Source organism: Dromiciops gliroides, chromosome 1, assembly GCF_019393635.1.
Source record: "Dromiciops gliroides isolate mDroGli1 chromosome 1, mDroGli1.pri, whole genome shotgun sequence".
Classification (NCBI taxonomy): domain Eukaryota; kingdom Metazoa; phylum Chordata; class Mammalia; order Microbiotheria; family Microbiotheriidae; genus Dromiciops; species Dromiciops gliroides.
This window is the reverse complement of record NC_057861.1, coordinates 705,713,844-706,002,201: the sequence shown is the minus strand read 5'-3', so window position 1 is coordinate 706,002,201 and position 288,358 is coordinate 705,713,844. Positions and strand designations below refer to the sequence as shown.

Here is a 288,358-nt window from a genome sequence, read left to right as displayed (position 1 = left end):
CATTGGAAGCAACAAGAAAAAAAAACCAATTTAAATATCACAGAGCTACAATAAGGATTACACAAGACCTAGCAGCTACTACATTGAAGAACCATAGGTCTTAGAATACTATATTCCATAGAGCAAAAGAGCTGGGGTTACAATGAAAGGTAACTTACCCAGCAAAGTTAAGTGTAATCCTGAAAGAAGAAAAAGGATATTTAATGAATTGAAAGACTTTAAGGTTTTTGTGATTAAAAAACAACAACCACAAAACCCAGAACTTAAGGCAAAATTCAACATATAACATCCAGGAGAAACATAAGGTAAACACTAATTATCAATTTTAAGGGCCTCAATATGGACAAAATATTTTTTATATGTGACAATATTAGCAGTATCTTTATGATTGTCATTATTATTTGGGTAGTTTGATAGAAAGGCCTTGGCTAACCTGTGTATGATGGGACGATTCTAAAAAAATAAAACTCTGTAGAGATAAAAAGGAGTAGTTATATCATACAAATGAAGCACAAAAGGAAAAATTGATACAGAAGAAGCTAGTAGTGGGGGAAAGGGTAGTGATAGAACCTAACTCTCATAAGGAATGGTTTAAAAGGAGATAGAGAGGGAGGAGAGAATAAAGGAGGGACTCTTAGAGAGGTGGGGAGGGTAAGAAATAGGAGGGCAAGGTAGCAGTTTTATTATATAGGTTTTCTTGAAATGGAAATTTATTGTTTTATATTGAATCCTCTCCTATGTCCTGCTGTGTACATAGTAACTTTTTTCTTTTCTTTATTTTGTGTTTAAGTCTAAAATTGATTTTTAAAATTTACAAAAAAAGAAAGAAAAGAAAAAAGAAAACCCCATGGATAGTATTAGCATACTATGATCCATGGGGTCAGGAACCAATGAATGACTGAACAACAAGTTGTGGCTAAGAGAAAATCTCTTTCCCATTTTGTTTCACTAAGTTCTCCCTTTGGAGGATGTTAGAGAGCTGTGTTTTTATGTCCTGTGTTCTTAAGAATATGGGCTGCTTCATTTACTAGCTGTGTGACCCTGAGCAAGTCACTTAACCCTCATTGCCCTGCAAAACCCAAAAAAACCCAACCCCCCCAAGAAACCCCCCAAAACCAAAAAACAAGAATAGATCTGGAGGGTAGCTAGGCGGCACAGTGGATAAAGCACTGAGTTCAAATCTGGCCTCAGACACTTGACACTAGCTGTGTGACCCTGGGCAAGTCACTTAACCCTCATTGCCCCACCCCACCCCCCAAAAAAGAATAGATCTGGGATATTATCTCACAAGTTAGGAACTCCCCAATCTACCCATCTGTGTTCTATAAATTCCTTTTAATTCTCTTCAGGGAGGTCTAAGTGCTTGGAACAACTAAATCACCTTTGCTCCTTTCCTCATTTGGAAGTTTTCTGTTCATTTGCATGAATGACAGATAAACAGATTCTTTGAAGTTCCACCTCCTCCTGCTCCTGCTCGACTGTCTCCATGACAACAAGGATGTCACTTCATTGGCAGAGTAAGGGAACCAGTATCCCAGGCAGAACTTATTCTCATGTAAATGTGCCCAGGGAACCAAAAGGAACAGGTTGGAGAACCCTATATTACAGCATTAGGGGCAATGCAGAATGCTTTGCCCAAATGATTTGTCGTTTATTTCAAAGAGATTCTGACGGCAGTGAAGAAACTAGGTCATTCCTCCCAGTGTTTATACCTACATGGTGTGATTTCGGGGGCCCAGGGAGAGTCACCCTGCTTCAAAAGAGCCTCTCCACCATCAGTCACAGTGCTTGAAATTCCACTGTTAGAGATTCATTCCTTTGATGCTCCTTGTATATCATCAGAAGATGTTGACATCATTTCACATGTGTAATTTATATCAGATTCCTTGCCTTTTCAATGGGTAGGGAAGAGCCTGGAGGGAGGGAGAGAATTCGGAACTCAAAATTTTGTTAAAAATAATAAATTTATTTTTAAAAATATGTTGGGGCAGCTAGGTGGCGCAGTGGATAGAGCACCGGCCCTGGAGTCAGGAGGACCTGAGTTCAAATCCAGCCTCAGACGCTTAACACTTACTAGCTGTGTGACCCTGGGCAAGTCACTTCACCCCCATTGCCTCACCAAAAAAAAAAAAAAAAATGTTAACACCACTGTGAAAGGTAGTGTCATCAATCATCTAAACAGTAGGGTGATTAGTACATGTTTAACAGATGGCTCTCTGGGAGAAAAAAAATGTACACAGGATACATTTTTAAGTTTAATCAACATTATAAATTATTTTTTTCCACCCATTTCTTAGGTATAGACCAAAGCTTCTTCTTTTTTTGTTTTGTTTTGTTTTTAGTGAGGCAATTGGGGTTAAGTGACTTGCCCAGGGTCACACAGCTACTAAGTGTTAAGTGTCTCAGGCCGGATTTGAACTCAGGTACTCCTGACTCCAGGGCCCATGCTCTATCCACTGCGCCACCTAGCTGCCCCAGACCAAAGCTTCTTAAACTGTGAGTCATGACCCTATATGGGGTCACATAACTGAATGTGGGGGTTGTAAAACATTTGGCAACAGCAAAATGTTATGTATACCTATTTTATATACCTATATACCTGGGGTTGAGTAAAATTTTCTTGGTAGAAAAGAGGTCACTAGTGGAAAAAGTTTAAGAAGCCCTGGTCTAGACCATCACCAAAACAATAAATCAAACCCTGATTTTTAGTGTTTGCTGATTTCTGGGGTATAAATGCTCACACCAAAAATTTAACAACTGATTCTCATGAGCCGGTTTGAGCTGCCTCTGGCACAACTCTACAGTATAACCCAACAGAGCCAATAGTTCTTGATATCAAAGTCCTATTGGACCAGATGTGGGATGATGGTGGGGGAGGGGGAACAGGGCCCTTAAGAGATGGGGAAAAGGCAGTAGGATGTGTCAAAGACAAATGTGACCACTCTGCTTAAATGGATTCCTCACTGTCCCCCCAAATGGCCCATTCTTTCTTATCTTTGAAGTGGCTCCCATCCCCACCTTCACCTGCTGGTCTTTAATGTCAATTTTTTGGGGGGTGGGGCAATGAGGATTAAGTGACTTGCCCAAGGTCACACAGCTAGTAAGTGTCTGATGCCAGATTTGAACTCAGGTCCTCCTGAATCCAGGGTCGGTGCTTTATCCACTGCGCCACCTACCTGCCCCCTACCTGCTACTCTTTAAAGCCCAGCTCCAAACCACCTCCTCCCTGAAATTTCTCCAGAGCCTCAAAACTAAAAGCCATCTCCTCCTTAGAACAGGAAGCTCTCACTGCATTGTATCTTCCTTTATTCCTTTATACATGGCAGGGTATGTAGGGTAGTGAATAGAAAACTTTCTCAGAAACAGGAAGAACTGGGTTCAAGTCTTCTCTCTGACTAATACTGTCTTTGTGACTCTGATCACATCAGACTTTCTTTACCTCCCTGTACCCTCTAAGACAGGTATTCTCAAACTTTTTGGTATCAGGACTTCATTAAATTCTAAAAAATTATTGAGGACACCCCTGCAAAGAGCTTTTGTTTATATGATTATATCTATTGACATTTACTATATTACAAATTAGAAGAGTTCTGGAAGAGAATGGTGAATCTTTTCTCCATGTCCTGAGAACTCTTTCTTCTTTCTTTCTTTCTTTCTTTCTTTTCTTTCTTTCTTTTCTTTCTTTCTTTCTTCCTTCTTCTTTCCTTCCTTCCTTCCTTCCTTCCTTCCTTCCTTCCTTCCTTCCTTTCTTTCTTTCTTTCTTTCTTTCTTTCTTTCTTTCTTTCTTTCTTCTTTCTTTCTTTCTTCTTTCTTTCTTCCTTTCTTTCTTTCTTCCTTTCTTCCTTTCTTCCTTTCTTCCTTTCTTCCTTTCTTCCTTTCTTCCTTTCTTCCTTTCTTTCTCCAGAATAAATTTCTAGGAAGGTAAACATCATCTCATATTTTAATTTTTTTTATAATAAGCATTCTTATTTAAAATTTTGAGTTCCAAATTCTCACTCTCTTTCCCTCCTTCCCCTCCCCCCCACTTAGGCAGGTAAGCAACCAGATATAGGTTCTACATATGCAATTATGTAAAACATTATCATATTAGTCCTTTTGTATAAGAAAACTTGAATAAAAGAAAAAATGGAAGAAATAAAGTGGAAAATAGCATGCTTCAGTCTGTGTTCCATTAAAATCCATTCTTTCTCTGGAGGTGGATAGTATGCTTCATCCTTTGGGATTGTCTTGGATCACTGTATTGCTGAGAGTAGGTAAGTCATTCACAGTTCTTCATCAAACAATATTTCTGTCTCTGTGCACAATGTTCTCCTGGTTCTGCTCACTTTACTATATATCAGTTCATATGTCTTTCCAGGCCTTTCTGAAATCATCCTACTTCTCATTTCTTATAGCACAATAATATTCCATCACCATCATAGACCACAGCTTGTTTAGCCATTCCCCAACTGATGGTCATTCCTTTGATTTGCAATTCTTTTTTTTTTTTTTTTTTTTTTGCTGCGGGGCAATGGGGGTTAAGTGACTTGCCCAGGGTCACACAGCCAGTACGTCAAGTGTCAGGCTGGATTTGAACTCAGGTACTCCTAAATCCAGGGCCAGTGCTTTATCCACTGCATCACCTAGCTGCCCCTGATTTGCAATTCTTAACCACCACAAGAAGAGCTGCTAGAAATATTTTTGAACAATTAGGTCCTTTTCTCTTTTTGGGGATATCTTTGGGATATAAACCTAGGAGTGATATTGCTGGATTAAAGGGTATGCACAGTTGAATAGCCCTTTGGGCATAGTTTCAAATTGCTCTCCATAATGGTTGGATCAGTTCACAACTCCACCAGCAGTGAATTAGCATCTCAGTTTTCCCACAGTCTCTCCAACATCCAACATTTTCCTTTTTCGTTATATTTGCCACTCTGATAGGTGTGAGGTGATACCTCAGAGTTGTTTTAACATCTCATATTGTTAAGGAGAGAGAAAATTCAGAATGGAGGGGGTCGTAATTAGCAATACTGGAGCCTTGAACAAGCCTCACAACACATACTTGGGGTAAGTTAAAGGAGGTTGGGATATGGACACACTTGAGGGCAACACCGCTGACTTTGGGGTGTCCACGGGAGTACGAGGTAAAGGGAAATAGCCCCCACCCTATTTTAACTAATTATTTCTACAACCTAGGGGCCAAGCTCAGTTGCTTCCACCTGCTAAAAGACAACAAGTATTATTACGATCCTTTAAATGTCAGGTCCTGGGACAAAGCTTTGGTTGCCCTTCCTTAGTCACAGCTCTGAGAGAATAGTATGTTCATAGTACCTAAGAGTGGGAAAGGGACTTTTGAAAGGAGAAAGCAAGGTGCCCTGAAGAAAGCAAGGGAGAGCATGAGATGGAGATAAATGGAGGAGAGAATTCTAGGCTTGGGGGAAATCATCCAGATTTTCACATCCAGAGAAAATGCCCAGTCAGGAGGGAGAGTATATTGTATGAGGAATAATAAGAACCTAGTATCATCCATTTACAGAGTGGAAAAGAGATAAGTTGGGATGGGGGGTAGGCTGTAGAGTGAAGAATAAGGAATTAGAAAACTGGAAAGGTGGGAGGGAGGACAAGTTATAAATGGATTTGATTCCCAAAGAGAGGATTTTATATTTATATAACCCATTGCATATATGGAACATTGAACATAAAGTCAGATTTTTTCTAGATATAGTCATTGGTTTGCTAATTTCCCCCTCTCTTATTCCTCTTAAAAAAAACCTTTTTTTTTTTTTGACTCTCTGGTAGGGGGGGGAAGGGGAAGAGAGAAATCTAGGCAATGTTAAAACAAAAGATACCAATAAATAATTTATTATTTAAAAAAATCAAACAATAAATACAATAGGAGCTTGTATTTTCTACATCTTTCAGTTAATTGCCTAAATGTAACAATGTAGTCTACTGTGGAATATCTTTTGGAAAACCCTGCCTGTTTTCTTTCTAATATATACTTGCCAAGAGTTCCCTTGATGAACATTTTGATTATTCTCATAAAATCTTTATGTAGTTGGAAAGTAGGTTTATGAGTCTGAAGTTATCGATGTGCCATACAAACATACGGCAAAATTATCACAAAGGACAATTTTATAGAGCAGGAAAAGGTGCTTTGTGTTCTAGTTGTGGCTGGATCCCTGCCTCATTATGGGATCTTGGGCAAATCCCTTCTCCTTTCTAGATCTCAGCGTCTTGTGTGAAATGAGAGGGGCTGAACTTTCCAGATTTAGGTCTATGACCCTGAGACTAGATAAACTCTAAATTATTAATAATAACAATTCTTATGGAAAACAATTGAAGAAACAACCACCATATATCATAACTGTAACTACCTTAAAGGAAAGAAATGAGCATTCATTAAGCACCTACTATGTGCCAGGTATTGTGCTAAGTGCTTTACAAATATTAAAAACCCTGGGAGGGAGGTACTATTATGATCCCCATTTTACAGTTGAGAAAACTAAGGCAAACAGAGGTTGAATGACTTGCCAGATTTGACCCTTGCTGCCTCAGAGGGCAGTATGATATTATCACCAATGGGGTTGGATAGGGGTAAGATTTGTGGAACACAGGTCAAAGCTTCGACTTAGGGAGATTGGAGAAGGGGAATGGTGGAGAGGAGGACAAAGCTTCTCAACTCAGGGGTTAGTTTGATTTTAGGAAGGCTCTGGAATTTATTCTTTCACTCATTTATTACCAAGTCAGATGGTCTTTTTTCAGTCTTCAACCTTCTTCACCTTTCTGCAGCATCTCATACTACTGACCACACTCTCCTGGATGCTCCATCCTCTCTGGGGTTTGGAGACATTTTTCTCTTTGCTCCTCTTGTACTTGTCTGACCACTCTTTTTTAGGCTTTCTCGAGGCTTCCTCTCTCTTTCTCTCTCTCACACACACACATATGTATATATACAGACATATAGATCTATCTATTTTGTTGTTCAGTCATTTTCAGTCATGTCCAACTCTTCATGACCCCATTTGGGGTTTTCTTGGCAAAAATACTGGAGTAGTTTGCCATTTCCTTCTCCAGATTATTTTACAGATGAGGAAACTGAGGCAAATAGGATTAAATGACAGATAGTAAGTGTCCAAGGCCAGATTTGAACTCATGAAGATGAGTCTTCCTGATTCTAAGCTCAGTGCTCTATCCATGGCTCTTACCTACTAATTAAACCCTGGAAGCTCCCTATTGCTTCTAGGATCAAATATAAAATTGCTGTTTGGTATTTTGCACTCTTTGTAACTTGTCCCCAATCTACCTTTGCAGTCTTATTATCCTTTCTTCCCTTACTGTACTTGATGGTTTAAACCTATTGTTTCTCGCACTTGACACTCCATCTCTTGAATTCATTGCTTTAGAATCAAAACTTATTTGAAACATCTTGAGCAACATTTCCTCAGAAAGTATTTAGAAATGGTGGAGGAAATAAAACAGGTTTCCAGAAAGCTTGCCCTGGATTTCAAAGAAGCCAGATCACCCTCAGGTCATTTGATTTGAAATTGGAAGGAAGACAACAAACAGATAAAAAATAGAAAAGATCTATAAAGGTTTCTACAACAGACAGTTATAGTTTGTTCAGTAACAAACAGGGGAGCCCAACAGGAAGTAGAAATACCTCTAAAGAAAACAAAGCTAGGAAAGGTCAATGGGTCAAACTAGGCATCTATCAATGATGTCTGTTCTGGAAGCAAAACAGTTTTGAGACTGTTGGGGGATTCAGTTCTTAGGACAGATGAAATAGGGGAAGACATTGAATGCCTGGGGTGGGGGCAAAAATCACAGATGTTATTGCTAACCAAGAAAAAGGCAATCAAGAGGATGTGCCTACTTTCTCATCTCTACAAAATCTTTATGAAAATAATCTGTGATCATATCAAGGACATTGTTCCTAAAAATATGGGAAGGGAACAAACAGACAGTGGTACACAATTAAAGAAAGAAGCACAAAGAGTACAGTCTCCTTTTACGGTTATGGTTTGCTGATTACAATGCCCCCTGCCTTGAATAAGTAGTGCAAGATGCGGTCTTTGAGAATCTCCTCCAAAAAGGTTTCTCCCATGCTTGTGTGTTTTGTTTTTTTTTTAGTGAAGCAATTGGGGTTAAGTGACTTGCCCAGGGTCACATAGCTAGTAAGTGTTAAGTGTCTGAGGCTGGATTTGAACTCTGGTCCTCCTGACTCCAGGGCCAGTGCTCTATCCACTGCACCACCTAGCTGCCCCATTATGTTTTTAATATATATAATGTTTTATTCCCCTCCCAATTGCATGTTAAAACAATTTTTTTAACATTAAAAAAAGTTTTGAGTTCCAAATTCTATCCCTTTCCGTCCTCCCTGAGGCAGTAAGCAATCAGATATAGGTTATACATGCACGATCCTGTAAAACATTTCCATAGTAGTAGTTTTGCACAAGAAAACCTCCCCCCCAAAAGAACCCCCCAAAACCCAACAAACAAATGAAAGAAGGTGAAAAATGGCATGCTTCATTCTGTATTCAGTTCTTTCTCTGATGGTGCATAGTATGCTTTATACTTTATATTAGTCCTTTGGGACTGTCTTGGATCATTGTATTGCTGAGAATACCTAATCATTCACATTACTTTATCAAAAATTGCTGTTACTGGGTACAAAGTTTTTCTGGTTCTGCTCACTTCACCTTGCATCAGTTCATGTAAGACTCTTCAGGTTTTTCTGAAATCATCCTTCTCATCATTTCTCATAGCATAATAATATTCCATCACAATCATATATCATAGCTTGTTCAGCCATTCCCCAGTTGATTAGCATCCCTTCTATTTCCAATAACCACCACAAAAATGAGCTGCTATGAGTATTTTATTTTTTTACAAATAGGTCCTTTCACTTTTTTGGATGTCTTTGTCCCATGCATATATTAAAAGCTTATGGGGCAGCTAGATGGCGCAGTGGATAGAGCACCGGCCCTGGATTCAGGAGGACCTGAATTCAAATCTGGCCTCAAACACTTAACACTTACTACCTGTGTGACCCTGGGCAAGTCACTTAACCATAATTGCCTCACCAAAAAAAAAAAAAAGCTTATGAGGTATAGCAATGATTTTGTTTGAAGATCTCTTAATGTCGTATATTAATAAATATAATATAATATATATTAATATGGCAGCATAAACAGAAAGGTCTATGCTTACCAAAAATGTTTGCCACTGTCATAAATGATATCCAACTCAAAGTCCAAAAGGAAAAGGGATTCTCTAGAGAGGATCAGGTCCTCTAAATTTTCCCATTTGTAGATGACTTTGTACTAATTTGCACTGAGCCCCAGAAGATGGACGAGTCTCCTAAATTAGATATAATTATTCAAAAGAGTTCAATTGGGGCAGCCAGATGGTGCACTGGATAGAGCACTGGCCCTGGAGTCAGGAGTACCTGAGTTCAAATCCGGCCTCAGACACTTAACACTTACTAGCTATGTGACCCTGGGCAAGTCACTTAACCCCAATTGCCTCATTAAAAACAAAACAAAACAAAACCCCAAAGAGTTCAACCTCATACACATAAGAAATTAAGTGGATGAAAATTTCATATTGTTCAGGTCATCATGATCTTTAGCTGGAGCATAGAAATGGTCCATCAGTCTATTTATATGTGTGTGTTTGTATGCCTATGTGTATACATATATATTAATAGTGCAGTTATAAAATTTAATATATTATATATAAACATATATTTTATATTAGTGTATATATTAAGGTATATCAATTACTATATATGTATATATACATGTATTTACAGAAACACATAGACATTTATACACACACACACACATACACTGATGGACCATTTCTGTGCTCTAGCTAAAGGTCATGATGACCTGAACAATAGAAATATTTCATAACTGCACTAAGACTTTTGGGAAACTATCTTCCTCTATACATACATACATACACACAACATACACACATACATATACATACAGTATATGTGTATACTATATATAACTATATGTGTATACACATACCCATCCATTTGGGAGTCAATCAAAATACTGCACAGTTTTGAAAAAAGCAATATAGCCTGATTTTTTCTTCCTATCCAGTTCTGGAGTCAGTGGACTCTCCACTGATAGGGTCTAAAAAATATATGCGTGTATACATACACACACATATGTATATAAATAAGACAAAAATAAATATTTTAATCTAAATAATAAAAAGTGTTAAACATATAATGTATAAATATATAGTATATATTTATCTAAATAATAAAGGTATTAAATATACAATGTATAATATATAGTATATGATGTTTATGCATTATGTTAGTAATATTAATATATTTATAATAAATACATTAACAAACTAGAAATGATCAATATTTATATCCTTTACATTATATAGATATGTTTCATAAATAATGTTATATAAACATTATTATATATTATATAAATATAATATTTATACTATATTTCTCCATATGTAATGGACAGTCTATCAAATATGTGATATATTAAAAATATATGACTATGTATATATATTTTTAATAGACTGAAAATTGATAATGAATTGAGTCCAACTGGTTGGAGAATGAGAGCAGGTTGGGCTGCTTTGTTAAATTGTGCAGGATTATCAATGACTCTAAGCTTCTCCTTGAGCCAAGTTGCATTCCTATTAACAGCAATATTCTTCTAGTGATGAATATGCCAGTGAATCATGGAACCCATAATCGTTGAGGAATTAGGCTTATCCAAAGGGAAATGGAGGAACTGAGGCATATCATCAGTGTTAAATTGCATGCACTACGTGGATTTCAAGTGGAATTAGTGATAGCACTAAAGGGATAGAAGTCTGACCGGGCTGGTTACCTAGCAAGAGCAAAGGATAACAAATGCTATGTAAGTTTTACGACTGCCCTGGTAATGTTTAAAGATGTAAAGGAAGGCCCCTAGCAGGATCTCCCTTGTAGGATTTATAAGGGACCACGAGCAAGAGTTCCACGGCATAAGAGAGCATGGATGATTTATAAGCTGTCCTCCTGGAGAGAGTTCCCAAGTCTTAAAGTAATATAATAATCAGCTAGCATATCCATCTACGGTTTCAATAAAAACTATGCCTCATATCCATAAGTAACGAGAGGCAGCATGGGGTAATGGGTAGCGCTGACCTTGGAGCTGGAAAGATTCGTGTTTCCTGTTTCGGTTCTGTCTCTGCTATAGCCTATCCGTGTGACCCCGGGCAGGTTCCCAACCCCAGGTGCCTTAGGCAACTTTCCAAAGCTCTGAAGTTACTGGGAAGAAGCTGATTAGCATCAGAGGAGGAAGTTTCCCACATTGATGAAATCACAGGCCAGACCAAAACCAAAGCCAACAAACAGACAAACAAAAAAACCCACCCTACCCTTTTCAAATAAATGTGGATGAATAAAATATTAATACATTTTATATTCAGGTAAAACTTATTGAATTCGTAATAGGTTTTTGTCGTGAATTTTCTTAGTCAATGGATAATACAACTACTATCACGTGGGACAGTTCACGAACTATTTTTTGAAGTTAAAAAGGATCTTTAGGGCAGCTAGGTGGCGCAGTGGATAGAGCACCGGTCCTGAATCAGGAGTACCTGAGTTCAAATCCGGCCTCAGACACTTAATACTTACTAGCTGTGTGACCCTGGGCAAGTCACTTAACCCCAATTGCCTCATAAAAAAAAAAAGAAAAGGATCTTTAAAGAACCATAGCATCACCGCCAAAGTTCCTTCTAGTTATAGTCACAAAGGTGGACCTGATATTTCTAGCCCTGCACCGCCATCTGCTGGCTATGGCTAATTGTGCAGGACCAGGCTTGGTGTCTCCGGAGAAAAAAACAACCATACAAACCCCAGCCTAGATTCACTCCTTCTATTCAGTCGTAGGTGAGGGCGTGAGCCTCTGGACTGGCTAACTAGTATGTGGCTCCATCAGGCTCTTTCAGGGCAAGCAAAATGGCGAAGGTGAAGTTGCAATGATAGCAACCAAAGAGCATAGATTTAGACCTGGAAGTGACTTTTTTTTTTTTTTTTGCGGGGCGATGGGGGTTAAGTGACTTGCCCAGGGTCACACAGCTAGTAAGTGTCAAGCGTCCGAGGCCGCATTTGAACTCAGGTACTCCTGAATCCAGGGCCGATGCTTTATCCACTGCGCCACCTAGCTGCCCCATGGAAGTGACTTTTGAGGATATTTCATCTTTTAGCCAGCAAAGGTGGGAACAGGTAAAGTTGGGGTACTGGGAGAGGAGAGCAAAGGGGAGTTTTCCTCTGATCCCTAAAATTATAGTTTCCTGCTTTGTTAATGTATATGGTTAGCCCTGGTCCAGAAAACAAAACAAAATGAGAAAATGAAGCATGCTTCCGTTCCCGGACACCATGGGTGGGGTTGGGTTGATTTCCCAATAGGTCTGTGACTGAGGTTAATGATTCCTAATCTCGTCTATCGACCAGAAGTTCTTTAACTCTTTGGGAGGCTGGTGAAGCTTAGTGTACCTCTACTCAGAATAATGTTTTTACATGACTTTTTTTGTTTGTTTGTTTTTTGTTGGGCAATGAGGGTTAAGTGATTTGCCCAGGGTCACACAGCTAGTAAGTGTGACTCTATCCACTGCGTCACCTAGCTGCCCCAGAATAATGTTTTTAAATGCATAAAATAAAATATATAGGGTTACAAAGAAAGCCAGTTATATTGATATATAGTCATTGAAATAGTTTAAAAAACAAGTTCTTGGAACCCAGGTTAGGAACCCCTGTTGATCTTCAACTTCATCCAGCAACCTCCCAAATGTGGCCCCTCACTTATAAGGGGATCTAGCCCTTCACTGCTAGAGGAACAACTTAGACCTCTAGTCCTATTAAGGGTGGGTCAGAACAGGGTCATAGAATCATTGATCTGGAATTTAAAGGGACATCAGAGGTCAGCTAGTTGAATGACCTACTTTTAGACTAGCAACAGCAGCAGTAAAAGGCTCTCGAGGGTTCTCAGCATGAACAGAAGGACTAGTTTTGCCAGTGAACCACAATGCACCTAGCAGAAGTCATGGATTGCCAGACCAACTGAGTGAGAGGGTGTTTGATGTACAAGGTTTCCTTTTGTTTCCTTTTGACAGAAGAGAAACCTGAGGGCCAGACTGGCCCTAGGTCACACAGTAGATCCCATATATTGAGATTCCTAGGTCATTATGCTCTCTGGCCTTTCCAAGTCACACACTCTCTGTATGAATAATTTTTCTCTCTCTAACTTGGTAGGCTGAGTGATGTAGAGAAACAAGAGAGTAAATTGTAAAGCTGAGGTTGAAACCAGGTGTGATGAGGAGGGTTGGGGAGGGGTCTGTCTCCTGCACAGAGGAGCTCAGATGCTTCAGTCTGAGTGGACAAACTGAGGATTTTGCTTCCACGGGCATCACAATGATGTGTAAGGGAAACGTCTTGAAGAGACCGTGTGGCATTTATAGACATTTTGTGACTGATTCTGGTCTGCTAACCACATGATTAATGGAAGGCCCTTCAGAGACATTTAAAAGGTCTTAGGTAGCTTCCACATTTTTCTCTTCCCCATACTATCTTCAATGCTTCTGTGGTATGATTATTCAGTGTCTAGTGAGAGACAATGCTGCAAATCATAGACAATGCTTGGGGACTTCTCCCCTCTGAAGTCAGGTGGTCCTAAGAAATGGGCCTAGATTTTTGGCCTCTGCATTTGTTTTCTGGTTTTTTCCTGCTTTAGGTAAAAGGACTTGAGCTTCCAACCTCATGGATTCCAAAGGTCCCTTCACATCCTGGCATTCCAGGGTCTGGCTTTACAATGAGGACAGCATCGATGACTCAAGAAGTAAAGAATGTTCTCTTAGGAGTGTTCTCTACTCAAGCCAGTAGAAGCTGAGACACGGATCCTTCAGTAGTCATACCACTTCTGGATAGGAATTGGTGGGACTAATGCTATGTAGGAACTGAGCTAAGTTGAGCTTATTGTTGTTTTAGTTGTTTTTCAGTCATGTCTGACTCTTCATGACCCCATTTGGGTTTGCTTTTTTTTTTGCAGAGATATTAGAGGTTTGCCTTTTCATACTCCAGCTTATTTTACAGATAAGGAAACTGAAGCAAATAGGAAGTGACTTGCCCAGGGTCACACAGCTAGTAACTGTCTAAGGCCAGATTTGAATTCAGGAAGAAGAGTCTTCCTGACTCGGCATTCTGTCCACTGTGCCACCCAGCTGCCAAATTAATCCTACTCTTCCCAAAGACCAAGGTGGTAAAGATGCGAGTATTCTCTGAAGGTACTGGGAGAAATGTTTGTATGTTTGTTCTTGTTATATCTTTGAAGTAAATATATCCCTTTATAAAAACTAACTAATTTTAAGAAGTTGAATGGAACTGGGGTACTAGTCATTGGCCACTAACAAAGGGGAGAAATATAACTGGTGGGGACTCAAACTAATGACTGGAGAGAAGAGACCAGTCCAATCCCTTTAAGGTACCCATGAATCCTGAGGGGGTAGATGTAGTCTGGCTGGGTTTGAGAGAGTGAACCAGAGTGTACTGACTGCTCAAATCTTCTTATCTGCAATCCAATATGCTTCCTATAATACCACTACCAATTATTTCCATTCTCTGGGCGTAGTTCTTCTTTGTGGTACCTGGACTAGCTGTTCTCTAAAGTCACTAGTTCCAGAATTAATGTTCTATAGTTTGTTTTGTGATGTTTAAAATCTAATTGTATAGGGGCAGCTAGGTGGCACAGTGAATAGAGCACCGGCCCTGGAGTCAGGAGGACCTGAGTTCAAATCCAGCCTCAGACACTTAACACTTACTAGCTGTGTGACCCTGGGCAAGTCACTTAACCCCAATTGCCTAACTAAAAAAAACAAAAAAAATCTAATTGTGTGGTCACCTTAAATTAGAAGCTTTAGCAGCAATCTTTGGGCATTAAGCATTTCTTCTTTTTTTTTTTTTTTGTGAGGCAATTGGGCTTAAGTGACTTACCCAGGGTCTGTCTGAGGCCAAATTTGAACTCAGGTCCTCCTGATTCCAGGGCTCGAGCTCTATCCACTGCACCACCTAGCTGCCCTGAATTAAGCATTTATTAAAGCATACTAGGTATTAGTAAAAGAGAACACGTGGAGTTCAGAAAGTTAAGAAAAGGCCTATCTAGCCTAGAGTTCCAGCCTGGTCTGGTTCTTCTTCAAGTTCTCCACCAGGAGCCTGCTTCAATCATAAACTGTTCTTCAAACCGAGTATGGAAGCTTTTTATAGGTCCAGAGGTGGTCCTTACACACTGCTTCAAGTTGATTGATTAGCGTCATCCAAATCCATGGGTTCACCTTCAGGTGGTCTCATGTTGAGTTCAAAGTCCTTAGCTTCTGAGAACAATACCTTCTTAAGAGCTAGCCAGGTGTAGTTACAATCTAATTAACTTGAAGTAGACTAATCAGCAAGTCAATCACTCTCACTTAATTCAATCAGCTTAGATTAGTCTCCAGGTGGGCCTTTGAGTATCTGCCAAATCCCATTATTTTCTCACAGTTTTCAAAGACTAAGTAATCAGTAAGATTGGTTTTTCACTCAGAAATTCTATCAAGAGCATTTTTCTTTCCCCAAATGGAATTTTGATAATTATTCATCACCTAAAAGAATGGGATTAGTCCCTTTATAATGTCCCTCCATCCCTCCTAAATGCCAAGCATATTACAGACAAAATGCTTCGCGGGGGATGGATGAGAGGACTTTCTGAATTGCCTCTGGCATGGGACAGCCATGATTTCAGGCAGGGTTTGGGGAGATGGTTGATTCCCAACACCAGGGGGCAGCAATAATCCAAATTTGATTTGAGAACTTTTAAAAGGCTTGAAATTAGGCACAAAAATGTAAGACTAAAAGTTATTCCCTGATGGATAATTGGTCTAAGAATATGAATAGCTGCCAACTGCTGCTATTTGGTCATATCTGACTCTGTGACCTCATTTGGGGTTTTCTTGGGACAGAATACTTGCATGCTTTGCCATTTCCTTCTCCCAGCTCATTCATTTACAGATGAGGAAACTGAAGCAAACAGGGGTTGAAGTGACTTGCTTGGGGTCACATAGCTAGTAAATTTCTGAGGCCAGATTTGAACTCAGATCTTCCTGACTTCAGGCCCGGCACTCTATCCACTGCGCCATCCAAATGCAAGAATGTAAAATATATTCTCAAAAGAATTGCAGGTTATTGACAGTGGAAAGATTTCTCTAAATCACTAATCACAAAGAGAAATACAAATCAAAACAACCTGAGATTTTCCATTCCCGATCTAACAGGTTGCAAAGATGACAAAAGATGAGGATAGTTACTATTGGAAGAAAGCATAAACAGATGGGGCCACACTAATGCATTGTTGATGTAGCTGTGAATTGGTCTGATCATTCATGGAAATCAATTTTAAACTAAGCAAAGAAGGTGACTAAAATGTCCTATACCAAGTGATATAATGATCCATGAAGAGATACCACTGTTGGGCATGTTTACCCCAAAGAAATTCAGTTGATTAAAAGAAGAAAAAATACCTTATTTACACAAAAATATTTACAACCACATTTTTTTTTGACCAAAGAACCCAGGAAAGAAACAAAGTAGATGCCCCAACAATTGGGGGTGGCTAAGCAAGTGTGGCACATGAATGTAATGTAAAGTTCTGTGCTATAAGAAATGACTAATGTGACAATACAGCGACGTTTGGGAATACTTATATGAGGTGGTTCAAAATGAGAGTAAGTGTAATTAGGAAAATTATGATCTACATAATGATTAAAACATGTAAATTGAGAGGACAACAACAAAATCGAAACTGAATATTGTGAAATTAAATGACCAAGCTTAAGCCCAATGAAGATTAAGCAAAAAATGTATCTCCCTCCCTTCTTTGCAGAGGTGGTATCCTATGGATGTGGAACATTGCATACTGTCAAATTTAGTTGATGATATGGTTTTTTTTTCCTCTTTATTAGAAGGGCACCTGGATGACACAGTCATAAAGTTTTGGATCTGAAGTCAGAAAGATTTTATTTCAATTCTGGCTTCAGATACTCACTAGCTGTGTGACCCTGGGCAAGTCACTTAACCCTGTTTGCCTCAGTCTCCTCATCTATATAAAATGAGCTAAAGAAGAAATGGCAAACTACTCCAGTATTTTTGCCAAGAAAACCCCCAAATGGGATGGGGTCATGAAGAGTCAGATTTAACTGAAAAAGGACTGAACAGCAAAAAAATTATTATAAGCACAGATTTTGGGAGAGAGAGAAGGAAGAGATCTAGGGGCAATAATGGTGATGATATAAAAGCAGAAAATATAACGATATTTTTTTCTAAAAAAAAGAGGTTCCTTAATTTTTTGGAGTTTTGAGGTATGGTTGCCCTGGTAGCTGCTAGGAGGTGACGATGCCCACAGGAATAATTAGAGAAACAGAGCCCAGCTGAGAATTTCAGAGAATGCTCCCAACCCTCTATCCATGAGCCCCAATTTTCCTGGAAGAGGGCAGTGTTGGAACTATTTGGTACATCAGAGCATCATAGATGTAGAGTTACAAGACACCTTGAGATGACCATCTAGTCTCATCTCACTAAAACCCAAAGGGGTGAAAAGTCTTGCCGAGGTCATACATTTAAGTGCAGAGCTGGATTCAGATCCTGGTCCTCTGGCTTTTAAATCCAAAGTTCTTCCCATTGGACAGTGACTTGTTCATTTGGTAGAACTCTTCACCTTCTCCCCTTGCTCCTCAACTCCCGTCACTCACATGCTTCCAGAAACTATGTCCTCCTTCACCCCTGTCTCCCAGATGAGGAGACTCTACTCCCTGCCACAGACTACCCCTTTTCTTGAATAAGTCTTCCATTTCATCCCATCTTCTGTGGCAGATTGCCCCCTTATGATCACTACGCTTGCACAACCTTTAATCTCTCCCTTTCTATTAGCTGCTGTTTCCCTGTTGCCTACAAATATGCCCATGTCTCCCCCATCTTCAAAATACCCTCACATGGTCCATCTATCCCTCCTAACTATTACTCTATATCTTCCCTCCCCCTTGTGGCTAAGTTCCTTGAGAAGGCCATCTACAATAGATGCCTCCCACTTCCTTTCCTCTCACTCTCCTCTTAACTGTTTGCGGCCTGGCTTTGAACTTCATCATCTAACTAAAGTGAACATTGTTCTTTCCAAAGTTACCAATGATCCCTTAATCACCAAATCCAGTGGTCTGTCTCATTCCTCATTCTTGGCCTCTTCGCTGACCTTGTCATTGTTGATCCACAGCTTTAATACTGTGAGTTGTGAGGGCTTGTGGAAGATCATGGCAACATGTGGTTGCCTAGAGAAGTTCATTAGTAATCTATGCCAGTTTCATGAAGGCATCCTGTATGAATTCTGGATAATGGAAGATGCAGTGAAGCAAGGTCGTGTGCTTGTTCCCATGCTTTTTAGCATGCTGTTTTCAGATGCCTTCAAAAAGGAAGAAAATGGCACTGGTGGTAAACTATTTAACTCGAAAAGGCTACAAGCCAAGACTAAAATAGAGGAAGAGTTGGTGCATGCCTTTGTTTGCAGATGATTGTGTGTGCAATGCAATTTCTGAGACTGAGGTACACCAGAGTGTGGATTGATTATCTGCTCTTTGTGCTGGTTTTGGTCTGACAATCAACCCTAAGAAAAGAAGGGTTCTCCACTAGTGAGCACCACATATCCATACATGGAGTCATTGGTTACAGCAATGGAGAAATTCTGAATGCCTGTGGATAGCTCACTTACCTTGGCAGTGTACGTTCCGGGGATGTACACCATAGATGTTGGGCTGATATATTGCATTGCCAGAGCCATTGTGCTGACTCCATTGTTGTATGCCTGTGAAACCTGGACAGTATACCAGCACCATGCCAGGAAATTGAATCACTTTTGTTTAAATTGCCTTTAGAAGATTCTGTACTAGCTGTGTGACCCTGGGCAAGTCACTTAACCCTCATGTCTCACTTAAAAAAAAAAAAAGAAGAAAGACCATTGATTCCAGGAGATATAGAGTTTCCCCCTTTTCTAAAGTCCTGATTTTAAAAGTTCAGGCTCTGGAAGGACATTAACTGATAATGAGATTGAATTAATTTATCTATTGACCCAATTCAGGAATCTCTAGTTTCAAGGAATTCCATTCAATGAAGCTTGGTGCGATGTTCCTTTTGTCTAGATAGCCCAGACTAGGGTTGTCTAAGTAGAGAGATAGTTTCTCTGTCCAAGGGTGGCATGAAGGGTCACTTCTTATTTTAATATAGTCCACCTCCTATTGTGTTAACCAGTCAGAGTGGATTGCCATTCCTTTTCCAAAAGAACATATAAACTCTGAGTCCACTCCGCCATGATTGTCTTTGGTCCAGAAGAGACAGCCAAGTGGCCATCCTTTTATTAATAACATGCTGGCCTTATTAATGATTATGAAGAATAATAAATTATTAAATTAACAAAATGATTAAATTACCCAGAAACTATATCTCTGAAATCTTTTTAGTCATCACAGATCCCTATATTTTGGACTCCCTACTGATAATTCCCTGTCCTCCCTCAGGCACACATCATCACTTAGCAACTTTTCCTCCCTTGCCAATCACCCCCTCTGTCTACATCACCCTATCCAGATCCATGTTGCTTCCATTAACTGGCCTCTAGGTTGGAAGAGGAGGAGGCTTACATTCCAAGAAGAAGAATTTATCTTTTAAACCAAGAGGCAATAGGGAGCCACTGAAGATTCTTGAGTAGTTTTAGTAATTTAGGAAATAATAACTGAATTATTGTTTATCTCTTTAACAGCATTCAGTTCCTGACTCAAAATTTCCTTTCCATCCCCTTACCCTGACTTGGAGATTTGAAAGCACTGAGGGTTCTATCTATTCTGTATATATTTGGTATGTGCCTATTTTTCTACCTACAGACTCTCTTATTAGAATGTAAGCTCCTTGAGGTTAAGGACTGTTTTTTTTCCCTCGGATCTTTGCTTGCAGGTCATTCTGCAGCTTATTTTACTTTATTGTTTTTTTAAACTAATTTTGAACTTTAATACAGAAAGACAAAAAAGAGAACATTTCCATGTACACGGCACAACATAAAAAGAGGATTCACTGTCAAACCATGAATTTACATTTCACAGTATTTTCTCTTTTTTTTGAAAACTATAGAATAAGTATTGCTTATCATTTTCAAAGCTATTCTTCATCCTGTGCTTCCTTCTAAGTTTGCTTGGATTTTCTGCTGTGGACTGTTATTTGCATCTTTTCTATGTATTCCTAGAATCTGATACGGTGTTTGGTACAATAATAAATTCTTAATTAATGTGTATTCCCCAAAGTACAGGTCTGACCATGTCATCTCTTATCCCATTAACTCCAGGATCTATTTGGCATTCAAAGTCCTTCCTAACTCAGCCACCTCTTACTTTTTTTTTTGGTCTTCTTACAGCTTATAACCCCTCTTCCTCCACACACATACTTTGCAATCTAATGACACTGGCTTCCTTAATGCTCCGAGAACAAGACCCTCCATCTCCCAACTCCATTAATTTTCACTCTCTCCCCCATGCCTGGAATTTTCTCCTACTTCATTCTCTTCTGGATTCCTTTAAGTAAGTCCCGTTAAAATTCACCTTCTACAAGAAGACTTGCCTGATTCCCCTGAGCCTAGTGCCTTCCTGATGTGATTATCTCCGATTATCTCCTCTATATCTTGTTGGTACATAATTATTTGTACGTTGTCTCCAGACTATGTGGAGCGTCCTGGAGAGCAGAAATTGTCTTTTGTCTTCTCTGTATCCTTGTGCTTAGCATGGTGCTTAGCACATAGTAGGTGTCAATAATGTTTGTTGACTGACTTATTGATTATTCATGTAGATGTTTCTTAAAATTTCCTTGTCCTCATCCCAGTCCTCAGTGACCATAACCTCCATTTCTTCTTGACTGCAAACATTCACAGGGATGGTTGATCACACCATGACCCCTCCATAACCCCACACCCCAATTATGCTACCTAACATGATTTTCAAATCCGAAACTTCTGACCATCACTTTGTTTGCCTCATGCCTCCTAAAGTTAGTTTTTGTTGGCACTTTGTTCCATAATCCCTCTATTCCTTCCTGTTCTCTCAGTCCTTAACCTTTGCTCTGGCTTCACTTTCTTCTTTTCACAGTCTCAGGCCTACAATTAACCAGTAGGTGAGTCAACCAGCCTATATATTAAGTGCCTACCATATCAGAGTGTGCATGGGAGTAAATGTTTAACAATTGACTCACCAAAAGAGAAAAGAAAAGTATGCAGGACATACTTTTAAATTTAATCTGCGTTGACATTTTCTCCACTTTCATAAGTATATGCAATAAACAAAATGATAAATAAAGCCCTAATTCATGATATTTGCTGATTTCTGAAGTTTAATGCTCACCCTGAAAATTTAACAATAGGCTCCAGCACATCCCCACTTCTAGGCGTCAGGCTTGGTGCTAAGCACTAAACAGTGAAAGGACAAATTCCCCCTACTCCCCTAAATGTCTTGTCCCCTTGTCCTTTCGCTGCTCATAATGTATGAGTCCTTAACTTTGGGTCACAACTCCCATCTGTTGTTTCTGCTTTTACCCTCAAATACTGTTGGAGCAAGTCATGAAGCTCTGCTGACTTGGGTCCACACTATCTTACTGCCTTATTTATATTCACATGTTATTTTACCTTCTTTTTACTGTATACAATGAATCCCCCCAGCAGAATATAAGCTCCCTGAGGGAGCCCTTTGTCTTTATAAGTCTGCCTGCCTTGCACAGTGTCCTTAAACAAAACAAAAATAAAACAAAAAAAAAGTAATTAATGTGGGACAGCTAGGTAGTGCAGTGGATAAAGCACTGGCCCTGATTCAGGAGGACCTGAGTTCAAATCTGCCTCAGACACGTAACACTTACTAGCTGTGTGGCCTGGGCAAGTCACTAACCCCAATGGCCTCACACAAAAAAAAACAGAAAGAAAGAAAATGTTGGAGAGTTGTCATAGGAAAATAGATGAATTGTTGGGGAGAACAGAAACATACATTACTTAAGCACCTGCTGTATGCTAGGTACTGTGATAATATTAGGGGCAGCTAGATAGTGCAGTGGATAGAGGAGCTGAGTTCAAATCCGTCTCAGACATTTACTAGCTATGCGACCCTGTGCAAGTTAATTAACCTGATTGCCTCAAAAAAGAAAAAGAAAATAGTACAAATATCATCTCATTTGATCTTCCGATCTTCCTAATAGCTGTGGGAGGTAGGTTAACTCCCCCATTATTATCTCCATCTTACAGTGAGGTAACTGAGGCTATCAGAAGTTAAGTGACTTGCCCAGAGTCACATGTAAGTGTCTGAGTCTGAATTTGAACTGAGTTCTTCCTGACTCCAGTCTCAGCACTCTATCCATGGCACCAGCTAGTTTCCTCTGGGGGTGGCCTCATAGGACAAAAGGGGGACTGATAAATGGAAATTATAGCAACATAGACAGAAAAAGAACTTTGCTGTCCAAACAGTTTAGTAATGCAGTGGACCATCTCCTAGGAGAGGGAAGTTCACCTTCCCTAAAGGTATTCAAGTGGAGCTTCTGCCTCCTGCTTTGTAGGCATTTTGTAGAGGGGATACATATTTCAAGTAGAATCAAAATAGAGGATGGGTGGGCAGTTCTTACCACACAGATTCTATGAGTTAACTAGAAGAGCAAGCAAGAAACATAATTGGGGTGGGGGATGGAGCATTGACACGGGGCCTGGTGGGGGAGTATTCAGGATTAGTTAAGAGCAGGAGCCTCAAGGGTTCTAAGGCAGGATGGGAAGTAATTAACAAAGCAGACAGGACAGTCAGGAAGGGAGTGCAGCAAACAAAAGGATATGAGAGTTGAAAGAACCCGACAGAAGAGAAGAATGAACAGGACGTCCCAGGAGGAAATGAAAAGCTAAGTGATCTATAAGATTACATGGAAATTAAGTGAGAAGGGTAGGAAAGCGATAAGGAAGCCGACAGTTACTAATGAAGCCATTTATTGATTGTGGATGATGGGGAAAGCGTGGAACCAAATGATGTATGATAAGTTCCCTGCGCCGCTGAGCATCAAAGAGTGATGAAAGGGTGAATGCACCACCAACGAAGATGAAATTAAGGCAATTATTAGTTCATTTTGCCCAATTACATGCCAGTAAAACTGACAATCTAAGTGAAATGATGAATATTTACAAAAATAATAACCACCAAGATTAATGAAGAGGAAATAGGATACTTACATAGCTCTATCTTAGAAAAAGAAATTGAACACGCTATAAATAGTTCCGTGAGGGGAATAAAAATCACCAGGACCAGATAGGTTCACAAGTGAATTCTACCAAACATTTTAATCCCCAAACTAGTATAAACTATTGAAAAAAAAATCGGCAAAGAAAACGTCTTACTGAATTCCTTTTATGATACAAATACAAGTTTGATACCTAAACCGCAGAAAGGGAAAAAGAGAAGAGAAAAGTATAAATCAGTTTCCTTTAAAAATATTGATGGATTTCTTTTGTTTTGGGTGCTGCTGTTTTTTTTTCTATTTTGGAGGTTTTGCATCACTGCTCTGATTTTTCTCTTGTAACAGATTAAGTGCAGAATAGGATTAATGTTATTATGTGTATATAGTGTGTGTGTATATATATATTATATGTATATAGATATATAGATATAACCTATATCAGATTACCTGCTGTCTAGGGGAGGGGGGGGGAGGGAGGGGAGGGAGGGAGAAAAATCTAAAAATTTTAAAAGCTTGTATAAACCAAAAGTTGAGAACTATCTTTACATGTAACGGAAAAAATAAAATACCTTATATGTAAAAAAAAATATTGAATGAAAAAGGTTATCATTAAAAATACTAGCAAGGAGTTACATATACTATGATCAGGTGGTATTTGTACAAGAAATGGTTTCATAAAACCGAAGCTGATTCAATATTAGGATACTATCAGCATAACTGAACGTATCAATAGCAAAAACAACAAAAGTAGATGATTATATCAATAGAATAGATGATAAGATGGTATACTTAGAACCCTAGAGGATCAACTAAAAAACTAGTTGAAATAATAACTTTAACAAAGTTGCAGGATATAAAATAAACCACATAAATCTTCAGCATTTATATGTTTTTATATATTTTTTAATATTTATATTTATATGGTTTTTTTGTTTGTTGGTTGGTTGGTTTTGCGGGGCAGTGAGGGTTAAGTGACTTGCCCAGGGTCACACAGCTAGTAAGTGTCAAGTGTCTGAGGCTGGATTTGAACTCAGGTCCTCCTGAATCCAGGGCAGGTGCTTTATCGACTGTGCCACCTATCTGCCACCAGTATTTCTTTCTTTGACCAACAAAAGCCAGCAGCAAGAGGTAAAAAGAGAAATCCCATTTAAAATAACTGCAGACAATATAAAAGACTTAGGAATCTACCTGTCAAGACAAACCCAAGAACTATATGAACACAATGACAAAAATTTTGTTTCACACAAATAAAGACAGATCTAAACAAATAGAGAAATATTAATTGCTATTGGGTAGGCAAAGATAATATAATAAAAATGACAATTCTACCTAAGTTAATTAATTAAATGACTATCAAAGAATTATTTTATAGAGCTAGGAAAAATAATAACAAAATTAATCTGGAAGAAGAAAAGGTCAAGAATATCAAGGGAATCAATGGGGGAGGGGAAAGGGAATGAAGTGGCCTAGCAGAAATAGATTTCAAATTATATTACAAAGTGGTAATGATGAAAACAACCTGGCTAAGAAAGGGTGGAATAGATTAGGTACATAGTACACAGTAGTAAATGACGATAGTAGCCTAGTGTTTGATAAACCCAAAGATGTGGGCTTTTGTGGCAAGAGCTCATCATTTGACAAAAAATTGCTGGGAAAACAGGAAAGAAGTTTGGCAGAAACTAGACATAGATAAACATCTCACACCATATGCCAAGATAAGATCAAAAGGGGTGCATGATTTACACATAAAGGATGATATGGTAAGCAAATTAGGGGAGCATAGAAAATTTTACCTGTCAGATCTATGGATAAGAGAAGAGTTTATGAGGAAACAGGAGGCAGAGAGGAGCAGGGTAAGTAAAATGGATGATTTTGATTACATGAAATTAAAAAAAAAACTTTCACAGAAACAAAATTAATGCAGCTAAAATTAAAAGGAAAGTAGGAGACTGGGGAAAAATTTTATAGTAAGGTGTCTCTGATAAAGGCCTCATTTCTCAAATATATAGGGAACTAAGCCAAATTTTAAAAAATAAGAGCCTTTCCCCACATGATATAGTGGTCAAAGGATATGAACAGGCAGTTTCCTGAAGTATAAATCAAACCCATCAATAGTAACGTGAAAAAAATGCTCTAAATCACTACTGATTAGAGAAGTGCAAATTAGAACAACTCTGAGGTATTTTTTATATGTTGAAGCTTACTCCCACCTCCTATGCACCTTTCTTCCTTTCTTTTTCTTTTTAGTGAACCAATTCAACTATATCTGCTATCTAGGCCCTTGCTCCCTTGTCTAATTCCAATCTCACCTTATTGAGATCCCACCATTCATTTCCTCTGTGCCTACTCACATGCTGCTATACAGAAATGGAGAAAGCCATATAGCCTTGATGACTGTCCACTCCATATTCATGCAATCTCATCTCAACTGGGGAGTGGGGGGGGGCAGATAGGTGGTGCAGTGGATAAAACACTGGCTCTAGATTCAGAGGACCTGAGTTCAAATCCAGTCTCACACTTACCAGCTATGTGACCCTGGGAAAGTCACTTAATCCTCATGGCCCTTCTATTTGGTGACGTCTTTGGGTTCCTATGGCTTCCATTGGCATCTCTGCAGACAGATCCCAAATTTATGTATTCAGCTCTACTCTTTCTCCTGAGTTTCAGTCCTACATTCCCAATGGCCTAATCGGATATTTAAACTGGAGGTCCTCAAGGCATCTCAAACTCAACACATCCAAATCATCTTTGCTTCCAACTCACATCATTTCCAACCACCCTTATTGATATAGAGGGTATTGTGCTCTCTCCAGGCACCCTGGTTGGCATCATCCTCGACTCCTCACTTGGCATCATCGTCCATTCCTAACTTTCTCTCATTTCTAATCAACTGTCGCATCTTGTCTTTTCTAACTACTTCCATGACATCTGTAGCATACATCCCCTTCTTTTGACTCACATAGTCCCTGGTCTAGTTCAGATCTATCACCTTGTGCCCAGGCTATCATAATACCCTCCTATTTGGCCACCCTACCTCAAGTCTTTCCCCACTCCAAACACAGACATCAAAGTGATTTTCCTAAAACACAAAGTTCTTCAGTAGCTTTCTTTTACCTCTAGGCTCAACTATAAGAGCCCTTCTATTTGGCATTTAAAGCTCTTTACAAGCTGATCCCTTACTATTCTTCCAGCTTCTTACATTAGTCCCCTCGGCATGTTCCATGGTCCAGTCATCCTTGCCCACTTGCTTCTCACACATGGCACTCCATCTCCCCTCTCTGGATCTTTGTACTGGCTATACCCCACCCAATACCCTGAAAACACTTCCTTCTTGTTTCTTGGAATCCTTGGCTTCCTTCAAGACTCAACTCAAGTAGCCTCTCCTACAGGAAGCCTATAGAGACAGATGGCATAGTGAATAGACAGCTAGATTGCATAGCCTGGAGGGACTAGAGTCAAGAAGATCTGAATTCAAATCTGACCTCAGATACTTACTAGCTATGTGACTGTGGACAAGTCACTTAACCTCTGTTTGCCTCAGTTTTTTCAACTGTAAAATGGAGATAATATAACAACACCTACCTTGCAGGGTTAAATGAGATAATATCTTTAAAGTGCTTAGTTCAGTGCCCAGCACATAGTAGGTACTTAAAAATGCCCATTCTCCTTCCTTTCCCTTTCCTGTTCCCCCCATTGTTAGTGCCCTCTCTCACAAAACTACCTTTTACATAATTATATTTATGTAAACTTTGTTTATATATATGTATATATATATTTGTGTAAACCAAAGTTCCCCTTTTAGAATATCAGCTCCTTGAGGATGACATTGTTTTGGTTTTGTGTCCCTGGTGTGTAGCACATAGTAGGCTCCTAACAAAATCTATGGGCGGGGGGGGGGGGGGTGCCGACAGTATGGTGAGCAGGGCTTCCTGTAGCTCAGCAGGTTATGATAGGATCACGCTAGGTGGAGCTGGAAGAGAAAGGAAAGATCACTCTGAAGCAGAAAAGAATAAGAGCTTATATTTACAGAATGCCTTGTGGTTTGCAAAGGACACCTAGGTGGTACAGCAGATGGAGTGCTGTACCTGGAGGCAGCAAGTTCAAATCCAGTCTCAAACACTTACTGTGTGACCCTTGGTAAGTCACTTTTAACCTCGGTCTGCTTCATTTTCCTCAACTGTAAAATGGATCTAATAATAGCACCTATCTGACAGGACTGTTACGAGGAGCAAATGAAATATCTGTAAAGCACACAGGATAGTTCCTGGCACATAGTAGGCACTCTAGGAATGCTTTTTCTCTCCTCTTTCCTTCTCCAAAATGCCTTACATCCATTACCTTATTTGATGCTCACAACGCTGTAGGGCAAGAATTAACAGCTATTATTTTACATGTGAGGAAGACTTTGTTTCATTCTTTGTACTTGTGTCCCTAGCACCCAGTGGGCACTGAATACTTTTGTTTAATTGAAAAGGAGACTGAGATTTGGAGACACCTTGCATAGGGTTAATTGGACATTGAAGTAGTTCTCTCCAGCATCATTTTCTCTCCATCACATTTCTAGAGCTAAGGTCTGCTCTCTGCTAAAGTTTTGGGCAAGGAGCCCTAGTCTTTCTGATGAAAGGAAGCTAGAGGAGAAAGAGATGACATTGGGCAAGGCGATTCATCTCCCTAGGCCTCAGTTTCTCTATCTGTAAAAAGAAAGCACTGGACTCAGTAATCTGTCTTTAATGTCCCCTTCGGTCCAAACAGTCTCTTGTTTCTGAGCTTCTCTGTGGTTGCTGCTAGTCGGGCTGAGCTCTTGTGACTGCCAATACCTCCTCTGGTTGTGGACAATATTGAAGCCAGCAGGGAGGCATGGGCATGGGGAGAGGACCGTGCTGGGATGAGGATGAGTCTAGTTATCACATCGGATGGAGATCCCAGAACCCAGGAACCCAGCAGTGACCCAAATAAATGGAAGGCAGCTGCTACTGTGAATCATCCCAGTTTGGGTCCCAGGGAGACCTGAAACTATACAAGAAACATCTGAAGAAGGGACCGTGGAAAGAGGGATTGGGATGGCAGAGGGCATGTCACAAGATGAAGGGCAGTAGAGCCAGATCTGGCCCAGCAAGTCAGAGTCAGAGGAATCACAGCATCTTAGAGTGGGAAGGGACCTTAGAGAGAAATTAGTTCACCCACTTCATTCTAAAAATAAGCACAGATTGATGAAGTAATTTCTTGAAGATCATACAGGGATTAACTAATAATAACTTATATCCATATAGCATATATGGATATATTATTTATCCCACTGGCCCTCACACTAGCTCTGTGGGGGTAGATATTTATTTTTAAATATTCAAATATTCCTATTTTACAACTGAGGAAACTGAGGCTCACAAAGGTTAAGTGATTTGCCATGGGGGTCACAGACTAGGAAGTGGGATTTGAACTCATTTCTTTCATTCTTTTTTTTTGCGGGGCAATGAGGGTTAAGTGACTTGCCCAGGGTCACACAGCTAATAAGTGCTGAACTAATTTCTTACTGTGTCCAAGTCCAGCATGCTATGCATTAGCCATACTGCCTCTCATATAACAGAGCTGGAAATGGAACCCAAGACTTCTGACCTTTCCACCATGCCATGCTCCCTTTGTAGGCTGGGCAAAGGAGGAAGTGTTCCCACCACTGGAGAATGAGCCAGAGATGATATTGGGGGGGGGGAGGACAACAATAGAGAGCCAAGCCATAAATGTGTCAAATCCTAGGTGTAGACATGACATTTTTATTGGCTGGATAGGGGCTAAATGTGATATTTAGTTACTAAAAACTCTAAGAAATCAATCCAGACATATGAGGGCAAAGAATACCTTGGTATCTTGTTTCCTACTATCAAAGGATTTTGACCTGCCTGTGTTTTTCTCAGTCTGATTTGATTTTTGATAGATCTATGATTTCATTAGTTTAAGTATATCTTCCATAAATGCAAGTCACTCAACATCCTATCCTATTCCATCTTTGTCCCTATTTTCCGATAAATTCACCATAAAGAATCTACCCAGTTTTCTTTCTTTCTTTTTTTAAGTGTCTGGGGAGAGTAGGGGTTTCCAAGGTAGATCTTGGGCTGTTCATCTGTTGTCTTGCATCCCAATTATATTATTGGCTCTTCTCCTTTTCCTTGAGAAATATCACCAAGATATTGTCATATCACCAAGATATACATGGACTCGAGGATATTACCTATGCTACTTTTTTTTTTTTTTTGGTGAGGCAATTGGGGTTAAGTGACTTGCTCAGGGTCACACAGCTAGTAAGTGTTAAGTGTCTGAGGTTGGATTTGAACTCAGGTCCTCCTGAATCCAGGCCTGGTGCTCTATCCACTGCGCCACCTGGCTGCCCCACCTATGCTACTTTTAAAAACAAGCCACATGAATGTTGGCCTTTTCCAGTGACCTCATTACTGTAACCTCCATAGTTCTTTCTATCACCCTTTGGATTATTTGCCCTTTCATTCTTTCTGAGACTGGGTGTTTCCATAGTTGGCAGTCATATAGATAGATGCATGAGAAACAAAAGGTGGTCTTTTGAGGCATGATATAAAATTGACTAACCATGCCCCACTCCTTCCCATAGCCCAAGATGCTCCAATTTCTCTCCTCAGATATCACAGATTCTTTTCAAAAGCAGAGCTAGAGAACCAAAGAATTCACATTACTGGTCCTTAGATCTGAGTAACCTCATCCCTCCCCTCCTTCATCCCAGCCCCTGCCTTCTTAAGAGGTTTTTAATTCTTTTCTTTTGGAAGCGAGAACAGATTCTAGGTAGGAACACCAGGCAAGAAAAAAAGGCTTTTTCTATTTGGGTCCTCTCTGTTAGGAAAATCAATATGTACTGAGCTCCCCCGGCAAAGCCATTAGGCACTCTCCAAAGTGGAGTGGAGGCAAGGCTAGGGTCACTGCAACTGGGCCTAGAGAGCAGACCCAGTCTCCCTCTCTTTTAATGAAACAAAAGCTGGAGCCCCCCACCCTCTCAGGGGAGAGAGACAGAGGCAGCCGGCTGGTTAATTGCTCTGATGTTGGTGACATCTTCAAAGACCTTGTTAGTCAGCTCCCATTCAGTGCTGTGCCAAGGAGGAAGGTACATTCATTATCGAGACGTCAGCTTTATTGGAACTTTCTGAGTGAATTGGGGCAGGTGGGGGAGGGGGAGAGTTGTACACGCTGTCCCTTGGACCCAACTTGTTGATTCGGCCTCTGTTTTCCTGCCTCCCTTCTCCTGAAGGCCTTGTCCATCGAGAACTTGGCAGCTCAACCTTTGGAGTAAGTTAGTTCTACTCAGAACAGCTCTGGGGAAAAATGTTATTAATACCATCCCTGTTAATATTAGTGATACCACCCCCTTTAAGCAACAGAAAAACACTGAACCTTGAGGCATGACCCAAGGCTGTAGTCCTGTCTCTGCCACCAGTAACATTAATGGCATACATCAGACAATCAATGAGTACGTAGTAAGAGCTTACCATGGACCAGACATAATTACTAAGAGCTGGAAATACAAAGAAAGGCTCTGTGTGTGTGTGTGTGTGTGTGTGTGTGTGTGTGTAGCCCTGCCCTCCAAGAGTATGTATTCTAACAACATGTTAATAAGTTGCTGCAAGATGTATATAGAGTAGATGAAGGCAGTAGTAGCTACTTTAACTATAACTATAGTTAATATTTACGTTATGTGCCAGGCACTGTGCTAAGCACTTTATAATTATTATATCGTTTGATCCTTACAACCACCCTGGGAAGTAGATGCTATGATTACCCCCCATTTTACAGATGAAGACATTGAAGCAAACAAAGGTGAAATGACTGGCCCAGAGGTTACACAGCTAGTAGGTGTCTGAAACCAGATTTGAACTCAGGTCTTGCTGACTCCAGGCCTGGTGCTCTGTGCACTGTGACACCTGGATGAAGGTGATCCGAAAGAAGCATTTGTGTTGGAAGATCTGAGTTTGGATCCTTACTGAATCACTTGGGAGCATAGTAGTGTAGGCTTGAGTGGTCAGTGAAGGCTTCATGGAGAAAGTGGGCCTTGAAATATTTGTCTTCAGAGAAGAGAAGGGAGGTCATTGCAGGCAGCGGAGGTGTACATCATGAGCAAAGGCATGGAAAAGAGAATAAGCTTAATAATAATAACAGCAACAAAAATAATAATAGTTAGCACTTATATAGTACTTTACATGTATTATCTCGTTTGATTCTCACAATAGTCTTCTTTTTTTTTTTTTTTTGCGGGGCAATGGGGGTTAAGTGACTTGCCCAGGGTCACACAGCTAGTAAGTGTTAAGTGTCTGAGGCCGGATTTGAATTCAGGTACTCCTGAATCCAGGGCCGGTGCTTTAACCACTATGCCATCTAGCTGCCCCTCACAATAGTCTTCTTAGAGATGCTTACTATTATTAACAGATGAGAAAATCGAGTCTGAGAAATGTTAAGAGATTTGCCTGAGGTCACAAGGCTAATAAGTGTCTGAAGCAGGTTTTGAACTCATTCAGACTCAATTTCTTCATTGGTGAAATGGGGTTAAAAATGGTACCCACTTCACAGGATTGTTTTAAGGATTGTTGTTGTTTTGTCCTTTGTCCTCAAAGAGGACCATGACAGATATCATAACTTGTAATGAATTAGATTTAAGTGAGGAAGGAAGGGCTTTGCAAAGTCACCAGCCTCACTCCTTCCTCCAGAGCCATCTGGGTCCAGTGACAAGATATACATCAGGATGACTGGAGATGGCCCCCGATGTTTGAGGAAAGCAGAGTTAAGTGACTTGCCCAGGGTCACACAAATAGAAAGTGTCAAGTGTCTGAGGCTAGGTTTGAATTCAGGTGCTCCTGACTCCAGGGCCAGTACTCTCTTCATCGCACCACCTATCTGGCCCTTGTTTTGAGGATAAAACAAAATAAAATATGTAAACCACTTTGCAAATCTTGAAGCTATTATTATTGTTATTATTATTAGAAACAATGACATGTAAGAGACATAGTCTCCCCACTGGCTTTCTCTCAGGAGGGAGGCATCTTGGGGGATATTCTAAACATGGCCCTTGGCTGCCCCCTCAGATATGTCACCAGCCCCTCAAAGGCTCACCCTTCCCCACCTCGGGGGTAGCAATTAATTATGACAACCTTATTGTCTCCTAAGATCATAGGCACCTCTATTACTTCTTATTAGTCAAGTGGAACTTTAATTAAATCTGAAAATAACAGACCCAGCCAGCGACCAAAAGAAAAAAAAATCAGAAAGAAAAGAAATCTCCTTAAATAGTTTTATATTAGCTGAGAATCCTTCATTGTTTAAGGATGGAAAAGGCTCCTCAGCGCTCTGTGTGGTGTCTCACCACGAGTGAGTGGAGGTGGTGAGACAAACACAGGGAATAGCGGCATTGGTCCCAGAACACGAGACATTCTAGGTCCCATAACAATAGGCCAGTAGCAATGGGAAACTTCCAAACTATTTTTACTGATTTCAGCCAAAGGCTGTTGTCCATTGGAAAATATATAGAACAACTTGTTGGACTGGTTCAATCTTTAAAATAGATTCTAAGGGGGCAGATAGGTGGTGCAGTGAATAAAGCATCAACCTCAGACACTTAACACTAACTAGCTGTGTGACCTGGGAAAACCACTTAACCTTCATTGCCCGACAAAAAAATATTAAAATAGATTCTAAAGACCAAAATGATAGGGTGAAGAACAAGCAGGGGAGACCAGCCACATTGGATGAAGGGCCCTGGGAGGATCAGTTGAAGGCACTGGGGATGGCAAGCCTGGAGAAGAGAAGATTCAGAGGAGACAAGTTTTTGAAGGTCTGTCACATGAAGGAGGTGGTAGCTCAGCTCTACTTAGACCCAGTGGGCAGAACAAGGAGCAATGGGTGGAAGTCATAAGGAAACAAATTTAGGTGTGATGTCAGTAAAAACTTTCCGACAAATGGAGTTGTCCAGAAATAGGATGGGCTGCTGCATGAAGAGGCAGTTGATTCTTCCTCATTGGAGGTCAATTCAATTCAGTAAAGATTTATTAAGGGCTTACTATGTGCCAGCCGCAGGACTTAGCACTTAAGATATAAATAAGAAAAAGAAATTCAACAGAGTTAGATCAAGTTTCTGGGGATAAAAATAGGTCTCGTTTTAGAATTGTTTTCAACAAAGTAGTCATCAGACCAATATGTCACCGTGAGACACTGGGAATTCTTTAGGTGCGCACATTGGGTGGTAAGTAATATCCTTTGTTTATCATTGTTCTAGCTTGTTAGGAAGCAATAGCCTGGCAGAAAAGAGGGCTTAAGTTTCAATTCCACAGTTTAACTGTTGTATGTATGAAAATATTTTTAGCTTTTCTTTTTATGGTAGCAAAGAATTGGAAATTGAGGGGATGCCCATCCACTGGAGAATGGCTAAACAAGTTGTGGTATATGAATGTGATGGAATACTATTGTGCTGTAAGAAATGATAAGTAGATGGATTTCAGAAAAACCTGGAAAGATTTATATGAATTGATGCTGAGTGAAATGAGCAGACCCAAGAGAACATTGTACAAATATCAACAAAATTCTGTGATGATTAACTGTGAGAGTCTTAACTTGTTTCAGCAATACAATGATCCAAGATAGTGCCAAAAGGCTTATGGTGGAAAATGCTCTCCCCATCCAGAAAAAGAAGTGTGGAATCTGAATGCAGATCGAAGCATACTATTTTCACTTGTTGCTTTTTTGTTATTGTTCTTGTTTATTCTTTCTTGTGTTTTTTTCCTTTTTGTTCTGATCCTTCTCTTACAACATGAATAATGTGGAAATATGTTTAACATGTTTGTAATGTATAACTTATATCAGATTGCTTACTGGTTATGGGAGTGGGGAGGGAAGGGAGGGTGGGAGAAAAATTTGGAACTCAAAAAATATCTTTCCATGTAATTGGGAAAAAATTAAAAATAAAATTTTTTAAAAATAAAAGTTGTATGTATGATTGGGCAGGTCATTGAACTCTTCTGCATTTCATCATCTATAAAACAGGGGTAATGATTTCAGCCTTTTCCACGTCCCAAGGTTGTTGTGTGAGGATCAGATGAGATAAAAAGAGCTCTCTCTAAACTATCCTTCACATAGCTCCTAAACTGACATTCCTAAATTGCAAGTCTGGCCATGTTTTGTTGTTTTTCAGTCATGTCTGACTCTACATGACCTCATTTGGGGTTTTCTTGGCAAAGATACTGGAGTGGTTTGCCATTTCCTTCTCCAGTTCATTTTATAGATGAGGAAACTGAGGTAAACAGGGTGAAGTGACTTGCCCAAGATCACACAGCTACTATGTGTTTGAGGCCGGATTTGAACTCAGGAAGACGAGTCTTCCTGACTCTAAGCCTGCTGTGCTTTGCACTATGACACCACTTAGCTGCCTTCAACATTCCTAGATTACAAATCTGACCACGTTACTCCCCTACTAAAGAAGCTTCAGTGGCTCCCTATTGTCTTTAGGTTAAGATACAAACTCCTCTGTTTGACACATTAAGTACATGATCTGGCTCCAATCTGTCTTTCAGACTTGATTTCACATTACTTCCCATCATGTACCTTATATTTCAGCCAACCTGGACTACTCACTATCCTTTCCTTGTTTTAACAGCTGTCCATTTCCCATCTCTGAGCCTTTGCATAGAGTTGTCACAGACAAGGGGAGTTAGACTGTTCTGCTTGGTTTCAGAGACAAAACTAGGGACATTTTGTGGAAGGGAACATTTGTCCCCTCAAGTCCAGAATGCTCTCTCTTCTCATCCATACATCTTGGAATCCCTAATGTCCTTCAAGTCTCAGCTCAAGGGTTGTTACTTCCTACAGGAGACCCTTAATGATACCCCAGCAGTTAATGCTCTTTTTCCTCTGATAAATGACTCTATTTACTTTGCATTTATTTAGAAATGACTTATCTGTGGACATACATTTTCCTTTTAGTACAATGTAAGGTCCAGGAAGGCAGGCAATATTTTCCATTTTTATTTTTGTAGCGCACTCTCAGGAAGGTTCATTTTCACGAATTCAAATCTGACCTCAGACGCTGACTAGCTGTGTGATCCTGGGCAAGTCACTTATCTGTTAAATGATCTGAAGAAGGAAATGGCTAACCACTCTAGTATCTTTGGCAAGAAAACTCTGGATGGGTCATGAAGAGTCAGACACAACTGAAAAATGACTCAATAACAACTCATGCTCAACATGTGTCTCTCTGTTATACTTTGAGGACTGTGATTTTCCATGATTCATAGTCATATAGCGCCTGCAGAGAATGTCAGTGTTAAAAAAGATAGATTTTCTGTCAAGGAACAAGTTGGGATCTTTGAAAGTATTGCAGAATCTCCCAAATTCAATCTAGCCTGTTCCCTTCCTCCTGAAGAGGAGACATATATAATTGTAGACCAACTGACAGCATTATGCTTGATTTTATTTTTAAATTTTAAAAAATTCTGAACTTACACACTAAAAGATAGAACATTTACATAGACACAGAACACAAAAAGATTGCTTAGAAAACCATAAATCTCCATCTCATACCATTTCATTTTTTAAAAAAGTATACAATAAATTTCATGTGTTATTTTCAAAACAGTCCCGGTTATTTGTTTCCTCCTGAATGCCCTTCAGTTTTCTTCTGTCTTTTTTTTTAATTAAAATTTATTTTTTCAATGATCAGGCATTTATTTTTTTTTCTCTCCCACATTTTCCCTATCCACAATCCCTCTCCTCAAGTCCCAGGGAACAAAATCCTTAGAACAAATATTCATTGTCATGCACAATAAATTCTCACATTGGTCATGTCCAAAAATGTGCTTCCTTCTTCATCTAGGTGGATAGCATTCTTTAACATTGGCCCTCTGGAGTTCTGTTTGGTCATTGTATTGATCTGAGTTCTAAAATCTTTCAAAATTGTTCATTTTTACAACGTTATTGTTTTTGTTTAAATTATTCTCCTTGTTCTCCTCTCTTTCTTCTGCATTGGTTCATTTATCAATGCTTTGAGAAAAACCTTGTCTATAATAAGCTAGCAGATATAGTCACTCACAGAAATAATTGGACTAGCTTTAAAGTTTGTTTATAGCTCAAAGACCTTTCTGGGGATCAGAACTGACCTAGGCAAAGGGTGGCTTCCTTTCCTCCCCCCCCCCCCCCCCCCCCGCCTCCCCAGGCTGGAAGCTATGGACCTCTGTGGCAAGGGTGGATATTTGAATTTAAAGCTGTGTTGATCTCCTAGCCTGGATTGTCCTGGTATTCCTCACTCCCTCCCTTCATCCCTTCTACCAACTTCCCTGCTATAGTGACCAGGAGAAAGAGACCAACCAGGTCAAAGGACCTGGATTCAAATTCTACCTCTGATGTTCATTACCTGGGTAACCTGTGGTGGTGGTGGTGGTGATGATATCTTTTTTTTTTTGTTTTTGTTTTTTTTGTTTTTTGCAGGACAATGGGGGTTAAGTGACTTGCCCAGGGTCACACAGCTAGTAAGTGTCAAGTGTCTGAGGCCGGATTTGAACTCAGGTACTCCTGAATCCAGGGCCGGTGCTTTATCCACTGCGCCACCTAGCCGCCCCGATGATATCTTTTAAAAATTTTTTTGCTTTTTTTTTTGCAATGGGGGTTAAGTGACTTGCCCAGGGTCACACAGCTAGTAAGTGTCAAGTGTCTGAGGCCGGATTTGAACTCAGGTACTCCTGAATCCAGGGCCAGTGCTCTATCCACTGCGCCACCTAGCCGCCCCTCATGATGATATCATTTATATAGCATTTTAAGGTCTACAAAGTGCTGTTCAAGAATTATCTCATTTTATCTTGAAAAAAAAAACACAACACCATAAGAAGCAGGTTCCATTATGATGCTTATTTTACAGAAGAGGTGGGGAAAGGTGAAATAAACTGTCCAGGGTTACACAGCTAGTAAATGTTTGAGATGATTTGAACTTAGATCTCACATACACAAGGGCTAGTGCTCTGTGCACTATGGCGCCACCTAGCTTCCTCTCTGGGCTTCAGTCTTCTAATTTGTAAAATTAGAGACTTGGACTAACTAGGTGGCTTCTCAGGTTCCTTCCAACTCTAGACCATGATTCCAAGATCTTCCACTCACCCCACCTTCTCTCCCAATCCTTCTCCCCTTTAATTCCTATTTCTCTTCCCCCCAACCCCTACTTCATTCCACTCTGTTTGTTCTAGATGGTCAGAAATATGTTCATTGGAAAGAGGAGCAGTAGAACTGGATTTGTCTTCCATGGTAGACTCAGGACTAAGGGAGAGAGATTAATTTTATTCCACAAAAATTTATGTGTCAATAAACATAAAGTTCTGTGCTAGGAATTGTAGGCACAGGGGGCGGCTAGATAGCACAGTGGATAAAGCACCAGCCCTGGATTCAGGAGGACCTGAGTTCAAATCCGGCTTCAGACACTTGACACTTACTAGCTGTGTGACCCTGGGCAAGTCACTTAACCCCCATTGCCCTGCAAAAAAAAAAAAAAAAAAAAAAGGAATTGTAGGCACACAAAGTCCAATTAGACTTGTTGCTGTTCAGTCACTTCAGTTGAGTCTTCATGACCCTATTTGGGGTTTTCTTGACAAAGACACTAGAGCGGTTTGCCATTTCCTTCTCTAGCTCATTTTAGGCTTTTTTTGTGTGGGGGGGGCAATGAGGGTTAAGTGACTTGACCAGGGTCACACAGCTAGTAAGTGTCAAGTGTATGAGGCAGGATTTGAACTCAGGTCCTCCTGAATCCAGGGCTGGTGCTTTATCCACTGTGCCACCTAGCTGCCCCTCTAGCTCATTTTACAGATGAGGAAACTGAGGCAAAACGACTTAAGTGACTTGCCCAGGGTCACACAACTAGTTAAGTTGTAGGTAAGTCTCTTCCTAGGTAGAAAAAGACTGGAAGGGGAAGAGTCTGAGGTCATATTTGAACTCAGGAAATTGAGTCTTCCTGACTCCAGACCCAACATTCTATCCAATGCACCATCTAACTGATAAAAATAATTTTATTTTTGTTCAATTTTTTGAATAAACATTCAACTTTTAAAACATTTAATTATTTTTTTCTTTAAAAACGTCTTAATAATCAACATTTTTATTTAAAGTTTTGAGTTCTGAATCCTATCCCTCCTCCCTCCCCCCTCCCTGAGGTAGTAAGCAATCAGATATAGGTTATCCATCTGCAATTATAGGTTATCCATGTGCAATTATATAAAACTTTACGATATTAGTCATTTTGTATAAGAAAACTCAGATAAAACAAAAAAGAAAGTGAAAAATAGCCTGCTTTAGTCTGTGTTCCATCAACATCTGTTCTTTCTCTGAAGGTGGATAGTATGTTTCAAGAGGACTTTCAGGCTTCATCTTTAGTCCTTTGGGATTGTCTCCTGACTCCAGGGCCGGTGCTTTATCCACTGCGCCACCTAGCTGCCCCCAGAGTTATTCTTAAGAATGTCTTTCTTCATGTGTAAAATGGATTAGAGATGGCAGGAGTCTTGAAGGGTTGTTGTTATTGTTTTTATTATTATTATTGTTATTATTATTCCTAGGTAGGAAAAGACTGAAAGGGGAAGAAACCGAAGCTGGGTAGACCAGTTAAGAGATGTTTCCCATAGCTCGGCGATCATTTCTGAGGACCCCAAATAAGAGTGGCTATGGTGACTCTTGAAAGGAAGTGATGATAATGGAGGTTGAGGCAGATAATGGTGAAATTTAGTCTGAAGGGCAGGAGCCAACAATGCCACCAAGTGACAGGCTCCTCGTCAAAGCCCCTGGTGCAGTGTTTTCCTCTTTGCCAAGTGTTAGGCTTATCTAAATTAAACACCAAGTTTCTAATGAAACAATTATATTTATTACACACTTCACCACCTCCTTGAGGAGAGCTATAATTGAGTTGCTGTCCTGGGAAGCTGAGAACACCCTGTCTAATCATCCCCCACCCCCAGTGCCTGTGCAGGCAGCACTCAGAGGTGTTATTAAGCCAGCCAATGACAGAGATCTCCCCCAAGCAGCCAGAAACTGTGGCACCATGTTCGGGGTGGGGTGGGGTCCTATCCTGGACACAGTGACCAGATCTCAACGAGGCAACAGCCAGGTGCAGTGGAAATGTTGAGTCTGCAGATCTTAGATGGAATCTTAGCTCAGGAACTTGCTAGCTCTGTGGCTACAAGCTAGTCATTTCAACAATTCAGTTTTTCCGCTGTCTTGGTACCTTGTTAGATCCTGCCTTTGGAATGATCAATCCCTCCATCTGAGGCATGACACTCTCAAGATTCAAATGTAGTTGGGAAATATTTAACAAAATAAATAAAAATGTAAAAGATGAACAGTAAAAATGTTTTTACACATAATGTGAAAAATATATTAATTTTCACATTTAAAAAAGAGAACACACAATGGGGGAAGGAGAGTTGAGTGGAGTTTTTTATTTTGAAACTAATTCAAGAGTTATTATTAGGTGATTGCAATGAAATACATCCATAAAACATTTTGAAATAAAAATAAATAAAATGCAATAAAACATAGATAATATCAATATGCCATTTTCTAAGTGAATATGTGAATCTTATGTACAGTTTGTGGCCTCATTTCTATTTGAGTGTGACACTGCTTCTCTAGAGAATCTCTAGGGTTGCCAGTGTTGTTGTTGTTTGTGTTGTTAAAAAAAAAAACCAACAACTTCAACAGGTATGACCTTACTTTTTAAATTATTATTTTGCCTTTCTACAAAGTATTCCCAATGCTTAGCATAGTACCTGGCACATAGTAAGCATTTAGTAAATTCTTGTTCAATGAATGACAGTTGACTAGAATCGATCTTGTAGTCACTAAGACCCCTAGATCTTTTTCAGACAAACTGTTACTTAGCCTGACATTAAAGCAGCAAATAGATGCCTGGTTGAATTTTTTTAAAGGATTTTTTGTGGGTAGGGAAATCTGTGAGACTCATGAGTTCCAGCCCCTGAGTGACTTTCTTATTAGATAATTACATATAGTTATCCCTTTCACATCATGACTTTTCCCATCACAGTTTTGATGTATTATGAGTTGTCATAAGAAATTAAAAGGGAGTTTGGGGGGAGTTTTGCAGAAGCTGAAGACAACAAACAAAGGCCAGCCAACATGGAGCCTATGGCCAAATACTTGACCCAAATTTTACAGTAAGGTACCGTAAACACCCCATAAAAGAAAAAGACAAAGAAATCAGACTTCTCTGGTATGAAAAGAAGGCCAAAAAATTTTACACAGATTCTCCAGATCACTGGGGCACTGTACCCTAATCCAGTCGATGTGGAAAGGATAACCGTATTTCAGTAGAATGAGCATCATGTAAGGGAGTGGTTCCAAAGAATTACTAGAAATATGTTTTCTTTATGTACTAGGAGAATTGGGATCCAAAAATGATTGCCACTGATTACTGCACCTTGTGGGTCCGGATTTCCAGCTGGTGACTCTCTCTTGTCTTTGATGTAATTATACCATTAGATTGTAAACTCCTTGAGGGAAGGGGCTATTTTTTGCCTCTTTTTGTATCCCCAGTGCTTAGCACTGTGCTTGACATATAAATTGTTGTTGTAGTAAGCACTTGAATGCTAGTTGACTGACTGACTTGTTGTAGTAATAGGAGCAGGAATAGTATGGTGGTGGTGGTGGTGGTGGTGGTAGTAAGTAGTTGTAAGAAGTTTTAAGTCATGAGTAGTAGGAGAAGGAGGAGAAGGAGGAGGAGGAGGAAGCAGCAAATTCTGAGATATAGAGAACATGGGGAGTAAACAGAAGAGACAGGGAGGGTAGAGCACTGGACCTGGAGTTCAAATCCTTCCTCAGATATTTACTAGCTAGGTAAGCCTGGCCAAATCACTGTTTCCTCCTCCCAAAGATGAGGGGGTTGGCCTCCAAAGTCCCTGAAACTTCTAAATCAACGATCCTGTGACCTTCACCGAAGGGAGATGGGGCAGAAGCTGAAGTCCAGGGCAGGGAAAGGCGGAACCCAGATCACAGAAGGACGGAGCTGGGACTGGAATGAATTTAGGTCTCGACTCATTCTCAGGCTATCGCTCTTTCCACCAGATCAGCCTGTCCCTGTGTCTCTGATGGAAATGGAAAAGGGGCTTGGTGCCCACCCCAGAGTCTGGCCTCATATCTGGCTCTGCAGGGAGCAGAGCCTTTCCTGCTATAAACAAGGAAGTCGGTTCCTTTCCTCCTCCCCGCCGGCATCAGGGCCAGATAATGAGCCTGGACGAAAGTTGGGCATACTTGACTCCAGGTGTCTGCTGTCATCTAATCAACACACCAGCCGCTTCCTGATCGCCTAATCAGTGCCTTCCAAGGGAGGTCACAGATAGGAGAGCATTCATGCAGTCTCTTTCGAAGTTTATGATTCTCTCACACTCTCTCTGTTTCTGTTTCTCTCTCTCTTTCTCCTTCTGTCTCTCTCTCCCTCTCATTTCCCCTTTCTGTCTCTGTCTTTGTGTGTTTCTCTGTGTCTGTCTCTCTGTCTCCCTTCCTCTGTCTCTGTCTCTCTTTGTCCTTGTCTCTCCATCTCTCTGTCTCTCCCCTCCGGCTCCCCCCTTCCCCCTATTTTCTTCTCCTTCTCCTCTTCCTCTCTTCCTCTCTTTCTCTCTGATTCTCCCTCTCCTCCCACTGTCTCCCTCTCCTTTTTTTCTCCCTCTGTCTCTCCTTCTCTCCCTTTGTCTCTGTCTCTCTCTCCTTTCTCCCTCTTCTCTTCTACAGCCTATTTCTTTTTCTTTCCAGAGGGAGGTGGGTTAGTTTTGAACCTCTAGAGGTCAAATCAAAACCACAGACCTGGCTCCAGACAAAACTGTGAAGCCAGAAGGATTTGTATTTGGAGAGCACTTTATGGCTTGCTAAGAATTTTCCCCACTACAACTTTCATAGAAGCATAGAACTAACTGGAAGGGATCGGAGGCCAATTAACTCAACCTCTTCATTTTTATAGCTGAGGGAACTGAGTGCCAGAGAAGTTACAAGAGTTGTCCAAAGTCTCTAAGGTACTAAAAGGTGAAGCTGGTATTTGAACCCAGGTGCAAGGATACCAAGTCATGTGATCAGCCCTAAATTTTTGGTGTGCACATTTACAGCTCAGAAATGGTTCAGGGCTTGACTTGTTTGTTGGTTGTTCACACTTTAGAAAGTGATGGAGAAAATGTGAATAATGCAGATTAAACTTAAACCTGTGTCATGAGTGCATTTTTTTTGAGAACTGGTTTTTAAACATTTACCAGTATAGCCCATGGCCTCTACCCTGTGAAGGAGACAAAACAGAAAACATAATAATTCATATTTCTATAGGTTTGCTAAATATTTTTTCTCAGAGCTACCCTATGAGGGAAATAATACAAGTTCTTTCCCATTTCATAGATGCTAAAACTGAGGCTCAGGAAAGTGAAATGACTTGTCCAAAGTCACGCAGCTAGTAAAGCAGAAATGATATTTTAATCCAACTTTTCTCTAAATTTACCGCTCTTTTGATTCTCCTTATCACTATTGCCCATGTCCCTTATAGTATTTTATTATTTTTTCCTTACAGTATTTTAACTACCTTTTATTCATTTTGTATTTTGTATATATTTACTCTATATTATATATTTATGTATGTATATATATATATATTTATATTTACGTATATACTTACATTCTGTGTATACTTATATGCATATGTCTCAAACTCAAAAATGTCCTAAACTGAACTTTTTTCTCTTCCTCCCTCTCATCCCTACCCAAATCTTCCTGCTTCCAAGCTTTCCTATTTTTGTCAAAAGTACCCCCCATTCTTCCAGGTTTGTGACCTTGGTTTTGTCCTTGATTCCTCGTTCTACCTTTCCTCACTTTGCTGAGTTGCCAAATCTTGCTGTTTCTGATATCCATGATATCTCTTGCATCTGCTTCTTTTTTCCTTCTTCCTACAGCTCTGACTTTAGTTCAGGCCTTTGCAACAGTCACCTAATAGGTCTCCCTCCCTCAAGTTTCTCCTCACCTTCCTTTCCACCCTACACATTGCTGCCAAAGTGATTTTCCTTACCAGCAGATCCGACCAGATGACTCCATTCCTCAATCAACTCCAGAGACTTCTGCAATCAAAAAGGAATTCCTCTGTTTAAAACGCTTTACAACTTTGACCTAGTGTGTCTTTGGACATAGCCTCATTGGGCATTATTGTTCAACCTTCGGTTTGTGGTCTAGCCAAATTGGCTTGCCCTCTGTTCCTCACACATGTTAGTCACTGTCCCATTTGGTGCCTTTACAGGTGGCCATAGAAGTCTTCCTTCTTCCTTTATAAGACACAACTCCAACATCTTCTGCATGAAACCTTGCCAGATGCCCTTAACCTCCAGCACCCTCTCTCCCAAACTACCCTTTATTTAACTCCTTTGCAAATATTTGCATTTATTCATTTTCTATTTATGCTGTGTATACTTATATATGTATTCATTGTCTCTTCCAATTGTTATTTGAGTAGGGATTATTTAATTTTTTGTACTTGTATTCCTGGTGCCTAGCACAGTGCTTGGCACCTACTTGGAGCTTAATAAATTCTGGTATATAGCACTTTTAGGTTTGCAAAGTACCTTACAAATATCTCCTTTTATCTTCAAAACAATGCTGGGAGGTAGATACTATTATTATCCCCATTTTAGAGATGAGGAAATTGAGGCAGACAGAGGTTAACCGATTTACCCAGGGTGACACAGCTAGTATGTGTTATCTCTTTGGTTCTGTGGTAAGCTCTTTCCACCAAGTCACACTGTCTTATAGGTAAAGCAGTTAGTAAAATGGGGGATATGTGTGCATCTAGGGTTGTAAGATGTTCCAGAAAACCGAGCTACTGGTGATTGAATGGACTAAGGCAATATTGAAGGGGCTCATTTCCACCTGGTACATTGATTGTCAGGAACATCACTGGGAAGACGTCACTCCTTGTTCCCTATGGGCTTTATCTCCTTTATATCATTGGGAACATTCTATCAGGGGTAGTCACTCTGGAATAATCAGTCTTGGCATTTCTCATGGAGACTGGGCTGGGGCCACAGTGACTCACCAGGGAAATGAAAGCTCTATCCATTCTGACTGCAACCTTTCCCTCTTGGTCCCTGGGGCTCTCACATTTAGCATCATAGAATCTTGGAGTTTAGAAAAGATCTTGGAGGTCATCACATCCAACTTCCCAGCCAGGGCAGAAAATTTACCTACATGATCCCTGCTGGGGGCTCTTCCAAGATCTGCTTGTATACTTCTAGTGACAGGGAGCTTACTCCCTAATGAGGCTGCCTGTTTCTCTGTTGAACCTCTCCAATTGGTGTGGAATTCGTTATATTGAATGGAAATCTGCTGCCCAGTAACTCCCCCCCCCCCCCCGGTTTTATTTGCATTTCCTGGAACCACACAAAACAAGCTAAGGCCCCTCACCCGTGTGGCAGACATTCAGGTATTTGGCAGCAGCAGTTTTGTCTCCCCTGTGTCTTCTCTTCTCTAGTCTAAAAAGCCCCTGTTTCTTAAGTTAGCCCATCTGCTGAGATGGTTTTGCCAGGGGGCAGCCGCTTTTCATGCTACAGCTTCTAAGCCCCGGGTTGAGAGAAACCAAAGGACCTCAAACCTGTCAGCGAGCTAAGGGGAGGTCTCCTCCTAAGCATGGGATGATTTCCCCTGACAGAATGGGCAGATGAGAACAATTTGTTCCAACGGCCATGAAGCACTCAGAGCTTGATCAGACATTGAAGACACCAAGGTCAGCCACTGCATGCAAGGTTATCGCCAGTCATCTTGACTTTGTCTCGTCACTGGACTTTGATGACTCTGGAAGAGAGAATGAGGTTGATGACTTTGTACAACTCTACCTCACTCAAAATCCAAATCGCCAGAGTCAAGACATCATCCCATGATGTCATTGGTTCTCTTTGAAAATGAAGGACGAGGGGCAGCTAGGTGGCTCAGTGGATAGAGCACCGGCCCTGGATTCAGGAGGACCTGAGTTCAAATCCGACCTCAGACACTTGACACTTACTAGCTGTGTGACCTTGGGCAAGTCACTTAACCCCCATTGCCCCGCAAAAAAAAAAAAAAAAGAAAAAAGAAAATGAAGGACGAACAACAACTTCTTAAATATTTCTAAATACCTAATTCAGTTCATCTTCGTATGATATGGTTCATGGACCTTTTGCCATCCTGGTTATCCTTATCTAGATATGTTCCAGCTTATCAACGTGCTCCTGACATGCAGCTCTCAGAACTGAACACCGTGCTCCAGGTAGATTCTAACTAGAGCAGAGGATGTCAATGTTCTTCCTTCCCTCGTCCAGGAAGCCATGCTTCTCTCTCTCTCTCTCTTTTTTTTTTTTTGGTGGGGCAATGAGGGTTAAGTGACTTGCCTAGGGTCACACAGCTAGTAAGTGTCAAGTGTCTGAGACTGGATTTGAACTCAGGTCCTCCTGACTCCAGGGCCAGCGCTTTATCCACTGTGCCACCTAGCTGCCCCCAGCCATGCTTCTCTTAATGTGACCTAAGCTGGTATTGATTTATCTGGCTTCCATGGCCACCATGACCTTCATTCCCATGACTCATGCCTACCCCCCAGGTCTGGCTACTTATTCCCTGGGTTTCCTTGGGGATATCATTCCTCTCCCTAGGTCTCAGTTTCCTCATCTGAAAAGTGAAGGGGTTGGACTAGATGCCCTCTAAGGTCCCTTCCAATTCTAAATCTATCGTCCTGTCATCTCCCCACCCCCACCCCACACTTTCCTGCTTCCATTACAACCCTGACCCTATGGTTCTCCAGCTCAATAGTTTACTAGCTGCCACCCTAGAATCCCTTGCTCCATAACCATCTGCTATTCCTGACCCATGATTCTTCCTTGCTGGGAAATCCCCACCTTTGAATTTTTCTGCTCTTTCTTTAAAGCTGCTGGATTTCACAGAAAAAGTGAGAATATCAGGCTGATTTTATCCATTCCAAATGCATGCTATGGAAACTCATCTTCAAATTAGCGGCTGCTTACCAAGCCCTTCTACTTCATCCTACACAATGCCTTAGCCCATTCCCTGTTTTGACTATACTAAACCTTTTCTCCTTTCTCTTGCCACTGAGCTATTCACCCTTGTTCCAGGCCCCTACACTTAGAATGTTGCAGTTAGGTGGTGCAGTAGATAAGAATGTTGGGCCTGGAGTCAGGAAGATCTGAGTTTAAACCCAGCCTCAGACTAGCTGCATGACCCTGGGCAAGTCACTTAACACTGCTGGCCTCAGTTTCCTCATCTGTAAAATTAGTTGGAGAAGGAAATGGCAACCAACTCTATTATCTCTGCCAAGAAAATCCCAAATAGGGTCACAAAGAGTCAGGCATGATTGAACAACAATACAATTAGAGCAAATGACTTAGACTTCAGAGTTAGCCATGTATAGCGGACAGTGTCTTGGACTAGAAATGGAAAAGGCTGGGTTTGCATTCTGCCTCAGACACTTAACAGCAGTGTTACCGGGCACAAATCACTTAATTTCCCCAAACCTCTTTCCTAAGAGCTGGTTGAAATGGAGGGGAAGGGAAGGAAAAGGATGGGAGGAGTGGGAGATAGAATTCAGGAAGGGAGATTGAGAGCGCATAGAAGAGAGACAGAATGATCGATGAGACAGAGATCAGGGTAGATGAACAAAAACGGAAGGAACAGCAAAGACTCGCAACCTTGCAAAGAGCGGGGCCATCACAAATGACCTTGTGGTACATTAAATGAGGGCTCCCTGCCCTTCTGAGAGTATTCCTGGAGGCAGGCCCAGGAACTAGCCATGTCAACAGCAATCCCCGTGAAGGTACCTTAGCATCTCTCTTGTCTTTCTTTGTCTTTCTTCCTGAGCCCAAGTAGGAAGATGTCAGGACTTTCCTTTCATAACTAAATTGAGGTGAGAGTCACTATGCTGCCCCCTTACCATAATTAATTCTCCGAGTTCTCATAAACAATTGTTCATGCTAAGAAATGTCAGCCTCTGTCACTGTGGGCACTGGTTGTCTGAGCGGAGTTTATTAAAGGTTTGTTTTTTTAATTTCTTTTAATTTCCCCTACCTGTTTGGCTTGAAGGGGGAGATCAATCACTCCAATGCCTCCAATATTAAATGTGTCCACTGAAACAAAATGAAGCAAACCATGATTAGGAGCCTGGCTGAGATGGGGAGAGAGGATTCCAGGTTGGCTCCTGCCAACCTCAGCCAGCTGGAGGCTGGCTTCTGACCTCATCATCCAGCAGAACCAGTTCTCTCCAGGGTTACCGATGTTCCCCTTATGGCCAAGACTAAAGGCTGCTTTTTCTTCTTCTTCCCATCCTTCATGGCCTCTCCTCCTGAAGGCTCTCTCTTCTCTGGGGTTTTGTGGTACATCTCACTCTCCTGGTCTTCCTCCTGTCAGGGTGCCTTTTCCCTGCCTCCTTTGGGGAATCATCATCCAGACTGTGGACTCATCTGTGGGTATCCCCCAAGACTAGCCTGGCTCCTTAGTGACCTTATCAGATCCTTTGAGTTTAAAGACCATCACTATGTGGCTAGCTCCCAGATCTCTTTATCTAGGCCTAGCTCATCTCCCGAACTCTGATACTTGCCTACTGGATATTTCAAATTGGCCGTCCTATAGGCAACTCAAACTCAACACATTCAAGACAGAACTCACTACCCGCCCCCAAACCCACCACTTTTCTGCTAACAATAACTGACATTATAATAGACATCATATTGTTTGTCTTCTCAATGGGTGGAAGAGGGAAGAATTTGGAACTGAAAAAGTTTTTTAAAAGAATGTTAAAAATAAATAAATAATAGATTGGTCCTAAAAAATAACTGACATTTACACATTGTGTTAAAGTTTACAATATGTTTTACATATATTATCTCCTTTTATCTTTTCCACAATCCTGTAAGATAAGTCCTATGGATATATTATCTGAATTTACTTACAAGGAAATTGAGGCACTAGTAAGTGTCATGGTTGGGGGGGGATTTGAACCCTGATAAGCTTGACTCCAAGTTTAGCATTTTATCTATTGTATGACTCTGCTTCTTCTCAGATAATGTATGACTTTCAATAAGCTCTTAGAGAATTGATTTCCTGATGCATCTAAAATATTTTTTTTAAAGAATAAGTTGACTTAGAACTCTATTGTCTTTTTTAAATTAAAAAAAATTTGATTGATTTCTCCCATCCCCTTTTTATATCACCTTCATTTCCTAACATAGCACTCTACCCTGACTCACCCAGAGAGGCATCTCATAACAAAGGATAAAAGATAAGAGAAAAAAAGACAATTTGGTAAAACTAATCAACCCAACAGTCCAGTTGGATAGGATATACAGGGTTCCACACCTAGAGTCTCTCACCTCTTCAAAGAAGGGTTCTCAGATCTCTTCTTTGGTGCAAACCTTGGCCATTATAATTAAAGTGTTGTTTCAATTTCTGTTCTTTTCATTGTTCATTCCATGCACATTGTGGTCATTGTGCATGCTCTCCTAGTTGCACTTTCTTGACCCTGTATCAGTTCATGTGTCTTGCCAAGCTTCCCTATGTTCTTCACGTTCATATTTCTCATGGAGTATTAATTCTCCATGCCATTCATGTAACAGAATCTATTCCAGCCATTCCTCTGTTAATGGGCTTCTATTTGATTTCTGGTTCTTTGTTACCACAAAAAAGTGGGCTGTGAATATTTTGGTGACTGTGGGACCTTTCTTTCTATCTTTGACCTCTTTGGGATATATGCAGGCATATGCTTGAGCCAGTTCTAACCGGCTGCCCTATTGCTAGATTTTCAGTGTGAATATTTACACTCATAAATAAACAACATGATTTGTACATCAGGGCTTGATATATCATTTAGTTGATTTTCTAGACTTAAGAACATAAGGGAGAAAATATTAATAATGCAAATTAAACTTAAAAGTATGTTTGATGGACATTCTTTTTGAAAGTCAGTTGTTAAACATTTACTAGCACACTCCTGGTCATATGGGATCTCGATCACTGATTATCTGATAGGATCATAGAATTTGCAGCAGGGAGGGACCATAGAGACCAACTGGTCCAACTGGTTTATGTAACTGACATGGAATCTGAGAACCATAGAGGGGAAATGACTTGCCCAATGTCCCACAGGCAGGAAACAGAAGAGCCAATACTCAAATTTGGGTCTTTTTGTTCTAAAACTTTTTGTTTTGTTTTGTTTTTGTTTTTGTTTTCAGGGCAATGAGGGTTAAGTGACTCGCCCAGGGTCATACAGCTAGTAAATGTCAAGTATCTGAGGCTAGATTTGAACTCAGGTTCTCCTGAATCCAGGGCCGGTGTTTTATCCACAGCGCCACCTAGCTGCCCCTGCTCTAAAACTTTTACTATGCCATTCTATCCCATCAAGGTGAAATGGTATGGCCTCAACAGCCTCATTGAGTCCATGATCAGGAGACATTAAAGCCAGGGCCAGCTTTTAGTTTTGGGCCTTTGTGGTAGGTGGTGGGATGTAAATGGGGCCAGGAAGATGGTCCTTTCCCAAATCTCCTGTCTCTTGCCTAACATTCTCCACGGACCAATGCCACCATTAAAAGGCTATTTACATTAATAAGCTTCCTTTTTAAAAATTCAATCTCCTCTGGGAGAGTTAAGAAACTACCAGTCCAAGAGACCTCAGTAATGACTAGTTCAATCGGATTGCTTTCCTTGAAACATTGACCTGACATCAGATTCACTGAGAGAATAAAAAGTTTGTTGGAGGAGGGGGGGGGTGTATAATTTTGGTGGAGAGGTTACTGCACATCTTAGAGGTTACTGTAGTGGGGGACTTTGGAAGTCTGGAGTGTAATGTAAGGCACAAGAGTGGGTCAGAGGGAGGAGAACAGGGAAGAAGGGGTTGGGGGGGAGGGGAGGTGCAGAAAGTAAGAAAGCACCAGAGACAAATGTGACCTACTCTGCCAAGAAAAGGACTAGCAAGATGGCTGACACTTAGTAGGCACTTAATAATAAATGCTTGTTGACTTGGAGAATGGAGAAGAGAGAGAGCCAAGTGGACCAGATTGAGGACAACCACCAGGAATGGGATAAGAAGAGAAATGAGGTGGGGACAGCCAGGTGGTGCAGTGGATAGAGCATCTGTCCTGGATTCAGGAGGACCTGAGTTCAAATCCAGCCTCAGACTCATGACACTTACTAGCTGTGTGACCCTGGGCAAGAGACTTAACCCTTATTGCCCCACAAAAGAGAGAGAGAGAGAGAGAGAGAGAGAGAGAGAGAGAGAGAGAGAGAGAGAGAGAGGGAGGGAGGGAGAGAGGGAGAGAGAGATGAGGAAGGAGGAGGAGAGAAAAAGCATTTATTGCTTACTAGGGCCAGACATTATGCCCAGGCCTTTACAAATGTTATTTCATTTGGTCCTCACAACAACTCTGGGAGGTAGGTGCCATGATCATTCCCATTTTAGAGTTGGGAAATAGAGGTAGACAAAGGTTACATGATTTGTCCAGGGTCACACAGCTAGTGAGTATCTGAGGTTGGATTTGAACTCAGGTCAGCCTGACTCCAAGTCCAGTGCTCTATTCTTATATAGCTCAGTCCCACCCTGGAACTTCTGCAACATGCCTGGGACATGTCTACCTACCCAAGGCAGGAGTCTTTAAACCCAGATTGCGCATGTTTATTTACCTTTTCTGGTCCTCAGTATCTTCCTGGATAAAAAAAGGTAGCTGGACACTAGATGGTCTCAAAGACTTCTTCTATCTCTGTGATTCTGTGAAACTATGATCCCACATTCCACATTCAAACGTGTGTAAGGCACTATAATGAGCTGCTGGGGGAGACACAAAGATGAATCCAGCAACTATGATGAAATGCCTCTTATATGTCACGCATGATGCTAAGTGCTAGGGATACAAATGACAGCTAGTTGGTGCAGTGGATTGAGCACTGGCTCTGGAGTCAGGAGGACCTGAGTTCAAATCTGAAAACCCTAGCTGTGTGACCCTGGGCAAGTCTCTTCATTCTGTTTGTCTCAGTTTCCTCATCTGTAAAATGAGCAGGAGAAGGAAATGCAAACCACTCCAGTGTCTTTGCCAAGAAAAGCCCAGATGGGATCATGGAGAGTCAGACACGACTAAAATGACTCAACAACAACAAAAGGGACACATATAGAAGAACCAAGACAATCCCTACCCTCAAGGAGCTTACATTCTAATGGGGGGGGATACAGCAATATATATAGAACAGTGGCAGCCAAAGGAGGGTCTTTTGGTCTCGGCACTTAGGGGTTGGGGTTTGGTAGTAGGGCATTTGGTGAGATAACTATATTGGGGAAGCCTTGGCTCACTGGAGGATGGTTGGTTTGAGATGTAAAGCAGAGTGATTTGAGGTGAATTTCATTCACTTACTCAATAATCAGAAAAGTTTTTAAAAAAAGATTAAAAATAGTGATCCAGTCCCTGCTCTCAGGGAGCTTACATTCTGTGAGTGTAGGGGTAACAGTGGGGCTGGTGGCTAAAAAGACAGGTACATAGAGAAATGCAAAATAGGGGACAAAGGAGAGGCCCAGACATATTTTGCCTGTGACTAGAGTAGAGTTGTTTTCACACCTCATTCTCACAGCAGTCCTAGAACTAGAATGGACTTTAGAAGTCATCTGGGTCAGACCCCCTTATTTTATATTTAAAGAAACCCAGGTCCTAGGAATTTAAGGGAATTGTCCACACAAATACCAAGTGTCAAAAGTGAGATTTGAACCCAGGTCTCCTTCCAGAGCCACCAGCACTCTTTCCACTGTCCCCCCATACCTTCATTCAAACAACCAGAGAGCCAGAAGGGACCTTAGAACTCATCTAGTCTTACTTCTTTATTTTACATCGGAGGAAAATGTGACCTAGGGAAGAGGGAGGTCACATAGAGAATTAGCCACCCAGCTGGGACTGTAACCCAAGGCTGCTGATTCCCAAGTTAGTGCCCTTCCTAATGCATCAGACTTTCCTTGAGGATGTGTTTCTTGTAAGCTTAGTCTCTCCTCTTCCCAATTCCTCTGCGCCCCCCCCCCACCTGATAGAAACTTAAATGGCCTTTCTACTCTTTCCACTCCCCTTCCAAGGAGCCATGACTCAGATCTGTCTGTCCTGATAAAATTAAGCCCAATGATCAATGCTCCCAGGTTAACTACCTTTGTAAACAACTGTCCTCCGTCTTAAAGAACATGATTTTCTGTCCCTTCAGCTCAAGCGTTCTGCCCTTTGGCAGTCTGGGGAAGCTTGTGGATCGATCTCTTCTCAGAAAAAAATGCTTTTAAATTCATGAAACAAGTAGTATTACAAAGGAAAGCAATTATATTAAAAATGGAGTTATCAAATATGAAATACTTTCCCTCAAATTTCAAATTAAAAAAACAGTTATCAAAAAACAAGTTAATAGACTCAGGTTAAGAAGCCCAGCTCTAACTATTCAAAGGAGGAGAGAATCTGGCTTTGGGGAAAGAGGCATGCCATGTTGGCAGTAGTTCTAACACATTTTATTTTTGTTAAGGATTCAGGCGACTTGGGGCAACTAGATGGTGCGGTGGATAGAGCACCGGCCCTGGAGTCAGGAGGACCTGAATTCAAATCTGGCCTCAGACACTTAACACTTACTAGCTGTGTGACTCTGGGCAAGTCACTTAACCCCCATTGCCTCACTAAAAAAAAAAAAAGAATTCAGGAGACTCATGCTTTCAGGGCGAGGACTGGTTTCTGCCTCCTTTCTCTTATACCATCTTTCCCTCTGATACTGGGGTACCTACTTTGTGAAGGAGTTAGAATAATTTGTTCATTTAATTCCCTTCTTTGGGCCTTAGTTTTCCACTTCTGGAAAATGGGAGTAGGAATCCCTACCTAACCCATCTACCTGAAAGAGCTCACAGGATCATAGATTTGGAGCTGGAAGGGACCTCAGAAGTCATTGCGTCCAATAATTTTACAGAGAGGTAAACTGAGGCCAAGGGAGGTGAAGCGACTTTCCCATGGCCACAGAGACAGTAAATGGGATTCAAACCTAAGTCTTTTAGAGCATGATCCAAATCTCTACCCACTCTCTGTCATTGTGAGATTCTAAATAAATAATGGGTGATGAAAAATAGTAGATAATAATAATAATAATAATAATAGAGAGGCTTTTGGAGAACTACTAAGTGCTATATAAATTCAGGGGACAGAGCTAACTTATTCCCACCTCGCAGGGATTCAGGGTCTACACAAAGATATAGGACATGCATGGGGTAGCAGTTAGTACAGTGGAAAGAAAACTGGATCTTGGATCAAAGGATATGGCCCAGAACTGTGTACCCTTGGGCAAGTCAACACTCTGGGCCTCAGTATCTGCATTTATGAGCAGCTAGGTGGTGCCACAGTGCACAGAGCACTTGTCCTGGAGTCAGGAAGACTCATCTTCCTGAATTCAAATCTGACCTCAGACACTTACTAGCTGTGTGACCCTGGGTAAGTCACTTTACCCTGTTTGCCTCAGTTTCCTCATCTGTAAAATGAACTGGAGAAGGAAATGGCAAACCACTGCAGTATCTTTGCCGAGAAAACCCCAAATGGGGTCACAAAGAGTCAGACACAACTGAACTACATCTGGGGGACTGGATTAGATGACTCTAAATTAGAAGGCCCTGTGAGTCTTTGAACACCAGATCAGAACCGTAACTAGAAATTCTGGTGCCTGGGACAAAATCACCTGGGAAAGGGGCAGTAAATCTTCTTGGGAGAGGGACTTGATGGTGGTGGTATCCTTCTTGCCTCAGCAGAGGACTGAGAGATGGGGAGGAGTATTGTATAGAGGAAGCATGCCTAGCCCCCATACCCTAATGTTGGGCAAAGCTCCAGGTGTCCCATCCTCATCTCTGCACCTCTTTATTCTACTTAGAGGTATTATTCTATTATGCAAAAAAGAGGGGATTCTCATGTGCCTTCACTAATTGTGAGCAAGCTTATTAGCTTTAGAGAAGTTTGGAAGTGTGGGATTTAGATATTCTTTTGTGATGAAGTTCTTATCCTTATTTTGGAGACTGGAAGAAGTTGTGGAGTGGGAGACCTGGGTTTGAGACCAAACACTAATATTCGACTTTCTCTCACTGTGAATGAGCTCAACATTCCATGAAGCTAGGATTCTAAGGTAACTTCCAATTCAAATACTCCATATTTCTTTTCTTTTAAGTGTTTTATTTTTTCCAATTATATGTAAAGATAAATTTTAACATTCATTTTTACAAAAGATTGAGTTCCACATTTTTTCCTCCCTCCCTTTCCTCCCCCTTCTTAAAATGGTAAGCAATTTGATATAGGTCAATATTTCCATATTAGTCATGTTGTGAAAGAAGAAACAGACCAAAAAGAAAAAGTCCCACAAAAAATAAAGTGAAAATCATATGATTTGAGCTGCATTAAGAATTTATAAGTTCTTTCCCTGGATATGGATAGTGTCATGAGTCCTTTAGAATTGTCTTGGATCACTATATTTCTGAGAGGAGCTAAGTCATTCATAGTTGATCACTACGTAATGTTGCTGTTACTATGAACAATGTTCTCCTGGTTTTGCTAATTTCACTTTGCAACAGATCATGTAAGTCTTTTTTTTTTCTAGGCAATGAGAGTTAAGTGACTTGTCCAGGGTCACACAGCTAGTAAGTGTCAAGTGTCTGAGGTCAGATTTGAACTCAGGTCCTCCCAAATCCAGTGCTTTATCCACTGCACCACCTAGCTGTCCCCCAGATCATGTAAGTCTTTCTAGGTTTTTCTGAAATGTGCTTGCTCATCATTTCTTATAGCAAAATACTTCGTATTTCTTTTTCTTTTTTTTTTTTTTTTAGTGAGGCAATTGGGGTTAAGTGACTTGCCCAGGGTCACACAGCTAGTAAGTGTTAAGTGTCTGAGGCTGGATTTGAACTCAGGTACTCCTGACTCCAGGGCTGGTGCTCTATCCACTGCGTCATCTAGCTGCCCCAATACTTCATATTTCAAAAAACTAGCTATAGGACTTCTGGGCAACAACAATTCTATAGAACCATAAAATCCAACCCTAAGGGAAGGAAGGAGAGCATGAGTCAGTTGAGTTGGGAAATTTTCCTGGGGAGGAGTGATATTAAGTCATAGGCGTCTGGGCTCATTTAAGCCAAGGGTGGGCTCATCAACCCTGAGTCTCTGCTTGTGGGTTGACATTTCTTAGAGCTGCCATAACAGATAGCACTTCCTCCTCAACCACATAGTAGGAGAGAGAGAAGGGGGTAGGCCAGGCCAGGCAAAATGCTTTCAGAAGCCTTTTCTCTACTGAATTACTTTGAAGTCTAAACCCCAATAATAGAGATGGAATCTAACAAAGACAAAATACTCAGAACAGCCCCAGTCTTAGGGCTATTTACTATGATGGCCCAATGTTTCTGGTGTGTTTCATAGAATTTTGTTTTTGTTTTTGTGGAGCAATGAGAGTTAAGTGACTTGCCCAGGGTCACACAGCTAGTAAGTGCCAAGTGTCTGAGGCTAGATTTGAACTCAGGTACTCCTGAATCCAGGGCCAGTGCTTTATCCACTGCGCCACCTAGCTTCCCACTGTGTCATAGAATTTTAACCCTCTTCTCTGCCTCATCTCTCCTGTTGGAGACTATATCCTTTCACCAGTCTATGTGTATGGCTTTTACCTATCAGATATGATCTGGCTGGGTGATTATAGGCAAGAATTAGAAACTGCCTGCCATGGAGCTGGAGATTCTAGTCTGGGCTCTGTTAGTGATTTACCATGTGACATTAGGCAACTTCATCTCTCTGAACTTCAGTTTCCTCTTCTGTTAAATGAGGTTGCTGAATCAGGCACAATTATGCATTTAGGGTAATAGGCTACACAGATGTCTAGTTGAATCGTAACACAGTGCTCTACCTACAATAGGTACTTAATAAATGTTGTCTGTTGACTGAATTCAATGAAATAATGCCTATTAAAATTAAAAATCTCATTTACTCATTAAGGAGATAATATAGTACAGTGGGAAAAGTCCTAGATTTAGAGTTTGAGGTCCTGGGTTCAAAATTCCACCTTCTTCAAGAAGGTACCTGATACTCCTTAATAGTACTGCTTTCCCTCTGAGATTACTGTCAAGTTATCCTGTTTGTGCATAGTTACTTTTGTGTCATATCTCCTACTAAATAGAGAGCAGGAATTGCTTTTGCCTTTCCTTGTATCCACAGAGCCTGGCACACGGTAAGCATTTGGTAAATGCTTGTCAACTTGACCTGCATGAGCTTGGGTAAGTCATTCTCTGGCCCCATATGGACAATGAAGAGCTTGGTCTTGATGACTTTCATAGTCCCTTTTAGCCCTAATCTATGATCCTCTGATTCTCCTTAAACCTTTCTTCCCCTGGTCATGGAAAGTACCCTGTTCTGTACTTTGAGGGCTGATATTCTCAGGAACAAATATGCAGAGTAAGTTCTTTGCCTCCTGCTTCTTCTAGCCTCTCAGTTTGGGGGCATCCACCAATTTAGTCTTCTCCCTCCCCCTCTGCACACCAGTGAGAAGGGACCGAGTGCAAAGCTGGGCACATCAACTGCGGAGCTGATCCACGGGGATCTTTTATTTAGACCTGTTCTCCTGGAGAGAATCCAGTGCAAGTTAAATAGACTTGTAAGTTCCCAATTAAGCCTTCCAGGGCCTGACTCATAATAGGCTGTTTAGTATTAAAAAGGCCATCAGGAAACTGATAGGGGGAATTATTGTCATCCAGCCCAGCTTTTATCATTTCATTTCCCTCACTCATTTCTGAGAGCTGAGTGTGTCAAGCTGAGCCCCCAGGCAGCTGTGAATTGAAGAAATGTAACTAGATGGTAGCAATAGCTGGGAACCAGAGGTCTGGCACAAGTCAAGGGTAAACTGGACCCAGGGAGTTCAGAAAAATCAAAGTCAAATTTGAGCAGGAATTCATAAGCTAGACTAGCATTCAGGAGAAAAGAAAGGGAGCTAAAGCACCAGAGACAGAGGGCTCTTCTAGGTGAGGCAATTTCTGCCTCAGATTCTTCCTGCTATAGAATTCCCATTGAGTGTCAGCCCAGGACCTGGAGACTTAGATCACTGCAAAGCAACTTACCTGGCTGTTCATTGTGAAATTGAAAATAGACTTCAAGAAGATACTAGGGGGCAGCTAGGTGACACAATGGATAAAGCACTGGCCTTGGATTCAGGAAGACCTGAGTTCAAATCCAGCCTCAGACACTTAACTAGCTGTGTGACCCTGGGCAAGTCACTTAACCCTCATTGCCCTGCAAAAAAAAAAAAAAGATACTAGATAGGGGCAGCTAGGTGGCACAGTGGATAAAGCACTGGCCCTGGAGTCAGGAGGACCTGGGTTCAAATCTGACCTCAGACACTTACTAGCTGTATGACCCTGGGCAAGTCACTTAACCCCAATTGCCTCACCAAAAAAAAAAAAAAGATACTAGATGAAGTGAGCAGAACCAGGAGAATGTTGTGCACAGTGACACAATATTGTTTGATGAAAAACCATGAATGACTTAGCTCTTCTCAGCAATACAATGATCCAAGACAATCCCAAAGGACTAATGATGAAGCATACTATCCACCTCCAAAGAAAGAACTGATGCTTATTGAACACTGATTGAAGCATGCTATTTTTCACTTTCATTTTTTTCTTTGATTCAAGTTTTCTTATACACAAGTATAACCTATATTACTGCCTCAGGGATGGGGGAGGGGAAGGAGGGAAGGAGGGATAGAATTTAGAACTCAAAACTTTAAATAAAAATGCTTATTATTATTTTAAAAGATACTAGAAGTCTTCACTGTCTTGGGTAGAATGATGAAGAGTCATCAGGTCAGCAGAAGTAATTGTGGAATCAAATAATGAGAGGCAGTCTTGTATGGTGGAGAAACAATTAGGGTTTTAGAAGCTGTGGTTTTGAGTTCTGGCTCTGAATGAGCTGTGTGACTCTCTGAGCCTGTTTCCTTATCTTAAAATGTGAAAAATACTCCCCCCTGCACAAAGCTGCTGTGAGGATCGCACTTTAGGAGCCCTAAAGCATTGTAACCGTGCTATCGTCATTTATTAGAACATAGATAAAGAGTCGGAAGAAATCGTAGACCATCTCATCCAAGTCCTATTTTCCAGATGAGAAAACCGAAGCACAGAGAAGCAGAGATTTGCCCAAAGTAACATGGGTGGTAAGTGGCAAAGCTATTATTTGAACTCTTGCCATTTAACTCCAGACCCATACTCTTTTCACTATATTATCCTGCATCACATTGGCGTGTAAGAATAGGGAGGCGCTTTACAGATCACACAGCCCTGTCCTTTCACTCATAGATGAAGAAACTGAGGTCCATAAAGAAGGGACTTGGCCAAGGTCCTAGGTCTCTTGACTCCAAATCTCGTTGTCTTTCTACTACTTAAGCTGGGCGTAGTTAGATGAGCCAGAACATAGGTAGCATGACAGTCAGTTATAAGGCATCGTCCCTTAAAGGGACTGCCCTTTCACTTATGGAGCAGTTTGTTGCTGAATTAAGTCCCGCTCAGAGTTCTAAGAGTTACAGTTACATTAACCTTGAATTTTAAGACAATTCTTGGTCATTTTTTAATATGACAAGTTGTATTCTGGAGAGATGTGAGCAATAGAACCGTTCTGTGATATGGAACAAAGGTGGTTTATCTGACTGTAGAGAGAAGATGAGAATTTGGTAATTAACCATAAGATTAGTGGGGTCATTTTCAGAAGGAACTCAAAAGTCTGAACTCAGAAATATAAGAAGCAGAGAGAAGGGAAAGGATATATTTCAGAACTGCAACAGCTAAGCTTGAATCTGAAAGTGAAGGATATTACAGTTGATAGTAAAGTTGATGGATATTATAACTGAGGATTAAGTCCAGCTGACCAGAACTCTTTGGAGGTGAAGAATCAGAGAAGACAGTCAAGAGAATCACCATTTCGGCTGAGATGTTACATCTAGAATTCTGAAAGAGTTAGACTATGAGGCCCTTCTCTGGAAACCTAGACCTACAAATGTGAGAACAGAGTAGTTGTCCACATGTGATGTGGGAGAAGTGTGAGCAGCTACAGTTTGGGTGATATGCCATATATCCATTCAAAATTAGTAAGTCAATCAACAAGCATTTATTGTCTAATTTGTTCCAGGCATAGTGCTAGGTGCCAAGAATACAAATACCCCTCCCTCCAACCACAACCACAACCACAACAATAGCAGCAACAGCAACAGCAACAGCAACAGCAACAAAAAATCCCTACTCTTAAAAAGCTTGCATTTTAGGGGCAGCTAGGTGGTGCAGTGGATAGAGCACTGGCCCTGGAGTCAGGAGTACCTGAGTTCAAATCCAGCCTCAGACACTTGGCACTTACTAGCTGTGTGACCCTGGGCAAGTCACTTAACCCCAATTGCCTCACTTAAAAAAAAAAGCTTGCATTTTACTGGGAGAAAAACATGTAAGAATATACAGAATAAATTCAAAATAGCTACAAGATAGTTATATAAAAGATAGGAGGAGAGAGAGCACTACCAGTTGTGGGGAACAGGAAAGGTTTCCTGTAGAAGATGATGTTTTAATTCTGTTTTGAAGAAACTGAAGGATTCTGAGGTGGAGGTGAGGAAGGAGTACGTTGTAGGCATAGGGGACAACTAGTGCAGAGCTAAGAAGACAAGTGATGGAGTACTGAAGAGAGCAATGCATAAGGAGGCTGGAAAGATAGTTTAGAAACAGGTTGTAAAGGGTTTTAAAAGCTAAACAGAAGGGGCAGCTGGGTGGCGCAGTGGATAGAGCACCGGCCCTGGATTCAGAAGTACCTGAGTTCAAATCCAGCCTCAGACACTTGACACTTACTAGCTGTGTGACCCTGGGCAAGTCACTTAACCCCAATTGCCTCACCAAAAAAAAAAAAAAAAAAAGCTAAACAGAAGAGTTTCTGGGTTTTTTTTTTACTAGAGATAATGGAGTTATGGAGTTCTTTGAGTAGGGAACTAATATGATCAAATCTAGGATGAAGGACAATCATTTTGGCAGTTTTGTGGAAGGTGGATTAGAGTGAATAGGAAAGACTCGAGGCATTAGACCAATTGGGAGGCCATTGCAATAGTTTAGGCAAGAAGTGATTAAGACCTGAATTAGGGTGGTGTCTGTATGAGTAGAGAGAAGGGTTAGATGGGAGAGATAATGTGGGGGTTGAAACAGCAAGAATTGGCAACTGATTGTATATGTGAATGAGGAGTCAAGGAAGACACCAAAGTTTTGAACCTAGGATGCTGGAAGAATGGTGTCACCTTCTATAGAAATAGAGAAGTTATGAAGAGGGGTGTGATAGGGTTTGGATGCATTGAGTTAGCCATCTCCAGGACATCTAGTTTGAAATATCCAGTAGGGAGGTGATGATGTAGGACTGAAGTTCTGGAGGAAGACTGGGATTGGATAAATAGATTTAGGAGTCATTTGCACAGAGCGGGTAATTAAATCCATGGAATCTGATAAGGGCTCTTGGAAAGAGAAGAGGCCCCAGGACAAAGCCCTGAGGAATGGGTAGAAGAGTTCAAGTGAAGGTGGTTTTATAGTCCAAGGTCAAAACTATTGGATGGAATGGGGTCAGAGCTGTCAGTGACATAGCAGATCACCAGACTAAGACACAGCATACCTGGCCAACCAAAAGTCAAGGTCAGAGGCTATCACTATATATGGCCACAAAGGGAAGCTAGTTGCTAGGTACTAAAGTTAATTGTTATCTGGAGGATAGAGAGGCTACTTAGTTTAGCAGTTACAGAACTGACAGGGTGCCAGGAGTTAGGACGACCTGGGTTTGAGTCTGAACCCATACTATATAACAAAGGGAAAGTTAACTTTCTGAGCCCCAATCTCATCTGTAAAATGGGTTATTCCACTAGATGGTCTCAAAGATTCTTTTAAATTTTAAATCTATGCCTATGATCTTGTCATGCCCCCAAGGAAATTTTCTAAGTTGGGGTTCTTAATGTGGGGTCCATGAATGTAAAAAAAATGTCTGTGATAATACTATTTCAAAATGATTGGCTTCCTCTAAAACCCTGTGTATTTTGAGTATTAAAACGTTGTTCCATTGGCTTCATCTGCCTTCTGAAAGGGTCCATGACCAAAAATAATGGTTAAGAATCCATACTATAGGCAAAGAATTGGAAATTGAGGGGATTCTCATCAATTGGGGAATGGCTGAACAAGTTGTGATGTATGAATTTAATAGAATACTATTGTGCTGTAAGAAATGATGAGCAGGCAGATTTCAGAAAAACCTGGAAAGATTTGCATGAACTGATGTGAAGTGAAAAGAGTAGAACTAGAACATTATACATAGTACGAGCAACATTGTGCAATGATCAACTATAAATGACTTAGCTCTTCTCAGTAATACAGTGATCAGAGACAATTCTAAAGGAGTCATGATGGAAAATGCTATCCACATGCAGAGAAAGAACTGATGGAGTCTCAATGAAGATCAAAGCATACTATTTTCACTTTCTTTTTTTTCTATGGTTTTCCTTTCTGTTCTGTTTCTTCTTTCACAACATGACTAATATGGAAATATGTTTTACTTGATTGCACATATATAAGCTATATCAAATGGCTTACTGTTTTGGGAAGGGGGAGAGGAGGGAGAGAGGGAGAAAATTTGGAACTCAACATTTTTAAAAAAATAAATGTTAAAAATTGTCTTTACATGTAATTGGAAAAATTAAAATGCCATTAAAAAAAGAATACATACTATATTACAGACAAGTTGCCAATCCATATTGATGGAGGGGGTTTCTGCATTGATTTCCTTACACTGATAGAATCAAGGGTCATCTGGAGGTAGCCCAGGTCCAGCTAGCTATATACCAGGGAAAGACCATTCTTAGTTGTTATTTTTTTTTGGTGGGGCAACGGGGGTTAAGTGACTTGCCCGGGGTCACACAGCTTGTAAGTGTCAAGTGTCTGAGGCTGGATTTGAACTCAGGTCCTCTTGAATCCAGGGCCGGTGCTTTATCCACTGCACCACCTAGCTGCCCCAACCCTTCTTGGTTTTAAAGGTAGAGAAAATCTGATTCCTCTGTGTTAGAAACTGTGCCCTTCCACCCATTACTCCTTGTTGTATATGCTTATGTGAAATATCACATAGTCATGCATTTTGGTCTCCCCTAGAAGGTTTAGCTCTCCCATCAGCTCAATAACGGCTAATCCTTTGGAGTCTCCCTCCAGTCCCTCCTTTATCAGAGTCTTCCTCTGGAGTCAAAGGACTTGGGATAAAACCCCACCTCTGAGGGATCTTGGGCAAATCATGTAACTTCTCTGAGTATCATCTTATGTATCCATAAAATGAAGGGCTTGGGGGGAACTAGAATGCCTCTGCGGTCCCTTCCAGCCAGCCTAGATCTATGATCTCACGACCTTCTGGCCTTCTGCTTCTTCCATCACAGCTGGGATATGGATTCTGGGAAGAGAATCTCTAACTCTGGCCTTTATTTAGTTGCATCTCCAGCTGGTGGAGAGCTGGCTAATTCTATTAACAACTTCCCCAGTTCCTAAATGAAAGTCATGTCTCATACCCCAGCGGTCTCATTCATTATGCAAATTGTCCTTGGTTTCCTAATTGATTCCTAAATTGAACTTCCTCTCTTGACTACTTCTTTGTTTCCAGGAATTGGAAACCAACTGGTCTGCCACAGTCCAGTGAGGGAAGATGCAATATGATGCTCACCTTTGAGCCACCCTGACCTGAGAGAAGATGCCAAAATGTGCACCCGCTGCTTCCTTGGAATTCAACATTGGAGGGAGGTGGTAATGCCAATGGTCCTGAGAGTCTTGGTCACTTTCTAAAAAACTCTCTCCTGGAGCAAAACCATCTGGATGTAATTCAATCCAATAGATATTTATTAAGCACCCGTTATGTTTTTTGCCTTTCTTTTTATCTCTAGCCCTTGCCACAGTGTCTGGAACATAGTAATTGATCTCCTAATAAGTGCTTGTTGAGTGGTCAGATGATCAAAGTGATAGGAATGCAAAGATGAGAAACAGTTCCTTACCTTCAAGGGACTTACATTCTACTTGAGAAATACAACTTATAAGCATGTGAGAATGTACTTGATGGGGAAGAACACCAAGAACTAAAGAGGTCAAGAAGGGCTTCCTGAGAAGCTTTTATATGTGCTAAGCCTTGAAGAAAGTGAGGGATCCTGAGGAGAGGAGCGAGTGCATTCAAAGCATGGAGGAGATCCTGGACAGAGCTCTGAGTCAGGGAGAACTGGATTCAAATCCCATCTCAGACACATCATGGCTGTGGGACCCAGGTCACAACTTTCCTGGGCTTTCAGTTTCCTCACCTGTAAGATGAAAGGGTTGGACTTGATGTCTTCCAATTGCCCTTCCAGTTCAAAGTCTAGGAGACTGGAATGCAGAGTGGAGGAAGGTGACCAATGTGCCTACTTCTCCAGGAGGTAGGTTGGAGCCAGTGTGCGGAAGGCTGTAAATGCAAGTCTTCTCTGAAACAGAGATGTGGTGGATGGCTACCTACATGGTGGGATTTGAGGAGCTCAGGAAATACCCCCTGACCTAAAGCATCTCCCCAATCTCCACACTGAAGTTCCATGAGAAATTAATTCCTTTTGTACTTGAAGAATCTCCTATGAAAATGCAAATATTTCCCAGAAGGGATATTACTATGGAATTATTAATGAATTATTGATTATTAACTATTAATGAATTGTTAATTGTTAAATTATTAAGGAATTGGGGCCATTATTAGTTTATGCTTTAATAGGGCTTATTTGATAGCTATTTGAGAGCAAGGGAAAGGGGAGCATGGGTGAGGGAAACCATGAACCACCATGAGTCGACAGAGGAGCACTACAAGAGGAGGCAGTTGGGCCGTCATAGGCTAACTTCCTAAGTTTTCTGAGAGCTGCAGACCAGAGGAAAATAGAACTTGCTTTCCCAAAGATTTTCTCATAATGCATTGCAATGTTCTTCACTTAATACAGAAGCTGGAGTCTGGAGATCTGGTTTTGGCCCCATCTTTAATTTTTACCAGCTGCATGACAATCTCTCCGAGTCTCATATTCTATATCTATGGAATATGGATGTTGATGCATATTCAATAATCTCACACAACACATATTATATATAAATGAGAGTTAATTTCATCTGGTAGAGTTATTGGTCATAAGAATTGATATCAATCAGTGAAGAAATATTAATATGGCTAAAAAAATTTTGAGCAAAAAAAAAATTTATGTTTCAGACAGGTTGGCCTCATCAGATTCCTTTTTGATATGAACTCCCACTTCCATACTTTTGTATCCCAATTCTGGAACATAATTTTCTGTCTTCTCTGCCTATATTTCTTTTTTTCTTTTCTTTTTTTGCGGTACAATGAGGGGTAAGTGACTTGCTTAGGGTCACACAGCTAGTAAGTGTCAAGTGTCTGAGGCTGGGTTTGAACTCAGGTCCTCCTGAATCCAAGGCTGGTACTTTATCCACTGTGCCACCTAGCTACCCCCTCTGCCTATATTTCTTGCTTTGCACATATAATGTTGTTATTCAGTCGTTTCAGTCATGTCTGCCTCTTTGTGACCCCATTTGGATTTTTCTTGGCAAGGATATTGGTTTGCCATTTCCTTCTCCAGCTCATTTTACAGATGAAGAAACTGAAACAAACAGGATCAAGTGACTTGGTAGTAAATCTATGAGGCCAGATTTGAACTCGGGAAGATGAAGCTTCCTGATTCCAGGCCTCTATCCACTGTGCTGCCAGCTGCATGCATGCATACATACACAATACATATGTGTGTGTTTGTATACACATGTGTATACACACATATGCATATACACAATGTACAGTACTTAATTAGTGATGGCTGAGAAAATACAAATCCTTCCTTCTTTCAAGGTCCGATGCAGTCTTTCTTCCTCTCCATATCTCATGTCATCACCCTACTAAGTATGAGGAGGACCGTTAGCACTGTGACCTGATTCCCCTTATTACTCAGGATATCAATCAATTTTCTGAATTATGTTATTTCTCCATTAGGGAATGTGGAGGATTTGAGGAGGAAAGGCAGGCAGGTCTAACTACTAATAGTCAGAGACTGGCCACACCTGTGGAGTATTGCAAAAAGTTTTGTCTTCTTTGAGAAGACAACCCAGAGCCAGTGAGCTTCTATAGTTTGGGAAGGGCCTCCTACATTGCTGGAATCCCTGCTGGAATTCTCTGATGTGAGGGTGTCATGGTGTATTTATGCTCAGAGGATAACCACTAGGAAGTCAGTCAGGGGAAATGGGCATCTATTTGGGCTTCCCCTACTTCTGAGTGTGTCCTGTGCTTTGGTTATTTTTGATACCTTGCTATTGACTGGGAGATTTTCTTTCTATATTCATCCATCCATCTGTTCATCCATCCATCCAATAAATATTTATTAATCACTATTTGTCAGGAGCCATACTAAGTAGTAAGGATATAAAGAAACATTCTTTAACTTCAGAAAACTTACATTATATGGAGTGGGTGAAGGAGTGTGAAAGATGCCTGTGATGAGGCCTTCCTCAGAGCCTTGAACTCTAACTTTACTACAAGAACCTGTCTGAGCCTATGTCCCATCAACCTTAGGAAAGTGTGAAAACATTAGATATAATAATGCCCTGACATTTATCCAGGCAAAGTCTGGTCAAAACAAAGAATTGGATCAAGCTTGAACTGATAAAAGTAGATGGAAAAAATCAACCTGAGGGAAGGGACAGTCCAAGACCCTTCATGGATGATGGTTCTGTGTGTATTATGGGATGGTTGCTCACAGTATGTTTATGAGCCCTTCAGCTTTTTGAATACCACCTCTTCCCCAACCAGCTGCTACCCTGAGCCACTGTCATCCCAAATAGAGAACCCCAGGATCCGAGGCTCATAGCTTTAGAGCTAGATGGGTCCTCAGAGACATCTAATCCAACCTCCTTATTTTACAGTTAAGACACAAGTTAAGAGACTTGCCCAAGGTCTCCTAGGCAGCAAATGGAAGAACAGGGATTTGAGCCCAGGTCTTCTGCCCCCAAATCTGGTACTCTTGCCCATTTGTCATCTCTCTTCCTGCTGATCACCCTGATTCACTCTGTCCTAGAGATGGGCTCTAGCTAGACTAGGAAGGAATGAGGAAATCTCTCTGTTGACAGTAGAATAAATAAATTTAAATTACCAAGTGGAATTTTAACAATTTCTTCCCCATGTAATAACTGAGGAGAGAGGGAAGGTTTGTCATTTCGATAGGCTTGATGGATGAGCAGCCTGTGAATCCAGCAGCAGCTGTCAGAGTTGATCCTGCTGGCCCTATTTCCCTTCTCATCTCACATGGGGCATTTCCTCCTTCATAAAAATAAACCTATTTATTCTTGTGGGTATACACTATCACAGGGAAATGGAAGATTGAAAGAGAAAACTGTTGAAAAAGATGGTTCAGACCAGGATCTGGTTCTTCCCTATTCTTTATCAATATAACTCAGTATTTTGATACTTTGGATACTATGGATATTTGATTGATATGGATACTTTCCCCTGGGTCCACACTGTGTCCCATTGATACCTTTGAACCCTGTGGACTTCTGTCCAATTCTTTACATTCATATTCTTCAAGGAGTACGTCCAATATGCTAAGGACCTTTCTCTAGATATTTAATGGGTGCCGGTGGTATGCATAGTCTGTCTGTAATGCCTCATTCATCCTATGAGACCAGTCCACCTTCTTTGTTGGCCCTACACTCCTCTGATGGTGTCCTTTACCTTGTCCAATGAGCAGCAAATGGGCATGCTGCTGTTGGAGCTGAATCTTCTCAATGAATGATGGAACTGGAAATTCAGGGACGAAGGGTGGGCTAGCCATTGGTGTTGTACGTGTTGTTCATCCTTTGCTCTCAAAGAGGACCAATGACATCAGGAAAGGGATATCTTGACTTGCAGTGAATTGGATTTAATGAGGCAGGGCTGTGCAAAGTCATCAGCCCCACCCTCTCCTCCAGAGTCATTGGAATCCAGTGGCAAGATATAGGTGAGAACTACAGGTGATGGCCCAGGATACAGTGGGAGACCTTGGCCTTTTTCAAATGGCCATTTACTTTTTTTTTTTTTTTTGGTGAGGCAATTGGGGTTAAGTGACTTGCCCAAGGTCACACAGCTAGTAAGTGTTAAGTGTCTGAGGCTGGATTTGAACTCAGGTACTCCTGACTCCAGGGCCGGTTCTCTATCCACTTCGCCACCTAGCTGCCCCCCTCATTTACTTTTTCATGAATCTCTAAGTTATAGTTACTCCTCTGATGGGGGCAGCTAGGTAGCATTGTGAATAGAATGTTGGTGTCGGAGTAAGGAATACCCAAAGTCAAATCCTACCTTCAACACTTACTAGCTGTGTGACACTGGGTAAGTCATTGAACTTCCCTGAGCCTCAGTTTCTCCCTCCATAGAATGGGATTAACAATAGCACCTAAGTCCCAGGGTGGTTGTGATGATCCAGTGAGATAATAACTGTAAAGCATTTTTCAAAATTTAAAATGCTATATAAAAGATCGCTATTATGACAGTTCTTTCATCTTTCCCAGTGCATGAAGAAATCAGAAAAGCTCTGTTGGGAATACACTGAGAGAACCAAAGGGATTCACCCTGAGAGTAGACCCTTCTGTTGAAACATCAATGCATGGGTATAAGGATTGACTACAGAGAATGATTCCTTAGGATCAAATATTGTAAAAAAAAAAAAAAGGTATTAGAGTCTGACAACTTTGAGTTTATAAAAATAAGAATAATGGCTTATAATAATAATAATAACTAACAATAGTTAGCATTTATATAGTACTTTAAGGTCTCTCTATATTAACTATTTTACCCCCATTTTATAATACTGTTATTATTCTCATTTTACAGATAAAGAAACTGGGGTTGAGACAGGTTAAGTGATTCTCTCAGGATCACATACTTAATGTTAGAGGCATTCCTGACTTTGGCCACTTTATTGATAGCACCACCTAGCTGCTTCTGTTGAAAAGATTCATGTTAGGAGCAGCTAGGTGGCACAGTGGATAAAGCACTGGTCCTGGATTCAAGAGGATCTGAGTTCAAATCTGGCCTCAGATACTTGACACTTACTACCTGTGTGACCCTGGGCAAATCAGTTAACCCTCATTGCTCTGCCCCCCCCCCCCAAAAAGATTCATGTTGGTGGCTTCTACAGAAATCACCTTAATAGCACCTCTCTGCCTTTGCTCATGACCAGCCTAATTTTGAATGTCTTCCTTTCCTACATATGTGTCTTTTGAATTATACCCATTCTTTGGATGTCGGTCAGCTCAAAAGTAATTTTCTCCATTAGTCCTAATAGGGTTATTTGAGGGAGGCAATTTGCAAACCTTAAATCACTATATAAATGTGAGTTATCCTTCCTTTTGCAGACTTCATATGGCACTTTATAGCTTGTAAGTGTATGTTTCACTTTCTAGTCCATATTGTAATTATTTATGTATATGCCATCTCTCTCCAGTTAGACTGTCAATTCCATGAAGTTATGTCTTGGGTTATGTCTTGTTGCTAAGTCATTTTTCAGTCTTGTCCAACTCTTTGTGATCCCATTTGGGGTTTTCTTGGAAAAGATACTGGAGTGGTTTGCCATTTCCTTCTCCAGCTCATTTTATAGATGAGGAAACTGAGGTAAACAAGATTAAGTGACTTGCCCAGGGTCATACAGCTAGTAAGTTTCTGAGGCCAAATTTGAACACGGGAACATGAGTCTTCTTGACTTCAACTCTGACACTCTATGCACTACACTACATAGCTTCTCAAAGGCTATTTGGAATAGTGGAAATAGTTCCGGACTTGGGGTCATTAATCCTGCATGTGAATTCTGGTGATATCATTGACTGTCTGTGTGACCCTGGGTAAATCCTTAACCTCTCCAATTTCCTCATTTGTAAAATGGGAACAATAATCCTTACACTACTTACTTCACAGAGTACCAAATAAGACAAGGTATGAAAAGAATTTTGAAGCTTATAAAGTACTATACAAATGCTCCTCTTCCTCCTCATCCTTCATGTCTGGGTTCCTCAGTCAAGTCAATAAGCATTTTTAAAGCACTTATCATGTACCAGGCAACAATGCTAGTGCAAAGTAAGGCAAAAATAGCCCCTTTCCCTCAAGGGACTCAAAGTCTAATGGAGGAGATAGCATCTAAATAGTTATAGATAAACCAGATAGATACAAGATAAATGGGAGATAACTTCAAGCATATTAACAGAAACTTCAAATAATCATAGGATCATAGATTTAAGGATGGGAGGGATCTAGGAAGGGATTGAGAAATTAAGGACCTTAAATGAAGGAAATTTAAGAAGTAAAGGGATTTGGCCAAAGTAACACAGGCATCTGGGATTTGAACCTGCCTTTTGGCTTCATATCTACATTGCACTGTGTAAACTTTCAAAACATTTGTTGAGTCCAGTTGATATGGCAGAAAGAATGCTGGATTGGAAGTCAGGACATGAGGGTTGTAGTTCTGGCTCAGTTTCTATTTTGCTTTGTGACTTTGAATAAATCACATCATTTCTCTGGGTTCCCATTTCTTTTTCTGTTAAACTAAGGGGTTAGATTAGATGGTCTTGAAGGTCCTTATTATATCAGTTCTAAGATGCTCTAGAGTGTTTGCTAGACTGGGCTGGATTAAGAAATCAGTAGGACTTTTCTCCCTAGTTTATTGATGCTTTTAAGCTAAGGCCTAGAGAAGGGTAAAGATTGCCCCCAGGTCATACAAGTCACTGGTGATAGAGCTGAGATTCAAGCATGGATATTCTGACTCCAAATGCCAATGAACTTTTTGCCCACCTCAATCAATAAGAGATCAATAGGGGGCAGCTAGGTGGCACAGTGGATAAAGCACCGGCCCTGGATTCAGGAGGACTCGAGTTCAAATCCAGCCTTGGACACTTGACACTTACTTACTTGACACTTAACCCTCGTTGCTCCGACCCCCCCCCAAGGGCAAACTTTAGTCATGGTGTAAATGAATGAAATCAGAGTACCTACATAGCTCTTACACTTAGAGGGTATGATTTCATGGGGAACCAATTTTACTATAAGGAAGGTTTGAAGGACAATATGCTTGAGGTTTCTAAGTGGTGATGACAATAATGGTTGTGCAGAGACTCAGGGGTCACCTGCATGGTGAAGGTGTTTCTTGTATTTAAAAAAATCAGTCTTTTTTTTTTTTTTTAGTGAGGCAATGGGGGTTAAGTGACTTGCCCAGGGTCACACAGCTAGTAAGTGTTAAGTGTCTGAGGCTGGATTTGAACTCAGGTACTCCTGACTCCAGGGCCGGTGCTTTATCCACTGTGCCACCTAGCTGCCCCCAAAATCAGTCTTTATAAGCATTATGAACATGGTCAAAACATTTTAGCTAACAAAAAAAATCTCTCGCATCTCCCCACTATTCTTTAGCGTGACCAAATCTACTTCTTCCTCCCGTTAGGGCTGGTTTCCTTGAAGAGTTTTGGAAATTTTTTTTTCAAGCAAACCACTACCTCTACTTTTGCACAGGATTTCAAAGTCTTGGTAATGAGGGGCTGGTTTAGAAAAGGTAATGGACCAGAGGGAGATAAATTCTAGCAAGGCAAGACCTCAGCCTTTTCTAAATGACTAGAGCTTTAGAAAAATCACCTCTCCCCACATCCACAAATTTAACAGGAAATAAGGTACTTGGAGATATTGTCTGAGCTCCCCATTGCCTCTGGTCTGTTCAGTGAAATGACTCTGAATACATTTTGCTCTTAAATGGAAATGACAGAATAGTACTATGGTGAGAGCATTGGGCTGAAAGTCTGGATATCTGGGTTCAAGTTCGTATTATGTTTCTCTCTCCTGGGAGACTTTGGGCAAGTGTCCTTTCTTCTCTGGACCATAACTACCTCATCTGTGAAATGAAGTGAGTAGGGTAGATGACAGTTAAGGTCCCTTTCGAGCTCAGTCTTTGATTCTGTCCTTTGGGAAATGAAAGGGGATTGGATTCCATCTGGCAGGCAACTACACTGTACAATATTGCCTCCACTGGTAAATTCTAATCCTCATCTTAATTTGCGAATGTCTAGCTTTATGTTTAGAGCTCTAAGTCACTGATGACAAGTATATGAGTTCAATCTGTCCTTAGTTTTGTCCCATTCTCCAGCCACAGAGTGAATAGCTAACCCAGGTCACATACTAACTCTTAATCCTTACTGGTTTCTTACAAATTCATATCCTTAGTCAAAAGAGAACAAAATCACAAGGGGGATCCTCAGTGCAGACCCATTCTCCCATCCCCACTCCTTTCTCCAACATAGTCATCATGATTTAAAAAACGAAACAAAACAAAACATTTTTTTCTTCACAATTGGCTGAGAGAAAAGATGGAATGTAGGGTACCTTCCCACTTGCTGGTATCTTGTCTGTAGGAAGCTGCCTTTGTGATGTGAATCCTTCATTAAGGTGAAAATTCACTCCTAATTTCCTTATTAAGTTTGGATAATTGTATGTTGGATTTTCTTAAAGAGGATCCCAACCAAAACTAAAGTTAAAGTTCATGAAAGGCCTACCCAAAGTTGACTGAATCATTCAGTCAGTGCTTCATATGATTAATCTCTATGATTCACTACCCTACTTCTCCTCTGTTCAAAGAAGGGGTTGACCTAGATAACCATGTTACTAGACACTTAAGCCTTCCTGACTGAAGACAGAGGGAATTTTTTCATTCTCAAAAGCCTTACTGAGCATACGCATGGCTATCTCACCCACAATCCCAAAGAGAAATTGCCCTTTGGAAATAAGCTGAGTTCTTGCACCCCCAAGTTGGCTTTTTCCTTTGGGAGATTTAGGGTCAAGGTGGGAGAGGGGTTAGTTTCATTAGAGAAAGCTTCCAGGTTGTTTCTTTGCTTCTCTACATGGAGATTTTATACCTAGAATTGTAGAAAGTCTGAGTTTACAACAAAGAATGCCAGAGCTAGAAAGAACCTTAGAGCACAAAATGTTAGAACACAGAATTTTAGGGAAGGAAGGGACCTTATAGATGACCAAGTAAAAGCCTCTAATTTTAAAGAAGAGGAAATTGGCGTGGTAACTTTAGAGGTGAGGCAACTTGACCACATAAGAAGGTAGAGGTCTGATTTATTATTCAATGTTTTTAATTGGGGTTAGGATTAAAATATTAACCATCCTATCTGATGAACATCCTTTTACATAAAAGAGATGAGTTCTCAGTTGATACGGATGGCTCTGGTCAAGGCTGTAGGACAAGGTTATTTAACTTCAATTTTTCTGTTTCTTCTTCTGACATACCTAAATCTCCTCTGCTCAGTCACCCTGAATCTTTTCAAGACCTATCTGGCTTCCAAGATCCACTTCCTCCACAAAGCTTTCTCCAATTGCACCACTTGCCAGTGATATCTTCTGTTCAAAGGTAAAACTCTGACAGCACTGCTTCAAGGAACACATTGCATACTGCCTTGTTTTCTACTTGCTTCCTGTGTTTGTCTTAATTCCTCAGGGGGATTGTAAGCTCCCTGAGGACAAGGATGGTATTTTCTCCTTCTCTTGTCTCTCTTCCACCCCTCATTGCCTAGCACAGCTATGGGTGCGTAATAGGCACTATCAAATTGAATTGGAGTGAGTCTGAAATATAATCATTAAGAAGTATTAGATGTTGGAGGTGTCTGAATCTATTTGGATAATGAAAACATCAGTCACTCATTGGGTTGTTTTGCTTCCAGGACACAAACCAAGATAGAGATAACCCACTTCCCCCACTTTGTAAATCATGGCTTTGATCCTATTACTCCCAGTGACTAATAAAAGCTTAAATTTGGATAGTGCCTTAAGGTTTTACCAAACATTTCCCTCACAATAAGCCTGTTAGGCAGTAGTGCAAATATCTCCATTTAACAGGCAAAGAAACAGGCTCAGAGAGGTCATAGCTTGTAAGGGTAAGACACAGAATTTGTAGACTGTGGTGTTTTTCATTCAGTAGCTTTTTATTTTTTTTTAATTTTTTAATTTTTAAATTTTTTTTAGTGAGGCAATTGGGGTTAAGTGACTTGCCCAGGGTCACACAGCTAGTAAGTGTGTGTTAAGTGTCTGAGGCCAGATTTGAACTCAGGTACTCCTGACTCCAGGGCTGGTGCTCTATCTACTGCGCCACCCAGCTGCCTCCAGTAGCTTTTTATTATCCACAAAATAAAACCCAAATTTCTGAGCCTATCATGCTGTGCTTTCACTGTCTGGCCTCTTAGGAAAGACATGTACAGTGTCTTCAATAATCAGAAAAGTGGTCCTTTAGAGGAAGTATCACATTTATCATTTGGGCCTTCAGAGGGTAGAAGAAAAATGGGTGACAGTTAAAGGAAACTAGATTTTGGTTTAAAATAAGAAAATATCTAATAGTCTGGTCTGTATTACCATGAATTGGTCTAATTTTGTAGATTCTTGGCCATGCCACACCTTTCTCCCTATTTGCCCTTTCCCCTTTCCCCAGACACATTCATTTAGTAACTACATGACTATTTGCCTAGGATGCTGTAGCAGTGATTACTGCAATGGGTAGGATGATGAGCTAGGGAACCTCTGTAATCCCTTCAAGTTCTGAGATTCTATGATTTTATTTGAGATGACATTAGGCTCATAGGATTTAGAGCAGAAAAGGACTTTAAAAGATCATCTAGACAAGCCCCTTCATCATTAATGTGATGGAGCTGAATCTCAGAGATAAATGGCTTGCCCCAAATCATAGAGCCATCGAACAAAGATAGGATTCTATTCCTGGTCCTGTGACTTCAAATACACTACATTGGACTGTTAGGTGGCGTTTGTCTTATCATTTTTGACTTTAAGCTCCGTAACTACAAGACTGAAATCGTCCTTTGTGCTGTGGGCAATTCTCACCTACTGTGGAGGTTTAATCAATGAATAACATAGAACTAGAACAGTGAGTACAGGGCACCTGAGAATGGCAACAAAGAACCTGGTGTGATAGGGACTAGGTACCTTGGACAGTGCCTCCCACCAAGCTTCTTAATGGCTCTCTTTCCTTGCCTAGCCCTGGGGTGTTGGAAAAGTCTAACTGTGGCCATAAATCAGTTCCTGGTGTTCCAGTCCCAGTTTGAGCTAGGTTTATTACAACATGCCCACTCTGATCTCTTCTTCCTGTGAACCCCCACAGCACCTATTATCTTTACTGCTCTAGAGGCACCTAATTATTAATCGTCTTGTCTAAATATTTAACAGTTTTGTCTAAATATTTAACAGTTTCACATGTAGGTGTGTCTTATTTTCCAGACAGAGTATAAGTTCCTAGTAGAGGTCTTATACTGATGTTAGATAAATCACTGTACATCATAGATTTAGAGCTGTCGATTATAAGTTTCAGATTTTAGACCTTAGATCTTTCTCACCTTACTCAGAATTAGATAGGGTGTTGGACCTGTACTCGGGAAAAGTTGAATTCAAATCCTCCCTTAGACTCTTATTAGTTGTATGACCCTGGGGAAGTCACTTAACCCCCATCTGCAAAATGGGGACAATAATAGCACTTACCTCACAGGGCTATTATACAGACCAAATAATATAACACATGTAAAGTGCTTTGCAAACCTTAAGTTGCTACATAAATGCTAGCTGTTATTATGATTTACTACAACATCGTCATTTTGCAGACCAAGAAATTTGGGCCCAGAGAGGATAAATGACTTGCTTTGTCTCTGACCAGTTATGTAACTCTGAGAAAGTAATTTAACTTCTCTAGGCCTCCATTTTCTCATCTGTAAATTGGGGAAAATAATAGTACCCACCTTACAGGATTGTTGTGAAGAACAAATATATACATACATATATATACATAAACATATATGTATGTGTATGTATATATGTAGACACACATGTACATATATACATATATTACTTTGTAGATCTTAAAGTACTGTATAAATGTTAACAATTATTAGTATTGTTCAAAGCCATACCGGTTTAGTGAGTGTTTGGGCTAGCATTTGAACTTAGTACTATTTCCAAATTTAGTGCTTTTTATACAACTGCTTCCTTAAAAAAGCAGTGGTTTGGGAAACAGTGGGTTTAGTTTATATCCCAAATGATAGAATTGGAGATCCAGACTTTAGAGACCTTCAAGTACAGCCTGCTCATTTTAAATTGATCTTGCCCATGTGGTTATGCCTCCACCAATGCAGAAGGAAACCTGTACCACCACTACGATACATACACCACCAGCAGCACCATTACCACCATGCATACCTTCTTATGTGTGATTCTTATCTGTGTTTTCCCTTTAACCTTCCATAGAACATCCACCCAGCAAACTTCCTCTAGTTCTTTTAAAGCTTCATGTCTTCATCTTATAGGTGAGGAAAATGAAGCACAGAAAAGGGAAGATGACCTGACCAAGACTATACAGTAGAGCTGAGACTAGAACACACATCTTTTGACTCCATAATTCACTGTTCATATAATTCATTTCACCATACCTCCTTGGGTTATACTTCTGGCTCTGTCCTTTGCATAGCTAAGCATGAGGAAAACAAGGAAGACTTGGGTCCCAAGATGACTTGATTCATAGGCATATGTAGACACTTTCTACATAGTCTCATTTCAGAGATGCTGAGTATGCTTCTTTGTCCCACAAATCATTTACTCAATTGTGTCATGGAGCCCAACATTCTAGGCTCAGAATATAGAGCTCGCTTTCCAGGTCTAAGCTTTTAGAAGTCATCTAGTCTAACCCTTTCATCTTACAGATGAGGAAACTGAGGTCTCAGGTAGGAAGATGAGGCTTGCCTTAGGTGACACTAATACGGATAGAGCAGAAGATCTGGGATTTAAGAAGAGTACTCAGGTATTCTTCTCACTTGGTCCTGAAGCCTCCTAGACTTTATTACAATGTGAATACCCTCTAGTTTGGGAAACAAATTCTTTTTTTTTTTTTTTTTTTTTGCAGGGCAATGAGGGTTAAGTGACTTGCCCAGGGTCACACAGCTAGTAAGTGTCAAGTGTCTGAGGCCGGATTTTAACTCAGGTACTCCTGAATCCAGGGCCAGTGCTTTACCACTGCGCCATCTAGCTGCCCCCTCTTTTTTAAATTATAGCAGGTTTTATAGGTCAGAGTATGGCTGTGGTATAGGAATGCCTCGGGTGCCAGGAGGAAGGAAAGGACCATTAATCAAATCTCTTCAGCCCAATGGATAAAACAGGGATAATAGCTTCCTTCCTTATCAACTTTACGAGTGTAATGTTGTGAAACAAACAAGAGCTCTTAGGATCAAAAGCTTCTGATAAAGCATTTTCATAGGATTCTTGGGGGGGGGGGGCTTATGACCTCCATAGGCATGGTACCTGGTTACTTTTTTGTCTCCCCTGATTTAAATTCAGGTCCCTCTCTTGTTGGTCAGTGCCAGCTGCACCCACTATAATGACAGATTTCTGGAAATAAATGTGCCATCAGAAATTAGAGATAGAAGAAAGGGTCCCCCAGCTCTCATCAGCATCCTTTTGGAGCTGGGCAAGGACTGCTGCCTGAGAGCCCTTTGGAAATCCTGCAATTAGTCTCATTCTCTAATCACACTCACAAATACTATAGGGAGGTACAATCAACAAGAGGCCATACTTCTCAATGCCCTCCTTATCCTGCACCAGAATGGTCTGTGAACTTTAATGTTTCAATTATTGCACTCAGTTGCTGTGGTGTTATGGACAAGGCGGATCCCTCTTGAGGGCTCACATCCTTCTATAAAACATGGGGATTATTCTGGGGTTTTTTGTTTTGTTTTGTTTTGTTTTTGTTTGTTTTTTTAGTGAGGCAATTGGGCAATTGGGGTTAAGTGACTTGCCCAGGGTCACACAGCTAGTAATTGTTAAGTGTCTGAGGCCAGATTTGAACTCAGGTACTCCTGACTCCAGGGCCGGTGCTCTATCCACTGCACCATCTAGCTGCCCCATGGGGATTATTCTGGATGACATTTAGGGTTCCTTCCAAATTCTAACAGTCTAGGATCCTAGAGACATAATGATATAGTAGAAAGAATACTGGAATAGGACTGTGGAGACCCAGCTTCCAATCCTGGTTCTGCACACGTGTGACCTTGGGTTAGTCACTTACCATCTTTGGACTTCAGTTTCCTCATCTGTAAAATGAAGTAGCTAGGGTAGATGGCTTCTAAAGTCAAAATTCTAGGTGGTTTCTAAGGCTTCTCTGCCTGTTCTCAGTCTAGGATTTTTATGGTTTTGAGTAGTCTTTTCCCCTCCCTCTCACTCCTTAGCCCTTCATTCATCCTGTTCAGCTTCCCACCTGTCCAGCACCAAATCCCCTCGTTCAGAGGAGGGCAGCTCAGCCTTTAAGCTGTCTGCCCCATGAAATATCTCCAGTGCCCTTGGAGCCTTGAAGGAACATCCGCTGGGACCCAGGGTGACTGACTATGGTAGGAGTTGCCAAGAGCTTTGGTCTGAGCCCCACTTCAATGACATCAAGTCTAGCTGGCTGGGTGGGGGAGTTGGGGGGCTGAGAGGGGTGGGGAGTGACTTCACTCTCAGCTATTTGCATATCAGGCCCCGCAGACGACTCAGTATAAGTAGGGCAGGCAGCACAGCACCGGCACTGTCAGCAGGGAGGGAGGGAGCTCCCTTGGTTACTGTACGCCTTTGCTGCTACTCTTCCTCAGCTCCAGGAGCCCAACCAACTCTGTCCAGGAGCTCTGGCACACTCCTAGAGGGAAGGCAGCTCACCAGTCGGCAGCATACAGGTAATTCTCAAGCTTTTTCTCTGAATGCAATGAAGCCTGAAACGGGAGGGGTTGGTGCTTTTTTTTTATCTCAATGAATAAGGCCGGGAGGATGTGGTGGAAGTTGGAGGTTGGAGCTGAAAAGGTTAGATTAGAAAATCTCACCTCCAAAGCAAATGGGATGCTGTCTGAGTGAGCTGCACATCTCGGCACAGGAATGCAGGTGGAGGCTGATAAGAACGAAGAAACCCTACATTTGTGTAGTATTTGAGACTTTTCAAAGCACTTCTCTGTCTGTTATCCCAACTGAGCATAAACCTAGATATGTATAATGCATATTTTACATGCATGTGTATAGAATGTGTAAATATGTATTTATACAAACTAGGTGCACGGTTGGGAGTGGGCTTCACTAAGGCTTATTTTTCACCTCTGTCTATACAGATGCACCCATTTTTATCACAAGATATTTGTCATAAAATATTCGCACTTGAATTTTAGATTTTAAAATCCTAATTCTAAGATTCTGACTAAGATCTCTAGGAATATCAAGTCACATATTTAGAAGGAACTTTAGAGGCTATATGGTCTAATTCCCTCATTTTGCCAATGACAAAACTGAAGTCCAAAATAAGTGGTGGAGCAAAGATTTGAATCCAGGTCTTCTGACTTACAATCCAACTCTCAGGTTCCTATTGTAAGATTTCAACTCTAAGTTTCTGTGATAAATATTTATGAACATAATACTCATCAACATGCTTGTGAATGTATATCTATAAGATATGGAGAGAAGAGCGAGTGAATATTGAAAAACATATTACATGATTTTGTCTTCTGCCTTTTAATATGCATATATTTGTATATACATATAAATGAATGGTGGCATGCTACAGCTGGCCTCAAAACAAGCAAGATTTGAGTTCAAATTTTGATTATCACATCCAGACTTGGACAAATCACTTAACTTCTCCATATTCTAGGTCACTTTCTAAGTTACAAAGAAGGCGCTGACCTGCATTGACAGAAGGAGGTTTCTCATCTAGGGCTCCTATAGCAATGAAATCACAGTTCCAGTCCCTCTCCCATATGTGTGTGTGTATATATATATATATATATATATATATATATATATATAATTTAAATATCACATCTATATTGTATATTTTACAAGTGGAGGGAGAGAAAAAAGGGAGGTGAAGGAGAATGAAACAAAGAAAGAGAGGGATAAGAAGGTGAAAGAGGGAGAGGGAAGAAAGGGGGATTGGGAAGGAAGCAAAGTGAGAAAAGGGCAGCTACTGCAGGAGGGAGAAAGAGGAAGAAGAGAGGAATAGAGGAGGAAGAAAGAAAAAAGACAGGGACAAGAACTGGAGAAAGAAGAGAAGGAAAGAGGGGGAAAAGAGGGAAGAGTGGGAGAGGAGAGTGAATATAGAACATGGTGAAGGGAGACAATGTCTTTGAGGGAGTGAAAAAGGTTTTTAATTTGGGGAGGGGGGTAGAGAGAGGGGGAGAGACAGAGACAGAGAAAGAGAGATGGAGAGACAGAAAGATAGACACAGACAGACAGACAGACAGACAGATTGATCCCCGACCTTGTTCCCTCCTGGTCAGAAATCAACGGGTGTCTGGTCTGCAAGATAGTAATGTTCTTGCTCTCCCCCAATTCCATGCCTGTCTTTTCTTATCCCATGCTGGATAGCTCCAGTGCCACCATGACCCACCTGTGGCTGCTGCCGCTGCTCCTGTCCCTGGCTCTGTCCAGTGTCTCCATAAATCTTGGCCAGCCAGCTGCAGCAGAAGTGGACAGTGAGGAGCGAGGTCGTCTGGAAGATATCTTGCAGAGGGCTGAGCACCTCTTTCTCCAGTCAAACCTGCAGAAACTAGAAGAGGAAGGAGAGGACAACTCAGGTAAGGAGATGAGTTGTCTGCCCTTCCTTAAACTTGGTCTTTGCCTTTTCAAACTCGGAGGGGCATGGAGTGGACAATGAACTTCTATTAAAGTGAGGGCCATGTCAGCCGTATGCTACTGAAGGATTTCATTCTTGCCTCTATTGTTCTTTCCCCTGTCTATACTTGCCCTCTGGTTTGTGGTGCTTTCTCTCTCTAACATCAAGGGCTGGGAAGTGCTTAATGTGTTTCCACCAAATTCTTAATATCTGTGAATAAACCACAGACTCATAGGATATTGGGGCTGGAAGGGACTTTATAGGTTATTTCATTGAACCCCTTTGCCTTACAGACATAAATTTCCTCATTTGTAAAACAACCTCAAAAGACTCTTCCAGGTGTAGCCAGATCTCTGATCCCTGTTCAGATCTCACCTCTGAGTCTTACCATCTGTGTGTCCTTGGTCAGGTCACTTAGCTCCCAGGAGCCTCAATTTCCTCATCTGCGAAATGAGGGAGTTGGATCCATCTAAGACCTTATGACCCTCTTATCCTATGATCTTATGAATCTTAGTGAAGGCAAAATCATATAACTAGTTAATAACATCAGAGCAATGCTCTAATTCCCTTGCCCATGTTCCAAAGTTTCCTAGGGTTCCTTTCTCTCTTCTTCCCCCATACCTCACTATTGACTATATATATGGTGGCAGCGGCCACACCCTTGGCATGGTCCCTTCTGGGGGCAGAGGGATCAGTCCAGCACAAAAGGGCAGTAGATTTCTTGTCTTTAGCAATTCATCTCTTCCCTCCTACCCACTTTCAATTAGAATTCATGGAGTGTTAAGGTGCCTGTTTTGGTCTGGGCTTCATGGCTAGGAGTCTATGAGGCTTGGATTCTGTGGGTATAGACAGGTTGTAGCTACCCTAATCCCTTTAGCCTAAAGCTGAGGAAGTAGGGATAGAGAACTAGCTGGATGACTGGGAGATTTAACACCAACACCTGCCCTGAGCCCAGTATTCCTTCCAGGCACCCTATCCAATGCCCTTTTCCGTTAATATTAATGATGCTAGCATTTATAGATTGCTTTCAAGGTTTGCAAAACACTTCACAAATATTCTTACTTAATACCACAATTACTCTGTGAGGTAGGTGTTGTTATTATCCTTATTTTGAAGATGAGGAAACTGAGCTAGAGAGAGGTTGAGTAACTTAGCCCAGGGTTAGCTAGTGTCTGAAGCCAGATTTGAGTTCAGGCATTCCAAATGCCAAGTATTGCACTCTCTCCACTGTATCACCTACTTACCTCTTTGTTCCATACCTTCTCTGCTTACTTTGGTCGCTGTCTCCATATCCCTTTTTAGCAAGGGGAAGGGGAACTCTGCATGGACACACATACCAGTAAGGATACAAATTTGTATGTGAAGGCATATCTGCATTTATGCCTTAGTGTGCATCTGTGAACATACTGCTTGTCTATGCATCTATGTGTATGCATAGGGTTGGCAGAGCTGATAGTATCAGCTACCCATTAGGCTCCTCTGCCCCCCAAAAGGACCTGGATTTGCCTTCATTTGCATCCCTAGCACTTAGTACAGTGCCTGCCAGGTAATAAATGCTGGTTGACAGGAAGGTGAAATCAGAGACAGTCTAAAGGAGTTAATTCTTCCTCAAAAGCCAGTGGCTTCCTCCTGGTTCTCTTCTCCCACCCTGAGCACTTGGCTGCCTCTCTCAGAACCTTTTGCCAAAACCCAGGAGGGAGCAAGTTGCCTTCAGTGCTTCAGGTTAACGTTCTCTCCTCTGAGCTATTTGAGGGGGTCATCCACCTTGTCAGACCTTTTGAAGCTTCCATGGGGGAATCATTTCCAGCTGAATCATTTCTTTTGGGTCATGCAGCTGAAACCATTTGGCTGCTGAGTATGGGTCAAAAACTGACCAGATCATTTATCAATCCAGCCTTTTTCATGTGGTCGGCAATGTGGAGATAGCTTTATGAAATGATTTCCCCAAAGAATCAGCTTGGTTCTCTGCTGCCCAAGAAACCTGCTGCCCAAGGGGTCAGAGCTGGTATTTCAGAGTGCCCTGGGCTTGGCGTATTTGGGTGGATTGAAGCCACTTAATCTTAGTGAGGATGGTTAGGGAACATAGCATGAGAGTGTGTCGCTGTCCATTTACTATGTATGTGTTAGAGGGTGTTCAGGGGTTTATACATGAGTGTCTATATGAGTCTGTGTCTAGAAGTGAGAATAGTAATAGGAATGAGCTTTGACTGGGGAGGCATTTGTAGAACATGAGGAGGAGGGCCGGGTTTGGAATTGGAACTCTCAATTCACCTGTGTGACTATAGGTGAGTCGCTTAACCCCTTCCTCACCTGAAGGGGTTGGACTAGATGACCTTGAAGCTTCCTTCCATCTCTGAATCTATGATCTGTTGAGAGAGCATGCTACTGAGTAAAAGTAGGTTATCTGGCTGCATCTATATGTGGAGGTAATTGAGAGTGTGTGTATGAATACGTGTACCTGAGGGTGCATACAGGCAGATGAATGTATATGAATCTGTAAGGGACAGTCAGGGCTGACAATGTCAGCACTTGTGATCCTTCTATCTCCTGGCGTGCTGGTAAATATTTGACAACCAGCCCACTAGAAAGAAAACTGTACATGTGACACACTCTAAGTTGAATTTGCATTAACAATATTTTCTCCCTCACTTTCTTGACTCTAGACAATCAGCAAGCCCAGATTTGTAGCATTTGCCAATTTCCAAGGTGTAAATGCTCACACTAAAAATTTGACAATAGGTTCTCACAAGCCGGTAGGAGCTGGCTGCAGCCCCACCCCATCCCATGGCCTTCATTTTGTCCATTCTGCCACCATGAGAGGAACTGCCCACTGGGTCCATGTAGAACCAACCTGAATTTCCCTTCCCAACCTCAAAGGTACCAGTAAAGCAACTGGATGGTATGTGGTAAAATTGTGAGACAGACACATTTTGTTTTCATAGCCTCACTTCTCTTTTTTTCCTAGTGTGATCAGTTATTCACACTATCAGACAAATTCATTTCATGGGCAAAGAGCTGACCTCCCCCTACCATGAAGTGCTAATTAAAGGTGGAACCTCAGGCATTGTGATGGGCTGTAGATGAGGCATTTGGGCACAGTGGAGCCTCACTATAATTTTATCTCATAGGCAGCCATTCAAGTGCACAAAAGCTTGGTGTTGAGGGTAACATGGTGGGTGGGCGTTTTCATTCATTTACTTATTTCCTTTCCCAGAGCTGCAGGCCCCCCAACTAGACTGGCTTGTGAAGAGACAACATCCTGGGAAGAGATTCTCTGAGGTCTTTGAGAAGAGGCAGCATCCAGGCAAAAGGGAGGAAGATGAGGCAGAGGAGGAAGAAGCGGGGGATGGAGGGGCCGCCATGGAGGTCCACAAGCGCCAGCACCCAGGCAAGCGTGAGGAGGAGGCCTGGGAGGCTGATGGCAAGCAGCAGAAGAGGCAGCACCCAGGCCGGAGGGCCTCCTGGGTCAAGGACAGTGAGGGGGATGTGTCCAAACGGCAGCACCCGGGCAAACGGAACCCGGGCCCTGAGGGCCAAGGCCCTGCCTTCCTCTGCAGCCCCCGGGGGGCCTCCCACTGTGGCCTCTTACTAGAGCTCTTGGATGACCTCAGGAGGGGCCCGGGGCCTGAGAAGAGGCAGCACCCGGGGAGGAGGTCACCCTGGGGAGAAGAGGGAACAGACGGGGAAGAGGACTAATGCCCAGCCAGTCTGAAGGGAAAAGGTTCAGGCCTCAGTGTATGGTCTCTGAGTGTGGCAGGAATAATTCCCACAAGCTGGTTTTCTTTTCTTTCACTTAGTCTTCTCAATCCCTTGCTAGTGACATGGCCAGGATATCCCTAATCCCTAGGTGCCAATTCCCAAATCTCTGAGGGCCTGGGAATGGAGAATGGGGGTGGGGAGGAAGGTAGATTCTACCCCTTATTATTGCAAGCCCCGTGTCCCCCAACCCCCTTTCTAAGGTCCCCTGGGTTATTTTGGCTCATCATCAGCATCTCTCGGGTTAGGGGGTAAATGAGGGACCCTTTGCCACTATGTTTGAGTGGACTGGAGCCTGTCAGGCAGGAAAGGACATGGAGAGAGTGCAGATGGGCCTGACCAAAACTTGAAAGGTGGTGGTGTCCAAGCCTCTGGCCATAGTCCATGAGGCCAAAGCCTTTCCCTGTCTCAGCCCAGGCCAGGCTGTCTGCTGGCAGCTGAGATGTTTCTGCTTCCTGTTTCCTGGGTTCCATTAGATTTGGGCCAGTCCTTCTCTGGCGAGGGTAAGATTCTCAGCAATAGACGAGGGCCAAGAGGGTGGGCATGATCTGTCTCCCCTTCTCTTAATCCAGACATTCTGTGAAACGGTCGAAAGCAGCAGCTGGCCCATTTACAATGCCCTGTCACCCTTCCTCCTTGCCTGTGTCTACCCAGGTCATCCTTAATGACCCATAGAATCCTCATGCCCTCCCTTTGAGTATGAGCAAGACCTGAGGCAGGGAAGGAAAGATGAGCAGCAGGTGGTGGGCAAAGCTCAGGCAGGGAAATGGGAAGGAGAGGAGCTGCCAGTCCCCAAACATCACTGGGTGAAAGAAACCCCAGAAGAGAATCAACAGGTCACTAGGGGGCTCCTTGAAGACCCTCGGTGATCTCGTCCTTGTCTTTCCTTCCCTCCGAACAGAGACTTCACAAATTTCCTTCTTCCCTGGCCAAAGGTACTGCTCCCCCTGCCACCCCTCCCTGTGTTCATTTCCCTGTTCTGTCCCCTTGTTGGGCATCCCCTGGCAGTTTGCTAATATGGTCAAATCACATAAAACCCCTCCTTGGTTGAAAAAACAAAATTAAATGAAAGTGGAAAAGCTATGTTTCTAGGCAAAGCTCTCTTGTGGTATAGTGATGTTGGCTATGGGTAAGAATGTTTGTACATATGAACATTTTAATATCAAAGTGGAAGTGTGACTTATACATTCACACCAGTCCCTTTGGAAGCCTCATAATACTAATAAAAATTGCATCTGGATGAACCTTATAACGTTGTGATTGCACTTCTGCTGAATCTCAGAATCTTGGAGCCAACAGGGACATTAGGAGTCATTCTAGTCAAACACCCTCAATTTGCAAAAAATGGAAGCCTAGGGAATATGAAAGTTGGGAGGGACCTGAGAGGCAATCTAGTCCAAAAAGAAAAAACCCAACCACACAAATACACAAAAAATTCCTGCCCTCAAAGATCTGACATTCTATAGCATCTCCTATTTCTGCTGTGTATGTTATATACACAGATCCATAAATGTGAGGCAATTTCATGGAATCATAGAATTTGAGAATTGGAAGGGACCTCAAGTCATTTGGTCCCATCCATACACAAAAAGATTGCCCAATATAACATACCTGACAGTCATCTAGCCTCTGGCTGAAGACCTCCAAAGAGGGGTAACCCACTACCTCTTAAGGTAGCCCATCTCACTTTTGGACATCTCAAATTGTTGGGAAATCTTTCTTCATATCCAACTTTCCCTCAATGTTCCTGCTCTTGCCCTCTGAGGTCAAACAAAGCAAGTCCAGTGCCTCCTTCCCAAAACATCCCTTTGGATGTGTAACCACAGCTATCAATCCCTACCACCACTCGCACCCCTTGGTCCTTTCTTCTGCAAGCTAAATACACTCAGGTCTTTCAACCAATCAAGGAGAGAGAATTACCAATATGGGGGAACAGAGAAGGCTTCTCATGAACTGAGCCCGGAGGGAAGATAAGAAGAGGCAATAGGGAATTCCTGAAGGTTTGTGATCTAGAAAGGACCTTAGAAGCCATCAAGTCCAACACCCCTTTCTCATTTTATGGACAAGGAAAAGTAACTTGCCCAAAGTCGCAGAATTAATCAGTGGTCTGGGTAATAGGAACAATGCTTGAACTCACATAATCTTTGCTTATGTTTATTTAAGAATGCTCTCCCACTTTTTTTCTTTCAAATGCCTGAGGCAAGGGACAGCTAGGTGGCACAGTGGATAAAGCACTGGCCTTGGATTCAGGAGGACCTGAGTTCAAATCCAGCCTCAGACACTTGGCACTTACTAGCTGTGTGACTCTGAGCAAGTCACTTAACCCTCATTGCCCCCCCCATCCTTCAAATGGCTGAGGCAAATATTACATTATGAATTTTATCCTTAAATCCACTATATCTCAGATAACCTTTGGGGTAATAAATTTAGAACTGGAAGGCACTATAGAAACCATCATCTCTAAACCCCCATTTTATAGGTAATAATAATAGCTAACATTTATATAGCACCTACTATGCGCCAGGCACTGGGCTAAGCGCTTTACCAATTTTACTTCATTTGATCCTTACAACAACCATGGGAGGTGGATGCCATTATTCTCCATTGTCCTACATAATCAGTATGTGTCAGAAACAGAGTTTGAACTCAGGCCCGCACCATACTGACTCTTAGATATGCACTTGGGCCTTCTTTGACTTTTGCTTTATTTACATTGGACAACTTCTTGAGTTTATACTGTATTGACAATGGAGTGAAATTAACCCACCAGAAAATCGGGAATCTGTACAACCTTGGGTAAATCTGTTGATCTTTATGGGCTTCAGTTTCCTTTTCTTTGAAGTAGGAGGGTGGTGGGAGGTGAATTTTTTTTACTGGATTAGCCCCAGCTTCCCTTCCAGTGCTGGGTCTAGAGTCAGGAAGATTTGAGTTGAAATCCAACCTTAGATACTTACTAGCTGTGAATTTTATTATTAGTTATATGCTCAGGTGGGTTGTTCTCAAAAAGTGCCCATAGGAAAAAAAAGTGCCCATAGGGGAAGATCTCTAGAATGAAATATCCTCTGTGGAGAATCAAAATGTGTGGATGGGTTGTGATTGGCATTGAAATCCACATCGATAAGATCACAGATTTACTGTCATCTTAAAGAAGGAAAGGAGGAAGGAAATAAGCATTTATCAAGGACCTACTATGTGCCAGGCACTGTGCTAAGCACTTTACCAATTTATGTCATTTTATCCTTACAACAACCATGTGAGGTGGGTGCTATTATCATCCCATTTTACAGTTGAGGAAACTGAGGCAGGCAGAAGTCAAATGATTTGCCCGGGTCACACAGCTAGTCACTATTTGAGAATAGATTTGTACTCTGGTCTTCCTGGCTCCAAGTTAACACTTTAACCTCTATACCACATTGCTTCTTAATTCAATTCAACAAATTTATCAAATGCCTACAATGTACAGGGCACTGTTAGGTAAGGAGAATATGAGACAAAACAAAACAGTGTCTGCCATCAAGGAAGTTACATTCTTCTGGAGGGGGAAGGGGCATACTCTGACATATACACAGATAATCTTTTTTTTTAAATTAAATTAAATTTTTTTTAGTGAGGCAATTGGGGTTAAGTGACTTGCCCAGGGTCACACAGCTAGTTAAGTGTTAAGTGTCTGAGGCCGGATTTTGAACTCAGGTACTCCTGACTTCAGGGCCGGTGCTCTATCCACTGTGCCACCTAGCTGCCCCACACAGATAATCTTAATACAGGTGGAACATACTATCCCTTTAATGTTTGTTGTTGAGTTTAGCTTTCTCTGAGTTTTAAGAGAAACTTACTGGGGCAGCTAGGTGGCGCAGTGGATAGAGCATTGTCCCTGGAGTCAGGAGGACCTGAGTTCAAATCCAGCCGCAAACACTTGATACTTACTAGCTGTGTGAACCTGGGCAAGTCACTTAACCCCAATTGCCTCACAAAAAAAAAGAGAGAGAAACTTACTCTGAGAGACTTTTGCTGGGGGTTGTCATAGGATTCTGAAATGTCTACAGAGTTCTGAATGTGAAAAATTGTAGTAAACTGTGAAAATATGGACATCAAAATTATTGTATGATTTGTAGACAAATGCAATTTTTCCTACTCTAGATAGATGAGAAGTTTATTATTAGTCATATGCTAAGGTGGGTTGTTCTCAGGGAGTATCCATACTGTGGACCCAGGAAGATATAAAAGGAGAGACAGAGACAGAGACAGAACCTAAGAAAAACAGAGCCAGAGAGAGATAGAGGCACGCGCGCGCACACACACACACACACACAGACGGAGACAGAGAGATGAGGCAGACATTCACAGAGACAGAGAGAGAAACAGAGAGGCAAAGACAGGTGCACACAGAGATACAGAGGCAGAGAGACAGAGACAGAGGGATACATACAGAGAGAAGCAAAGAGAAAGAGATAGAGAAACAGGCAGAGAAAGATAGGGATAGAGAGAAAGAATGGTGAAAGGACAGAATACATAACTGCAGCAGCTAAGTTTGAATCTTTAAGTGATGGATTAATGATAGTGGCTGTTGAAGAGTAAATCTAGTCTGATTAGAGGAATAAATAGAAAATCAGAGAAGTCACCCAGTAGAGGGAATCATTTGGGTGACATATCATGCCCAAAGAGCTATCAGTCAAGCTTGGCATAAATCAACTCAGCTTAGCCGCTGAAGTATCTATTCAATATAGAAGCTACACTCATAACAGAACTTTTATGGGTAGTTCCCATGACAGAAAGAGAACACTGGACTTGTAAACTACTTTGACCACAAGGCTTTTGTTTACTCATGTGTCTCCTTGACAAGTTTCTGTGTGTGCCTATTTTCCCACCAGGGATACTAAGTGTAGTGGTGAGAGAGTGTGATCCCAGATTATGTGTGGCTTGTGATATTATTTATGCATTTTCTTTAATATATAACCTGTAATATTATGATTTCTTTTGTCATTATTTTTAAGATTTAAACATATCATTGTGAATGGCTGACTGGGCAAATAAAACCACACTGATAGGGGCACAAAAACTAGAGTTGTGAGTAGAAGAAATATTTCCCCTCAACAGGATTGCCCCTAGCACCATGAGAAAGTTTGAACAACCATATAGTGGTAGTCCTTCTCTGGGAATCTAGAAGTAACAGTGTGATAGGGTTAAAGTGAACAAATCAACCCAGAGAGTAAGCAGGTGTCTATTGACACAAGTGAGAGGTAATGGATGCTACAGTGAACGTTGATACGCCATGGAGCTGTTATGGAAGATAAGAAGTGATAGAAGCAAAGGCTAAATCAAGAGAAATTTCCTTAAAGATGTTTGAGTAGAAAGAAAAAAAATTAATCTGGGACCACCATGGAAGAGTATACAGAAAATATGGCTCTGAAGTTGAACCTTGAGGAAAGAGAAGGATTTGAAGATGTGAAGGAAAAGGGACTACATTCTATGCATTGGAGATGACCTGTATGAAAATACAGGAGAGAGAGAGAGAGAGAGAGAGAGAGAGAGAGAGAGAGAGAGAGAGAGAGAGATGGAGGGGAGAGAAAGAGAGAGGAAATTGATTTGAAGGAACAACTAATGGTCCAATTTGTTTTAAACACCAAGGTTATGATGGGGGAGTTATGGGTAATAGGGCTGGAAAGGAGGTGGAAACCAACCCGAGAGAGGAAAATGATGCTACACATGACTGGAAGTCTTTAAACTGAGCATGACCTCCCATCAAGAACATTATAGACTAGATTCAGGATTCAAGGTGGGGTTGGACTCAGTGATTCCTAAGGTTCCTCTCAGCTCTAAACTGCTATTTTAACACAGGCAAAGCTCTTTCCATTACCTCACACTCCCTTCCAGGAGGGAGAGATCACTGTGAATTCAATTGTTCTAGAAAGGTTTCATGCAGAAGATGGGACTTGAGCTGAGTCTTGAATGATAGACCAGAATTAGTTGGGTGGAGAACATTTCTGAAGTAGGTACCAAATCAGAATAGAGGGAAGCCATCCTTTCTACTCTGTTGGAAGTTGTACAACATCTCTGTGTCATTAAATCTCCTGATGTGCTCTTTAATTATTTCTATGAACTCGATTTTGATTAATTAATCCAATCAAAGTACTTTAACTCCGGAGTGCTGATTCCTATTCCCTTGAATGCATATAGGCTCTCTTACCTGTAGAACAGGACCAGTTAGATGGGTCCCAGATTAGCCCACTGCAGGTTTATTACCTTGGAGAACAACAATTAACTCCCCTGCTAAATATCCCTGAAAGTTACAAGTTGCCAAGGTGACCTGTGATCCATGCCAGGATTTAAATGGTGTCTGTCTTTGGGGATAATCTTTCATGAATAATTGCTACATTCTGCTCCATATAATTATTGGCACTCTGATTAGCCCAGCATTAATTATGGATAGTGACTTTCTAATTGCCAGCTGTAGAGGAAATCTTCCCAGCTCTGATACAGGTACACCATGTACACTCAGACTCTTTTGACACATTGGCATGGCTGTGGTGGATTTTGCAACCAGAAGACACCTGGATGAGCCTAGAGGGCACATGGGTTTGTGGGTATTTGATGGTACTGGGGTGCCTAGGGCAAAACATACTCTGTGATCTACCCTTCCTCCTCCACAATCCCAATATATTTATCCAGGTTCAAATGAGCTTTGATGGCTTACATTTCTAGAGGGCTTAATACCTAGAAAAGCCACTTCATAGTATCCCAGAATACAAGAGCTGGAAGGCAGCTTAGACAACATTTAGTCCAGAAATTATCTTAGAGGCAAGAAGACTAAGGGTTGCCCGGATTTTCCCAAGATTAAAGCCCTCTTAAGGAGACTTAATCAGGCCTTCTCACTTACTTCAAATTCACTGCCATTTCTACTATATCCCTTTATTCTCATCATCATCAACAATAAGCATTAATTCAACTCCTACTATGTGTTTTAAAACTGCTCCCACTGCAGGCTCTGAGGTTGAGATGCAACAGAGGATGGATTGATTCTCTGTTGCTTGTGCTAAATTTGACCTGATAATTAAAACTAAGAAAACAGAGGTTCTCCACCAGCCCATGCCACACCATCCAGACAAGACTATTTTATGGAGAACTCACACAAGGTAGGTGCTCACATGGTACTCAGAAGAAACCATTCTCAAGGTCTCTTTGAACTTTGGTATTGGTTGTGAGACATGGATTTCACTGACATAGGACCACTGAGCATGGCATAAATCCAAGAAGGTGCTGTGCTCTGTGAGCAAAGCAGAATTGTGGTATCTCAAAATAAAAGAGATGTGCAAATTTAGAGACATCTCCCTCTCAAATGGCCACACAGACTATTTGTGCCTGACTTATGGTAGAGCCTTCTGACCTTGTATTGATATAATCAGCCACAGCTAGACACACTGTACATGGACCCCAACATTTTGATTTCATTTTGGTACTCTTTGAGCAGGAGGGACCACCACCACCACCACCAACAGCAACAACAATATACCAAGTAAGGTGCTAAGTCACTGGAGATACAAAGAAAGACAAAAACATGGCCCCTGACCTCAAGGAGGTCACATTTTAATGAGGGAGACAACTTGCAAACAGCTATGTACGTACAAACAAGATATATATGGCATGAATGTAAGATAATCTCATAGGGAAGGCACTATAATTTGGGAGGACTGGGAAAGACCTCTTGAAGAAGGTGGGGTTTGAGCCAAGTTCTTGAAGGTAAAGGGAGGCCAGGAGGTGGAAGTGAAGAAGGAGAGTATTTCAGGTATGGAGGACAAATAGTACAAAGGCACAGGGTTGGGAAATAGTGTCATGTGCAAGAACAGTTAGAAGGCCAATGTTGCTGGATCCTAGACTCCTCAGGAAAGAGAGAAGTGTAAGTTGGGAAAAAGTAGAAAGAGTTGAGGTTGTAAAAGATTTTTGTTGTTGTTTTTTTTGGTTTATTTTTGTTTTTTGTTTGTTTGTTTGTTTTTTGTGGGGCAATGAGGGTAAAGTGACTTGCCCAGGATCACACAGCTAGTAAGTGTCAGTGTCTGAGGCTGGATTTGAACTCAGGTTCTCCTGAATTCAGGGCCAGTGCTTCATCCACTGAACCACCTAGCTGCCCCCTGTAAAAGGTTTTAAAAGCCAAACAGAAGAGTTTCTAATTGAACCTAGAGGTAACAGCAAGGCACTGGAGTTTACTGAGTAGGGGGTTGACACAGTCAGACCACATGATATTGGCAGAGTGGAGAGGGAGGTTTGAGACAGCAGACCTGCCCAGCAGGCTTTTGCAGTAGTCCAGGCATGAGGTGATGATGGCCTGCTTCAGGGTGGTGACTGTATCACAGGAGAGAAAGGAACATATGTGAGAAATGTTGAAAGGTAGAAATGATAGGACTCATAAACAGTTTGGATATGTGGGGTGAGAGAGTGAGGAGTTGAAGATGACACCTAGGTTTTGATCCTAGGTGACTGAGAAAATGGTGGTACTCTCAACATTAATAAAAAATTTAGGAAGAGGAAGTTTTTTGGGGGAAAGATAATGAGTTCAGTTTTGGACATGTAGAATTTAAGATATCTCTGGGATATCTAATTTGAAATACCCAACAGGTGGTTGGTGATGTGAGACTGGAGATTAAGAGAGAGGTTAGGACTAGATAAATAAAAAGGAGAATCAATTACATAGAGATGATAACTGAATCCATGCAAGCTGGTGAGATCAACAAGTGAGATGGTATAGAAGGAGAAGAGGTGTCAGGAGAGATCCTTGGGAGATGCTCATTGTCAGTGGGCATGACATGGATGAAGATCTATAAAAGGGACTCAAAAAAGAGTGGCCAGGGGACAGCTAGGTGGCACAGAAGATAAAGCTGGCCCTGGAGTCAGGAGTACCTGATTTCAAATCCGGCTTCAGACACTTAACACTTACTAGCTGTGTGACCCTGGGCAAGTCACTTAACCCCAGTTGCCTCACTAAAAAAAAAAAAAAAAAAAAGAGTGGTCAGGCAGGTCAGAGAAGAGCCAGAAGAGTCAAGCAAACTTTGAAAGGAGGAATATCAATTTGGCAGCAGTGTAGAAGATGGATTAGAGAACGGGGAGATTAGAAGGATGGGGACCAAGTAGGAAGCTATTTCAATAGTCCAAGTGGGAGATGAGTGTGTGAAATAGGGTAGAGACTGCATAAGCTAAGAGAATGGGACTAATGTTAGATGATTTAGACAAATGGACAATATTTAGAAACTGATTGGATATGAGGACTGAGGGAGAAGAGTCAAGGATGACTCTGAGGTTGTGAAATTAGGTCACCAGAAGGATGGTAGTACCTTCAGGGAAATATAAAAATTAGGGGGAGGGATAGAATGTGGGGGAAATGAATTAATTTTCCTTCAGATATACTGAATTTGAGATGCCTACAAGATATCTAGGAGATGTATGGAAGGCAAATAACAACTCCAGACTTGTCCAAAAGAGAATACAATTCACAGATGACAGATCTTAGAGTGAATTCAGGTCATAAATTATTCCTCTAATAGAATAGAAAGGCATAGAATAGATAAGAAATCAAAATCCAACAATCTGTTATGTACAAGAAACAGTGAAAAATACAGAATAAAAATGAGAGATGAGAACAAAATTTCCATGCATCAGGTGAAGGTAATAAAGCAGGAGTTACAATCATGATATCAGACAGTTTAGAAAAATTCAAAATATCAAAAGAGAGGAGGGCATCTATATCATCTTTAAAAGAGCCATTGACAATCAACCAGTATTAACATTAAATAAATGCACAGAATTAGCAGTACCAAACCTCAAACTATATTATAAGGCAGTAATTATCAAAACTATGTGGTGCTGGCTAAGAAATAGAAAGATGGAGCAATGGAACAGAGTAGATATACAATATATAGCAGTAAATGATTAGAATAACCTTGTCTTTCAGAAATGTAAATATTTTAGCTTTTGGGATAAGAATTCACTATTTGGTAAAAATTGTTGGGGAAACTAGAAAGCAGTCTGGCAGAAATTGGGTATAAACCAACATCTTACACCATTTACAAATATTAGGTCAAAATGGATATATGACCTAGATATAAAGGGAGATATCATAAGTAAATTAGAATAATATGGAATATATTGCCTATAAGACTTATGGATAGGAAAAGAATTTATTAATGAACAAGAGAGCATTGTAAGGTATAAAAGGGCAACTTTGATTACATTAAATTTAAAAGGTTTTGTACAAATGAAACCAGTGTAGCTGAGATTAGAAGGAAAGCAGAAAATTAGAAAAAAAAATTTACACACAGTTTCTAGGATAAAGGTCTCAGATCTCAAATATATTCGAGAACTTTGTTGAATTTATATGACTTCCCAATGGATAAATGGCCAAAGGGTATGAACAGGCAGTTTTTCAATGAAGAAATCAAAGCTAGATATAGTTATATGAAAAACTGCTCTAAATCATTACTGATTAGAGAAATACAAATTAAAAACAACTTTGAGATATCGTCTCACACCTATCATATTGGCTAACATGACAGAAAAGGAAAACGACAAATGGTGGGGGGATGTAGACAAATTCCAATAATATCTTAGTGTCCCAATTTCTCTACATCTTCTTTCACAAAATGACTAATGCAGAAATATGGTTAATGTGATTGTACATATATAACCTATATCAGATTGCTTGTTGTCTTGGGTAGGGTGAAGAGAAAGGAGGGAGGGAGAAAAATTTGGAACTAGAAATCTTATAAAAACAAATGTTGAAAACTATCTCTACATGTAATTAGAAAATAAGAAAATATTTTTATGATTTAAAAAAAACACTGTATACCCTTTGACCCAGAATACCAAATTAGATCTGTTTCCCAAGGTGATCAGAGAAAAAGGAAAAGAATCTACATGTACTAAAATATTTATAGCAGCTTCCTTTGTGGTAACAAAGAAATGGAAATTGAGGGGATGCCTATCAATTGGGAAATGGATAAATAAGTTGTGGTGTATGATTGTGATGGAGAACTACTGTATTATAAGAAATAATGAGTAAGGGGGCAGGTAGGTGGCACAGTGGATAAAGCACTGGCCCTGGATTCAGGAGGACCTGAGTTCATATCTGGCCTCAGACACTTGGCACTTACTAGCTGTGTGACCCTGGGTAAGTCACTTAACCCTCATTGTCCTGCAAATAAATAAATAAATAAATAAATAAATAAATAAATAACGAGCAAGGTGATTTTAGAAAACATGGAAATACTTGCATGAAATAGTGAAGAGTGAAATGAGCAGAAGCAAGAGAACAAGGCAGAGCCCATCTCTGGAATTTCAGGATCTCACAGTCCCCTTTTATTTCGGAGAGTTCTCACAAACTTCACTGTGGAGGGTGGGGTTGGTGAAGGATGAAGCGCTCTGCTATTTAGCTGGACTAGCTCCTTTTTCACCCTACCATTGGGTCGGGTCAGGAAAGTCAGTCAGTTGGTTAGCTGGATCTTCACTAGGCTTGGTTGCTACTACACTAAAATAAATAGGTTGCCCAACCACTGGGCATAGCTGCTACTAGGATGGGTTGGGTAAGACACTGTCACTGGTCAGCTGCTGGCTGGTTGGGTTGGGATGGCTGGGAAGATTGCTCAGCCACTGGCCTCTTCCTAAGGCATGGCACCTGTGATGGATGAGTTGATCTTCTGGGCTCCCTGGGCTTTTCATTTGACTAACTTCATCTGGTGAGTAGGCAGAGTGATATTGTGTTCTCTTCAAGTGGAGTGTCATAATGCTAATTTTCACCTGGAGTGCTACTGTGTTCTTTCACATAGGACAATGACTCTTAGCCTTGGTATGGAAAAAGTCTATCATTTTTCAGGTCACCGTGGCTCAGGCTCCTGAGTCCAGTGGAGATCACCACTTGTACCTGGAGCTAAGAAGAACAAAGTACATGGAACAGAAACAGAAACAGAAAAAACCCATGCCTATTTCAGAGCTTTTGTAAAAAGAGAGAAGGAACAGGGGAAAGAAGTCCTTCTCACTCACTGGTGATGCTGTGCTGGGTGAGATGTAATCCACTTTCTATCAGCAGCATAAAGGAGTATGCAGGGAAAAAAAGAGAGTGCCTCAGTCTGGCCAGTTTTAAAGACACACAGCCTGTTTTGGTCACTCTGCCAATCAAAGGAAGTTATGTCTGTCCTTGTGGTAGGAGGTGAAAGGAGGCTCTATGTTAGGTGAGCTGGGTATGCTCAGGCAAGCCCCCCTATACAAATACTAATTCATTAGGTCCTCACAAACACCTTGAAAGATAGCTTATTTATTACCCCATTTTACAGTTGAGACAACTAAGGCAGACAGAGATTAAGTGACATGCCCAGGGTCACATAGTAAATATCTGAGGCTGGATTTGAGCTTAGATCTTCCTGACTTCAGATTTGATGCTCTATCCACAGCTCCACCTAACTGCCTCAGAAATGACCTAGTCTAACTCCTTCATTTTTAAAAATGAGAAAGCTGCGATTCAGAGAGAAAAGTGACTTGCTCCTGGCTACATGGGAAGTTAATAGGAAGTCTAAATCAATGGTGTCAAATTCACATAGAAACAGTGGCTACTGAACCATCCAAAGATCCCTGTATCATTATGTGGGCCACATATTGGCTTAGTTTTAAAGTGTTACCATATCTGTTTCATTGTATTTTTCTTTATTATTTGGTAAGATTGTTATTTGTTATTTAAATTTATTATTTGTTAAATTACAGTTTAATCTGGTTCCAGTGCACTCAAGAGTATTGTGGGCCGCATGACCCCTCTGGTCTAAATTGCAGGTCCTGACTCCTGGTCCAGCATCCACTGTATGGTTCTGTCTTTAAGGAGCTTCTCAAGGCTGCCTTCCAGAGGGTTCCCTACGTCCACTTGACCTTTTCTGAAGCCTTCTCTAGAGTTCCTGCCAGTGAGATGCACAACATAAAGTCAAGTGTGTCTCCATTGATGGGACTTGTTTACTCCTCCATCCCCAAGCAGATAACCCCAAAGTTGGGGCAGCCAGGTGGCACAGTGGATAGAATACTGGTCCTGAAGTTGGGAGGACCTGAGTTCAAATTTGACCTCAGACACATACTAGCTGTGTGACTCTGCGCAAGTCAGTTAATCCCAATTGCCTTAAAACATTCAGGGCCATCTCCAGTTATCCTGATATGTATCTTATGGCTCTGGAGGAGAGAGTGAGCTTGGTGACTTTGCACAGCCTTCCCTCACTGGAATTCAATTCACTGCAAGTCATGATATCACTTCCTGATGCCATGGTCCTCTTTGAGAATGAAGGACAAACAACAAGTCCAAGGGCAATCAGGTTTCCAGGGTAGGGTCTTTTCCTTCAGGCTTTGTTTGAATCTTAACTCTGAGAAATATATTGGGAAATCAGGGACATGGAGCCAAGACTGCTTAAAATATTAGAGTTCAATTAAATATAAATTGCCAGTGAGACCAGGAAGGTTGTTTTAACCTGTCACTTCTTGGATGTTTGGCATTCCTCCCTTCAAAGAACCTTTGTGTGGAAGGAATAAGTACTGGGCAGTATGATACTGAGTGTGGTTGGCTTTTTATCTGCCTTTACTCAGAAAACAAATCTCTTTTTTCTTTTCCCCTTTGGCTTGCACCTCCATGACCTTGTTCTCCTCTGTGTTTCCCTCCCATCATATCTTTTTCCCCCCTGGGACAATGAGGGTTAAGTGACTTGCCCAGGGTCACACAGCTAGTAAGTGTCAAGTGTCCGAGGCTGGATTTGAACTCAGGTCCTCCTGAATCCAGGACTGGTGCTTTATCCCCTGCGCCACCTAGCTGTATCTTTAACAACAGGGGAGATGGCCGCAGGTTTGCAAGGCAACCTGGTGGATAAAGAGCTGACCTCCAGTCAGGAGGAGCTGGATTCATCTCTCCTTGGATACATCTGGCTATATGACCGTGATTATGTCACTTAACCCTCACTATGTTCTAGGCAACTTTCCAAGATAAAAGTCAAAGAAAAGATGTTAAGCTGCTTTGGTAGAAGGAGGTTCCTCACCTAGGAATTCCCTATGTCAATGAAGTCACAGGTCACGTCCATTGGGCCTCTTTGTCCCCTCATGCTCTGCATTTCTCATTAATTGTATCTTTAAAACAGGGAGAGGGCCATAGGTTTGCAAAGACTTGCCTAGGGACAGGGAGATGGATTAGACAGCCTCCAAGTCCTAAGATCTTTCAATGCAGAGAAATCCCATCAAGAAGGGTCTCTGAGTGGATAAAGCACCAGCCCGGGATTCAGGAGGACCTGAGTTCAAATCCAGCCTCAGACACTTGACACTTACTAGATGTGTGACCCTGGGCAAGTCACTTAACTCTCATTGTGCCACCAAAAAAAAGGGGGGTCTCTGATGAGTTTCTAGATTCTGACCATAAAGTAAAAAATTAGACCTAAGAATTTTTAATACACACAGGAATTTTTGAGATTACCTAGTCTAGCAGCTTACTTAAATAGATGAGGAAAGAAGGGCCCAGAGAAAGGAAATCATTTGCCCAAGGTCACAAAACTAGTTTTGGGGAACACTAGGACTTGAAGATTGGCCTCTTCCATGCCTGTGTTCTGTCCACCCAATCACACTTGATTCCCTTTGCTGATCCAAATGTTTTATTATTTTTTATCTTGAGGTCTGCTCTGGGAGGTATGGGGGTGTTGTTTGCTTGTGATAAATTTAAACCTATTCCCATTGCCCAAGTCGCCTCCACCTCCCAGAGGTCCCTGTGACATAACATCGTTGCCCTCTCTCTGGCTTCTAGTATCAAACATGATCATTAGTGTCCACTTGGTAGCTTGCTAGTGTTAAGAAAACCCTTCATTATTTCATTCGGTGGCAGATTCGGGATTTGGGAGGGGGAGGAGGGAAGAAGAAAAGGAAAATAAGATTTGAGAGATGCTTCTGACTCCTTTGTTTGAACAGAAAGGATGACTCAGGGAACATCACGCTTCAGAGGCTGTTGAGCTAAAAGGACCAAGGCTGCCTTTCACTTTCTGAATAAAAACAGCTTCCTTCTCAAACAGTGTCAAGGACTGGTCACAGAATCTTGGAGTTGGAAGGAAACTCAGTGGCCCTCTAGTCCATCTTGTTCACCCCACCTCCCCAACACACCAGGTAAGTGGTCATTTGGAAGCCTCTGATGAAAGACCTCCAGTGAGGGGCAAATCAACATCTCCTGAGGCAAGCCAGCCCACTTATGAATAGTTCTAATCATCAGGAAAATTCTCCTGACTTCAAACCTAAATTTCCTTCTTTGCAACTTCATTAGTTTCTCCTGGTTTTGCCCCGGGGGACCAAACCCAATAAATCTAATTTCTTTTCCATCCTCAATCACCACCCCTTCTTCACTCCTGCTCCAGCCTTCTCTTCTTAGGCTTAAACACCTCCAGTTCGTTCAACAAATCCTAATGTTTAATGGACTCAAAGCCATTCACCATCAGGGTTACTAGTTACTCACCTCCAGCTTATCAATGTCCTTTTTATACTATGGGACTTACAACTGAACTCAATACCCCATGGGTGGCCTGGTGGGGCAGAATATAATGAGACCATCCCCTCCTGATTGCTGGATGCGAAATCAGATCTTGGAAGAAAAAGGCTCAGACTGTAACACTCAGATAAATTAGTGATCATAACAATGAGTAATTCCAGGCTTTCCTTCTTCTTAAAATGTAAAAGTCCCTTATGAATGTGAATGATCTTTCTCCCTTTAGAAAATGCCAGAGGGACTTGAAGACTTGAATACCAATTAATTCACTGAAAATCATTTATTAGATGCCTAATGTATATTGACCACTGTGCTAAATGTTATGAGACACAGAGATACATAGATAAATGATAGAGACATAGAGGTAAATACAGAGATTTAAAGATAAACAATACAGAGACACAGATAAATGATAGAGACATGAATAAACACAGAGATAAATGATACAGAGAGATAGAGAAATTTAGTGATTAATCTCTGCCCCCAGAAGGCACAAATCGGAGCAGTTGGTAAAGGGGGCAATGAAACAAATTTAGGCTTGATAGCAGGAAGCATTTCCCCACAATTAGAGCTATACATTCTAGAGGCAGTGTGTCCCACCACACCGAGGACTTCTACATTGGTTGAACATGCTGGAAAGGAAAGTTCTGCTCCTTTGGATTAGATTAGATTTGGTCTTCAAAGTGCTTACCAACTTTAAGATTCTGGGAAGTAATACATGTTCTCTGCCCTCAAAGAGTTAATGATTCAGTAGGGAGGAAATATACATAGATAACTAGAATGCAAGCAAGAAGATGATAAATGTATCAGAGGAGCATAAAGTCAATCCAGAAACATCTATTACCATGCTAAGCATTGGGGATACAAAAGGAAGTAAAAGACAGCCTCTGCCCTCAAGGAGTTTACAGTGTAATGGGAGAGACAACATGCCAGCAAATATATACAAAGAAAGTTATGTACAAGATAAATAGGAAAAGGGGGCAGCTAGGTGGCGCAGTGGATAAAGCACCAGCCCTGGATTCAGGAGGATCTGAGTTCAAATCCAGCCTCAGACACTTGACACTTGCCAGCTGTGTGACCCTGGGCAAGTCACTTAACCCTCATTGCCCCCCCCCCGAAAGATAAATAGGAAATAACTAAAAGAGGAAAAGCACTAGAATGAAGAGGGGTTAGGGAAGGCTTTCTGTAGAAGGTGGGATTTAAAGGAAGCCAAGGAGGTTGGTAGTTGGAGCAGAGGTGGGAGAGCATTTCAGGCATGGGGGATCACCAGAGAAAATACCTAAGGCCAAGAGATGGAGTGTGCATGTCACAGCCAAGAGGCCACTGTCACTGGATCAGAGAATATGTATTGGGGTGTAAAGTGGAAGAACTGAGAAAAGGTGATTGGATTTGGACAGGAAGAAATCAACAATTTCAGTTGAGTATTGAGGTTGAAGCCAATTTACAAGTGGTTGGGGAGTTAGTGGGTGGTGAGAAAATTAAGAACTTTTTCCAGAAGTTTGTTTGGGAAAGGAAAAAAAAGGAATGGCAGAGTCTAATGAAGTGGTTTTTTTAAATGATGAATGAAAAAAAAATTTAAAAATGATGAATGAATAATGAAAAAATTCATTTATTTAGTATTATGTGTAAACTCTGGGACACAAGTTGAAAAGCTGGAAAATAGACAGTTCTTGCTCTTAAAGAACTCATATTTTAATTATGGGAAGCAGCACATATTGGAGGTTTCAGCTATCAGTCAAATGGAAAGGCTTAGTGGTCTTCAGGGTACAGATGCAAAGGAGATTTTATTTTATCTAATTTAATTTCTAATGATAAAACTATATCTGTATCTCATGTTTAACCATTTGATAGTGCCAAGGACTTTGGAGGTGAAACTTTTTTTCTGGGTCTTCAGTCACTGTGACTATTGGAGAGATGGCTAAAAACACCTGCAGGGGCAGTTGCCTGGTCAAACAAATTGTTCCTCTGAACAACAGCTTTTAGGGATGGGCTGAAAGCAAGGCTGGTACCCTGGTGAGAGGTAGAACTGCTTTTCAAGGTACTGAGACTTACTTCCTCATCAGTGGCAATTGGTAGGTTGTTGGTATTGTTGGTGGCAAGATGGTGGGAAACTTCTCTAAAGGGGCTGCTTCCCTGGATGGTGTCTATGGGGATGGTCTGGAAGCAGGGATAGTGGCCTGGGGGAATGTAGAATTACTCTCCATGTTCTTGGGTGAAGAATCCTGTGCAATCCCCACTAAGTTCTGGAGAGGTGGTGTTGGAGGTTGTCTGACCTAACTGGCACATCTTGCCTCCTTTTTCTCCCTCCCCAGTTGCTTCAGCTAGACTAACTTGCCAGCCCTTGAAGTGGAAAGACGGAGAAAACTTCCTATATGATAACTGGAAAGCATTCTGGCAGTAAATTAGGTTTGGACCAACATCTTACACTATATACCATAATAAATTTTGAGGATATGACACTTTAATGTTAAAGATTATACCATAAAGAAATAAAACCAAATGAGGTCTACTATGGTTCCAGCTATGGTTAGGGACTAGAATTCTTAAACAAATAAGAATAGAAGTAATTACAAAAGATAAACTAGATAATTTTGGTTACATGAAATTGAAAAGCTTTTGTAGGAATAGAATGAATGCAACTAGGATAAGAAGAGAAGCAATTGACTGGAGAAAAAGTTTGTATCAAATATCTCTGGCAAGGGTCTTACATCCAAGACATTGAGACAAGTAACAGAAATGTTTAAAACCAAATACCATTCCCTAATAGATAATGGTCAAAGGATATGAACAAATAATCCTCAAAAGAACTGAAGACTATTAAAGACTCTTGACAATTACATAATACTCCAAATTATCCTTATCAAGAGGAATAGAAATTGAAACAACCCTGTAGTTTCACCTTATACTCAGCAAGTTGGCAAAGATGACAGAAATATGGTAATAGTTAAGGCTGGAGAGTTTTTAGAAAACCAGCTACACTAATGTAGCTATGAATTGGTGAAACTATTTTGCAAAGCAATTAGGAATTAATTAAAGTGACAAAAATGTCCATGTTCTTTGGTCCAGAGATCCTACTGCTAGGCATGTAGCACTAATTAATATTGGAGGCTAGGTTATGAAGGGCTTTGAGTGCCTAGAACAATTTGTATTTGCTTTTTTATTATTATTTAGTCATTTTTCTGTCATGTCTCACTCTTTGTGACCCCATTTGTAGTTTTCTTGTCAAAAATACTGGAGTGGTTTGCCATTTCCTTCTCCAGCTCATTTTACAGATGAGGAAACTGAGGCAAACAGGGTTAAGTAAGTAGTCACACAGCTAATAAGTGTCTGAGGCTAGATTTGAACTTAGGTCTTCCTGACTCCAGGTCTGGTATTTTATCCACTATGCCATTTACCTGCTCCTTTTGTTTTTGCACCTGGAGTTTATTCAGTAGGAGGGGTGACATGATTAAACCTACATTTTAGGAAAATCACTTTGGTGGCTGAATGGAAAATGGATTGGACTGAGGAGAGACCTGGAACAGGCACACCCACCTGCAAGCTATTGCAATAATCCAAGTATGAAGGGATGAGAGCCGGCACCAGAATAGGGATGGTGTCAGAGGAGAGAAGGTGATATATTCAAGAGATGTTGCAGAGGTGAAATCAACAGGCCTTGGCAGTAACTTGGATATGGGGTATAAGAGATTGTGAGGAGTCCAGGATAACTTCTTTGCTGTGAGCCTGAGAGACTGGGAGGATGGTGCTGACTCCACAGCAATAGGGGAGTTGGGAGGGGTGGAAGGTTTAGGGGAAAAGGTAATGAGTTCTGCTTTGCATTTTTAATTGAATTTAAGAAGTTTGCTGGATATCCAGTTTGAAACACCCTAAAGTAGTTGAAGTTCCTATGAGATTGGAGGTCAGCAGAGAGTTGGGGCAGGAAAGAGAGACATGAGAATCATCACTATAGAGATGGTCATAAATCCATGGGAGCTAATGAGATCACCAAGTGAAGTAGTATGAAGGGAGAAGAGTGGAGGGCCCAGGACAGCCCTCAGGGACACTTACTGTTAGAAGGTGTGATCTGGAGGAGGATCCAGCAAAGGAGACAGAGAAGGGGAGGTCAGGTGGGTAGCAGGAGAGCCAGGAGAAAGGGTATCCTGAAAGCCAAGAGAAGAGAGTATCAAGGAGGAGAGAGTGATCACCAGTGGCAAAGGCTGCAGAGAGGTCGAGGAGAATGTGAGGACTGAGAAAAAGCCATACAGATCATCGCTATCTTTGAAAAGAGTAGTTTTGGTGGAATGATGATTGAAAGTTGGATAATAAAGGGTTAAGAAGAGAGTGAGAGAAGGAGGCAGGTAGGTGGTGCAGTGGATAAAGCACTGGCCTTGGATTCAGGAGGACCTGAGTTCAAATCCGACCTCGGACACTTGACACTTACTAGCTGTGTGACCCTGGGCAAGTCACTTGACCCTCACTGCCTAGCAAAAAAGAAGAAGAAGAAGAAGAGTGAGAGGAAAGTGGAAGCACCTGTTGTAAATGGCCTTTTCAAGGAATTTAGCCACAAAAGGCAGAAGAGAAATAGGGGGATAGAAGGGAAGGATCAAATGAGGGTTTTTTCAGGATAGGGGAGACATGGGCATGTTTGTAGGCCGTAGGAAATGAGTTACTAGAGAGGAAGAGATTGAAAAGAAGTGAAAGAGTGCGGATGACAGGGGGGCAATCTCTTGGAGGAGATGGGATGGATTGGGATTACTTCAGGAAGTAGTGGGGTTAGCCTTCATAAGGAGTAAGGCAACTTCATCATGTGAAATAGGGGTGAAGGAGGAGGTAGTAGCGTAAGGTACCAGACTAATAGAAGACAAGGAAGAGGGGAGAAGAGGGAGTTAATGGTGAGGGGCAGCTAGGTGGCACAGTGGATAGAGCACCGGCCCTGGATTCAGGAGGACCTGAGTTCAAATCCAGCCTCAGCCACTTAACACTTACTAGCTATAACCCTGGGCAAGTCACTTAACCCCAATTGCCTCACACCAAAAAAAAAAAAAAAAGAATAGGAGTTAATGGTGAATGACCTAAATTTTTTCTACAAAATACAAGGCAAGATTTGTAGTTGGGAGAAAAAGTTTGTCTGGCTCCAGCCTTTCCTTGTCTAGGTGTCATTAGACCAGGGCCTACCTTTGCCTCTTGGCAGCTGGTATGGGAGGTAGCTGCCATGTCCCCAGTCTATTTCTTCTGTGCTCAGTCTTTGTAGTTCGAGGTTTATAATCTTTAGCATACAGGTTAAGCAATGAGAAGGATCCTGGATCTTTAAACTATGTGACCTTGGACAAATTCAATTCTCTCTGGTCACTGTTTTCTCAATTATAAAATGGGTGCATTAGACTAAACGAAGCCTAAAGGCCCTTTGGCTCTGAATCCTACGAAAAAAACAAGGACAGCTCAGGGAATATAATTGGCAAGAGGCACATGAATATCACATTCATCCTTTTATTAAAGATTCTTGAAACTAATTGTGGGGGGAGGGAGCTGTCAGAAGAGATTGATTTGTGCTCTTTGAGGGAGATGATGGGGTCAATAAATGCTGGCACCCAGTATGAGTTCAGTCTAGCCAGGAAGACTTGGACACTCGCTATTTACAAACCCAGAAGCTCAGACATAACTTTGCCTTTTCCTCTCTCCCACCCCCTAATCCTGGTTCACTTGTTTTTGGAGCAGCCTGCTATAAATAATACTGATATTAGCATACTATTATTCCATTGTGGTTTTGTACCAATATTTGTTTAACCACGGCCCAAATTAATGCTTCTCACTTTTTCCTAGCAGAAGAAACACAGCTGAGAATATTTTAGTACATATGTGACCTTCCTTTCTGTCACTGATCCTATTGTAGTCAGAATATGCTCAATAGTGGAATCATTGGGTCAGAGGAAATGAATGACTGGGTGACCTTTCTTGGATAATTTTACTTTGTTTTCTGGAATTTGCAGCTCTTTCCACAATGTGTTGGTGTGCCTGTCCTCCCAAAGCCAGTCCCACATGAACTATTTCCACATTTTATCATCTCTACCAACTGGATAATTATGAGATGAAATCTGAGAGTTGTTTGGGACTGCATCTTCTCACTTCCTTGAGAGCAGTGGCACAGGTTTGGAATTAGGGGTGGAGGCGTGGAGGGAAAAGCTTTGCATGTGGGGTTTTGTTGTTTGCTTGCTTAAAAGCGAGCTTCCCTCCACCTACAAGCAAGCCATGCTATCTGGTCACTTTCTTCTTATTCCTATTTGTGCTCATGCCCCTCAGAAGGTTGGAACATAGAGCAACACACCATGAGACTGTCATCATTCCATTATCATAGAAAGGACTTTGAAGGGTAAGGGCCCTGATGAGTTGGTTCTTCCCCAATGCAATGTGTAAAAAAATTAATTGTTAATAACTATAACTAACCTGGAAAATTATATATAATTGGATTTATTAACAATTATGATTATATGAAAAATGATAAATTTAGAAAAATTATAATTGGGCCGTAAGTCCTGCTGCAGTCGCCATTAAAATGTAGAATATTTTGTTAACTAGGGCTAATTTTGGGGGCTAATTTGATTGGGGTACTTAATCTGGGACTTTTTGACTATTTGGCTATCTGACTTTGTTAATTTAATGTGGGCTGTTTATAAAGTTCCACCACACTGTTCCACTCCCAAATTGATAAACACAGGATTAAGAAGCCTCTTAACTAAATAATCCAAGCAGAGTTGAAAATTGAGAATACAGGGAAATAAAATGTACAACCTCTCCCTATCACCATCCACCTCAGCCTTATCCATTCTGTCCATCCAGAGCCCATGTTTACCTCTCCCCTTTCATTCCGTTGTGCTCTCTCACTTAATCCTTCTAGACCTCAGTTTCCCCATTTGTAAAATGGGAAGAATTATATAATTCGATTCACAAGGTTGTCAAAAGAATAAGATGACCTAACATATGCAAAGCGCTTTGCAAACCTTAAAGCACTATATAAACGTTGGTCATTATCATCGCCATAATCTCTGTCTTAGACTCTTTCCAACTTTTGCTGTTAATTTCCATTTCTACTATCGACAAAATCCTCTTCATCTCTTTTTCACCCGACCCTCTTCATCACATGGCTCCCTCAGAAGTCACTGAAACCCTGGCCACTCTCTCCAGTATTCTCCAGTGTCCATACATACACAAACATGGGGCCAGGAGGAGTATTCCAATTCCTTGCTCCTCACTTCCACCTCTTGATTCTCCCCTCCCCACCCTCATCCAACAGCTTCTCCTTCTTCTAGGCTCAGTCCATCTGTCAGAGGATTGTGGAGTCATAGATTTAGAACCAGAAGAGGTCTCTAAACAGATCTAGGTTGAAAGGGATCCAGGTCATTTGCTTGCCTTTCTCAAGGAACGGGTTGACATCATTCTCTGGGATTTCAATGCACACTTTCAAACCCCCTTGAAGACCTTACACTCCCATCTTCCACCCCTCAGTTCACGGACCTCCTCAACTCCCATCCCCTAGATTTTTACTCCACTTGGGTGCGTATTCCTTTGACTTCCACGAACCGTGATCTCAACCTCTAAAATCTTTCTCTGATCTGGAGTGAATCAGGGAAGGTTATTGGCTGAGGGCTGTGGTTTGTTGAATCCAAGTTAATAGAGGGCTCACTATGATTTCTCTCAGGATTTGATTCCTGCCCAAGTTCCCATCTGGAGCCCTTGCTTCTGAGAATAGATGTGTTTGCACACAAGCCTGGGCAGAAGCCAGTCCTGCCTCCTTTCAGTTATTCTGCAGTCCTGTTACATAAGCTTTTTCTTGTATGCGAATATTAGAGCAAACAAGAGGCTGCCCATTCCAAGGCCCTGGACCGGGAGGGAGTGTAGGAGTGTAATGTATAACAGAACAATGACCCCCTCATGGTGTGGTGCTCTGTGTTCCAGCCTTCCGAGGGCCATGAGCACAAATAGGAATAAGAAGAAACTGGCCAGATAGCATGGCTTGCTGGTAGGTGGAGGGAAGCCTGCTTTTAAGCAAACAAACAACAAAATCGCCCATGCAAAGCTCTTCCCCACAGTGAAGCCCTCCTCTACCCCTCCACCCCCAATTCCAAACCTGGCCTTCTGCTCTCAAGGAAGTGAGAAGATACAATCCCAAACAACTCAGATTTCATCTCACACTCATCCAGTCGGTAGAGACAATAAAATGTGGAAACAGTTTATGTAGGACTGGCTGTGGGAGGAAAGGCACACCAACCATTGTGGAAAGAGCTACAAATTCCAGAAAACAAAGTAAAATCCAAGAAAGTTCACCCAGCCATTCATTTCCTTTTGACCCAATGATTCCGCTATTGAGCATATTCTGACTACAACAGGGTCAGTGAAAGAAAGGAAGGTCCCACATGTACCAAAATATTCACAGTGTGTTTCTTCTGCTAGGAAAAAATGAGAAGTATTAATTTTGGACAGTGGTTAAACAAATATTGGTACAAAAACATAAAAAAATGACAAAGAGGAAGAATTCAGGAAAATGTGGGAAGGCGTGCACAAACTGATTCTAGCTCATTACCTCCCAAGGCACCTGTTATGGTAGCAGACAACTCTGATTTTCACAAAGCTCCTTGGGTTGAGCCTAACTTTGCCTCTCCATAATTAACTTCCGTCAAGCCTAGTTGGTCTACAGGGAAAGAGAAGGAAAAGGGGGATTAACATTTATCTATGTCTTGTTTTTGGTTTTGGTTTTTTTGCAGGGCAATGAGAATCAAGTGACTTGCCCAGGGTCACACAACCAGTAAGTGTCAAGTGTCTTAGGCAGAGTTTGAACTCAGGTCCTTCCTGAATCCAGGGCTGGTGCTTTATCCACTGAGCCATCTGGCTGTCCCCGGGGTTAACATTTATAAAGAGCCTACTAAGAGCCAAGCACTGTGCTAAGCCCTTTACAAATATGATCTCATATGATCCTCACAACAACCATGGGAAGTAGGTGCCATTATCATCCCCATTTTAGGGTTGAGGAAACTGAGACAAGAAGAAATTGATTTGCCCAGGGCCACACAGCTAGTAAGAATCTGAGGCTAAATCTCAGGTCCTCTGGACTCTAGGCCCAGAGCTCTGTCCACAGCATCACCAGCTAAGGGTCATAAGTCTGCTCCTCCTTGTATGTGACCTCCTTCCCCTGATTTTTTTTTTTTTGGTCTAGGTTAAACATTGCTAAGTCTTTCAATTATTACTCTTGAAACTTGAGAGTAGGGACTATTTTCTATTTATGTTTATGTTCTCAGCAACAAACATGGTACTTTTCACATAGGAAGCACTTAATAGGAAGCAACTTGATTGTTGATTGATTACTGGCCTGGGAGATTCCTTACCCCTCACTATTCTGGTTGCTTTCCTCTAGATCTATTTCATTGTGGAAGTATTCCTTGTTTTTTTTTGTGGGGCAATGAGGGTTAAATGACTTGCCCAGGGTCACACAGCTAGTAAGTGTCAAGTGTCTGAGGTCGGATTTGAACTCAGGTCCTCCTGAATCCAGGGCCAGTGCTTTATCCACTGCACCACCTAGCTGCCCTCTATGTAAATATTCTTTCAAGAGATATGGTGCCCAGACCTAGATGGGATACTCTGAATGGGATCTAGTCAGGCAGGATAAAGTGTGACCATGACTTCCTCCATTCTGGATAATATCTTATTCATGCAGCCCAAAGACTTATTCATTTTCATTTTTAAGCAGCCTTACCACTGTTGGCTAGGTGGTTTATAACTATCACATTTTGGCAGCTAGAGGGTACAGTGGATAGAGTGCAGGACTTGGAGTTATGCAGACCTGAGTTCAAATTTGGCCTCTGACATTTTCTAGCTGTGTGGCCCTGGGCAAGCCACATAACCGCTTGATGCCTCAGTTTCCTCATCTGTAAAATGGGGATAATAATTCCACCTATCTCCCAGGATTATTGTGAGGATAAAATGAGATATTTGTACAGCACTTTGCAAAACCTTAAGTACTATATAAATCCTAGCTATTATTATATGATTATTATTAGGTAGCTTATTAGGCAGTCATAGGGGAGCCATCAGTGCAGCTAATCTCTCCCTCCCTAGCCCTATCTTCATCTAAAAGGTCTCTGTGGTATGCTGGAAGACCCCAGAATAAAGAGATGGAGGTAAAAACTACATACACAATAAAGCAATGGCCCTGGATTCAGGAGGACTTGAGTTCAAATCCGACCTCAGACACTTGACACTTACTAGCTATGTGACCCTGGGCAAGTCACTTAACCCTCATTGCCCTGAAAAAACCCCAAAACAAACCAAAAAACCAAAACAAAACAAACCAAAAAAAAAAAAAACCAAAACTACATACACATAGACTTTAAAGAATGTAAATTCTGTCAGAACATTGCCAGGGATACCAGGGCAGGGAGAGAGTATGGATTTCCTCAGCAGGTTAATGTGTCTCTTATAGACAAAACTCAGTAAAGCTGGGGAGGGGATTGAGATAGAAGAAAGGATCTGGGACAAAAGCAATTGGAAAGGAGTTCGGGACTTTTATTAAAGGAGAGTGGAGGGTCAGAAAGAACAGGGCCTGGACTGATTGAAGAAGCTCAGCTCCAGGGAGGCAGTCTAGTACAAAGCTTGTTAAACTGTGTGTCCCAACGCCATATGGGGTCATGCAACTGAATGTGGTGGTCACAAAAATTTGACAAAGGTAAAAGGTTATATATACCTGTTTCATAAGCCTATAAACCAGGGCAGCTAGGTGGCATAGTGGATAGAGCACCGGCCCTGGAGTCAGGAGGACCTGAGTTCAAATCTGGCCTCAGACACTTGACACTTACTAGCTGCGTGACCCTGGGCAAGTCACTTAACCCCACTTGCCTCACCAAAATTAATTAATTAATTAATTAAAAAAAATAAGCCTATAAACCCAGAGTCCTGTAAAAATTTTCTGTAGTGAAAAGGGGTTACAAGTGGGAAAAGTTTAAGAAGCCCTGGTCTAATAGGACAAACAGGCACTATTGTTTGTCTTTCATTCTTGACAAGGACCATGACATTGGAAGGTGATATCATGACTTGTAGTGAATTGGATTTAAGTGAGGGAGGGCTGTATAAGGTCATCAAGACTCACTCTCTCCTTGAGAGCCCTCTGGGTCCAGTGGCAAGATATACATTGGGATGACTGGAGATGGCCTGGGATGTTTAAGGCAATTGGTGTTAAGTGACTTGCCCAGGGTCACACAGCTAGTAAGTTCTGAGGTGAGATTTGAACTCAAGTCCTCCTGACTTCAGGGCCAGTGCTCTATCTACTGGACCACCTAGCACAGTTTAACCTAGGTTAAACAGAACATTGGATTTGAATTCAGAAGCCCTTGATCTATTTACTCCTATATGACTTTTCCTTTCTACGGGCCTCAGTTTCCTCTTCTGTAAAATAAGGGGATTAGATTAAATTATTTCTAAAGTTCCTTCCAGCTCTAAATCCTGTGAATTCTTTTTTTTGTTTTTGTTTTTTTTTGCGGGGCAATGGGGGTTAAGTGACTTGCCCAGGGTCACACAGCTAGTAAGTATCAAGTGTCTGAGGCCGGATTTGAACTCAGGTCCTCCTGAATCCAGGGCCGGTGCTTTATCCACTGCGCCACCTAGCTGCCCCCTAATCCTGTGAATTCTAATGAAAGCAGAGGAGTGTCTTGTTTGTCTGGAACAGAGAAATCACTCATTTCAGGAAAACATTAAAAACTCATGAGCACTCACAAGTTGTTTTTTTATGATAAACATTTTTATTTATAGTTTTGAGTCCCAATTTTTATCCCTTCTTCCCTTCCTTTCCTCCCTTCCTCCCCGAGGTGGTTAGCAATCAGATACATACACAATTATGTAAAACATTGCCATATTAGTCATTTTGTACAAGAACACTTGAATAAAAGAAAAAATGAAAGAAAGTGAAAATAGCATGCTTCAGTCTGTGTTCCATCAATTTCAGTTCTTTCCTTGGAGGTGGATAGTAAGCAATCAGATATGGGTTATACATGTATGATTATGTAAAACATGGACATATTAATAATTTTGTACAAGAAAATTTGAATAAAAGAAAAAAAAGAAAGTGAAAATAGCATGTTTGTCTGTGTTCCATCAATTTCAGTTCTTTCTTGGGAGATGGACGGTATGCTTCATCATTAGTCCTTTGGGATTGTCTAGGATCACCGTATTGCCGAGAAGAGTTAGGTCTTTCACAGTTCTTCACCAAACAACATTGGTGTCTCTGTGCACACTGTTCTCTTGGTTCTGCTCACTTCACTATACATCAGTTCATACGAGTCTTTCCAGGGCTTTCTGAAATCATCCTGCTTGTCATTTCTTATAGCACAACAAATATTCCATCACCATTGTATAACAAAACTTGTTTAGCCATTCTCCAATTGATGGGCATTCTTTTGACTTCCAATTGTTAGTCACCACAAAAAGAGCTGCTATAAATATTTTTGTACAAATAGGTCTTTTTTCTCTTTGGGGGGATGTCTTTTGATATAAACTTAGCAGTGGTATTGCTGGATCAAAGGGTATGCATAGTTCTATAGCCCTTTGGGTATAGTTTCAAATCACTCTCCAGAATGGTTGGATTTTTTCGCAACTCCACCAAAGGTACTCATAAGTTTTAAGACCAACCACCACCACTACCACCACCACCACCACCATCTATTAGGAGGCAGTGATTTAAGTGTAGCTGAAAGAATACATAGCTACTTCTGCTCTCCATCTAACTGCCTCTAGTATGGATGAATGAAGCTTCAGGGCAACTTGGATGGCCCAAGTACAACTTGCCAAGTATATGATAGGATTTGAAAAGAATTTACTTGTCTGGATCCAAAGATCAAACAGGTCTGGGAGAGGCCCCATTGACAGGTAGCAAAAGCTGTCAAAGAGATGTACATGACTTGAGGGGTTTTTTGCTCTACAATCTGTGTATAGTTGTGGGTCTCACTCCCAAAAGAGCTGAAACAGTCTATGGGCTGACTCACAAAAGAGCAGTAACATTCTTTCTCAGCAAGAATGTGCCTAAGAAGCTACAATTCAGTAGAGAAGCATAAGATGTCAATAGCATCTCAGCAACTCATCAGGGAAGCAGCAGGTAGCAATATCGATTCGGTGGGATGGTAAGCCAGAAGAGAAAGCAGCACAGCAAATGATATTAGTGGCTCTGTAGAGAAACAGCAGCTTTTGTGGCCAAGGGGTAGTCTATCTCTAAAAGCATGACTTGTCCAGATTATGTGGTTTTATCCCCCTCCCAATTTGCATAGGGATCTGTGGGAGAGGGCACCTCTGTAGATATGAGGGAATACTCCTTTGTTATTAACCTTACTAGACTGTATAATTCAATACCTTCTTTGAATCTTAAGGTTTAGGCTGGCAGAAGGAAACTAATGTGTGGGGGCTGGCCTAGAGAGTACCTTGAATCTGTGTATACCTCTCTGAAGGGGCCTATTGACAGGTCACCTCGGGTTAAAACAATAGAGTTTAAAATCTGAACAGGAACTTAGAGACCATCTAATCTAGGAGTCGTTAACCTAATGATGATATACTTGTTTTTCAAATACTGGGTGGCTACGGGGTGCCATGAATGGAGTGCTGGTCCTAGAGTCAGAAAGACCTGAGTTAAAATCCAGTCTCAAACATTTACTAGACTGTGGTACCCTGGGCAAGTCACTTAACTTCTGTTTGCCTCAGTTTCCTCATCTATAAAATGAGCTGGAGAAGGAAATGCCAAACCACTCCAGTATCTTTGCCAAGAAAACTTCAAATGGAGTCACAAAGAGGTGGACATGACTGAAATGACTTAATAACATTTAATCCTCTGTCCAGGTCCCCCTCTAAGCTAGGTTTCTGACAAATAAAATGACGCACAAAGGTGTATCGTTATCAGGATTTCTGCTCATATTATGCCATTCCATAAATCTGTTACATAATAATTTGCTTAGACTAGGTAACCTCTTCTAACCCAAAGACTCTATACTAACCTTTCCCAGCTCACTGAAAGGGAAATAGTGCATGACTCTTAGTCCTGGTGGAACTGATATCAATAATAATTCAAAAAATATTTATGAAATACTTACAATATTTCAGGTTTTGCATGAGATACAGAGGATACAAAGATGAAAAGTGACACACTCCTTGGCTTCAAGGAGTTGATCATCTAATAGAGGAGCTATATGGTATGCACAGAAAAGCATTATACAAAGTCGAGTGTGATAAGAGTAAAGGAGAAATCCTGTCAAAGGGTCCTAGGAAAATTTGAAGTGGGTGAGTTCATCTTGGGGTTGGAGTAAGGGGTAAATTCTTATTAGACTAGGAAGAAAGGAGGGAAGGGAAGAGAAAAGGAAGGAAGGGAAAGAGGGAGGGAAGGAGGAAGAAGAAAGGAAGGAAGGGAGAGGAGGGAAGGAAGGGAGAAGGGAAAGAAAGAAGAGAGGGAGAGAGGTAAGGAATGGAGGAAGGAAGGAATGAAAGAAGGAAGGAAGGAAGAAAGGAAGGAGGGACTGGAAGGAAAGAAGGAAAGAATAAAGGAAGGGAGGGAGGGAAGGAAGGAAGGGGTGGAGGGAGGGAGGGAAAGAATGAAGGAGGGAAGGAAAGAGGAGACCACAATAGATGGAGGGGGACAAGAGTGAACTTTTGGCATTGGGGATAGTGTGAGGAGGGGTCAGGAAGACAAAGAGAAGCACACTTTGGAGAAAACACAAAATATTATGCACAGGCTTTAACCACCACCACCATTTATTAAGTACCTACTCTAGAGGTCATGGTGGAGATTCTAAGTTTAGATAAGACAATGTTCCTCATGAAGGATACAGTCTATTAAGAAGTTAAAACATACCAACTTAGATCACCATAATGCACAAGAAAAAAATTTAAAAATAAAAGTATTAGATAGGTACCCAAAAAAGTGCTGCCTTAGATTCCAGGGGGAAGGTTACAAACAGGGGAAGTCTGGGGAGGCTTCCTGGAGGGGGTGCCATTTGAGTTGAGATTTCAAGTATGGCTAGAAATTCAGTAGGTGAAGTGGGAGAGCATTTCAGGCAGTGTAAACAGAGGCAGAGAAATGGGAGGGTATGGTGGGCAAAGAATGTGTTAGAGGTGAATGACACTGGCAGGAGTTTAAACTTTTCTTGAGTAGGACTAAACCTCAGTAAGACTGGAAGTAAACTAGTCTTGTTTTCGATATCTTCTTCTGGTTGGTCCCTTTCCTCTACCACTGTTGGGCTTCCCCTCCCTCCTCCCTCTCCAGGATCTTGGCTTTCATGCTGTTGCCATACCTCCAGTCCCACAGGATCGACTTCTCACCCAGGACTTTCAGGATTTCTTCTTCCTGATGATCAATATTTTGAAAGCTGAGCCTAGAAAGGAAATGCTTAACCCAAAGAAATGAATCTTTACTGGTAGAATCCCAGACACTGTTTCTAGTTGTGGAGGTGGTGTTTTTGTACTAGATGATTCTTTCTCTCTTTCCTTAAATCATGCCACCTAAATAGCCACCTTCTCTTCCTCAGTTTCTCTTGGTTTCTGCTCTGGTGTGCAACAAAAAATCAAAGGGTCAGAGATTCAGTGAGGAGGGATGTTAGAAGGTATATAATCAGGGGCAGCTAGGTGGCTCAGTGGATAGAGCACTGGCTCTGGAGTCAGGAGGACCTGAGTTCAAATCCAGCCTTAGACAGTTAACACTTACTAGCTGTGTGACCCTGGGCAAGTCACTTAACCCCAATTGCCTCACTAACAAACAAAACAAAAAAAGAGCTGCTATATTTGGGCAGCTAGGTGGCGCAGTGGATAGAGCACCAGCCCTGGATTCAGGAGGACCTGAGTTCAAATCCGGCCCCAGACACTTGACACTTACTAGCTGTGTGACCCTGGGCAAGTCACTTAACCCCAACTGCCTCACACACACAAAAAAGAAGGCATATAATCCAACCCCCTCATTTTACAGATGAGGACGGAAACAAGACCCAGAGAAATGAAGGCTTGTCAGAGACTCACCTAGGATCACACAGCCAGTAAGCATTTGATATGGAATTTGAGCTTCTCTGCATTTAATTCATTATATCGCCTCGGACAAGTTACTTTCCTGGATCTCAGTTTCTTCATCTCTAAAATGGGTTAATACTTCTCTCTCTGCCAACTTTACAAGGCTCCATGAGACCTCCCCCATGAGGAGGATTTCCTTCCTCAATATTTCTTCCTCAAATCACCCTGTACTTACTTATTTGCTACCACAGGTATCACTGGAGAGTAAATTCCTTGAAGGTAAGGACTGTTCCACTTTCAACTTTGGACCTCTTTGTTACTGAATAAATGTTTACTGAATTGAATTGATTAAACTATTGGGGAATAACTTTGAAAAAATACAAGATCTTTTGTGCACCTAAAGGCTTGAGGCATATGTCCACATCTGGATTTTTTTCTCCAATGTCCCTGAGACAAGTCTTCTGCACACACATTTTGACATCTGTCTTCCCATTGTTTCTAGATCTCCCTGCTGGTATGGGGAATATTTGCATTAAAACCACAGTTGTTTCCTTTTGCCTGTTCTCTTTCCGTACAATGCCAGGGCTCTGCACCTTCTTCCTGCCTTTGTTCCAACAAGGTCTTATTTCTAACCAAGATATTTCCTGGGGTCATGACATCATCGACTCTGATGCTTAGGAGATTCAGCATTGTTCAGAGTCAGAGCTTCTCTAGCGGGCGTAGTTCATTTCCAGTGATGCTTCTGTTTCCTGATCATCCCAACCTCCAAAAACTCACCCCTAGCCCCCAACACACACATGAAGCCTTCTTTCTGTCTGACCCCACTGGCTTCTTACCAGCATGCCAGTTCCACATCTACTTGGCATTTCTAATCCAATTTAGTAAGCATTTATTAAGCACCTACTATTTACAAGGCAAGAAACAGTGTGGCACAGTGGATAAGAGAGTTGACCTGGAATCCAAGAAGTGGGATCAAGTCCTGCTTCAAATATATTTTGGCTATGAAGGTGGTCTGAATACAAAAGATTTCTCCCCTTCTCTCTCTCCCCTCCTTCCCTCTACCTCTCCATTTCTGTCTCTCTGTGTCTCTGTCTCCTTCTCTGATTCTGTCTCTGTCTCTTTTAAATGAAAATATTAGACTAGATGCTAAGGGTCTTCCATCTCTAAATTCTAGTTGAGGAATAGTTGGGGGGGGAGGGACGGAAAAGAAGGTAGAAGTTCTAGAATCTCACATCACCCACCAGTCTAACACACCTCTTTTTGTCACCATTGGGTCAAATCTCAGTCATCCTGATCTCCTCTTCCTATTTGCCACCTTGTATCCTAGAGAAAAGAAAACTTAACACCCTCTTTTGCGCTGGTGAGTACAATCCTGAGCCTTGCTCCATGCTCCAAGCTTTGTTCATCATCTACTCATGTATGTTCTCACCACGATCTGTTGTATCCTCTGCCAATGAATCAGGATAATTAAAAGACCTGGTTAGTTCTTGGGGCTGAACGGTGGAAGGTTTTGGCATTGACTGCTTGCCTGGGGCACCATGCCTTCCAACCCTCTTCGGGAGAGAGTGTGAGAATGACACCATGGAGGATCGCCAAAAAAAGAAAAAACCTGCCGGTTGAGTAAAAGTCACTGAGCAGTCTTGTCTTCTCCAAAGCAGACCCGGTGAGAAGATACCGGCTGGGTGAGCTGGGGACAGAGTTGACCCATTTTGAGTGGTGGAGACCAAAGGATTCTTGTGTGGACTGATGGCACCACCTGGTGGCAGATTTAATAAACAATCCCCAGAGTTCTTCCATCCTGGCATCACACCTCTGATTTCCCAGAGGAGAAAACTGAGACTAGAGAGAAGTGACTAGCCTAGGGCCACATAACAAAGTAATGAGTGGTAGAGGCAGGTCTGGTACTCAGGGCTCCTAATTCTCCGTTCAGTGGGAGTTAAACGATCAATAGAGGGACCACAGAAGTTTCTCATTTATATTTTTGCTGCTCTTTCCTTTTCCTTTAATTCAGTGGCTCTTACCCTTGGGGGTTAGTAACTTAACCTCTCCTGTTCCAGGCAACTCTCTAAGACTATATTAGGGAAGGGTTCCTGATTGACTTTGGGGAGGGGAATTTCCACTCTAGGAGTTCCCTATACCACAGTAACTGGGGGTGGGAAACAACAACAAATAATAAAGGAAAGTTACTAAATTAATCCATTAGATTATAAACTTCTTGAAGGTAAGGGCTGGTTTTTTTGTTTTGTTTTGTTTTTGCTTCTTTTTGTATCTCCATCAGTTAGCATGGCCACTGGGACTTAGTAGGTGCTTAATCAATGTATATGGATTGATTAATTGAAGTTAAAATGCATCTTCAAAGTTAACTCTGATCTTCCATGAGACATAAACAGAGCTTGGTCTAGTCCTTCCAAGCTTCCTTTCACTCACTTTGTTCTTTGCCTCCATTTGGGTTGCATGCTAGGCCCTGGTTTCCGGCTCCTAAATCAAGATAGATTTGGGTCAAAAGATTCTCAGGATTTCCTGTCCCTTTTAGAACCTGCTTCCTCACTTTATCTCTGGATAAGGTCCTCCTGATTGAACCTCAGGGATGATCTAGTCTGATTGCCTTCCTTTTCCCTCACCACTGTCACTTTGTAGGTGATAAAGATGAGGCCTAGAGTATACATGCCTTCCATTGGGTCTTTGGCTTTCCTTTCAGTCACTGCCTCCTTGTCAAGCCTCCTTCATGCTTCATACCAATTTCTATGCCTTCTGTCCAGGTTCCATGTATATGGGCCCTATTTCTGCCCCACCATATTCTTTCATTGAGGTTCAGGCCAATTAGCCTCTCTTGGGAGGGCTCCATGTCATTGCCCCCCCCCGGATGTCCTATCCGTCTGTTAACTCATTTTTTCTCTCTCTCCAGGTGAGTTCTTAAGGCTATATTATGAAGCTCATTCATTCACCTTTTGTCATAAGCTTATTTACCCTACAGGTCATGTAGCTTCTATGGCTTTTGCTGTCAAATGTGTGACCTTGGGCCACTAGCTTCCTCTATGATCCTCAGCTTCTACATCTGTAAAAAGAGAAAGTTGAACTAAATTATCTCTAAGGTCTTTTCCAGCTCTAACTCAAATCCACATTCACATACTTCAGTCTATTAGAACAACTCTCTGCCTCTGCAAAATTCAGAACATACTGCCCTGTCTTTTTGTGTCAATGATCTTACTCATAGAGACTCCTCTAGCAATCAGCTCATTCAGAGAGCATGGATGATTGAGCTGTTCTGAGCCTAATGAGTGATGACATCTTCCCTGACTCAATATTTGAATTCTGCCTACATCTCCAGGTTGTTTTAATGACTCACCTTTCAGACATTTCCTATCCCACTCCCTTAGGGCGGGGTCTCCCCAAATTCTTTATGCATATAATAAGAACACAGATAATCATTTCCAACAATGAGGGCTGGGTTACTCTGACACAGGAGTATCCCCTGAGAGTGACTCAAATGCATTTCATTAATAGAGGTCCTGCCAGGAGAAAAGAGTGGCCAGGTTTATTATTGAGAAAGGGACAATTTTATTACAGTAACAATGACGTCAAGAACATGGTGCTGGGATCTGGAGTCAGTGGACTTGGGTTTGATTCCTAGGTCTATTACCTATGTAACTTTGAACAAGTCGCTTATTCAGAGAAGACTTAGAAGAAGTAGTCGAAAGTAAGTAGAACAAGGAGAACATTGTGCACAGTAACAGTGTGATGATCAATGATAGACTTGGCTCTTCTCAATGATACAACGATCCAAGATAATTCCAAAGGACTCATGATGTAGAGTGCTATCCATGTCCAGGCAAAGAACTATGGAGTTGGAATGAAGATTGAGGCATACTATTTTCACATTTTTTTTCTTTCTTGTGGTTTTTCCCTTTTGTTCTTATTCTTCTTTTATAGCAATGACTAATGTGGAAATGTGTTTAATGTGATTCTACTGTATAACCTATGTCAGACTGCTTGCTGTCTTGGGGAGGGGGGAAGAAAGAGAGGGAGGGAGAATTTAGAACTGAAACTCTTACAAAGATGAATGTTGAAAACTATCTTTACATGTGATTGGAAAAAAATAAAAGACTATGAAGTGATGAAAAAAAAAAGCAGGCAGAAAGGCAAGAAGAGAAGCAAGAGTGAGCAATGTCATGCAAACTAAGAGAGGAGAGAGCCTGCACAGGAAGATAGGGTGGTCAACAGAGGACACAGCAGAGAAGGCGAGAAGGCCAGGAGGATGAGGAGTGAGGACAGACCATCCATCAGATCTGGTGCTGATGAGATCAGTGGTGGTTTTGGAGGGAGCTCTTTCATTTGAGTGATGAGGTTAGAAGCCAGACCGCAAAGGATTGAGAAATGAATGAGAGAATACGAAGTGGATCCAGAGTGATCCGATAGATTTTTCTAAGAGTTTGGCTGTAAAAGGGAGGAAAAGCTTGAGGGGATGTTAGTATCAAGTAAGAGTTGTTGTTGTTGTTGTTGTTGTTGTTTTTAAAGGATGGTAGAGGGGGCAACTAGGTGATGCAGTAGATAAAGCACCAGCCTTGAAAGACCTGAGTTCAAATCTGGCCTCAGACACTTGACATTTACTAGCTGTGTGACCCTGGGCACACTTAACCCTCAGTGCCCTGGGGGAAAAAAAAAGGATGGGACATGTCAACAGGGGAAGAATCCAAAGATAAGAAGAGGTTGAAAATTAGAGAGAGCAGGTGATTGCCCAAGAAGACTGGAGGGATATGAGCAAAGACACATGTCAAAGAGTTGGCCTTGGTGAGCTGAAAGGCCAACCCCTCATAAGAGAATGGAGTAAAGGAGAAGAAAATGAGGAATGATAAGGAGATAGAGGAATGGCCCGTTTTCTCAGTGAAATAAGAGGCTGGGTCCTCAGCCAAGAGAGTGTGAGGGGAGAAAAGGTTTGGAACAATGACAATGGGGAGTCTGACAGAGAAGTAAAAGGATTGAATTTCTTTAGTTTGAACCCTAGTAAAATTAGATTAAAAAAACAAAACAGGGGCAGCTAGATGGCACAGTAGATAAAGCACCAGCCCTGGAGTCAGGAGTACCTGAGTTCAAATCCGACCTCAGACATTTAACACTTACTAGCTGCGTGACCCTGGGCAAGTCACTTAACCCCAATTGCCTCACTTGAAAACAAAACAAAACAAAACAAAAAAACTATATGGACCCAGTCAGTATAAGGTTTGTGATTTTCTCTAGCTACAGTCAGCAGCACACGAGTAGGATAGAAGGAGGCAGATGGTGGGAGCAGTCTAGGACTGGGATTTGGCAAGGCATATATAATCCTGCTCTCTGAGTCTCTCACCTCTCTGTTAGGGGGTGGGTAGTGTTTGGAATACCCATAGTGGTTGCAAACTGCGTTCTTTAAATTTATTAACTATAATAAATATATAACTATAAACTTCCTTTGACCCTCTGTAGTATAGATAATAAATACATTTCTATTTATATATTAATTTCTATTATAGCAGTTTTAGTAGTGTTTGGAACAAAATTGCCTCAGTTTACCCAAATAACTCAAGGAGACCACCAAGTCAAGCAGAGGCAGATTTATTATATTCTCATGAGAATGGGTGACCCCATGTAAGAGATGAGGAGTGCGCTGATGGGCTCATGAGTTGGGTTTTTATGGAAGTTTTGAGGGGGGGGGGGTCCTGTCGTACACAGGGTAAGATCACAATCTAATCTCACCCAAGATGCGTGTTCAGCTTGTGATCATGGTATAGGTACATGTTCCAAGATCGAGGGGGAAGGGGAGGGGGAAAAGGTCAAACCACGGGACGGCCACAGGAGGGATGAAACCACTCCAAACCACTCCACCCGGGTAAGGAGGGGCAAGGGGGAAGAAGGGAGTGATGGTACCAGGATCTGGTACCTGGGGGGAGTTAGGACTTAGGAATGCAAAAAGGGGGAGGTAGTATCTGGGTGGGGTCCACACTAGCAAGAGACATCTTCTCCTGCCTGGTCATAAAACAAGGTGTGGGAGGTGTGTATTATAGGAACGGCATAACTAACCCATAACAAGGACTGGGGGTTTGGAATGGGGGGTGGGGAGAGGTGGTATCAGGGTACATCAGGTTCAGTAAGGCAAAATACATGATTTCTGTTATTAGCAATAGAATAAAACATGAACAGAATAATCTAACCATAACAGGGACTGGGAGCTGGGTACTTTCTAGACACCATCCTCAGAATCTGAACTGACTCAAGTCCACCTATCCCATACAGTAGTAAGCACTTATTAATTACTATTATGTTAGTAAAGTATTGACCACTCGTCTCTCTAACTTCTCATGGTCTCAGGCCTTCAGATTTACATTGTCCTAAGAGGAAGAACATGCACCAAGAGAGAGCAAGGCCAGAGAGAGGGGCAAGAGTGCAGAGGTCCACTCTGGTGTGGCCAAGGGTTTTATCCTCTTTAGAGGCAGATCATTATACATTGATTTAAGCTAATTCGTTAGCTTCATTCAGTTCCATTGATTGACATGACTTGAGAGTGGTATGCAAAAGGCCCGAGCTGAAGGGGAAAATCCAGTATCTAGGTGTGGTTCTTTGCTTAGCTAGACAAAAGAGTTTATTTCCATTATTTTTGTTCCCTTGGGCTTATCTAGGTGTGGTTCTTTGCTTAGCTAGACAAAAGAGTTTATTTCCATTATTTTTGTTCCCTTGGGCTTATCTCAGACAATAACTGAACTTTCTGGAGTTGGGGGGGGGGGGTTCAGAAGGGACATCAATTTCTCCCAGTAAGATTATGATCAGTTTTGCTAGATAAATTATTTTCATCTGTAAGTCTTTCCTTTCTGCAATATCATTGCAGAATATCGTTGTTCCCTTAGAGTGGTGGCTGCTAGATTGTGTGTGATTCTGACTGTGGCTCCTCCATACTTGAATTCTTTCTTTCTGATTGCTTATCACATAGATTCTGAACCCTGGAGTCATCTAATCAAGTCTTGTCAATTCTACCCCCAGCATACTCTTGCTTCCATCCTCTTCTGTATACTCCATGGCCACCACTCTAGTGCAGACCATCACTTAGACTACTGCAACAGCTTTGTGATTAGCCTTCCTTCTTCAAGTTTGTCTTCTCTCTAATCTATGCTATGTACAATGGCCAAAGTGATTTCCACTTCCCTACTCAATAAACTCCAGTAGTTTCCCATTACCTCTAGAATCAAGCATCAACACTTCTGTTTGACATTTAAAGCCCTTTATAACTTGGCTCCAACCTTTCCAGCTTTATTCTGTTTCTAAACCTCTCCACACACTCTGTGATCCATCGAAATTAAGCTTCTTATACATCATACTCCATCCCTCTTTCTCTGTGTTTTTACACTGACTAGACTCAAGCCAAGAATGTGTTTCGTCCTCACTTTTGCCTCCAAGAACTCCTGTGTTTTCCTTGAGTACCACATTCTCTATGAGGCCTTTTTGATCCCTATTTGTTTGTTCCTTCCCCCCTAAAATACCTCTTATTTATTTTGGGCATATTTATATACACGTATGTTATGTCCTCTAATGAAAGTGAGTATCTTGAAGGCAGAGATGTTTATGTCTTTGCATTTTCAGTTCCTAGAATATAGCAGATGGATAATTGATGCTTCTTCACTGATGTTTTGATTTATAATCTATAATCCCAGCAGGAATTAGACTAGATGACCCTTAAGTTTCTTTTCAGCTATAAATCCATGATGTTGTTTTCTTGTCCTTTGGCCTCTGGTCTTTCTCTAGACTGAGCTCATGGGAAGAAACGATACTAATATTAGTAGAAGAAATAACAAAAATATTACCTTTGTTCATGAAAATCCTGTTACTTTCATGACATAACTTTATTTTTAAAAAATCCTTTCATAGCATTATCTTGCTTGATCCTTGCAACCCTTCTGTGAGAAAAGCAATTATTCTTCCCACTTTATAGATAAGGAAACTAAGACTTAGAGAGATCTAGTGACTTGCTCAAGGCTGGCCAAAGCAAATTTAAAAGCAGAAGATCATAAAATATTCTTAAGGTGATGCTCTATGGCTGTATCACGGAATACCACAGTTTCTGAAGAATTAAGGTTAGAGGTCATTCCCAATGGTCCTTGGAAAGGAATGATGGGGATGAGTAAGCTGTAGCACTTTACCAATGAGTAATTGTTCAGGAGAGGTGGAGTAAAGGATATGATCAGCTATGTATGACTGGAAAAGTCAGCAGGCTATTTATATAAAGCAAGGACTAACCAATGGGCAACTGGATGCCCTTTTAGTATCTACAAAACCAGTCAACCCATGAACAAACCTTCTAGAGAAAGGTTCCCAGCAGGTTGAGTGGCATCCCCTGTAGAGGATTTAAAGAAAAATGTGTTGAATAGGATGAGAAGGCATGGATGGGTTGTGTGATCTTTACCACTGGAAGGATTACCCACATGATAAGACTTATAGGAACAAAGTACAAGCCAATGAAAACCACAGAATCAAGTTCACTTTATCTTTAAAGGAATTATCTCCCTGTGATACTATGAGTTATGAGAAAATGAGAAATCTAATCAAACCGGCATTTATTGAGTGTTCACTATTTCAAGATGGTGTCCGTGGCCTCGGAGATACAATAAAACAGAAATAATACCTGCCCTTCTGGTGCTTAAATTCTACTTGAGGAGATGTAACATATAAAAGGATATGTATATATTTGGTCATTTGAGGGGAGAAAGTCCTCTGAACGAGAGCTATCAGGGAAGGCTTTGGGTGGCTGGTTGTTTGTATTTTGCAAACTTTAAAATGCTCTGTAAATTTTTGTAATCATTATCATTACCATATAGGCTAGCAGCATTGATTTCTCTCTACATTGTGAATTATTCTTTCATTTCAATTCTAGCAAACATTTACTGAATGACTATTTTGTGCAAATCCTGGGCACCTCTACCAGGGATGGGGTGAAGAAACAAGGAGAGTACCTTCCCTAAGATTACCTTCCATTTATACTGTATATATATCTTCATACACACCGTTGTTTGCATGTCTCCTCCTGATTATAATATAAGTTCCTTGGTGGCAGGGACTGTGTTTCTGCCTTTCTTTGTATCCCCGGAGCATATCACAGTGTCTGGTGCATAGTAGGTGCTTAATAAATGGTGGTTGTTATTATTGGTGATAATGTTGATGATGAGAAGCAAGATATATCTCTGCATTTGAGGAGCTTAAAATATGAAAAGCGGGGCAAAATTTATATCCATATAATAATTAGTATTCATGTAGCTTTAACGTTTGCAAAAACAATACATAGATTATCTCATACTATAAGAAAGAATGTAATATGTACACTAGAGAGGGTCAGAGGAAGTTCTGCGGAAGACTGGAGGAAGGAGAACCACATCTGGGCAGAGGATAATCATGGAAGGTTTCATGGAGGAGGTGTCATGAAGCACAAGTAGATCTTCAGCAGGTAGATGGAGAGAGGAAAGCATTTCTAGAATGCAGACCACTAGGTAAAATTTCTATAGTAGGGAAGGATTCCTCTTTCTTGTAAGAGTTTTGTTTTATTTTGTTTTGTTGTAAAGGCTCTTCTTGATGCCTTGTTGCTCCCCAAGATTGCCTTTGCATTGACCTAGAAAAGATGACTTTTGGTTATTGTTTCAGAGGCTTTGCCAAAGCTCCAATGTCCCCTCCCATCTTTGTATGTCTAAAAACTTCAAGGGGTTCTTCCTTTTCAGCTACACCAAGACATGATTTCCCAACAGGTTCTCTTGCATATTTTCTTAACAGCCAGTGAGTAGTTTCATCACCTTCATCACCTTGGACATTACCATTCATCAGGCATCACCATGGCCCAATCCTGGTGGAACTAATACAGCCTGTACACTACAAGAGAAGATGGCAGGTGCATCATGCTTCTTCTCCTCAATACTGGAGATGGCAAGATGCCATAGGGATGAACATAATGTGCTTGTAAGCCTTCCAGTTGAATTTACATAGAACATTGTTTTTCCCACTTAGCAACTCTCGCCTTGTGCCAAAAGGCTTTATGCTGCCTGAGATAGATTTGGATAATGATGCACACCCCCGAGACATTGACAATCAGGGCTTCTTCATTTAGCCTGCTGTTATGTGTCTTAAAATTCTTCTATTTACATTTTGGAGGATGCGGTGAATGGGAGGTATGCTTTCTAGAAGTCCTGATTCCAAAGAGTATAGAGTCAAGAGACTCAAGGGACCTTTAAACATCATAGCACAGGCATAGAAATCATAGATGAGACATCAAGTTCCTTTTACAGATGAGGAAACCGAGGCACGGAGAGAGTAAGAAATATGCCCTAGCTCATACAGTTAAGACAGTATTTTAACCCAGATCTTCCTGACTCCAAGTCTAGTGCCTTATCCATTCCATCATATTTCTTCCCAACTCATCCAACCTCCACATTTTAATGGCAAAAGGATGTGGCTTTGTCCAAGGTCACAAGGCAATAAGTAATAGAATGAAAATTCCATCCTGCACTAGTCTTACACTAGGTTACTGCAAAGAAAAGGTTCTTTTCTTTATTACAGGCAAGAATTATATACAAATATATACATGAATTATGTGGGGTATTGCAATAATGGCAAAAATAATTGCTAGCATTTATATAGTGCTTTAAGGTTTGCAAAATACTTTACAAATATTATCTCATTTGAGCTTCACATCAACACTGGGAGGTAGTTATAAATATTATCCTCATTTTATAGATGAAGAAACAGAAGTAGGCAGGTGTTAACTGACTTACCCAGGGTCACACAGTTTTTAAGTGTCTGAGGTGGGATTTGAAATCAGATCTTCCTGACTCCAGGTCCAGTGAGCTAACTACTGTGAAAAGAAGCTGTCTTCTTTACCTTGTAGGAGAATGTGAGTCTGGGAAGCCATTTGATGTCTGTCTAGCCCGGGTTTAAAAGTGGAAAGGTGTCCCAGAAAGGACACTGAAATGGACAGGGTCTCCCTTGAGCTGATGTTCCTAGATCTGGGTAAAAGGAAAAAGATCTGACATAGAGGTCTCTGTTCAGGGAAGGACAAACAGCTTCTGATCAGTTATAGTGATTCAGGGGTTGTTCACTAGGGGTTACAGGAGCCCAAGGTCATAGGATGTAGAGCCCAGAGTGGCCCAGAAAGATCTTCCAAAAGGGGAAAGATGGAGTTGAATTTGTGAGACTTTAGGCCAGAAATGAAACTGACCAGTGTGTGTATATACAAACACACAGAGTTTTATATATGAACTTATACATATACAGCTATATAAATAAAGCCATAACTATATAAAATGATATATCTATAATTATATATGTATTTATAAATACATAAGTACATATGTAATATTATATATGTGTATATAACTATGTATAAGTATATATCTATATATAGTTATAACTATATATAAAACTATATAACAAATATACTTATATAACTATAAAAACCATAATTATGTAACTAAAACTACATAATTATACATAACTATATACCTACATATACCAATGTATTTATATAACTATGTAACTACATAACTATATATAACTACTACTATATAACTATTACTGTACAACTATATATAACTACATCTAATTAAATAACTATAGAACCATAAATATAAATATATATAACTACAAATAATTACACAATTATATAACTATAATTACATATCTATATAACTACTACATAACTATATATATGGGGCAGCTAGTTGGTGCAGTAGATAGAGCACTAGGCTTAGAATAAGGAAAACTCATCTTCCTGAATTCAAATCTGGCCTCAGAATTTACTAGTTGTGTGACCCTGGGCAAGTCACTTAATTCTTTTTGCCTCAGTTTCCTCATCTGTAAAATGAGCTAGACAAGGAATGACAAGTATCTTTGCCAAGAAAACCCCAAATCAAGTCACAAAGAGTTGGAACTGACTGAATAAGTCACTACAAATAGCTATATACTTATAGGACTATATATAATTATATAACTTCACATGTAAAAATATATATATAAAACTATATAACTACAACTATGTAATTAAATATATAATGATAACTACATATATAGAACTATACAAAACTGTATAACTATAAATAACTATATATCTATATATAACTATAACCCTATATATTTGTATAACTATATAACTCTAACTACAATAATATATTTATAACTACATGTATAACCATATACTTACATATAACTATATAACTATAAATATATGATATTATATATATATAAATATATATAATGAGAAGGATCTTTAACTATATGTCTATAAGTACATATAACTATAACCACATACCTATGTTTAGTTATATAATGTAAGGGGCTAAAATTCTAGCTAGTCTGTCTAAAAGATTTAATGAGTGGTCACTAATAAATTATATGTTTTACCAAGAATTTAGATTTTTAAGCATTTATTAAGGAGAATAAGAATTTGGTGAAGAGAGAGAAAGGTCTAGATTCATCTATCTATCTTGGGGAGCTACAGTTCTCCTGCTCCACTCTCCAAGAGAGTCCTGGCAAAAAAGAGGGAGAGCACAAGCTCGCCTCCTCTTCCTCCCACAAGCAAACGTCAGGGATGCCAAAGAAAAGCCACATGTCTTGCCCTCAGGCGCCTTCTCATGGCGGAGCTTTCCTACAGTAAGTCTCCAGCAGGTGGAGTCATTCCAATCGTTACAATAACTACATGTATAGCTACATACCTGTATATAATTATAGAACTATATATAACTACAATGATATAACTATATAATTATATATAACCTTACACACCTATATATAATTATAAAACTATAAGTACGACTATGTAACTATATAGAGCTACATACTTATATATAATAACTGTATATAACTACACATATAACCATAAACACCTATATGTAATTATAGAACTACATAATCAATAACCATATGATCCCGTGTGTAGATAGATACACAATTTCCCCATCTGTAAAATGAAGTTGGACTGGCTGGCTTTTGCATTCCCTTCCTGCTCTGGAGCTAAGATCACTAGCCCAGGGACAAGTCACCAAGCATCCTCTTTATTTCCATAGCTTGGTTTCCCTCTTCTTCTCCTACCTCCTCGCCTCCTCCCCTGTCTCCCATTCTCCTGTGGCGCCTGCGCAGATTTGGTCCCCATTTGCTCCGCCCCCTCCATCTACTCCCCCCCCCCCCCCCCCCCCCGTGAATCGATAACTCGGTGCTCGATAAATGCGTGCTTGCCCTGCGCGGCGCAGGCTCCTTTGCCGAGGGCCGGAAGGATGGATGCGTGATGGCCGCTGAAGCCCAGTGAAGGGGAGAGTGGCGGAGGAGGGGCGAGGCGCCCGGCCTTGTCAGCGGCACGGGCCCTCGCTGGAGACCCCCCACCCGCCCGCAGCGGTACTGAGTGCACCTCTTCCTCCTTCCCCGCATTGTATCGTGGGCCGTTCGGGCTCCGGCCTGCGGCCCCCTCCCCGAGAGGGAGGAGGGGCCCGCGGGGGGGGGGGGCGGGAGGTGAGGCTGGAGGGAGGGGGAGGGGAACTCGGGGAGGAGAAAGGGGAGGGGGCGTGTCGGCGCCGGGGTGTGTGGTGGGATTGTGGGCTAGGTGTGTATAGGGAAGTGTGTGGCTGGTGGAGGGGGCCGTGGGCTGGGTGTGTGGGAGGTTGGGTCCGTAGGTTGTGAGAGGAAATGGGGTGTTGGGGGGTGGGTTGAGAGGGGGCAGTCCATCAGTCAGCATTTATTAAGCGCCTCCTGTGTGCCAGGCGCCGTGCCGAGCGCTGGCGGGTGGTCGCCAGTGTGCTGGAGCACGAGATAGGCGTCTCCTGGGGAGGTGGGCGGGGGACGAGGTGTTTGGGGGCCGTGGGTCTGGGGGCGTCGGGTCCCTTGAAAGTGGCATGAAGCTGTGGCTGAGAGATGAGTCCGGTTGTGTTAGACGTTAACCAATGGGGTCCTCGGCAGGTAGCTCGGGGCTGGGGGTGGAAGATGGGGAGGGGGCTCCTCTGTGTTGGCGCTGCCTTCTCGTCTGGAGGAGGGGGTTCCTCCCAATGTCTGTCCTTGAGGGGGATGCAGACCAAGCCAAGGTCCGGCGTATCCTTCCCATTAAGCTGAGCGTTTGTGACATCAGGGTCTTGTAGGGAAATGCCCAGTCTTTTGTGCAATGACTTTGCTTAAGTTTATCCCGGGCTAATGGCTTTCTTCCGGGCGGGTTGGGAATCTGCCCGAGTTAACGTTGTCCATGGGTAGGTTTTAGGTCAATAAAAGGGAAAATTTCTGGAAGGATTTCTCTGGGGAATACCTGCCTCAGAAGCAGCCCACCCCCCTTCCCTTCCCTGGAACTCTTCACTTATTAGGGAGGAAAACTAGAGGAAACATTGGCTTCAGGTAATGAGCTGGGCTCGATAGTAACCTTCGAGGTCTCTTTCAACTGAAATTATGTGATTTTAAGACATTAAAAACAAATTATCAGGAAGGACAGCACAAGCTATTAGAGTGAGTGTTGTAGATTTTATTCTGGTTTTATCTTTTCTTTTGAAGTTTCAATTTCTTTAGCTTCTTTAAGAATCTTTCTTATTGGAGGAGCCTTTTTTTTGGGGGGGGGGTCAAGGACCAGATATAGTCCAGATCAATGGTTCTCAAAAGTGTGATCTAAGTACTGCTGGGGGATCCCCAAAACCTTTTGAGGGGATACTTGAGGTCAAAACTACTTTCATAATAATAAGACTTTTTCATTTCTTTTTTCTTTTTTAGGATGGGGCAGGGCAATGATGAGGGTTAAGTGACTTGCCTAGGGTCACACAGTAAGTGTCAAGTGTCGACTTTTTAATTTCTAAACACAGTAAATAACACATAAACAAAAGCTCTTTGGGGTCCTCAGTTTTTAAAGTATAAAGGGATCTTCAGGCCAAAAAGTTTTAGAACCACTTATGTAGATCAGGGTCATATATTTGTTTACTGGGGTCTTTTGGATATGTAGGGAGTCTTTGCTGTAGAGCTTTCAGAAATCACTCTTATTATGAATTCTAATTCAGCAAATGCCAAGTATTACTAAAGTATTACAGGTAGAAAGAAAAATTTCAAGTTCAGTGAATCTGTCTGACCTAGCTTTTTTCCCTATTTATTTTTCAGGATTCTTTTTATTGCTGACAAGAAGCCACTCATCTCAGGAATAATGCTCTTCCCCACCATCTGCTTCTTTAAGCTAATGCCACCAGACAACTTATACCACTGAGATTTCATGCTTGCTTCTTGACATGCAGTTCATGGTCATTTAGAAGTGATAAGACCATTATGGCATCTCTTGATGATCCTGGGGAAGTGAGGGAGGGCTTTCTCTGCCCTCTGTGCTTAAAGGATCTACAGTCTTTTTATCAGCTTCAGTCACATTATGAAGAAGAACACTCCAGTGAGGACAGGGATGTCAAAGGGCAGATAAAAAGTAAGCATGGACTCTGTTTTCTTTGGACTGTTGGACAGTGAGAGAGAGATAACGCTTTGCTTTTTCACATCAGAGACTTTGTTTTCATCAGATTAGTTTACAGACATCAGCTGCCATTACCTTGGGTTTTATAGACACCCAAGAGGGTTGCTAGAGAGTGGCATTTCTCTTCCATTTGAGATTTTTCCCACTTTCCTAATGAACCAGCAAACCTTATTTTAATCACTGGTAGCTTTCACACAAGAAGAAAAGAGATGATAATTCTAGTCTTTATTTTTATAAGATTCTGCACAGGGTGCTGTTGGGTGAAGGGAGGAAAGATAGGGTTGTGATGGAAATGGGGGAAAAGCAAATATATTCCTTAGAATAGAGAGGCAGCATGGCATAGGGCATAGAAAATTGGCCTTGAAGCCAGTACACCTGGGGTCAAGTCTCATCTCTGATACCTACTGGGCTGGAGAGAGGGGAGAGGGGCAAGTCAGTTAATTTCAGTGCTCTGGGTTACTCTTAAGTCTAGAAGTTGGCAGAGAAGGTGCCGGAGAAGGTACTGCTAGAGGAGGCTTCTGACCAGGAGCTTCTTATACCTATGAATTCACTGACTTCTCTATCCCCATCCTTTCCCTAACTGTATATTGACCACCATATTGTTAAAATGTCCAAAACAGAAAGTATTGCTTGGGATCATGAAGCATATTTTGACTTCACTAGAAAGAGCAGAACTAGAGTTACTAGGGGGAAAAAAAGTTTGAAAATAATGTGATTAGTAACTTCTTTAATGTGGCGATTTTGGTTCAGGGTCTTCAATGCCAATTTACAGTGTGTACTTCTATTCTCTGCAAAGATGTAGTAAGTAGCGATGTATGTATGTTACTAGTTTTTGATAACTTGATATAACAGATACTTTTATAATATTCATTCACTTGTCAGTGATGGTATGAATTAGGTCTAGGGTTATATATTAGACTATCACTAAGATTTATTCTTTAATAACATCTGTCTACCTCCTAGTGTCATTTTTGATAAAATTTATTCAGAGCTCCCAATAATTTTGTGGAGGGGAGGTTAGGCAAAAAAGAAAAAAAATGCTTAAGATGGTTTCATTTATATTCTGCCCTTTAAAAAAAGTGTGTTTATATCTACAATGTGTTTTAGATGATTCACTTAAAATAGATGAAATTAGAAATTCCTTTTAAAGGAACCCTGGGGAGTCCTTAAAATTACCTTCATTTTCCCATTTTTGGGTTTTAATTTTTATATAGTTAAAAGGTTAATTTATGAAGTCCCTTACAGGGGTCCCAGGGAGTCTTTTGTAGAATGGAAAGGATGATCTTTGTACTGACCTAAGTTGACAAGTGTTCCAATTTTAGAAGCTAACAATAACATTTTGAAAATATGACACCAAAGACTAAGGAAAGACTTGTCAAAATATTCCACATTCCTTCTTCATAGCAGAGAGTTCATAATGCTAATTTAAAGAGGTGGAAGCATAATAGAAATTGAACCAAAAAGAGCCAATTTTGGATCTGGTACACCTGGAATTCAGGGAAAAGTTGTATGGCTAACTAACATCAGTTATTAATGAAGAGAACTTCCTTGTAGTATGGGTCTTTGGGTTTTGATTTATTACCATGGACCTAGTTATTTTCAGAATGATAATTTTGCTTAAAGAGGGGAAGGTGTAGTTGAGAGTTGAGGTTGGCCTCAGTTATTTCAGAAAAGATTATTTTTAAAAAATATGGTAGAATTAGCTAATTAACTAGCTTCCTGATGAGGGCCACGCCCATTTTGAGAAGTTTTCCAGGAAGTACATCAGTGACACTCAGTAGAAGGTAAATGGTACAGTCTGTCAGAGGTGCCATCTAGCCATGTTTGTGAAGTACATTAATATTTCCAGTCTTCTGCCTTGCAACTTTTTGTTCATTTCGGCTGTAACCTTTTCCTCGTTTAAGGATGACCACAATATTTTTAAAACAGCTTTATTTAGCTTTTGTAGGTCTCATTTTTCCACCTATTTGAAAAAATACCCTAGAATGACTAATAATTGGGATGACTGTTTGATTAGCATCACTGTTTCAACAAAGAAGTTTCTATGCCATCATCAGTCATATCTAGCTTACCAGACAATCAGTTTATAGCTACCTTTGTGCAGGCTTCAGAAATGCTAATGTTTTGCTGAATGTTTTCTTGTAAAACATCTAGACCTATGGAGATGGGCTGCACCCCATTTGTCACCCTTAATATACGGTCCCAAAACATTTTCTAATGTTACTGGGATAATTATATTAATCTTATCATTTTATTTTAAAATAACCATTTAAGTAGCTATCAATTATAATCACCAAGAGGAAATTGTTTTTTTTTCCCTTTTTTTTTTTTTAATGTATGAGGTATTTTATTTTTTCTGCCACATGCAAAGATAGTTCTCATCCTCTGTTCACACATGCTCCACAATTTCGAGGAAATTGTTTTTAAACAAAGTGATGGACGTAGGATTTTTTATTTGAGCTTTTGAACAATATCTCTAACTGCAATAGTGTTGGCATATTAATTATTGGTTTATTTATTCAGAAGACCAATATATATTGAGTGTCTATTTTGTATAGAATACTATGCTAGTGAGGTATTATGGGGAATACAAAGGTAAATGAAACTGTGGTATGCCCATGTAAAGTATGCAGTCAAGTTCATCGAGACAGATGTGTATATAAAGAAAATACAAGATAGATTATGAAATTTCAGTAAGGGACATCCAAATTTCTATAATTCAGAGAAGGGACAGATTACTTGTGGCTAGGCATGGGGAGATTGGGGAAGGATTCATGGAGGAAATAATAAGCAGTTTTGCTTTTTTTTTTTAATCTTATTGAAAGGATTTAGCTTAGATCTAGGTCCTTATTTGGAGAAAAGTCTTAGAAAATATCAAGTTTTTGAAGGCAAGTGTATGTCCTTATGTTTAGTATGTATAGAGAGGCTTTGTATTTTTGGAATGGATCAAAGCAAGAACTCTAAAGGGTACAAAGCACTTTAGTACATTAGTAAAGATTTCATCTCTTAGCACTGGAAATCAACATTAAGTGCTCATTTTGTTTAGTACTCCTAATAAATTCATTTCAACATATTTATTTATCACTATATTTTAGACTTTAATTTCGGCCAGAAAAATTCCTAATGTAGTTAAGCAAAGTTTAATTTTTTTATACTGCCAAATAATATGTATTTGTAAATAGAATGCTGTAAAGAAAATGCTGACAGATCACTCATCTTTATGTAACGATGTGTTGTTCAGTCTCTCCCTTTTCTGATCCTATTGGAATACTTATTGATCTTATTAATATTATAAGGCAAAATGATTTAAAAATATGACTTTTTTCAGAGGTTGTCATCAAAACGATTGAATCTCATTACATGGGCTTTAGGAATTTACTTGTGTTACTTGGTTCATTTTTTTCTAAGGTCTGGTCCAAAAGGCTAAGAAAGCAAAGAATAAGTTGTTGAAAAGAGAAGATGATCGGTCAGAATCTGGGACACAAGGATATGAATCTTTCAGCTATGGAGGGGTAGATCCATACATGTGGGAACCACAGGAACTGGGTAAGTATAGGCCTTATTCCAGTAAACTGAGGGAGTAACTAGTGTTGCTTTTTACTGAGATGCTTAATTACAATATAGCTACCGATTGTTTTTCAAATGAGTTCAACTTCACTGAGCTGAAGTAGCCACAGTGATATAGCATATAATAATTAATGTTGGTTATTATTAGTATGCTTCCCACTTATATTGTACCACAGGAGGTATTATTCTGAATTGTAAAATTGTAGATTAGAGTGCAAATGAGGATAGAAATTTTAGAGGGGGGTGTGTGTGTGTGTGTGTGTGTGTGTGTGTGTGTGTGTGTGTGTGTGTGTGTGTGTGTGAAAACCTATTCTGAGATAAGTCAGACTTGGAAGCCTAAAACAGCTCAACAGAAACCCCAATACAAAATTGTATCCATGTGAAATCTTACTAGGTAGTTGACAGTTTGGCTTGTGATTATTATGTGGAAAACTAGACATGCTTTGTGCTCCAGAAGTTGATATTCACTAAAGAAAATATAACTTGAGTGAGCATAACCTAAATTAGCTCATACTGAAGTTGGGGAAATGGTGATAATAGTGGTGGCATTTATATAACTTCAAGGCTCTTAAGGTGTTTTGCATAATTCTCCTTTGAACTTATAACAGCCCTGTGAAGTTTCTACCACAGGTGTTATTATCTCCATGTCACAGATGAAGAAACCAAGGCAGCTCAGTGAGTGGTCTCCCAGCTAGTAAATTTCAGATCTATGGAATTTGAGTCCAGGTCTTCTTGATTCTAAGTGCAGCACACTGTGTACTGTGCTGCCTCTGGGTTTAGGTAGTTAATCCTTAGTCATACAACTCAGCATATGATAAGGGGTGAAATGATTGCTACCAAGAGGTTAAAGGAGGAAGAACTTTTGGAAGGGAGGTTTCATTATAACTTAGAGCAGTCAGGGGAAACATCATGGAGGGGTGCTTAAAATAAATCATGGACAAATTCTAGGCTGGGGGAGTGAACCAAGCAGTGATCAACCTAGCTTGTCCGACAGCAGAGTTTGTGTTGGAAATAATAGATGATGAGGTTGGATAGGAGGTTGGGGCCAAACTGTTGAAAAACCCTCTTTGAATGTAGGGTTAAGAATGTATCATGGGAGCTAATCAGTTTAGAGTGGATGTCCTGTTTTCAATTTAAATATTTCTAAAAATCTAGATTCTTTTTGGTCTGCCTTTAAAATTTCATTGGAATTGGGGTAGGTAGTAAATACAGTGTAAAGGAATGAGTAGCTCCCTATATATAATTGGTACAGAGCTCTGCAGATTAATTAGAAAATTTACAAAGTATTTTTCTTCTTGTCCCTTAGGTGCTGTGAGAAGTCATCTTTCTGACTTCAAAAAACACCGTGCTGCCAGGATTGACCACTATGTTGTTGAAGTCAATAAATTAATAATCAGGTTGGAAAAGGTAAAAATTTTCTCCTGATTTTTTTTGGCAATTATATATGTAGATTTGGTAAATAAAGGCAAGGAAAAATTAATAACACGCAAATGTATGATTTGTGTGACTGATGCAAATGTATAAATATTTCACTTTAAATTCAAGAAGATGATAATACACAATCACTGGAGTTTAGCAATGATGATAATGATGATACTAGCTAACATCAATAAAATGCTTTAATATCCACAATTTTATATATACATATACATATTTGTATATTTGTATATATAATATACATATGTATATGTGTATGTATATGTGTGTGTGTGTGTGTGTGTGTGTGTGTGTGTATGTATATATAATTTCACTGGAGCCTTGCAACAATTCTATAAGATAGGTGCTATTTCTATGCCCATTTTACAGGTGAGATAACTGAGGCAGAGAGGTAGAGAGGTTAAGTGATTTGTCCAGGGTCACATGGTAAAGAATAGGCTGATTTTGCTAAAAGATTTGATGCATGCAGCAATGTGAACATGGCATAATGGAAAGAATACTAGGAGTACTGGACTAGAAATCAGGGGATATGGGTTCTAGCCTTGGGTCTATCACCAGCTAGCTTTGTGACCTTAATGATTTAAATGACCTTATTAATTCAGTTGCTTTGTGTACAGAATGAGGGGATTCAACTTAGGTCCCTTCCATGTAGACAGATTTAAAAGACTTCATCTTCTTTTTTCTGTTTTGTGTCTAGAACTATCACTAATGACAGACTTTTGATTAAAAAGCTTTTTAACTTTCCCAGTTGCTTTTCCTTAGGTGTCCCAATGTATAACTCTGTAATAGGGCATATTATATAATTTTGTCTGAAGGTTCTCCCCCCCCCCCCAAAAAAAAAAAGCCTTTGGAATTAGGAACTTTTTTTCTGTGAGGACTATTTTATCATGCATGACACATTTATACACAGACCATGCTGTTGTTTGATGTGAGCTCTTGTCTGATGCCATTTTGCCTTATTTTAGTACTCTGATCTCATCTGTGTGAATGCTCACTTCACCAGGCCAGATACCAACTTTTCTACAGCTTACTAGATGGGTTACAGGTGTTGCTGTAACCAAAAAACAATAAATCATCACTTGCAGCTTGTTTGGTGATGAGCTTCCCTGGATATAGGCTCTTCCTTGGATGATACATATACTGTCTATCGTTGGACCCATTTTACTTTATTTCCTAAAAATCACTTTATTTTCCACTATGGGGACTATTGGCCTGAGGGTGTATAGAGGCATTATTGCAATCTCTATGCAAAAATCCTTGTGGTTTTTTTTGGGAGGGGAAATGAAGAGAAGATAGTCTCAATTTGCCAGCTGAGAAATGGAGGCGTATAGGGGTGGTAGGAAGTGTTATGGGAAAGGGTTACTCTCTGGCTTCATGTGACATAGAGCTGACCCTAGAGGCCACTTGAATCTGTTGAACGGAATTATTTTTTGATTATTTGGTTATAGATTACAGATAGAAATCTGAGGACAGTTGAATTATTCTAATTCTTCTGTAATGATTGTCTTAATTAAAGTATGCTCATTACCTGACTTTGCATCTGGAATAATTTTCTCTGATAGCTTACGGCCTTTGACAGAACAAATACTGAATCGGCTAAAGTAAGAGGTGGGTTCATAATGTTTTCCAAGTTCATTTGTCATATGTATTTGACTCTCTGACCAAATCAGTTTCAAGGATGTCATCTGTGTTTTTGCTTTTCCATAAAAGCAATAGAAAAGTCGGTTGTGCCATGGGTCAATGATCAGGATGTTCCTTTCTGCCCTGACTGTGGAAATAAGTTCAGCATCCGAAACCGCCGTCACCATTGCCGCCTTTGTGGATCAATCATGTGCAAGAAGTGTATGGAGCTGATCAGCCTTCCCTTGGCAAGTAGGTAACATGGAATGGATGAGGTGTTTTTGTTGTCCGTTGTTGCAGTTAAGATGATGGTATAGAGTTTTGGCCCTCAGACTGAGCTTCATGGGGGGCTCCACCTCACAGAGTACACTTCATGTTTAGAGCCTTGACATTGGTTGTACAGATTTAAGAGCTTGGCTTTGTCATTTTGATCCTGGTAATTGCCATTAGGATCAGGAACGCTTGCCAGATAAAAATAGCAAAGAATAGAATGGCATTTTCTGGAAAGTTAGGTTATAATATCACAGTGATTAATCAAACACTGCTGCTCTTTCCTTTGTGTATAATTTGCAAGAGCGTACCTTGACCTTTGTTAATGGTAGGAGAAGAGAACGTGAGAATTTCATGAGAGGAGTAGCCTTCTGGTTCATCCTACCCATGTTCTATCCTCATACTTACACTCTTCTTTCTGAGACAGAGTATCTACCTTTCTTGAGCTTTCTTGACTTTAAAGGAAAACTATTCCCCATTTATTTGTTCAATATATACATTTATTGAGGTCCTACTATGCTTATGCTGCAAGTCACTCTGCTGGGGAAAAATGAATGAGAAATGCTTCCTACCCTCTAGGGTCAGGGAGATAAAGACATAGAGAGAGACATGATTGTACTAGATGGACTGTAATGAGTTTCATTAGAGGAACAAAGTAGTATTGGGTTCAGTTTACTTTAAACTGAGAGTAAGGAGGGTGGTGATTAAGGGAAACTTTAAGAAGGTGGTATTTGAGATGGTTCTTGAAGAAGGGCTAGAATTTTGTCCCTGAGATGAGAAGAGTATTCCATTAGTTAAAAACAGTATGAGCAAAAGAGAGGAGGTAGGAAAGTATAAGGAATATTCAGTGAATACTGAATAGTTCATTTTGATTGCCATGTAGAGTAGAAGGAGATAAGGCTGGAAAGTATATTAAGATGATCAGAGAGGACCTTGAATGCAAGACTGAGTTTATTTATGGATTTTATTCAGTAGACAGTGGGGAACTAGGCACAATTTTAGCCTATAATCCCCATAAAGTTTATCACAAAAGCTGAAGTGCGGAGACTGGATTTGAACAGTACTTTTGGTTTATTGTAATTGAACTACTTGGAAAAATTTCAGGTCCCAAATCTGAATGTACAAGTCTGAAACTTAATGAGATGGGAGAAGGGGAAATGGGATTTAGGTTCATTACTGAATTACCTGTGGTTTGTATATTTCTAGGCAAGCTCACCAGTGCCAGCAAAGAGGCCTCCTTGACCTCCCATACCAGCCCCAACCAGTCACCCAATAGTGTCCATGGTTCTCGAAGGGGCAGCATCAGTAGCGTGAGCAGTGTTAGCTCCGTACTGGATGAGAAGGATGATGAGCGGATCCGCTGCTGTGGACATTGTAAAGATGCCTTGCTTAAGAGAGAGCAGCAGATTGATGAGAAGGAGCACACTCCTGACATTGTGAAGCTTTATGAGGTGTGGAACATTGCTCACTTTCTTGGGGCTGTGTGCCAAATGGATACTGGAGTATGCCCATATTCTTTAAGCAGCAGGTTCCTCTCCAAGTTATTCCAGATCTCCCAGTTAGGCTTTTGGATGTATTGCAGCATCCTGGTTTTCCTCACTCACTGTTTCCAGCTTGTGAAATGAAAAGGAAAGTGAATGTATTGGTGACAGTGAGAAATGGTGGGATGGTGGGGATGCATGGGAATAAGAAGGATGAGGACCAAAGGCTTGGCTGGATGGAGGTTTGGTTCTGGGGAAATGTCCCTGGTAATGGGCAGACATTGAGGAACACTGATTATGAGATGCTGGGCTTGTCATGTTTAAGGGTGCCCACATACCTCATGTCCTGAGGTCACTAATAATTCCAGTAGCAGACAAGTATGTGGTATGATCTTCCCCATTTGTCCCACCCTTTGGCACAGGGAGAGCTGAAGTCCATCTGCCAGTAGTTGCACTTCTCGTTCTAGAGTTTGTGTTTTTGCATGGAAAACGTTTTGAAATCCTTGTGGGTAAAAATGCTGTATTAATCACTATACTGAGCTGCAGATTTCCCTTTTTGGGGGGGGAGGGGTCAGAGAAGGAAATTGGCCAGTCCCTATCTTTTGTATGGACTTGATTACTTCTGTTATTTTTTTAACCCAACTCTTTCTCCCCCTGTAAATAATAACTCAGACTTTTACTTTTGTCTGAAAAAAAGATGAACAAGGATTCTGTAATTTCTTTCTGAGATCTTCCTGCTTCAGGGCAGACAAGAGCACTGGGAGCAGTTGTTGTCAAAGAAAAGTGAAGGAATCAGCTCTTCTGTGATGCTGAACAAACTGGTTTATCACCTGACTCATCTCTGCTTTACTCAGGGACACAAATCCCCTCCTCTTCTCTTTTTCTCCCCTGTTGAATCAGTTGATAAAGAAATGGCCTTTGCATTCCATCATGGGTGAAATTGGCATGTCTTAGCATCTTGAACTAGATCTATTTGTAAGTAAATGTTTCTTGCAATGTAAAAATGCTATTTCCCCCTCTTTTTTCCCCTTTTTCAGAAACTACGAATTTGTATGGAGAAAGTTGAACAGAAAGCTCCTGAGTACATTAAAATGGCAGCATCACTGAAGTAAGCCATTTTGTTATCCATTTTGTATGTTGGTAAAATGGTGCATTTTGGGTTTTCTATACTAGAGTTCAGTATTATGGAAAAAACCCCCAAACTTTATAAGGAAATTAAAAAAAGAGCACATACAATTAATTTGTCACAGGGGAGTATTACAGTATAGAATGGCTCATGAATGTTAAAGCTATAAAAAAAAATAAAGCTATAAGAGTGCTTAGGGGTCATTTACTCCAAATTCTTCATTTTACAGATAGGAAAATTGAGGCCTTTAGAAGTGAAGTTATTTGCCTACAAATATGATAAAGATTAAGAACTAGTATTTACTTGAGTTTGAAGTATACACCTTCCTTCTTTCATGATATCAAATAACTATGTAAACAAATCCATGGCCATGTTCCACACATAAAGAAAATCAGTCAGGTTAAGTGTAGTCAATCCTCTATGGCCAGTTTTATGTGTTGGACCAGCATAGGAGCTCCTCTGCTTTCTTATTGCCATCAGGGTCTCTTGCCTCTTTCCCCTCTCTGTTGCTATAGCCTTTTTAGTCCCTCAGAGACACTCTCTGGCAACAAATGATAGGAGAAAAGGCACAGCCTGACATAGCCTTCTTTCTCCTTGCTACCCACCATTGTGCTTTCTTTTCCTCTTGCCTTGTCTGTTGGAGTGATTGGTAAGAGGAGGAAAGGGTGCAGGGAGAAGAAGGAATGAGAGGTAATGAGATTAGGAATGTTGTTCTGCCTTCATTATTCACCACCTACCCCCGCCCCCTTTTTCTTCACCCCTGGGAGCATCTTAAGCCCTGGGACTTTTCACCAGTTCTGATCCCAAGTCTTCCTTTTTCTTTCTTGTCACAGTTCTTCACTTTTTCCTTGCCCAGGTCCCTTGACACCTATCCCTGGTTTTCCCTAGTCTTCCCTTTCTGAAGGAACAAAATAAGTATGGATGAGTTTTTTTGATCCCTTTAGATTGACTTTCTAGTGACAAATGTCTTTGGAGAACTGAAAAAAAGAGTTCTTAGGTCACAAAGATCACAAAGGCCATTTTGCAAGTATAAAAGACTCAGAATGTCAAATGACATCAGTGTTAACCCCATTATTGTAAAGAGGAGGAAACTGAGGCTCAGAGAGAGGAAGAGCTGGGACTAAGACTCAGGATACCTAATTCTCAGTTCACTCAATCACATCAGGAAATTATAGGCCATTAAACAGATTTATTTATAAGTCTAAAAACACATCTTTAAAAAAAAGTTAGCTTTGCCCCATAGGCAATAAAATGAGAGAAAGCTTCAGCCTTTTTTAGTTTGCTCAGCAGAAATTCAGCAAGTAGTAGCTGAGTAGCCATTTTCAAGGTTGCATCAGCTGAGAGATCTTTGAAATGTATTTCTTTTTCTGTATTAACAAATAGGTGGGCAGCCAGAATGGCTACGCCTCTAAAAACCATGCCATATAAGAGACATTTGGAAGAACTTGGGAGATTTAGCCTGGGAAAGAACAGACTTAAGGAGGCATGATGATTGTCTTCAGTTATCTGAAGGGCTATCATGTGGAAAAGAGTTGATTTGTTCTTCAAGACTCCAGTGGAAAGAACTAAAATTAGTGGTAAAAATCATAGGGAGGTAGATCTTCCCTCTTGATAATTAATGAGAGCTGACCTGCTCTAGAACGAACTATTTTTCTATGTAGTGAGCTTCTCTTTAGTAGAATTATCCAAGGACAGGTCAGGTAACTGCCTGCTAGGGAGGTTGGAGAGGGGCTTCTTTAAAATTAGGCAAGAGGTTAGATTAATAATGTCCATCTCCACAACGTTTTCAGCTCTGCTAATTAATTTACACTTATATAGCCTTTTAAGTCTTCCAAAATAGTTTTTTCACAACAATCATGAGATATTTTGTTTTTATTCAGTCATTTCAGGTATGTCCAACTCTTTGTGACCCCATTTGGGGTTTTCTTGGCAAAGACACTGCAGTGGTTTGCCATTTCCTTCTCTAGCTCATCAGATGAGGAACTTGGGCAGAGGGTAAAATGACTTGTCCAGGGTCATAGGGCTAATAAGTGTCTGAGGCCAAATTTGAACTTGGAAAGAGAGTTTTCCTGATTCCAAGCCTAGTGCTTTAGCCACTGCACCATCCCCGCTATGATATTAATACTGGTATTATTCTCAATATTACATATGAGAAAAAGAGATGTTAAGTGACTTAACTCAGGATCACACCACTAGTTAATATCGACTGGGATTCTAATGCAGGTGTCTGGATTTCAGGCCAGCACTCTTTCCACCTACCCTACTATTTCTTACTAATAGCATGGACAATATTTAGAATTTGCATTGCTCTGATTAGGCTTCTATTTCTAGGCTGGGTAGCCTTTAAAAGGTAAAATTCCAATTTCTTTTAAATCTTATTAAGCTAACTTGTTTAAAGCATCTCCCCACACATCTTATAGGACATGGTATAATCAGCTAGCTTTAGCTTAACTAGGAGTAAAGGGGGACAATGTGATGTATTGGCATTGTAAGGCATTCAGGAGATCTGGAATCTTTCTTTTGCTTTGCCTTATGTAACAGTATAAGCCCTTAGAAAACTTATTTAACTTCTCTGAGACTCAGTTTCTTCATCTGTAAAATTGGGATTTGGATAAGATCCTTTGAACTCAAACCAGATCACTTGAATTTTGTTTTAATGGATTTTGTTTTAAGGCCTAATATTGTACTAGGGGTTATAAACTGAAGACTCCCTTCTGAAATAATTAGTCATTATTTCCTTTTCAGCAAAGAAATAAACACTATCTTATATAGAAGGTCTTGAAACACCACTTTCACCTTGAAATTATCCTTGCTGTGGTTCATTTTGTGATGTTAACTCTGATTTTTTTTTTAATTGTAGTTTTTTTGTTGACAAGATATGATCTAATGCAGATGAATGTATGCTTTCTCCTCAGTGCTGGGGAGACAACCTATAGTCTGGAACATGCTAATGACCTCCGAGTAGAAGTACAGAAAGTATATGAGTTAATAGATGCTTTAAGGTAAGGACTGTTTGGAGGGAGGGGTTGAAAATGAGACACTTAGACCATAATTGAGTAGCTGGTCTGCATGGACAGTGTTCTGCATTTAATTAAACGTTATGAGGCCAATGAAAGGAAACACTTTAATGGTTTTTGACTGTGTACTGGAAATGTGGGCAGTATAAGCACTTTTATGCTTTCATGTCTTGGCAGCTTCCAGTGAAATTTGGGCCATTTGTATTTTTTTTTTTTAGTGAGGCAATGGGGGTTAAGCGACTTGCCCAGTGTCACACAGCAGGCAAGTGTCAAGTGTCTGAGGCCGGATTTGAACTCGGGTACTCCTGAATCCAGGGCCAGTGCTCTGTCCACTGCGCCACCTAGCCGCCCCCTTAAACAGCACTCTTAAAATACAAATGGCCATGGGGCAGCTAGGTGGCGCAGTGGATAGAGCACTGGCCCTGGATTCAGGAGTACCCGAGTTCAAATCCAGCCTCAGACACTTGACACTTGCCTGCTGTGTGACACTGGGCAAGTCGCTTAACCCCCATTGCCCCGCCAAAAACCAAAAAAAACAAGAGTGCTGTTTAGCTTTTAAAGAATGGCTCCTACATACCCTGGGGTTTTGCTGTCAGGAAGCAAAGAGCCTATAAGCTGTAGAGGGACTCAGCTGTTCATTGGGAGAACTGGGACAGCTTCATCAGGCTTCGTGTGTGTGTGTGTGTGTGTGTGTGTGTGTGTGTGTGTGTGTGTGTTTTTGGTGTCTCTATATCTGATACTGTTTTCCAAGGGTGGAATGTCTGATGTCATTATTGGTTCCCTCCTTCACTTCTTCAGTCACTCTTTGCAAAATAAGCTCCTGCCATTGTGTTTTCATTGATGGTGAAGCACATGACATTGATGTGTTTATTTTAATTCAGTAAGAAGATTTTAACACTAGGCTTGAACCAGGAGCCTCAGCCACATCCCAGAGCTTTGCAGCTCCAGAGAATGATAAGATATTCAGCTACGCTTTTTGTACAGGTAAAGCCCTACTCTTAGCAAAGCTGTGTTCAGGCATTTTATTGCTAAATGTTTCTTCATCAGTGTGGCTGTTCTTCCTGAGACAGAAGTATTTTAACCATTCTCTGGGGAGTTCACTGACGAAAAAGTCTTAATTGTGAGTAGAAGTATAGAGTTTTAATAATTTATTTCAAAAAGCTTTTTGAAAGAGAAGTAGCCTATGTATGGTTTGTATGGTTTTGTAAGGAAAAGACTTCTCTATTTGGAAGTAAATATTTAAGGATTAGATGTTTTCTTTCCATCTATCGATATCATTAATGTCTTTGGATTCCCTGTATGGTCTAAGGGAGGCTATGCCTTGTATTCAGAATCTAAGGTCCCTTGCAGCTAAGTATTAATGTTCAGCCAAATAATTTAATTTCAAAGGAATCTGTGATTCTTTGCAGGAAAAGTTACTTGGTTTGATGTCACTGCCAACCAAAGAACAGTATGAAGAATTGAAAAAGAAAAGGAAGCAGGAAATCGAAAGGAAACTGATCATGGAAAGACAGGTGAAGCCAGTTATGGGGGTTAGTCAGGCTTGTGCTTTAACTCTTTGTTTTCCTGTTCTCCAGTTTGTGGGTGGTTGTTGTTTTAACCTATTCCTGTTCTCTCCCCTTGCCTTCTCAGTCCCTAGAAATACATCAGGATAAATGTAGTAATTTTCTTCTTCCTCAAATTCTGAACTTCTTTTAGAGACCATTACTGTGATTCACTTGTATATAGAAACTGTCGAACTGGTAGAAGCCTCAGTGGTGTAGTCTAGTGTGATAGCCTGTGGAAACCCCTGGTGCAGGACTTAGTTTGTTTCTTGTATTTGGATTTTTTAGGCTGCCCTAGAATTACAGCGAAGATCGGAAGAGAGGCAGAAAGAATTGGTTTCCCGAGGCGCAGTGAATGGAGAAGAGCCTTTTGTCCAGAAGGGTACTGTGAGGAAAGCAGAGGGCTGGCTCCCCATGTCCAGTGGGCCAGGCCCAAGTGAGGAATCAGACCCCCTCCTGCAGCAGATCCACAACATCACATCATTCATTAAGCAGGCCAAGGCAGCTAGCCGGGTTGATGAAGTGCGCATGCTTCAGGAGAACCTACGCCAGCTGCAGGATGAGTATGACCAGCAGCAGACAGAGAAGGCCATTGAACTGTCTCGAAAGCAGGCAGAAGAGGAAGATCTGCAAAGAGAGCAGCTGCAGGTGCTTCGGGAGAAAGAGTGGGAGAGGGAGCAGTCCCAGGTAATCTCTCAGCACTCACGGACTCGTTCTTTAGACTTCAAAGACAGGCTCTTTCAACTAGAATCTGGGATGGAACCTCAGAACCGGATACCACATATTTTGGATCTGGGTCCTTCTTTAGTCCAAAGTAATGTGCCTCTTAAGAGCCCTTCTCCCAACTCAGGCCAGGAGCCAAATAAAGAGAAACCTGTGTTTGCTATGCTAGGTCAGGAGATACTACAGCAGAACACTGGAGTACATCAAAATGAGGCAGCTTCCTTGAACCCCTTTGAAGGGGAAGACGTCTCTACTCCTGGAGATGAAGGCTTTAACCCATTTGCTGAAGATGTTTCTCATGGAGGTTCCTCACCTCATTCAGCCGTCCCCAGTGTTAAAAAAGAATATAATCCTTTTGAAGATGAGGAAGATGAACCCACTGGTGATGCAGATGGCTCCATTCTCAACCCCTTTGAAGTGGATGAGCTTCCTTATCAAAAGCATTCCAGCCCTCCCAATCCTGGCAACCCCTTTGAGGAGCCAGTCTCCACCAATCCCTTTGATGTGGATGACAGTGAGGCTGAGGGAGAAGAGCTTATAGAGGAAGAGCTGCTTCTCCAGCAGATTGACAATATCAAGGCATACATTTTTGATGCTAAGCAGTGTGGCCGTTTGGATGAGGTGGAAGTGTTGACTGAAAACTTGAAGGAACTGAAGCGTGCATTAGTCAAGCAGAAAGAGAAAACTAACTGATGGAAGCAAGCACAGGAATACCACCTGCAACAGGGTGCTCGCTAGGCAGGATGAGAATGGGAGGAATGGTTGGTGGGGCTTAAAGTTGGGACAACTTAAGGTGCACAAAGTTATGAAAGGGAATCTGCAATTTTATGCTATGCACTTTTACTGAGGTGTTTCCACTAACTTAACAAAAAGGGGTCCTTGAACAGGAAAATAAGCATTCAGTTGCTGTTTTCCTGTTCTTGTTTTTTTCCTTAAAGAAGGGATTTAATAGAGTCACCACAGAATTGTTAACTAAATGCTATGCAGGTCTGTGGGGGCCAGAGTGGAGCTAGCGAAGGTCACACAGGTCACTTTTGTTACTTCTCTTTTAATCATTATGCAGTATTACAGGGCAGCCTTAAAAACTGGCCTTCCACTAAGCCATGAGCAAACCCTGGTATGCTGAGGCAGACGTCTGTGATCTTAATGGGAATAGGTCAGATTAAAGTCCCATCATGTAGCTTCCTAGAGCCCAGCTGTTGAAGGGCAGGCCAAATCCCTAGCGGTATGGCCTGTGTCCAACGTTGTAGTTGTTGAATGATATTAGAGACAAATATTGGACTCAACTGTTCTCTTTTTAGGGGATTTGGTGGAAATGTTTTTTTGGGGGAAGTAGGAATGAGGAGTGAGCAGTGGAATGTTAAAATTCCTCTCTAGGCCTTACCCTTCCTCCTTGTTTCTGAACCCAAAGTGGCTTGCACATCCTAATGTCAGCAAGTCAGTTTAGCCCCCAACAACAGTTGGCTGCTGCTTGTTTGAAGGCATGGGGGGGTAAACTTGAGGAAACAAAACCCTAAAACTTTCTTTACATGTAATGGCTGATATAACGATGACGTAGGTATTCTTTGGGAATCCTTGCCATGGAACTTTGGAAAAACCGCTCCCTTAATACTTATGCCTCTTTTAGCACTTATGGGAAAGGAGTATTTTCTTGAAGCAGAGGAAAAGCTGAGATGTCTTTTGGGACAGATTCGTCAGCTCTGAGCATTCCTCCCTTAAGTCAGGTTTAGTTCTTAAGAACAGAACCCAAGTAACTTTTAAGGGTTAAATTTAGCATGGCCCTCTCAAGAACTGGAGCTATTGCCACATTTGGAGCAGAGTTCTGGCAGTAAAATTGTCATTACTGGCTAAAAATCATGTACCCGTTACCACTTTGGTCTGAACCAGTTTCCTGTTTCTGTTCTTTTGGTTCTTTTCAAAAGATGACAAAAATAATTTGTCTTTTTAGTGAGTGACTGTTGCTCACTATGTCTATCATGGAATCTCTTCTAGGAATTTTTTAAAAGGTATCTTGAAGCTGTTCAGACTATTGTAAAGTTCAGCACATTCTGACTGTAGTGGACAATGAAAAGGATTAGAAATGGGAAGAAAAGGCACTTTTTGCCTTGTGATTTTATCAGTGAAGTCGTGTGTGTGTGTGTGTGTGTGTGTGTGTGTGTGTGTGTGTGTATGAATGAATGGGGCAGAGGAAAGTTGGGATGGGTGAACAACACAAATGTAATTAAGTGGTTTTGGGAACAAAGCAGCAGCTGAGTAATTGTTACTGTGTTAATCAGGTTTCAGTTGTATATTACTTAAATTGTGGACAGGGCCAAGTAAACCTTCTCAAAGGGCCTTTCTGATTTCCAGTGTTTGATTACTTATGTTTAGGCTGACAGCATTGCCAGGACTCTTCAAATGACATGCTCACCCATCTTAGATGATCATTTCTTTGTGATTGAGAGAAAGAGTTTCTTCATAGAAACTTCAAGTTTAATTCTGTTAGAATTAAAGATGCTGTTTTTCCTTGGAGAGGGCTGCTTTAGTTGGTAATTTATATCAAAAGTAATTGACTAAATTTACCCCAGAAATCAGTCACACTGGTGACAGTCGCTGAATTTCCAAGAGCACTAAGAGACATTTAGAGGGAACATTTTAGACTGAGTTTATTGAATGTACTAAATAAAACAAATCCATTTTCTCACAGGAACAATATTACTCCAAAGCTAAGTTCTTCTGGAACCATATTCATGTGATGGGAATATAGGGGTATCTGAGGACCAGAATTCTTTGGGACTGATCCTTCTCCCTATCCATTACTGCTCTTAAAATCCACTACCATGCTAGCACAAGGTTGAAGGGTGATGGGCCACGGATTAGCTTGAGGCCCTTGCCTTTCACGTGATATTCCACCCCTCGTAAGCCATCTGAGCCAAGACAGTGTCATCTCTGAACCAGAGATTTGTGTGGAGCCAGAGGGGCTGGTTTTAGCTTTTTCAAGATTGGAGAATGTGTTAGACACATTTTGGTTTTATACATCAGATAAAAGTGGGTTTCTCTGCATTAATGCCTTGTATTTTTCCTGTTTAATACGCTAATCTAGAATACTTACTGTACATGTAGCTCAGTGTATTTTTGCTAAGACACTAAAGTATACCTTTTAGGTCTGTGTCATTGTGGTCAATGTGGTAGACTTATCCTCTTGGCATTCAGGTAACTGATCTCAAAAGCTGGAAGCTTATTTGTTTGTACTTGGGCCATACGGGGATACAGACTGATAGCTGAATAAGCAACCTCATCCCCAAAATCATGTAGTGTTGATTTGTACATTTGCATGCACTACACCACATCCTTGTACTGAAACAAACAAAAAAATAAAGTAACAAATTTTAATGGTTGTCTGTTTTCCATTAAAACTAAACTATCTTTTAAAGAATCACCAGGGGGAAAAACCATGAACCAAGTTGAAAAAATGAAAACAAGCACTGTGGTACAGTGGAAAGAATACTGAGCTGAGTCAGGAGCTGTAGACACTGATCCCACCCCCTCTAGAAAGTGGGTAACCAGGTGAGTTATGAAGTACCTTTCTTCCTTGGCATCTTAGGTTTGTGCTATCTGTAAGATATTTTTGCTACACTAAGAAGATAATCTGTGTCTACTTCCTTCCTGCAACTTGAAAATTTAAATTAAGTTCTTAGGTCTTTAAAAAAAAAAAAAAATCACCAGGACCCCTTCCGCAAAAAGCCATCACATGTAACAAATAGTATTTCTTTAAAAAAGAGGAAAAAAAATCAGCTTAACTGGTCAATACATTGTAAAAGTTTAAAAATATATATGATGTACAATACTTGTGGGTCTCCCACCTCTGAAAAGGGGTAGGTTAGGAGTGTCTGCTTACCTCTTCTTTTGAATCATGCTTCTTTGTAACTTTGCAGCATTGACTTTTTTTTTGGTAGGGCAATGAGGGTTAAGTGACTTGCCCAGGGGTCACACAGCTAGTAAGTGTCGTGTCTAAGGCCACATTTGAACTCAGGGCCTCCTGAATCCAGGGCTGGTGCTTTATCCACTGTGCCACCTAGCTGTTCCCCAGCATTGACTTTTGATTTTATTTTGGGGATTCATTGCATTGACGTTGTTGGCAGTCATTGGTTATGTTTTCTTGGCTCTGCTTATTTAACTCTAGCTTAGTTCATGTGCATATTTTCATGTTTCTCTCTATTCACATTTGTTATTTCTTACAGCAAAGTAATATTCCATTACATTAATTTAACACAATTTGTTTAGCCATTCCCCAGTTGATAGGCATCAATTTTGTTCCAAATCTTTGCTCTCATATTTCTTTGCTATTTTATCATACGTGGAACAATTTCTTATCCATATTTTCCTTGGGGTATCCCCTTTCAGTTTTTTAATGTCCATTTTCCCTTTGTCTGATGATAATAACTGCAACTTATATTTTTGGATTATCTTGATGCATAGCAAAATTTTTTCCAGCCCTTTTTATATTTTAAATAGACACTCAGCTAGTGAAAGATGGACTCAGGCTTCCCAGGTTCCCAGTCATGTACCTACAATGACATTGGTTGGTCACTGTGGTTGCCATGAGTTTCCCTAAAAGAACTTTGTTTCTCTCTCCTACTGTAGGCAGTACCCAGTCTTCATGGAGAAGGTAATCACCAAGTCTTTATTGAACATTTCTAGGTTTTAGTAAAGGAGAACCCGATGGACTTTTTTTTTTGGGGGGGGGGGCAGGGCAATGAGGATTAAGTGACTTTTTCACAGCTAGTAAGTGTCAAGTGTCTGAGACCACATTTGAACTCAGGTCCTCCTGAATCCAGGGTTGGTGCTCTATCCACTGTGCCACCTAGCTGCCCTATGACAGTTTAGGACCGTGTCACCACACAGTTGTGTACAGTGTATTTAATAGCATGTGACAGATTGTTACCGACCGAAGTTTAAATCAACCCTCAATAAGAAAACCGAACTTACCTTGAAATGTTGATACTAGACTATCACTGCTACAACCCTGCAGTTAACATTTTAAAATTTCCTGAGGACCTTGAGCACTTCATGCTACTCTTACATAAATGTTGAAACCCAATATTGCTCAGCTCTGTAGCTTTTCTTGCAGCCCTTAAAATTCAGAAGTATTGTGGTTACAAGGACTAGAGTATGAGGGTCGGGAGAATAAGGGTAAGTGGAACTTTGCTGGAAGAGAGGCTTATGGACAGGCAAGATACTCTGATACTGACTTTTCACTACTGCCCAGTAAATACGATTAGGGAACTAGTGCTTTATTAGCAAATTAAGGCTTTTCACATATACCCCCCCAGCTTTGCTTTGTCTTCTTGCTCCTCTGGCCTTGTGCTAGTGTCTAAAATGGGTCTTTTTGCACACGAGGTAGCGTGGGCTGGCCTGGGAGCTTACCAGCGGCTGGCTCTCCATCACCTGGTCTCTAAGGCCTTGGGCTTTCGGCACAGGCTCAAGTGTCCCAGGCACCAGAAGCCTCCACCATGGGCCCTCAGTCTTGAGCATTGGCTTTCATAGCAGCTTTGTACTTGCCAGTCATCTCTTTAGGCAAAGGCACAATGGCAGGGCAGGGGACCTGTCCTTCCACTTCACAGATACATTCCCGCAGGCAATATTTTTTGGGTCCAAAGTTAGCTGGGTGAGAGAGCTTCTTTTTCTCTAGCTCCTCCATCTTGAGGACTTCACTGTTAAAGAACAAAGATAACAAGACCTAGTGAAATAAAATGAGTTTTCCTTTGAGCCAATAACCAAAAGAGGGGGAGAATCCACATATCTGTAAGCCTCCCCCTGTGCTGTGACCTCTGCAACAGCCACGGGCCTAAGCTTTTACTCATGATGGTGCTGGAACAGAAGTACTAGACCTAGGTTCTATTGCTAGACTTCTGATTTACTTTGGGGCTCAGGCTGCATTCCCCTTCTAAAATACAGTGATGAAAACCCCTGTCAACATTTCCCCCTCTCTGAAGGATAATGACCAGCATTCTTTGTTGAAATGACCATTGTTTATTATTGGAACAGGGGCTAGGGTCAATTCTTGCCTTGCCACAGTAACAAGCCCAGAATGGGGTGTGCAGAAGCCTCCTCTCATTTACGGAGAACACCAAATCATCTCCCAGATTTACTTTCCTTAGAGGTGAGACAAAAACCAGTTTGCATTCCTCAAAATCATGCCACCCTGGGGAAGGGGGCATCTAGAAATTCTCACTTGTAATCTCAGTGTGTATAGGAAGGCACACTAATGCTGATACTAAACATCATCTCACCCAAACTCAGTTCCTGGAACTCTTTCCCTAAATGCCAACAGCAATTATGATGAAACCAATTTAAGTCCATGTTAACAAAACTTTCGCTCATAACAGAGGTATTTTATTCAGGACAAAAGCAGTCTATAAAATCAGCTACTGTATACAAATCAAGTCACTAGCTCCCTGCTAGAAAAAGCTGAGGGGAGAAGAAAAATTAAGTGAAAAATCTCTCTTCTTGATTGGAGAAAAAGCATCAAGCCACCAGCTACCTTTCCCTCTTCCTTGTGTTAGATGTAGAAAGTCTTAAAATTGGGGAAGTTGGAAAGTTCATGATCATCTTTCAAGTCCTTTAAAACCCACTAAGGAGAACCAAGGGTCAAAGGGCAAGGGGGATTTAATGCCAAGAAAACTTCTAGATAGGAGAAAAATACATGGGAGGAGCCTTTGATTCCAAACTAGACTCGGGATGAGTTGGAGCAAAAGCACGGTCAAGGCATTTATTTCTTGAAAAAGTTCTAAAACTCTGAGCTATATTTCTGATAAAAGCACTGCTGTCTCAATGGCTTTAAGTGCCTGTGGCCCATGACCATGCACTGGTCAGGTGTTTTAAGATGAGTGACTCCTTGAAAGTTGCCATTTGTAAAGCAAAACCTGAGAGACATCAACTCTCCCAGTCCCACGTGGTTTTAACAAATACTTGGGAAATGATGCTAACCTGCCTGATGAGTAAACTGAAATACAAGTGAAAAGCCCTTCCTCAGCACACCCTAGAGCGAGTGCTCTGTCAATCCCCATCATCACGACGACGAGCCAAGGAGAGTCGGGCACTGCATGGGATCTGGCACCTGCCCGTGAGACGGCTGATAACTCCGCCCTGCCCTCACCCCTGGAAATGCCAGCCGCTGTCTTTTTCACCTTCTCCTCGGTCCTCAAGGTTAATCAGGTGGCTGACTTCTGACTCAGCACCAACAACTTACTCATTCTTCCCCAGGATCTTTCTGATGTGCTGCACGATCTCTTTGTTGCTCTTGTCCTCCACGTCCACCAAGACCTGCTCACCGGAATCTAGAACCGGAAGCACAGAACGGGATCCTGCCTGATTCTTCACAAGGCCTCGCCCTGGTTTGAACAGACTTGGCACCAAGACACCAAAGGAAGGGATGCGGGGGAAAACCAAGAGGACACTGGGTTTGGGGAGTGGAGAAGGGAGGCATGGAATGAAGCACATTCTCCTCCTCTGGGGGCATGACAACTCCCCCCCTGTGGCCACCTAGGTATCTCAGCTGAGCTTCAGAAAGCCCCCGTGGGCAGCTTCAAGGCACACACTGATGAAGTGTCTTCTAAGAAAGGTGCTTGGGGGGGCGGGGGCAGGGCAGCTAAGTGGTGTAGCGGATAGAGCACCAGCCCTGAAGTCAGGAGGACCCGAGTTCAAATCCGGCCTCAGACACTTTACTAGCTGTGTGACCCTGGGCAAGTCACTTAACCCCAAATGCCTTACCCCACCCCACCCCCAAAAAAAAAGAAAGAAAGAAAGGAGCTGGGTTCAGCCTGGGCTATCAGGGGGTCGCTGGGTCAAGGAGTCGGGGCAGAGGCAGAAGACTGGCTGAGGCCTGAATTCATCTACAGCCACTGAGGGAGGAGCACCCAGGGCCAGGCCCGAGCTTCGGCCTCGGCCTGCGGTGAGAATGTCTGCACTAGGCAACTGAAGAGCACACTGCCGCCAACTCACCTAAATAAAAGCGCAGAAAGGGTGATGGCGTCATGTTCTTGAACATCATGATCTGCACCCAGGGGTTTTTGTACTGAATCTGAGGAATGTTGAAAAACACAAATTTCCTACAAAAGAGTAAAGAATCCATTAGGTGGCACAACAGTGACACCTTCAGCAACCCCGCATTTCTGTGTTATTTTCCCCATTTTACACCGGAGGAAACAGAGGCTCAGTGATATCAAGCTTCACTGACAGAGGCCAGAGTGATCCGGTGCAGAACAGGGCTACAACACAGACCTGATGTCCCCACACCAAGAGCTACCAACTCTGAAGTTCATGGCTAGAGTGATCACGTCCGGGTGCTGCAGGGGGATGAGAAGGCTCCAAGCATTACCCTGGACCATGGGCCCTTCCCCTCCCCTTTTCACCTTCTAGAGAAGGCAATGCAACAGTGAGTGATGCCTGTCCTCCCAGCTTCATGGGGTTTTGAAGTATAAAGTATGGTGTGATAAGGGGCCACATTTCAGAATTTTCTGTCGACAACTGGGCACTGAGGCAGACAATCAAAATCACAGAGTGCGCACTGTGACCAGAGACTGAAGATGGTTCCCACCTCCACCCACCTGCTATGGGACCAGCTCCTACAAGGCTGCTGGGAACAGGCTTCTCCTTCCACACATTTTTCTGGGGCGCTTTGTCTGGGTTCCAGGTCTACCCCTAGAACATTCTACTTGCTGCATTCTGTTCCCCATTCAAGAGTGAATTTGTTGCACACGGGCAGCTGGCCGGAGGAGAAAGCAGTGGCTTTGGAGCCAAGGGACTTGAGTTTAGAAGATGACACTATGACTTCCCCCTTGGTGACCTTGGGCAAATAACCTACTGGGGGTGGCTTGCATCTGCAGTCTGGTACGGACTAGCTAGGTAAACTGAGGCAGGCCACTGAATCCCTAGGTCTGTATCCTCATCTACAGAACAGGGTTAGTTAACCTCTACGTTCCTTTCACTCCCTAAATCTAAATCCTGCGCCCAACAAGTGCTCAGTCGGATTTAAGTCTGACGATCATTTCTGTATCCCTTGTCTGCTTATTGTAGGTGTTTAGTACTTCAACCATCTTCAAGTATCTGAAAGATTACCACATAGTGGGCCAGCTGGACTCATGCCTGGCCTCAGAAGGCAGAACTGCGAGCCTTCTGGGGCAGGTTTGAGAGGTTGATGTCAGATAGATCTAAGGAATAACTTCCTAGTAATTAGAGCTATTCTGAAGAGGGTGGGCAGCTGGGGGCACAGAAATAGAGTGCTGGGCCTGGAGTCAGGAAGACTCATCTTCCTGAGTTCAAGTCTGACCTTACTCCCTGTGTGACCCTGGGCAAGTCACCTAACTCTGTTTGCTTCAGCTTCCTTAGCTATCAAATAAGCTGGAGAAGGAAACAAACAGCAAATGACTCCAATACCTTTGCCAAGAAAACCCCAAATGGGATCATGAAGAGTCAAAAGAGAAGTGGATGGGTTTCCTCAGGAAGGAGTGGCTTCCTATATCACTGCAAGTTTTGTGGAGGGAGAATTGGTGCATGATCTTTTGCCCATAGATGATTGTGTGCTCAATGCAACAGAGTCCGGATCAATTCTCTGCTGCTTGTGCTAATTGTGGCCCAACAATGAGCACCAAAAAACCCAAAGTTCTCCACCAAACAGCACCACACCATCCATATGAGGAACCATCAGTTACACCAAATGGATGCCATTTATATATATGGCATATATATATGGCATATATATATGGCACTGGATGCCATGGATAATCTCACTCACCTTGGCCGTGTACTTTCCAGGGATGTACACATCGATGAGCTGGATGCAAGAATTGCTAGGGCTAGCTCAGCATTTGAAGGCTCAAAGGGAAGTATAGGAGAGAAGTATTAGGCTGCCTACCAAACTGAAGGTCTTCAGAGTCGTTGTGCTGACTTCACTGTATGTCTGTGAAACTTGAATAGTGTACCAGCTCCATACCAGGAATCTGAATCGCTCCAATTTGGTTCTAGATACCGAAGTCCTTTCTTGAGCTGATCTGCCAGGCATTCAACCCCTATTGCAGAGAGCTCACCCCTGATGTGCCGGCCACATTGTTCAAATGCCAAATGTATGTTTGCCTAAAGGACTATTTAATGGAGAACTCACACAAGACAGGTGCTCACACGGTGATCAGAAGAATGGATACAAGGACACTCTGAAGGTCTCTCTGAGCAATTCTGGAATCAATTGAGACATTGGCATGGGACGGCCTAGCATGGTGTGCCCACATCAAAGAAGGTGCTGTGCTCTGTGAGCAAAGCAGGATTGCAGTAGCTCAAAAGAAATGTGAGATGCACAGATTTAGGGACATCTCTACTCTGAATGTTCATGGGGACTCTTTGTGCCTAAGCTATGGTAGAGCCTTCTGAGCATGTATTGGTCTGATCAGCCACAGGTGGACATTCGGTACACTGACCCCGACACAGTGATGTCATTTTGGTTCTCTTCAAGCACGAAAGACAATAACCAGCCAACCTATCACTGATGCAGAAGGACTTCTTGGTCCAGAAGAGGTTGGACTACAAGGCTTCTGAGCTACTTCCTGAGTGAATGATGATGGATCTAGTTATTAAGGGAAATCAAAGGTCTGGGGGCAGACAGATAAAATCCTTTGGAATATCATGGAAGGCAGCCTCCCATAGCCACTGCTTGTGTTTTTGTGTCCTCCAAGGTAAAAAGGAGTGTGACCATGATGCTGCACTATGTGATCACCAACTCTTTATGAACTCAAATGAAGTTTCTGCTTTTTAGTTGTGGTGATGACAAGGTCACAGGATTTAGAGGTAGAAGGTCTTGGAGATGAATTCTGAGCCCTTCTCCACAAATAAGGCACAGAGAGGTAGGGCAGGCGAAGAAAGGTTCAAATCCAAGACCTCACACTTATTACACACGCAGTTCCTTTCTGATCTAGGATTTCCCCTGCCTGGAGAAAACAACTCCTGTCTACCTCTCTTCACTCCAGCACCACTGATGCACTTCAGCCAGAAATGTTCCTTAAATGCTAGTTTCACCCTACAACCTAATATGACCACGAAGCTCTGGAACAATCTCCTTCGATGTTAAATTCAAATCTCTCAGCCTCCAAGTAGCACTCCAATTGGGGCTCTCTGACCCAGGTAAGGCAATAAACATGCCCCTCCCAAGCCCCTCAAGGTCTGTCAATGCCCGGTGGGCACATCTTTGCTCAAGGCCCTTCCCCACAGAGGAAATGCCTTCTCAAGTCAAACCACAGCCATTCAGATCCAGCTCCAAACTTCCCTCTTCCAGAAGACCCTGAACCACCCAATATGAACATGGGCATAAAGCAGAACACGACGCAGTGTTAGGGTACCCACTCCTGGCTAGGGGGTCACCAAGAACAGCATTCCAGGCATAGATGAAGGTGAGAAGCAAGGCAAAGAATCGGGAAACAGCCAGCGCTTTGCTTTGGCTGGAGGACAGGAAGCCTGAATGGGAGCAGACAACTGTGGAGGCCTCGAAGGCTAGGCTTAATTTCCACCATTAGAGCCTCAGGAACTACAGGACAGAATTATGTTTTGGGACGATTGATCTCGTCAACAGGCATTTATTATGCCCCTACTCTGTGGCGGGCCCTGGGCATGCCAAGAAAGGCAAAAGTCAGTCCCTATAATTGAGCTCAGTCTAATGGGGCTGGGGGTGGGAACAACATGCAAACATACTGTGTGTGTGTATGTGCGGGAAAAACTGGAGATGCTGGGGGGAGGGGCGGAAGGCCCCGGAATTAAGAGGGATAAGGACTTGCTGCATGCAAACGGTGGGTGAAGATGCCCCCAAGACCGGAGGACCTGGAATTGGAAGCAGGAGACCCAGTAGACCTCAGCTTTATCTGTACAGTGAGGGGTGGGCTAACCATAAACTCCTTGGGGGCTGGGACGAGTCTTCATCTTGCCTTTACCTTGTCAATCCCCTGGCATGGGGCCATGCACCTGGTAGGTGCCTAATAAACGCCCGCTGAATTAATCTGAGAAGTTTCTAAGGCCCCTTCATTCTCCTAAGAGCCACGGTATCCTGGGGTCCCTGGAAAGGTCGAGGGGGCAAAGGTCAAAGCTCTGCCCGAGGTCGCCCGGGATAAAAAGCCGCAGGGACAGAATTTGCACCCAGCGCTCTTCCCCTTGCTCCGGCCTCCCCTCCCCCTCCCCCAGAAGCTCCGGCCTCCGTTTCTCCATCTGTAGGATGGATACAGCCGCGCGGGCGGGGCGGCCCGAGGCCCGGCTCACTGACCTGGCTCCTTCGCTCAGCTCCCCGTGGGTGTTGTAATTCACGGTCATGACCTTGACCGAGCTCTTAAACACGATGTCGCCCCGGCTCAGGTACTGCAGAGTCCGTCGGATGGGGAAGCGCCCCTTCATCGGCATCTCGACGGCGGCGGCGGCGGCAGCGCCCGCTGGGTTGCGGAGCTGCAGGACTGGAGAACAACCGGCCACACGCTCCGGCGCACTTCCGCCTACTGCGCAGACTCGCGACCCTAGAGGCTGCGCAGGCGCCGTCCCGCAGTAGCCTGGGAAATGTGGTTTCAGGGCTTCCGGCCGCACTCCCGCCTACTGCGCAGACTCCCGCGGATTCCGCGGTCCTGGACGCTGCGCAGGCGCTACCGTGAAGATGCCTGGGAGTTGTGGTTCGAAAGCTCCCAGCCGTGTGGGGGCGGGACGTTCTGTGTCTCCTCCTCTTCCCAAGGCCCTCCCTCACCTCCTCCAGTCACCCCAGAGTGCCGGAGTGCGCCGACTCCTCACTAGGAGACATACGACCTTAACTTCCTCTCCAGAGTCTAGGTGGCACCCAGAGTCTTTGCTCTAGCGCGGTGAGGCGCATTCGGAGGGGGCGTAGATGGTCTGTTTCTTTCTCTTATGTCTATGATTTATGAGCACGGGTGCAAAAGGCAAGCCTCCAGTGTCACAAGTGAATGCATTTTGGGTTGGGTGGTGGCGCCTTTTGGGTCCGCCCGCAGTGCAGAAGCAGTGACAGTATTCCCCCGTCCCCATCTGTCAATCCGATTAGAAGTTTAGAGATCCATCCTGCCCAAATCGCCGCCAACTTCTTTACCCATGCATGAGCCCTAACTAGTCACTTACGAAGTCAAAGGACGTTCGATTTCATCGCATACTTCATCATCTTCTGTCTCTGTCCTTCCATATGTAGCCAAGCAGAATCCTCCTGACTTCTGGGGGGTCTCTAATTTGAAGTATATTCACCAGACCATACATAAGATGGTAAATGGTGATGCTTTACTGTTATAAATCTGGTGTCTTCTGTGCCCTGAGGCCATCTTCCCAAGACCCTAGGTAACAGTGGATAGAGTGCTAGGCTTGAAGTCAGGAAGACTCAGACACTTATTAGCTGTGTGACCCCGGGGGAAGTTACCTAACCCTGTTTGCCTCAGTTTCCTCATTTGTGAAATGTATTTTTGCCAAGAAAACCCCAAAGGGGGTGATAAAGAGTCCGACACAATTGAACAGTTAGTGGCAGCTTGGAAAGGGATCGCTATGGATGAGAAAGATTTTGTTTTCCTCTACAGGTCCTTTGTTCCCTGCTCATCACATACTACTCTGTGGTTTGGGTATAAATGCAACCAAGAAGGGTTTTATTACTGCAGGGGCATATACAAAAGCCCTGTATTTGGAATCAAGACATGGCTTTCAATCAGTTGTCATCGCCTTTTTGACCTTGGGAAGGGAATAGAATTTTAGAGCTTGAAAGGACTATAGAGATTATATAGGGGCAGCTAGGTGGTACAGTGGATAAAGCACCAGCCCTGGAGTCAGGAGGACCTGAGTTCAAATCCGACCTCAGACACTTGACACTTACTAGCTGTGTGACCTCGAGCAAGTCACTTAACCCTCAGTGCCCTGCAAAAAAAAAAAAAAGAGAGATTATATAACCCTCTCATTTTGAAGATGAAGAAATTGAGGCCCAAAGCAGATAAGTGGTTTATTTCTCATTTATCCCTCATTACTCAGTGTTTAGTGATGGATCTGGAACAAATAATAGATATTATTAATCTATATGTATGTATACATATACATACATACATACACCCTTTATTTGGATCAGGGAGGGTCTGCACCTGTGGTTTCATGGATACAGAGAAGTCTCTTCGGGGCAACTGATCTATAACTGAAATTGTTAGAAAGGTGAGGGGTTAAGTGACTTGCAGATGGTCACACAGGTATCCTGTGTCAGAAGCAGGGCATGAATCCACTACTGCTGATTCTAAGGCCAGCTCTTTACCTACCACCCCGTAGCACTTTTCATATCTGGCTTTTGAGATACTGGACAAATTTTTTATCCTTCACTCCTCACAACAACCTTGTGAAGTAGGTAACCTAGATCTGAGGACTTCTACTCCTACTTGACAGAGGTGGTGCCTGCATCTGGGCCCGCTGCCTCAAAGGGCAGCTCCAGAGGACTGGTTAGTCTTTTTTTTTTTTTTAACAGGGCAATGGGGTTAAGTGACTTGCCCAGGGTCACACAGCTAGTAAGTATTAAGTGTCTGAGGCCGGATTTGAACTCAGGAACTCCTGAATCCAGAGCCGGTGCTTTATCCACTGTGCCACCTAGCCGCCCCCTAGTTAGTCTTTAAAAGTCCTTTCCAGCTTTAAAAAAATACTATGAGTCCATGAGTGCAAGTGTTTATAAGAAAGAGTATATGGAGGAAGTTTTCTTTAGGTAGGAAACATCATCTTTATAGGAATAACAGGGTTCCTAAAACAGATCAGGAGTAGTTGAAAACGGTGGCTCACTTAACAGGGGGGGGGGCAGTGTGTGTGTGTGTGTGTGTGTGTGTGTGTGTGTATGTGTGTGTAAAGTCCACCATTCTATTACAATTTATGTAAAAAGGAAAAATCAACGATACATGTCCATTTGTAATTCACTTTTAATAGTATAAACCTCATTTAGGTAGTAGTATTAAGCCACAACAATATAATGCCACATTTAAACAGCATTTCATAAAATGCATAAGCTAATCCATGCACTGCAATACTCTATATACAAACACAACAATGCAAATTCCTCTTCATGTCTGAAGACATTGATTAGATATAAAATTCAGATAAAAAAGAACATGCTATTATTATTTTTTTTAGATGCCATCACACGTACAAAGTCGATTTCTACAAAGCTGGGAGAAAGCAACAGCCTTCAAGCAGGTTTGAAACCTGGAATTCAAATGTAACGGCATAAACAACACTTGCTAAGGATGAAGAGCAGAGGTTACAGAAGAGGTCCCTAGGCAACTGACGCCCGACTTCTGGAGCAGCGCTAGCTCATGAGGCTGGGGATGAAGCCCCATGCACAGCACAGAAAGCAACATGTGCAGAGGAGGCCAGCTTTGGCCTATAGAGAGGGTGCGGGTTTTCAGTCCTAAAACCAGGGGGAAAACGGGTTGCCAAAACATTCTGGAGAACTGAGGAACTCTAGAAATACTCCAGCCCTTGAATTTTATGTGGCAGCAGCATTTATTTTCATGGTACTATGGTAATTTTAAAGGATTATTCTAGCTTTGCTAAATAATACCCCTGCTTAATGTGTGAAATCTCTTCATTTTTATTGTTAACTAAAACACTAAGCCAACATTCCAAGAATCAATACTGGTTGATCTTCTCCCGGCGTAGCTTCCTAGGTGCTATGTGTATGTAAATATACAAAACAAGCACTTCGAACTTCAGGGGTTAATCAAAAACATCTATGCATTAAAAAACCAAACCAAACCTCATACACTATTCTTTTCCCTATCCATCATACACTCAGGACGAGTGCCTACTCTCTGAAATCCAGTTTATATATTCTTTGAAATGATGTCAGTATGATCAATCTACTTTGTTTTAAAAAATTCTGTTTAGAGTCATCAAAATTTCATTTTTCTTTTACCTCTTTTCTCCCTCACCCTCGCTTCCTTAGAGTGTCAGTGGGATGATTGCTACTAAAATTGATAAAACCTAAAATGCTGAAAAATAGTAACTCACAGCCTTCTGTTTGATTAGGGATAGCCATTATTTATTATTTTCCCATAAAGTGTCTACACAATTCAGTCATCTCTTTGGCAATTTGTTTTATATATTAAAACCCTATGTGATTCTATCCCTTATTGCCTTCACTATTTGTTCCAGCATGTGGCCTTTGAAATATTTTTGTAAACCAGCTTCCCATAATAGAATTTGGCCCAAATGTTGCCATCTTGTTTACTGGACCATGGTTGATATGGATAAGTTTTCTCCTTAGGCGTAACTTCTAATTTTAAATCCACATAACCTTTTTTTTTTTTGGAAGCATTAGTGTGGAATCCAATAGTCCTGCATTTACCATTAAGGGTATACACAAAGTAGTATTAGTGCCCTTTGTAGCCCCAAATTTAAAACTGAAGCATAATGATGGGCAGAAAATGCCCTCAGCTGATTTCAGGCGACTAAATAGAATTTCAGTTTCATTGGTAGATAAAATGAGTGCCACATAAAAGTCAACAGTGGTAATAATAATAATAGTCTTACTTTTTTCTCCTCCAAAAATGGACACGTGATTTAAAAAAAGAAGGAAAAAAAAGGTTTGCCTTTCAGAACTGCGCCTGCCTAGGTCATTTTTTTCTTGTTCGCTCCCCCTTCTGTGACCTTTCCAAAGTGTTCCCTGCCGGGAACATTAGAGAACAGCCCCCTACTCCCTCAGCAGACATATTCAGCATGAAAGGATCCTTCTGACTGATGCACCAGGGAGAGTGGAAAACTAAGATCACACTTGGGAGCTGAGTCCCCATCACTGAAATAACCTACTCTTCATCTCTGAATTTGCGAATGTTATTTTTTTAGGAGAATGCCTACACATGATGTACAAATGCAGTGGGGTGTGTGTTGGGATGTGGGGGTTATTCCCAGTGTGCTCTGGGAAACAGAGAAGTGCAACATTATTTTCATTTTGCACACCACACCCTCATGTTCTTCCGGTTGGGCACTGAAGGAAACGGGGAGAATGATCATATTTTAGACATAGTAAACTGGAATGCCCCCACCTCTAGTGCCCTCTGAACTCAAGCCATTATCCTTCTCTATATAGTTAGGGAATAGATGGACGTTTGCATTCTCCTGGAATAGTTTTTATTTCATCCTTTTTTTTTTCCACTTGTACAGTTAGGACATAGCTAGCTCTTCTTTCCCTTGGTGGTATATTGCCCCTCCCCCCCAATCTGACCACCCAAATAAGAAAAATATAAAAACATTTAGGAAAACCTCCAATGCTGAGGGATTGTATAAACATTGAAGACAATTTAGCTTACATTAGCAACTCAATCATAAACTCTCTTTAAACATAAAAATGTTTGAATACATGGCTACATATCTGTATACATAATATACATATAAACATACACACATATTTACACTGTACATATATATAAGATATAAACACTTATAAAGTCATTCATTCATACACACATACATAGAAATCTGTACACGTACATAGTTGCTGAAGCGATTTCTATTACAGGACATGCAGAAATGCACAATTGTGGGAGGCACAAAAAGAAGATATTTATAAACCTGCATACAAAACCCACCCCCAAAATAACCCCAAGTCTATCAGGGCTCTCTCTCTTTGTCTTTACATCTGAGTTAAGACATTTCTTTTAAAACGAATCTCCCATAATCCAAAGGGTTCGAAGAAGTGAGTTAAGAGGAAGCATGTAGAATAAGTATTCTCTTCTGCCAACCGAGATCAAAAGGTGGTCACTTCATAATGAACTGAGGACCTGCTGCAAATTAAGCTACATCAGGAGATGGTGGAGTGGAGTCAAAGAAATGTTTGGGGGTCATGGCAATGGATCTAAAATGGAATCTACAATGGGAAATTGGGATGATTCGCACCCAGACTCTACTCCGAGTGAGAGGTCTGCCAAAATAGGAAATTGTTTTTGAACTGGAGACTGTCCTGGGTTCAAAACACAATTACAGTATACACATGTGGCGTGGAACAAGCCATGGGTTTTAAGATGGATTTCCAATATAATTTTGCCAGAAGGATCAGGATATATTTTTCTAGACATATATGCAGATCTTTTACAGCTCTGTTCATAAACCCTGTTAAGTCAATTAAAAAACTAGGTCTGTAGTGTGGACACAAATAAATTATGTGATGGGTTGCTAAAACATAAAGATGCCTATAACAGAATAGATGCAGCCACATTGTCATTAGCAACTAAAACATCATGAACCCAAAGTTAACATTTAATACTGATTCTAAAGGGACCTAAAAGAATCATCTCCAAATTGCAGAATTATAGAACACATCTAACACACAACAATATACCTTAAGTTGAAAAACAAAACAAAACACAACCTCAAGACTCATCACACTCTTGGAAAAGAAGACAATAAATAATATTTTAAAAAAATCTTCAGAACCACAAACTTCAATACTAGAAAAATGATGTTATATTCACTGAAAATGCTGTCTTAGTATTGTTTCAAAATTCTGATCTAACAGAAATCGGAAAATGTAATTCTTTTCTTGTATGACTTAGCCCATTCCAGTCTTTTTTCAGGTATCACTGTCTTTTAAAATTCATTGATGCTATAGAAGTCTTCAAGGCAAGGTTTTATTTAACAGAAGAAATTATGGGCATGTGTTTGACTTGACATAAAAGATGTTCTTCTAGAAGTGTGCCACATGATCATTATTAGTGTGGCTGCTTTTAAAAAGGGTATTATTTTTTATGGGATACCTGTTGTTTACAAGTGTCATCTATCGACATCCTTAGTATTGATACAGATAGCCATCAACTTCATTATTTTGGCCAATTTTCTTTTTCTTTCATCATTCAAAACATTGGGAAGTCAACAAAACCCAAAACAAACCTCACCAAAAAAGAATTCATTTTCCTTATATTTACATAATTTCTAAATGGTCACATTTAATACCATGAGGTATTCCCCCCAAACTGGAGCTTAGAAGTAGGGACCAATGTCTTAAGTGAACACACTTCCCCACCCTAATGGCTGTCTTAAAGAATGGATAATACTTAATTTTGGTTGATTCTGAACAGAGACTCCAGAAAGCTATGGCAGCTTTTAACTCATTCACAAGGTGGCACAGGGAGCAATAGGTGCATTGCTAGGGATAATTCATTTTCTCTTGCACCTCGTATTTAGGTAACAGCTAAATTTCAAATACGTGGCCATTGGTAAGAATACTCTCCATCTTGAAGGCATTCTCTTTACTAATGTAGACTAAAAAGACTACACTGTCTGGAGACCCCTTTCATTTCTACCATTCAGTTTACTTAGTGGATAGAGACCTGATCTCTCTTCTTGCTCAATTTGGTATTTCATGAGTTCTCTTAACAAGGAATGGCAATAACTTAAGGTTTAGTCAAAGTTCGAGTCTAAGCTTTTGGAAAGAATTCCTTTAAAGGAGTCACGATCCAATAGTTTGGGTTTTTTTGCCCAAGTGCCCAAAATAAAGAGACTGTAAAGGCTATTTTGACCTAGGCACTAGACGATTTTTGATAGGACAGAATTTAAGTCATTCATTTGAAATAATCCTTATGGAAAATTCTTCTTTGATAATTGAGCCAAGAAGAATTTAGGCATTAAGGAGAGTGCTTCAAAAACTTAAAATATTTTGTTTTCTTAGAGGCAGTTTGGTCAGCACTGTCAAGGATGTTTGCACGAACAATGAACTCAATTGACTTGTTTTCTTCAGGCACTGAAGTCATTGTAGCACAAATCCTAATCTTTCTGAGAGCTGCTCTCAATGGCCTATTGGTACAATCTTTATTTCCAAGTAAATTCTTTATCAAAGTGTTAATGTTTGAATAATTTATAGAAGAGAAACATAAATCTTATGTGGTCTACCTATTCCATTCTTCTACCATATTTGAAATAACTTTGTCTCAGGGGACATTATTCCAAGTCTTAGGATGGCCTACCCCAATTTGATAAGACAGTTTAAATCAAAACAACATAATGAACACAGAAAGCACTTCCCACCCCCAACCCTCAAATGAAAGGGGAATCGGGTGAACTAACAGGCATCAACAATTGCTGTCCCATCACTTATCAAAGCCACTACCAACAGGGAGCTCAGAGCCAATATGGTTCCATGAAAGACTTGACATAAAAGATGTTCTTCTAGAAGTGTGCCACATGATCATTAGTGTGGCTGCTTTTAAAAAGGGTATTATTTTTTATGGGATACCTGTTGTTTACAAGTGTCATCTATCGACATCCTTAGTATTGATACAGACAGCCATCAACTTCATTATTTTGGCCAATTTTCTTTTTCTTTCATCATTCAAAACATTGGGAAGTCAACAAAACCCAAAACAAACCTCACCAAAAAAGAATTCATTTTCCTTATATTTACATAATTTCTAAATGGTCACATTTAATACCATGAGGTATTCCCCCCAAACTGGAGCTTAGAAGTAGGGACCAATGTCTTAAGTGAACACACTTCCCCACCCTAATGGCTGTCTTAAAGAATGGATAATACTTAATTTTGGTTGATTCTGAACAGAGACTCCAGAAAGCTATGGCAGCTTTTAACTCATTCACAAGGTGGCACAGGGAGCAATAGGTGCATTGCTAGGGATAATTCATTTTCTCTTGCACCTCGTATGTAATACTGGGCAGTTAATTTTCCAATTGTTGTGAAAAGAGAGCTACTGGAATGTGGCAGATCTAAATGAGGAATAAGTTGTATCTGTAAGCCAAAGGACAAGGGTGGCCAGGGAAAAGGTCTTAGCATCATAGAGCAATGATGAAGCCAGTATAACTGATTTAGCTATTTAAAGAAACTATTTGAAATAGTCACTTGCAATTGCTAACACACCCATCTGTCAAGGGACATAACACTGAACTCCACATTATGGTATGCTTGGTTTTTTTAATTTGCATGAACACAAAAAAGGGAACAAAAAGTGGTGACTCTGGATTCTGGAAAAATCATTTTGCTCTGATCTACATCCTTCTGAGTTCATTTAAATGCTCTCCCTGGGCCCTCATGTAGGGTTGTTATTTTTTTTAAGTAATAGTGGACACATTCTTTGCGTGAATCTTTATACCCAGAAACCCAAGGTGTGCAAGAGGGCATCCTAAGAGTGGGGGTGCAAGGCGCACGCCAGGTGCCTGTGGTCTCACCCCAGGGACTGGCCTTACATACAGAAAGGTTACATTTTATCAATGCAGGGGGATGAAGACACAGTAAAAGCCACAGGACTGGTGTCTGAATGACAACCAAGAGAATCCCCAGTCACACCCCAAATATCATCCTGATACTGGGAGTCACTTCTCCAGTACAAAAGCCGAAGACAGGAGTAACCTTAATACAATTAATTAGTCATTAACCGCAGGAGCACATGATTCTTTTCATGGGATATATTCTGAAAGTCAACCCAAATGGGGCAACAACGTAAAATGAACCGGGAGAATTCAGGGAACTGAGGCAGGAAGAGGGAAACTTTCTTTTTGGCTGGGACTGATCAAAGACGCGCCATGGGCCTGAAGCCAACAAAATGCCCACCGCACTGCGGAACCAATAACAAGAAGGAATAAATTGGGGCTACCTTCAGTTACTGGAGAGGCTGAATGTCTATCCTGGCAGTTAATCAATGACTAATTGCACTGCAAATCAGAGAGCCAGCTAGTAGAACCAGCCCTGGTTCGGCGTGATCATGTGACCATCTCCAGAGCACTCATGATCACTGACCATCCTTATGTGGGCCGAGGCCCTGGCAGTTATTTGGCTGCTAATTGTGCTATAGACATGCTACAAATAAACCACCTTCCCGTCATTCTAAAGATGTGCACCACCAACGTGTGCGTACAGACTCACATGCCTTTTTGCCTGAAGTAGACGTGATTGTCTCTTTTTTTTGTCCCCCTCTAAGTTTTCACAGAAATCATCAGCATTTTGGCCAAGGACATATATCATTTTCTCTGTGCCTATTCACAGGCAGGATGCTGATAACATTATCAAGTGGACAAGAAGTTCTTAGAAAGTGCTCATGTCGTTACCCTGGTAATTAATTGCTAAATATCCCCAAGGACACCATTATATATGTATATACAGATACTGTTTTTAGGTTTTTTTTAATACTAGTCTCTGACATTATAAAACTTTTTTTGCCCTTTATCAACTTCTAAATACAAAGCGAGTTAAAAGGTTGCTCAGAAATCTGATACCTTATTTGTCTTTTTGAAATCCAAAGTCATTAAAATATTCCTTGTGGCAGAAAAGGAACCTAGGCTTTCAGTAGCTACTGTTGGGGCCTCCTAGACAAGAAGAAACCAGGTAGGAAATGGTTAACATATGGGAAATATCTGTACATACCAAAATATCACTATTTTTTATTTTCTTTCTATCTTAATGGTGTGGTTACTGGTTCTATGAAAATCATTTTGATCCACGGAGATGTGTTGTTCCCACTATAAGTTCGTTCCTGTGATCTGGCCATTGTACTCTGCGGTTTCCATTTTCAGAATGTAGGGGATTATGCTGTCTATTGAAACGTTGCCAATGAGACCAGTAAAAAAGAGTTCTTCAGTAATACTGGAGCTCATCAGCCTAAGCGCTGGGAGACGAACAAGAATCCGAGCCAGCCTGGAAGAAAAATTCACCACATTAGGAAAATGAGACTGTGGCTCATCCTGCCTGGAGAGGAACAGTAACTGTCCCTGTGGGGCCTCTGACTCCCCAGTGATCCTTGGGTTGTTGCTTCTTTCAATGGCACCGTATTTTGAATGATACATTGGAGCAGTCCTGGCTCCACAGGAGTGGGCCTCCCCTCTGCTACAACTAGTGGCAGGTGCTCTCTCTGCAAGCATGAATCACAGACTGCTACAGTGTTGAGAAAAAACCAGCAGGAGAGTGGCCAGGGATTTCTGAGAGACATGTCCATACACACATGTAGAAGGCAGGGGTAAAAAGCAGTGTGACCCAAAGATCCTAACATGAGGAGACACATTCGGTAGAGTTATTGCTAAGACTTGGTGAGATGGGACCTGGGATTAGACTATGGATCAAGAAGGGTACATCTTATCCAGAAAGAACAGGATAGGAAAAAGAGAGATGGAGAGAGGTGGCATCATATACTAGGGAGACACAGTCATATAGTGAGGAAAACCAGGAACTGTAGGAGGGTATTCTAGTGAAGATCAACATGGGCAGAAGCAGAAATGATACTGCCATCAGAAGAGACTACAGACCACCTGGAGGGAAAGAGGAAATGGATGAGGTACTTGAGGAAAGATCACATGCCTCTCTATAGCACTTGCTCTATCAAAAAGGGATCGGCTAACAATTTGCTGACAGGCATTATTAGTAATTTAATTTTTCAAAAATGGAAGGACCAACAAGGAGAACTTAATTCTAAACCTGACACCTACTCAAAAAGAATAACTGGTTGTTAGGGTAGAAATGGTAGTAACTTTGAGAAAAATAGAAGTGACTGCACCATCTTAGATGCTGTGACAAAGTAGGAGAGGGAAGATGGTCCTATTCTGATATGCGCGTCAGATCTAGAGGAAGCATATTTTTAAAGGTTCAGAAGAATAGTGGCCCGGGTGGAAGAAAAATTCTCAATAATGAAATTCTTATGAAATAAAGGAATAAGTTCCAAAAAGGAGGAAAGAGGACTGTCTAAGGATCTTGGTGTGGATGTATAGGAGGTAATCAAACAACTAAGATTTTAAAATGACACGTGCAGCAGACACAAGCCAGGTCATGTGATAATGAATTCTGAGTCATGGCATGGTCTTCTAAGAGCAGTGCCAGAGGGAGCTGAGGCTGCTTAGGAAGCGGGAGGACAACAAAAAGGACTTTTTTCTGTTCTGGAGAAAAGAGAACGCCCAAGTAGGGGCAGGACAGAATGATGGCATTAGACAACGATAGGCCTGTTTCTCTTTTCTCTACCAAGTCAAAAGATACTCGGATTAGAAGAGGCAGAGGAAAGTGGCTGAGACCCAGGGAAAGATGAGACACTTGAGCTGCCCTTGATGAATGTAAGTTATCAGGCCTGGATGAATGACACACCAGACATGGCAAGAGCTGGCAGACAGTGACTGAGTGACTATCGGTGATCTTTGAAGAACCTGAAGAAAAAGAAATTCTCTGGGACTGGAGAAGGACAAATATTGTGAGGTGAATGGAGGCAGCCAAGAGGCAGAGGGGTGGAGTGGACAGTTACTGGATTTGGACGGAGAGAACCTGGAATAAAATTACCCTGCCCTGGGCAATTACTTCATCAAGGGCCACATCTCTAAAATGAAGAAATGACACCAGATGATCCTGAAGGCCCCTTCAGTTCCAAATCTACCATCCAAATGGAACATTGGGCTAATTTAGTATTTTGAAATTTAAGAGGCCTAAGTGCCAAGTCTTATAACTGAGTTAAAAATCAACTTAATGGGAGGCAGCTAGGTGGCACAGTGGATAAAGCACGACCCCTGGATTCAGGAGGACCTGAATTCAAATCCAGCCTCAGACACTTGACATTTACTAGCTGTGTGACCCTGGGCAAGTCACTTAAGTCTCATTGCCCCAGAAAAGAAAAATAAAACAGAACAAAATAAATAAAATGCTTTTAAAAATTAATTAATAAATAAAATCAACAATGAATACAATGTAGCTATAGTAGTTCATTAGAAAAAAGAGGGGGGCAGCTAGGTGGCGCAGTGGATAGAGCACTGGCCTTGAATTCAGGAAGACCTGAGTTCAAATCCAGTCTCAAACACTTAAGAATTACTAGCTATGTGACCCTGGGCAAGTCACTTAACCCCAATTGCCTCACCAAAAAAAAAAAAAAAAAAAAGAGGGGGCAGAGGGGTTTAGTGGACTGAAAGCTGAGTATGAATTGACAGTGTGGGCTGAGTAAAGAGTACATAAGAGAGGCACAGTGTCTAGGACATGACACAGATTAATCACCAAGTGCTCATGGAGCATCTGCCCTAGGCTAGGAACCACACTGGGTCATGGGGATATAAAGAACAAGGTTTTCAGCGGGGGGATGTGAGAGACAACAGGGATCCAGCAACTTTGGTGCAATGGAAAAGGCCCTGAGCCCTGAGGCTTCCATGCTTCACTAAGCAATAGAGCAGGACTCCAGGGCAACTTTCTTGTCCACGCCTAAGCTCTCTGAAGGACCTGCCACCCCTACTTCCTGGCTGGGGAGCCGTGGGCAAGTCCCTTCTCCTTTCAAGGTTTCTTCTGTAAAACGAATGGGGAATACCGGACACTTCCAGCTCAAAACCCTACTAGCCGATATGACGTGGCCTCTCTGAGGACAGCTGCCATTGACCTCAGAGAGGTGCTGTGAAGACCAAGAGAACAGGGATTCAGCAAATGCCACCAAGCAGACAGCCCTGGGCTATTTCTAAACAATGAAATACATTCTCCAAAGATGACAACTGGCCACCACTGCAGACATTAGAAAGGACAAGATTGGAATGAATTCCCAATGACGAACTCCAGTGATGCTTTGGGAAATGGAAGGAAGCATTTGGAATAAATTTGGGTCTCCCAAGCAGATGACACATTTGAACATAGGAGTTCTGGTGATCATTTTTTTTTGAAGTTATTTAAGTCACACCTTAGATAATATGATCCCATTTACAGTTGGAAGAGAACTCAGATATTATCTAGCCAGATGTAGAAAACAAGACCCAGAGAGAAGTAATTTGCCTCGAGTCGCACAGGAAGTAGGTGGCAGAGTCAGGACTGCAACCTAGATCCTCTGGTTCCAAATCAAGGACTCCTCTCTGTCAATACACTGGACCTCAACAGTCCTTCTTGTTTTTTCTTGGACAGATCTAGAACATGGGTCTAGGGAGAAAAGTGAGTGCTACTGTGTAAGTCAGGCCATTGGACTTGGCCCCACTCCCCCCACCCCACCCTCAGGGGCTGCACATGAAGCAATAAGGGGAGAGCGAGTGGGCTGAAAGTATTCTGGATGAAAGGCTCACCTGGCCGCAGTGACTCTAACACGAAACCCATGTTTGAAGAGTTACTAACTCGTACTGAGACCGAAGTTCTTTACAGTCATCTGAAACACTCTAGTTTGTAATCAAGCAATAAACAAGCATCTATTAAAGTGTCTACAATGTAGTAGACTCTGTGCTAGGTGCTAGGGATAGAGTGAACAAAACAAAGCAGCCCCTACTCTTAGGGAGCTTGCATTGTGTGTGTGGGGGGTGGGGTGGGCACAAGGAGCTGGGGTGGATCAAGAAAGACTTCGTGAAGAAATTGGCACCTGAGCTGAGCTTTGAAGAAATCTAGATTTTATAAGAGGGAAAAAGGAGCTGTGGGTGCACTCTGGGCATGGAGTATAGTCAGGACAAAGGCAAGGAGGTGGGAGACTGATTGAACTATGAGAAGAGCAAAAAACAAAGCAGCTGGTGAGTGTGATTATGTCACTATGATTTTATTCATTCTTGAGCATATGGAAGGGGAGTAATACAGAATAAACCTAGAAAGGTCAGCTGAAGGCTTAAGAGGTCAAATGGAGGAATTGGTACTTGATTTAGCAGTAACAGGAGCTAATGGAACTGACTGAAATGGGGGTGGGGGCGGGGCAGGGAAGGAGACCGCCTGTGTTTTTGGGGAATAACTTGAGCAGCCATTTTGGAGAACAGATTCGGAGGCAGGGGACCAAATAGGGAGCTCTTTGTCCGGGTGAGAGGCAAGGAGAGCCTCTCTTGGAGAGTATGCACAACGTCCCGGGGTTCCAGTTTTAACAACGAATCCTAACCAGTAAAAAATTTAGTTGCAAACAACTTGCCATTTGAATGATTTCACACACTTGTCCACGAGTGAATTCACTGTTGTTTCTAGACGCCCCCCCCCCCCACCCCCCACCAGCCATGGTTCCTTTATTAGAGGAATGATTTCACTTCTTTCAGTAGTGAAACATATCCATATATCAAAAGATGCTGCCTTAAGGTCATGGCTCTTTGGCCGGTCCTCCTCACTTGGGGCATTTTTACTAGAAGGGCCTATTCTGAGCAAAAAGGATCCATGTAAAACTCCAAATCCTTGTCATAATAAAATGCTGGTGTTGGGAAGGAACCTTGGAAGTAATTCACTTCCATCTTCTCATTTCACCATTAAGAAAACTAAAGTCCTACAGCCAGCTAGTGGTGACTAAAGAACTAGAACTCAGGTCTTTGGATTCCCAGTTTATTGATTATTCCATTAAATCAAAGCTTCTTAAACTGGGTTACAACCCCAGATGGGATTGCACAACTGAATGTGGGGCTCACAAAAAATTTGTCAACAGTAAAAGGTTATGTATATACCTATTTTGTATACCTAAATATCTGGGGTTGCATAAAAATTTCTCGGGTAGACAGGGGTTGTGAGTGGAAATTTAAGAAGCCCTGCATGAAACCACACTGCAAAAAGCATATTACCCTAAGAAGAATGAATACAATTATAGTGACATAATCATGTTCACCATCTGCTAAGCAACTTTGACTTAATGTACCTTTGTAATGAAACCATGAAGCCTAAAGTCATTTCATATTCAGATTCCAGACTTGTTAAAATTAACCGTGATTCTCCAATTCCCCCAGATCAAGCATATTTCTGTTTCTATACCTGTATGTGTCTTCTGAATAGGTTTTCTGCACATAGTCCTGTAACTCCATCTGTGCCTTCTCTTGGAATTTTTCTATTTGGCTTGTGCTGGTCAAACCTGGATGATCTGAAGGCAGAAAAGAAGGACCCAAATTCCTAGTTATTTAAAACAGAAAGCTTTTCTGCAGAATAACTTAAAATATTTTCAGTCGAATTTATTATTGGGAATACATTCTAAGACATGGTAAAATACTGGATTTTGAAGATTTCTGAGATTAAGAAAATAAAATCTGAGTCTATTCCAAAATATAACTAGGTTCTATTAGTCATGTTTTGAATATATTTATTCACATCATTTTACTACTTCCTTCTTCCTTTTAATGATATTTTCCTACTAAAGGGGCCTAGGGCATGGGTAGGGGGAAAGAAGAAAGAGAAATACTTTGGTAAATTGTTGCTATCTGCTGTGGGAAAGAAAAACCTAATTGCTGCAGCTCAGAATATTATTTCACTTAATATTAAAAATTTTACAATTTTTATAAATTTCTTCATGGAGAAATTTTGCAAAATCTTGCTCTTTATGAGAGAAAGTTTCTCTGATAAAGGCCTCATTTCTTAAGTATATGGGGAACTGAGTCAAATTTATAAAAATAAGAGCCATTCCCCAATTGAAAAATGGTCAAAAGATATGAGCAAGCAGTTTTCAGAAGAAATCAAAGCTATCTGTAGTCACATGAAAAATATGCTCTAAGTTGCTATTAGAGCAATGAAAATTAAAACAACTCTGAGGTACCACTTCATACCTATCAGAAATAACAAATGCTAGAGGGGATGTGAGAAAAGAGGGACACCAATGCACTGTTGGTGGAGCTGTGAACTGGTCCAAACATTCAGAAGGACAATTTGGAACTACACCCAAAGGGATATAAAACTGTGCAATTGATCTAGCAATACCACTACTAGGTATCATGTCTGTACTCCAAAGAGATCAAAGAAAAAAGAAAAGGACCTATAGGTTAAAAAATATTCATAGCACCCCTTTTGTGGTGGCAAAGAATGGAAGGGATGTCCATCAATTAGGGAATGGCCGAACAAGTTGTAGTATATGATTGTGATGGAGTTTATTGTTTTATCAGAAATAACAAGTAGGATGGCTTCAGAAAAAAACTGGGAAGACTTAGATGAACTGATGTAAAGTGAAATGAGCAGAACCAGGAGATCATTGTACAGGGTAACAGCAATACTGTAATAATGATCATTTGTGAAAGGCTTAGCTACTCTGAACAAGATAGTGATCCAAGACAATGCCAAAGGATTCATGATGAAAAATGCTTTCCACCACCATAGTGAGAACTGATGAACCCTGAATGCAAATTGAAGTATAGTTTTCTCACTCTCTATTTTTCTTGCTTCTTTTTTCCAGTACAGCCAATATGGAAACATTCTGTACGACCTCACATGTATAACTGATATACTGATTGCCTTCTTACTGGGTTGGGGAGGGGAAGGGAGTATAAAAATCAGAATTCTTTTAAAATGCTAAAAATAAATCTATTTTTGAAAGTGAAAAACAAACATCCTTTCACTTGAAGAAGCCATAGGGCTTGGTCAGAGCAGCTGAGGCCTGGTGAATAAGTGGTTAAACACATAAGTAGGAAAAAAAGAGGTCATTCAGAAAGCTGTTAAGGGAATCGGATTCCTATTTTGGTAAGAAGGTAACACCCTTCCTTACCAAACCAAATCTTCCAATGGGGTCCCTCACTCTCCTTAACCTGTTTTTACAAGTCCTTTAGCTCTTGCTGCTGTTGACAGGCACAGTAACATGGCAGTGGGTAAATCATGAAGTCAAAAAATGCTGCATATTTCTTTCTCAAAACTTTTTGAATTGAGTAATCTTCGGGGGAATGATGGGTGGAATAAAGGAATGAAGAAACAAAGGTATATGAAATTCCTTAATATACAGAGAACCGAGCCTTGTCTATACTATGAAGTGTTCTATAATGACCATTTAGTCCCCTAAATGTATGTTTTAAAGAGAGTGATTTCAAGGAAAAAACTGATTTGCATGTGCTCTAAAAACAGTTAAGGAAAAAAGACCACAAACATTTACCTATTTGAAAGGACTCTAGTTGAGCTGATAAATAAAAGGGAAGAGAGATAAATTATGGAACAAAGAAAACTCTTGAACTCTATACATTTCTTGTGCTTTAAGTGTTGTTTTTTTCTTCAAATAAATTTAGGCCAGTTGGAAAAATGAATGTTATATTTATATAATATAATTTATAAATACACTAGTATGGCTTAGGCTGGTGAAATCATCTGACACACATATTAAAAATTTGATGGAAACCTTCTAGTAACTCCTACATGTGATCTTACCAGGGCTAAAGAGTACGATAGCCTTAAGGTATGCATATTCATACCCATCGATATCAAGTTTAGCCATGCTGTTACAAAACTCCTGAAGTTTCCAGATGTGTTCCATGACTTGTTTTATTCTGTCACCAGAAAGTTTATCTAGAAAACAAAAATGAAATCCTCAAAAAAGGGCAAAATATACCTTTGTATATGACCAAAGAAATACTTTTTTCCTCTTTTATGAATAGAGTAAAAGAAACTAGAAAATAATTTAAGATTTTAAACAAACACTAAAATCTCGACATGTTAGTAATTCAGAGTGCAAAGGATTTCTATCTTGCAAAGTAACTCTTGCCAAACCACTCTCTCCTAACATTCAGAGGGCTCAGAAAATCTCCATTATCCTTATCACCTTGAGGAGTTAAGAGCTTTTTATCATATTTTCTTTAGTCATCAAAGGTTCATATCTATTCTCCCTGATCCCCACTCTAATGATGCACTTATAACCTGTATGAGGTTAACATACCTAGTTCTATTCTTTTTATTTGATTCCCAAGTTCTACAAGTATTAGTCTACATTAGTATTACCTATTTTAATTTGTAATTTCTCAATCAACCATATACAGTTCTTTTAATCCTGGGACCTCTACTCTTTTCTCACAATAATCTGATTTAAAGAATTTTAAAAAACAAACAAAAAACAAACAACCCCAAACTTTCTTTGTTTATTCAGCTTTATCAAAGGAGATAATATGTGTAAAGCACCATATAAATGTTAGTGCTTCTCTTCTCCCTAAATTCTTGGCCATTGCCCTCATGACTATTTCTTCTTAGAATTGTGGTGCTATATATGTGATGACTTTATAGTGTCATGGGAGGATTATGGGCCCCGGTCACCCCAACAATTCTCTGGGGGGTTCAAGGAACCTTTTCCTTGAAACCTCAGGGGTTTTCCCTTGAAATCAAGTAGGCCTCTCCTTGAACACAATCAAGGACACACACACCCACCTAACGGAGATAAGCGGCACAGATTGAACTGAGCATGCTCCAGGACCATCACCCCACATTCCAGTCCTCCTAAGCATCTGGATGAGGTAATCCAGGAGAAGACCACCTGGAACCGCCCATCAGCAGACTGCTTAGACCCATCAGGACAAAGTTGACACTCACCACCAGATCTCTCACGAGGGATTCTTCCTACCACAGCGCAACGCGGGAAGACCACCAGCCCCTCACCCAATAAGAGACTCTTACCCACCCCCCATCGAAACCCTATAAAATGGCACCCCACAAGTCAGTTGGGGGGAAGCGTTTTGTTCTGGCAAAACCTTCCTCCCGGCCGGTTTCTCTTGTACCCCAATAAACCTGTTCTCTTATTCCTGATTAGGTCTTGTGCGAGAGTGTAATTCTTTACAGAGGAATCCTAAGGACCCACGTGCTTTCTCCTATCGCTTTCCCCATATCAATAGCATCACAGGACTGGGCTGGATGCAAACCTAAATAAGTGCTCTCATTTGAAATCACGTACTCTTCGTATCTTGCTATTCTTCTTCTACCTCCAATCTGTCCTTTATGCCAGTAATGGAAAAGTCTTCCTTATCCCTATGTCTGGTTATGCTAATTTTAGGGTCACTATTAAGAGTTGAAATTTTTTTTTTTACTAATTTTTCATAGTTAGAGGAAACAAGAACAGTTTGTACAAAAAAAATCCAATGAATAGACTTGTATTCTCTCATGATTAAAACAGCCACATTAAATTATTCTGGGTTTGAAGAGAAAACAAATGAATGAACATCATGGAATCTGAAAGCATGTCAGCAATGGGTGGCTACTCTTGCGGCTGAGAAGCTGCCCCTTCCTTAGGAGCTGGCCTTATCACAAAGACATACATCGTCCTAGGGCTAGCCTTCAACTGTGAAAATGGTTGCAAATGAAGATGCCCCAATACAAACACTCCTGAAAAGCAGCCATCATCATACGTACCTTCCTGGATGCTGTTCTGTAGGTGGTTCACAATAGCTGCTAGAATGGTGGAGAGGCTCATCACTTGGGAACACTGGGCCAGGCCCAAGGTGAAGAGCTCATTCCAGCAGGCACGTACCAGGCTTGTATTGCAGTCCTGACTAGAGAGAGAGATATATGTAAACAATGGTTCTTAAAGGATAGACTGTACATTTTCCAGATGCTTCTTCAAATATCATTAATGATTTAATGATCAACACGGCAGTGCTTTACTTATAACCCTTTTTGTATGTCTTTAAAAGATTTTTTTGTGTGTTTACATATCTTCTCTCAAGATGTCTACGTAAGAAGGGCTTTTCTGGTACACCTACTTGGTCAAATTCCAATGTTTCATATTCTTTTTATTATGAATACTAACAGCTCACACTTTACAACACTTTATAATTAATTTTCTTCACAAAAACTGTGGGTTTAGTACTGACAATACTATTAGGCCATTTCATAGATGTGGAAACAGGCTCATAATGGTTAAGTGACTTGCACTCATCAGCCTAATAATAGCAATGCTAATAGCGATGATAACAATAACAACAAAAACAGCTGCACAGAGCACTTTCTTTGAATTTAAGTCCACTGATCCTTCTGCTTCACCGCAGCAATTCCATAGTATCAGCCCTCACTGACTCAGTGAAGCTCAGGCAGTGGTCAGTTGAGGCATAGATTCCCCTTTTTCAAATGTCAGAGTAAATTTAGCATTCCAACCCTGCATTTCAGTTCTTGAAGATAAATCTCATATTTCATGTGAGCTTTTAAATTTTAAGATAGACTCCTAGGGGGTAGCTATGTGGTACAGTGGATGAAGCACCAGTCCTGGATTTAGGAGGATCTGAGTTCAAATGTGACTTCATTGCCCTGCCCCCCCCCCCCCAAAAGGCTCCAGATAACACAAACAAAATCCTGGATCCCACTGAGAAATCACTTTTCCTTTACTCTTTTTTTTTTTTTGGGCGGGACAATGAGGGTTAAGTGACTTGCCCAGGGTCACACAAGCTAGTCAGTGTCAAATGTCTGAGGCAGGATTTGAACTTAGATCCTCCTGAATCCAGGGCTGGTGCTTTATCCACTGTGCCACCTAGCTGCCCCTCTTCCTTTACATGTAAAAGTTCTTCAGGAATGCTGGGTGTGAACAATCCTAGCTCCTAGGGAGGCTGAGGCTGGGAGGTCTCAGTCTGAGCTGTCCTGGCCTATGCTGACCAGAGGTCCACATTAAGTCTGGAATCAGCAGCCACCAGGCTGCCTGAGGAGGAGTGCCTGGGCCCTGCTCAGAAGCAGAGCAAGGGAACGCTCCCATGCTGTTCAAAGTGGGACTGGAAATAGCCTTGAGTGGCCCCTGCACTTGGAGGTTGTAAGAGCAGTGCCTAGGACCAGTGGCAGTGTCTAGTTCTCACTTCACAAAGTAGATATACAATTGGGCTGTCTTACTGTCACCAGTTAAGATACTGTTTCGCAGCCAGTGGATGCTATTTGACACCCTGTCTGTGTCTGAGGAGACATGGACAACAAACCTCTTCCCTCCTTCTACTATATAGTACTTCTCACTACTCTCTGACCATCCCCACTCCTCTGGAAACTTGGCTTTGACCCAAGTCGAGCTGGGACAGGTGAACTCTTGCCAGGGCCGAGGCCTCTGTGACACTTGGCAGGCCTGACTCCCCAAGGGCAGCCTACTTCTCCAGCCCGGCTCCCCTGCTTCCCAAGGCCTCTAGTTAGAACCTAAGCTTTGTGCACCCTCAATGCCGCTTTTATTTGTATCCTCTGCACTGACCAAGCAGTAACCAAGTGCTCACTCTCTCTTTCTGAAAGCTTTCCTGACAACTAAAATGCTCCATCATTTCTTCTTTCGTGTCTTATAATTCATCTATCACTTATCCAGTACTCACTGTATATGGCTTTGTAACAGAGCCATGGAATGGTCAGGGTGGCTGAGATCTTGGTGTTCCCATGAACACCCCTGGAATCTCTGGAGCTAGTGCTTGTTTCATTCTTTTGCACTTCTATCTCCAGAGGCTAGCTCGGTGCCCGGCACGAAGCAGGCACCTGATACATGCCTGTTTCTTGACCTCGTTTAAAGGGGAAGAATTTGGGCACCTGATGGATGACGGGATGGATAGTGTTCATGAGGTAAATGAATTGCTGGCTCTTGGAAGCCACAGCACCGAATTAATGATACTGCCTCGGATCTCGCCATGCCCTGGGAGTCGGTGAAAGCATTGGCTGGGATGTATGATTTCACCTGTTAACAGCTCCATAGCCTGGTCCCAAGCATGAAGGCAGAGCAAGCCTTCCACATGCTGAGAAGAATAACATTAGCTTAGTCTTCACGTGCAGACATCAAAAGCAATAAACTTCCTGGCAAGCCCCCATACATTAACCTGGTAGATCTTGGTGCCATTGATTTCAGTGTGATATCAGTATGGCTTTAGAATTTTGACACCCCTGTCCTGGGTTTTACCTGGTGAATCGATTTGTTTTTTTTTTTTTTCCCCACTCCTCAGCCACCCACTCTCCAAAACAATTCCACTCAAACACTTAGAGCCCCAGCCAGGGGAGAAGTAGCCCCTCCCACCCCTGGAAAGTTGCCCTCAGGCAGCTCAGGACCTGGTAGTTCTGCAGCATTTTGAACCCCCAGCACCCCTTTCCCAAACCACAATGGGGGGGACACTGAGGGGGTGAGCTTCATGTAGAAAATAGAAAAGGCAAGTGACCAGTTAAGGGAGATCAAGAGGAAAAAAGTCATCTTCACCCTTCAAAGACTTCTTTCTTCAAGAGCTACTGGTTACATAGAAGCCGATGGCTCCTTCCTTCACCATGGTGGACAGGACAGAGGCTGGCAGGTGTGAGGGAAAGGCTTAAACCCAGGCTCAAAGTTAGTTTAAAGTACTAGTTAATAAATCTATTTTTCTGGAAAAATAAAATAAAATAAAGAGGAAGAACCTGAGGCTGAGAGGTTAGTGGCAGAACTAAGACCTGAAAAGTCCTGACTCAAAGATCTCAAAGTAACAGCATAAGAAATTATATAACTTTTGATACAGGTGTGTCTAACCTCCTTGTCTTAGGCCCTAGCAGAGTCTTGCAAAGGACAGGACACTAATTCTTAAATGAGTGGAAGCAGGACTTCTTACAGCAAAGACATGCAAATGGTATCCCCTGTCCTCATTCAGAGAAGAGGCTCACTTACCCAAGGGCCTGAAAGGCAGGAATGGACCTGGCCCAGTGCATTGAGAGGAACAGCAGCCGTGATGCTGACTCACAGATGTAATGCACGTTGAGGTACTCTGGCATTGGGCTAGGCATTGTGAGCTGGGGAGGAAGGAGGCACAAGGCACACAGTGTCAACAGCAGACATACAAAGTGTTATTTTAAAAAATATTTTAGAGATCAATCTAGTCGGTATTAAGCAATCCTAACGCCAGACTTTTATTCTGAAGGTAGTGCTTCTGACTTGTTATCAGTAAAGTCTGAGGTTCCCCAGGCTGTGCTGATCCAGCTACACTCCTGTTCCCTCTCTCTAGGGACCAGGGGCTTTTGTATAGGAAATAAAAGGCCAGGTTACGCTAATTAGCCACACAGGACCGTGATCCTGCTCATTAAGGCCTTATCATCATCTCTATCATCTCCTCACATTTATGTGCTTAGGAGTACAGACATTACTTTTTTGTTATTCTTCCAACACACCCAGGAGGTAAACGGTGTGAGTATTATTATCTTCATCTTGTAGATGAAGAAACTAATTTTTGGAGAGGTTCTGACTAAAGTTAACCAGCTACTGGCTGTAATATTAAGCTGTTCTATGTCAACAGCTCATGAAGATGTGATTAAAGCCTTAATTTAATATAGGAGAAACAGAGCAAAATTCACTGGCAATTGTATTAATAGTATTCATTGCAACGATATGAAAGAAGCTTTGTAGTTAGCTATGGGGTAAAACTGAATGAAAATTTATGAAAGGCAAGTAATAAAGAATTCCAATTTTGTCTGTGAAAGAGTTTTGGGAACTCTAGATGGATGTGATTGCTAATAGTTTCTATAATCAATTCCAGGATTGAATGTAAGATATATCAACTCAAATGATAGGGGGACAAGTCACCATCAAAATTTTGTAAAATCAGAAAACTCAGCTGTTAATGAACAGAAGGATTTTATCAGGATCCACTGAAAAGACCAGACTCTTAGTCATGGAAGGTCTCTTGAACTAAAGGGAATCTTGAACTAAAGCAGAGGAAGAACAAAAATATGGCACTTTTCTCCTTCATAAAAGGAAGTCATTCCTGAATTAAACCTTTTGAAGCAAGGATATCCAATGTCAGTTCACTAAAAAGACCTAACTCAAAGGTTGGACTGACAACAGTTCAGACTAACTTTCTTGACCCCTCATCACTCAATTATCATGATAACATAAGTGAGGACAGCAAAAAAAGAAAGCACATACTTTAAATGTGACATGTGTATCTGTAAGTAGGGGTCCCTCTACTTCGATGATGGGTGTTGACTGATCTCTACTGATGACATGAATGTTCCCTCCTCCTGTAGGATCCATCCCATCTGCTAAGTTTGGTGTTGAAGAGCCATCTGTGGTGTTAAGTGCTTTTGCCAAGGTATCAAATGCCCTTAAAGCAAAAACAAATCATATACAAGTATGTAAATCAATAGCCTCCCAAGGGAATAAGTCACAAACTTTGGGCAGCTCCCGGATGACAGGACACATTTCAACATTTTCCACCACCTAACACAGAACACTGTCATCCTGAATTTTTCTGTAGCTTTTTTCCTGAAGAACTAAAGGTGCTTTAAGATGAGAGTTTCATTCAAATATACAATATACTTTTGAAGTAGGCAAAGGAGAGTGAATTATATCAACTGAATGAAGACACAAGTAGGACTCTATTTCTACCTCAGGCTGCAAGCGAATTTAAGGTTTGGGGATCCCCATCTAGTCCTCCTTTTTATATGTAGAAAAAAACAGCCAACAACAAGGTGGGATTGACATGTTTACTCTTGAAGAAAGTCAGTGAAAGAATAACCTGGTTGTGAGGCCTTCGGGATAAAATGGAATAGTAGAATTTGAGGAAAGAAATAGATAATCTTTCTGCTTCTAGAAGCCTGTAACTAACTGATGCTGTTAGCCTTTAGCTCTGATGAGTCTTATATAGTTACTTAGGAAAAAGAAAGAGGAAAACAAAGGATAAAACTGAAGGACAACTATTAATAGCTAAATATAACAAAAATGCTGAATAGTAAGAAACAATCATTTAGTAAAGAAAAGTCTTGGAGGGTTTGTTGTCTGTCGCTGATTATGCAATTCTGTTACTTTCGATTGATTTGCTCACACAGAGCAAGATTTTAGTAACTAATGTTTAAAAAGAGACAGGCTCTGATCTTACAGTGAGACCTTTAAAGTTCTATCGTAGTTGTCTACATGAAGATGCAGATGTCACGACAGTCTAAAGAAGAGTAGAAAAGTCCAGTCACCACTTAAGGAGGCCTTCATGCAGGCTGCTGCCCTGAGTTCCTACCGAGTGATCTCACTTGCCGATTGGTCCTCTTGCTGGATTTCTGAAGGGTCACCGTTATTTAGAGATTCATTGAGGTTGGCAAGGGATGTCACTACGTTTGCCAATGTGCCTAGAGCACCCTGGCTTGTTTCGGCCTAGAAAAGACAAACACATGACATTCACAGGGTCAAAAAACGGCAGGCAGATACAAGTTCTGTGTCCCCCATGGAGGTCTTCCCCCTGTCTGAGAAGCAGAGAAGTTGTAAATTCTTTGGCTTCTCTGCTCCTTACATTTGGAAAGGGACCCAAAGTCTTCAAATAGGTTATCTCACTCAGGTAAGCAGTATCCCAATTTCTGAGGTAGGTTGGTGAATGAGGAAGCTGATTAAGGACTAGGGTTTAGATAGACACAGACAGATAGATAGATAGAGATATCTCTATCTAGATCTCTCTCTCTCTCTCTCTCTCTCTCTCTCTCTCTCTCTCTCTCTCTCTCTCTAGGGTCCTGGGACTAGGTCTCAGGTCTACAAGCTAAGATTCTTTTACTCATTACAGCTTGCTGTTGACTCTTCTAAAGCTTCCTCTTGATACAATCACTTATCTCTCTTCAGTGGAATGTAGTAGAATCTCTAGTTTTCCTCAGCTGCAATCACAGACTTACTCCCTGTCAAAAGACCATGAGTTTATTTCACAGCACAGTAGGACTGCCTCCTCCCGAGAGACAGGGGCAGGGGCAGGGGCAGGTTTACATGCACTGTGAAGAGCACTCATTTTTTTTACTTTTCTGAGAAACTATTTTTCTGAGAAATGTTCCTTAGTGAACCAGCAATACTTCAGGCTTTTCATTAAATGTGAGAGAAACAACCACCATTAGCTACAATTTTACTTTTTACCCCTGCCTCCCCCAATACTAGCTACAATTTTAAAAGGAATCTTTTTAGATAGTATCAAGGACAGATCACCAACTTTTGTTCTCAATTAACAAATTATACTAGAAATTTGATGTGTTTATTCCTCTTATGCTGCATCATCATTTGCTTTAAAAGTCAGAAACCACCATCTTCTCTAGAAAATGCACTGCTCAGGGAGCTGGGGGTGGAGAGTGATGTGGACTAGCTGATCTCTAGGGGCACTCCTGGTTCTGCAATTCTGCAAGTCTCTAAGCTCTACTGTAATGGGGGACCCAAGAAGACAGCTGCATCAACACAATAGCTGCTCGGGAAGAAACAAAGGTCACCAATTTTGCAATCCTGTATCATTTGGGAACAGTGTCTTCTCAAGGGATGAAACAGTCAGATTTTTACTTTCCCCTCTGGGTATCTGTTTTCATAGACCTTTACTTCAGCAGGTTTTATTTCAGGCATACCTCTCAAATTTTACAAATGCCATTTTGGTCTTTTCATTTGCCATGCATTCAATTTCAAAGGCTAATTTGCCACCAAGCTCATTTTTAGAAACCCAGCTGAGTATATGGTCCCAGGACAATTTTATAAAAAGGTAAAAATTGGTTTTTTCCAAAGGGATTCAGAACAAGTGAACACAATTACTTCACAATAAATGTCTGTCAATCTGTGCGCTAGAAAGCCAAGTATTTCCGGCAGAATGAAGCCAACAAATGAAATCTAAATGGTAACATGTTTTAATGATGAAATGACAATACCAGTGCAACAACAACAACATATCGAGTTTTTCTTAAGTAAATTTACATTTTCATGTGTGGTGTTGAGACCTGCTGGTTATTAAGGGTCCTTGTCACAATCTAAGTAAGAAGCAAACTACTTCAGTGAGGGAAACAAATCCAGCACAGACACACACTACCGAGGTAATTATTTATTATGTTTAAAATTTGGTGATGTACATATTTCCAATGAATGGTAACTCCCATTTTTTGTTGCCGCTTATGGTTACAAAATACTTTCATATGCATTATCTCATTTGAATCTCACAATAACCCTGGGAGGTCAGCCTTAAAAATATGATTTCTATTTTAGAGATTTAAAATATTAAGGATTTTTTGGATCCTTTCAGAACCCAAGGCTAGAGGAATGCAGTGAATTGCCCAAGGGTCTGAGCCAGTCTTCAAACCTAGATCCCCTGACTCTAAGTGCAGAGTTCTTTCAAAGGGAGGAAAAACACAAGCAAGAGACTGTTACCTTGGAGTCGGCAGCAAGAAGAACAGTGCCATCGTCACGTATCAAAGGTTGCTGGATATTGACAAGCATTCCTGGATCGAGAAGACCTGTTTGTCTATTAGAGACATACAGACGTTCAGAGAAGCTTCTGATGTTTTATTAGTTATATAAGGGTTTGTTTATGTCATATACTGAAACCTCCAAAATTTTTAAGAAGGCAGTTTGGACTATCTTTAACAAATGAAGAAAGTTAACCAAAAACCTTCTCTAATGAATAGATGATTCCCCTTTACTTGGGTTGGGGATATCTGAAGCAATAACCCACAAGATTGCTCTGAAGTGTAGTTAAGCCTCCAGTTTGGCTGCAGTTTGCAGAAATTCTGCTAAGAAAGTGAAGTTCTTCCCTTCTGCACACTACCAATTTGGTCTTAATTCCATCTTCCTTTGTAACAGAGACTCTGAAGCTCTCTGGTGACCTCGAACAGTGCCGCAGTCAGTTTGGGGAAGCCTGCCTGTAGACCCCTTCTCAGAATCATTTTTTAAATGTATAAAATAAAATATATAGGATTACAAAGAAAACCAATTGTAATGAAATGCAGTTATCTAAATTAAAACTCTAAACCAAAAACAAGTTCATGGACCCCAGTTCAAGAACCATTGTTCTACAAAGATCTTCTACTTCCTTGTCTTTCTTTCCTAAATGTTTTAAATTATGCTTGACACATTGATTAATTAGACCACACAAATGTCACTGCATCATTTACTGGGTATTCAATCTTGTCTAGAAGGAATTCAGGAAAAAGGAGTTTTTTAGTCTATATTTGGAGAAAGCTTCAGATGCTGAATTTCTGAAAAATTGCACCTAGCAGAATCGAAGTTCTGATATTTAAAAAAAAATACCCTCCCAACAAAACAAACAGCCAAATGATTTAAAGTCTTGTTTTGTAGAGGTATCATGACTGTCACAAAGAAAACATTTTTAGGCACGACTTCTTCCTTTTATGGGGGTATACCTGGGAGGGTATGATGGGAATCAGCACAGAAGAGACTGGATAGAGAATGACTGAGAACTGAGGAGGACCTTCCATAACCCTCTGTCATTCCCCACCAGTCAGCAAGTGCAGACGGTGAAGCAGGAAGAAGGTGTGACTATAAGGTGTCCTTATGAACGTGATGACATCACCCATTTCAGGGGTCTGACTTGTCTAGTATCCTGAGCCTCATACCCTCATTCTTACATCCTTCTGCATACATGAGGGGCAGGGTCTGCCACTGACCTTGTTCCATCTTTGTCTGCTACAAAAGTTGGTGTGGCTATCAAGGGACTTCTTAAGTCTTTCCTGATGTAGATTTTTTCTGTTGAAGCCGCACAGTTGGTTGGTTTCTCCCTTTGCACATCAAAGGGCTTCCTTTCACTCTGAACAGCTTAAAGAACAACAATAACATGTTTAAAGAAAACATCAAAACTAAGGAAAAAGTACCCAAAGCACAGACCTAATCATTATAAAGAAGTCAGTTACTGAAGAGAGCACTTACTGCACTTACATTAGTTTGAATGATTTCTTAAAATACTAAACTTTTTAGGCAAATGAAACCTGACTTAAAAGTCCACATTCTGTTCACAAATTCAAATGAAAAGAAAACGATTTCACAATGTGCAACTAGCTGCACAAGAAAGAGATCCTTCTTAAAGATGGTCTTTTTTCTTGAATTTGTATTCTCAGCACCTAGTGTACCTACCATGTCTGACACACAGCAAGTGCTTAATACATGCCTGCTCGTTCTGTCCTTCTAGCTAAGGTTTTGTTTATCTGTTTCTTCCTTCTGCCAGTAAGAAGGGATTCAGGATCAGAAATGTCACTGCTTTAAAAGTGGCATTATGCAGGGCCCTTTTCCTAGGCTATGACAAGTTGCTGAGGAACACCTCCCCCACCCCACCCCTTTCAATAGTTTATGTCAACAAAAGTCAAAAGTGTGCTTAAGAAAATACTTATGTGGGTTAAAAGAATGAAATTAAGTTTAACTTTATACTATAAATTGGACCAAAGACACTAAGGTAACATACTAATCTTATGTTGAGCCTGCATAAAAAAGGATACTGATTGTTTGCTACTTCACATCTCACTAGCAAACTCTTCTGTAGTCAAATATAGAGTGACTATACATGCCAGGAATAGAATGACAGAAATGATGGTATCTCCAAAAGGAAAAGAACAGGCGAGAGTCCTCAGGGCCAGGAACCAGGTAACCTGTTACTAAAACTGCATCCTAAGTTCACTGCTAGATCTGTCATTTGGACTGTGGCAGCTCTGGCCACTGCTATTGCTGCGAAGTCATGATGGCTAACTTAAAGACACCACTTTGGTGATGTGTGCCAGGCCACTGCACCATCTTCCAATTTGCTTGGGGTGAGAGCCAACTTACCAAATCAAAGGAGGACACACACTACAACAGGAACTAGGAGGACATCATTAACTGCCTGTAAGGCATAAATGGTTCTCCTTCTTTTCCACAGTTTTATTGTGTGCCATCAGTAAAGTATATGTAGTTAGCTTTCCCAGAAGACTATGAGGGAGGAGGTAACAGAGAGCCAATCTGGTGGGTAAGTGCTTGGGGTAGCCAGATGAAAAGTGAGGTGACGAGGTCCTCTGCTAGGAAGCTGCCTCTTCAGGTGGGCTTTGTTCGCGTCTAGAAATTCAAGTGGCACCTCCCCAGGGACTCTTGCCTTCCTTCTCTTTCTGATGGGAGTCTGGTAAGCCTTCTGAGCAGTTTTTAGGCTCCTGTCTGTGGGCTCTGCTTCATCCTAGAGTAGGATCTCCATGTTTTGATGCTGACTCTCAATTATGTTTCCTCTCTTCTCAGGGTAGTTTCATTTGAGAATTTCTGGTCCTACGTATAATATGCCAAGTGGTATAGTTCGGAGGTGGTAACTGGTTTCTATGCTAGTCATTTATTAATTAACCTCCCTAAGTTTAAAAAGGCTCATCACCGGGTAGACTGCAGCAATAAAAACACAGATCATTCTGCTATTTGGGTTTACCCTTTCCCTGATAGCTTCCGAATAAGCTGTCCTATATGGCTGGGTCCCAATTAATGCACGTAATGATGCTGCTCCTCCTCCACACCTCCCCCTCCCTTAAGTGAATTGGCACAGCCTGTTTCCATTGATTTTAACTTTGAATAATATGAATTCAAATACATGGGACTATCCAGCGGATTTATTATGTACACTACTCAGGACTTAGACGTGGTAGAAACCCACCTCCTTCACTCATGAGTGAAAACAGTAAGACAGTCAAAAAAGAACACGGAAGATGTTGATATACACTTGAGTTGTCAATATATTTTCCTCTTTTCACATTTAGGGGAAAGCACTGATGAACAAGTCACTACAGAAATTTAACATTATTCTATAAGATTGAGAAGCCATAGCATGAATGCTATGAAGAATGGGCCCAAACAGAAAGACTATTTGAATAGAATCAATCTTTATTATGTCTGGTCTCAGTTCCTGAAGATCAGGAGCTTTGTCTGAAGTGGCATTTCTTGTTTTTAATGTCCCTAAAGAAACTAGGGTAATGTCCTATCTAAAATGGGTTCTATATACAGATTACTCACTGATTCACTGCTTTAACTACCAAATTAATTTTTTAAAATACCCACTGCTATAAGCACCAAATTTATACTGAAAGTAAAATGAAGTGGTTGCTGAGTGGTTTTTTCCTAGAATGCTTTAAAAGCTTTCAGTTCCCAAATAGGATTGTGTTCATTTTTTCTTGCAGCAAGTATACTGTAATTTTTAGTACTGCTCGTTACTCACATTCCATTTTCATGCCCATCTCTAAGCACTTTTTCAGTCTACAGAATTGGCAGCGGTTCCGATGATGTTTATTGATTATACAGTCCTGGTTACTTCGACAGCTGTAGGTCAAATTCTTCCTTACACTTCTTTTAAAGAAGCCTTTGCAGCCTTCACAACTGACAGCCCCATAGTGACGACCTAGAGAGAGAGAGAAAATGAATGGGAGTTCACCCCCAGTAACATTTCTAAGTCAGGCCATAACACTTCATACAGTTAACCCATTTTGAATGTAATTTTAGCAGTTTATGAGTTTCACACTGTCTTTGAACACAAATACATATAATTTTTCTTGGGAGGTGGAGTAATAAGAGGGGTAGATGAAAGAAGGAAGCCACAATGATTGGATGGTTCAATGTTATGGTAAGGGTATGATGTCACCAAAGACTTCTTGACAGGTACCATGGATAAGTGACCAACTTCTGCTCTGGATTTTTGAGGAAGTTAGAAGTGCTGGGGTTCTAGCTACCCTGGAATACAACTGTGAAATGCAATTCAACTTGCTAATCTGCTTTTTTCCTGTTGTCACCTTTCTAAGTTCTCATTTCCAACTTTCCTTCTATAATTCATTCTGCATATCTGTACCTTGGGTGGTTTTCCTTACGATCCCACACCACTTTTTGGAATCAAATACAAATTCCTTAGACTGATATTCAAGGCCCTTTGTAATCTTTCCAGCTTTATTTCATATTACTCTTTCTGCTGACCCCACCTCTGGTGCTGACAAACTGTTACTCGATGCTCTCCCCATCTCATCCTGTCATCTCGGAACTCCACGGTCCCCACTCACTCTGTCCCATTCCTGAGAAGATTCTTCCTTTCTTTCAAGGTCATCACCTCTTCCATGAAGTCCTTTATGATCCCTTGGGCTATACTGACCTCATCTAATCCCCCACCCCCCAATCCCACTTCCCCAAATTTCTCATCACACTATTTTTAGATCCCTCTGATATACTTACTAAAATATACCTTGTATTATGGTTATTTGTATATCTTAATCCCTGACTGGGACTGTGAACTTCTTGAAGGTATGTATTTTTATGTCCCCAAAGTAAGAGAACTGTGGAGATTGGAAGCTTCTGGTAATTTCAGATCTCTTACAATGCCATTTTTTCCCCTTTTACATGAAGATACTACTAATTTTCTGTTGTGCCTTGAGTAATTTTCTATATCTTTTTTTCTTCTTTTAAAAAATTTTAAATCTAAAAATATTTTCACAACTTTTTCCCCATAAAAGTATTTTTTATAAAGGTATTATTTTCCAGCTACATGTAGAGACAGTTTTCAACATTTGTTTTTATAAGGTTTCTAGTTTCAAATTTTTTTTCTTTCCTCCCCCCTCCCCAAGACAGCAATCTGATATAGGTTATACATCACATTAAACATATTTCTGCATTAGTCAAGAAGAATCAGAGGAAAAACCTCAAAAAAAAAAAAAGTAGAAATAGTATGGTTCAGTCTGCATCTAGATTTCATAGTTCTTTTTTCTGGATTTGGAGAACATTTTCCATATAAGTCCTTTGGAACCACTGTATTGCTGAGAAGAGTTAAGTCTATCACAGTTGATCAACACATAATGTTGTTGATACTTATTAGTATTATTATTATTATTTTGTTTTTTTGGTGGGGCAATGAGGTTAAGTGACTTGCCCAGGGTCACACAGCTTGTGTCAAGTGTCTGAGGCCAAATTTGAACTCAGATCCTCCTGACTCCAGGGCCAGTGCTCTATCCACTGTGCCACCTAGCTGCCCATTTTCACAACTTTTGAGTTGATACCATTCCTTCAGAAAGTTTTGTCCTATGGACAAAATGCCAAGAAAAACTAGGCAAAAGCTTATGCTGAAAGAAAAACATATGCCTGATATCTACAAATTTTAAAAAGCTTAGTATAGGCTGTATAAATGTAGAATACATTTAAAATCTTTTAAATGACATAGCTACAGATTTAAATTATGGCAAGACTGTTAGAGTAATTACAACATTCACCTTAATGAATTTTCTTTACATATTTAGTCCGAGCCTGGTTTTGTAAGATAAAAACAAGATCAGTTTACAAATACCCTTGCTTATCATATAAATTACAATATTCAAACAGCCACATGAGTTGTAAAAATACAGAAAAAACTTACATTACTACTTGTATCTTGATCTTCCTAGGGTGCTGAGGAAGTACACTGCCATTGTTGTAAGAAAAAAACTACTAAGGAAACTAGACAATAATTTGGGGACTGAAATTATACTTGATCCCCAGCAAAGCCAAGAAGTGCAATCGAATTTAGGGACACTTTGCTCTCTTGGCCTTTAATTCATAGCCTTGAATTGTTTTCCCAGAAGCAGGGATGGATTTGCATTTATCTATCCATATTCTCTCATCTAGTCTTCCTTAAGAACAATAGCATACAACTGTGAGCTTACTGGGCAGAGTTCAGGGCATGGTCTGTGGAAATGAAACAGAGTGAAGTTAAGTGGCACCGTGCTCTAACCACTGAGAAAACTGGCCCTAGCCCCTAATGGAACTAACATATGTGTGTATGGATAATCACAAAAGCAATATGGAATGCAGCTATTAGAAATAGTACCCGGAATCAGGCAAGTCACCCAAGAGTGGCAAACACTACGGCCACGCTCACTCAGTGTTTTAGGGGGTTGAAAAGAAACAAGGGGCAGGTCAAGCACTCTTAAAGTGGTTCTGATATCAGTTTGTATTCCCCCATAAAAGCAGACTTGGGCAAGGCCATGTGCACAAGTGATCTGGAACAAAGAATAAGATGTTTTCTGGGCCACAGCAACACCCATCGTTAGGTCACCGAGTTTCTAAATGATGGCAAAAGAGAAGCAAAGAAAGGCTAAGTCCTGGGGGTGTCTGGACCCTACTCAGGACACTCTCATCTCAGTGATAACACTGAAGAACCAACCCCTCCATCCACAAGGGGGCAAAAGCTAGCTCACCATTATCTCAGGTTCTGTAGCAACTAGAAAAAGAGACTTGATTGGCATTTCAAAACGTATGAGAAGTTTCCTGGCTTCTTTCTCTGAACTGTCTGTTGCCAAAATGTGGCTCATTAGTTTTTTTGCAAATTTCCCTACAAAGCCCATACTTTGAATTTATTTACCTGACGCTTTGTCTCCGCACACCACACAATATTCTACCACCTGGGGCCGCTGGACATCTGCTTTCCCCAATAAGCGCTCAACAGAAGCAGAATCGGTCACAATCTAAGAAGAAGTTTGGAAACAGTTAAGTTGTCAATAACACCTGGTTCACCTGGCATGCAGATGGTTTAAGCACAAAGCCCGAATCCTGTGCTTCTAAACAAAGGACACAGTCAACGTGAGGCTTCCGATGTTTGATCTCACCGCTGTATCCTCTAACCTGCCACCAGTCAGAACAGACAGGAACGGAGTACACACACACCATCTCTCTCACACTTCTGTGATGGGTCCCTGTGGTCACCACGGACACACTGAGGTGTCCTGCTGGCCGCCACAAAGACCATACAGATGAGAGGTACCTGCTAAGAATTCCTGGCATCTTTCTCCCTTACTGTGTGATGGCTTGTTCGTAGGCAGATAAATACATTTAGCAAAATATCCAGAAGGCATGACTGAGAATTCTCTCCCTGATTCAGTGGAAATGACAGGCGGTGTGTGTGTGACCTGACAATAACAACAGTCATACCCTACATTTCTATGGTGCTTGCAGATCATCAGAGTGTCTTCTCTGAACAACACTGTGACCTGGGTAGCACAGCCATTAGCACTCCTGCTTTAAATACCAGGAGCCTGCGGTGTGGAGTGTTATGGTCAGACAGTCCATCAGCAAACGAGCCCTGCATCCTCGCTCATGTTCAATACCTAATCTGCCATCTGTGTGCAGGAGGCTAAGTGTTCATACAACATGGGGGAAATGAAACAACTATCTTGTTTCCTGAAATCTAGGTCTTGGAGGGGCTGGGTTCTTTTTTGTCTTTATAACCCCAACCCAGAGCGGTGGCTTACACAGAACAGACACATAGATCAAACTGAACCTCTATCCCAACTCTGTTCTCACTTTTCTTCTTTTCAATCTACAATCTCCACACAAGTCTTACATCTGCTTTGAAGGTCTGTGCCCTGGCCTCCAAATACTGCACAACCCACCTAAGTCTAATAAAATGAACTGGGTGGTGAAGGCCTAATGTGGGTCTCAGTTTCTCCAGCTATGGGAGAAGCATTTAGGCTAGAGGACCTTCAAGGACCCTTGTTTCTCTGAAGCTCCTGGCTCTCTGACTACTCTCTGAGTTTGTAGAATTTGAAATGGAACAGGGCAGAGGTAACCTAACAAGAGGGATGGGAATGCTGAGTAATGGGATACATGCTAAAGGAGCCTGGGTTAAAAGCACTTTGTAGACAGTGTAGTACAATGGCTTTGGAATTAGAGGTTCTGGGTTAGAACACTGCCTAGGGGACTTACCACCTTTGTGGGCTTGAGCATGTCACAAAACTCTACACATCTACTATTCCTCATTTGTAAAACTGGGGGGGAAAGACCAATGCCTCTTCAAGCTTCAAATCTACAATCCTATGATTTTAGAGGCAAGGTGGAAGTTAAGACTGAAACTCAGGCTTGAGACGAGCAGAGTGTGAAGAGTCAGGGGCTGGAGTTAAGATGGAATCATGTTTTAAATGAGGAAAGCTGAAACATATAAAAACCGGATAATAATGCACCTACAGATAAAACATACCATAGACAAGAGGACTTTGGAATTGAAGCAAGCCTGTCTCTGACAAGAAGATTTAAAAAATCCTTCAGCTATGCCAGGAGCTAGTGACTGGTTTTAGCTCAGGGTCTAAGGTTCCAAGGCTGCTGCAGGACAGTAATTTGCTAGCCCTGTCCCTAGCCCTGCTAGAAGAGTGAGCCTAAAAGGCATAAGAACCAAACACTTATCTGGATGTCTACTCAGCATAATGAACTCTGGTTCCTACTGACTGTGCTTACTTGGATTCTGCCAGGAACCAGGTTGTCCGCGGTGGTGAAAATAAGCTGCTTGGCACTGGATGTCTCAGGTGATGCCAATATCACCTTTCCTGTTCCAGTTCCATCTGGACTGGTCAAGATAAATTGCTGTTTCGGGGATACGGAGGAGTCCACTGCAGTCACTATCTGGATTTTCTGTCCTGTTTGCTGATCTGTCACAATCTACAAGATAAAATGCAGGAGAATTTTGAGAAGCACAAGATGACATTTATATTTCTAAATGCTGCTATAGAAGGGAGATGTTTTTGAAAAGAAACAACATAAATAACCATAGTTTTGGTTATTACTGTGATAACAATAATAACTTACCATGTAAAAATGTAGAATACGGGAACCGAGTGCGTGGTCGGGTTGAATGGCTGGCCCGGGGAGGGGGCGGGTAAGTGCAGGGGTACCAGTGGACTGGGGGGAAGGATTTGACTGTCCCACCCCAGTGGGGAACCAGGAAGAAATCCTGAGCGGTGGGAGGCCCAGGTGGGGGACGGAAGCAGGGGAGCAGGCTCATCGGAAGCTAAGAACCGTACCACAGAAAGTTTTGCTGGTTGATTCCTTAGTAAGTAGGCTTGGGGTTATCTCCAGACCAGAAAACAGGCCAGGTGACATTAAAACCTGCCCCCCCCCAAACCAAAACACCTGGGACCCTCTGAAGCGGAGCCAAGAAGCAGCCCCCCACCCCCAGTGGAGAGTTTAAAATCAAAGAAAAGCAAGGCCAGGCAGGCTGAGAAGAAGCCCAATCATCCCCCGGGCCACACTGTAGCTTGAACAGTGTGTCCTGGAAGCAACATCACACTTTAAGAAGGAGTTAAAAGCCAAGAAATAGTAAGCCAGGATGAGTAGGCAGAAAAAGCAGAAGACCATTGAAAACTTCTTTGGGGGTAAGGTAGACTACAATACAACCTCAGAAGAAGAAGATAATAACAGGGCCAAAGCTCCAACATCCAAAGCTTCCAAGAAAAATATCAACTGGTCTCAGGCCATGGAAGCTCTCAAAAGGGACTTTGAAGAGAAAGTAGGAGAAATAGAAGGAAGATGTAGAGAAAGGGAGGAAAGAATGGAAAGAGAAATGAGAGTGATGCAGGAGAGTCATGAGAAAAAAGTCAACAGTGTGAAAAGCCAAATGGAAAAGGAGATTAAGAAACTGTCTGATGAAAAATAACTGCCTAAGAATTAGGATTGAACAAATGGAAGCTAGTGACCTTATGAGAAGCCAAGACACAGTAAAGCAAATCCAATTGAATGAAAAAATAGAGGGCAATGTGAAATATCTCCTTGGGAAAACAGCTGACCTGGAAAATAAATGTAGGAGAGATAATTTGAAAATCATTGGACTACCTGAAAACCATGACCAAAACAAAAGTTTAGACGCCATCCTCCAAGAGACTGTGAGGGAAAATTGCCCCGATATTCTAGAAGCAGAAGCTAAAACAGAAATTGAAAGAATCCACCAATCACCTCCTGAAAGAGATCCCAAAAGGAAAACCTTCAGGAATATTATAGCCAAATTCCAGAACTCCCAGGTCAAGGAGAAAATATTGCAAGCAGTTAGAAAAAAGGAATTCTAATACTGTGGAGCTCCAATAAGGATAAAGCAAGATCTAGCAGCTTCTACATTAAAGGACTGAAGGGGATGGAATATGATATTCCAGAGGGCAAAGGAACTGGAACTACAGCCAAAAATCATGTACCCAGCAAAACTGAGTATAATCTTTCAGAGGAAAAAATGGGATTTCAATGAGAAAAAGGTCTTTCAGGCATTTGTGATGAAAAGACCTGAACTGAATAGAAAATTTGACTTTCAAATACAAGACCTTGGAGAAGCATAAAAAGGTAAACAGGAAAAAGACTTCATGAGGAATATTAAAAGATCAAACTGTTTATATTCCTACATGGGAAGATAATACTTCAAACTCATAAGAAGTATCTCAGTAAGGAATTCACAAAAGACACAGGTCTGAACTGAATATGAAGGAATATTATCTGTAAAGCATTTATGTTTTGTTCCTTGTGGGGCAGACAGGGTGGGGTGTCTTATGTCTGGGGCCAGATTTGGGCTTGGGGCCTCCTGGGTGCAGGGCTGATGCTTTGTCCACTATGCCACCTAACTAACCCATGATAATATCATTAAAATAGGGTTGAGGTGTAGGAGGAATAGACTGGGGGAGGGAGAAGGGGAGAGATAGTTCACATGAAGGAAACAAGAAAAAAGCTTATGGAGGGGAGGAGAAGAGGGGGAAGGAGTTGGGGAGTGAGTGAACCTTAATATCAGCAGAATTGGCTCAAAGAAGGACTAACATACATACTCAAGTAGGTATAGTAATATATTTTTGCCCTGAGGGAGAGGAGGGAGATTAGGGGAGGGGGGAAGAAGGGAAGGAGGGAAAGGCAGATCGGGGGAGAGAGCAGTAAAAAGTAAAACACTTTCAAGGAAGATGAAGATGTTCTGTCTGCATTACTGCACAGTATGACATACTGAATTGCTTGATCTCTCTCTTTTTTTTTTTTTGGGTGAGGCAACTGGGGTTAAGTGACTTGCCCAGGGTCACACAGCTATTAAGTGTCAAAGGTCTGAGGCCAGATTTGAACTCAGGTCCTCCTGAATCCAGGGCTGGTACTCTATCCACTGCACCACCTAGCTGCCCCAAATTGCTTGATCTCATAGGGAGGGTTGAGGAGGGAGGGAGGAAGAAAAATTTAGAACAAAGAATTAGCTCAGGGACCTTGATCTCATTGGAGTGGGCTCATGGAGGGAATAGCATCCATACCCAATTGGGAGGAGTAATCTATTTAACCCTGCAGGAAAATAGGAGGGGAAGAAGATAAGGAAGGAAAGGTGAAAAAAGGGAGTGCAGAGTGAGGGATAGTCAGAAGTAAAACACTTCTGAGGAGGAATAGGTAAAAAGAAGAGAGAGTAAATGTCATAGGAAGGGAGTGGGAGGGAGGGAAATAGTTATGATGATTGATTATAATGGCAAAATGTATGGTACCTACTTTGCTGGGCTTTTATGAAGAAAATTCTCTGTCAAGCTTAAGGTACTATATACAGGTTATGATGAACAGGATACTATCAGAAAAACCTGGAAAGACCTACATGAACTGAAGCAGAGTGAAATGTACTGTATACAAAATAACAGCAATAGTGGGAGATGATCTGCTGGGAAGCATGTGGTTATTTTCAGTAAGGCAATGATCCAATATAACCCTGAAGGACTTATGAAGATTGCCGTCCATCTGCAGAGAAAGAACTGATAGTATCTGAAAACAGATGGAAACACATTTAAAAAATTTTTTTTTTCTTTTCCTTTTTGATAATCCCTTAATCTGAAGTTTTGGGTTGTTTTTTTTTTTTTTTTTTTACTGTGTTCTCTTACAACTAGCTAATATGGGACTTTTTCCACGACTAGTCATGTATAACTTATTCTGAATTGCTCGAGTTCTTGTGGGTGGGGCGTGGGAACGGAGGGAAGAAGAGAAGTTGGAACACAAAGTTTTTAAAAAATTGATGTTAAAATTTGTTTTTACATATATTTTGGCAAATAAAATTCTATTCAAAGTAAAAAAAGAGAGTTTTCAAAGTGGTTCCACTGATACTATCTTAGTTGATCTTTATAACATCTCTGTAGGTCAGTAATATCATCTCTATTTAACAGATGAGGTAATTAAGGTCCAGAGAAATTAAGTGATTTGCATAAAAGTACCACTCTACTAAGAATTGGAGTCCGGATTAAAACTCAGGTCCAGTGTTCTCAGTTGTATATGGTGGTAAGAGTGATGTGGTAGGAGTTTGGAGGACCTGGATTACATTCCAATACTTATACTTACTGGTTGTGTGACTCTGAGTAAAGCACTTCACTTAGTTTGTAAAACAGGGATAATCAATACTTGCATGATCTGCTTCCTAGAGTTGCAAGTAAAGCACTTTGTATACCTTATGGTGTTACAGAAACAGGGATTATTATTGTATCATGATGCTTCTCTCAAATTAATGAAAATATGTAGGCTTGGGAACACAATCATACAAATTGAACACTGATAAATTCTGAGCTTTGAACAAAAGGAGTATCTATTATTCAGTGTATATATATGTACATACATAAATATATGCATACACACATATATATATCCATGCATATTTCAAAAAAGACCATTTTGCTAGAACAGAGATTAAATAGTTCAAATTATGATATAAAATAATAAGTGTTAATATAAAATATGTGATCAGTGAACGAGTCCACAAAAGTTAAAAACAAAAAGAATTAGAGATAAGGGAAAAAATCAAAACAAATCAAGAAAACCTCTTGTAATAATCCTTATTATAACCTTCCGAGAGAGAGAGAGAGAGAGAGAGAGAGAGAGAGAGAGAGAGAGAGAGAGAGAGAGAGAAAGAGAGAGACAAAAGAAAAAGAAAGAAATCCAGAAGGAAAATGTATAGCAAGGACATTTTAAGATATTTATTTCTGCTTATAAAGTTTTAAAATACTATACTTAATTGGAAATGTTCAAGCAGAAGCTGATGACCTCTTACCAGGGGTGCTACAGAAGAATTTTTGTTTTGAATGGAGGTTGGACCAGATGACCTCTGAGTTTTCTTCCAACTCTGTTCTTCTATCATTATTATTATTTTTTGCTTCCTTTTATAAATACATAGGTGTATAGTTGTAAATTTCTTTTCTAAAGCAATTTCCCTGTTAAGAAATTTGAAGTAGGATACAGTAATGTTTGTGAAGAGGGAATTCTCAGCTTTAGAGTGTAGTCAGATGTACACACTCATAAAGACACACATCTTCTGCCAATTGTGCCATCACTCCTCTCCATGTTTATCACCAAATCCCTCCTTGCTTGGGTCTTTTATTATTCTAAACCTTAGAATTAGAAGGGCTCTTGGGATCATTTAGTTAGTCCAATTCTCACATGTGTATTAACAAAGCAGAATAGTAGGTGTTGGGAAAGAGGTACACAAAAAGGGTCCTAGGAAGTCATGTATAATCTCATGTAGAATGAAGAGTTAATTATATTTGGCAATAGAGATATCTATATCTATGTCAATCTCCTTTGTATGTATATAGTAGTGTTTGAATGGGTAAATACTGCAATGTTTGTATGTCTCACTTCACATAAGATTGTCCCAATAACAAGATATTTTACAAACAGGATCAAAGCAGATGATCTTGGCAAAAGTAGTTGGGAGAAGAAAGAACAGAATGAAAGCCTCTCTCACTTTGCTTCAGTCTTTCCCTGTTTACTGGCTGCTTCCCTACTGTCTACAAATATGTCCATGTCTCCTACACCCTCAAAATCTCTCATCTCATCTGCTTTTTGTGGCCAAATGCCTTGCAAAGGCATTGCTTCCATTTCCTCTCCTACAGTCTAGCTTCCGACCTTATCCAAAGTTACCAATGGTCTCTCTCTTTTTAAAAAAATTTATTATTTTCCAGTTACATATTACATATAAGAATAGTTTTCAACATTTGTTTACACTGGATTTTTAGTTCCAAATTTTTCTTTTCTCCGCCCCTCCCTTCCCTCCCTCCTCCCCAAGATGGAAAGCAGTCTGATATAGGTTGTATATGTACAGTCACATCAAACATATTTCTACATTAGCCATCTTGTGAAAGAAGAATCAGAGCACAAAGGAAAAACCTCAAACAAGAAAGGGAAAAAAAAAAAAACAGTCCAAAAGTAGAAACAGTATGATTCAATCTGCATTCATAATTCACAGTTCTTTTTTCTGGATGTTGAGAATATTTTCTATCACGAGTTCTTTGAAACTGTTTTGGATTGTTGCACTGCTGAGAAGAGCCAAGTCTATCTGCATTGTTCATCACACAATGTTGCTATTACTGTGTACAATGTTCTCCTGGTTCTGCTCCTCTCAGTCAGCATCAGTTCATGTAAGTCCTTCCAGGTTTCTCTGAACTCCTCTTGCTCTTCATTTCTTACAGCACAATAGTATTCCATTACATTTGTATACCACAATTTGTTTAGCCATTCCCCTATTGATGGGCATTCCCTTGATTTCCAATTCTTTGCCACCACAAAGAGAGCTGCTATAAATATTTTTGTACATGTGGGTCCTTTTCCCTTTTCTATGGTCTCTTTGGGATATAGACCTAGTAGCAGTGGTACTACTGGGTCAAAGGGTATGAACAGTCACAGCCCTTTGGGCATAGTTTCAAACTTCTCTCCAGAATGGTTGGATCACTTCACAACTCCACCAGCAATGCATTAGTGTTCCAATTTTCCCACAGCTTCTCCAACATTTATTATTTTATTTTTTTTGTCATATTATCTGATAGGTGTGAGGTGGTACCTCAAAGTTGATTTAATTTACATTTCTCTGATGAATAGTGATTTAGAGCATTTTTTCATATGGCAATGGATAGCTTTGACTTCTTCATCAGAAAACTACCTGTTCATATCCTTTGACCATTTCTCAATTGGGGGATGACTTGGGATTCTTATAAATTTGATTTAGTTCTCGATATATTTTAGAAATGAAGCCTTTATCAGAAATGCTGGCTGTAAAAATTGTTTCCCAGTTTTCTGCCTCCCTTCTAATTTTGGCTGCATTACTTCTGTTTATATAAAAGCTTTTTAATTTAATGTAATCAAAGTCTTCCATCTTGCTTTTCATAATATTCTCTATCTCTTGTTTGGACATAAATTGTTTTCCTCTCCATAGATCTGACAGGTAAACTATTCCTTCCTCTCCTAATTTATCTATGGTATCACCCTTTATGTCTAAATCTTGAACCCATTTTGACCTTATTTTTGTATAAAGTATAAGATGTTGGTCTATTCCTAGTTTCTGCCATACTCTTCCAGTTTTGACAGCAGTTTTTGTCAAATACTGAGTTCCTATCCCAGAAGTGGGAGTCTTTGGGTTTATCAAACAGTAGATTAATATAGTCCCAATGGTCTCTTAATTGCCCCCTCTCAGTGCTCATTCTTGACCTCTGCTTGGACACTGTGAATCTTCCTCTTCTTCTGGATCCTAACTTCTCTCCAGGTTCTCTGACAGAGTTCCCTCCTGGTTCTCCTCATACATTCCTGTGAGCTCCTTTGTCTTCTTTGCCGGATCTTCCTCTAGGTCCTGCCAGCTAACTCTGGATGTCCCACAGGGCTTGGTGTTGGGCCCTTTTCTCCTTCTACACTAATTCACTGGACGGTCTCATCAGCTCCCATGGATTCAATGATCATCTCTATGCGGATGATTCTGAGTCCTCCTTCTCAAGCCCTAACCTCTGTCTCACATCTCCAAAGCCCTTTCAAGTTATTCTGAACCAGACGTCCCACAGACATCTTAAACACAAAATGGCCCAAACTGAGCTCGTTACTCTTCCTCCGGAAACGCATCCTCCTTCACACCTCTCTGGTGCTGCTGAAGGCACCTCCACTCTCCCAAGCCCCCAGGCTGGCAATCTCCCTCATCCACTATGGGCCGTCTGTTGCCACAGCCTGTAGATGTTACCTCTTCTCTCAAACGCATCCCCTTCTCTCTTCTGATGCTGTCATCACCTGGGGCAGGTGTCATCACCTCACGACTACAATGGCCCATGGATGGTCTCCCGGACTCAAGTCTCTCCTCACCTCAGTCATCCTTCCTGAACCCACACAGTGATTTTCCTGCAGTGCAGGTCTGGCCAGGTCACCCTTCAGCCCCCCTGTCACCTCCAGGATCAAAGAGAAAATCCTGTTTGGCATCCTGAGCCCTTAGTGACGGGATCCTGCCCTGATCTTCCCAGTCTTCTTATACCTCGCACACTGGGTCCGAATTCAGCCTCCTTGCTGTCCCTGTACAAAAGCCTCTGCCATCTCCTGATTCTGGGCATTTTTCAGTAGCTGGGCCTCATGCGTAGTCTCCTCTCCCTCTTCATTAGCACCTCTAGGCTCCCCTGCCTTCCCAGCTGCCCTCTGTTGGTTATGTCCTATACATTCTCCATCTAGCTCCTTTGTCCATAGTGGTTTGCATGCCATTGCCCCCATGAGACTGTGAACTCCCTGAGAAGTGACTTTGTGCCCAGTTCTTAGTGTAGTGTGCCTGGTCTAGAGTAGGCACTTAATAATAAATGGGTACAGAGTGACTGAAACAGAGGTAGTGTGACAAAGGGAAAAGAATGTTAGACCTAAGATTCAGGAGACCAGGGGGCCTTCACTCAACATCCCTGAGCCTAAAATGAGGGTGCTGGATGTTAAAGCCAGTAAAGAGGCACCTTCCAACTTGGACAGAATTTGATTATGCTCTTCTCCTATGACAAGAACCCTAGTTTTGTGCCTCTGAACTATGGCAAGACCCCCTCCCCCCACCTCCATTCTTCTGTCACTGGGATTTAAAGAAAGGAACTTCATCAAAGGCAACCAGACTACGTACCAACAACCAGGAGAAAAGTGGTGTGTGTGTGTGTGTGTGTGTGTGTGTGTGTGTGTTTAAAGGCAAATCAACAGCATGTAAGGTTTTATTCATGTTTAGTAGATATCACTGTACATTAACAACAAAAGGACAGCTTCACTGACTAGACTGCTAAACATTAGAATCCTCTAGGAGCACGGATGCGGAAACCTCTCCCCTCCAATCCCACCTATGCCCCTTGTTACAGTTTGGCTCCCTACAGCACCACTAAGTTGTTGTGCCTGCTCTGCCAGCCTTGGGAGTGCTTCTGGGTATAGACCCTCTCTGAGTCCCCTTCTGGCTCTGAGGGTGTGAAGGCTGTTGCCCTGGCCTCCTCAGCATTATTCTCTTTGGGATGAACGTTCCTTCAGAATGATGCTCTATAGCTTCTTCAACATCCTGGTTTTTCTCCTTTGCTTACATTGTAGCTGGCCAAAGTCCTCCTTGAACTGTGGGCCAGAAATGAATCTGATCCTCCATACACAGTCTTTCCAGCAGAGAACACAACAGGACCACGATTTCCCTTAATCTGGACACCAAATTCTTATTAATTCAGCCCAAGATTATATAACTTCCTTGGTAATTGGGCCATATTTTTGTTTCACATAAAGTTTGTGGTCAGTGAAAACCCCCGAGGTCTTTTGTTCATGAATTTTGGTCCAGCCAGATCTCCTCCAATATTCCTATTTATCCAGTTTAATATTTGGCTTGTTAGTTTGAGATCATCGTTCTAGTGTAATGAGAACATTTTGAATACTAATTATGTATTTCAATATCTTAACTAACTTCTAACTTTGAGGCATCTATAAATCTGGTAAGTATAATTTCTATCTCTATATCTAAGCTATTGACAGAAATGTAGAATGTCATGGGGTCAAGGAGAAAAATAATTCAATAGCATTCCACTAGAAACCCCTTTTCAAGTTGAAATCAATATAGGTCATTTCAGTGATAAAATGATTTCACTCTGAAAAGTCCAAATTATTGAATATTTTTACTTTCAATTAGAATTTTGATAGGACTTCCTCTTTGGAAACAAGTAACAGGGAAACAATCTTTGTGTCAAGTTTCTCTGATAAAGGGACCATATTGAAGATATAAGGAACTGATTTGAATTTATAAAACTAATAGCCATCCTGCAGTGCATAAGTGGACAGGGATATGAGCCGTTTTCAGATGGATCAAGCTATCAACAACAATATGAAAAAATGCTCTTAATTATAAATAGAGAAATGGAAAAGGGCATTTGAGGTTCTCCCTCATAGCCATTCAAAGATGATAAAAGCAGAAAATGAAAATGTTAGAGGCCACAGGAAAACAGGCACCTTGCCTCACTCTTGCTAGAGCTGTAAACTGGTCCAGGCATTCTAGAAAGCAATATGGAATTATACCTGAAAGGTCACTAAATAGTCCATACTCTAAGACCCAGGAATACCACTGACTGGACCTATACCTCAAAGACATAAAAGGAAGAGGAAAAGGGGCCATATGTACAAAAATGTTCATAGCAGCTCTTTTTATGGTAGCAAAACATGGAAATAAAGGGGGTACCTATCTACTGTAGAATGATTAAAAATGTTTTATTAATAAAACTATCACATTGTAATTAAGTGTTATTGTATGATAAAAATGCTGAAACTGATCGTTTTAGAAGGAACTGGGAAAATATGTGGAGTGAAGCAGAGCTAGGAGCATAATTTATACAATGAAAACAAACATTATAGAGAAAAACAACTTTGAAAAACTTTAAAATTCTTATCAATGAAATGATAACATTCAGGACTGAATTCTGGAGAGAGAATGAGCCACCTTACTTTGGCCCGAGAGAACATGTACTTCAATTGCAGAATGAGATGTAATTTAGACATGGGCAATGTAGGATTTCTTTCTCTCACTTTTAAAATAATTGTTCGATGGTGGTTAGGGAAGGAAAACAGAGGTGGTATTGAAGCAAAAGATAATGAATGCTTCTAAAATTAAAATTAAAAAAGATTTTCTCCTTGTATTTTGAATTATGAGGTTGTACTAGTGCTGGTCACTAAGAATAGACGGATCTAGTCAAATCTTTGGCCTTGGGCTAAAGAAGATCCCCAAAAAGGGGAAGATTACCCCAGGTTATTAAAAAAAGCGAATTACCTGAATGCGTTGTGGTGAAGCAACTGAAGAGTCTGTAGAGATTATCTGGATGCGCTGTGAGGGGCTGGTCATTACTGGAGATTCAGAAAGTGATGTCTGCACAGTCTGTACCTGTCAACAACCAAGAAATGGTTTCACTTTGTGTGAAAGCAGTGAAATAGGAGACTCAACCAAAAAGGATAATACAAAGAAGGGTTTCACTTTTGACACGAAGCAGCCTGCCATCTCTCCACACTCTTAAAGTGTGATCCTTTTAGAACAAATATTCATTCCATGTACAGCAGGTAATATTTGAAGCCCATCAGATTATGCTGAAGATAAATCTTTATGAATTTCAAAATGGGAAGGATTCAGGACACAGAATTAGAACATAGGTATGTTACCAGAAAGTACTGAATAGCTTTAGAATGTTAGAAATGAGAAGCAGATAACAGCCACCACAGTAAGTTTCCTCTAACATCAGAATAAAGGTAACAGAAATCATTTTCAAAACCAGTCTCCTAATTTTCTCACCAATCTTTGATAAGCAGATGGAGATGGCATGACACTTATTCAGCAGAGTTTGCTGATTTGACATGAAGGATGTTAACAGCTTTGTATGGGAAGATTAAAGTGAATTTGACATCCAAAATACTAAATAGATGCTTGCATATAAGTCAAGAGCAGCTCCATGTGGATTAATTTTGGCAATCAATCATAGAGAAGTAGGGAGGCTTAGTGAAAAACCAATATACAAATAAGGGATGGATTTCCCTGTGGAGGGTTAGCTGGTGACCAATGACGGCACCCGCTAAGCTAGATGGGCCTTTTCTTTCCTCTAGGCTTCCCACATACCTTGTCTGTATCTCTTTCATGTGCATTATCACATTGTGTTATTTTATGTCACATCCTCCTTCATTAGACAATAAACTTTTGAGTTCATGGACTATGCCACATGAATCTTCTAATTTTCCACAGAACCCGGTACAGTCCCTTACACATCAACCAATCACTTTACAAGAAAGCACCCATATTCTGCCAGCCACTATTTGGACACTGAGGATACAAAGACAAAAATGCAATGGCTCTGGTTGGTAGAAGCTTTTTATTGAGGAGAGAACATGTATATATTTAAGTATGATAAAAGTAAATATGAAGGGGGGCGTTAACAGCTGGGAAGAAAGGCTCTCTATAAAAGGCGGCAGCTGAGGATAGAAGGAAATAAGGGATTCTAAGCTGTGGAAGGGAGGGGAGAGTAAGTTCCAGGCACCAGGTACAGTCAAGGCAAAAGGAACTAGAAGATGCATGTGAGGCAGAGTCATGTTAGCCTGGTCAGAAGGCGGCATCAGAAGGCAAGTGCTATTCAACAGGACTGTAAAGGACTAGAGCCAGCTGAGAAAGGGACTTAAAAGCCAAATAAAACTTCTATTTATATTTGGTCCTAAATTCAACAGGGAGTCCCTGGAGTTTACTGAGTAGGAGAGTGACATTGTTAGATTTATGCTTTAGGAAAGTCACTTTAATAAGCATGAGGATGACTGATTGGAATGGGGAAGAGAGTGGATAGAGTGTTGGACTTGGAGTCAGAAGAGGTCAAAGTTCAAATTTTATCAGTGCCTATGGGCTCTGAGTCTCAGTTTCCCTATCTGCAAGATGGGGCTAATAACTCTTGTACTATCTGCAACAATGGGGTTGTTATGGGTATTAAATGAGATAACTATAGAAAGGCTTTGTACTTTAAAATGCCATGTAAATGTCAGCTATTATTTTTAATGGATATTTAATTTGGTCCATATGACAATTATTTTTTGAAAGTAAAATCACATTAAAATAAAAACTAATAATATAAAATCCTGAATCTCTCTCTCTCTTTATCTGGCTCATGAACAATTAATTCACACAATTGAATATTAATTTTCAGAAAAATGAGTTATATTGAATTTAAATTTTTGCTAGTTTTATTTCTAATGGTCACTGACAGAGCACCTAGTAATCCCTACTTAAACAGCATGATTTCTTGGGGCAGGTAGGTGGCACAGGATAAAGCACAGGCCCTGGATTCAGGAGGACCTGAGTTCAAATCTAGCCTCAGACACCTGATACTTACTAGCTGTGTGACTCTGGGCAAGTCACTTAACCCTCCTTGCCCCGCCAAAATAAACAAACAAACAAATAAATAAAAACAAGCAAATAAATAAATAAATGGACGAATGAATGAACTGTATGATTTCTGAATGAAGCTATTGCTAGTTTGCCAATCAATCAGGTATTTTTTCACTCATATAAAATGCCAAGATGATTCTGAATTATGTGCAAAATTTCTGCTTTAAACTGTCATCTTCACACAATGAGACTTGTAAATCAATCAAGCAGTATTTACCAAGTTCCCATTATGATGCTTAGCTAGGGATAGGAATCAAGATTTTCCTAAAGATATTTCAATTCAATTCAATGAGCACTTAGTGCCCAATCCAATGCTACATGCTGGGGACATATAGAAAAGAAAAGAGGTCTTTGCTTGCAAGGAGCTTATAATTTTGCCATGTACCACATGCACACAGTTTATTAAATATAGTATACAAAGTAAATAAGAAAATTATCGGGGGGAGTATCTGGGTAGGAGAGTACTAACAATCATGGGGATTAACAAAGACTGTAGAAAGTTGTATTTGGGAGTTGTCTTGAATGTAGCTAGAGATTTCGAATAGTGGGATGAGGTGGGAAGGCATTTTTGCCATAGGGGTCTGTCTCTTCAAAGGCAAGGAAGCAGGATATGGGAACAAGAGGATCAGTCTACCTAGAGTGTAGGCTATGTGAAGGGAGGTAATATGAAAAAAAGAATGTAAAGATAAACTGGAGCCACATTGGGAAACTGTTTGTGTTGTCTGAGTTGTCAAATGTCTAAAATTGGGTCTGCTGCATGCATTATTTCTTCCCAAACCCATTCTTCTTCTAGCTTTCCTTCTTTCTGCCAATCATCCTTCCAGTCACCCAAGTTTCTCCCTTAAAGTAAGTCATCACAGACTCTTCATTCTCTCTCATTACCCTCTTAGCCCTCTGGCAATAGCAAATTTTGCTATTTTGCCTCGATGACATCTTTCTCATCCATCCCCTTGTCTCACACAACCAGTTTACCTGGACTATTACAATAATTTCCTGGTAAGTTTCTTGGCCTTGAGCCTCTGTTCTCTAATCCATCCTCCGCACATATGCCAAAGTAATATTCTTAAAGCATGGGTCTGACCCCATCACTCCACTGCTCAAAAAGATGCAGTGGACTCCTATTGCTGTCAGGAAGAAATACAACACCCTCTCATTTGAATCCTTTCTGTGGGGCTCCAGCCTCTCTTTGAAGGCTGATTGCTTGTTACTCCTCACACTCCATATTTCAGGTGAGTTGGCTGACTTATTTTTCCCTGTACACGCAGTTCTATTTCTCATCTCTGAGCCTTTGCCCTCTCCTCATTGGGCATGCAAATCCCTCTCCCCTCACCTCTGTCTCAGACAATTCCTAGCTCCTTCAAAGTCCAACGTAGGTGGCGCCTCTTATAATAAGAGGCCTTTACCCATTCTTGTGGTTGTTGGTATTCTGCACCCCTTCCCTTCACTGCCCAATCCCCTGGGAATACTTTGTATTTACTCTGTATATCTGCATATCTACTCCATGTACCTGTTGTCCCTGCTTCCTCACAAGTAAAAAGAAAACTTCTGAAGTAAGGGGATACGTTACTTTTGACTTTCTATCATTGCCAAGTGGCATAGTGCCTGGCATACAGTAGGCACTCAATCAAATGCCTGTTAAACTTAAGCAAATCGAATAATAGGTAAACCGTACTAGCTTTCCTTTGGGTTAGTGGGCTTTTAAGTTCCCTTCTGATTCTAAATCTATAATCCTATAACCCAATTTTGAAAAATTATTCCTTCCAGGACTAAAAAAAATTAAAAAGGCTATTTAATATTTGTTATTTTCCCTGCAACTGAATCCATTTTCAGGTTTCTAAGCTGAAAAGGCTGCTGACTTGACCTTAAAGATTAATGGTGGTGTGGTGAGGAGAAAACTGGGGTGGATCAGAAAGCCAGGGTTCAACAACAGCTTGGCCACTTACTGACTAGTGGTTTCAGGCAAATGATTCCACCTGTCTGATCCTTTTCAAGTAGTGAGACTGGCCTAGAATCATGATTCACAGATATAGGACCTGGAAGGGGCCTTCCAGGTCATCTAATCAACTTTCTCATCTTATAGTTCAGGAGACTGAGGCCCAGAGAAGTTCGGTAATTTTCCCAGAGTCACACAAGGTACAGATAACTAGTGGAGATGGGCTATAAACTCATTACTGATTCCAAATTCAGCCAACATTCCACTGTGTCATACAGTCTAAATGATCTTTGAGCTCTAAAATGTGATTATTCTATTTATATAAAGAGCCTAGAGGATGTGGTATCTTTTAAAAACATACCTATAAGGCATTGTGAGCTAAATGCTGACTCATGATAGACAATTCCTTCATAGTTCCAATAGGACTGGTGAGATAGTCTTAATTTGCTATGTTGTTTCTAGGGTGATAGAAAGGTATTAAAGATTGATGGATATTAAATACTGAGATGGGTCAAAGTTACATAATAGGACATCCTTTTATGGAGGTCTTTAGAAAGCAGTGAATTTAGGATAAAAGGATTTTATAGATTATCTAGTCTAAACCCCTCATTTTTAGAGGGAAGGAAATTGAGGCTAAGGGCAGCTACTTAAGTGCCTTGCTTAAAGTTACAAGGGAAGTAAAAGGCAGCACTGAGAACTGAGAATTCAACCCACAGTTTCTGATACTATACCCAGCATACTTTCTATAATGCTACATTGCTTCTAAATGCCTTGGATTAAGGTAAGCATGGGTCTTACTTGAAAGCTCTTTCAGTCTTAGGGGATGACTGAAAAGTGTGCTTTCCATATAATCCATGTGATTTAGTCCATTAAACTTTGGAAGGGAAGTCAATTCAAGGCTGGCCAACTAGACTTTTGTGGGGAGGTAACTTAGTGATGAAGATTAATAAGAAACATGGTATTTTTGCAACCATACATACATAGATATATATACATATACACACATATACATAGTTATATATGTACATACACATACATATACATATGTGATAAGAGAGCCAAGTATATGGAGATGGGGCCAGAATATACAGGGTCAAGTGCTGCCTCTTAAACATCCTCACTGGTGACCACAGCAAGTCCCTTTACCTCTTAGTCCCCCAGATCTCCAATTTCTTAAGACTCCAAGTTACAAAAAAGTTGCTGATCTGTATTGGTGGAGAGGGTCTACATTGGGAATTTTCCATACCAATGAAATCACAGGTTCAGACACCCTCCCACCCCCACCTTATAAGAAAATACTTTGTCTCCTGTAGGGTCAGCTCACTGCTCCTAGCTTGTCTTCTTACTATAACTCCCAAGACTCCCCCCATCCAGTACTATTATACTCTCTGCCCTCACATCCTATCCAAAGCTACTTCCTTCTGTCAGGTGGGAAAGAATGATCCTGTGTAAAATGATGGGGTTAGACTAGAGGATCTGTTGCTATTTTTATCTCTCTAGTACCATAATTGGGGCAGCTAGGTGGTGCAGTGGATAGAGTGCTGGGCCTGAAGTCAGGAACACCTGAGTTAAAATTTGGCCTCAGACACTTACTTAGCTCTGTAAGCCTGGGCAAGTGACTTAACCCTGTTTGCCTCAGTTTCCTTATCTGTAAAATAAGCTGGAGAAGGAAATGGCAAACTGTAGTATCTTTGCCAAGAAAATCCCCAATGGAGTCAGTCATGAAGGGGTTTGAAAGCTGTAAAATTCTATAATAAATTTAATTATTCATTATTTTACTTAAGTTATACAAATAACTTGTAAAAATACAAATATTTAATGCTTAAAGTATTTCATAAAGGAGCTTGCTTAAATAAAGTTCTTAGAGCCCCTTTCTCCAAGAAAATCCATTTACTAAGAGTCAGGGCATACAGTGGCATGGTGTGCAATGGAAAGAGTACATACTAGTCAAAAGTGCTGAAAGGACTTGGAGTCTGGAGACTTGGTTGAAAGTTTGGGTCTCATCACTTACTCCATGGTTAGCCTGGGATAAGCCAATTACTTTCTTAGTTTCCTCATCTGTAAAATGGGAACAATAATATTATTTAATACCTGCCTCGCAGGGTAATTGTAACAACCTTTTAAACTTCAAAGCACTGTTTATAATTCTTAGTACTAATAATAGGAAAAGTAGACTCACTATCATTTATTTTCCACTGGGAAAGAAGTGCTTTGTTACATGGAGCAAAAAATACTGCTTTTCCATCTTTCAAAATAAATATTTGGGAAGATAAATATACTCTGTATATTTATATCTATTTCTCTAACAGATGGATGGGGGGGGGAAGCCTATCACATCGGACCTACAAAATCATGACTATTAAAACTATGTTGGTTCCCAAATATGTGATTTATTGTGTGCTTTGCCTGTAACAATGCCTTTTTGTTTTCCAGGACAGTAAATGGGTTCACAGCAGGACACTGATACTCACACTGGCAGAACAGATCATCACACCAGCCTGTGTGTTGGCCAAAACCCCCCACAACAGGCTTATGTTCTCTATAATATACCCACACTGAAGTAATGATTCAAATGTCTAAGTGGGGTCAAGTGTTTCAGGTAGGGAACATATGCAGCAGCTAAACTGTCATACACTGTGTCCTATCATGGGGAGGTAGGTGGGGAATTAAAATGCAGTTATAGTGAAAGGTCAGTAGAGGAAGGGTTAATCTTTCCAAGCTACAACTTGCATCTTAGAGGAGACAGGAAACTGTATGTCACCCACACACAAAGGATTATAAGGAATAAAATCAGTTTGTTGTTTTTTAGATTTGTTTCAAGTGAGACTATTTCTAACATGAACTGGAAAAATAACACACAAATGCCAAACAAGCACAGGCTTGTGTCTTTTTTTTTTAATTCAGACACAGTGGTATAAGATGCGATTGGCTTTTCTTTCCAGTAAAATAGGAGAGGAGACATTTTTAATACAAAGATCCGGGTTAAGGAAAAAACCAGCAAACTTGCATACAGAGAACTTAAATGGTCACAGCCACCAAGGAATAGATAGGGGCCAGTAATGATATGAAGCACAATGAGATGGGTGCTGTATATTTAAGAGCAACTATTATTTAATTCAAAAAGAAAACATTCAATGTTCACTTATATCTGTTGACAATGGGTATCCTAAAGGATAAAATGAGGTTTTAAAAAAGAAAACTTTCATCCCTAAGCTGAGGCTCGATTCTACTCTTACCATAGAAACACACAGGCAGGTATTTACTCTGAAGTTTTTAATTAGAAATAATACAGTAAGGCAATTAAGAAAACGGGCCTCCTAATAAATCTCAAGGCCACTCATTTAAAACACACTTAATAAATATTTCTTTGAAATGTGTGCTTACTGAAAATACTGCTCTCTAATATGATTCCCTTAAGAAGAAAGCAGCAAACCCCTTTCTACCTCAAAAAAGAAAGAGCATCTGCTCCCCAAGCCCCTGTATTGTTTGCTTCCAGGAGCAGCTATAAAGCTATTATACACTATAAAACTACAATACTCACAGTGTTAAATCCTTCCTGCAGCTTTATTTACATTTTTCTTCAGCAACCTCTTAGACCAAGTCAATCCAATCAAAAGAAAGCAGTGAGGTGGTTTGGTTTTTTGGTCTTGTTTTTTGTTGTTGTTTTGTTTTTGTTTTAGTAAATTCAAAGGCATTTGGATACAGGCTTCATGAGGGCCGATTCCCATCCCAGAAATGAGAGAGGATAGTTTTAAAGTGCCCTTTGGGTGACCCTGCTCCTCTGAAGGTCAAGTGTGCTATCCCCCGTAACCAAGGAAGCAGAACTGCCTGCTGGCTCCTCCTTGTTTGCCAGCTGCTGAAGCAGTTTGTCTAATAATGCGATTAATTTCTCCTGGAGAAGAAGCTGTCTCTGCTCCTCACCTGCCCTCCGGCCTCTGCAATGACACCCCCCAAACAGTGCCTTTCTTGATATGGGAGATGGTGGAAAACAGAAGGCTACCTTAGGGAGGTTCTGACCAGCTCTTCAGTTATTTCAGGCCACAACAAGGAAGAAACAGAGCCACCACGCTCCCCACAGTGCATCTTTATCTGAACAGTTCATTAAGCTAATGTATTTAAAGAAACAGAGTCCCTTACAAATCCCAAATCTCCTTCAGAGATGAAGTCATAAAATCAACTGCATTACTACAGAGCCACCTACATGGAGAATTACAGAATGGGAGAGCAGAAGATGACTTCTGACATCAGATTACAACCCCCCACCCCACCCCAGCACACGCATGTATGGACACAGACACATACAGACACACAGTGAGACAAACATGCACACAGACAGAGACAGGATAGACACAGACACAGACACACAAGCCCAGGCCCAGGCGAAGAATAACTTGTCACATACTGAGTCATGGCAGAACCACAGGTGGAACCAAGATTCCCAGGCTCCCAGCGCAGTGTTCTTTCTCTTATACAATACACATTAGCCTTCTCCTGGAAAGCATGGCAACTATTTGCTTTAATACTATGAAAAATATTTGGTTCATCTGCAGTGAGTGGTGGAAAAATATAAAATTAAATGATAATAGATATTAAGATATACGTAGATATTTAGAACTTTGCTTGGATGGATGGAGGGGCTTTAGGTATATGTTATTTTGCATGGTTTGGGGTTAAAGGGTTGAGGGCAATCTGACCCACAGGGTAGGGGATGGGAAAGACTAAAAGCTTAGGAATCCCCAAGTCAAAACCTAATTTTGTTTATCTTTAAGTGATAGAAAATAAGAAAATGTTCTACTCATCCACTTTTTAAATTTAAAAAGGAAATAAAAAACTTTAAATTTTCTGTATTTAGTCTACATTATGATCACTTAATAGAGATAGAGGAGGTATGGCGATTTTGATTCATGCCAAAGCCTTGAGATGCAAATATTTGCAATTTACTAATACAGTCTTTTAGATTAAAAAGGGGGGGGGGCGGGTAGCAGCAGGATAAAGAGAAAAGGTTGAGAACTTGGCATCAAGAGTTTTAATTTGTATAAAAATTTTCAAAGTACAAACTTTTTTGAAATCTTTTCCCCCCTTATTTTCAAAGAATACTGTAACACTCAGTCAAAAGGAGAGGTTGTTTTTCATTTCTTTCCAAGGGGGAGAGTGCTCTGCTTTTATGAAGCACCACTAATGATCTCAGGATTCTTTTGAGTATGATGGCATTGATGGATGAATCATTTCATGGATATGGGTGTTCTGAAGCACAGAATTTCTCCCAGAGGCCACTGAATTCAATCCATATCTGAACTACAATCCCATCTAACCACACCCTAAGTGGTCTCTAGCCAGGGGAATCCATCATCTTCTGAGGCTGCTCTTTTCAATTCGGGGTAGCTCCAATGGTTAGAAAGTTTTTCCTTAGCCCAATAATCCTATGGGTCTGCAATCACATCGACATTAATAATACCTCCCAACAAGGTAGACTGTGACCCAATGATACTTAGAGATCTCAAACCAGGCATATGTAAGCATTTAACGTGACTCATGTTTAAATCTACCAAAAAGGTCCCACCCCTCATTCTGGAGGCTTTCTTCCTGTTCTCTTCACATTGTGTGGACTTCGATGAAGCATTCACTGTTTCTTCATCATTCTCAATATAGTACTGGTCCATCTTTCTTTTTCCTGATATACATTTCTTTGATAATATCCTTTATAATACTTCTCCTGGGTCATTTTCTCATTTGTAATGTGTTATTCACGACTACCATGAGTCTCTCCACTGTACTTTGTATGATGTCGGCTTCGATTCATCAGAGGCTGTGTTATTCCAAGACACCCAATGATAAAATATCATTAGAATACTAGTCTTAAAAAACAGGCCTTGTGTCTCAGCAAGCATGGAGTCAATGAAATAACTGCAATTCTCCAAAAACAATCCAACTTGATCTCTTTCTGTCCAATTCTGGTCCCAGTTCCCCAATTCTAGATATATATCTGTCCAAAATATATGTACAGATAATGGACAAGCTGCATGGGTGGCCCATCCAACAAGGTGCAGTGGAGTTTCCTCAACTATAAATGGGGATCATAATAGTACCTGCCTCCCAGGGTTGTTGTGAAGATCAAATGAGACAGTGTGTGTAACACACTTAGCACAGCGCTTTGCAGGTAGTGAATGCTGAATAACCGTTTTCTTCTTCTTGTCCTAATGTGGCCACAATGTGTTGCTAGGTGGTGTAGTGTAGAGACTTGGGAGTCAGGGAGATCTTCATTCAAACCTGCCTTACTATTAACTGTGTGACTCTGGGCAAGTCATTTAATCTTTTCCTGCCTCAGTTTCTTCATCTGTAAAATGGAGATAATAATAGATTGTGGGTATCTAATGAAATAACATATATAAAATGATTTAGAGCAACTAGGTGGCACAGTGGATAAAATACTGGGCCTGCGAGTCAAAAAGACTCCTCTTTCTGGGCTGAAATCTGGCCTCAGACACTTAGCTGCTATGTGACGCTGGGCAAGCCAATTGACTCTGTCAGCCTCATTTTCCTCATTTATAGAATGAGCCTCAGAAGGAAATCACAAACCACTGTAGTACATCTACCAGGAAAATCCCAAATGGGGTCAGTCACAAAGAGTTGGACATGAGTGAAATGACTGAAGAACAACAATATAATGCCAGCTATTCTTCTTCATCTATTTGTTCTTTCCTCTGTGGTTAGGTTGCATTTTCTTAGTGAATATGAACCTCAGAAAACTCTGCAATGTTTTGAGGCTTGATGTAATTGGCCCTCAAGCGTCTGAAGAACCATGTGAATACCTTGCCAAGATGACTTTATGGGAAGATCCGCCTTGTGTAGGTCTATGAATCTAAAAAGCTATTACAGGCTGCAAGAGAGGTGGCTGCTCAGTGAAAGGCCAAGTTACTTTCTTACCACTCTGAAGTTCTTGCCTCTGGCAGGAGGTGGGTCCATTCCCCCAGAGTTGTAATGGAAGTCTAGAAGACTGTATAGGACTCTTAAAGGTGAGACTTAACAGAAGAGAAGGCTCCTTTATTAGGAGCAATTGGTGGAAATAATTCTCAATTTGCAAAAGGGTAAATTTAGGCTTGAGGTCAAGAAAAACTTGAGGGCTTAAACTGAAGTGGTTGCATGAAAGAAAGGATCAGATGAGAGAGATGTTATGGTTAAAAACAGTAAGACCTGGCAACTGACTGAATGTGTTAAAGAAAGATTATGAGTTCTATTTTGGCCACGTAGAGTTGAGATGTCTCTGGGACATCCACAGCTGGTGATTTGGGTCTGGAGTTGAGGAGAATGATTGAAGCTCAATGATTGAATAGACCTATGAGTCACCTGAAAGAGAAGATAAACCTGTGGGAGCTTATGGATTTAGCAAGAGAGAAAGTTGAAAGCAAGACCTAAGATGGTGGAGAAATGGCAGAAAGTTGCTTGAGCTCTCCCCAATTTCTCTTGAAACAACTTTAAATCATGCCCCAAAATGAATTCTGGAGCAACAGAACCACAAAAGATGTGGTGAAATAATTTTCTAGCCCAAGATGACTTAGAAGGACTGCAGGAAAGGTCTGCCTCACTTCGGTAAAAGGGGAGTGCAGCCCAGCACAGGTCATGTCCAGGCAGGCCAGCGGGAAGCCTCTACCCATGGCATAGACCAGCAATCGAGGACCCTGAGGACCTCACTCAGCAGGCTAGTGGCACAGTAGGCCAGTTATGAGTCCTCTAGCTCTGATACAGCAGGCTAGTGGTCAGTCCTGGCAGTCCCAGAGGCCCTGGTGCAACCAGCTAGACTAGGCCCAGCCACCCCAATGTAGCAGGTGAGCTGCCAGCCCCAGGGGATCCAGAGCAGAAAGCCAGTGACCAGGCTCCTCACCCCTAGCTCAAGAAGTTTGGGACAGTGCCTCCCTGCACCCTAGAAGCAGAACTCAACTTTAAAAGTCAGGAAATAGGCTGGAAAATGACACCCCCCCCCCCAAAAAAAAAGTCCTATAGAAAGCTACTTTGGCAACAGGAAAGATCAAAACACAAAGTTTAAGAGGATATCAATGTCAAAATACCTATATATGAAGCTTCAAAGAGAAATACAAATTGGTTTCAGGAAGAAAAAGGTCCTCCTAAAAGAGTTAAAAAAGAATTTAAAAAGTCAAATAAAAGAGGTCGAAGAAAAACTGGAAAAAGAAACGAGTTATATAAGAGAATAATGAAAAAAAGAATCAACAGCTTGGGAAAGGAATCACAAAAAATAGAAAAAGAAAACAACTCCTTAAAAAGCAGAATTGTCTAAGTGGAAAAGGAGGTAAAAAAAGCTAGCTAAAGAAAACAACTCCTTAAAAATTAGAATTGGGGGGGCAGCTAGGTGGCACAGTAGATAGAGCACCGGCCCTGGATTCAGGAGGACCTGAGTTCAAATCCGACCTCAGATACAACAATTACTAGCTGTGTGACCCTAGGCAAGTCACTTAACCCCAATTGTCTCACCAAAAAAAAAAAAAAAAAAAGAATTGGGCAAGTAGAAGCTAATGACTCTATGAGATATCATGAATCAATCAAACAAAATCAAAAGAATGGAAAAAAAAATAGAAGAAAACATAAACATACCTCCGTGGAAAAACAACTGATCTGGAAAATAGATCCAGGAGAGAAAATTTAAGAATTATTGAAATACCTGAAAGCTATGATAAAAAAAATAAGAGCTCTCAACAGCATTTTTCAAGAAATTATCAGGGAAAATTGCCCTGATATCCTAGAACCAGAGGGTAAAATAGTAATTGAAGGAATCCACCAATCACTTCCTGAAAGTGACCCCCAAATGAAAACTCTCAGGAGTATTATAGCCAAATTCCAGAACTCTCAAGTTAAGGAGAAAATACTGCAAAAAGAAACAATTCAAATATCAAGGAGTCAGTCAGGATTACATAGGATTTAGCAGCTTCTACATTAAAGGATCTTGGAATATAATATTCCGGAAGGCAAAGGAGCTTAGATTAAAATCAAGAATCAACTATCAGGGCAGCTAGATGGCACAGTGGATAGAGCATTGGCCCTGGAGTCAGGAGTACCTGAGTTCAAATCTGGTCTCAGACACTTAACGCTTACTAGCTGTGTGACCCTGGGCAAGTCACTTAACCTTAACTGCCTCACTTAAAAAAAAAAAAAGAATCAACTATCCAGCAAAACTGACTATAATCTTTCAGGGGAAAAAACAGATATTCAATGAAATAGGGGACTTTTGAACATTCCTGATGAAAAGACCAGAGCTGAACAGAAAATCTGATTTTCAAATACAAGACTCAAGAGAAGCATAAAAAGGTAAACAAGAAAGAAAAAAAAAAACATAAGTTATTCAATAAGATTAAACTGTTTATATTCCTACATGGGAAGATGTTACTTGTAACTCTTTAGGAACTATGACTCTATTAGGGCAGTTAGAAGGTGGTGGTTGTTAGTCTTTCCTTCTTTGAAGAGGCCCATGACATTGGGAAGGAGATGTCATAACTTCCAATGAATTGGGTTTAAGTGAGGAAGGGCTGTGCAAAGTCACCAACCTCAGTCTCTCAGTACATATAAACAGGGAGTATGGGTATAAATTGACATTTAAGGGTTGATCTATTAAAAAAAAAATTAAGGGACGAGAAAGAAGATGGTGCTGGGAGAAGAAAAGGAGAGGCAAAATGGGGTAAATTATATCACATGAAGAGGTGCAAAAGGCCTATTCCATTGAGGGGGTGAGAATGGTGTGAGCACTGCTTGAACCTCACTCTCATAAGATTTGGCTCAAAGAGAGAATAATGTATACACTTAGTTGGCTACAGAAATCTATCATGCCCTATAGGGAAGTAGGAGGAGAGGGGGAACAAGAAAAGGGGGCAGTGTTAGAAGGGAGGGCAGACTGAGGGAAGCATCGGTCAAAAGCAAAATACTGGTGAAGGAGGACAGGTTAAAAGGAGAGAGAGAAAGAAAAGTATAAACAAGAGGAACACAGGATGGAGGGAAATACACAGTTAGAAAAGCATAACTGTGAATGGGAATGGGATGAACCCTCCCATAAAATGGAAGCAGCAGAGTAGATTAAAAACTAGAATCCTACAATTTGTTGTTTACAAGAAACACATCTGAAGCAGAGAGTCACAGACAGAGTAAAGGTGAAAGGCTGGAGCAGAATATATTATGCTTCAACTGATGTAAAAAGAGCAGGAATAGCAATTATGATCATAGACAAAGCATAAACAAAAACATCTAATTAAAAAAGACAAGGAAGAAAATTACATTTTGCTAAACGGTACCACAAAGTAATATTAATATTAAACATATACGCACCAAACAGTATAGTACCCAAATTTCTAAAGGAAAAGTTAAATGAGTTACAAGAGGAAATATTAAAACTACATTAAAAGGGCACTTTAACCTTCCCCTCTCAAAACTAGCTAAATCTTTAAAAAAAAACAAAAAAAAAAAAACAACCTTTTTTTTTTGGTGTTTTTTTTTTTTTTTGGTGAGGCAATTGGGGTTAAGTGACTTGCCCAGGATCACACAGCTAGTAAGTGTTAGTGTCTGAGGCCGGATTTGAACTCAGGTCCTCCTGACTCCAGGCCCGGTGCTCTAATCCACTGTGCCACCTAGCTGCCCAAAATAAAACATTTTTATTTATAGTTTTGAGTTCCAAATTTTATCCCTCTTTCCTTCCCTCCCCTCCCCATTTCCTGAGATGGTAAGCAATCAGATATGGGTAATACACCTGCAACTATGTACAACATTACCATATTAGTCTTTTTGTACATGAAAACTTGAATAAAAGAAAAAATGAAAGAAAGTGAAAAATAGCATGCTTCAGTCTTTGTTCAATCAATATCAGTTCTTTCTTTAGAGGTGGATAGTATGTTTCATCAATAGTCCTTTGGGATTGTCTTGGATCATTGTATTGCTGAGAATGGTTAAGTCATTTGTAGTTCTTCACCAAACAATATTGCTGTCTCTGTATACAATGTTTTCTTGGTTCTGCTCACTTCACTATGCATCAGTTCATACAAGTCTTTACAAGCCCTTCTGAAATCATCCTGCTTGTCATTTATTTTTATTTTTTTTTAATTATTAAAGTATTCTATTATTTTCCAGTTACATTTAAGAGATAGTTTTCAACATTTGTTTTTATAAGATTTCTAGTTTCAAATTCCTCCCCCTCCCAAGACAGCAAGTAATCTGATTTAGGTTATATATGTACAATAACATATTTCTGCATTAGTCATGTTATAAGAGAAGAATCAGAGCAAAAAGGAAAAACCTCAAAAAAGAAAAACAACAGCACCAAAACCAAAAGAAATAGTATGGTTCAGTTTGCATCCATATTCCACAGTTGTTTGTTTTGTTTTGTTTTCTGGATTTGGAGAGCCTTTTCCATCATGAGTTCTTTGGAACTATCTTGGACCATTGTATTGCTGAGAAGAATCAACTGTGATCAACACATAATGTTGATGATACTGTGTACAATGTTCTCCTGGTTCTGCTCATCTCCAACATTTATTATTTTCCTTTTTTGTCATATTAGCCAATCTGATAGGTGTCAGGTGGTACCTCAGAGTTGTTTTAATTTGCATTTCTCTAATCAATAGTGATTTAGAGCATTTTTTCATATGGCAATAAATAGCTTTGATTTCTTCATCAGAAAACTGCCTGTTCATATCCTTTGACCATTTCTCAATTGGGGAATGACTTGGATTCTTACAAATCTGATTTAGTTCTTGATATATTTTAGAAATGAGGCCTTTATAAGAAGTACTGGCTATAAAAATTGTTTTCCAGTTTTCTGCCTCCCTTCTAATTTTGGTTGCATTGCTTCTGTTTGTACAAAACCTTTTTAATTTAATGTAATCAAAACCATCCGTTTTGCATTTCATAATATTCTCTATCTCTTGTTTGGTCATAAACTGTTCTTTCCAAAGATCTGAAAGGTAAACTATGCCTTCCTCTCCTAATTTACCTATGGTATCACCTTTTATGTCTAAATCATGTACCCATTTTGACCTTATTTTAGTATAAGGTGTAAGATGTTGGTCTATGCCTAATTTCTGCCATACTATCTTCCAGTTTTCCCAGCAGTTTTTGTCAAATACTGAGTTCCTATCCCAGAAGCTGGAGTCTTTGGGTTTATCAAAGAGTACATTACTAAAGTCATTTACTACTGTGTCTCTTGTACCTAGCCTATTCCATTGATCCTCCACTCTATTTCTTAGCCAGTACCAAATAGTTTTCACATATTTTTTTTGTTTGTTTTTCTTTGCAGGGCAATTGGGGTTAAGTGACTTGCCCAAGGTCACACAGCTAGTAAGTGTTAAATGTCTGAGGCCAAACTTGAACTCAGGTCCTCCTGAATCCAGGGCCGGTGCTCTATCTACTGCGCCACCTAGCTGCCCCAGTACCAAATAGTTTTGATGACTGCCGCTTTATAGTAAAGCTTCAGATTTGGTACAGCTAGCCCACCTTCCTGTGCATTTTTTTTTCATTATTTTCCTTGATATTCTTGACCTTTTGTTTTTCCTGCTTGTCATTTCTAATAGAACAATAATATTCCATCACCATCATATAACACATCTTGTTCAGCCATTCCCCAATTGATGGACATTCCTTTGATTTCCAATTCTTAGCCACCACAACAAGAGGTGCTATAAATATTTTTGTACAGATAGGTCTTTTTCTCTTTTGGGGGATGTCTTTGGGATAGAAACCTAGCAGTGGTATTCCTGGATCAAGGGGTATACACAGTTCTATAGCCCTCTGGGCATAAAAACCAGATAAATATAATCACAAAATAAACAAGAAAGAAATTAAGCAGATGAATAGAATTTTAGAAAAGTTAGACATGTTAGACCTCTGGAGAAAACTGAATGGGGACAGAAAGTATTGAAGTAATGAAATAAGAACTATGACATCATTTTCTTGGAAAGAATACTCTAAAATAAGATTTGTAAAATATAATAATTGTTCATTTTTAGCTGTATTATAGCATTTTAAAATGCTAATTTTAAAAACGGTAATTTTTACTACAATTACAGCCATCTTTGCCCACTCTGAACTGTTTCTATACCCTTCTAAAATATTCTGCATGTAGTTTATATGACATTATCATGCACTGAGGTTTGCTTTCAGAGAAGCAGCCCAGTGGAAAGGAGGAAGCATATGGTAACGGAAAACACACTGGAGTGTGGGGAGATTGGGATTTGGAATTCCACTGTGATGCTAATTTAGCACAAGGACCTGGAACAGTCACTTAACCCTTCTGGGTTTCGGTATTCCTATCTAGAAAATAAAGGAGTTGGATAAGACCATGAAAGGCTTCAGTATGACCTTGAGCAAATAATATAGTCTTTTTAAGCCTCAGTTTCTCCATCTGTAAAAATAATATTTGTACCAAATACATCATAGAATCATTCTGGGGCACATTCAGGTAAGTTATTACATGCATTCTTTTGATCAGTCCTGCTCCTGTGAGGGCATCACTAAAAGAAGTTCTGTATTATGGAACTACTTCTATGGTATGGTGCAGATTGGCACTGGCTTTGCACCTTCTAGTCATAGAGAGTTTCCTGAAACACTAAGAGGAGAAGTCACTTGCCTGAGGTCACAGAACCAGTCAGTGTCAGAGACAGGGCTGAAATCTAGTTCTGCTTAGTTTCAAGGCCAGATTGTTGGGTACAGATAGGATAGGAGCTTCATAAATAGAAATCAGTCAACAAATATTTATTAAGCACCTAGCATGTGCTAGACATTATATTCACATTCAGGATATAAAGACAAAAAAACCAAAGTTCCCTTTAAGAAGGTTAAATACCATCAAGAGGAAACAACATGTGCGCAGAATAATTAATTATAACACATATAATGGGAGCAGCTAGGTGGCGCAGTGAATAAAGCACCAGCCCTGGATTCAGGAGGGCCTGAGTTCAAGTCCAGACTCAGACACTAGACACTTGCTAGCTGTGTGACCCTGGGCAAGTCACTTAACCCTCACTTCCCCATAAAAAAACTAATAAAAAAAAACATATAAAAGGTAAAACAAAGAAATTTCAAGGGGGGAACCACAGGGGATTAGGAAGGACCTCATGAAGGAGATAGCAACTGAACTGAGCTCTGAAAAGAAAAAGGGATTCAAGAAGTGGGAAAGGGAATACAGTCTAGGTGTGCAGGATGGACTGTTCAAAAGCATGGACATGAGAGACGGAATCTGGCATAAAATGAGTATCAAAAGTCAGTCATTTTAGCTGAAATATGGAGTGAGACAGGAATGATGTGTAATGAACTGAGAAAGATGAGGAGCCAGCACCAGACTGGGAAGGTCTTTCAATGCCCAAGAGAGGAGCTTCTATTTCATTCTAGAGACAAGATATAGGGAGCCACAAAGAACAAGTCACATGTGCTTATTATATAGAATTTTTCTGTAGAGATCATTGTGTCATAGCAAAGTCCCAAAAAACAAACAAACAAAAAACGCCACCTGAATCGTAGGGAAAGTGGAGCAGGGAGGAAGAAGAAGACTCAGATAATACTTAGGATAGCACATTGAAGGATTCCCAGGCTATTCTAACTAAGATTTAAGAGGGTACAGTTCAATCCGATCAAGGCTGATCCATCGCTCCTTCTGGCCAGAGAACTTAGGGAAGCCAGATAGTGCAAAGGGGGCCTGTCTATCTTGGATCACACTAAACTGAACAAATAGAGCACATGCTAAGAATGAATGGAAGAATGTGAGCAGAGAAGCTAGGAGAAGAAAGCTCAGACCACGCCTCTAGTGTCAGGGCCTGGTTCCCCCCACTGTCTGGAATGTGATGGGGAGGAGGCTCAATGATTGGGCTGCTCCAAACCCCACACCATGGAATAGACTAAGTGATGGTCCAGGCACTTTCAGATCCAGCCAAGAACTAGCCGTCTCGGTTGTGTTGTCTGAACTCTGGCTTTAGAGAACAGAGACCTAAGTACATGATAGACATGGCAAATTATGAGAGCTCATGGCCAAGCAGATAGCACATGAGTTGTACATGTGCCTAGGCCAAATTCCAAGATGTCTTCTACAGGGGAGTATTTTTGTCGGTAATCTGTCTCCAGGAGAACATGTCCAAAGAATTCCCATATAATCAACAAATATTTAATTGATTAATCCAAAGTACACAGGGCAACCATCATTGAGGCGTATTGGGAAATGAGCTAGAATAGAAATACTGTAAGAATAATAACAATATATTCTAGGCTTGGGTTTGTCAGACCAGTACTAGGTATGACCGCCACCTTTGCCACTACTGGGAAAGGGAGGACTCCTTATTAAAAGCTGAGTTCTCCTAACCACTGTGGGCTCTCCTCTCTACTTGTTCCTAGATTACTCCCTGTGGGGTCATCTCCAGTTGTCCCAATCTATGTCTTGCCACTGGACCCGGATGGCTCTGGAGGGGAGAGTGAAGCTGATGACTTTGCAAGGCCCTGCCTCACTTAAATTCAATTCATTTGCAAGTCATGACATCACCTTCCTGATGTTATGGTCCTCTTCCAAGATAAGGACAAACAATGAGGCTGGTTCCTAGGCATTGGGCAGGTCACCTTACCACTCTGAGCTTCTGTTTCTACATATGTAAAATGAGGAAAATGCTACTACCACACACCTCTAGATCAAGTAAGATGCCAGACATGATAGTGCTTCCCCTATCCCTGTGCTGAGGCTACAATCAGCTTAGCAGCTCTCTCTTAGAAGGTAGGTCTAGCTTTCCTCCACTCTCTCCTTCTCAAAAAGCCAAAGGCAGGTGGTAATTGTTTTTTAGAACGTTCTGTCCCTTTACTAGACTAAACTGCAAAGGGCAGGAGAGGAGAACAATGTATATTCGGAATAACAGATTTCTATTCCTACTTAATATTTCTTTAATCAGAGTTGGGCATTTTAACATAATAATAGCATTTATACAGCACTTTAATGTTTAAAAAACACTCCACGTGTTATCTCATTTTATACTCACTTTATAGGTGAGAAAACGGAGTAATTTACCCAGAGTTGCAGAACTAAGTAAGTGTCTGAGGCAAACTGAGATCTCCTGATTTCAAGTCCAATACTCAAGTCTAACACTGACCCCTCTCCCCAAGTTGCCATTAGTTCTCACTGGTTCAATGATCATCTCTATGTATACAACTACCAAATCTATATACCTAGCCCTCACCTTTCTCCTAAGACTGAATCTCATATCACCAATTATCCAATACAGATGTCTCCACTTAGATGTATCATAGATGCTTCAAACTCAACATGTCTAAAATAGAACTCAATACAGCTCCAGTCCCATACTAACCTTCCTCTCCTTCAAATGTCCCTATTTCTGCTGAGTGCTACTTCTGAACACTCGGGTTCATGATTTCAATGGTTACCCTCGACCCTTTCATAGCCAGTCAGTTCTCCAATCTTGTCATTCATTCACTCCACAACTTCTCTCTACTCACGGTCTTCATCCTCATCAAAGCCCTCATCACTTTTGTCTAGAATATTTCAAAAGTCTAATTGGTTTCTATGTTTCCAGTATTTCTCTTCTACAACATATCTATCTCTTTATACAGCTGCAAAAAGAATCTTCCTAAAACAGTTCTGAACGTGTCACTCCCATGTTTAAGAAAGAAGTTTCAAGTGGCTGCCTGCTTCCATTTGGTTAAAAGACAGACTACTCAATGTGACGTTTAAAGCCTTTCACAGTGTGGATCTATCTAGTCTTTTCAGACATTTATTATTTTTATATCAAGGAATCATCATTCTTCCAGAGTCTCTGGTTTGTGATCTTGGCTTCTTCCTTAACTCTAGGAGTGTGCCGGTAAACACTGAACGATTAGGTATGCCCCCTCCAAAAGAAATAAGTGACACACTTTTAAGTTTATCTTCATTATTAATATTTTTCTCCATCACTTTCTTAAGGCTAGACAGTCAGGAGACCTGAGTTCAAATCCAGCCTCAGTTTCCTCAACTATTAAATAAGGATAACAACAGAACCTACTTCAATGAATTGCTATGAGGATCAAATGAAATAATATTTGTAAAGTGCTTAGCACCTTGTCTGATACATAGTAGGCACTATATAAATGCTTATTCTCCTTTCCTTCACAAAACAATAAACCAAGCCCTGATTTATAACATTTTTCAATTTCCAAGGTGTAAATGCTCACAATGACAATTTAATAACCAGCTAGCCAGAACTAGTTGGCTCAATGTGCTGACTCAAGCCATCACTCATCCCACACATCCAATTAGTTTCTACTTCCACAACATTTCTCGCATCCAACTTCTTTATTTATAGAGCTGCATTTTAGTTCAGGACCTGCTTTATTCCAAGTTTTCTCCCTTCTGCCCCTTGCCTTTCAATCCCTTAGCAGCCACTGATTTTCCTTAAGTGCAAATCTAGGTTACTTATCTCCTCAGTATTGTCAGTAGGATCAATTATAAACTCTTCTGTTTATCTTTTAAAGCCAAGCACTCCACAACCTGATCCAAACCTATCTTTCTAGCAGCCTCATTATCCCACTCAGCAATCCAGTGAAACGCATCTTCTCTGTGGCTCACACAATACTCCATCCCCTGCCTCCCTGCCTTTGCACTACTTCTTCCCTGTGCTGCTGCTGCCTCAGTCTCTATGGCCCAGTTCAAAAGCCTCTTCAACATGAAGCCTTCAAAAAATTTATTTATTTATTAAGTGATAGACATTTTTATTTACGGCTTTGGGTTCCATTTTTCCTTCCCTCCCTCCTCAGGTAGTAAGCCATTAGATACGGGTTATACATGTATGATTATGCAAAACATGACCATATTAGTCATTTTGCACAAGAAAACTTGAATAAAAGAAAAAAATGAAAGAAAGTGAAAAATAGCAAGCTTATCTGTGTTTTGTCAATATCAGTTCTTTCTTTGGAGGTGGATAGCATGCTTCATCACGAGTCCTTTGGGATTGCCTTGGATCACTGTATTGTTGAGAATAGTTAGGTCATTCCCAGTTCTTCTTCAAACAGTATTGCTGTCTCTGTGCACAATGTTCTCTTGGTTCTGCTCACTTCACTAGACATCAGTTCATACAAGTCTTTCCAGGCCTTTCTGAAGTCATCCTTGAAACCTTTCTTGTTCCTTCCAACTGCCCTCTCTCCATCTCCCACCTCTGTGCCTTTGTACAAGCTGTTCTGTGTGCCTAAAATGCCTACTCTTCGCACGGCTATCTCTTAGAATCCTTTGTTTTCCTCAAGCCCCAGATGCTAGTACTTTTTCTCAGCTCAAATTGCATTTATTTATCTATTTACAGAGTATTCCTTTAGTATAATATAAGCATATGGAAGGCAGAAAGGTGTTCATCTTGACTTTGTATCCTTAGCATACTGAACATGGAGACACAATGTTTTGTGAATTAAACTGAAACTTAACAATTGGAATCAGGAATACCCCTGGCTACTTTGGGGGTGATATCATGGAACATGCACTGGGGTTTGAGGCTGAAGAACTAGGTTTGAGTTTTCATTCCTATACTTTTAGCTATGAGGATCTGAGCAGCTTTTAAAAATCTCAGTTTCCCTCTCTGTAAAAGAGGGATTATAATGACCTCATAGGGCTGTTATGAGGACCAACAAAGATAATATGGAAGTGCTCTGTTACTGTAAAGGGCTGCATAAACAGAACTAGTTTTCTACTTGTTTAAAGAAAAGGTTAGTACATTTGCCCTTGTAGAAACAACTACAATAGAGGTCTCCATTTTCCTGGAGGCTCTCCCAAATGAGTTTACTTTTTCATCATAATCACAGAAAAATAATGCCAAAGACTTATCAACTTCATCTCTACTTAGTAATTTTCCATTTTATAATGATTGTAGGACTTTGTGACACAGGTGAAGTTTGTGAAACCTCTCCTCTGATCTTTTAGCGTCCCTAGGCTTGTAGCCATTCAGTTGCTCTCATGGTTTTTTGAAGGGAATGATATTAGAAGAGTCAACAACAACTCAATATGAATACACTGGATTATGATTCAAATTCCTGTTTTGCCACTAATTAGCTATGTGACTTTGGTCCAAATTAGTTCACCTCTATGGGCCTATTTCCTTATCTGTCAGGTGAGAGGGGTAGGTAGAGTAGGGGACTTCAAAAAAGTGGGTGCTATGCTAACTCTCTCGATGGAGATGAGACTTCAACTGGAGAGGAAGATGTGCATTTTTGGATAGGCAAGTGAGGAATGTTTTTGACTATGCTTATTTGTTGTGGGGGTTTAGTTTTTCTTTAAGTTGGGAATGGGTAGGAAGGAGTCTGGATGCTTACTAGTTGAAGAAAATAAGGTAAAAAAACTCAAAAACAAATCTATGACTTCTGGGACATTTGCTAAAGCTAACAGCTCTACCCAGTCACAAAGTGTACCTGCTAGTCATCTGTGACTCTTTTGAACACCTCCAATGACAGGAAATGACCATGAGATGGTTCATTCCATTCCATTAAAAAAAAAAAAAAGCTCAAGATGATAATAGAAACTCAAAGCTCTTCAGAACTTGGCCCCAACGAACTTTTTCCTTTAGAAGCAGCAAGGTGGTGCAGAGGATAGGGTGCTGGGTCTGGAGTGAGTTCAAATCTGGCCTCGGACACTTACTTGCTGTATGGTCATTGTCATTTAATCTCCATCTGCCTCAGTTTCCTTAATGTAAAATGGAGATAATAAAAACATCTGCCTCTCAAGGTTGTGTTATGAGGATCAAATGGGATGATATTTGTAAAGTGCTTATTAGTACGGTGCCTGGCACATAAGGCAGATGCTTAATAAATGCTTGTTCCCTTTTCCACCTTTCTTACATTCCATGTTATAGCCAAACTTCATTCAATCTGCTTAACGTTTCGTTTCCTGTCTCCATACATTTTCTTCATGCTTCTCTAAGAACCCTTCACTTCCTTCAAGCACCAGATGAAGCTTTTTCTTTTTAATACTTGCCCCAACCCCACCAAAGGCTAATGCTCTAACTATCCTGTATTTATCTTCTATTATTCTGCATATTTTAATTCTGTCTCCGTATATGAATACATGTCATCTCTGGTGAAAGAATGCAGCCTCTGACAGCAGGACTCGGTTCATTTTCTGCCTGTATTCTCAGTGCCTAGGATAACGCTCAGTACAAAGCAAGCACTGAAGAAATGCTTTTTGACTGGTTGTAGGGTTAGAGCTGGAAGAGACCTCAGAGATCATCCCTTTCAATGTGGAAGAGTACAGTGGGGCTCAGAGAGGTGGATTGACTTGCTCAGGTTTCAAAGGCATAATTCGACCCAGGCTTTCTGACTCCAAAACTAATAATGTGTCCATGGAACTCCAAATTCAAGCCCTTCCTAAGCCACACAGCCTTATTACAGAGCACTCCCCTTTACAGACTTTCTGTTCTAGCCAGCAGCCTCTTATCTTCTTCACCAAGGTCTGCCTCTACACACGCTCTTTCTCACACCTGGAAGGTGCTCTTTCCTCCCCTCCACCTCTGAGAATCTTGTTTCCTTCAAAGCTCTCAGCTCAGGGTCAACAGGAGGCCTTTCCTAATCCCTTCCCCTACCACTAATGTCTCCCCACCAAAATTATCTTGGGCTAACTTTGGCTATCTTTACTCATGTACACATTGTATCTCTAAGTAGACTATAAGTTCCTTGAGGGCAGGGGCTTGTTTCACTTTTGTTTCTGTATACCCCAGCCTGGAGACAGTTGATGCTTAATAGATGCTTACTGATTTTCTTAAGCATTTCTTAACATTTCCATCATCCACCACGGTGGATTCCATCACCACTCAAAACTGCTTCAACCTAAGACCTTGAATTCAGAAATTCCCTTCTTTTATCAGAGCCCCCGCCCAGTCCTTCCCACTTCTCCCATACCCTTTCTCCTGAACTTGCTCTTCTCCTCTTCCCCCACGACCTTCAATTCCTCTATTCCTCCATATTCTCACACTCTATCACTACCCTTAGATAGTTGTCTCCCTTCCCAGTCTTGGCTCTACAGTCAGACATCTTAAGGATTCACTCTTGAATTTCTTGACTTTCTGTAGTTTCTGCCTTGTTAACCCTCAGCCTTCTAATATCCTCATTACCTACTTCCTCTTACTCATTCTGAACAACTAGAACACTGCTGGAAGGAGTCACAAGACTGTTAATGAGGTCTACTTAACTAGACCCTCATTGCTACCTGGCAATCCTTTCACACTACAGCAGCCTTCTGCAGATGACTTTAATTTTTGCTTTAGAGAAGATGGAGAATATCAAAAGTGATATCCCTCATCTGACTGCCTTTAAATTTCTATATCATCTGCCATTCTCTCTTCTCTGACTTGAGAGGATAAAGCGGCCCTCTTCATTGAAATGAAAGTTTCCATCTACTCACTCCTTTACTTTATTCCCTACCACTTTGTTACATGGCATAGTTGATAAAGTACTGAACTTTGAGTTGGGAAGACCTTTGTTCAAATCCTGTCTCAGACACTATTAGCTATGTGACTCTGGGCAAGTCACTTAACCTCTACTTCATTTTCCTCACTGGTAAAACGGTGAAAATAATAGCATCTACCTCTCGAGGCTATTGTGAGGATAAAACAAGGTAATATCATAAAGTGCTTTGTAAATCTTAAAACACTCTATAAATGTTAGCCATTATTATTGGCCATTTCTTCCCTTTTGTCTTATCTTTCTCTTTCTCTCCTGATAGTTTCCTATTTGTCTTCATACTCAGGTCCTCCCAGTCTCTACAGTGTCTTCTTTGAGTCTCTTGTTCAATGATACTATCGTTCTATCCCGTCCCCTTTACAGCTAAGATTCCCAGACTGAATGGACTATATTCAACTGCCTCCACTATTTTACTACCTATTCATTCCTTGCACTCCTGTGATTTGGCTTCTATTTCCATCATTCTCTTGAAGAATTTGGTCTCTATAAGGTATATCAATGACCTCCTGATAGCCGAATCAAATGGCTTTCTTTTTTCAGTCCTTATTGTCACTGTACCTTCCATATTATTTGATAAACACCTACGATCTATGATCCCTCTATTCCTTGATACGCTCTCTCCCTCTGGTTTATTGTGATACTGTTCCCTGCTAGTTCTCCTATTTCTCTTACCACTCCTTCATTTTCATTACTGGTTTCTTTTCTTCCTCCTGCCCCCTTCGGTGGCTGGCAGCTTAGTACAGTGAAGTGATCAATTTTGTAGTCAGAGGACCTATGTCCAATTTGAGCATCTTACCTGGGCTGTATTAACTTCATTTTTACCACTTGACAAAATGTGAATATGGGGAGGGTCAGAAGGAGGAGAAGGGATGTAGGATCATATATGGTCTTTAGGTTCCTTTCCAGCATCCTAAACTACAGGCTCTCTTAAGTATGGGCATACTCTAAGACTTCTCACTATGTTTTTTTCAGTACCAATCTCATCAATTTTTAGGGCTGCAATAAGCAAATGACTCTCAACTGGTTTGACCACCAATTCTGGTCATTCTCTACGTTGGCCAAGAGTCTTTTCTGGTGAGCTTTTCACTCTCTCTGTGCAGATGAATCCCAGGTCTGCATATCCAGTCCCAGGGCCACATCATGATCTGGCAGAATAACACAAAAACAGAGAACTGGCCCAGGAGTCATGGCCTGGTCTGAATCTTGCCCACTGTTCATATGACCTGAAGTAAGGCCTCCTAACCTTCCTGGGCTCCAGTTTCCTCACTCATAATATGCAGGAGTTGGACTACATAGCCTCTGAGGTCTTTCACAGCTATAGGCATGTGATCTTCAATATATCCAACACACAAGTCAGTATTCCTCTCTCCCCATCCCTACTTCTCTTCTTAATTTACTTATTTCTGTCAAGGTGCCATCATTCTCCCAGTAACTCAGGTTCCCAACCTTGATTCTTCCAATTCCTCTTACCATGCTCAATCCCCACCCACCATTGCCAACAAGCTGCCAAGTCTTATAATTTTACCTCCACACTTCTCACATGCAGCCCACTTCTCTTCACTCATATTGCTATCACTCTACTTCAGATATCATTAAATCTTTCTTACCTGTACCTCTGTAATAGCCTCCACATTGGTTTTCCTCCATCCAGTCTCTCCCCTTTCCAATGCATCCTCCACATAATGGCTAAAATAATATTCTTTCAAGCACAGTTCTGATCATGTCATTCCCCTACTTAAGAAGCTTGTGACTCACTATTGCCTCTATGATAAAATACAACCCCCTCTGAATTTTCATTAAAACCCTTCCCAAGCTGGCTGTAGCCTGTCTTTTCAGATCCATTGCATCCTATTCCCCTTTAGGGACTCTATAAGTTCCAGACAAAATGGCGTACTTACTATTCCTTGTACATAATATTCAATTCCCTTTGTACAAAAGTCTGTGTACAAGCATTTCCCCATGCCTGGAATATTTTCAATCCTCACCTGATTCACAGAACCTCTAACTTCCTACAAAGTCTTTTTCAGATGCTAGGAGCCCTTTTTTGACCCTCCCCTCCCCTTAAGTTGTGCCTTTCTTCTACCCTCTGAAATTCCTTTGTATATATTTTATATTGAATTATCTGGGTACAAGCTGTTTTCCCCCAGTAGACAATAAGTTCCTTTTGGGCAGGGACTGTTACACTTTTGTCTCTGAACCCAGAATGCTTAGCACAGTTCCTTTCAAACACAATGTACCTACTTAGTAAATAGTTTTAGAATGAATGAAATGTATATTGCTAGGCCTGACCTTTCTCTGAACTCCCTCTGATTTAATGTTGCCTTCTCAATATTTCCACCTAAATATTTGTCCAACACTTTAACTCAATTATGTCCAAAATAGAGCTCATTCATTTCCCAATGATTAGCTCATAGTAAGTACTTAATAAATGTTTGGTATGTTGAAGTCTCTATAAAACCCATCTTTCCTAAACTCTCTTTCTTAGTGATGCTACTAGCATTTTTCTAGGCACCCAAGCTAAGAAATTTGGAGTTATACTTGAGTTTTCCCTTTCATTCTTCCACCCTCTTTACCCCATCACCCCCAGTCTATTGGCTGCCAAACCCTGGCATTTGAAAATGTCTTTGGCATTTATCTCTTCCTTCCTATTCCACTGTTACCACCCTAGTGTAGTCCCTAATCATTTCTTACTTGCTATATTGTAATAGCTTCCTGATTTCCCCAGCCTTTAGCCTTTCCTCTGTTCAACCCATTCTTTGTATTGCTACCCAAATAATCTTCCTAATCCTGACATTTCATTGCATTGTGTCCCTAAAGAGTCTTTTTTAGCCTGTTTCTTCATCTGCCAAATGGGGATAATAACCCTTATGGCATCAACTCCATAGGGTTCTTGTAGGGAAAGTGCTTTCTACAATTCACATCACTATTTGAATGTAAGCCATTTTAGTATAAAACACCAACTCCTTGGTTTGGCATACAAAGCTTGCCGGTCAGGCTCCAAATTACCTTGTCCAACCCTATTTTGGGGCAAGACTTGCTGTTTCCAGATCTTACCTTCTGTGCACCAACATGCTACTAATCCCCCTTGCCTGCAAATGATTTCATCCCCATCTCTACCCGTCCCACTCAGATGCTATGACACTATAGCATTCCTTCTATGTACTTCATTACAGCCTAACTTGTGGTACTGAAGAATGACTGATGGACTTGATCAGGAAGAAGTGGGTTTCACTTCCCACCTGTGAAACTTACTAGGTAGGTGATCGTGAACAAGACATTTGGCCACTTCGTACCTCAATCAATCAAACAATAGGTTCCAGGCACCTTGCTGGAGTATGTTACATTGCTTCAGTCAACTAAGATACAAAGTTATAGTTCACAAGCTGCCGCAGTAGAAGGACCAAGACCCACTAAATCACAGGTTCACATCCTTCACAATGTGGCAAGTCCCTTCACCACAATTCAGTTTTTACATTTGTAAAATGTGGATAATAAAGTAGTACCTATGGTAAAACCTCAAAGAACTGTTGTAACAAAGGACAACCCATAGAAGGAGAAAAAAAACCCAACAAAACTTTGTGTATGTCAGTTAGTCTAGCTAGGCGAGTATATTCTTCATCTCTCTACTCTTCCTTGAGGAAAACATTGTCCACTGATAGAAAATCTCTAATTTCTTAGACTGATGTCCCCAGTTCCCAGCATTTTGCCTCATACTTAGTAATTGCTTAATAATCCTTGTTCAATTCAGTTTAATTGAATAAAAATTTTTATAGACAGGTAACATTTTGCCATGACCCAGTATCCTACAGAAAGCTGCCAAACTGCCCCTCCTCATGTTTTCTCCTTCTTGAAATGCTTTATCTTCTGTCTTCTGCTAGCTGAAATGCTTTATCTTCTGTAGGCTTTTCCCCTGTTGTCCGAATGTATCACTCATATTCTTAGTGCTCCTTCTAATCACTGCTGTTGCTTCTGTGCTTTGCTGATCACTTCTTTACATTTCTTCTTTTTCTGTCCCTTGTTATTTTTCTTAGCTTTGGAGAGGCTAAGCATTTGTATTTATCTTCAGTCATGAGAACTGTCAGGTGAAATTTCTGGGTCTCCAATTCTTTGCTCCGCTCCCTGCTTAGTGTTCTGATAGGGCATATTTTGCGCCCTGAAGGCTCTTGGTGTTCTCCCCACGCCCTCCCAACACTCGCTTTTTTCTTTCTTTCCAACTTCTGGGCTTGGCACTATCATGAATGCCTAAGGTTTCAAGAAGTCTGATCTCCAGTTAACTAAAAGTATCACTATAAAACTAAGGCTTGAATTATGCAATTCTTGCACTGCAAAGGAGACTGCTTGGACTGTATTCTGTTACTTGCATTTATGACAGAAAAGACAGGAAGGATTAGGGTTTTGATTGATTGTTTTTCCTGCAATTCAATAACGCTTCTTTAAAACTTCAAATTCAGTCTACCCTGATTTTTCCTGGTAATGTAGAACACATTTTATTCTTTCCTTTATAAATTCCATTACAGCGTGATTCCATATCCTCTGTTTCTAGTTCTTGATGGTTATCTGTATCAAACTGAGCAGTAAACTGAGCAACAACTGAACAAAAATGGAACATAAAGTCAAATAGTGAAATAATAATTAAATTTATAAATAGGAAATTTACAATCACCAATTAAGCATCAAGGTCACCTCTTTCAGTCTAATTAATTCTCCTTGGCGATTTCTTTAACATTTGAACAATAATTTGCATGTAAAAAAAAGTATTATAGTGGAAAGTGTTGTATTTGAGTCACAATGAACTGGATTCAAATCTTTGTGTTGTTTGTTCTTCATTCTTGAAGAGGACTATGACATCAGGAGGTGATGCCATGACTTGCAATGAATTAGTTTTAAGTTAGGGAGAGCTGTGCAAAGTCACTAGCTGTCCCCATTTAAATCTTAGACTCAGACTTGTTAGCTATGTCTCTCCAGGCAAGTCACTTTACCTATCTGTGCCTCAATTAAATAGATTAAGACATCTACTAAATAATAAAGGAGAGGAGCTCTGCATATAAAAAGGGAGTTTTCACATGAAATGGCAGATCCTAGAATTAATATTTTCATAGGACATTAATCTCCCCAATGTGTTTTTCCATTCATTACCTCATTTGGTCTGCACAAAAACTCTATCATCTCCATTTTACAGATAAGGCAACAGAGTTGACTTTCTCAAGCCTCCAGATCATGATTATTCTGGTATTCTCTCCTTTGTACTACTCAGCCTCCCTGCTGTGATCTTCTCCAATTATGCTCAGAGTAGTAACTTCATGGGATGCTGTAGTGGTTAAGTGGAACTTTTCACTGGGAATAATAAAAATTTAATTGTATGTTACAAAGATCTCTCAGATAAAGCCTACACTTTGACCTCACTAATAACACACAAATAATGATGTCAAATTAGGATTAAGGCCTGAAAAATATGGATTCATGTCTCAGTTTTCTCTTTGTTCTGCTACGGGTAAACTGGCCATAGTAGCCCCAAATCTGAACTAGACAAAAAGATCTTCATTAAGCTAGCGCTTCTCAAACTGGGGTTATCAACTCTTTAAAAACAGCTACAGAGGGGCAGCTAGGTGGCGCAGTGGATAAAGCACCGGCCCTGGATTCAGGAGGATCTGAGTTCAAATCCAGACTTAAGCCACTTGACACTTACTAGCTGTGTGACCCTGGGCAAGTCATTTAACCCTCATTGCCCCACCCAAAACAAAACAAAACAAAACAAAAAAATAAAATAAAAAAACAGCTACAGAAATATACCACCTTTTTTTGCTTTCGAACTCTGGCTCCCTGCTCAACATTTTGCTGCTATAGGGGGTGCATATTCTTAGTGAGTATACCAAGACTATCCTTCAACTTCACATAATTCTCTTCCTTTTGGGGGAAAGGGGTGTGGAGACTTTGGTTGCATTGAAAATGGTGGCTATACTAAGTGGTTGGACATCAACCTTCAAAAGTGTGGCTACTAGGCCACATAGCTGATATAGAAATGAAAGAAGGACCAGTTAAGAAAAGACAGACTATGTAAGATTTCGGCAGGGTGGAAAGAAGGATGTGTATTTTTGTAGGCAAATAATCTTTCTTTCTGTCTGTGTGGGGCAATGAGGGTTAAGTGACTTGCCCAGAGTCACACAGTGTCTAAGGCTGGATTTGAACCCAGGTCCTCCTGAATCCAGGACCAGTGCTTTATCCATTGCGCCACCTAGCTGCCCAGGCAAATAATTTTTCAAAAAGGTATGAGGGGGAGCAGAGTCAAGAGTGCAGAGAAAAGGTGGGACTTGCCTGAGCTCTCCCAACTTCCCCTCCAAACGAATTCTGGAGTGGCAGAACTCACAAAAGGAAGGGGTGAAACAACTTCCCAGCTCAAGTCAACTTAGAAAGAAGGTTGGTAGGAAAGATCTGTTACACTGAAGGGAAAGTGAAGCACAGTCCAGCACAGAGCATACCCAGCAAGTCAGCAGCAGGCTTTGAAGGTGACTGAATCAGTGGCAGTGGCAGCAGCTTCCAGAGTTCTCAGTCCGGATGGTAAGGGGGTTGGACAACAGGTCAGAAGGAGATTCCAGGCGTCCCTTTGCTGGCACTGGGCGCATGACTGTTGCATTGCCCACAAGCAGATCTGGGTCACAGTCCTGGGTCATAGTCTCAGGCCAATGATGGGCACTAACATACTAGAGCTTGCGGCCATAGTGTTGACAATTCTACTAGGGGAATACAACATGTATGAGATGTATGCAAAATAAATACAAAGGAACTTTAGGGTGGGGGCACTTACATGGGGGTGGGAGGAGAAATTGGAAAGTGACTTTTCTAGTGCTACACTGGAGGTGAACCTTGAAGGGAGTTAAGAGAGTAGAAGTGAGGAGGGGAATCCTGACTATATTTGTTCTTAAAAAATCTTACTCCATTAGTATGTCATTGTTGATATAAATAATCATTTTAGAAATGTAAAAACATTAATGCTTCTAGATGTAGAGTAACCCTGGATAGACATAACAAAACAAATCTGACCCCTTGATGCTAATTATGAACTGTAGGTTTTCTTTCTTTCTCTGTAGAAAGAAGGCTTTTCAGGAAAGTATGTGGTGTTCAGGACACAGCCTTTATTTCTGGCTCCTAAAGGATTTGCTAGGAAGCTTTACTTCATGCCAGTTTCTCTATCAGTAACACAAAGGTGTTATTTGTCTGTTTCTTTCCTCATAAATTATTATGGACTAATGAACAATGTTGAAATGCTGAACAACTAAGATATTATGTTAAAAGACTTCTTTAACTTGTTTAAAAGACATGGTTCACTCAATCTACAGGTATTTCTTTTAAAATTGTTTTAATTTCTTTTTTATGTGAGCAACCAGAGTGCATGTTGCTTGAAGGCAGAGACCAAGCCTTACTGATACCTCTTTTAACTGCCACACTGATAAGCAGAGTAATCCCTCACTTAATAGATAGGGCATATACAATTCTTATTTCTCCAACAGGACCATAAACTCCTTGAAAGCATGGATCATGTATTTTCCTTTTAGTGTCCCTCCAGCCCCTTAAATGCTTTAAACAGTACCTTGAATACGTTGGATACTTGATAAATGATGAGTGAAGGAGGGAAATATTTGCTTATGTAATGGATGTAATGGGGGAACCCCACCAAGTGGCCTGGCTGGAGTACACCTCATGGAGCATGCCCCTTCCAATGCCACATTTGCTTTGGCCCTTCCCTTTGGATCATTTGTGCTTCAAGCTCAGGGTGAAAGATTGGTGCTTTGGTATCCTACATCAATCTCTTGCCCTCCATGACATCAGTAGGGGTAGGGGACTACAACAAAGAAGACTTCCTGGGGGCAGCTAGGTGGCGCAGTGGATAAAGCACAGGCCCTGGATTCAGGAGTACCTGAGTTCAAATCCAGCCTCAGACACTTGACACTTACTAGCTGTGTGACTCTAGGCAAGTCACTTAACCCCCTTTGCCCTGCAAAAAAAAAAAAAAAAGACGACTCTTCCTGAGGCAGGAAAAGCCACGCATTCAGTAGACCTTAACAGGACTGACTCTTCTCTGTGTACTATTTCCTTCAAGGTTCATGTTTTCTGGTAAGGCATGCAAGGGGTTAGACTCCACCCATGGGTGGTTGTCCTTTCCAAGAATTTCTGTAGCAGGCATACTCTGCTCTCTAGAGTTTTGGACAGCAATTTCAAGGGAGTAAGAAAAAGGACAGGAAGCAGCCCATAAATAAAAATTTCACAGGAGAAATTGGAAACTCTTAGGAATAAACGTCTTAAAATGCAAAAAGAAATAATGAGGCAGAAAAGGGATTATTGCCTATAATCAGGTTCTAAGTTTAGATTATTTTGATAATATGTCACAATGTCTTGATTGGAAAAGATGCAATGTGGATGCATCAACTAACTTGGATTTTTGAAAGGTATGTACTTGAGATGGAAGAAAGGGCATGAGTTTGAAAATATAGTCCATCTCGACTATATTCTTCTCACCAATGCAATGGTACAGAAGAGTTCCAGGGAACTCATGATAGAAGAGGATCTCCAAATCCAAAAAAAACCAAAACAACAAACTGTGGAGTTTAGATGCTGATTGAACCATACTATTTCTTTTGTTTTGGGTGCTGTTTTTTTTTTTTTTGAGGTTTTGCATCACTGCTCTGATTTTTTCTCTTGTAACAGGATTAATGCAGAAATAGGATTAATGTTATTATGTGTATATATATGTGTGTGTATATATATATATCTATATGTATATGTATAGAGATATATAGATATAACCTATATCAGATTGCCTGCTGTCTAGGGGAGGGGGAAGGGAGGGGAGGGAGGGAGAAAAATCTGAAATTGTAAAGCTTGTATAAACGAAAGTTGAGAACTATCTTTACATGTAACGGAAAAATAAAATACCTTATATGAAAAAAAAAAAGAAAAAAAAAGAAAATATAGTCCATCTCAGTCCTCTGAGAAGAATGTCAGAGGTTCTAAAGCTCAGAATGAGCAGAGATGGGCAAAGAAAGTTACAGAAAAAAAGGGGTTGGGTTTTTCTTGGTATAATGGGAAAAAGAAGAGGACCAAAGAAGGGACAGGACCAGGGGCAGATGGAACAATAGGCCCCATACACGATGAAGAAAAGGAAAAGCTGCTCAACTTGTATTTTGTTTCCAGTTTCTCTGCCAAGAAAAATAAGCTCTCGGTTGGAAAAGGAGAAGGTACTGGGATAAAAAGAGAGACAGTAAGAAAAGACCTAGCTGACCCTGATGAATTCCAATCATCAGGCCTATATTTATTCTATCCCAAGGCACTAAAAGAACTGGCAAATGTGACTACTGAGCCACTATCAGTGATATTGAAAGATTATAGAGAAGGGGATACTGGAAAGCAGCAAATGTTGGGGATAGACCATTAAGCCTGAATTCAATTCTTGGCAAAACTCTCTAATGGCTTATTAACGGGGTGATCAGTGAACTTCTAGAAAAGAGGAAGCCCAGCCCCAACAACAGATTGTGGAAGAGTAATCTCACTTCCTTTTTTGCCTCAAAGTCAACAGACTGCTTGATCCAAGGAATGTGGGAGGCAACTTATCCATATTTCTACTAAAGTTCTGGACAAAGTACCTCAGGCTGTTGTGGACAAGATGGAGATGTACATTAGAACACAGTATAGTCATGGCTGAATGCTTGTATGAAGAAGTCATTCAATGGTTTGTTATCAGTTTGGAAGGAACTCTCCAATATCCTGAGGCAACACTCTAGGACTGTAAATTGAAGAGCAGGTGCCATGTTACATCAGTACAATTAGTTTTCTAACAGGGAGTTAACAACACCAGTAAAATTGCAGGTCTGGTCCAAAAATAAAGTGTTATTAACAATAATATTCTTTAGTGTGAGCAGTATTGTCAAATTACTTCCTTTTAAAAATTTTGTTTTAAATTCAGATTATTTTGATACACAGTTTTGATGAATTGACTGAAAAAGATACTTTATAAAGACATGGAGATCTATATGGAATTCAGCACTGTTGCATTTAGCATTGGGAGCTAAGAGGCACAGTGGATAGAGTTCTGGGTCTGAAGAAAGGAAAAGCAAAGTTTGAATATGACTTCACACACTTATTAGCTGTGTGACACTGGGCAAGTCATATAATCTGTTTGCCTCAGTTTCCTCATCTGTTAAAAAAATGAGGATAATAATAGCATCTACCTTGCAGGGTAGAGTTGTTGTGAGAATCACATGAGGAAATAAAAATAAAATGCTTAGCACAATGCCTGACACATAGTAAGTGCTATTATTATTTACTAAATCATGATCCTCATTTTTCAATCCCATACTCCAATAATACAAAGGTTTTTTTGTTGAAATTTGGCTAATTAAGTCCCATCTTTCTTCATGGTAATCAGTTCTTGTAAATGAATCAGAAGGATCTACATTTTAGTATAGTATTTTTGTTGTTTTTTGTGGGGCAATGAGGGTTAAGTGACTTGCTTGGGGTCACACAGCTAGTGTCAAGTTTTTGAGGTTGGATTTGAACTCAGGTCCTCCTGAATCCAGGGGCAGTGCTTTATCCACTGTGCCACCTTGCTGCCCCCAGAAGGGGCTACATTTTAAAATGTATAACAAATGAGTTCAAATTTGCTAAAAAACCTTTTAAGAAAGACTTATGAAAAGAATATTTTGTTTCCTAAATTTTTATGTGTAAAGGTATAAAAAAAAAGGTTTTATTGGTGTCACAAAGCTTAGTTTCTAAATGTCTTGCTAATCATGATGGCTATAAAATGCCATTAGCTAGTATCTCAAAGTACAACATAAACTTAAAGGTTTATTAATGACAATGAATGTAAATTCATTTGCAAATAACCGTGATAATGAAATCTTTCTTAAACATGCTTCTCATTATATCTGTTACTGCTTTTTATCTCAGAAAATGGGTGACATCTTTTCTTCTTTGCTTGTGGTTGAGTTGTTTTTCAGTCATGCTCAACTATTTGTGATTCCATTTGGCATTTTCTGGGCAAAGATACTGGAGTGGTTTGCTGTTTATTTCTCCAGCTCATTTAACAGATGAGCAACTGAGGCAAACAGAGTTAAGGGGCTTGCCCAGGGTCACACAGCTGGTAAGTGCCACATTTGAACTCAAGCAGATGAGGCTTCCTGACTCCGGACCTGGTGCCACTGTGCCACCTAGCTTCCCTTGTTTGCTTATGTTCATATTATTAATAATATCATCAATTCATGGTTTCTTTTCTTTTTTCTTTTCTTTCTTTCTTTTTTTTTTTGGGCAGGGCAATGGGGGTTGAGTGACTTGCCCAGGGTCACACAGCTTGTAGGTGTCAAGTGTCGGAGGCTGGATTTGAACTCATGTCCTCCTGAATCCAGGGCCAGTGCTTTATCCACTGTTCCACCTAGCTGCCCCCATGGTTTCTTCTCAAGAATCTTTATAAGTCACTTGTTCACTCAGGTTTTGATTTAAAACTAGATAACCTAATCCATGAAACAACTTAACTGGGCATACATAAACTGCTAAGACCCCAGTGTTGTCTTCCCATGTAGAATGTGAGTGAGCTTCTTGGGAGGAGAAACTGCCTTTGCAATGCTATTTGTATCCTTGGAGTTTAGCGTAGCACTTTGAACATTGATAAATGAAGTTTTCATTCATTCGTTCACTGCAACATGCTGAAAGTGAATGCATGAAGGAGGAAGGCATTGTCAATATCTTCATGCTTTGTAACTCCTGGTGTTCCCTCAGGATAGCTCTCATACTGTATGTGACATATGACTCTCGGCCACAGAGAATGGCATATAGTACTAAGATAGAACTGTATGTTAAATACTAGTAAAGCTTAACATCCTAAAACAATTAGGTAAAAATGAATAGAAATAGAAGTTCTACTATTTTCTTTCAGCACCCCAATGGACTATCTTGCACACCTCTTTGGTCGCATACACTCCTCTCTGGAGATTAGTATCAACTTCACAATTACAAAATGGGAAAGCAATTCCCCAGGAGAAAAAGGGCCCAGCTAGCCCCACCAACTGCCACATAGGGCAGGCAAGCTGGCCTAGCTAAAGCAGCAGGGCATCCTGAGGGAAAGAAAGGAGGCAGCACATTTCAGGCAAGTCAAGCTACCACCACTGCCTTGACCACCATTTCCCTTCAGACCCAGATGGGGAAGAGTCCAGAACCCTGAACCCAAGAACCTTCAGCCGTTATCCTTGGAAGCAGTTCTTGTAGAGATGCCAGTACTATAGCCACAGCTACTAAACACGAAGAAAAAGAAATTTCTTGCCATCAAAGTCCTTGGCATTGTCAAGTGACTCAGCATCAGAAACTGATAGGATTTTGTCAATGGAAATGACTTTAAAGAGGCATTAAAATCTGCTTTGCTGCTGCACCCTAAGGACTATGGGATTTTTTCCAGTTCATTTGCAGCGCAAACCTTCCATGTGTCATCTCACCCATTAGACTGTGAGTTTGTTGAGAGCAGGGACTGTCTTACTTTTTGACCTGTATCCCCAGTGGTTATTAGTACAGTGCTTTGCATGTAGTAAGTGCTTAATAAAAGCTTTATTCATTTATTTGAAGATGAGGGAGGTATGGCTAAGTAGCTGTTTGTCTTAGATCTGAGAGTTTCAGGGTATTGGAAGCTCAGGATGAATCTACAATTCAGTATGGTAGTCAAGAAAAGTAATGAAATTTTAGTTTGCACTTAAGAGTGTCTAAGACTAAGGATATAGGAATCTCACTATGTTCTATCTTTATCAGAACACATCTGGAGTTCTGTGTAAATTTCTGAGCATTATATTTTAAGAAGGATGCTGATAGTCTTGAGAACATATCTGGGTCTGTTTAAGAAACTAGGAATGTTTATAAGTAAGAAAAGATTGGGGGAGTGGGTATAGGGTTTGAATGATAGTTGTATCTGAGTACTTGAAGGGTTATTATGTGGAAGACATGTATTTTCCTTGGCCCCAGAGGAAAGAGTTAGGTACAACAGGTAGAACTTATAGACAGGAAGATATAGGCATGATTTAAAGAAAAAATTCCTAACAATGAGAACTACTCCAGGAGTACCCTGGAAGTCCTTTCACTAAAGGTCTATAAGCAAAGGCTACATGACTGCTTCTCAAGTATGTTGTAGAGAAATTCCTTTTCAGGCACAGGTTAGACCACATGGCCCCTGATGTTCTTTCAAATGCTAAGATTCAGTAAAATGGCTATAGGTTTGGGTACTATTCAGAAAGGTATATATTCTCCAGTGGCTCTTGAATAATTTAATATTTATTATGTGCTAATAATTACACCCTAAGAATACCTAAGAGATTAAGATACATTAATAGGAGAAAAAAGCTTGTACACAAATATAATGAAGAGTATGAAAGTGCTTGTGAGGTACAAACTCTCCTGGGCAGCTAGGTGGTGCAGTGGATAAAGCACTGGCCCTGGATTCAGGAGGACCTGAGTTCAAATGTGGCCTCATACACTTGACACTTACTAGCTGTGTGACCCTGGGCAAGTCACTTAATCCTCACTGTCCCAAATTAAAAAAAAAAAGAAAAGAAAGAAAGGGTAGAGGTACAAAGTATCCTGAGAAATTGGGAGTAACCACTTCTCTGGTAGCTCACTTGCTACAATTGTGTATATATATCATAATGTTTCATTATTTTATTTTATTTTTTTCCAATTACACATAAAGATAGTTTTCAACATTCATTTTTGTAAGATTTGGAGTTACAAAATTGTCTCCCTTCCTCCTTTCCCATCCCTCTCCCAAAGTCAGAAAACAATCTAATATAGATTACACACATCATAATGTTTCTTTTTTTTTTTTTTTACGGGGCAATGGGGTTAAGTGACTTGCCCAGGGTCACACAGCCAGTAAGTGTCAAGTGTCTGAGGCCGGATTTGAACTCAGGAACTCCTGAATCCAGGGCTGGTGCTTTATCCACTGTGCCACCTAACCGCCCCCCATCATAATGTTTCTAAAGGAAAACTGATTAAAGTAGAGGAACCAAAGATGATATATTTTATTTTATTTTTATCAGTAAGCTCGTTCAATTTGTCTTCTTGAAGAGAAAGTATGTCTCTGGACACTGTGTAAGAGCAACAAAAGATGTCAGTTGGAGACAATTTTTACTTAGAATTTAAAGAAGTATTTCAAATGACTTAATTGCTTATTATACTGGTTAGTCACAAGTAACCATTTTATTATTGTATAACCATAATTGAAAGCATCTGAAGGACAAAGAGAAATCCATTTCCAACAAGTATCTAAGGGATCTCAATGTACTATAAATGCCTAAAATACTTCCTACACCCCCTGGAACCTGTGGATTACTCTCCCAATAGGAAGTGGTCATATTTCACTTAAAAAAAAATATCCTTCCCTGACCCTTTCTAGCTCTTCCTAAAATGGTAAGCGATTTCATATAGGCTATAAATGTGCAATCATGTAAAACATATTTTCATATTAGTCACAGTTGTGAAAAAAGAAAACAACAAAAGGGGAAAAACATAAAATAAAATGAAAAACAGTATGCTTCTATCTGCATTCAGTGTCTATCAGTTATTTATCTGAATGTGGACAGCATTTTTTTTATCATGAGCCTTTTGGAATTGTCTTGGATCATTTGTTGTTGAGAAGAGCTAGTTGATAGTTGAACATTCACAGTTGATCATCACACAGCGCTGTTATAACTGTGTACAATGATTTTCTGGTTCTGCTCATGTCACTTGGCATCAGTTCATACAAGTCTTTTCAGGTTTTTCAGAAATCTGCCTATGCATCATTTCTTTTACATTGCATTACATTCATATACCACAACTTGTTCATCCATTCCCCAACTGATGGGCATTATCATAATTTCAAATATTTTGCCACCACAAAAAAGGCTGCTGTAAATATTTTTTCCATATGTAGGTCCTTTTCGCTTTTTTATGATCTCTTTGGGATGCAGACCTAGTAGTGATCGCTGGGTCAAAGGGTATGCAGTTTGGTTGCCCTTTGGGCACAGTTCCAAACTGCTCTGCAGAATGGCTGGATCAGTTCACAACTCCACCAACAGTGCATTAGTGTCCCAATTTTCCCACATCCTCTCCAACATTTATCATTTTCCTTTTTTGTTACATTAGCCAATCTGATAGGTTTGAGATGGTACCTCAAACTTTTAAAATTTGCATTTCTCAGAGCAATAGTGACTGAGAACATTTTTTTTTCATGCGACTATAGATAGCTTTAATTTCTTTATGTGAAAACTACCCAATCATATCTTTTGACCATTTATGAACTGGGCAATGGCTTATATTCTTGTAAATTTGATTTAGTTCTCTACATATTAGAGAAATGAGGCCTTTATCAGAGACACTTGCTGTAAAAATTTTCCCATATTTCTGCTTTCCTTCTTAACTTGGGTGAATTGGTTTTGTTTGTGCAAAAGCCTTTTAATATAATCAAAATTATCTATTTTATATTTCATAATGTTCTCTATCTCTTGTTTGGTCATGAATTCTTCCCTTCTTCATAGATCTAACAGGTAGGGTATTCTTTGCTCTTCTAATTTATGTTATTACCCTTTATAACTAAATCACGTACTTATTTTGACCTTATCTTGGTATAGAGTCTGAGATGTTGGTCTATACCTAGTTTGTGTCCTATTGTTTTCCAGTTTTCCTAGCAGTTTTTGTCAAATAGCAAGTTCTACTTTGCCTATACTTATAAACAGACCTGTTGTTCCCCCCATAGAATGCTTCTGATGGCAGAGACAATTTCATTTTTGTCTTTATGGTTAGCATAGAACCCAGCACAAAACAGGTGCTAAATAATGCTCCCTGAATGAGAGTAGATAAACCTATTTTAGAGCTTCCAACTTACTACTCTTTTGTCATGATGGCCAGGATAAAAAATTTAACTAAATTCTCTTTTACTATCTTTTACCCAAATGAATAAGTGAAAAATCATTTATTAGTACTTATTCAAAGCACATTTAAGCAATGGATATACAAACAAAAAAGATAGTTCCTATTCACATGGAGCTCACATTCTAATAAAGAGAGATTATACATATACACACACACACACGTTTATATGTGTATATGGAGAGAAAGGGATCCATAACCCTTAGGGTGCAATGACAAAACAGTAATTCACTTTTTCTAATGTTATATCCATTGATAAAAAACATATTTTTCTGATGCTCAACCATTTGGCAGGACTTTGGTGGCAAGAACTTTCTTTATGTCATTGATAGATGAGGATGCCAAAGAGGATAAGGGAAGGGACTAAACACTTATATAGCACCTACTATGAGCTAGACACTATGCTAAGCCTTTAAAAATATTAGCTTATTTGATCCTCATAACACTGGGGGGTAGATACTATTGTTATCCCCATTTTACAGATAATGAAATAGGCAAAGATGAAGTGACTTGCCTAGGGTCACATAGTTAGCAGGTGTGTAAAGCCAAATTTGAATGCAAGTTTTCTGGACACCAAGAATGGAGCTTTATCCACTGTATCACCTCAATGCCCCAAATTATGCCAGTCTTATAGATGAGGAGACTGAAAATGAGCAAGGTTAAATGACTTGCCCAGGGTGACATAGCTAGGAAGTATCTAGTGTGGTTTCCAAACTCTGCTTTTTGTGACTCCAAATATAGCACTCTATCCACACTGCTTCTCAAAAAAAGAAAATGAAAAGAATAGCTGGTACGTAGTTTAAAAAATATGTCTTAATGTCTTTTATTTTAAACATTCTTTTAAAATTTTTAGTTCCAAATTCTCTCCCACCCTTCTACCACCCACTGAGAAGGCAAGCAATATGATATCAATTATACATGTGAAACCATGTAAAAGTTCCATATTAGACATATTGCCCCCCCCCAAAGCAAGAAAAATAAGGAATGTAAGAAAATTATACTTCCGTTTGCCCTCAGGCTTCCTCATTTACCTCTCTGGAGGTGGACAGCATTTTTCATCATGAGTCTTTTAGAATTGTTTTTCACTGTTGCATTGATCAGAGTAGCCAAGCTTTTCTCAGCTGATCATCATTACAACATTGCTATGACTGTGCACAATGATCTCCTGATTCATATAGATCTTGCCATGTTTTTCTGAAACCATTCCCCTTGTCATTTCTCATAGCACAAGAGTACTACATCACAATCATATACCAAAACATTTTTAGCCGTTCTCCATCAATTGATAAGCATCCCCTCAATGTCCAATCCTTTACCACAAAAAGAGCTGCTATACATATTTTTGTATTTACTGGTCCCTTCCTTTTCTTTTAATCTCAACTAAGGTATAGATCTAGTAGTGACATCGGTCAAAGGATATATACTGCCCTTTGGGAGTAGTTCCAAATTGTTCTCTAGAATGGCTGGACCAGTGTACCCAAAGTACATTAATATATCTATTTTCCCCCATACCCTCCAGCATTTGTCATTTCTGATAGGTGTGAGATGTTACCTTAGATTTGTTTTAATTTGCATTTCTTTAATCAATAGTGGCAGAACATTTTTTTTCATGACTATAGATACCTTTGATTTCTTCTTCTGAAAACTTCATATTTTTATAAATGACTCCGTTCTCTGTATCTTTGAGTAATGAGGCCTTTGGTGGAGAAGCTTGCTGTAAAAAATTTTGATATTACTTCATTGTCTATGGTAACTTTCAGCAAAATGTAGTTTCCCTGATTATCTTTTAATTAGGTCTATTTTTGATTTTGCTTTGTGTGGTATCATGATTGCTATCCCTGCCTTTTTCACTTCAGCTGAAGCATATTAGATTCTGCTCCAGTCCTTTAATTTAAATGTGTGTCTTTGTTTCAAGTGTCTCTTACAAATTATTGGATTTTGGTTTCTAATGCATTCTACTATGATGAGCTCAGCCCATTCATATGCACTGTTATGATTTCTGTGTATTTCCCTCTATCTCATTTTCTGCTTATTATTCTTCTCTTCTTTTATTTTGTCCCTCCTTAAAAGTCTATTTTACTTCTGACCACTGCCTCCCTTAATGCACCTTCCTTTTTTAAATCATCCCTCCCTCCTTCTCTTATCTTGTTCCCCTCCTATTTCCCTACTGGGTAAGAGATTTCTATGAGAGAATATTTTTCTTGAACCAATTCCAATAAGAATGAGATTCAAGTATTGCCCATCACCCCCAACTCCCATTTCCCTCTTTACTGCAAAAGCTTTTTTGCATGCCTCTTTTACGTGAGAACATTCTCCCTATTCTGCTTCTCCCTTCTCCCAGTAAGTACATCCCTTTTTCTCATCCTTTCTTCTTTTTTATTTTGGAGATCATCCCAACATAATCAACTTATACTTGTACTTAGAGACTCCCTAAAACAGCCCTGAAAATGATAAAGTTCTTAGGAGTTACATGTATCATCTTCCCATGTAGGAATGGAAACAGTTTAATTTTATTGAATCCCTTATTTCTTTTTCATGTTTACCTTTTTATGCTTTTCTTGAGTCTTCTGTTTGAATGTCAAATTTTCTATTCAGCTATGGTTTCTTCCTGGAAAGTCCTCCATTTCATTAAATATCCATTTTCCCCTGAAAGATTATACTCGTTTGGTTTTTGGTTTTTTTTTTGGCAGTTTATTCTTGGTTGTAATCCTAGTTCCTTTGCCTTCTAGAATATCAAATTTGAAGCCTTCTGATTCTTTAATGCAGATGCTGCTAAATCTTGTGTTATCCTAACTGTGGCTCCATATTAGAATTATTTTTTTCTGGCTGCTTGCAATATTTTCTCTTTGACTTAGGAGCTCTGGAATTTGGCTATAATATTCCTAGAGTTTTCATTTTGGGATTTCTTTCAAGAGGTGATCAGTGGATTCTTTCCATGTCTATATTACAGTTCTAAGACAGCAGGGCAGAATTCCTTGATAATTGCTTGAAATATGATGTTTAGGCTTTTTTTTGTTTGTTTGATCACTGCTTTTCAGATAGTCTATAAAATCTTAAATTATCTCTCCTGGATCTATTTTCCAATTCAGTAGTTTTTCTTATATTTCATATTTTCTTCTATTTTTTTCATTCTTTTGTCTTTGTCTTATTGTTTCTTGATGTCTCGTGGAGTCATTAGCTTTCACCTGCCCAATTCTAATTTTTAAGGAATTATTTCCTTCACTGAGCTTTGTCTACTTGGCCACTTCTACTTTTTAAGCAGTTCTTTTCTTCAGTGAATTTTTGTGCCTTTTTCATTTGGCCTATTCTTTTTTTTAAGGAATTTTTTTCTTCAGTGAATTTTTGTGCCTTTTTAAAAACCAAACTGTTAATTCTCATGCCATAATTTTCTTGGATCACTCTCATTTCTTTCCCCAACTTTTCCTTTACCATTCTTATTGTTTTTAACTCTTCCAGGAAATCTTGTTTGGCTTATTTCAAATTAGCATTTTTAGTTGTTGAGGCTTTGATTGTAGCTGTTTTTTACATTAGTGTCTTCCGAGTTTGTCTTGGTCTTTCTTGACACCATAGAAGATTTTTTATGGTCAAGTTCTTTTCTTGTTGTTTCCTTATTTTCCCAGCCTCTTTCTTGATTTTGAACTTTATATTAAAGCTGGGCTCTGCTCACTTGGGGGAAGAGGAAGAAGAGTTGGGGTTCAGGGAGCCCTATCCCAATCTTTAGGCTTCTTTTCTGCTGTTTTCTGAGCTATGGGAGGTGGTATGTTCACTGCTCTCTTGGTTTGTGCTCTGGTCTTTACTCAGGATCCTCCAGTTGTCTGATTCCCTTACTGTCTCTGGGTTGAAAGCTCCTAAAGCTGCTGCTCCTACGGCTGTTGTGGCCACCTACAAGGCCTGCCACTAGTGCTGGCACCATGTGTTCTGGACAGACCTCCACCCCAGTGTCATAGACCTCTCCTGCTAACCTTCTAAATTTTCTTAGGTAGGGAAAATGTCTCACCCTGAATTTTTGTTGGCTCTGCTGCTTCAAAATGATTTGAAGCATTATTTTAAATTTGTTTTGAGGAAAAATGTTAAAAGAATTCAGCTGGGTTGCTGCCTCTAATCTGCCATCTTAGCTTGGTCTCAGCATGTAGTGTTTTAAGGTTTATAAAGCATGCTACAGAGATTATCTCATTTGAGCATATAGCCATAAAAGAATTTGTAATTGATGTAATGAAATACAACTGGGGGCAGCTAGGTGGCACAGTAGATAAAACACCAGCCCTGGATTCAGGAGGACCTGAGTTCAAATCTGGTCTCAGACACTTACACTTACTAGCTGTGTGACCCTGGGCAAGTCACTTAACCCTCATTGCCCACCCGCCCCCCCAATAATGATATACAACTGGAATCTGAGCATGAGTCTCACAACATGATTTTAGTGGATGAAAAAAGAAACATTAAAAAAGAAACAGCCAACGATTTGTTTGCAAAAAGCTATGGTAGACATGTAACTGGAAAATATAAAATACTTTTATAATTAAAAAAAATTTTTTAAAAAGCTGTCATAGATCTCTCATGCTACATTACCGGTTTCTAGGTGTGGTTTAGGCTCAATGACCCATATGTAAGGTAATTCACAATTACAACATTGTTCCTAAGTGAAAATATGGTCTACTCTGATACGTTTTCTATCAATAAATTGTGATAAAAGGTGGGGGCTAGCTACAATAACATAATGAGCCTGAGCTTAGATTCAGAAGACTTGGGTTTGTGTCCTAGGTCGGACTCTTACTAGCCATATGATCTTGAACATGTCTAGCCTCTTCATTACTATTAAGGAGACAATAATATTACCAACCATTCAGAATTACTGTCAGGAAAACATTTTGAAAACTTAATGGAACATCATACAAATGTCAGTTAATGTCATTAATCTTGTGCCAAATGCACAAATTGTGGACCAAAGTATAATCTTTTACTGGACAAGTCAATTTCACTTTTGAAACTTAGATGGCAACCATGAGGTAGAAAATCAACACCTGCTAAGAATCCAAATTCAACCACTATGAATTCACTTGAACTGCCATGATCAATTTAATTATTTATGTTATCAAGAAAATTCTTCTTGTATATGTCTAAGGCATTTTTTACTGCTGTAAATGGACATCTGACTAGTTTCCCTGCTACTGTACCTTCCTATCTATCCTCTGTAGTACACGGCTCCTGCTACTCCCCCATCTATCTTATATAGAGAAAATAAAAAAAGAATTACATCGAGAATATTCCCAAGGGAAATCAAGTTAGAAATGCAAGAAATCTTTGCACTCTCAGTAAAGCTGCTAAAAACTTAAAAATAAAAATGTTGAATATGACATTACATGAAATAGTATGACACTGCACATGAAGTCAGAAAGACCTAAGTTTAAATCCTATCTTGAACTTTTACTAGGTATGACCCTGAGCCAGTCAGTTAACCTCAGTTTTCTTCTATAAAAATAAGTATAATAATGCCTGAAAGTTTTGTTTGTTAACTCTACAGCATGATACAAATGTCAGTTATTATGACCTCATTCATTCAAGAATGTTTGAGGGCAGCTAGGTAGCACAGTGGATAAAGCACAGGCCCTGGATTCAGGGGGACCTGCGTTAGAATCTGGCCTCAGACACTTACACTTACTAGCTGTGTGACCCTGGGCAAGTCACTTAACCCTCACTGCCCTGCCAAAAAAAAAGAATGTTTGAGGGGGAGAAGAGAAAAATGTATAAAATTTGAAATGCAGGTGATAAAACAGATGTTTTCTGAAAGCTTCCTTTGGAAAATGTCTTTTAAAAGGACTCAAAACAAGGTAAAAACAACAAACCAGTAAGAGCTAGTGGTATAGGTGGAGTTTAATCTTCAGTTTTATTAATATAATCAACAAGTATTAATTAAGTGCCTACTACGTATTAGGCATTGTGCTAGGTACGAGGGACAGACATACATACAAAGAATGAAAACAATCTTTACAAGTAGCTTAGTTCTAATGCGGGAGGGAGACAAAAAGTATACACATATAGAACATAAATATAAAATTAATAAATACAGATATACACAAAGCAATGAAATACAAGGTAATCTGGTAAAGGACCCTAGAGGTTGGGGGGAGACTGGGAAAGGCTTTCATGTAAAGGACAGTGCTTGAGGGCCTTTCTGAGACAGATGTAAGGAGGAAGTGAATTCTATGCACTTGGGACAGTCAGTAGAAAGGCATATAAAGGGAGATGGGAGTGTCCTTTGTGAGGAATGGGATGGAGGTCAGTTTGGCTCTACTGGAGTGTTGGAGGGGGAGTCCACTGAGGCTGGAGTCAGGCTAAGTAGGGTTTTGAAAGAGAGGAGTTTATATTTTAATTTAGAGGCAATAGGAAATCACTGGAATTGACTGAGAAGGAATCACATGGCTTGCTCTATACTTGAGGAAAATTACTTTGGCAACAGTGTTATTTGATGGACTGGAGAGGTAAGAGATTTAAGGGCCAATTAGGAGGCTTGTTGCAATAATCGAGATGAAAGGCAATGAAAGACTGAACTAAGGTGGTGTGTGAGTGCAGAGGAGTTGGATGCAAGAGATGTTGTGATGGTAAAAATGGAAAGATCTGGCAAATAACCAGATACGTAACCATACAGGTGAGGGAGAATGAGAAGTATAAGTTAATGCCAATGATAAAATACGAGAGACTGAATGATGGTGGTGCCTTTGACAGAAATAGGGAAGTTTGGGAGAGGGTGAGTTCAGTTTTGGTTATGTTGAGTATAAGATGTCTCTGAAACATCCAGTCTGAAATGTCCAGTAGGCAACTGGTAATGAGGAACTGAAGACTGGGAGATACTGGGATGAAGGAAAGAAAACACACACACACACACACACACACACACACACACACACACACACACACACCCTTTAAGACATATGGAAACAGTTATCTTTAAAACTCTTAATTAAATTTTACCCTACAAAAACTATCTTCTGTGTTATTTCAAGAGATAAAATTGATTGCTGTCCAAACTCCTATAATTAGAAAGAATGTAATACCACAAAGAAGGAAGGAGTGGTGGAACTAGATATGCCATATAAACTGAACTCTGATAGTCTTTTGGAAGAAGTGATCATCACTCCCATGAGGAGAAAAAAAGGATGTAAATCAGGGCCTCTCTAAGTTGCTGTAGTTATGAAAAAATTTCAAGGAGATCACAAATATCTGAAATGCCCAAAAGATATGTGGAGGCAGCAGTGAGTGTAGTTAACAGTAGAATGAAATGGCTTACTTAGTCCCTCCTTCTCCAGCCTCTAACATCTACAGTAACAGGAAAAAAGGTGCTGGAGCTTGAATAGTTTGAAACTGTTGTTTGGTAGTTCAGGTACTGGTGGCCTGTGCAAAATCAATCACCATTATATCTTATTCACATTACATAAAGACACCTAAAATTCATATCCTGGAATTCTGAGTACAGCCTATGGACAGGCTAATGAGGACACTCTGCTTGATAAATGGTCAGCTCTTTCTCTTTCTTCCATCCAATTATCTTTAATGAAATAAGGAGCTTCCTCAAGGATGCTGGTTTTATAAATGGTATTTGCAGATCTTTAAAAGTCCCTTTAAAAAGAATCCATCTTTTTTTTCTTTTATCAAAGGATTAATTCTAATACAAATATATAGATATAATATTTTTGGAAAAGGCTGCTCATTTGTTAAATTTTATCTTTAAAAGGCATATCTAATCCAATATGGCAGCTAATATAAAAATAAACATTGATTCTTAACATTGTCTTCACGTAGTTCTGTTAACCACATATTTGTGTTATAGATCAAAACCTCTTGTGAGGCTTTTTATATAGTGAGCTTACCATTTGAAGACTACTAGAATAAAAGCATGAAGACTTTTTTCTATTCGATTACTAGAACTGAAGCACAAAAATCATAATACTGTGTGAGTTATTTGCATTTTGTTTGCCCATAGATGCATAAATGTCACATATTAATTATGTATAATATCAAGCTGTACGGGAAGGTGAAAATGAGACATCTCATTTTTAATCCTTAAATATTAAATATAACATGAATCAAAATATACATTATATATAAATAAGCATCCAAGTTTGTTAAATAGAGAAACTTGTTAAAAATTTGTTCATGGTCCTTAGCTTGAGTTAAAAAACATACGTTATACACTTTTCATAATTCTCTAAAGTATAATTTCAACTAGATTTTCCACTCAAAATATTGTTGTTTTTACCACTGATGCTAAAATTGATGTTCCTAAGAAATACTAATATACCATAAACGTGGCCGCATGTCATTCGTATATTCACAAAGAGAAGGCAATGTATAGTATTACAAACTTAAATGATTGCCACTGATTTTCTACCTTGAGGACTTAAGAACTGGCACATATTAGAAGTTGGCTGATAAAATAACCAATTTATTTCATACTAATGTATGTTACCAGTTCCAACTCTATTATTACTGATGTATATGTCCTTGGACAAATCACTACTTCTCTAGGCCTTGGGTTCTTCATCTGTATAAATAATAAATCATTGATACCCCACATGACTGAAAGCAAGAAACTAAAACAGATAATTCACTCATTTATTCATTTACCAAACATCTATTAAGCTACCACTATGTCTCAGTCATTCCACTGGGTGTTAGAGATATAAGAAAGACTAAAAATTGTGCCTAAGCTCAAGGAACTTATTTGTTTGGCTTTGGGGGAGGGAGGGGAAAGAGGGGAACACAGCAGACACATTAATATGTGCAAAATAATGGGAAGAAAAAAAGAACACTAACTACTAGGAAGATCAAGAAAAGAAAGAAAACTGGGGGCAGCTAGGTGACACAGTGGATAAAGCACTCACCCTGGATTCAGAAGGACCTGAATTCAAATCTGGCTCAGACACTTGACACTTACTGGCTGTGTGACCCTGGACAAGTCACTTAACCCTCACTGCCCCACCAAAAAAAGAGGAAAGAACACTGGCTCTAGAGTCAAAAGGACCTAGCTTCCAATTCTACTTGGGATGTTTCCTGCCTGTGTGACCTTGGACAAAGCAGCAACCTCTCTGGCTTCAGTTTGCTCATCTGCAGAATGAAGGAGTTTGATTAGAGAGCCTCTAAGGCCCTTTCCAACTCCAGATCTATGACTTACAAATTCCTATATGAGGTGGTACCAGAGATAATCCTTGAGGAAGCTGGGTAGTGTGAAGAAGGGAGGGGGCATAGAACGACAATTTTGGGGAATGGAAAGTAAGCCAGTTTGGCTGTAACATCAAGTTTGGGGGGAGGGGGAGAAAAGAGGGAATAAGCATTTATTAAATACCTACTCTGTGTCAGGCACTGTGCTAAGCACTTTACAAACATAATTTCATTTGAATTAAGACCTGTGATTCTACATTGACGGGGTATTCATATAAACATAATTGTGTAATAATTTGTTTAGCAAATAAAGTTTTAAAAAATAGGACCTATTTTATCTACTTCTGAATTACTCTAACAGGTATTTCTTCTAGGTCTTTTAGGTTTTCCTTTATTGATTTTCAATGGGAAAATGTGAAAGCTTCCCAACTGTTAAGACTAAAATACCATAAATAAGCTAACTAAATAAAGAATAAATCTTTAAATAATGTAAGGAAATTTAAAAATTATGTTTGGAGGAAAATTTAACCTTTTTTGAATAAAAGATATCATTTCTACAATCCAAATTGTGAATATAAAAATTAGCTAGTATTTTTTTTTTTAGTGAGGCAATTGGGGTTAAGTGACTTGCCCAGGGTCACACAGCTAGTAAGTGTTAAGTGTCTGAGGCCGGATTTGAACTCAGGTACTCCTGACTCCAGGGCCGGTGCTCTATCCACTGCGCCACCTAGCTGCCCCTAAACAACTTTTTTTTCTTTTTTTTTGGCGGGACAATGAGGGTTAAGTGACTTGCCCAGGGTCACACAGCTAATAAGTGTTAAGTGTCTGAGTCTGGATTTGAACTCAAGTCCTCTTGAATCTAGGGCTGGTGTTTTATCCACTGCACCACCTAGCTGCCCAGCTAGTATTTTTATAGTGCTGTAAGGTTTACAAAGCACTTTACATATATTATCTCATGTAATCCTCACAATAACCCTGGGAGGGACCTGCAATTGTTTCGGCCATATTACAGATGAGGAAACTAAGACTTAGAGAGACTTGTCCAGGTCACACAGCTAGCAAGAGTCATATAGAATATCTTCTTTTGTTTTATAATTCTACAGAACTGAATTTCTGGGCAACACGCTAAATTCCTCCTTGGGAAGAATGTAGCCTAAAGCACACAGAAGCCATAAAGCTGCAAAGCAGAATCCATAGAATTCCTTGCATGCCAATTTTCTGAGTGTAGATACAGCAACCACCCACATTAAGCCCAAAGATTTCCGATTCCCTAAGGAATTACTTTATTCTCTCAGGCCAGTGATCCATAAAAGAGAAGCTCCCTAAGTAAACTTGACTGACTATAAAGTAAGGCTATTGACATAACTTACCCCCCACCCTTGTTCCATATTTGCACAATAGCCCACAGGGATTCTGAAGGCAATTAATCCCTCTCTTATCAGTCCACAAACACAACATATTAAAAACAAAAATGAGTATACAAACTTTACAAGAGTAAATATTTTTACAAGCCTGACTTTTTCCATAATATAGAACACCATTAGTAAGTTAAATGCAAAGGTTTTATTTTATTTTATTTTATTGAAGTGAAATAAGTCCATTTTTATTTATTGAGTAAGTAAATGGTTGCTTTGAAGTTAAAGGTTATATACAATCTGAATGATCAACTCATATATGTTGCTTTAAATGTCTATGTTCGATTTCTAATTCCCTTCAAATTTTCATGCTTTAGAAGATTCAAGTTTTTATGTCTTGTGTGTTTTTTTCTCTGGAAAGATAGCTTGTGGTTCAAAAGAACTAGGTCTTCAGTAATTCCATGGTATTTGCTTGGTATCAAGTCTGGGAATTTCAAATTAAATTCCAAAGACAAAATGTAGCCCTCTTATTTTTAGAAGCATCAGTTTCCTCATGGGGTTGGGGAGTAAGGGAGACAAAGTCAAAATTTTTCAAACAAGTCTTATTTTAGAATAGGACACCCTACTTCTCATGAAACCTATAAAAAGAAAGGGATGGAATACATTAGACTGACACCTCATCTATTCTATAGTATAAACAGAATCTTTCCAGTGAGGATGCCTGACTTTGCTTCTATCACTTGGAAACAACAGCGCACACTGACATATTTCCTTTTTCAAAAGCAAGTGTGCCAGCTATTGTAATAGCATCTGTCACTCACCTCAGCCACCTGCTGTGTCTCCACTATCTGCTGAGCCAGCACCTCCATATTTGTTGCCATGGTGAAGCAAGATCATTAGAGAACCTGTTTGGAAAGATGCCAGCAACTTCCATCAGGCAAGAAGAAATTAGGCTCCTTGAAAATTATTAATAATCAAAATTAATCTCTGGCATAATATAATGTGAATTTACCCTCTGCTGGAGGCATGGCAGCAAGCAAGCAGTGAAATATGCTTACTGCACGTCTGGGGATACCGTTCATTAGAAATGTCTTCTGTAATTATCTACAAGACTTGAAAAAAATCCAAAAAACAAAAAAAACCCAAAGACAAAACCAGACCAACAAAAACATTCCAAGTAAGAAGAAAAAGCCTTCCAGTCTAAGTCTAGAAAAAGACCAATTTGGAACTGTAACTGCTAGAGCAACTTGTAAAATGCTAAGGTGCCTACTAGTTTTGTTTACCTCTTAGGTAGCTATCACACCTTAGAAGGCAGCTCCTATGACAGATGCTGAATAAGAACGTGGCTATCTGAGAGGCTTGAGATCAGTTCTGGATACTGAGCCATTAGGCTGCTATCATCAGCTCTACTTCTGGTCTTAGTGTTACTACAAAGGTAAAATCCTCCAAAGATGCTGAAGCATTTTGTTGGTAGGCACAAATGCAAAGGCTATTGCTAACAGAAAAGGAACAAATATAAAAAACAAACAGGGCAACAAAACAGCAGTGGTATTAAAGCATGTGAAGAATATGCTCCTAAGGAAGTTTGTTTTTTTTAAAGCCTTCCCTTGAAAATGAAAACTGGAATTTAGCTCTTTTGGTAGTGATGAAGAGCTAGATTTAGCCTCATCAATTTTCAAGAGCGTAAATATTTAGATGCTTCTCAAGTGCAGAATTCATCATGTATAGCATGCTACTGGGTGTCAGTCCAATGCCTAGCTACTAATATGACTTTAAATAAAAAACTTTATGACACTCATTGTAATAATAACATTACAGCCTCACTATAACACTATCCACAATAGCACAGTTATCAGGTAGTTCCATCATGGAACTACTATCTAGCAACTAGGTGAGGGAATTGGGGCCAAGACAGTCCAAGAGTTGTGTCCAAAGTTTACACAGTGAGTTAATGGTAAAGCAAGGCATGGAATTCAGGTCTCCTGACTCTCAGTCATCCATTCTTCTTTTCTACTATACCACACAAGATATTCATTTTCCTGGTTTGACCATAAATTTAAAAACACAAGACTCTTGTGCAGCTTCTTTTTATTTTAGCCTTCATATATGCAAATGATATACAATATCTGTATGGTACACATAAACCCATTTACCTGGGTTTTCTAAATTCTATTTATCTGTTATTCAAATTTATAGAACCCTAACAATATTTATAATCAAAATTCCTTCTCTCCACAGATTACTTTTGCCTTAACCTAGTTTCAAAAAAACAAACATAAAAATCACTTTAAATGTATGGCTGCCAGAAACACTAGGAGAATTACTTTCCTTCAAGCCAAATGTTATAAAAACACATTACCACTATTTGCAAAAGCCCTGTGAAGCAGAAATCTAACCTTTTCCCCCCTGAAAGGGTAAATAACAGTCTTCCAAATAATACAAATGGATAAACACTGCCACGATCTGTTATATGCGATGTGCTAAAAACCCTACCTGGGTGTTGTAACCACTAATTTTTATCACCTTTGGAGGATCAGGACTGCTGCTGCTACTAATAACAGCAATCTGCTAGGGGAAATGTGAGAGGAAGAAAAATATATGCATAAAAAAGTTGAAAGAACAGCACCAAAAATTCTTCTTGTCACTTGAAAAAGTTGCTTAGCTGACTGGAATGAAATGCTATAGTCAAAGTTAGTGTTGATTGCCTGTTGACAGTAGTATTTTACGAATATTTAGCTAACTTCCCCAAATCTGAATGTATAGATCATTCCCAGTTCCAATTAATCTAAACAACTCAATATTATACCATAACAGACTTAAATACATATATTAGGTAAAAGAATAACATGTTGGGGGCAGCTAGGTGGCAGAGTGGATAAAGCACTGGCCCTGGATTCAGGAGGACCTGAGTTCAAAGCTGGCCTCAGACACTTGGCTGTATGACCCTGGGCAAGTCACTTAACCCTCACTGCCCCACCAAAAAACCAAAACAAAACATGTCAAACATGCTAAAAACACACATGCTACCAAACATTTATGTATTGTCATATGCAAAAGCTGACAAGCTACCATATGTCCCCAGAAGGATGGACAAGATGGAATGATTTCAGGAACTAAAGATGTTCACCCTTGAAAGGACTAAGGGACTACTATTTAAAAGGCTCTCCTGTGGAAAAGTAGTGTTGCCTCTGTATAGTTCTTAAAGGCAGAACTAGTCGGTTAGTCAATAAACATTTATTAAATATTTACTATGTGCCAGGCACTGTGCTAAATGTTAGGGATACAAAGTTTTCAGATCAAAATAAGAATTAAAAAAAAAAGAATGGGGGGAAAAAAAAAGAATGAGCTTTCTAGCAACCAGGGCAGTTGAATTGGCTGCCTCAATAGGTGGTGAACTCCCAGTTACTAGGAATATTTTATGCAGAGGCTGGATGATTATCTGTAAGGTAAAAGAAGAGATTCCTTCCCTCATTGTCCACAGTTGTCTGCAAAATTATTTCACCCTGTCCTTTTGTGTGTTCTGCTGCTCCAGGAATTGTCTTATGGAATTATTTGAAGGTATTTGGAAGGGTCTTGGGGAAAGCTCAGACAAGTCACTGCCTTTCCTCTACCATCTTGGTTTTGCAACCCCCCCTCCCCCTCCACCCCCGACCCTCAACTAAAGTATTAGCTGAAGCTTTTCCTCGTGCCTCCCTCAAGGTTTTCCTGTATCATCACCACCACCACCATCATCATCATCAAGACTGGCTATCCCAATCTCACTCAGATGAGAAGTTCAGAGGCTACCCAATAGCCTGATCCCACTAATTATTAGCATTCAAATGTACATGTCAAATATACATGGGAGCAACATGATCTACTGCAGCTCAGAATTCAATCAATACACACTTATTAAGCACATACTATGTACCAGGCACAGCTAAGCTCTAGGGATACAACATGCAAATATATACAAAGTGAGTTGTGCAGAGGGTAAATAGGAACATTAAAACAGGGAGGGTGCTGGAATTAAGAGGAATTGGAGGCTTCCTGTAGAAGGTGGGATTTTAACTGGTACATAAGGGAAACCAGGGAGGCCAGAAGTTGGAGAAGAGAAGGGAGAGTGTTCAAGCATGGGGAACAGCCAGAGAAAATGCCCTGATCTGAGAAAAGGAATATCGTGTTCATGGGACAACCAGGGGCCAGTGTTAGTGGATTGAAGAATATGTGCTGGGGAGTCCAGTAATAAAACTGGAATGGTAGGAGGAGGTAGGGTATGAAGGGTTCCGAATGCCAAAACATAGCCTTTTGGAATTGCTCCTGGAAAAACTAGGAAGGGACATGATCAAACCTGTGTTTTAGGAAAATCCCTTTAGTGGCTGAATGATGGATTGGGGTGGGTAGAGGCAGGCAAAACCTTCTATTAGCTATGAAATAATCCAGGTGTGAAGTGATGAGGAACTTCACCAGGGCTGGGGACAGTATCAGAGGAGAAAGGGGGCATTTTAGGGAGAAGTTACAGAGGGGAAACTGACAGGCCTTGGCAAAAGCTTGGATATGGAGGGTGAGGAAGAGTGAGGAAGCCAGTACGACTCCTAGTGTGTGAGCCTGAGGGCCTGAGAGGATAGGGAAGGTAGGAGGTAAAAAGGGTTTGGGGGAAGATGATGAGTTTTGTTTCTGACATGTTTACTTAAAGATATCTACTAGACATCTACTCTGAGATGTGAGATTGGAGGTCTGCAGAGAGATGGGACTGGGAAGGTAGGTCTGACAATCATCAACACACAGACGGGAATTAAATCCATGGACGCTGATGACATCACCAGGAGCAGTAGTATAGAGGGCCCAGGACAAAACCCGAACTCAAAGATCTACTAGCTTCAGTCTCCTCTATAGTTGGGAATATGGGCCTGAGGCACCATGCCTGGCTTTTTACACACGCATGCATGCACTCGTTTTGTCTCTTCCATTAGAATATAAGTACCACAAAGGCAGGAACTTTTTGGCTTTTTGTCTCTGTATGCGCCCAGTGCCTACCACAGTGCCTGGCACAAACAGTCAATACTTAATAACTGTTTGCTGGGCTAGAGGATCTCTATCTCTATTCCCCCCAATGGAATACTTATTCATGACTAGAGTAAACCATCATTTTGGTTCTTAGCTCTCACCTTTCTCTTAAATTTCAGATTCTAATCTCAAACTACCTATATGTCATTTACACCTGGATGAACTACCAATAACTAAAACTCTTAAGTTCTCTTTTGGACGTGTTCTTTCTGCCAAAACATAGTCATTGGCTAACTCCCTTACAGGGATATCATTATTCAACCTATTCCTCTATGTTTGAAACCTTAATGCTATCTTTGATTCCTCCCCCTCCCACACCCTTCACATGCAATCAATTCTTAAATCCTATGGGATCTACCCCTGAAGGATTTTTTGGCACATATGCCCTTCTATTTCCAGTGCATCCACATTATCACAGCTCAGAGTTGGACAAGCTGTCAGAGGCCCTTCCTGGAGTACTGTAATAAAGGGGTTTTGCCATTTCCAAACTTCCCTGGGTGTAAATCTGATCATCTCATCATCGACTCTGCTCAAGGCCCTTCACAGGCTCTGTGGCCAATAAACAAAACTCAAACCCAGTCCAGCATTCACAGTTCTAGGTAGACGGTGACTTTCCCCTTGCAGTTTTTCTCCTACTTCCCCCAACCGATCTGTGCTCTATACTCCCCACAGACTATGCTATATTCACTGCCTCTCATTCATGATTTACTCATGCAATACATTCACTTCATCTGAATGCCTTCCCTTCCCTCTCTGGCTCTAGATGCCCCCACCTTCTCCCAAGACTCAGTTCAAATCCTCATTTTCTCTTTCACGGAGCCTTGCCTGATGATCTCAGCTCCAAGGGCCCTCTCCTTTTAACTCTACAGCACAGATAGCAAGAAGCGCTTACATGATATTTCTACAGATGTGATTCAATCAATTCAACTCAAAAAAAAATTGTTGTCTTTGTATTTGTTATTTTTGCTATTGTGTTATTATTATAAATATATTCTTATATACTTATTTATTATTTATTGCCCATTGCTTACAAGGCACTAGAGAACTCGGGATGTCAAGACATATATACTGCTGAGGCTTTGACTCTCAAGGAACTTACTATCTAATGGAGGGAAGAATAAGTACACAAGTAACTACCACAAAATGAAGAATGAAAGAAATGCAAAGGAGAGAGCTTTGGAAACCACCATGAAAAATTTGGAGAGGTAAAGCTGCTGCTCTGTATTAGTTTTTTTGTGTATGCATCTTCTTTCACCTAATTGGTTTAAAGTTTTGGGAATCACACTTTGTTATACTTACTGAATATTTTGAAGCATCTAGGACACTGTTTTGTACATAGTGATATATTTATTTAATGAATTTAACATAGAAATTATTATATGTATTTGAACATGTAACAGAAACAACAAAAACAATGTTATAAAAGGCAATGGTTTTTCAAACAGGCAAAATCTTTCCAGTAGGAATTATATTTATGTTGTGTGGTAAGTTATTCTATGTTATGACAATAACCAACTCATTCTACAGCTACATATTAATATGACAGTAATTTTCAAGTGTAAGTATAAAATAAGAAAGGGATCAACTTCCAGAAGTGAGTGGAGGAAAAATGTGCACTAATTAACAAAATTTAAATCATTTGATATAATAGTTAATTAACCAATTTAATAGAGAAAAAGGATCATAGTAAAAATGGTAGTAGATGAAAAAATCTTTGCTAACACAAAAGTAAAAACTGGCTTCAATGCATGAGATAGGCGAAAACAGTTTTTTACTCTATTTCACACTGCATTCCTTCACCCTAGGAAAACAAAAAAACCCCATAATCTAACAAAATTATTTTTAGGAATGTTTTCTTTTTAAAAAGAAGTTCATCTTCTTTCCTTTTGTACTACTCTCTTCTCTCCCCTATGGCTACCTTTTGCTAGTGATAAATAAGACACTTTCTTCCCAAGGATTACCCATAGGAACAAGCTGACCTTCTTTTCACACAATGATTATGAATAATGCTGATTTTACTGATGACTTTTCTGCCTCAAACATCAGTCTTAGGCATTAAACAATAGCAAGTCTAGAAGCAGCTTTAAAAATAATAAACAAAACTCATGAATAAATAGGAAGATACACCATCTATATGATTAAAAAAAGGAAAACTGCTATATATATTGTCTTTTTTTTTTGCTGGGCAATGGGGGTTAAGTGACTTGCCCAGGGTCACACAGCTAGTAAGTCAAGTGTCTGAGGCTGGATTTGAACTCAGGTACTCCTGAATCCAAGACCCGTGCTTTATCCACTGCGCCACCTAGCCGCCCCTATATTGTCTTTCAACAAAGATGTTTGAATGGTATCAACTGAATACACTACATTAATGTCCACAGTATTTTCCAGTTCTTTATTAAAAATGTCACATGCCACAACGCTATTACATCATCTTATAAAAATAACGGATAGAGTCTTCTTCATGGGGATCATGACATAATTATAAAATAAAACATGATAGCAAGGAGTATGATAAAAAAAGAAATAATGGAGTCAGTTCTCCATTAAAATCCCCCCTCCCCCCTCCCCCCAAGGAGGTGGAGCCCTTGCACTGGTCATTTCTCTCAGAGGCTTTCCTCACTGCCTTGAAAATATAGGAATGTGGGAGACAGAGAAGTCTCAAAGTAAAGAGAAGCAGAGCCGACAGGCAGTTTTTATAGAGACAGGTGGTTCTGGTAAGGGTGATGGACACTTTTCTTAAGCTCCATAAGATGCAGACAGTTTAAAGGGACTCTTCTTAATTCTTGATACAGCAGATTTGCAAACCACATTTTTGCAGAAAAGCAGGAGCAGGTTCCCTTCATTGCTCTGGTGGCTGTACAAAGGGAGAGGGGTGAGAATCACCTGAAAAAAATACCACCCTTCATTCCCTAGCCTTTCATGCCCACATCTAACATTATTAGACTGAGATCAAAGATCAAAGAGGGGGGGAAAAATCAATACAGGCTACAAGATAAAGCCAAAATGAATTAAAGAAAATCGTGAGAGAAGCCCACCTGAGGAATATGATGGCTATTAGTCAACCCCAAAATATCCATATGCAAATGATCAAGAACAGGCTTTTCAATATCATTGGTTTATATGAAAACCTTTCTTCCACACACACAGAGGTTCCTGGCCCTATCAAGCTGGAAAGGCTTTCAAATAAGGTCAGGTAATACACTGTATACGTGTGGATGGAGGACCAGTCTATGCAAATTCAAAGGCTCAAGTTAGAAGGTTTAGTGATAAACTTTTCAACCAGAACAGCTCCCAAAGACCATTAGCTAAGGATGGGGGCCGGTGGGATGGAGCGCTGTACTCTGCAGAATAGAGAAGAGAATATCATAACCACACTTGTGAAGACATTAATATGTCTGTATAGACAAAGAGAATACTGTTGTGAAGTATATTAATATATTAAAATATTTTGGATTTGCTACCTACCTCCCCATTGTGGGTATATTTTGTCATCAGAAAAAATGCAGTTATCTATTCATCAGGCAATCTATAATTGTATGGACATTTCATGAGAAGTAAATAAGAAAGCTAGTAAAAGAGGCTACAATCTCTGTATAAAAACATTTGGTCATTTTCACTGGCCCGTGAGCAAACAGGTGTTCATTCCATCATTACTCTTTTCAACTGATACCAAGATACCTATTTGGATAAAATTTGTCATTGTAGCAATGAGATTGTAAAAAGTGAGCAAAAGGAAGAAATATGTAAACAAGGGCTCATTTATTTTTTATTAATTTTGAACTTAAATACAAAAAGACAAAAAAAAATCCATGTACACAGCACAATATAAAGATAGGATTCAATGTAAAACCATGAATTTCCATTTCAGATGATTTACATTTTTTAAAAAAAGACTATGTAATAAATATGACAGTTTTCAAAGCTACCCTGCTTTTCTGTGCTTCCTTCTATGTTTTCTTTTGTTCTCTGCTGTATACTTATTTTTTTCTCCCACCTTCCTACCCTGTCCTAGAGAAAGCTACAATGAAATACAAATATGTATGTGTGTGTGCATGTGCAAATACACAATCATACTATACATACTTCTAGTTATCAGTTCTTTCTCTGGAGGTGGACAGCATCTTCTTTCATAAGTCCTTTGTAGCTGGTTTCAGTATTTATGATATTCAACCTGAATTAGTCATTCAAAGTATCTTATAAGTTTGACAAAGTTCTTTATATATTGAGAAACGAGACCTTTACATTTGTCAAACACAAGGTTATTATAATTATTTATTAGTACATATGTCTACTCTGTTCCACGGATCTACTTTTCTATTTCTTAGTTAGTACCAGATAGTTTTGATAATAAGGGCACATTTTTAATGTGAATACAGCTGAGAGTTTTCATTACCAGCTATTATAACTTTTCGTTGTGACATTGAGACTGTTAGAGGTGAAGGAGCTTCTGCGAACATACAGTCCGCCCCTTTCCAGTTTTATAAATGAGGAACCTTGTGCCCAATAAGGTGAAATGACTTGTCCATGGTCATAACAATACATCAGTAGAAGCCAAGAGAATGAAACCCAATCTTCCCCAGGTCTAGGTTGGCTCCCTTCTACCTTACTAGGTTAAATCTGCATCTTAAAGATATGTCATTATCACCCAGGTAGTATTAAAAGACCAAAGTCACAAATAAATTCATCACGCATTGCAGTTATGAAAAGCCTACTATGCTCAAGGTGGTATATGCTAAATGCTGTTATAAGACATGACCTCTACTCCTATAAAAAGGAACTATAGCATATCTTCTTATAACATTTTTAGCTGATCAAGCAAATGGCACTATAGTGATTTAATCAGGTTTTACTGGGCCCATACACTGTGTTTAATTAACACACTGGTTATGTGACTTACAAAAAAAATGATAATACCTTGAAGAATGAAAATAAATCACTAGTGTTTGGCATTTTATGACTACAAGTTTCATGGAAAAAACAACATTTATTTCAAATCTGCAGGGAAGATCTGCAAAACTCCCTTTTTATAGTGAAGAAATTGAGAATCACACCACCATCATCATCAATAGCAAGCACTTATATAGAGCTTTGAGGCTTGTAAAACATTTGACATCATATCATTTGACCTTCATAACCCAGGAGGGTCAGTGCTATTATCATCTCCATTTTACAGATGAAATAACTAAGACTTAAAAGGGGTTAACTGACTTTGCCCACTAAGAAGTATGTGAGGTAGGATTCAAACTCAGGTCTTAATGACAAGTCTAGTATTTTTCCACTGTCACCTAGTTACTTCAAGTACCTTACTACTACTAATCAAGTAAATATAGCCTAACGTGTAACAGGAAGAAAAGAAGCATTAAGTTTACAACTATCATAACACCACAATAAATTTTTCATCTTTGAGATATGGCCACAGAATCTGTGGTCTAGCTGGGCTTCTTAAACTTTTCCCACTTGCGACCCCTTTTCGCCTGAGAAATGTTTATGCTACCCCAGCTATACAGGCATATAAAATTGGTATACAAATCAAACTGCCAAATTTTTTGCGACCCCTATGTCAGTTACATGACTCCATATGGGGTTTCAACTTAGTTTAAGCAGCTTTGGTCTAGCCTGGGTGCCAACTCCAAAAGGCCTTCAGTATTTTGCTTACTCAGTTTAGCTTTGCCATCTCAGAAGCACTGTGTTTGGGATCCACAGAGTCTCTAATAACAATAAACAAGTCCTGAGACAAGGAAACTCCTGTCTTCACTGATGGCAATCAATGAACAAATCCTTACAACTGCCGTGAAAAGATTTAAATCATCCAATATACAATAAGCCTGGGTGTTGCTCACATTTAGGAAGGAAAGGTTCATATCTAGGTAACTTGTATCTTCTTGCTTTTTTCTACTCTGTACAAATATATTTAGTAATAAGAAACCGGTTTCCTTTCTTAAAGAGAAATTTGAGATCGGCATCTTATATAACCTGTAAAAAGTGAGGGAAAGATTCCTTTAGTTTAACATAACACACTTAACTTTATTAAAAGCATTTGTAAAATTCTGGGCTACGGGGATTATAGGGAGATGAAGGGTGGGTGTGTGGAGGTTGAAATATACAATGAAATATTATGTGGAAAATGTAGAATAAAAGATACCATGAGAGAAGTGTATGAATGGAAAATGAGGAAATGAATGACAATATTTTCTTGTGTACTCTACTTGTATTCATTAAGAGATTCAGAGGAAGGTCTCTATTATATTGGGTAGGACCCCTGGGAAAGACTTACAAGAGTGTATGGACAAGGGCATTACAAGATGAAAAAGCATGGATGCATGGAGACCGGACTAAAGTACCCATACTGATGAGAAAATAGCTGACAAGCATATACACTTTAATGATTGCAAAAATCTTTGTGTATCCTATCGAATCGGAACCTCATGACAATCCTGTGAAGTAGGAATTCTGAATATTATTAGTATCCCTCCCTGCTCACATTATAGTGTGGCTGCACTAGCTTTCTTATTGTTTCTCATACCCAGCACTCCTTATATCTCCTGGTCTTTAAATAAGTTAGTGTCTTTTAAGGTTCAGCTCAAATGCCACCTTTCCTGATCTCTCAAGTTATCCTCTATTTTATAGATGCATTTTCTGCACCAGCAACCACCATTGATTGGTCAGTCAATGAACAGTGAGTGATTTAAGGGCCTAGTTTGTGCCCCGGCACCGTGTTAAACCATGGGGATACAAAGAAAGGTGAGGCAATCCTTGCTCTCAAGAAGATCATAGTCTAATAGGGTAGACAACATTCAGGCAACTCTATACAATTAAGCTCTCTATAAAAGATAAACTGGAGATCATCAATAGATGGAGACACAAGAATTAAGGGGGAATCAGGAAAGGTTCCCTGTAGAGGATACAATCTTAGCTGAGACTTGAAGGAAGCCTGGGAAGCCAGGAGGCAGAGATGAGAAAGGAAAGACTTCCAGGCTTGGGGGCCAGTCTATAAAAATGCTTGGAGTCAAGAGATGGGGAGTCTTATTTGAGGAACTGAAAGGAGGTCAGGGTCATTGGACCAAAGACTAAGTAAGCAGGGGTGTTAAAGTATAAGAAGACTAGAAAGGATGAGTGCCAAACAGGACTTTATATTTGATCTTGGAGCTAACAGGAGCCAACGGAGTCTACTGAATGGGCAGTAACCAAGTCAGATTTGTGTTTTAGAAAGGAAGATCACCTAAGTCTCCACTAGACTCAAAGAAGGAAGAGGTTTGTGGCAGGCCAACTAAGCAGCAGGCTGCTACTCCCACAGTCCAGAAGTGAGGTAGTAAGGGCCTGCACCGGGGTGGAGAGAGAGTAGAGAAGAGGGCATACAGGAGAAATATCATGCAGGTAAAATCAACAGGCCTTGGCAACAATGTAGATATTGGGGAGAATGAGGAGTTGAGGAGAACACTTCAGTTTTAAGCCTAGATGCCTGGAAGAACGGTAATGCCCTCAAAGTAATAGGGAAGTTTTTTGTGTTTTGGACGTGATGACTTTAAGATGTCAATGGGACATCCTGGAAATAGGCACTTGAAGATATTATTCTAAAGGTCAACAGAGACATTAGGGCTGGATACACACACAGATTTAAGAATCATTGGTACAGAGAGGATCATTGAATCCATGGGAACTGATGAGATCACCACATGAAAATAGTACAAAGGGAAAAGAAAGCCCAGGACAGAATCTCTGTGGATAGCAGAGTGCCCGACACTTAAAAAATGCCTTTTGTTTGCCTAGGATCACACAGTACATGTCAGAAGGAGGATTTGAACTCAGGTCTCTTCTGATTCCAACTGCAGCAGTCTCTACCATCAAGCTATGCATACTGCCTCTCAAAAAAAATTATGGCTGATACACCACTTTCAGATTTACTGAGCCCTTGTACAGTATCTTTAGTCAAAGATCCATTGAAGAGTGTGATTGGTAAAAAGGGAAGGGGGGCAGAAAACAAGAATGCTCAATGACCACTTTGCCTAGTGTTTTTTGAGTGAACTTTTTGACATAAGACATTGTGTTATTTCAAATGATGTGACTGTTAGTGCTTTTTCATGATTCCTCTTTATAAGTATTAAATATAGAGTAACATAATTATTATGGAGATTTTTTTTTTAAAGTGAGGCAATTGGGGTTAAGTGACTTGCCCAGGGTCACACAGCTAGTAAGTGTTAAGTGTCTAAGGTCGGATTTGAACTCAGGTCCTCCTGAATCCAGGGCCAGTGCTCTATCCACTGCGCCATCTAGCTGCCCCAACATAATTATTAATAGCCAAGGAGAAGAAAAAAGGAACCGTGACAATTTCTGTACTTGAAATCTTTAGATATTTCATTTTGGTTATGTTCAAAGTAGGAAAAAAAGTTAAAAATTGGATGAGATCTTCGAGATTTATCTTGTTTAACCCCTTTATTATTCTATAAATGAAGAAACTGAAGCCTAGATAACTATCTTAACCACCTCTAAATCCAATTACTTTAATCATAATTGTATAATTTGAAAGTCTGGTTTATGTAACCAGGGTTATAGTTCTGGAGGGGTTATTCCTGTTTGTATTATGGTAGCCATTACATGGCTATAAACCATTTGGTTTATAGACAATAATTAATAAAATAATCTTCACCTTTTTTGAAAACATACCCCTTAACCTGGAAAGAAAGACTTGCAATGAATTCTTGAAAAGTGAAACGAGCAGAACCAGGAGAACACTGTACATAGTAACAGCAATACTGTAAGGATGTTCAACTATGGAAGACTTAGGTACTCAACAATGATCCAAGGCAATTCCAAAGGAACCATGATGAAAAAATATGCTATCCATCTCCAGAGAGTGAACTGATGAATCCCAAATGCAAATTGAAGCATGCTTAAAAAAAAACAAAACAAAAAAAAACCCAAAACAAAACAAATTTTATTTTTATTGCTTTGTGTTTTCTTTTGCAACATGGCTAATATAGAAATGTTTTACATGATTTCACATGTGTAACTGATGTCAAATCACTTACCTTCTCAAGGAGGAAGGAGGGACAGGAAAGAAGGAAAGAATTTTTAATTCAAAATTTTTAAAAGCGATTGTTTACATGTCATTGGGAAATATATTTTTTAAATAAATATATAATTAAAAAAGAAAAAAGAAAGCAACCCTTGGGACAAGCTAGATTTTAGCATGCTCAGGTCTAAGGCCTGAAAAAAGTATAAAAAGCCCAAAGGATTTTACAGCCACAAGGGATCTCAGAGATTGTCTAATTCAGGAGTTCTTAATTTGAGATTTGAAAAGGTTTTTTTTTTTAAGTGTTTTTTAAAAATCTTTTGAAACAGTATATTTCAATATAATTGGTTTCCTTTGTAACCCTGTATATTTTATTTTATGCATTTAAAAATATTATGATGTGAAGGGATCAAGACTACCAAACCAGTCCATGACAAAAAGGTTAAGAACCAGTGATGTAATTCAACCTTCTTTGTTTTATAGATGAAGCAACAGGTGAAAGTGGTAAGGTGACTTGCCCAGGGACCATACTATGACTTATTAGCAGAGGTGAGATAGAGGCCCAGCTCTCCTGATTCAAAACATAGGCTGCTGTTTTTGCAATTAAAATACAAGTTACAAATGTTTCTTATATAATCAATATCTATATCTATATCTATATATGCTCTGTAGTAGCTACCTTTGTTTGCCAATCAATTTTCAGAGATGAAGAACTTTACAAACACCAAAGCCATTGTGAATACAGGTGCTCTAATAACCATCCTTGAACAATTCACAACTGGATTGTAGGAAAATTTTTAAAATGTCAGAAGTCTCACTTTTAATTATAATTAATAAAAACCAGTATTTGTACACTACCAATTCAACAAAATGTTATAATTGCTAGACTTTCTTTAAAAGAACCTCTTTTCTTACATATTTTTAAAAACTTTGTATAGTAATGTGATTTTTGTATGATGATAACCAAATAGACACGATTTCACAAGTTAGATAAATCCAGTTAAAGTAACAAATCAATACTGCTTCATGCTCATGCTACATCATAATCCATAAAGAAAAAATCTACATCTGAGAATTTCAAACAATATGCTCATAAGTGCTTGAAGCAATCACAACTATTCATACAATAAGAATTAGGATTGAATGAGGGGGCACAAACACACCGATGGAACCTATCTCTAGCCCAGTCACACAAAAAGCCACAATAGCCATAGGCGCCTTCTCTTGCGGCTTCAAGGTTTTGTTTTCCTTATCATATCATGGAGAATCAATCCCAGACATTTTAAGAAATGTGCACAACCTGGTATTTTGTTTCTATAACTAATATAAAAATATATTTACTTTAAGTCATAGTCTACTAAATTACAATTAAATTTGTACATTTGTTTCTCATTAAGTTATCTTGCTTTGAAATGAAGAAAGAACAATTAAATAAGTTGGCCAAAGAGGTTTACAGAAATGATCTTGACCCACCTCTGCCTCTAGGAAGGTCCATGCCACACTACAAGTCTAGCTGACTTCTACAACAGATACACTGTAGTAAGTTTCACTATATGATCTTTAATGTACACAAGAAAACAGAGATGAGTAATTGTTATTATGTCAGTTCATCAAGGACCTGTAATTGTGCTAAAATCAATCATAAATTATGACCCTCTTCCCTTTCCCCGTGTGTATGATCATAATACAGACTAAGAACAGGAAGGGACATCTATATAGGCTAACTTCCTCATGTTATAGAAAAGGAAACTGAGGCTCAGAGGGGTGCCTTAGCCATGGTCAGAGGTTGCAGGTAGCATTCAAACACAGGTTGTCTGATCTCTAATCCCATAATCTCCATTGCTCTATTCTGCCTCTTTTATGTGGACTTACTTAAAACGGACAGTATTGCTGTCTGGCCTTAAAGCTATTGCAGTTGTTCCACGCTTTGTTCCACACCAGTAGGGAGAGCATAGTCAATGTGGAGAAAGCAAGATAGGGAACATAGCATCTACACTGGCATCTCTTCATCTGAAGTTACATCAGACCCCAAATTTAGTAGGTCAGATTTCCTGACTGGCATTGGCAGCTGAATCACATGTGCAAAACTCATCTGGAAGCAGTTATATTAGTGCTTTAAAGATTATCACTTGACACCTACCCTCATTCTCTCTTCCTTTACTCCATTCTCTGATGAACAAGTCACCCTTCTTGCCAAGGCCAAGTCCTCTACATTTATTTTTTATTCCATCTCATCCCTTCCATCTTCTCCTTCAGAGTAACCTCACAATTATCCTCATTCTCATGCTTATCTTCCATCTCTCCCTATCTAGTACCTGCCTTACTGCTTATAAACACACATAAGTCCTTCCTATTCTCTCAAACTATGATCATTTAAACACAGCTAAATTCATAAAAGGGAAAAGAGCTGTCTCCATGCATTGCCTATTTCTTCTCTTCCTACTAATTTCCCAACCCTATATTGCTTAGCTTCTGATCGCATGCCTCAATTGAAGATGGTCTCTCCATAATTATCACTGATTTCTTAATCACCATATCCGATGGCCTTTTCTCAATTGTTATTATTGATTTCTTTGCAGCATTTGATAATGGTGACCATTGTTTTTCCAACGACTTTCAAGACTGAGCTAAACTCTCATCTTCTACAGGAAGATTTTCCCAATTTTAATTCTTGTGGGGTTTTTTTGTTATTTCTGGTTTGTCCTGTATATTTAGAGCTTGTCTGTATGTAGCTGTCCGCATGTTGTCTCTTCCATAGATTGAGAGAAGGGACTGTCGTTTACTTTTCTTTGCATCTCCAGTGTACTGCACATAGCAGGCACTTAATAAATGTTTACTGACTGATGGCTGATGACTCTCTTGGTGTTTTTGTGGCATTGCTTTCTTGATTATCCTCCTCTTCGGCTGCTGCCTCCTCAGCCTTCTCTGCTAGTTAATCATCCATGTAATGACCCCTAATTGTGAGTGTACCCAGTGCGCATCTTCAGCCTCTTTTCTTTCTCTATACTCTCAACTGGTGACCTCATCATCAAGCGCATGGCTCTCTTTTTGCTGCCCGACCCCACTGGCACATTAATAACTGCCTACTGAACCTTTCAAACAGGACAAGTGCTCCTTGAGTCCACAGCCCTTGTTTGCAAACCACCTATCACCACCCCCCAATTCCTCACTCCCCTTCCCCTCTCCTATGCATTCTGGTTAAATAGACTTCCCTTGACATCTTTCACACAGTTACCACCAAGTTCAGGCTCCAATCCCCTCTTGCCTATATACTACTCAATAACCTTCTAACTGGATTCCCTGCTTTGAGCTTCTCTCAAATCCGATCCATCTTCCACAGTTGGCAAAAGTGATTTTCCTAAAGTGCAGTTCTGGCCACATCACTCCCTTATTCAATAATCTCCAATGGCTCTTTACTTTCTGGCCCCGGCCTACTCTTCCCACTTAAACTGTCCTTGATGCTATTCTTCCCATGCAACACTCCATCTCCCATTTCCATGTATTTGTGCTTGCTGTTCCTATACTTGGAAGGCACTCCCTCCTCACTTCTCTTAGAATTGTTTTCTTATTCAAGTCCAAGCCCTACCTTCTATAGAAAGACTACTCCAGCTGCATCTCCAGTCCTACCACCCTGTGTGTTTAATTTCTATCCTTTATATCCATGTGAGTATTTAACCAAAGCGGATAAGGGACTAAAAAACCAATTGTGCTTTATCTTCATTAGTAGAACTTTTAGCTAAGCACCTTAATGCTTGTTAATTTCAGCAACTATCTTCATGGGGCCACAATTCTAGGACCAGAGCTTCAAATTCTAATCTCTAAGGGAGACAGTATAGTGTAAGGGAATGGAGTGTTGGCTTGAGCCTAAGCTTCAGTTTCTTCATCTGTAAAATGGGGATAATACCTGCAGTATCTACCTCATAATATTGTTGATAGTTTCAAATGTGCTGGAACACACATGAAGTGTTCTGCAAACTTTACATGTCAGCTATTTTATTGTCATTTAATTAACTAATTTTATTAATTTTAAGTTATAAATATCAGCTCTCTTATGTACCTCTTTATTATTATTTTTCTCATAGTGACAATATACATTTATACCTATGCCTCATTATTTAAGATTATACCTCTGTACTGAATCTATAATGGAGAGATTTGCCTTTTATTTAACATTGACTTAATTAATTATAACCACTCATTCCTAATGTCTTTTATAAATACTTCGGGGGCAGCTAGGTAGTGAAGTGGATAGAGCACTGGCCCTGGAGTCAGGAGTGAGTTCAAATCCGACCTCAGACACTTAACACTTACTAGCTGTGTGACCCTGGGCAAGTCATTTAACCCCAATTGCCTCACCAAAAAGAAAAGAAAAGAAATATTTCAATATAGCTATCCTCCCTCATAGAATTACAGAATACTAAAGCTGGTAAAAGCCATCTAGTTCAACACATTCAAAGACACAAATGAAGCACCTGGGGTCCAAAGTGATGAAATAATTTGCTTAAGGTCACCATTACAAATGGTAGCAGAACTAGGCCTAGAAGCCTTCATTCTCTGCATGCTTTACTTCACTCTCCATGCAATGTTCTTTGTACTGTGACACCAATGAATAGTCTAGCACCGAGAGTCACTCCAGTCATACTTCTCATAAAGCTGCTGTCTACAGAGCAGGAAATAAAGTGCAGATAAAAAACAAACAAAAAAAACCTGTCCAGTGGTTCATGGTTCTTTTTTAGACCAGGCCTGTAATTTCACTAGTAAAGGTAAGCTGTTAATGAAGAAACTCCCTTTTACAATACCATTGGAGAGCTGGCTATTCGTAGACAGTTGCTGAGGGGACACCTAAAAAAGTATGTTTCAGAGAAGTAACTTTAAAACCAACTTTTATCTACAATGCTTCACACTCAATCTTAGGGGAAGGATCAAATGAGAATAAAATATGTCAAGTGCTTTGCAAAGTTTAAAGCACTAGGTTAGCTATTGTTATTATTATAAAAAATCAAGTACAAGTACAATTGGATATTGTCTGCCTTGCCCCTCCACTATGAAGTCTGAGCTACCATAATAAGGAAACTCTGATTACATCTATAAGGATACCCTGAACCCCCAATGAATTCAATACTTCTATGGTTTAACAGAATTTCCAGACAGTTGCTGTGGTCATCAAGATCGTCATGTGATTAATTTGGTGAAGAGACCTCTCTGAATTTAGCTAGGCTGGTCTTGGTTTGATGTACAGTCTGTCAATGGGTCTGTACTGAATTATCCATAATGCTTCCTGCAATACTAACTCTTATTTCTATAGCACTTTATGATTTACAAACTATTGGGGGGGGGCAGGGCAATGGGGGTTAAGTGACTTGCCCAGGGTCACACAGCTAGTAAGTGTCAAGTGTCTGAGGCTGGATTTGAACTCAGGTCCTCCTGAATCCAAAGCCAGTGCTTTATCCACTGTGCCACCTAGCTGCCCCACAAACTGTTTTTTCTACAACAACGACCTCTAAAAAAACCAATAAACAAACCCAGTTTGGTAAGGGGTTCTCTCTCAGCTGCTGGACAAGATGTATTAGAAGCCCAGATTTAAACTCAGGAATACTAACTCCAAATCAGATGTTCTTTATATTATATAATGCTTCTAATAGTCAACTCTTCTCTTTTATTGGCTTTTCACTGAGGATAGCTGGTCCAAACATTCTAGGATTTTGAACTACACAATCACAGATTTAAAGCCAGGAGGGAGCAAAGAGGTCATTTATACAACCTCCTCATTTTAGAAGTCAGGAAACATGCTTAAGAAGGATTAAAGGACCCGGGTGTCCAGGGTCACATTAAGTTGTGTGTTGGGGAGTTGGGGCTTGAAACGAGTTTCTGTGACTCTAAATCCAGTTCTCTTTCCACTTGGGCCATGCCATAAGCTAGACTGAAGCCTGGAAAAAGACCAGAATAAGGCAATCCTCTTGAAAGTGAACTAACTACCAGCATGTAGGACTCCAAGGTTCAGTCACAACAGAGAACAGGGCACGGCATAGCCATAGCCCACTTCTAACCTCACTATCCTTGGAGTGACGAAGTACCACTCAAATAGGAGAACAGGCTCCTTGTGAGGAGTGGAGGGTCCTCTAGTCAATGAACAAAATCTAGGGAGGGTAAGTGGATTATATTTTGTTCTCCAACAGTAAACCACAAAACGTTTCGGTCTTAATATAACTGGCCATCAGTTGAACCTGCCCTAAAAGACATATGGCTATTTTATGAAATGTGGTTCCACACTTTACTTGGATTCACAATAATTTTTTAAAAAGTAAACTTTTGGGGGGCAGCTAGGTGGGCCAGTGGATAAAGCACTGGCCCTAGATACAGGAGAACCTGAATTCAATTCCGGCCTCAGACACTTGACACTTACTAGCGGTGTGACCCTGGGCAAGTCACTTAACCCTCACTGACCCACCAAAAAAAAAAAAGGAAACTTTTGGTATAAGTTCCATAAACCAGATCCAGATGCTTATTGGCTTGCCCATGGTATCTAACCGCTCTCAGAAAACAAACCCAGCCTCGCCCCATCAGCATGGCTTTACCGAAGACAGATGTCCATTCCAACATCTGAGTTCGGACAGGAAAGGACCTTAGTGGAAAAACGAGAACATAAAGATGAAGCGACCTGCCCAGTGGATCACAAGTCAAGCAGCAGGCCTGGGATTTGAACCAAAACTCTCCACTCCAAATCCAGCCTCCTCCCCATCTTTCCCGAGTGACTTCTTGTGGCCAACGTTCAGTAACGCTAATAAAAAAAAAAAAAGCATGGGACAAAATCTTGGAGAGAGATGGGACTTTGTTCTTTAATCAATGGGGGCTACTCTTGAGAATTTGAACCTTGAATCTGGTAGGTAACAATGAACAGGGAAGGCCCTTCACCTTTCTGGAGTCTCGGTCTTCCTCCATCAGTAAAATGGGGATTGAATTCAATAAGTATTTAGTAAGCTCCTAAGGAGTGCCAAGCTCGGAGGATGCAAATAAGACACTCCCTGCCCTCAGGGAGTTTACTGTCAAACAGAGGAAAGCACGTGCGAACAGAAACATACAAGACCCGTCCGCAGGACACTTTAGGAAATGACAGAGAAAGCTCAGAACCGACACAACACAATCAGGAACAAGCGACGGGGAGAACGTACGTGACCAGCTTTCCACCCCATGGGCACCCGCCCCGGACTGGACCACAACTAAGGCAGGTGCCCCCGAGGCACCGGCCGCATCCCGCGAGCGCCCCAATCGCGGCCTGGGAGCCCCGGGTGCGCGCGCACAGAACGTCGGAGCTCCCCGCCCCCACGCGCTCCCCGCGCTGCCCCCAGCACGTTCGGTCCCACGCGGTGCGGGGAGCCAGAAAACCCCAGGCTCGCAGCCTCCCGCTTGACCCGCCCACCCCCTCCGCCCGAGGCCAATCAGCTGCGCCCAGGGCGGGAGAGCGGGGGGCACCGGCCTCTCCCCTCCTCCTGGCGGGCCGCGATTGGCCCATCACGCTGCCGGTTACGCTCGAGCGCCCCGCCTCCCTCCCGCTTCTCCCACTCGCTCGTCCGCCTCTCCCGCCCTTTAGAAATCCGCGGCAGGGTCGCCTCCCCCCAGGCCGGTCCGAAGCGGGGGAGAGCCCCGGGAGCGAGCGGGGGCGGGGGGGGTTGCGGGCGGGAAGGGGGCGGGAAACCACACACCCCAGAAGCCATCTCCGCCGAGGACAAGATGGCGGCGTTGGCGGAGGGCCAACTGTGAGGCGGAGCCGCGGCCATTCCCCCGGCAGTGCCCACCCCCCGCGCCGCGCCGGCCCGGCCGCAGCGGCGCCTCCGCCCGGCCTGGGCCCGGCCCGGCGGGCGAGGCCGCCGAGGGAGCGACGCCCGCCCGGCCCAGTACCCCCGGCGCGGCCCGGCCCACTATGCAAAGCGGCGTCCGCCGCCCGCCCGTCCGTCCGTCCGCCCGCCCCGTGGCAAAGGTAAAGGGGTCGGGTTCAACCGCCGCCGTCGCCGCCTTCATCTTCCAGCGCGGGGCGGCCCCGGCCGAGAGCCCTCCCCTCCCCGATCCGCCGCCAGCGGCCTCGGCCGAGCCGAGCCGCGCCACCGACCCCGACCGTTTACCTCAGGATTTGGCGCCAAAGCGGCTTCGAATCTGACCCCGAAGCTGGTCCCGTGTCTGCGGCGGGGGCGGGCGGCGGGGGGGACGGAGGGCCGGGGCAGCCGCTTCCCGCGGGCGGCGGGCGGGCAGGCGAGCAGCGCCGGGGGGAGCAGCTTCTCCCGGCCGCGGGCAGCGGGCCGCCGCGGAGGAGTGCCGGGGCCGGGGGGTGGGGGGGCGGAGGTTCGGCCGAGGTTTGGGGTGGGGGGGGTTTGTTATTGTTTTTGTCAGTGAAAGGTCAGAGTTCGTGACCCCGATGCCGCCGCCGCCGCCCGCCCGCGCGCTGGGAGGAGGAGGGTGAATGTTCTTCTTCCTCTTCCCACCGCCAGCCTCGCTCCGGCCGCGGGGGGCGGGCGAGCACGCGATTGGCTGAGGCGCGCACACACTCACACCGGAACGTTCCGGCGCTGGCGTTCCATCCGGCCGGACGGCTCGGGCGTGGACGCTCCCTCCTCCCGACGGCGGCGGCCTCCGGGCCCGGCCTGTCGGGCACCGGGTGTTGGGGCGGGGGCGGCGGCCATGGGCCCGGGTCGGCCGACGCACCCCCGGCGCTCCAGGCTCCCGGGCCCGGTGAGTAGGCCCCTGCCCTCCCCCCCTCCCCCCTCCTCCGAGCCGGGGTCTGACCTGCCGGGACGGCGGCCGGGCATCGGCCCGGGGGATGGGGTGGAGGGGAACCGGCGAGGCGCCCTCGGATCGATCCTGGCGGGCGGGGGGCTGTGTGTGGGTGTGTGTAGACTTGTGCGTGTATTGTGTCTTGGCAGAACGAGGTGGGAATGGAGGTTTACGGGCCGACTTGGGTCTGTGTATCTACAGACACGTAAATGTAAACGTGTAGTATGCGTAGACGTTTGTGAATGTGTGTATACTTCGATGCAGGCTGTGTAGACATGTCTGAAGACATGGGTAGACAAGCACGTTGATGTGTATACATGCATATACATGTTCTAAGCACGCATCGGTATGCACCTAGACACACCGTACCTGTTATATACTCAGAAATCTAGGTGCACATGCCTGTACGAGTATCTGCATGCATATAGATAAACACAGTAGGTACACGATGGTCCAATGGTCTTGATACTGTTTTAAGCTACTGAAGTTGTAGGTATTTGCCTAGGAATGTGGGTGGGTGGGTGGACAGATAAATCACTTCACCTTTGTTTGCCTCAATTTCCCTGTGAAATGGGGGAAATCATAGTGCCCACTTCCCAAGGCTGTGAGGATCTAACGAGCTATTTATACTTTGCAGACCTATATGATTGCTGGCATGGTTATTGTTATTGTTGTTTGCATGTTGTCTGATTGAGCTCTTTGCCGGCATGGACTGTTTTTGTTATATTTTTTGTGTGTTTCCATCAGTTTAAGCACAGTTCCTGGCACATAGTAGATGATTAATAAATCCTTGTTGACTTGGTTTGAATGTCACCTATCTTGTAAGATGTGTGTATTCAAACTTGGATGAAGGTGCTACAGCACATACTGTACATGTGACAACCCCAAGGCAAGTCACTGCATTTTCCAGGGCTCTAAACAGGAGAAAGTGCACACCTAGTTGGTTGAGGGGATTTCATCATCAGGTAATTGCCTCCCTCCATCAGTGAAATCACAGGCCTCTCTAGTTCTTGGCAACAGAGCCACATAAGAGCTATGGGGGGGGCAGCTAGGTGGTGCAGTGGATAGAGCACCGGCCCTGGAGTCAGGAATACCTGAGTTCAAATCCGGCCTCAGACACTTAACACTTACTAGCTGTGTGACCCTGGGCAAGTCACTTAACCCCAATTGCCCCACTAAAAAAAAAAAAAAGAGCTATGGGAGTGCTTGGTCCAGCCTTCTTGAATTAACAATGTTCTTAGTGTTACATTATCAGTATCTGAATTTAACCTCATAGTCCAGTTGTTTTTTCCCAAACTTTTAAATGTAGTTGATTTCTTTGAATGTTTTATTTTAGGCCAGGCTAAATAAAACCTTTTGGGGATTAGCACTTAATTTTTAGTCCCTTTCTGTACCTTTTAATGTCTATATATGTGCCAGTTAATGATATTTGGTTAACTTCTCATTTAGTTAAACATTTCCAACTCTAAAAATATTGTTAGATTGTACAGTCTTACTAATTTCAAATTTGAGGTTTGTTTTTTTAAATTTTCTAGACTGATGTTTCTTGTGGAAAATGAAAGTTGGAAAGGATATTAGAGCTCACCTTGCCCAACCCTCTGAATGAATCCCATCTATGCATGGTATCCCTAGAAAACTTGAGCATAGTTTTAAGTTTTGATAACTTAATTATAAATACTACAAAATTTATAATTAATTACTTTTTTTTCTAGTCCCCCTGATTGAAGATGGCATACATTGAAGAAAAAGTCAACTGTGTTCTCTGGTTAGCTGAACTCAAGTCTACAACAGCAGTAAGAAGAAAATTTGCCTCTCATTATAAGAGGGAAGCTCCCCACAGAAATTTAATTAACAACTGGATGAAAAAATTCAAGGAAACTGGCTCAATTCTCGACAAGCCTAGATCTGGGAGACGCCGAGCAAGTGATGAGACTGTGGCTGAAATTGAGAGGGCATTTGAACAGAATCCCCAAAAATCAGTGCGGCGGGTATCTGCTGAATTGAACATTCCAAAGACCACTGTGCACAGGATACTAACTGTGAAGTTACACAAGTATGCTTACAAGGTTACAACTATTCAGATGCTACAAGAAGAAGATTACTATGCAAGGTTAGACTTCTGCCAAATGATGAAATCAAGTATAGAAAATTCCAGTGGTCTTCTGGACAAATTGACCTTTTCTGATGCAGCCACTTTCCACATGAGTGGCGTAGTTAACCGTCACAATTGCCGTATTTGGGGCACAGAAAAGCCTCAGGAAGTCTGGCAACATGAGACAGACTCCCCAAAAGTTAATGTTTGGTGTGCCATCAGGAAGGCGTGCGTTATTGGCCCTTTCTTTTTTGAAGAGTCTACAGTCAGTAGTGAATCTTACTTAGCAATGCTTCAGAATTTTTTCATTCCTGAGCTGCAGAGGTTACATCTATTAAATAGCACCATCTTCCAACATGATGGCCCACCCTGTTACCATGCATTGCCTGTGCAACAGTTTCTGGATGACACTTTCTCAGATCAGTGGATTGGCAGAGGAAGTCCTTTAGACTGGCCATCTCAGTCACCAGATCTGTCTCCATTAGACTTTTTCTTGTGGGGTTATGTCAAAACTGTTGTGTATGCCTCAAAACCTTGTTCTTTGGATGATCTTAAGGCCAGGATTACAAATGCAATTCTCTCAGTCACTGAGCAGCAGCTGATGAAAGTTTTCACAAAGTTTGAAAATCGATTAGAGCAATGTATAGCACAAAATGGCGGTTATATTGAATTTTAATAAGCATCAATATTTTAAAATTGTAAATAACTTGGGGGGGGTAAGTGTGTAGCATGTATACTTCTGAAGCTACTAAAGCTTAAAACAGCACTAAGGTTTCTGGGACAACCTTGTATAATAGCTCGATTGCATGAAGATTCAGCCTGCACTTGCTGGCATTGTATCAGTGAACTCAATTTATCTACCTTAACTTCTCATTGTATCTTAGGTCTGCCTGCCTGGGACAAACAAAATAGGCTAATCCTTTTGCATACAACCTTGAAAATATTTGAAGACGCCTATTGTATGCTCATGAGTTGTTTTCATTATGTAATTTTATGTTAAATTGGCTTTCCAAACAACTGAGCATGAAATATATTAATATATACTGTTTTATGTATTTTAATTATTAATTAACATGCTTTATTTCGAGTTGGATATTTAAATTTGTAGTTTCTCATGCTTCTGTGTAGGGACTGATTGCATATGTGTATGCTATTGACAATATAGATGTAATTATAGCCTTCCTGTTTGTTTATACACAATAAACTTTAAGAAACTCGGTGTTAATTTCTCATATAAAAAGATGGTGGAGGTAAGGGTCCTTGTTCATTCTCATTTCCTTTTTTTCCTAAATATGTAAAAATGGGCCATCCTATGTCCTAAGGAGTCTTGGAGAACACACTTTTTTCCACTAAGGTTTTAAGAACAAAAACTTCTTATTAAAAAGATCCATAATGGTTTCTGTGAACTAATCCTGGTTAGTTGACAGCCGTTCCTTGACTCTTTGGTCAGCTTGTCTGAAAACTAACCTGGACTCCTGCAACGGGCGTGCAGCACTTTCATGTGTGAAGTTGCAGCATGAATGCTGCTGCTATGTTCACACAATAGAAGCAGGTGCAGCTTATTCCATGAGAGTAAAGTTGGGAGGGTTCACACTGCACTCATTGTGTGACATAGCAGCATCAAGGGGAGGGGCTCTCATTTAAGCCTTTATTAGAGACTTGGCCTTCTGTGACTTAAGGGCATAAGGCAGTGGTTCTGAAAGAGTAGCCTGAGGATCCTACATAAACAAAAGTTCTTGGGGGGGGGGGGAGGAAGTATCCTAAGAACAGAAAGTTTGAGAACTACTGCCCTAAGGCTGTTGAATTCAGTGCTGTGATCTTGAGAGGGTGTTATTTCAGAGCTACTTGGATTATTAGATCATTGAGTTTAAGATAAAAATTAAAACAGTTGAGATGGATATCCCATGGATGGAAACATAACAGCACTGCACTTAGAACTATAGAGTTTAGAGTGATAGTAATTAATGCAAAAGAAGAGCTACTATGTGGGGGCAGCTAGGTGGCACAGTGGATAGATAAAGCACCAGTCCTGGGTTCAGGAGGACCTGAGTTCAAATCCGGCCTCAGACGCTTGACACTAGCTGTGTGACCCTGGGTAAGTCACTCAACCCTCATTGTCTCGCATTAAAAAAAAAAAAAAAGCTACCATGCCCTCGAATAGAAAGTGGGGAAGGGAGGAGGTTGGAACTATGTAGTACCTAAAGAGATTTCTTATTTACTTAAGTAGTTCTGAATTACAATGTAATCTGGTTTGGGCCTGGTGTTTTAACCACGCTGGTATACGTCAAGTAAGAATCTTAACACCATTTATTAATTGTATTCCTTCTTGAGGGCAGAGAACAGCTCTATGCCTACAACATCACTCCGGTCCTATCAATTTCTCCTACCACAGACCTCACCTCATTTAGGAACTCCTCCCTTGAACCTCATTGAGAATTTAGGTAATATACATAGTTCTGTGTTTTTTGTCTTATCCCTACTAGCAAACGTTTTATAGACTGATACCGTGTCTTAATAAGGTACCCTCTGCATCCACATCTGTAACACGCAGAACAAAGGGGCTTAATTTGTGTCTCCAGGCACTTGATCTTTTGGAACAAAGGCTAGATGAGAGTTTATGATTTAAGAAATAGGCGCTTTTTGTTTGGTTTGCCACACTGATCCATTCTGATTCTTCCCCTTCTCCCCGTTCATCTTACCATGGCTAGGTTATTTGTTTTAGAAAATACATTTTTGAAAAACCACACAAGCCACTTTTACAGAAAACTACCTTTCACCCACCTCTCACCTGTGGCGCCAAGAAGCTATAGCATGCACAGCAGCCACAACCCACAAACCATCTCCACAGGCAGGCTAATCCTGCTTGAGGCTAACTGACTGGCCTCAAACATGGGTTTCAGTGAGTCAGGGGGATGTCTACCCCAAACATATGAAAACTTCCCCTGATGGGACGGGTGGGTGAGAACATTTTTCCCCCAATGGCCATGAAGGCAGTTGAAGTGGAGCGCTTAAGAGTTTGGTCTAATGTGGAAGGTGCCAAGGTTATCTCGACTTTTGTCCTGCCACTGGACTTCAGTGACTGTGGAAGAGAGACCTTGGCTGACAACTGTGTAACTGCCTCACCTAAATCCAGTTCACACTACAGACATCACCCTTTGATGTTACTGATCATTTTCAAAAATGCAGGAAATACAACTTTTGAATATGTCCATACTTGGGGTTGCTAGGCTTTCTTAATTGTGTTCCCCCTTAGGGAAGGATAGGTTGTCAGAGTTAGGTAAGCATCAAGAGCCCGCAGATCTAAAGTTAACTAAACACCACTAAGTACTAGGATGTAGAAATGATATACTGGGACTGAATGAAAAACAACAGGAATCCTGAAATTGAACTGCCTCGAGGAAGGGATCAGGATGGAAGCCTGTGCCCCTGAACCAAAGGTTCATCTAATGTGACCAGGCACTGAAGCCAGGCAAAACTGGCAACTATTACAAGTAATCAAGTGCTCTTTCCAAAGCCTACCCTGAATCTAGGCAGAGTAAAATATATATGTTTTGTCTTTTCAACCAAAACACATAGGAAGAATGGTAAAATTTAGTATTGAAAAGAACATTTTATTTGAAGTCAGGAAAATAATTCCTAGTCTCAGCTTTGGCACCAAGTATGCTGAGAAAGTCACTTCACTTCTGAGTCAGTGTGTGCTCTGTAAAATGAAGGGGTTGTGGAAGCTAAGGGAATACCCATCAATTGGGAAATGACTGAACAAATTAGGAAATATATCTAAATATAGTGGAGTACTATTGTGTGCTAAGAAACGATGAAAGGAATAGTTTCCAGAAAACCTGGGAAGACTTTGATGAACTGATTTAGAGTGAAGTGAAAACAGAACTGGTAGAAAATTTATACAAAAACAACACCATTGTAAAGACAAACAGTTTTGAAGAACTTCAGAACTCTGACTAGTGCAATAATCTGGTATAATTCCAGGGGACCAATGGATAATTCATGCTGCCACCACTTGACAGAGATGATTGACTCCAGATGCAGAATGAGATAGGATAATTTGTTTTGCTTGACTATGTATGTATATATTATGAGGAGGGGGGTGTTTTTTGTCTCTGTTTCTCTTAAATGAAGGTGCATGGGAGAAAGAAAATAAACACTTAGAATTGAAAAAAATTAAATCAAGGAATTGGACTAGATCACACCAACAATCCCTTCTAACTTTTTTCTAAATTTAATTTAATTTAATTTTTTTTTGGTGAGGCACTCGGGGGTTAAGTGACTTGCCCAGGGTCACACAGCTAGTAAGTGTGAAGTGTCTGAGGCCGGATTTGAACTCAGGTACTCCTGAATTCAGGGCCGGTGCTTTATCCACTGCGCCATCTAGCTGACCCCCCTTCTAACTTTAACATTCATTAATTCTGAATTCCACTTCTAGCTTGAGAGAGCTTATATGCATACGATGAATCCTTAAATCATTTGTTCATTGAATCCTTAGGATAAATAAATATGCCAAAATTTGTTAGCCCATTCACGTGTTTATCTAAAGTCTTTATTATGTTTCATATTGATTTCCAGCTTACCAAGAAAAAAATGTAGAATTTAAGTTTTCAGTCTTTAGTCGTAAAAGTTGTTTGATTTATAACCTATGGTATTTGGATTATAGGTTTGTGCAGAGTAAATGACGTTTCTTTTTTTATGAAGAGATCTGATATTTTTCTAACTTAACAAACTTCAGATAAGATGAGGGTTTCCAGGTACAAGGATTGCATTTCTTTTAAAGTATATAATAAATTCATTGTGTTATTTTCAAAGCTATTCTTGTCTCTTTTCCTACTGGCCTCCCTTCTATTCTCTACTGTGTATTTTTTTAAACTGCTTCAATAACTCTTTTCCCCTAACTCCAATTTTGGCAACCCCCCCCCCCTTTTTCTGTGTGAGGCAATTGGGGTTAAGTGACTTGCTCAGGGTCACACAGCTAGTAAGTGTCAAGTGTCTGAGGCTGGATTTGAACTCAGGTCCACCTGACTCCAAGGGCTGGTGCTCTATCCACTGCACCACCTAGCTGCCCCCTTGGCAACTCCCTTTTGTTAGCCTTCCACATTTCAACCGAAAGAAAGAAAAACAAAACCTTTAAAACAAATATACATCGTCAAGCAAAACAAATCTTCACGTGGCCATATCTAATAGATATATTTTTATAATAATAGAATATAATTCATTCTGTTCCTTGAGTCTATCATCGCCTTCCTATCAGGAGGTGGGTAAGAGGTTTCATCACTAGCCCTCTGGAATTGTGGTTGGTCATTGCACTGATCAGAGTAATGAGATCCAGTGTTTAACAGCCAACTGCATACTGCCTTTTTTAACCAAGGGGATTGGAAAATTGTTACTACAATGATTTGTACTGACAAAAGTTTTAACACAAAGAAATGTAAGAAAGAATATAAAGCAACTTAGGTTCAACTTAGGTACATTTTTGATCTCTGTTGTTTGATTACTAGAACAGCTATGGATGATGGTCTTCCAGTAATTATCAGAGTTTTTAAGCACCTTGGGCTCCTGTATTTAGCAAATATTTCACCAGTCAAGAACTTTTTTTTTACCTCGAGACAGATCTTGGCAGGAAATATGGTTTCATGTTTTGTGTATTGGACATTTTATCCTCCATAGGCTTCCTAATCAAAGAGAGACAAAATGTTTCCCTCAAAATTTTTCCTCATAAGTAAAACAAAGAAAGCATATACCAAGATAATAACATATTAAATGAATTTTTAAAAGTTTTTTCTCGTTGGGGTAGGAAGTAGGAATATGTACATGTTTTAGTGATTATACCATATGATGAAGTTGTCTTGGTTAATTGGAAAAAAGAAAATTTTTGTTGGAAAGGTACAAGGTGGTTTGTATGAAACAACACATAAAATCATAACAGATAAAAGTGCAGACCAGTTATCTTTTTTTCATATCGCCCTGTAAAATGAGATTAGAGAGACTGAGCATTGTTACTGGTTTTTTTTTTAAGAGCTAGCTAATTTTATGACTACAATAACTTTCATAATTATACATGTTGGGGTAATCAAATCTCATGCTTCAGGGCATAAGCCAATTACTGCAGTGATCAAGAAGTAATTTATATTCTCGTGTATAGAATTTTACAGTAGAGTAGGAGCATTATGCATTCATGAATTTTCAGTTTCGTTTTCCTTGGTAGCAAATTTAGGTTATTTATTATATATATGCTATTGGATTTGTAGGACCACAGCTTTAACTTCATAAATCAGTTCTTTAAGTCATATATTCAGCTTATGGGACATAATTAAAAGGAGCTCTAATGAACTAATTAGGCTTATTGCCTAAAACTTGACCAGATTTGTGGTGATAGGGAGTGATCGTAGACATACTGGAAACTTTTAGTCAAGTCCTCACCTTCTACAAAGCCATAAAAACCATGAACTGACCTTAGAAATGAATGAAAATTGTACACTTGGAAGGACATCCATTAACACTTGATTGTAGGATTGTTATATATAAACTAAGGAGCAGGATGAATTGTAGAAAGTATAACATTTCAATTTCAATAATAGCATTTTCTAGTAAACAATGTGATTTATTCTGGAATTGTCGAATTTTAATTCCCGACGGTATAACGTTAGCAACGTAAACATTTGTATAAGCAAAATTGTACTGCCCTAATTAGACACAATTTCAGTATTGAAATCTTTTTCATGTTCACGTCATAAGGCATATTGAAAACCGTGATAGGTTGATGGGGGCATGGGTGGTGGCCAGTTTGTTGTGATCATGTAACTTTCTCATCTCATCCGGACCTAAGTACAAATTTGTTCATCTTGCTTTAATGTGCAACTTA

At 40.7% G+C, this 288,358-nt stretch overlaps 5 protein-coding genes across 9 annotated transcripts; 2 read left to right on the top strand and 3 right to left on the bottom strand.

Moving 5' to 3' along the window:
• The first annotated feature begins 78,047 nt into the window (after positions 1-78,047).
• Positions 78,048-85,091, top strand: TRH (thyrotropin releasing hormone). The gene is made up of 3 exons (XM_043976224.1): positions 78,048-78,179; positions 79,855-80,063; positions 83,316-85,091. The coding sequence occupies exons 2-3, from the start codon at positions 79,868-79,870 to the stop codon at positions 83,795-83,797; spliced, it is 678 nt and encodes a 225-aa protein (XP_043832159.1). The 5' UTR covers positions 78,048-78,179; positions 79,855-79,867; the 3' UTR covers positions 83,798-85,091.
• A 43,516-nt stretch (positions 85,092-128,607) lies between these two features.
• On the top strand, positions 128,608-148,981 carry RBSN (rabenosyn, RAB effector). Of its 2 annotated transcripts, XM_043972490.1 has the most exons (13): positions 128,608-128,744; positions 130,092-130,141; positions 130,470-130,779; positions 134,233-134,370; positions 135,698-135,798; positions 137,391-137,436; positions 137,539-137,700; positions 138,925-139,169; positions 140,237-140,307; positions 143,241-143,327; positions 144,224-144,326; positions 144,752-144,856; positions 145,175-148,981. In XM_043972490.1, exons 3-13 carry the CDS (start codon positions 130,632-130,634, stop codon positions 146,300-146,302), a joined length of 2,334 nt encoding a protein of 777 aa, XP_043828425.1. In that variant the 5' UTR covers positions 128,608-128,744; positions 130,092-130,141; positions 130,470-130,631; the 3' UTR covers positions 146,303-148,981. The 2 variants fall into 2 exon arrangements, with proteins under 2 accessions (XP_043828425.1, XP_043828502.1); XM_043972567.1 differs by lacking the exon at positions 130,092-130,141.
• A 1,880-nt stretch (positions 148,982-150,861) lies between these two features.
• On the bottom strand, positions 150,862-158,131 carry MRPS25 (mitochondrial ribosomal protein S25). The gene is made up of 4 exons (XM_043972689.1): positions 157,887-158,131; positions 153,593-153,699; positions 152,841-152,928; positions 150,862-151,302 (listed from the first exon to the last, which is right to left on the bottom strand). The coding sequence occupies exons 1-4, from the start codon at positions 158,018-158,020 to the stop codon at positions 151,110-151,112; spliced, it is 522 nt and encodes a 173-aa protein (XP_043828624.1). The 5' UTR covers positions 158,021-158,131; the 3' UTR covers positions 150,862-151,109.
• Positions 158,132-161,217: 3,086 nt separating this feature from the next.
• NR2C2 (nuclear receptor subfamily 2 group C member 2) lies at positions 161,218-278,860 on the bottom strand. 4 transcript variants are annotated; one of them, XR_006354094.1, is made up of 15 exons: positions 257,401-257,484; positions 204,623-204,733; positions 194,062-194,262; positions 192,197-192,299; positions 189,044-189,223; positions 186,501-186,648; positions 185,245-185,338; positions 183,113-183,246; positions 182,029-182,206; positions 180,778-180,899; positions 177,561-177,700; positions 175,599-175,736; positions 173,241-173,346; positions 166,259-168,248; positions 161,218-164,783 (listed from the first exon to the last, which is right to left on the bottom strand). XR_006354094.1 is itself a non-coding variant. In XM_043976272.1 (14 exons), exons 2-14 carry the CDS (start codon positions 204,692-204,694, stop codon positions 168,074-168,076), a joined length of 1,791 nt encoding a protein of 596 aa, XP_043832207.1. In that variant the 5' UTR covers positions 204,695-204,733; positions 278,753-278,860; the 3' UTR covers positions 161,218-168,073. The 4 variants fall into 4 exon arrangements, 3 of the variants coding, with proteins under 3 accessions (XP_043832207.1, XP_043832206.1, XP_043832208.1); XM_043976272.1 differs by lacking the exon at positions 257,401-257,484 and adding an exon at positions 278,753-278,860 and having other exon boundaries at positions 161,218-168,248; XM_043976271.1 differs by having other exon boundaries at positions 161,218-168,248.
• Positions 278,754-280,107, bottom strand: LOC122753775 (basic proline-rich protein-like). Its single transcript, XM_044001463.1, has 2 exons — positions 280,102-280,107; positions 278,754-279,593 (listed from the first exon to the last, which is right to left on the bottom strand). The coding sequence occupies exons 1-2, from the start codon at positions 280,105-280,107 to the stop codon at positions 278,754-278,756; spliced, it is 846 nt and encodes a 281-aa protein (XP_043857398.1).
• Positions 280,108-288,358: the final 8,251 nt, after the last annotated feature.

Coding starts and splice junctions, on each gene's coding strand:
- TRH (XM_043976224.1), top strand. CDS start 79,868: ATGACCCACCTGTGGCTGCTGCCGCTGCTCCTGTCCCTGGCTCTGTCC. Junction 80,064..83,315: donor GGAAGGAGAGGACAACTCAG/GTAAGGAGATGA, acceptor TTCCTTTCCCAG/AGCTGCAGGCCCCCCAACTA.
- NR2C2 (XM_043976271.1), bottom strand. CDS start 257,460: ATGGCAACAAATATGGAGGTGCTGGCTCAGCAGATAGTGGAGACACAG. Junction 204,734..257,400: donor AGACACAGCAGGTGGCTGAG/GTGAGTGACAGA, acceptor GGTTGTTGACAG/GTACAGACTGTGCAGACATC. Junction 185,339..186,500: donor GCAGACAAAGATGGAACAAG/GTCAGTGGCAGA, acceptor TGTCTCTAATAG/ACAAACAGGTCTTCTCGATC.
- RBSN (XM_043972567.1), top strand. CDS start 130,632: ATGGCATCTCTTGATGATCCTGGGGAAGTGAGGGAGGGCTTTCTCTGC. Junction 134,371..135,697: donor GTGGGAACCACAGGAACTGG/GTAAGTATAGGC, acceptor CTTGTCCCTTAG/GTGCTGTGAGAAGTCATCTT. Junction 143,328..144,223: donor GAGTTAATAGATGCTTTAAG/GTAAGGACTGTT, acceptor ATTTTAATTCAG/TAAGAAGATTTTAACACTAG.
- MRPS25 (XM_043972689.1), bottom strand. CDS start 158,020: ATGCCGATGAAGGGGCGCTTCCCCATCCGACGGACTCTGCAGTACCTG. Junction 152,929..153,592: donor CTTTCTGCGCTTTTATTTAG/GTGAGTTGGCGG, acceptor TTCCGGTTCTAG/ATTCCGGTGAGCAGGTCTTG. Junction 151,303..152,840: donor AAGATCCTGGGGAAGAATGA/GTAAGTTGTTGG, acceptor GTTCTTTAACAG/TGAAGTCCTCAAGATGGAGG.